The 288358-nt window shown below is 32.1% G+C and overlaps 3 protein-coding genes across 12 annotated transcripts; 2 read left to right on the plus strand and 1 right to left on the minus strand.

The window, feature by feature from the left end:
- Positions 1–12500: 12500 nt before the first annotated feature.
- LOC124369288 lies at positions 12501–23630 on the minus strand. Its single transcript, XM_046827210.1, has 3 exons — positions 23128–23630; positions 15162–15327; positions 12501–12705 (listed from the first exon to the last, which is right to left on the minus strand). Exons 1-2 carry the CDS (start codon positions 23317–23319, stop codon positions 15166–15168), a joined length of 354 nt encoding a protein of 117 aa, XP_046683166.1. The 5' UTR covers positions 23320–23630; the 3' UTR covers positions 12501–12705; positions 15162–15165.
- Positions 23631–40779: 17149 nt separating this feature from the next.
- Positions 40780–198644, plus strand: LOC124369289 (phosphatidylinositol 4-phosphate 5-kinase type-1 alpha-like). 10 transcript variants are annotated; one of them, XM_046827211.1, is made up of 22 exons: positions 40780–41086; positions 53442–53473; positions 56817–56939; positions 61480–61728; positions 63586–63738; positions 64821–64880; positions 70015–70119; positions 72939–73073; positions 73881–73961; positions 78146–78354; positions 81030–81162; positions 84515–84602; positions 93709–93771; positions 104988–105059; positions 105347–105379; positions 121001–121192; positions 125732–125900; positions 135141–135194; positions 139448–139656; positions 157353–157438; positions 166176–166196; positions 167808–180974. In XM_046827211.1, the coding sequence occupies exons 1-22, from the start codon at positions 40981–40983 to the stop codon at positions 167811–167813; spliced, it is 2379 nt and encodes a 792-aa protein (XP_046683167.1). In that variant the 5' UTR covers positions 40780–40980; the 3' UTR covers positions 167814–180974. The 10 variants fall into 10 exon arrangements, with proteins under 10 accessions (XP_046683167.1, XP_046683168.1, XP_046683169.1 ...); XM_046827215.1 differs by lacking the exon at positions 40780–41086 and adding an exon at positions 51526–51682; XM_046827212.1 differs by lacking the exons at positions 166176–166196; positions 167808–180974 and adding an exon at positions 198454–198644.
- A 40551-nt stretch (positions 198645–239195) lies between these two features.
- On the plus strand, positions 239196–247817 carry LOC124369290. Its single transcript, XM_046827222.1, has 3 exons — positions 239196–239276; positions 240363–240523; positions 247087–247817. Exons 1-3 carry the CDS (start codon positions 239249–239251, stop codon positions 247213–247215), a joined length of 318 nt encoding a protein of 105 aa, XP_046683178.1. The 5' UTR covers positions 239196–239248; the 3' UTR covers positions 247216–247817.
- Positions 247818–288358: the final 40541 nt, after the last annotated feature.

A 288358-nucleotide genomic window follows, 5' to 3' on the forward strand; every position in this document is an offset into this window, starting at 1 on the left:
CCTCTCTCTCTCTCTCTCTCTCTCTCTCTCTCTCTCTCTCTCTCTCTCTCTCTCTCTCTCTCTCTCTCTCTCTCTCTCTCTCTCTCTCTCTCTCTCTCTCTCTCTCTCTCTCTCTCTCTCTCTCTCTCTCTCTCTCTCTCTCTCTCTCTCTCTCTCTCTCTCTCTCTCTCTCTCTCTCTCTACTCTCTCTCTATCTCTCTCTCTATCTCTCTCTCTATCTCTCTATCTCTCTATCTCTCTAACCCTCTATCCCTCTATCCCTCTATCTCTCTATCTCTCTATCCCTCTATCTCTCTATCTCTCTCTCTCTCTCTCTCGCTCTCTCTCTCTCTCTCTCTCTCTCTCTCTCTCTCTTTACTATTACCTTTACTACTCTAAACTTTATTATTTTTTTTTCGAAGAGAGCTCTGATTTTTAGTTTGATACATGTTATTAATATTTTTATTTCTTGCCAAAGAAACTTTAAATTTACTAAACGGTTTGTCAATTCTTTGTGGAAAATAGATGAAAATTTTGAAACGTCGAACTTATTAATTTGCCAGTTTAAAATAAATCCATTGTTTTTATTTAGAACTGTGATTTTTATTTTAGACAAACCAGATAATATTTAATAGTTAACCAATTTAGTAATAAATTGTACTAAATATTCACTAGGAGCTTACTAATCAAATAATATTTTATATCGCCTTGGATGTCTCATTGATAATTTAAATATTAATACTCTGGAATATTATTATCTACAATCCAAGTCGTTATACATACCTGATTTTACAATGCAGAATCTGATCTCAACGGGCTCCACACGTGATTTATTTACAATCACTGATACCACCCTTTCAGATATAACTGAAACCAATTAAGCATAATGATACGAACATAAACATTTTCAAGCTTATTTATTAGGAGCTGATCACATAGAACGCTCTGCCCAAATCACAAAACAATCCTAATGCATGTTGATTAGATTATAAAGAAGAAAATATACGAAATATTCATAAATGACTGAACCTATGCTTGCAGCATTAGTTATTCCTAGTCTAAAACCAAACTGGCTGGAGGGAATTAAATTGTAGGTATTCTAAGATATATTCGCAAATCCTTATAAAGCCTTTGTTTTGGTAGGATTGGTATTAGTGATATGGGTCTATAATAGCTTAAATTAGACTTCTGATGAATCTTGGAGGTTAAGTCTTAGAGATTATCATATCTGTAGAATATATACCATGCAATATCGAGTCATTAAACAAGTTTGTTAGAAGTGAAGTATAGTAGAAAAAACCTTTTATAAAGGCTGATGATAACCCAGAAACTATCTTTAGACTGCTATTTTTTATAGCTCCAATTAAATCAGCTGTTTCCTCTAGTGATATGTTAAAGAAAAAAACAGCGTTCTTCTTCTTCTTCAAACGTGACGAGTATCTGTAAAGAGAAATTACAGTATTGTTTGCAATGTCAGCATCGAAAAACAGGTCGTCAGACAGCGTGTTGTAAAGTTAACCTCTCTCTTACCATTTTAACCAACTTATTCTCCATTTACTTGTTGTTTCATGTTGGTGTCGGTGATAATTAGTTAATTTTTGTTCATTGTTGCTCAAATGTAATTTTATGTTGGGTAAGTGGTCGTTATATTTATTTATTTATTTGTTATCTGTGTCAGTGTTTAAGTTATTTCAGACTATCATGCTCGATCCAAAGAAACTAAGTAAGGTTAGTAGGGTGGACCCGTCATAACGGGTCCAGCCACCATGGCCACGCCAGAGAATGCTCTAGAAACCGAAAAAGCGGTTTTGAGTATTATGGAGACAGAATTTCCTCTAAACGAGCAACACCATAATGAGAAATTAGAATTAAATGCTAGCCATAAGAGAAAGTTTACTGAAACAGAAAGTCAGAATCAAGGAGTAAAAAATGATCAAATGAATCCCGCCAAGTTACAAAAAAAAAAAACATTCATGCAAAGATGGTATAATGCAAACTCAGCTGGGCCATATGAGGTTGTGGTAAGTTCTGTAAATAAAACAAGGGTTAATCCTTTTGCTGTTGGTAAACTCCTCTGTAAGTATGAAGGTAAGATAGACCATATTATTAGAAAGGGCAAGAATGTCTCCATCTTTTGTAAAAACCACGAGGCAGCAAACTCTCTCGTAAGTGAGAATCCTTCTAACCTTATTAACTACCATGTGTTTATCCCTAGTTATAGGGTACAGGTAACCGGAGTAGTTTTTGTTGAACCAGATGTACTCCCAAATGAGCTAGTAACGCGGGCCCTAAGCCCAATCCCTATATTAGAGGCTTACCGTATCACTAAAAAGGGGAAGGATAGAGTGTATAACAGTCACTTTATGAAAGTAATATTTGAAGGTACTGAGCTTCCAAATAAAATCAAACTAGATTATGTAATGATGTCTGTTGAAAAATACACACAACCTGTAAGACAGTGTTACAGATGTTATTCATTTAATCATGTTGCAAGCGCACCATGTAAGAACACCAACCTATGTGGCAACTGTGGTGAACCCGCCCATGGTGAATCTAATGGTGAGCACTGCCAGAAAGCTGCCAAATGTGTCAATTGTAAAGGGGAACACCCCAGCTTTTCTAAGTCATGTCCAGAGTTTAAGAAACAATTAGCTATTAGGATCAGAATGTCAGAATATAATGTAGATTTCTTCATTGCCTCTCAAGCAATTAATACAAAGAGCCACACACCAGGCACACAAGTTAAACCTCACAAATCTTTCTCATCAGTGGTCAGTCATAACGTTACAAGTCATAAAGACTTCCCTCAACTTAACTCTATTAGGCCTATTCAAAAACCGATCCTCGCAGATAATTACTATAACACAATTGGCAGCGAAGATGAGGGTGAGATAACGGAAGAAAGTGGATGGCAACATCTCGCTAGAAAGCCAAAGGACAGACGAGCACCTTTTAACAACAAGAACACAACTGTGTCTAGAAACAGAAATTTAAAACCCCCATCAAATATCCCTGCCAAAGGAAAAATTGCTGAAGGTTATAGGCCTAGTCCTAAGCAAAGTAGGTCAGGTGAGCTTACTGAGGATGAAAGAGCCCACCTCAAAAAATCGATGGAGAAATTCCAGGCAAAATTATATTTTGAAAAGCTAATAATAAATGCAGCTGCCGATAATGCTGGCAACCCGATGCAAGCTGTCAATATAGTTCTAGAACATATTAAAAAGATTCTCGTAGGCTTGTCAGTGGGTATTGACATCGTCAGTAATGACAAACAATCCACCTCTTAGGATTATACAATGGAATATTCAGTCTGTTAAGTCAAAACGGGCTGAATTAGAACATTTTGTTACAATTAATAACATAAAACTCATTGTACTCCAGGAGACCTGGTTATATCCAGAAGAAAAGTTCACCTTTAAAAACTTCAGCACGGTAAGGAATGACAGATATGATGGGTATGGTGGTACAGCAATCCTAGTACACAAATCTTTAGAATGGAAAGTGGTACCAGTTCCAGGCCTGGAGAACTATCCAATCCAGTTTACAGGTATTGAAATATTAAACTTAGAAAAATCCTTATTTATATACAACTGCTATTGCGCTCCAAACATATTAGATCAAACTCTATGGAACAAATTATTTCTTTTGAAAAAAGAATTCTCAATCTTATGTGGGGACTTTAACGCTAAACACCCCTACTGGTCCAGTGATGGGCGGAAGGATTATAGAGGAATTCAAATTTTTAATACTTACTATGATTCACATTATATTCTCCTCAATGATAAATCCAGTACCACAGTAGGATCCCTTGGTAGGAGACCCTCTACCATTAATCTTACCTTTGCAACATTTCAACTGAAACAGAGGAACCTTTCTTGGAAAGTGATGAAGGACTCGATGGGTAGTGACCACTACCCTATTGTTATAGATATGAATGTCCAAAACCAAAATAATCCCACACCATTTTTAGACCAGGCAAGTTTCCAGGATAGAAACTTCAAAAAAAGCAGACTGGTGTGCTTCTCCAATACTGCCGAGAAAGCCTCTGTACATATTCTAACTGTCAAGGCCAAAGGTGACATAGAATATGAGGATTTTATGAAAGTTCTGAAAGAATCAATTATAAATGCAGTGCCAAAATATCACAATGGCCCAAAAGGTATTGGTTTTAACTTAAAATCCTGGTGGACACCAGAGTTTTCCAGGGCAGTTGCCATCAGAAGAAGGTATTTTAGCTAATTTACGTAGGAGATGACACCTGTTAACTATAGCCACTACAAAAAAGCTCATTATGAAGTAAAACAAATCATAGTCAAAGCTAAACAATCTGCATGGCATTCACTATGCGAAAGATTAAATTATAATAATAACTCTCAAATATGGCAAATGATAAATGGACTAAGGCAAGGAAAGAATGCTTCAAATAGTTTCGAAAAGTATTTAGCAAATGGCAAGGACCTAAGCTATAAATTCATGAAAACTATCTGCCCAGATTATGTTCCAGAAAAATCAGAAACTGACCTCCCCATCTTCATGAAAAATAGTAATAATCACCAACTTGAGGGTGAATTCAAAGAAATCGAACTGGAACATGCCATCAAATCTAGGTCCAAATCCACTGCCCCTGGATTGGATGGTATTAACTATTTAATCTTAAGAATGTTGCCCCCTTCAGCCAAAACCCTTCTGCTAATTGTCTTTAACAACATTTGGCAGGGAAAGAGCATCCCGGAATACTTGAAAAACATAAAGATAATAGGTATATTAAAACCAACAAAAGATAGGACATCTGAAAACTCATATAGGCCTATCTCATTAATATCCTGTATTATGAAAATATTCAATTTAATGATTAAGTACCGCCTAGAATGGTACCCACTAAGAACAAACTTATTCCTGACAACCAATTTGGTTTCAAAAAGAAGAGTGGAGGCAATGACTTCCTGCTGACCCTGATAACCGAAGCTCAGGTAAGCCTTACAAACGATAGAACTGCAGTTGTTGCATCCCTGGACCTAAGTAGCGCATATGACTCAGTCTCCATATCAACACTTGCAAGTAAGTTATATGTTTTAGGAATCCCAACAAAATTTATAATGCACATTGGTAAATGGTTTAGTAGTAGAAGGTTGACCTTCATCAGCAATCGGGGTACCTTCACCAGAACTGCATATAGAGGCCTTCCCCAGGGGTGTGTGCTCAGTCCAATATTATTTTCACTGTATACTGCAGACATCGGTAGGTATATGCCAAGACAGGTACAACCTCTACTGTACGCAGACGACATAACCCTAATCTGTAGTCATAAAGAGCTAGACATTAGTGCAGCTGGGATCCAAGAAGCCTTGTCCAGCCTTCGACAATACCTGTTCAAGGTATCGCTCAATATAAATCCAAGTAAGTGTAAAATTATCATAATAAGTCGAAGGAAAGAAATCATAAATCCCACATTGACTGTTGACAATCAAGTCATTCCTGTAGTCAATAGCCATAAGATCTTAGGTATTATAATCGATAATAAATTAAACTTTAAGGAGCACATCCAATCACTGGTAAGCAAATCCCTAAAAGACCTTGACATCCTGAGGTCACTGGCTTGTGGGAGGCTAGGTGTCCACCCGCAGCTTCTAACAAAGGTATATAAAAGTGTAATTAAATCTAAGCTGGAGTATGGTTGCTTTATTTTTGGTCATGCCCCAAAAGTCAACCTTAAAAGCCTACAAATAGTCCAAAAGCATGCTTTAAGATGCATTCTCGGAGCTATGAAATCTTCCCCAACTAATACTCTGCATGCAGAGGCAGCATTACCTCCCTTACATATAAGGAGAGAATTCTTAACAGAGAAAATATTGTTTAAAACACTAAGTAATCCACAACACCCATGCTATGTGAATATAAGATATTTACATGCAGTAGCTTATCATCATAAGTACTGGGTCAAAAAAACCAAACCTTTATACATGGAACTGGTGAACACAATAGATAATCTGGCGAATCTAAACAATATTGCAGTAAGTGATTCAAATCTTTTGGAATTCGTTGATAGCCCCCTACTGCTTAAGAACTTAGAAATAACATTTGAATTAGAGATTGATGACACAGTTGGGAAAAAATCATTACTCCCACCAGAAGCCATTAAAGCATTATTTCTAGAATTAATGAGAAAGAAATATGAAAACTATCTAAGAATTTACACTGATGGCTCACGAAGCAAGAATGGCACAGGCTCTGCTGTGTATATACAGGACTTAAAAATAGAATACAAATATAAACTTCCAAACCAGGCATCCAGCTATTCCGCAGAACTGTATGGCATAAATAAAGCTGTTGAAATAGCAAACGAACAAAATTATGATAACATTGTAGTATGTTCTGACTCAAAAGCTGCTATACTAGCCATAAAGGCAGCATGTTCAGCAGATTATGAAGAAAATCTGGCATCAGCCATTACAATCTGCATGATGAGAGGTAATAAATACTTCACTTTTCAATGGGTACCAAGTCATGTGGGGATAGGCCCCAATGAACATGTAGATAGGCTGGCAAAAGAGGCAACCCAAGCAGGTGAAGAACCAACAGATTTTAAAATGTCATTGGAAGATTTTGTTAGCGCAATTAAACAATCACTACTTGCCCCTGATAGCCCCTCCCCATGGTATAATAATTACAAACTGAGTAGAAATAAAATAGTAACGATAAATAGACTAAGAATTGGACATGCTTGGGTTAATGAAACCCTATTTAAGATAAATTGTTATTTCACTCCGTTATGCCTCAAATGCAATGCAGGTTCCATAGAAAGTCTTCAACATTTAATCTTTGATTGTGTGCAATATAACGACTTCAGACATGAATTGCTCACTAAACTGAAAGCGAAGAAAATAGATCCACCTTATATATTGAAAGATCTTTTAACGAGCTTTGATATGGAAATAATACTGGAAATGGTAAGTTTTCTTAAATCTATAAATAAGGTAATATATTTATACTAACATAACTTAAGTCTTGAAAGTGACCTGTCTTAAGAACATGAATGTCTTCACCAAGGGTTATAACAAAATGTTCTTTCCAGGGCCCATTTCCTGTTTCTGGACTAGGAAGCCGCCTGAAGGGTCTCTGGCGTGAAGCATTCTATCCTTGGAGTTGGGTGCACAACCGTTCCTATTTAATCCTACACACATCAAATACCTTCCTTAAAGAAATTCCCCTAACTTCTTTTAAAGTAACACAACAAACAATAGGAAGTATTAACAATAGACTTAAGGTTGTGACTAGAACTAACAAATAAAAACAAAAAATAGAAAACAAAACAGAAAACACCCACAACACCAAGAACAACCTTGTCTCCAAGCATACAACCCTCGTGGATACTGAGTGCAATAGTGAACTTACTGTGTGTAAAAAGTGTAAACTGGTCATACATACAAGAATGTTTATCGAGGTTCCATGCTCAAAGTAAGCAGAACCTGCTGGAATTCAGCAAACAAGAGGAAGAAAGAAAGAGAGAAGAAAAAACAGAGTTTGGATTCCATCGGTTATGGTTATATGAGGAAGGGCTGTGATTAAAAATAAGCTGATGAGCTTAGGGTGTCGGCAATATTTAAGAATGCATAATTGCAACTCGAAGTTTTCTTTAATGTATTGTAAATAACCAGTTATAGAGTTGGATATTATTTGTTTATTTCATTGCATAAATTGGATTTACGTTTTTTTTTAATGCAAACCATAATTTGTATACATTTAGTGTTGAAAATGTCTAGTTGAAATAATATTTACATGCAAGTCCTAAATTGCTTATCCTTATTGTTTTGATATTTACAATGTGTGCAACAGCGTTCATGTTTGGAAGGGCATATATCAGAGGCAATTATTACTTTTTTTTAAATATACTGTTGTCTGTTTCCAAACTACGACTATGAGCAATGCCATTAGTACCACCGGTGACCACCAGTGTATCCCTCTCTGTGAGACTAGTGAGGACATCCTCAAGTTGAGAAACCACATTATTGAGAGGTGCTCCCGGCTTGGAATGGCAGTGAACGGGTGACATTGTTATCCAAAGTTCGCTTCAGGAGGAGTCCTAGCTCCTTGTCGTGACTCTCATCCAACACGAACACATGACTACCACCAACCGACCGACCTCAGAAGCAGGAGCCGTGTTACGTGCAATGCCACGCTCAAATGAAAGACTCGCGTCTATCGAGCTTCCATGTGGTGCCTTATTCATAGGATTTACCGCTTCTTATGTTGTTTGTTCTTTTGCTTGCGGCAAGGAGTATAGTTATCTATTGTCTCTCGATATTTTTTCTGGGACACAAACAATTACTGAGTTCCCGAAGTATGTGGCTCCGCCAGTCACTATAATTTTACTTGATTTAGATTGAATTGGTCGCATTACTGAGTTTTTCCGTACTCATGTCAGCTGTTCTAACTATGTTAGGGTCAAAAAGTTCACAAAATAGAATATTGTCCTATATGGGATCCTTCTCTCTGAAAATGGACAAAAGAACCTCAATGTTGTGCAGTATGAAAACACCACACTGTTGTGTTGCAGACATATCAGTTTGGTGATGGCTTATCCAATATACTCGCCCAATATAGTCGCCAGTAGGCAAGCCTACCTTAAATAGAGAACACAGAAACAGAGTACATACGGAGAAATAATTTTGGGATTTGTCAAAGATTAATATGGTCCAATAACTGCCCTCATCAAATGCATCACTGCTATTATTATTGACAGCAATAACGAAATCATACACTCTTATTTTCCCACTGTCATTAACTAACCGCAAATCAGAGCTGGATTTTGTAATTGTGCTTCCGTAACAGTAATGACGGGAATATTAAGCGAAATTTTATTCCTTATAAAAAGCTAAAGTTTATTATGTGGAAATTACATAACGATTGCACGGTCATTTTTAAACTGAGAGAGGCCATCCTAGTTTATAAGACTGTTGGATATTTTATTTTCTTCTCCTCCAGTCAGGTACTTTCCCCCATTCAAAATATCGGTTAGATCTCTTGATCTCACTGTCGAGGACCAACAGGTGATCAAGAAAGTGAATTTATGTATTTTTATTTCAGAAGATTGATTAAAAAAGTATTCTCGGCATTAGCTATTTGTGTCTGGAGGCCTTGAATTTGAACAATTTAAATATACTGTCTATCAGTCCAAACCTGAATTCTTTGTAGATCATCGGTTAATTGATCATAGACATATGTCTTCCGTCTATATTTCTAGTTCATAATTTATTTTGTTTATAATCTCCGATATTAAAAATGGCGATGTGGCAGGGGTGGTATTCTTACTCAAAGAAGGTGTTAGCATCGCCACAGGATGAGGTAATCTGTATTCATTGTTCTTTTCTGTTAAACCAATTTAGTAGCGTCAGTATTAACGGCTGCTCCGCAGCTTTTGCTTAGACACCAGCAGCTAATTTCTCCAGAGGCTACAGTTCTGTTTTTGTTGTAACAGGGCTTCCATTTGGTGTTTTGTTTAGACTGCAGTTGGTGTTCAATTTTCAAATCAGAGGTATAAAGCTAGGAAAGATATTGCGGCGAAGACCTACAGGCGCCCCTACTGTCTGCGATTGATTGTCACTCAGCTATCAATTTGGACAACGTGTAACTTGGTGGCCTATATTATTGTACAGCCCAGGCGAGTTTTCCGACACAATACCCTGCTAACTCACATTTTTATAAGTGGCCTGATAAGGAAATTACAATTAATAAAAACCTGTTATGTAAACATGAATTTTTATGAAATGTTCACCTATTAACAGATTCACACTATGTACTCTCTTTTAAGGCCCAGATTGGCCATCTACTGGAATGTCCTCGTATTTTCATTGACCGGGTGATTTGGAAACAATTTTGTCCACGAGAGAAATTTATAATTGGGCCGGCTGACAGAGTACAGTGACTCGCCCAGTCCCCGAGAACGCCTCACTGAATGAACTCTTTCGCGACCACCTCAGGAATTATTCCCCCCCCACCATCTGCCAATCCTCCGCCTCAGGCTGAAGCACCTTCAGCACAGCAGTGTGATTTCTTCTTTCCACCAGTACACTGGAGCTCTACCGTGTATCAGGCCTCTCTAATTTGGCATTGAGGCGTTGCAGTCTCTCACGATTAACTCTATCGTCGAGTTTACAGTATCACCGGCACTCCTCGTCAATTCTAGGACAACAACCTTTCCCTTGATGATAATCTCTGCCAGAGTGTCTTCACTGAACCTGGCTAAGTTCCAATCTTGAGATTGTGGGACTGTCCAGATCGGGACATCTGATTCTTTGGTATGAGGCTGCAGGTGATATACTGGTGAATATACTCAATAAATTCCTCTAGTCCGTGATTTTTCTGGAGAGGTTCTCCGCAGCAAATGTTATATCCGGGATGAGAAAGGCGTATGCTCCTAATCCTCGGAACGTGGGAGTGTCCTCCCTATTCACGACGGCACACTAACCCGTGCAACCATTGTCAGGTGCGGTGACTCCTAGTGTCTGTCACTTACATTCCCAATTCGACTGTATTTGCATTAAAGTAACCGGCTACAATCAAGTTTCCACCGAGGAGGCAAATAAATCCTCCTGATTGTCTTGAAAATAGGCATTGAGCCATCTCGGGGTGTTGAACATGTTCGTGTTTAACACCCAGATTGCAGCAGATCACTTATAGCAACCACATCAATATCGTGCTTACCCACAAGCTGCGAAAGATCTCCGCTACTCTGTTGCGGTGAAGATTTCCTTGGTGGACCTTTACCACTTTCAGATTTACTGGTCTTGTCCAAAGCCTTTCAAAAGAAACTGGAAAATTCTTTTATCTGTGTTGTAATTAGTAATGATTGCATTTTGTTTCACTCTATGCATTTCGTTCCTATCAAATTCTTATTTAAAGAGTAATTTATTGCTAAGGGTATTACATTTTATTTATTTTCAATAAACAGTAATTAATTATTGAATTAGGTTATTTCACATGGTTTATTATTTTGTTATATTATTATTTTACCTTATTATTTTATACATATTCAATAACAATATTTTTAATATTACATGAATGGCAACAGCTATGTACTGTTCAAACACAATAGTATAGTGTCAATGTATTTATAGAGAAATAGTAGTAGCTTTGACTTTAAAAAAGAATCTACAACACATCCATACAGTTATATTGTGGCAGAAACTAAATATATATCATATATTATCATCTCATAGACAGAACCAAAGTTTATAGACTGAGGGGTAGCAATTTGGTGAACCCCTTCTAAATAGGGAGGAGGTTCTGATTAACCAACCCCCTTTCATGTCTAGCTGCCTTCTACCTGGTGGGCCAACATCAATAGGCCCATCTGACCTAGTCAGCGATGTGTTCCACTCCTACCTTTGTACCTACGGCAATCTTAGTTGTTCTGATAGATTGCCCACATCTCTTCTACATTTTTGTCAATCAGGTCGAGATCCTCCTGACCCAAGGGCACGGGAAACTCGTTGTTCACATGACCAGTGGTTGTCGAAAAACTGTAGCATCTCTCTTCCCACCAGCAATCCATGCAAGTTTCTTAGGGGCGACATTAAGGTCCTGTACTTTTGGCTTAACCAGTGGGTTGGCGTCACAACCTTCAAGGGAGCGAGCAGTCAAATCGCTCTTCTTGATGTGACTCGCCTTGTCCTCAGTACATTGTGCATTCCAGAAATGTAAATCAATGCCTTTTGTAAGACAAGGGATAGACTGACCAACATTTCCCATCCCGCAATACACGGACTCGCTCATGGCAACTCAAAGTATGACGTCTGTGTCCATGTCATACTAAAAAGATACCCAAGGTTCATCCGGCTAGTAAACCAGACAAGTCACCAAATGTCAAAAAAGAAGAAATCAGCCATGATTGGCTAGTAGTTAGAGTTGGAGTCCTAATTGGGAAGTAAAGTAGGACCCCAGGAAGGAATCTGCAACAAGTAAGTGCAGCTCAGGATACAGCTCAGGTACCACGTGTTAGCCACTCACTACTCCGAAAAGAACAAAGGAGCCCCTGTGGGAAGAGAGATATAGAAAAAAGGAAATGAGAAGACTACTGGAATTTCCAGTGTTAAAAATACAAGAGGTTGGCCAAGAGTGACCAGTAAAGTAAATAGGTGTAGAATCTCATTTGGAAACAAAATAAGTTCCCATGGAAGGAGCATGTTACCAGTGCGCAGAAGTAATGACGTACCCAGCTCAGGTAACCCTGTAGTCACTGTTCAAGTAATCATAAAAACCATGAGTTCCTCTGAGTGTTGTCTTAACATTGAGTACAATAGCTATAGTAAGGTTTACTCATTTAGACTACAGTAGCAGGTTGTGGCACCACTCACAATATTAGACTTGGTACTGCTTAAATGTCAAAGTTTTAAAATAAACCCCTTATTTTATAAAATGCACATGTCTACAACTATAATTAAAACGGTTGAGAAGGATAATGTAAATAAGTAATTACATATAATTAGGTACATATGTTTAGGTTTGAATTCATTAAAACACAATAAATCACATAAAAGGTTTATTATAAAAATACAAAAATTTATAAATATATATTACTTTTGTACATTTTGGTATGCAAATTAAATTAAAATAAATTATAGATAAAAATCCTATGAATTTGTAACCTTCTCTTATAGTTATACTCTTGACATTTTATATCATTTGTTGTTACTTTTCTTTTCAAAGTAACAAGACTGACATGATCACCTGAAAACAGGGAAACAAGATTAATTTCAAAATTATCAACTAGAATATTTAAAATAACATCAACTAGACAAATATATATATATATATATATATATATATATATATATATATATATAGAACACTGCTGAAATGCTTTCAGAATTTGGCGGAACATATTGTTAATGGGAAAATTATTAAAATAAATTGAAACTACTACATTACAGAATCATTACACTAATACTTCTGTGTGTTGAATTTTTAAATATGTTATCATAAGTTAACTGTATTGGTACATTTTTGGGAAATTCTTCAGCAAGTTCTTAATAACTATCCTGTTCTTCATCTTTGAGCGGTAGTATCTGGATTGACATTATAACTTGTGGATATAATTAAAAGACTACTTTTAAACACTTAAAATACTAAAAACTATCTTATAGCAAAAACAGATGGACATAACACCAGGAAGAAATTTGGTTTTGTGATCAATTTATTCAGAGCATAATAGCAGCCAACAATGAAGTCTACCATGGAAGTCATGGTAGAACTTCAAATACAACTCATGTATGCATGAAGTGTTATTCATATTATTGCTGATAATATGGAATAGCAATTTAAAAGTGTATATTTGGGGACAGTGATCCCTGTGCATGTCTTGTGCTGTATTCTTCTAATTACCTGATAATGCAGATTTGCTTTCAGATTAACAAGGCAGTTGAATACATATTGACAAAAATGGACTCTAGCTGTATGTCTTCAGAGTAATAAGCCATACACATTATGGTTTTGGAAAAGCTTGTGTTACATCATAAGCACAACAAATTTATCCCGTTCCTGTTTTTCCTATAGATACAATACTCTGGGGAGCTTCTCAAAACTTAATTAACATTTGATCCCAAAACAGCTTATAATCCAGTGTAAAGCTTCAGTGTAATCAGTGTGGAGGCTTGTTCCCCTTCACCTACTCTAAAGCAGGCAGTCTTTCCAGGCTAAAAAGTAGAATGTGTCTTTTTGAGGTCGAGCTGAAACCTGTTAAGGAGGATACACTCCTTCAGTGAATTAACAATACAATCTACCAGCAGAAACATCACGTATGGATCTTTGTCCTCTACGAAAATAATAGTATCAAATCGAGACTGATTGTAAGTGCAAGGTGATGCAGTAGTATTACATTTCATAGTGATTTTAAAAGTGAATTTTATTGGTACTTATACACTTAGAAAGTGGATGTTAAGCTTAAACAAAAGAGTTGATAGAGATTAAGTAACAAGAAATAAGTATCAGTTTCATTTTAATGGTACAAATAATTAGTTTATTACTATTATTACTTACAGTAAAGCTGAAAAAAGCACATTTTTATATTGAACTATCACATTATGATTGCATGAAATTTCTTGCATGATAGGTATTATACTGTCATAAAATAAAAATACAATAAGATTTATAAACTTTGATGAGTATAAAGTGTTACAGTGAGTTTGGCAGGTATAAAATAGATAGAACTACTTTGTTGTGCCCAGATTGATTTTCCTTAATACTACTGATATACTTGCATTAAATTAGTGGGTATTAATATGTTTGACATAAACTGACTGCCTGGCCAGATTGGTCATTGATGACATTTAATCATCTTTTATTATACCAGATTGTATGCAAAGTGTTATTGCGATCAAGAGGAACTTGTTCTGTGCATGGGATCCTTATGATTGTTTTAATTTACTTGCTGTTTATGAAAATCCTACAATAAAATTAAACATTTTAAATCAAATAATGTTATGTTATTACAACCTTTCAAATGTTAATCATTGTTTTATTTAATTGTAACTGACATATTTAAAGATAAAAATAAAGTTATAAATTTGGTTTAATAATAATGACAATGATCCCGTCAGGGTGGAAAAAATGTAAGGTATTTTCTATACTGTACTCTTCAAAGTCTCCACCTAACAAGAATTTTCATCCATTTTCTATATCGCACGGTATTGCTAAACCTCTTTAAGAGAAATTGTACATGTTCTTGTCAGGAAGCCGCAAGCCAGAATAATATTAAATTATCAAGTCATGGCCTTCCGTACTTAATTAGCTTCACTTACTAATTTTCTGTACTATATTTAGGTCAGTATATCTCTTTAGTTTATCATATTTTTAATTTCAGACTACGCTATAAAATATTATGTGTAAAATTTAAAATTTTGATACAAAGCAGATTCAATATTCTTTATATTGAAAGATTTTTTGCTTGGCTGACCTTATACTTATTTTAAACCTTAAAATAAAAATATTAGTACTTATAAAACATGTCTCAAAATTCATTGATGTACATTTGTCCTAAATTAAGTTGGCCTAACTGCCAGAAGACTTAATCCAGAAAATAATTTATTATGATTGATGCAGACCAAAACCGAAGTTTGCAAAGTATTCAATTGTATGCTCAATGAATACAGTAACTTACAACACAATTTATAGAGTAACAATTATACCTTTTCAACTAAATCTGGCAGGAGAATCAATATCAAAAGGACTGTACAGTTTTATAGGTGTGCGGCCAAGGATGCTTCGAGCAATTCGAGATGGTGTTTGGAAGGCAGAGGGTACCAAATCGTAGTCATCCATTTCATATCTTTTGTAACTACTGAAACGGAGACTCTGAAACAAAAATACAAACATATAGAATTATAAATACAATTAATACACACATTTCCAAACATTAAACTAAAATATATATATATATAGGCTGTGTGTGCACGCGGAAGTGTGTGTGTGTGTATAGATGTGCGTGGACGTGTAGCAAAAGTAAAACAAAACATGATGATCACCCAATTGTTATCTGCAGAATCTAAACAAGGGAAGGAGTCACACATGTCCCAGTGAGACCTGAGACAGAGAAATAATATCTCCTATAATAACTGTTTTCCGACCATCATTCGCTGTCCCACCAGTTTCTAGGGTTCATGAATTCCTATCATTAACTTGCAAGGGTGTCCTGTCCTCTAACATTCTTCTCACATCTGCATCTGAACTTTTATATATATATATATATATATATATATATATATATATATATAACTATATATATGGTGTTTCTCATAAACTTCATGTAACTTTTGGGTGACAGTCATACAAACATTGTATAAAACCACAGCCACTATGTCTGGCCAAATCATGATGATACTCATGGTGGTTAATGTGACAACTATGAGGTTTGTTCCAATTTTATATTACATTGATGGGACATTGTACTTGTCATATGTATTTTTAGTAGAAAGTTAGTTCTGTTACTATACGAACAGTCTGAATACAGTATTAATCCAAAATCTGAAGGGAACAGAGTCCACTCATGATTTAGTCAAGTTTGAACTTTTCCTAAATTCAATACCATCTACTGAACTATAAAGTTTGTAGTCAACAAAAAAACAAACTTAGTTAATATAATCATTCTCTACCATCACGAGAAGAGGGATCCGAGACCATGGTACTTGAATTCACATTTTTTATTCTTTCTAAACAGAATCTAGCTGTAATAACCTGAAGTAAAATAGCTTTACAATCCGCTAATAATAAAATTTGGAATAGTGAAAGTTAGCAAGGGGAACTAAAACAAGCCGGTGAGATTGGAAATCCCTGTAGGTTGGGCAACCACAGCCATCACCACATAAAATCAAGATTAAGTGGTCTTAATTTTTCCAATGCTACTATATCAAGCATTAATCTTGTGATAAGTAAGCAGAGGGACAAAAGATCTGTATTGTTTTTAAACACATCTGGGGTTACAGGAGCATTTATTATCCAATCAGGATATAAATAAATGCGTCTACCCATTTTATACGGTTCTGTGTCAAACTTCACCAAGAATCCACATTACATTGGTCTTCTTCATTTATTCTGGCTAATGTGAGATACAAAACAATACACAAAAGCCCAATACTGATGATAGTTGCTTCACCTGGTCCAGAGGTATCCTAAAAACTCAAGTAAGACACAGAAAAAGAAGAGGAGATAATAAAAAGCACGAAAGAATTAACCTACTTATGATACAAAACTTACATATACTAGGGATTTACATTCAAAACATCAATAATGGATCACCTTGCCCAAACCAGAGCCCACACGATAAAAGTTGAAAGTGTTGGCTGCTACTAACAATATCATAGAAATCTACTTATATATGCTTATAACATACTCTTCAAACTTTTTGTGTTTTATGAACGTTTAAACTTGAGTGTTATAAAAAATTTGATTTTTCACAACACTTTCGGCTTTAAACGTCTTATGTTCCTCAACAATAAATATAAATATGATTAATGTGAATCTCCACATAGAGCCGAGTGTTCAATACCATATGAAACCTTAATTCAGAAACATTAGTCATGCTAAGTGGATCCCGATCACAGTGTCAATCATCTTCATCTATAGATGAACACATTTCTGGAATAACTCAACATTTTCAGAATAGCCATAATCAAGGAAACCTATTAATTTGCCATCTAAAAACGCATTAACACAGTTGTCAGTGGTTGATTATTGTGCACAGACCTATTGTGACATGTATTCTTTAGTTCAGTTGATAATAAATGGGGTTTGTTTTATTAAGTACACGTATTAGAAATGGTTAGCATAGAGTCAACTTACAACATGTTGGTTGTGATTTCTGACTTGATTTCTGAAGTGTCAGAATTCTTTGGTAGGATTTGTTTATTTTAACCTGGATTGATGTTATGTCTTGGGTTAGTTATCCAACTGAGGAAGAAATCAGATTGCAGTTCTTGAAACAAAGTGTTACTGTCTTTTTGCATCACTTAACAATGGAGACTGTATGAAATATCCTTCACATGCAGATAGAACAAATACAAAGGTAAATAACAGAAAATGTGTAGTCATACCCACATAGTTAAATAAAGCACAAAACCCCAACAAAATTACTACTGCAAAAGTGATATTTATAAACAGACACCTGCTTATTGTGTCTCTTTTGATAGTGTTTGTGCATATCTTCCAAGTAATGGGTTTTGGTGATTTTGTTGGTTTTATTCTTAACTTGGTGATGGTTTGTGCACCTTGGTGTTTACGTTCTGCATCATGTTTCATAATTTATTCACTTTTCTATGTGTTAAACTTGTGTTTTATGATTTGAAGAATAGAGCTAAAGCAGGAGTGTTTTCATGTAACATCATTTTTATTTTTCAGTTACTTAAAGATGGGAAGTGCCCACAACAGCCCAGTTATTTTTATTTCAGTCATTAAAGTATTTGACTTTTCACATTACAAGATTGTTTGATTTGAAACAACTCACTTTTAAAACATCTGTTACATGATAGAGTTAAAGGTTGTCTCATTAATGTAGATCTAGAAGGGATATAGTATCCTCCTGTTCACTCCGCTGACAACACAACATAGAATGTGAAAGTACATTTCTTAGATATTGTACTAAACTGTTCCCATGGCTATGATCATATAAAACACAATATTCACCATCCCCAAAACACAAGGAGAGGGTAATTTTGAAAGATGTTTAATTTTAATAAATTTTCTTAGCTGGAAAAACATAATATTACATGATATAATTTCAACAAATGTTAAGGAATATTGTGTTCCTTTGCTAGATGAAAAAAATACTGAGTAAATCCTCTCAAACTAGAGAAGTGGAACAAAATCTATAAACTGAGATACGTTTCTTTTTTCAGCTATGAGGGTGTAAGGCAAGGGATGAAGAGAGGACTAATATCAATGCCGATTCGAAAATACTGGTCCTGTCCATGAATTTTATGGTTTTATCCTCCATAGTTAGTTTACAACCCTGTCCATCACCTGATAAGTTTTGGCCTGATCTTCACTGGCCTGATCACCTGATCTTCTGTATGGCCTATACATTACCGAGCCTGCTCTACTTTTGGAATTTTATTATTAAATTTATTGTAGTTTAGTTATTCTTTTTAATGATATTATGCTGTTGTGCCACCTATACATATTAAGGTAAAAATTAAACACATTCTTATGGTATGCCACAACCTTTGTTTGAAAAAAGGTATATCTTATGACACAACAAGATTCTTGCTATCTTGAGAGAAGGTATCAAGCCACATAACAGATGTTTGATAGGTCTGAGCAGAAAGTAAAAATAATTACAAAGATTATTCCATCCATTACTAAGGATGCAATAATGGATTGGATCATCTATGTTGATGCAGACGGTTTTTATGGGTTTTCACTGTTCTTGTCTATACTTTGATCTAATCTTGTGACTTAAACTCTCTGATGCATAATTTGGCAATTATTGTTGAGCTAACTATTCCTTGGGAGATGAATATCCTGAAACAACACCTGTTGAAGCTGAATAGGTATGAGTCTCTCTGTTAAATGTTTAATGTGTTAATAACAGAAATTTAAGCGCTGGTGTAGCTAAGTTTTCAAGAGGCACTTTGGTAAACCAGAAGTTGGTAAGGATTATTTCAGTGATCACTTGGCATGCCAGGTAACTGAAACCAGAGTGGCTGTATATAGTCTAACCGCCAAAGATAATTACTTTCAAAAACCTAATGAAGAAATATATGATAAAGCATTTCAACAACTCAAGAGGACATTAAGAAAAATAATTTCAGTCAGCTGATTTGTTCGCCCATGGGATGTGTGCAGAACGGTATCAATCCGAAACATTTTTGTGCTCAAATAGTTGATTTTCAGCGTGTTACCGGAACCTCTGTAACTATTTTAACTTATGATGAACATGCCAGAAGAGTTATAAGGAATGGTTTAACACATGCCGAGTTTGTTCAACATCTGCGACATACCATCTCTGTGCTACTGCAGAATCATGAAAATCCTGACATGTCGAACCCAAATATAGTATCAGAGACATCTATACCATTTGTTGAAGGTGACTCCTGCGAAGTGTTGAACACAACAGAGTCTACAAACACCAAACGCCTCAACAATGAATCAATAGCCACTAACTTTTCAGGATGGTCTACTCCGCATAGTGCAATTAAGAAGAAAAATGATTTTCTTTTTACTAGGGAGCATTCAGTATTTTGTTCAAGTGACACTTTAAATAGTTTTAATGTAGCCTATAATAATGGAATAAATTTAGAATTAGATCAGACAAAAAACTTGCAAATATCACAGGCAAAGACAAGACAAATGTATAGTAACAAACTTTTCCATCATAATGCAAGAAGCTTAGAACCAAAATTAAACCATTTTGAAATTTTAATTGACCAAATAAATCCTGATATTATACTGATAACTGAACATTGGTCGAATGAAATTCTTGAATGCATCAAATTTAATAATGGAATATATACATTGGCTAATTCTTTTTCTAGAACCTCAATTAATATGAGGTTTAAGTAGGTAAAAATGACAAATAACAAAGTAGTACAACATTAAATGTGTTTACTTTTCTTGCAAGATAGTATGAAAATTATGATCAGATGTATGTACAATATTTATTTGCTCTGTTAAGTTGTGTGGCTTACGTTTGTATAATGCTTCTGAGGATATAGTTTAATTAAGCAAATGTAAACCAAATTCTTTAATCGTTTTCGATTATTGTATTTTAGAAAATGAAGATGTTATTAAAGAATATTTTGTAATGTCATAAAAATACCTCTTGTATTTATCTTTCACAATGTGTCTCAAAAGTTGATAAATAAGTTATAAGAAATCATTTGAATATGATTATAAATATTTTAATCAATTTTCTAATATAAACGTGTGATAATCTCGTACGTTTTCATGTTTTACGTTCACGTTTCAAGTTTTTTCTAAATAAATGGCGAACGTAACTTCAAAAGAAGCAAAAAACTTGATCAATTAGAAAAGAAATTAATCAAATAATTTAAAGAACAGATTAGAATTGATGAAAAAGAACAAGAATTTATTCAAAAAATTAATCAACCTGTAAATTCTGCAATTATTATATTGAAGGAAAAATTGAAAATGTTTTAAATCAAAATCAAAATATGATGGATTTAGTTCCAGTTGTACGATAATTTGCTGATATTTATATTCCAGAATCTGAAGTAGAAACATTGAATTGCCAAAATTACCATCTTCAACACCATTTACACCTCGAATCATTGAAGAATCTACAATATTGAACCAATAAGTCCTGGAAAATCGGCTATAATAATTGGTGATATTGGTAAAAAATTCTTCCTAGAGCAAAGGATGATAAATTTGGTTTGTATTGGGATAGAAAAAAAGACAAGTTTTATGATTGGAAATTTGCCCGTTAACTTTGAACATAATGATATACTAATTATTAATGAAAAAGTAATACGAAGATATTCAAGGGTTGTGAAGATTATTACAAGATAATGATGTATCAAAAGTCAATTTATATTCTAACGGAGATTTACAAAATTGTACTGAAATGTTATGGAAATCTGATTCAATTTATAAAAATAATGATCCATCAACTAAAAAACCTAAATCAAGTAGATGTAAAAACAATATATGAATTAATTAAACCTATTTTTGGGAAAAACGAATCGAAGGATCTGGTGTAAGAAAATACAGTGATGATTGAATACAGATATTTTGATGATTTACCAAACTTTATGGAATTATTAATTATATTTATGCTCAAGAAAAGGCTTGAAATAACCATTTTTTGAACGAAAAGGAAGCAATTAAAGATTGATTGACTTGATCAATTAGAAAAGAAATTAATCAAATAATTTAAAGAACAGATTAGAATTGATGAAAAAGAACAAGAATTTATTCCAAAAATTAATCAACCTGCAACTTCTGCAATCAAAAATGTTGAAGGAAAAATTGAAAATGTTTTAAATCAAAATCAAAATATGATGGATTTAGTTCCAGTTGTACGATAATTTGCTGATATTTATATTCCAGAATCTGAAGTAGAAACATTGAATTGCCAAAATTACCATCTTCAACACCATTTACACCTCGAATCATTGAAGAATCTACAATATTGAACCAATAAGTCCTGGAAAATCGGCTATAATAATTGGTGATATTGGTAAAAAATTCTTCCTAGAGCAAAGGATGATAAATTTGGTTTGTATTGGGATAGAAAAAAAGACAAGTTTTATGATTGGAAATTTGCCCGTTAACTTTGAACATAATGATATACTAATTATTAATGAAAAAGTAATACGAAGATATTCAAGGGTTGTGAAGATTATTACAAGATAATGATGTATCAAAAGTCAATTTATATTCTAACGGAGATTTACAAAATTGTACTGAAATGTTATGGAAATCTGATTCAATTTATAAAAATAATGATCCATCAACTAAAAAACCTAAATCAAGTAGATGTAAAAACAATATATGAATTAATTAAACCTATTTTTGGGAAAACGAATCGAAGGATCTGGTGTAAGAAAATACAGTGATGATTGAATACAGATATTTTGATGATTTACCAAACTTTATGGAATTATTAATTATATTTATGCTCAAGAAAAGGCTTGAAATAACCATTTTTTGAACGAAAAGGAAGCAATTAAAGATTGATTGACTTGATCAATTAGAAAAGAAATTAATCAAATAATTTAAAGAACAGATTAGAATTGATGAAAAAGAACAAGAATTTATTCCAAAAATTAATCAACCTGCAACTTCTGCAATCAAAAATGTTGAAGGAAAAATTGAAAATGTTTTAAATCAAAATCAAAATATGATGGATTTAGTTCTAGTTGTACGACAGAAGGAACTAAGGTTGTCTCAGAAAATCTTTGGAATTAATGAGCAATAGGCTACAGTTGATCTTTTGAGCCAAAAACCTCCTGAATTCGCTTTTACTGTTATGTTATGTAACCAAAGATGACGAGACCGTTAACTTCAGTAATAACCAATTAATACTATATTATTCACATCCACAACAAAACCATGTGACACTCTGTACAGATATGACAGAATATTGCTCTACGTGATAAAGTAGTTCCACTTTTAATATTGTACAACTTTGTCAATAACACATCTTAAAACATTGTAGCCTATCGTTTTGTTCAGGACAATTACAATAGGTTAATAATGTGAAACTTGTTCTTTGCCACACCTCCTGTTAATTTTTTATTTACAAATGGTAAAACAGTTATTATTAATTCAGTTACCTTTCCGTTTTATTCGACTGTCCATAAAACTCATTGTAAACATTTTTGAAATTGATATGGTAGCCAACATCCTAATTAGACTACTTATCCCCAGTATTATAATCATAGTCTAACCCACTTAATTAACAGAATAATTCTTGTGGTGTAAATGAACTGACAATCTGTATATTTTGTAATGTATGTAGTATGATTCTGAGTTTGTGTTGTTACTAATTAAGGCTTTTATCCAATGCAAAACCCTATTATAACAAAATGTACCTTGATTTCTTACCAGCAAAGATTTATTCAAGGTTCTGCAAGTCTCAAGACAAATTCTAGACTCTTACACTACAAAACTGAGTTGACAGTAATTAGTATTTACCTGAGTTGCTGATTCAACTGTATGCAAAACTCTGATGAAAACTTTGTTGATTTTCAATATACCGGTAGAAAACACTTGTTTTGTCTTAGTTAATAGTGAAGGACGTTTTTCAGAAAACAAATTTCTCCTGATAGATTTTCTTACAGGTTTTGATCGTTCTTCAAATTTGACAAACTCATCCATTTGATCCATGGAATATAGGCCTTAACTGCAATGTACGTGGTGATATTTCAAATAGTAGTTATACTAAACAATCTGGATATACAACCACACACAAGAAAATAAATCACGTTGACAGTCTAGTGACAAAACAAGATGTGGGTACAATACTTAACTTATATGTAAAAACTTTAAGTTAAATTCACACTCAAACACAATTTTATTTAGACAGATCCTGGTCTCTGTAAATAGACTAGTTTTAATAATAACTAATACAACTTTAAAGATAAATTCAAATTAGACTTTGTTTACACATCGCACGCACACACAATCATAGATTATATACCACACACCACAACCAATGAACAGTCAAAAACAGTACTTTGATTTTGAGAAAAAAACTCTTACTATCGCATAGTTAATTTTTACACCCATTAATGTATATATTATTTTAGTATTCCAATGTTCAAATAGTAGAATGTGAAAATATTTGAGCTTATACGTTGATAATTACTTGAAACGACTTATTTATCACATACATTGTCACTTAAAAGACAAAATAATTAACTACTCTTTACTCCATCTTAAGCAGCAAATTAACATGCGTTCAATTAATATTCTGTATTTACTAGGACAAAAGAGGATTTAAACAGATTAATATAAAACAACATTATTCGTCTTAGTTTGAAAGTTGGTTTTACATAATATATTAAAGAGGAACTTTTCCAATATTACTACAGCCAGCAGCATAAATGCGTGCGTTGTGTATGATATGTTGTCAAATGAATGGATAGAATGAGTTAAATCTTCAAAGAACATAGCTTATTAAACTTTTCATTTACATAAGCTTTGGTGATTCCATTATTCATTGCTCGGATTGATGTGCAACAACATTTGAGTTGACTTGATAGAATAGAATCCGCTTTTAATACGTATATCCGAAAAGTTATGAAGTTTGTAAGCCAATTATGTCATTTCCAGGTCAAACCCACTACATTTCCTAATTATCAAAAGAAGCAATCATCCGTACGTTATTTATATGGATTTTGAGAGGTCCATGGCTTCATTTATTGAAAAGTTAGCTAAAAATCTCAAGAAAGAAGACTTCAAACATACAAATCATTTTATACAGGATGGAAGAATATTGAATGAAATTCTAGAAAGACAGTCAAATGATGAAGAAGAAATCTTTAAAGTTCTGTCAGGGAAAGGTGTATTTTCTTATGAATTTATCGATAGTATATATCATAATTAAGAGTTAAAAATTTGCAATTTTTACTCAATTTTGAATGATGAAACGATTTCTGAGAACGATTTTCATTATTATTTAATGGCGTAGAACATTAAAAGAGAAAAATCTAGGAAATCGCTTTTATTTATATAACATTCAAGATGTTCTATTGCTCTCCGATATATTTACAAATTTCAGAAACATTTGCTTAAATTGTTATAAACTTGATCCAGCACATTACTTGACTGCTCCAAGTCGATACGTAGATACTAATAACCTTTATGGCTGGACTCTATCGCAAAATTTACCGTATGGCGATATCAAGGTGTATGGATCCGAAAACTTACACAACTGCAGAATGGCAAAAAACAATTTTGGAACTCTCTGGTGACAGGTCTTATGGTTATATTCTAGAAGTTGATCTAGGATATCTAACGAATTTACATGAAATTCATAAACATTTACCTCTTGCTCCAGAACATTTTAACAAGAAACTTTGCACAACTTTACTAAATAAAATTGAATATGTTGTTCATTCGAGAAATTTAAAATACTATCTAGAACAAGGAATGGTGTTAAAACATGTGAATAGGGTTATTGCATTTGATCAGAAACCTTTTATGAAAGAATATATCGATTTTAACACAAATTTTATTTTATTTTCATGCTATAAAACAGGAAATACACCCAATTACATTATAGCAGTACAAACAAATCAAAATGTTAAATAAGTGATTTGAGTCCAAGTCCCATATCCATTGTATCACTGGAATATTTATAAGCAAAATAACTATAAATACATATTATTCTAAACGTTACATAGGCACTATCATAAATAAATAAACAATAAATAATACACATTCAGATAAATAACAAATACAGTATATGGTAATGACAATATCAGGAAATTAGTTTAATAAATTAATGGAATTTTAATTAATAAATTAATAATAAATCAACATTTAATAAATATAGCTTGAATTTAAGAAATTGTAAAAGGAAAAATATACTATGAAGGACTGGTATACAAAATTAATGAAATGCATTTCTCTTTAAAGATATTTAAACTGTCAAAGTGAACATCAATGTCGGATCCACCCAAAAGCATTGCGTTATAACCCCTCATCATCCGCAACAGAGGAAAAGACGATCGCATCACTGTGCGTGAGTGAGGTAAATTAAACAAAAACTTGTTTCTGCTGTTAAAGTTCGGTACGCGATAGCTGAGGGTCCCCAAACAGTACGCGTCATCCACCCGACCACGGACCAGGCCCCACAAATGTACTTGCTCCAAGACCCGCCTCCTCAGGCTCAGGCTCGTCAACCCAAACATCTCCAACAGCTCATTGTATGGAGCTAAATACGTGTAAACATTAAAACACTTGAAATGTAAATATCTCAAAAACTTCTTTTGCACTCTTTCAAGCATATCATTATAAATTAAATGCGTAGGATTCCATACAATGGCGGCGCTTTCAAGTCTCGATCTGACCAAGGATGTGTACAACACCATAAAAGACCCGATGTTTCTAAAATTCGCACCTTGTCTCATAATAAAGCCCATCATTCTACTCGCAGCATTCACGCAAGTTTCTATATAAGTACTGAACGATAATTTGTTATCAATTGTAACGCCCAAGTCTTTAACTAAATTGACTCTTGTAATTGACTGTCCATTTAAATTGTAGTTGTGTATTATGGAACTATTTGATTTGGTGAAAGACATTACATGGCACTTTGCGATATTAAAATTCATTTTATTTTGACTAGCCCATTTATACACATTATCCAGATCAGCTTGTAGTATTTCAGCGTCCCTTATTGAAGAAATGTAATAAAAAAGTTTTAAATCGTCAGCAAATAACAAAGACTTTACTGTTTTAACGTGGTCACACAAATCGTTAATCATAATTAAGAATAAACAAGGACCTAAATTTGACCCTTGAGGTACCCCAGATTGCACCAAGAAATTAGATGACAAATAACCCTTACACTGTTTTCGGTTTATTAAATAAGAATGAAAAAATGTATTAAGTTACTTGACAATCCATAATGGTGCAGTTTTTTCAATAAAATTAAGTGGTCCACTGTGTCGAATGCCTTGGACAGATCAAGATATATTGCATCAGTCTGGGTCAACGAGTCCAACCCCAAGGAGACGTAATCCGTAAAATTTAATAGGTTTGTGTTAACTGAGCGTCCAGGCAAGAAACCATGTTGATTAGGAGATACGTATTTACTAAAAAAGTTAAATAAATATTTGTAAATAATGCTTTCAAATATTTTAGCAGGTGTTGACAAAACGGCTACAGGTCTATGATTTTGTATTTGGTATTCCTTCCCGCTTTTAAAAATAGGCGTTACTTTAGTCAATTTCCATTTTTCAGGAAATGTGCTTGATTTTAAACTTAAATTGTATAAAAATTTTAACGGTTTGATTAAAATATCTTCACAGCCTTTGAATATGTACTGAGGTAACAAATCAGGTCCTGAAGTAGTTTTAGATTTCAACTTTTTAATAGCCAATTTAACATCCTGGTCGGTGACCTGGTCCAGAATCAGACAATCGCCACCCGTCATGGGGGTTTCTTTCATTGCCATCTCCACAGTTGGTTCCACTTGGTAATCATTATATACCGAGCTAAAATAGTCTTTAAAACCATCAACAATCAAACTACCATTATTTAATTGAATACCATTATTTTCCATCACAAATAAAGTTTTATTGGCTGACTTTTTACTCTTTATAAATTTCCAAAACTGTTTACTATCTCCAACAATATTATTTTCCGCTTCATGAATAAAGTTATCATAAGCAACTTGTATGTCTTTCTTAATTATTGACCTTAAATTTTTAAATCTTATATAGTACTCTTGATCATGAAATTTTTTAAATTTTTGTGAAATTTGTCTTTTAGTTTTAAATTTGAAATAATATTTTTAGTAAACCAGAAAGGGAACTTCGACAATTTAGACTTTTTACGAGGGCAAGTTTCATTAATAATCCCCTACACTTTATCATAAAAATATTCTAACGCATCGTTAACATCATGTATACTATAAAGTTGAGACCAATCAATTTCTGCCAAACTACGATATAACTGAAGGAAGTCTGTCTTGTGATAACAATAACCTGTTTGGTCAGGAGACCTTGACTTGCACAATTGTTGAGTAGCGATAACAGACCTCACCTCTATCGCTGGATGATAAGGATCTTCAGCTACAAGCGGATCTAAACATCGTGTCACTTCGGTATTACTTATATTTGAAATGATCAAATCTAAAGTTTTATTTTGAAAATTTAAAACTCCATTCTTCAAACGTAAGCTCTGAGTATTTAAAAACACATTTAATTCTTTACATAAGATATCTCGTTGTAAATTATAATTCATTCCAAATATTTGCAAATTGAAATCTCCTACGATTAAAACATAAGAACTATTATTAATAAATAAATAGACTCTGAATAAATAACAAATAAATAGACTCTGAATAAATAACAAATAAATAGACTCTGAATAAATAACAAATAAGTTAAATAGTAAGAGTTTAAATGTAATTCCTTAATATATCTAACAACAATAACGGCTTTCAACAAAGTAACAGCATAATTAAACAATGGAGGGATAGATAAGAAACGCAAATGCGTGAAAAATAACTGAGCGTAACATTCAGGCAAATATTTAATACAATTACTTACAGTTTACATCTTGCCCAGATCATTCACTGAAAGTATTTTGATAAATTCGCCTTTTCCCTTCTCCTTGCGAACAAAAATCGAACAGTTGGCGGTCCACACCTGGGTGTAATTTTTCTCCTTAGTCTTGATCTTGGTGAGCTTGAGAAGATCTCTAGTAGATGAAGTTAGCGACTCATTAATATATACGGAGTTCTCGCTGCTGAAGCCTAAGTCAGTGGCCTTGAGTTGAAGTCTTACCTTCCTCTTCCTCAGGAATTCATCCCTATCAAGTCTGCTTACGAATTTTACTACAATGGGACTTGGACCGTCGTTGTTCTCCTTCCCCATTCTGTGCACAGCATCCACGATGTTGGTTGACCAGTGAGGAAACTGAATAGCAGTAGACAATCTTCTCATAATATTGTGGATATTTTCGTTTTTTTCTTCCGGAACTCCATAGATTACTAAGTTATTCCTGTGAGAATATTGTTCTAAAGCTCTTATTTCCGTTGCTAAAGAATTAACCTTGCTTCGCAAATGGACATTCTCGTTGGATAAACGCTGAACTTCATTGTTACACTCGTAAATTTTCGTATCTTGAGTTTTAATTAAGTCCTTTAACTCACTTATGTTACTATGACATAACTCAATTGACTTACCGAGTTCTCTCTGTTCAGTCTTCATTTCTCTGATGTCATTAGTATTACTCTGTAACAGCTTCATAATCGCGTTTAGTTTATCGTCGACTGACTGTAGAGTAGCCGGTTGCGGTACAGTGTCGTCTGCTGAAGCGTCGTTATCGGACTTGAGCGCTCCACGCGTCACGATCTTGGAACCACCTGGCATTGCAGACCGATGATGAACATGCTCCGACAAAGTTAAAAATTGCAAAAAACCAGGATATAAATTCAAAATAACTATTTTTATGTAGATCACAATAACCTTAAGTTCTAACACTACAAATTGACCTAAAATTGATCACAGTACTTCAGTATTTCCCGGCAAACAAACACTAATTAACGGAGCTCAATTCTTAACGTGTTACTCACATAGACTCATCCCCACTCTATCCTAGTATCTCCATGCGAACCAAAGCTACAAGTGACTTCGAAAAGGACTTTTATAAGCTAATGAACAACTCAGTTTTAGGAAAAAAAGTATAGAAATGTTCGAAATAGATGCGATATCAAACTAGGAAATGAAGAATTTTCAACAAAACAAGCCAAGAAAACAAATTTCAAAAGTTTTACAATATTTTCTGAAAATTGTATTGCGAGGCATATGTACAAGCAAAAACTTAAATTTAACAAACCAATCTACATACGTTTTTCAATTCTTGACCTTTCAAAATTGCTAATGTATGAGTTTTATTATGACAAATTAAAGAAATATGATTCAGATTTGAATCTATGTTACATGGATACAGGCAGTTATTTCGTAGAAATTTCGAAAGATCCTTACAAGGTTATTAAACAAAATATAGATATGTTTGGTTCGAGCGATTATTCAATAGATCATGACTGTTTCGAAAATAAAAACAAGAAAGTTATAGGAAAATTTAAAGACGAATTAAATGGTGAAATATTAGAAGAATTTTTTGGTTTGAGATCAAAGACATCTCGTACAAATATTTAGAGAAAAATCCAGTTAGATGTAAGGAAATCAATAGAAGCGTTGTCAATGAAACAATAAATATCGATAGTTTAAAGAAATGTTTGTTCGGAGATACAGAAGAATTCAGGGAAATGACTGTAATAAAAAAACTACAAACATGAATTGTATACAGTTACTATAAACAAGTTAGCACTGCGCTCGAAAGATTATAAAATAATTATTATAGAAAATAAGATCGATACAGTACCGAATGGTTATAAAAATGAAGCAAAATCTGATATATTAGATGAATTAAAGAAATTGATAGCTTTGAAAATTGCTGATTATAAATGGAGGATGATTTAATTCACTGTCACAAATGTAAAAAGAAAACTAAAAATATAGATTCAAAAATTATTCACACTCAGAACGGATTGTGTAGAATTACTGCAATTGTTCAAAATGTAAAACGAATAAAAGTTTATAAAGAGTCCAAATGAAAAGCAAGTAATTGTTAAGAAAGAATTGAAGAATAACGATATTGAAGCTAGAGAAATTCATACACCCATACGAAAGAATTAAAAAAAAGAAAATCATAACTGTTAGAATTGATGATTTATGGGCAGCAGATTTAGTAATGTATAATTATTCGGATCAAAATTAAAGATTTAAGTATATGTTAAATGATGTTGATACTTTCTCAAAATATGCTTGGTCAAGAGCGATTAAAAGAAATGTTTCATATGTAAGGAAGTAAAATATTTATCAAAATTTAGTAAGAATGGAAGTAGAAAAGATGGATTGCAGACTTATTGTAAGGACTGTTATCGTAAACATAAAAAAGAATTATACGATAAAATTAACTTTGGAAGAGAAAAAAATGTATCTGCTGTAAAGAAATTAAGAATATTTCTGAATTTTAAAATGCAAATTACAGCAAAGATAGAAAACAAGCATATTGTAGAGATTGCGCTAGAAGAATTTTTCGAGAAAGCCAAAAGAAACAGACTCATTATGAATGTGGACGATTTATTGAATTTAAATAACCTTCAAAGACATATACAAACAAAGTATCATACTTTAAGAATTTAATACATATTTGACAAATTTACGAATACCTGGCAAAACTACTTCTAAAACCCTTCTAAACCTTCTTTTGTAACCCAATTTTTAAATAATTTTGCTTTTAGTTTGTTGGATCTCAATATTAAAGAAAAAAGAAAAGATTTATTAAATAAAATCGTGTTTTCTTGAAAATGTAAAGGTAATGTATTCAATAGACCCCCTTGATTTACGTATATTAAAATGCTAAAATTGATCCTACTAATAAAAATTTATTCTAATTGCTTCTTTTCAAAAATTTTTCTCCAATCTTAAATAAATTGTTGTTTTACAATAATTTTTCAATAAATTTCCTTCAGAGTCTTGAATATTCAGAACCATTTTTGATTTCTTTTATTATTTCTTTTAATTGGAATATAATCGATTTCATTTGGTTGTTCACTAATTTTTGAACCATAACCAACATTTGGGAAAAAATGTGTACAATATTTCCGATTCTTTGTGAAGATGTTTAGAATGATTTTCAAAACTTTGTTCAACAAGACTACAGTGTACTTCAATTACATCGTACGGTCTAAATTTAGGATATCTTAAGTTTATTGTATTTTCTTCTAAAATGGGATTATAAAATCCTAATAAATTATTCAAATCTGGAGAAAAATAGATTATAATAAGAGATTTTAGTTGAATATTGTTGTGTACTATTTTCATTTCAAAGTCTTTTACATCAAATTTAAAATATTTATCTGATTGTTTGAATGTTTTCAAGCAATTCTCAATTAGATTGTTAATTTTATCAAAAGTATAATATCCTCTTTTAATTTCATACGGTTAATAAAGAAATGTAAAATGATTTAATAAATTAAAAGTTGCATCTTCAGCAATGTTCATAAAATTATCAGAATAAAACCACTTAAACCAATAAAACAATTCGATTCTTCATCTAAATAAATACGATGTTTTAAGTTTAAAACTAATTTAGAGCTTTCTGAAGTCAATTTGAATAGTTTCATTTTCACTAAGCGATGCTCAAAAAACGTTTTCTATCTAAATGGAGAAATTGTAAAGCAAAAATATCAAATAAAACTACAAACTTTTGAAGAAAACAAGAAAGATCAGCCAATTAGATTGTTAATTGTTGGTTCAAGTGGATTTGGAAAAAACAAATTTATTACTAAATTTAATCTACAATAGGTTGACTCCTAATTCAAATTTGTATGTTTTTAGTACATCTTTGGAACATGACGCATATAAAAAATAACGAGAAAAATTTGAAAATATTGAGAAAACTTAAGCAAAAAAATATCACATTTGTATAATGTTTCTGAGGATATAGTTTAATTAAGCAAATGTAAACCAAATTCTTTTATCGTTTTCGATTATTGTATTTTAGAAAATGAAGATGTTATTAAAGAATATTTTATAATGTCTCGTCATAAAAATACCTTTTGTATTTATCTTTCACAATGTGTCTCAAAAGTTGATAAATAAGTTATAAGAAATCATTTGAATATGTTGTGTATTTATAAACAAGATCATCACTACAGTAACAAAATTTACAACAATGTTGTTGGGTCTGATATGCGTTTTGATCAACTTAATGAGTTATGTGATAAAATTTGGAAAGAAGACTATGTATTTTTAACTATTAATATAACTTTGAAGCCTAAAAATAGTAAATATTTGAATCAATTTTTTAATATAAACGTGTGATAATCTCGTACGTTTTCATGTTTTACGTTCACGTTTCAAAATTTTTCTAAATAAATGGCGAACGTAACTTCAAAAGAAGCAAAAAACTTGATCAATTAGAAAAGAAATTAATCAAATAATTTAAAGAACAGATTAGAATTGATGAAAAAGAACAAGAATTTATTCAAAAAATTAATCAACCTGTAATTTCTGCAATTATAAATGTTGAAGGAAAAATTGAAAATGTTTTAAATCAAAATCAAAATATGATGGATTTAGTTCCAGCTGTACGACAATTTGCTGATATTTATATTTCAGAATCCGAAGTAGAAACATTTTAATTGCCAAAATTACCATCTTCAACACCATTTAGACCTCGAATCATTGAAGAATCTACAATATTGAACCAATAAGTCCTGGAACATCGGCTATGATAATTGGTGATTGTTCGAAGGACCAATACAAATGTATAATATTAAACTCAAAATGAAACAATATAATGTATAGTGGTTGAGGTTTTAATAATTATTAAAGTTCTGCACTTCGATAACTGAGCAAATGGAGCCTATACGTTGATTTACAAGATTAAGGTCCATTTTATAATATTTTTAAAATTACTGTTGAGCTTCTAAGAATAATTGTTAGTTAAAATGGGGAAAAATAAAAATACGGAATAAGATCAAAGAACATACTATTAAACAAAAGCACACAGTTCAATCATGAATACAAAAAGTTAAAATGGTTTTCGTTTCTATTAAATGTCCAAAATAATGTCCGAAATTAGTTGAAGCTTTTAACAATCTTGATTGAGGAGAAAATTGTCTCTAACTACGAAGGACCATAAGAATAATGAAGCACTGTTACCTTGCACCGTCCATTGTCTGATACCTTGACACAAATGAAGTTGAGTTGATTGCAGTTCGACCTGGGTTGCTTCCAAGGAATGTTGCACTGTCGGAGTTCTTGTTGATGTATGAAGATTCCGTGCGTGTGTGCGTGTGTGCGTGTGTGCGTGTGTGCGTGTGTGCGTGTGTGCGTGTGTGCGTGTGTGCGTGTGTGCGTGTGTGCGTGTGTGCGTGTGTGTGTGTGTGTGTGCGTGTGTGTGTGTGTGTGTGTGTGTGTGTGTGTGTGTGTGTGTGTGTGTGTGTGTGTGTGTGGTGTGTGTGTGTGTGTGTGTGTGTGTGTGTGTGTTGTGTGTGTGTGTGTGTGTGTGTGTGTGTGTGTGTGTGTGTGTGTGTGTGTGTGTGTGTGTGTGTGTGTGTGTGTGTGTACAAAGATACAATGAAAATAGATTCCTTTATGACTAACATGGTATCAAACAATGGTGGACAATGAGCAATTCTAAACAAAATACACAATTTTGGTTATCAGTAAGAAAATATATTAATATGTAAATTAAATTAATTAGTATAAATAAATATGAAAACCTAACAGGTGATATTGGTAAAAAAATTCTTCCTAGAGCAAAGGATGATAAATTTGGTTTGTATTGGGATAGAAAAAGACAAGTTTTATGATTGGAAAATTGCCCGTTAACTTTGACAATAATGATATAATTATTAATGAAAAAGTATACGAAGATACTCAAGTATTGTGAAGATTATTACAAGATAATGATGTAACAAAAGTCAATTTATGTTCTGACGAAGATTTACAAAATTGTACTGAAATTTTATGGAAATCTGATTCAATTTATAAAAATAATGATTCATCAACTAAAAAACCTAAATCAAGTAGATGTAAAAACATATATGAATTAATTAAACCTATTTTTGGGAAAAACGAATCGAAGGATCTGGTGTAAGAAAATACAGTGATGATTGAATACAGATATTTTGATGATTTTACCAAACTTTATGGAATTATTAATTATATTTATGCTCAAGAAAAGGCTTGCAATAACCATTTATTGAACAAAAAGGAAGCAATTAAAGATTTTATTTCGAACAAACTTAATGAAATGATTAAAAAATCTGATCAAAATGTACTTTTTGAATTGTACGTACCAGGCTATCAATATCTAGGACCTGGGATAAAACTTATAAAAACGAATGAAAAGAGGAGATCCTGATATAGATAAATTAGATAAAGCTGAAATGGAACACGATATTTGTTATGCAAAACATAGAGACACAAATTCATGATATATTGCAGATAAAGTTTTGCAAGATAAAGCAATTGGATAGATTGGTATAAAAAGATGCTAGTTTAGGGGAAATATTTGTTGCACTTTCCACAGCTGGAGCAATGTTTTTGAAGAGATAATTAGGAATGGGCATCGAAGAGAATTTAAAATTTTAATTATATAAATGGATAAAAAAATCAGTGAACGTAAATTTTAGTAACAATCAAAAAGAAAAAATGTAATCTGCTTAAAAAAAAATAACTGTTAGTATTCAATTTAAAATAGATCAATTAAAAATGGAGACGATGAGATATTTTTAACAAATAGACAATAGAATAAACTCGAAAAACATAAGAAAAACAAAGGAATCCGAATAGAATTTTCTTACAATCAGTTAAAAGAACTTAAAAATGGCGGTTTTTTGAAAGATTTATTAGATTTTGGAAAACATATTCCAGTTGTTAAAAATATTGTTTCGTATGTTAGAAAAGCTGCTGTCATTGTTAAAAAATGGCGTGATTCCTATTGTAAGAAATATTTTAAATTGGTTGGATAAAGAGTTAGAAGATGTTACAGGATCTGGATTAGATGAAAAAACTTTGAATTATGTGAAATCAAACATTAAGAAAACTTTGAAATAAAACCATTAACTTTTGGAGATTTGGAAGAAATCTGTAAAAACATTAAACATTTTTGAGGTATTTTTATGAGAGATACTTTATCTGAAAAAATTAATAAATTTGAATGTGGAATTGTGAATTTAGACTAGATTATGGCAATTGGAACGCATTGGATTTGTTACTATAAAATATAAGAATGCATGTTATTTTGATTCACATGGAAGAATTGAGGATAACCCACCGATAGAATTGATTAAATATTTGAAAAAAATCAAACGTCCACTACAATGACTCTCAAATTCAAGACTGCAAAGATCCACCAATTTGTGGACATTTATGTGTTTTTGTTTTTAATGAAGTTGTTAACAAATTATTACTTAATAAACTAGCAGCTGCCCTCGGCTTCACACGCAATTTCCTGTTGAAAAAGAGTACACTGTATTCACGTATTCTTTTTCTATCACATTCTAAAAATTCCTGAGATTTATAGTCGTTCCTTCGTGAGCCTCTTGGGTGCATTATGAAGGTATGTACCTCTTTCTTTCGTGGTTTTTTCTAGGTGTTTATAAGTTATTCAAAACAATTAATTTATATGGATGAATCTCGATAAACTAATTAGGTTATAAAGAATCAAATTCGGTCTGTTAAAATTAATTTTCTATCTAAGATATTTCCACTATTATTGTAGAGTGTGCGTCCAAGAAAATGTATCAACGAAAACCAATTTCGATCATTCAGTCACATACACACGAACACAAGAAATACTATATATAATAATATACATTCGCAAAATATTTGCTGAAAATGTTCAATCGGAACACAAATTAATCTGAAAATGTTCAAAATTTAGATGAGATTATTAGAAATAAAGTTAATAGATTGAGAAATGAGTTTGATAATAAGTTAGAACATTTGTTACAAAACCTTTCAGATAACAATTCAGATGTTTTTGATGTAAGAATAGAGGATTTAATATGAATTTATAGACAATATTGAAAAAATGAAGAATGATTTTACTGTTGATGCAGAAAAGGAATTTCAAAAATTAATGTTTCATATAGAAAAAGCAGATAAAATGACTGATGCGATCAAAGTTGAAAAAAATTATGTGAGTTTGGCTGATAAAAAAGAGTTGTTGGAGTAAAACCAAGTATTGATAAACACGATGTTGTTGTTAAAGAACACATTTTGACACCTTTAAAATTATCAGAAAACATCGATATTGTTGATTTAAAAGTTCCGAATGCTAAGAATTCCTTAGATTTTAAAGGAAAAAGAATTACTTTCAAGTAAAGGAATTTATCCATTTGACGCAATTGTAAACGTTCAATTAGATGATCATTTTTAAATGTTTGATGAACTAAACAAAGATTATGAGAATCATAAAGAACATGTTAAAGATTTTACAACAGAAGTCTATGAAAAGTTAGAAGCTAGAAATAAAAGATCTATAGAAAATTGTTATGAAGTTAGTGGAAGATTAACAACATTTTGAAGAAAAGTATAATACATTTAGTTCAGATGTTAGAACAGGTATAGAACATAAAGGTAACATGTTTAATGAATAGCATAATACACGTATGGAAAAAAATGAATAGAATTATTGACGATTCTAAAAGAAATATTCAAATACTTGAGTTGAAATTTTAAACCTTGAAAAAGTACACAAGCAAGAAGTATCAGAAATTAATGGACATTTTTCATAAATTGTGAATACATGTAAACATGATTTTGATGATTGTATTCAACACAACGAAAGAAGTATTGGAAAACTAATGACTTGAATAGACAAATTAAAGGATAATTCCAATAAATTTAAGGAAAATGTCGATAACACTTTTGAAAATATTGATAACAGATTTAATGGATCAGATGGTTATGATGATTAATTTTAAAATTTTCTTTTATAAATGGTGCTCATATATTGTGTGAGGTGTAAAGAAAAAAACTGCAACAAATTATATAAAATATTATTTAAACATTAACTGAGTTAAGAGAATTTCTGGAAAATGTGCTGAATGTAACACTAAAAAGAGCCAGTTTTTAAAAACTTGAAATTTTTCCTAATAAATAGAGATGGCTAGACATTACAGTGCTTTCGATCTATTTTTAATGCTACATGAAAGAAATTTAAAAAAGAAACATTGGGATGATATTTCTGAAAAATATGAATTATCTGAAGATATGAGGAGATTGTACATTAATAAGTTAAATCGGTATAACATTGCAAAATATCAACATTTTTCCTCAAAATTCATTAAAGAAAATAACCATTACCAATTGAAAGAACATATGTCTGTAATTTGCCTTTATCAACACTTGAGTCCAGTATTTTTGGAAGAGTTTAAATATTAAGTTGGTTGTAATAATATTATAGATAGAGGATATTATCTTATGCAAATTTTATTGAAATATGCTGCTCAAATTGCAAAATCGAAAAGAATCCTGACTATGATGAAGTAGATTATTAATTATAACGATTCGTGAGCTATAAAAAATAACTTGTATTAAAAAATGCTATAATCTCTTAAAACAACTACAATTAAAATGTATTAAAAAATTTAAATTTTTTCTTAATCAATGGCGGACTACAGAAAGTATGCACATTATACTGAAAGGGCAGAGTTTAAATTTTTCTATCCAATTAGTAAACAACATTTGTATGAGCCAAATAAAAGAACTGATATTTAATACTGGTTTTGGAGATAATTTTTGCTCGTCTAACTTCCAGTTTTATAATTGTGGAACTTTAACAAAACAAGATGGTCAAGCAGATCTTGGAAATGATGTCAGATTAATTGATAATTTCGTACTATTTTTATTTTCTAAAATTTAATTAAGAAAACAAACACCTTAATAAAAAAAATACATAACCAGCAACACTAAACATAATTCGGTAACTGTAGAATTCGGTTATTTCTTACATTGATAAAAGAAATAGAAAATTGTGGTCAATTAAGTACAATTAATTAAAGGAACTATATCTTATTCCAAAAACGATGTATTTTCAAATAGTTTTGAATCAACTTATAAATTTGGACAGTTTGAAACGGTTGCCGATTTAGCACATTTCGGCATAGGATTCTTTGAAAATGTAAATTTTTCAATCTATAAAGGTGGATTTTACATTAGTTTCAAAAGAGCTGAAGATGATGCATGCTCTTTTTGAAGCAGATAATACATTGATAAATTAATGAAACACTACACTAATTACAGAAAAATGAACTGGTTTAATAGTTATAAATTACATTACAACAAAAATAATCTCAAGCACAATATTAGGCCTAATTCAAGTTTTTCCCTTAAAGGAAATGGAAGACCAATAAACTTTTTAGCCTTATTATATACATATTTTTGTGACATTGGCCTGTGCTAGGGCCATATTTAATAAGGAGGATCGTCGGTGCAGTATAAGGTTGAAGGTACCTTAAAAACGTGTCAAGGTTACAGGCAGGATATAGACCTGCTGCAGGATTTAAAGTTACTGATAACATTTCGTAAAATTTTTAGGTCTCTAATATGACTGTAAGTTAAACTTGATATACCACATACATAATGTGTGTAAAAATGATCAAGAATGACGTTCCATTTTGAAAGGTAAAGTCATCCGTAGACGACAACTGTTTGAGAACTGCCCATTTTAGACTCTTCAGTCCCTTAATTTACATGCAATTATTCTATGAGGGCATTAAGCTCATACACATCTTATTCATATACAGAAAAAGATTATAAGAACAATGGTGAGGAATATGTGCATATATCTTGTGACTTATCTATGCCAATTACAATTCTTGTCAATAAACCACTACAGAATAGAGATATTACTAATACTAAAACTATTTCAGTACAAAAAGTACTTGGATCGTGTATTAAAATTAAAACGTTTGATCTCCCTTACAAATCTTAAGTCTCAAACCTATAGCCATTCAAGACCTGCTTCATAAAACTTATGCAAACCAGCCAAACTGCCAGAATTAATATGTAAAGGGCAATAATTAACAATGTGTTCAAAAATTTTAATCGCACAACCATAATCACATGTCGGGTGTTCAAACATTCCCCTTTATATTTCCACAAGTTATATTTGCTCATCTACGTAGGAAATCGATTCTTTCTGAGTAAGGTTCACCCCATCGACTCCGTCTGTTGGGTCCAAAATTAAATAAATATTACTACCGTTAAAGATTTCCTAAGACTTCTTCCAGCTGATTTCGGACACAAAATCACTTTAACTCAACTGGGAAGCTGCTTTAAGTACAAGGGAGGGATCTTGACTTTAGTTAACTTTTGTGATGCGGGAAACATTGCATAATGGGAAGATGTGGAATAGATAAGATGTTAATATGCTCTGAGTAGTGATTCTTCTAGTGCCTATATTAATGTGGAGTTATATCACACACCACTGGGAGCATGGAAAGAGAGCGGTTATCAGGGTTCTACCTTTTATCCTCATTATTCTAGTAAGCTTTATGTCAACCTCTCGTTCATGCACTCTGTTCAACCACACAGGAGCCCCATATTTAAATAGTATGACATACAGACCCGTTCTCAGATCGGTTTTTTTTTGGAAAATTTTACCAGGGTCCGGGCTATGTCAGCCACACGTCTATAGGATGCAGTGGCGGGACATGACCGGGCTTGCCTAATATCTTTTCAAAAGCTTGCCAAAGTTGATTGCAGCCCTGGTGACGTACTAGAATCATGGTAGACGTAAAACTTCAACAACACGAAATATATTGCGTCATATATTGGAAATTACCGGCGAACCATTAAAGGTTAATTGAGTGACATTCTAGGTAATGTGAACAATTATCTGGATACACTTGTGTGCAATTTTAATCATAAAGTTTATGGACGGCTTTAAGAAATACTAAGACGGTAATAAGTTTTATACAAATGGGACGTTTTTTGAAAGCAAGTTCCAAATCACATTTTAACAACATAAAATTAGGCAACTGCAGTGTGCAACTGCACTTAAACTCATTAGTCCTAATTTTATGTAAAACAATTTGCATAACCCTATTCGAATGTAACAATATTTGGTCAATGTCATTACTGATTATCGAGTCTTTCTCTTCCATCGCGTTTAAATTATTTCACCTTTCCTAAGAAGGCAATTGCTTTACAAATGTACTGAGAAATATACTAATTTGTTATATCTGTCTATTTAAGTATATAGTCACACTAGTAATGGACATTTTAGAGCTATTTCAAAAATCATTATTCTTGTTTCTTGAGTGATACTGCTTAAAATGAAGGGAATTATGCAATATATTAATATTATCTTTGTTCTAAAATAATATTACTTTTTGGATAGAGTGTCATCTTAGCATATTCGTAATTAAAGATTCATAATAGAAAGGTCTTGAGCATTATCATGGCTGTATTATGCGTTTTGCCAATGAATATAATTATTACTATATACAGTAAGTAAGTAGGATTGTATAAAATCTGATTAGCAAGCACCTTCATTTTGTCTCTATAAGGCAGTGTATTATGAAGCGATGACAGTTCCCAGTTGTAATTCTGTTAGCTTTATTTTTGTGAAATGGGTTTTATAAGATATTCAACTTTAGACTTTCAATTAATTAGTAAACATATAAGAATGCATTTAGAATCTCTAAAATGTTCAAATTAACTAGTTGTTCCTCCAAAATAGTTTTTAAGAATAATTTGAAGTTTATGTTTCAAAATGGCCTCGGGGGATATCGATGGAATACAGGTAGCCGACACACTTGGAAAATTGAGATTTGAAGGAAATACCCCAGATTTGAAGGAAGATTCTTCTTCTAAAGATGGTAAATACTTAAGTTTGATAAATTTCAGCTTTAAGTTCTATTTTAACTTCTTAGACATCAGAATGGTTTTGTAGACAGTTTGAAGTATATAAGCTAGGCCTAATTTATAAAAAGTAGGCTATGTATATTATGTTTTATGAATAAAACTCTTTTCAATTTAAAATGTAAACTTTTAGATTAGATATATGGCATTCTACGATTTCACAGACTCTACCACGTTAGTTTCAGCGGTATCATTGCTGTCAGTGATAAGCAGTTTTCTACTTTGACAGCAACTGGATAATGTTTTATTTATGAAATTTGCTATTATTTTTGTAATTTTAAAGACCCATATAGGTTTGACATAGGCTATTAAATGCATTTCCATTGACTTTAATACTGTTAAAAATCGATTTTCAAAGTATTTAGCATGATATTGAAGTGGAAACTATTGAAAATCAATGTTTATTGATAATGTGTATTGTCTTTTATATTTTATAAAATAATGATGGTCTATAATATTTATAAATCATTCGTTCTAGTTGTTGGTTTGTTGAACGTTGAGTTTAGCTCCAGTTCATTTTCCTTTCTTTATTGCAGTGTCTGGTATCTGACACTGTCTCAGACTTGACTCCTGTAATCTGGAGCTAAACTCAACATTGAAATTGAATCAACCTTTCCTACCATAGCTAAGTTATGTGTTGTGATTTGTGTTACTATCTTTTTAAACTTCCTCAAGTTTTAAGAGAATTTTCATTTTAACTTATATGAAGAACAACTTTAGATAATCTCATATCACTATTTGCTAGACGTTTTCTGACATGTATTACTGGTTTATCCGTGGTACAGTTTATTTGAATGTCTCTCTCTTGGAAACTAATGTACTATTTATAAAAAAAATATGATCCAGAAATACATTTCAGGAACTTACAATAAAATATACTAATCTGAGAAAATGTTTTACGTTATTTTATATGTACTTTTGAAGATAGGCCAAGTTATTTCAACATAAAAGCTTAATACAGTAAGTATTATTTTTTCAGACTAGGTGCATATGTTGGCTGTTTTCAAATTTTACTAGCTTTAAATTTTAAGGGGTTTTCAGGCAGAGTGCCCTTTTTTTTAAATTGTCGGGCTCAGTACTGAAACTAGTCAGTAATAAAACAACGTGTATATATATCTTTTATTCTAAATCCCATTGTTAGAAAACAATTAATTATGAATCAAATCCGTCAATGATATCTTATCTATATTTTTTACTGAAAAGATTTATTTACATCATAATGTGATAAAATAACTATTGAATTTTATATAAATCATATTTACAACCTAGGCACTGATGACCTCCATCTTTTGAGTTAGTATCTTATAAAGCTATATAAAACCATACACCAACATAAGTATTTAAGGGCATTAAAAAAACAAGTTATACAAAATTTGATATGTATCATTATTACTTATACATCTTGGTTGGTGGTTAAAAGAATTTCAATTAAATTTAGCCTATTTATGTGTCTATATAAAACGTTGCAAATAGTGAATCGTCTAAAACTAGCTTACCTATATAACTTATTCTTTGTGTTGTATAAATGTAATTTTGCAGTGTTTAGATATTTTTAACTTAAAATTTGGCCACAAAATTAATATTTATTGTCAGAAATATGTGTTGCATATAATTTATACAACATTGGTTATAACCATTTTACTGTGTGTCAATGGAGGAAGCTGTGTTAGATATTGCTGTATTTTCTGTTAATTATATTGTTTGGCACCAGCTCTTTAACATGTGTGTACCCAATATCACAACAGTGGAATCTGCTTTTTTGTTGTGTACATGATAAAAAAAGCCATTATTATGCTAACTCTAAAGATAAAATGTTAGTGTTAGTTTCATTTGATTTGCAATAAATTTGTGTAAATAAAACCTGACATTAAAAGAAGGCTTTAGCAAAAATATGTTGTTAGATAAATTTATAGTGTTGTAACAAACACTTTTTAAATGTTGACTAAAGTTTAAATTAATGAACATTAAAAGGTTTGTGTAATTTGTTTATGGTTATTGGTATGTTACAACATTCTTTTGGAATAACTCCTTGGGGGATTGATGTTCTGGAACGTCATTACTTAATTTGTTCAAAGAGTAAGGATTTTGAATCCAAACACACCCAAAATAGTGAGATTTTATTTTTTTTATTTTCTCATGAAATTTAATCTAACATTTCTTTTTATTATTAAAAAAACAAAACATTGACTTCTTATGAAAAAGAAAAATTTTGTTCTTACAGGAGTAAATTTTGTTTAATTCTTCAAAGCATGGATATAGCGGAACATGCTGGAAAGTTGTATCGTTCCTTGTCTTTCTCTGGTTGAGGAATGGGAACAGACATAGCATCTACTCTGAGATTTTTGCATCTCACCTTTGTGTGTTGGCAGAGCGTGAGGAAAGTGTCTTAATGGTGGTCTTAATGGAGCGGGTGTTTGTCTCTGGTAGCAGCCAGCAACAGTCTGCCTTCTCGTGGAGTGTGATGTGTCTTGAACATATGTCGAGTAAGAATCAATCTGAATGTAGAAAACCAGGTCTTTTTGTTTGTTTTGCACATTCAGCAAACATTACAAACATGTTATACACATTCAAAACAACAATTTCTATCAAGTGGAAAAATCATTTCTGGTACCACTTGACATTTTTTTTGTCTTTCTTATAGTGTAATTTAAAGAAAGCATCATGTTGGAATGATTGAGGTTTCCCATGTCCTTATTATATTGTATGACATACCTTGGTTTGTCAGCAGTCTTTCTTAGCTTGGTCACAGCAACCATCTCATGCTTGTGGATAGTAGTAAGCATTGTGACATTACGTTGGTCACACCATTTCTCATAAAGCATGTGTTTTTTGCTCCATATCTCACAATCTCATCTATCCATTTTTTTTAGGCAAGCATGAAAGACGGTTCCTTATTCTTTACGGTTTTGTCTGGCAGTTCCTTCCACAAACTGCTGTTTCATTTTCAGGTAGTCACTTGCATAGGCTAAAGCGGGACTGCTGTTTCAGTTATCTACATACAACACATTGTTATGTTCTGAATAGGGCTTCATCAGTGTTCTTATAAGCTTTGCTGAGTCTCCGTACATTTTTTGGAGTTTGGATGGAATGTATTGTTTTAATGCCAGACAACCTTTCCACAGCGTAAGAGGAAGAAAATGCTTCAGTAGAATTTCGATAACAGTACAGATTTTGTACAAATTATCTCCTTCATCTTTAACACTTTCACTGCCGCCTCCTAATTTTGACAACTTTCTTACACTGCCGCCCATTTTTAACGATTTTTAAATATATATAATTTTTTAACTAATTATAAGAAAACCATAGGACTTACATTTTTTTAAAGCTAAGTTCTTCCTCTTTCTACACAGATGCTCATGCATAAATATTTTCAAACAGAAAGTCTTGGTTGAAAACTTAAAAACATAACGTTTTTTGTAAAAAATAAAAAGTTGACCAAAAAAAACATCACCATGTACTAGTCTGTAGCATAATATATTTTTTTATTATTTTTTTCTGTATTTAGAATTGTCATTACTAACACTATAGCTACACATGTTTACAATTAAAATTTACTTATGCTGAAATATTTTTTTTAGTGTGGAAAGTCTTGAATAATAAAAAAATAAAAAATAAAAAATAAATAAAATAAAATAAACAATAAACTGTAAAATTCTGTAATAAACCAATTATTTACAAAACACAAGAATAAATGTTTTTATTACTAATTTGCTTATATTTGTTATTTGAGTAAAAATACAATGTCAACAAACTTACTTGCATCTCCAAGAAGTCCATCAGTAGTAAAATCGGGATCATTATCTGTGTCATCTTGGAATAAATCATCACTTTCACTGTCACTTGAACATCTGAGTAACTCTTCTAGAACTTGATTGTCTTCAATACTGTTACGATTCATTGTATTTACTCACAAAACAATCATAAACAAACGTAATAGCAAGCAAAACAATAACGACGCAGACGACGAACTACGGTAGCAGAACGACAACAAATAGCCGACGCCCGACGCGAAGCGGTAAACAAACCACTTTTTTTCCGATGTTACAGATGACTGCCAACAACATTTCATAGATTATAATACATAGAGTAAGAAACAAAAACATCGAATTAGCGAATGACTATCAATGCCGAATTTCATAGTCGTTTAAATGAGTTTTTTATTACTGTAAAAGTCGGCGCCGTCAAATGACGTTGTCGGCAGTCTATAGAACTCCTTGCGCGACGTCAAATTACGTTGTCGGCAGTGAAAGTGTTAAGTGAGTTGTCATCAAGGTGTAATACTCGTAGCAACAATAGAAATCTATCCTGACTTAACAGCTATCGGAATATAGGTGTGTTCTGTAGTGGATCTGTACTCCAATAAAGTTTCAGTGCATTTTTCTTACAGTAAGGCATTAGAAATTAGATTGCAAAAAAACCAATACAACTCATCAGGATTTGTATCGGTCCAGCATCTGAGTTTTTAGGATAATTTTAGTTCTATCTCTTTTTTATTTGCTGTTGAGCATACTTATTAGTCTCAAAAGCAATGTATGAAACTAAATCATAATCAAGCAGTTTATAAAAAAATATATTTCTATGCATATTCTGTTCTATTCTTGAAGTCAACTTAAAAACCAGAGTTTCAATCATCACATTACAAAATGAAACAGTCACCATGTTACCATTTACAAATTGGGCAAATATCAGGGCCATTAAGTAGTGCAGGCTCTTGAATCTCCACAAGTTAACTACGGAAGTTGGGAGCAGATCTTTTGCGGTTTTATCTTCTTAAGGAGAATATGTTACATTGTCTTGTTCATCGCCACTATCACCAAACACATCCTCCTCGTCGGAGCCTAAAACTTCATCATTGTTGTCTGTGAGTTGATACTTTTAACTCAACTCATATAGACCTCTTCTTATTTCACTACGTAAGTTACGTTCAGGATCCGTCTCACATCACAACAGGTGAAATTAGTTAGAAAAAAAACTACACTAACAAGACAAAACAATACTAAGTGAATGTTTACAGCACAGTAGCAGAATGTGACAAGTGTATTTAGTGCCTATTTCTGTTGACAGTGATTTACGAGGTAAACAGTCAAGGGAAAAGGCTCTAGGCATGCACTGTAGCTAGGACGCAGCTGACAATATTTACGTGGAAAACAGTGATCAGATGTTGTAGATACGGATCAGCTGGTTGTTTTCTTCCACGGTAGGAAGACTAGCACTAGCGCAACGTCATAGCTATTCAGGAATGTCGTTTCTATTTTGATGTGAATTTGAAAACGAAGTTCATGAATGTCAATACTATTTTGTATCATTAGATATACTCGTGAAAGGGTTAGGGTAGGTTGTATTGCAGATATAATAGTATGATATGCAGATAAATTGTTTATATACTGTGTTGTTAGAACCCATCAAGGAGGATTAAGCAAGAACAATTTGTATTTGTAAAAGGTGCACTCAAATGTGTATCCTTTGTGTTTACCTAATCACACTTGTCAGTGACTTTTAATAATCAAAGCTTTTTTTAAAGAGTAAAGTTGTATGAAAACAAAGTTATATTTTTCAGTGTTATTATAAATCAATTAAATATTTTAGTTCTTTTAATTCTAGTACTTATTTTTAGGATTTTTATATTTTTGGAATTGTACAAAATTATTATATCTGCTAGTAATTACATTTTCATAGTTTCTTATGTATAAAATGAATATAAATGTAATATAAAGTAAAGTTATAATTTTTGGCAAACTTCTTTTATAACTTCATTTTATAAGCTACCTATGTCTAACTTGTTACTTTTGTTATTACCTATATATTTGAACACAAAAAGTTTCCATTGCAAAAATATGTTTCTTGTGAACTATGGTACTCAAAATTTCAATAGCATTAAATGATTCTTTTAACATACAGAATCAATTAGACAGTCACATTGCTTGGCTAATTTAACCTAGAAAATGCATTAAAGAGTCGTTAATAGTCTCTTCAACCAGCTCTATCATTTGATGATGTGTGTAATCAGTTATCTTATCTCACTGTAATCTTTCAGTGATCGTATTTGAGTCATACTACAGGAAGCTTGCAGGGTGTAATGTTTTTACATTGTTTTAAAAGTTAGTGTTCATTCTTGTTCAGCCAGTAAGTTAGCTGTGTTTCTGATTTATTGATTCAGCAATTTTTTAAGTGTTGGTGTTATATTTAATAAAAGTGTTCTTGTGTAAATTTGTTGAGTTTAAAGACCTGTGGAAACATTTATCAACCACATAGTTCTACATCTTATCAAACAAGGATAATTCTTGTGGTTAGATAGATTAAAATATCAATGTTTACTGTATGATATTGAGCCTAGGTCTGGTGTTTACATTGTGCCATATTATTGTGTAGGCCGTATTTAACACTGCTGTAAGAACTACTCAGATATAAATGAAAAATACATTTGTGACCTAATTTAAAAAGTTATATTATACCTACGCTTAGATTTTAACGTAAGCCTTTTTGAGTTTACAATTGAAAGTTTGGTCATTATTACTACAAAAATTGACCAAATATCTAAATAAAGATGAATATTAAATTATATGTAGGCCTACTACACAAACTACATCATATACATCAAGATCTAATAAACAAAATAGTAAAAAAGTTCGTGGCAGTGAATTTGAAAAACCTATAGTTAGTTATAACTATATTGCGTGTAAAACATGTAGAACCAGATATAATAAAGCAAATATTCCAAAAATATAACACCAAATATTGAGTTTTGAGATTATTTGAAAATTGATTGTGATTTGTCTTCAGTAGGGAATTGTAATAAAATAAAATATGATGCTTGAAAAGCAGTTAATTTTTGCTATAAGAATAGAATATATTTACTTTAGATGGATGATGTAAAATTCTAGTCAGAAACCATTTATTATAATACTTCAGGTTAGCCTAGGAATATTTGGAAACATGAAAATACCATACCTGAAGTAGTAATCATTAAATGCCTGTTCGTGGAGGATATGCTACAGTATAAGGGCATAGGCAAATGATTTGGTTGATTATCTTATTTCTTTAATTGGATATCTTACCTATAAGCTTTGTACACACTTATAAATTTGTATATGGAGATATTGTATGCAGGCTGTATGTGAGATAAATCAAGGGTATGTTGTTTTTATGTGGAAGTGTTTTAAGATTGCTTCTGTACAGTTCGTAAACAATTCACATACGGCATACTGTATGGAGACTGTTTGCAAACAGTTTGGATACAAGTTTTGATTTGTATCCAACTCAATATTTCAATTTTGAGCAATTTTATGTACAATGTAAATGACCGTGATGGTTTGGCTATTGTAAAGGAGTATTGCAAACTAGTTAAGAATGGCCGTTTCTTAAGTACCTCAAAGTTAAAGCAAGTCAAATGCTAAAATGGGAGCTCTGTAGTCTGTAAATTTATTAGCTATCTTTGGTCCAACAATGCTCATTAAAATCTCAAAATCTCTGTGAGTCATTCTGGTAAAGTTTGTGTAACCTGCACCACGTTCTTATCTGAGGTTAGATAAGTTAGTAAGTTTCAGCCAAGTATGAACATTCCCCAAGAAACTTGTGGGTTCTCTAAAGCCTCTTTCTTTGTAAATTAAGCAATGGTTTAGAATTATAACAACATCCATTATTGGGATGGTGTTTATAATCAGTCACCATCTCAACTAAAACTGGCTGTCCCAAGAAAGAAAGGTTCACTTCTGGCTGGTTTATATATTCCAGTTGAACCCACAGTGGGTACAGCAAAAACCGATGTGTCACTTAAATCTGGGTAACCTTAAGGATGTCCAGGAGCGGCACATCACTAACCGCAAATGTCGAGATTCTGGGGCGCAAGGGTAATTTGATAGGTATAGTCTACTGCTGGAGATGACTGTTGGAGTTAGTGGGGTTTGTTCCCTATGAGTCAATGGTTCTTGCCAGCCTAGACATAAGGGTGTACTACCCCCTGTCTGCCTTGACTGGAGAGGCTGGTTCAGAATTGGCTCCTCCTTTTTTCTAGGAGACATGACTTGAGATTAGTGCCCTAAACTTTTCCTCATGAATCTCGACAGAAGACGGCTCCTACTTCTTACCTTACCCAAAATATACTGTCACTCCGGAAGCAGTGTAAAGGTCCTTATAGGACTAGGTACAATTTTCTAAGCTTCTTGTCCTAAAAGAGAAAAACATTTTTTTTTAACTGGCTGACTTAATAGATACAAAACAAAGAACATTACACTTTGTGATACATCGTTTCTCATACACTAGTCTCTGATTCTGGGAACTGTCTGCATACAATCTCCATACATTCTGCAAGTGTGGACAAGGTGAAGCTTGTGGTTGGTGTCATGACCATCTTCTAAATTTTCTAGTTCAAACCGCATCAAAACATTGTCAACACAATTAAAATCAGCCTCACTGTGGAGGCCATTTTCAGTGACACTAAAACTAATTACTTGGGTAGTTGGTAGTGATCAATCAATCAATTTATTGTTATAAGACTAAAAAAAGACTTAACGTTAGTATTGCAGCACAACTTATAACTATAAATAACAGATAAACTATTACATTTAAAATACATACTTTTTTATAATGTTAAAAATTATAAATGATAAAAATTTTTATAATGTTGTAAAAGGAGTTGTTAAAACAATGCTATCAATTAGTTGAAATAAATTACTTCAATTAAATTACAATTAAAACATTTAAACGATGGCAACAAAACTAAAACTCAACAATTAATCGAATATTTAAAAATTAACTAACAAAACAATAAATAAATAACAACTAGAGGCTATAGACTAATTTGAAGTAACAAGGAGAAAGCAAGTAGTAAAGAGTTGGGACTAATAATATTAAAGCGTAAATAATTCTCAAAAAGCAATTTGACCAACTACAAAAAACTCTTGAAGTCTGTGAAAAGGATTAACCAGTAACCTCCTATAAATACTTCTTTCTGAAAATTAAGTCAGGATATTTATCAACCAATGGCATTAATTTATTGAAAACTTAATAAAATTACTTTGTGACTGTTGACGGTTTTACTAAGACGGTTAAATTCAATTACTAGATTATTTTGATTCTGGGTATTATAATTATGAATATTGGATCTGAAGTCTAATTTGCCTGTATTTTTCATAATGTATACTACCAAATCAAAAATATACAAATTGATTACTGTAGGTATCGTATGAGCTACGAAATGGTGTCTACAGTTGTCTAAGAGACTGGACCCTGAAATAATTCTTACAGCTTTCTTTGGACAAGTTAAAGTTTCATTTATCCTACTGAAATTAGCCCATAGACCATACCTTAGAATGGACTGGAAGTAGGAGAAATAAGCAGTTCTTATATAGTTTTTAGGAACAAAAAACGTAAGATGTTTTAATAATAAAGTTGTTCTTAACAATTTTGAAGTTATATAATTTACATGTGTATCCAAATTCAATTTATTACTTAGGGAAACCCCTAAAAACTTAACTTTACTATACTTTATATAATCAAATTCACTGTTTTTAATCTAAACAGTATATTTTGAGTTTTTTTTCTTTATTTAATAAAAATTCATTCGATATATACCACTGTGAAGCATCAGTCACTGTTTTATGACCGATTTCTTTTAGTTAATTTATATTTTGACTGATATGTAAAAAAGTGGTGTCCTCTGTATATAAAGTTGTTAATGTATTTAGTGAATAAGGCAAATCGTTAATTGATATAAAAAACAACAGAGGGTCCAAGACAGAGCCCTGCGGGATACCCACTAACTTCTGTTTCTTTAACCATACCTCATTAACACATACGTTTTGTGTACGGTCACTAAGGTATGATCTGAGAAATGAAAGTGGAATACCTTACACACTGTAATATTTTAATTTCATGATAAGAGTATGTGACACAGAGATCACACAGAGTGGCCCAAGCAAAGGTTTTATTTTCAAAAGCTGTGAGAACATCACTTACGATTTGCTCTATTGCTTCAACGGTTTACCCTTTCTATAACCATACTGTCATACAAAGAATTAGTTTCCAGGAAATTCCTTAGCTGGTCATATACTAAAACTTCAATAACTTTAGAAAACACAGGAATAATGGTTTAGATCATAAAATAGGGAGAAGTTGTAGTTTGGAAAGACACTAATAAATCTTTGAATGCAGTTGAAAACAAATACATGATTACAATTTGTATGTACACTATGATTTTTAATATTTAATTTATTATTAATTTATATAAATTATCGGTATGTCAACTACAGAATAACCTACTCTGAAGTTCATATACAAAAATAAAATCAATTTTTAATACAGTTTACATGAGTTAAATTTTTGGTGTGTAGTAATTGTGCTAGACCTAGGGACAATTGTCATGAGTATAGTATTTAATTTTATCACAGAAATGTAAAATAAAATATTTTCAAGTTTTATGGCTGGACAATAATTTTGTGTTTGATTATTAATAGCATAATTTATGAATTGTATTTAGTAATCGTATTTGATCCAGAAAAAAATGAGAGTGAATAATGAAAGAAAGTCTTTGCAGAACTGGATGCATATTTTTTTTGGTAAGTAGCAAATTATTACTTTTATTAAGAGATGGTTAATTGATTTGAAATTTTCTGTCAGGTAAAATGTTTGTTGTTTATTTTAGATTAGAACAATATATTACAATTTATATCTATGTTATATCAAATATGAGCCTGTTATGAACAAAAGCTGTATAAAGAGTTACGGTATTGTGATTGTGAGCTTTATAATCATCCCCACCCCTTAAAGCTTTTCTTACATGGGTACAGTTGGTTTACTGCTTGGTCACATGACTGTTCTTCCAGTGACTGGGAAGTCTCTCACACACTTGAGCAATATTGCTGGAAATTAGCCTATTAGTTACTAGTGATTTAAAATTATTTAATATTGTTAATGGTGTTAGGGAGATTTCAGACCACATGACTGTCTCACCACTTACTATGTATTCCAGTCAAATGTGTGATTGTGCTACTTTTCTTTTAACCCTCCAGGTGCTGACATCGCGTAGCGCGATGTTAGCGTACCTGTTTCCAGTGCTGACCTCGCGGAGCGCGATGTCAGAAACGCGATCTCTTTAAACCACGCTAGTGGCTATATATTACGGAATATCACGAACTATTTTATATAGTATTAAACTAGAAGAAATGCGGAACTCGTTATACTCTATGGAGCACGTCTTTGCTCAAAGACCGGCGCTATACGACAGCTGTTTCTAAGCGTATGTTTATTTCCAAGTCATACGGTTCGGTCGTTCTGTTTATTGCTGTTCCGTCGTTGTTTGCATCATACCTTTGGTGTTGTAGTTGACTATTACTGTTTTATATTGTGTTTTATTGTAAAAATGAGTGAATTAAGTAGGTCTAGTGCAATAAGGAATGTGAAAGGTGTTACAATGTAGTACACAATGTTTCAAATATCACTGATTTTTTACGTGTTACAATTTATCGTTTTTTGCTCTGAGTGAATTCTGTCAATATGTAAACCCATAAGATGTATATACTTTTGGGTTCATTATTAAATTACCTACAACTTGTATATCTTGGATTTTTATTTTCATAACTTTGGTGAAATGATATCTAAGCTCAAAGTGAAAAAATAAAAACTTTTTTTTTTTTTTTTGTCAAGATTTACATTCAGCAATATTTTACCATGTAAAGGTAAGTCATATAAGTATTATTATCATATTCTGTGATCTTTCCTGAAAATAATGATATATAATATGTAGTATTTACATTAAGGTAACAGTATATAAAAAAAAAACTTTCTAAACGCTTGCAAACATACTGAAAAATGCCCAGCACTTAAGGCAGTTCTAACCAGCACTTGGAGGGTTAAAGATTACTTAAATTCACATGTGGTTGAGTAATTTAATTTAATAAACAGAGTACTTACTATTGAATTTCTTATTGGATAAAATCAACCTTTTTTATTCTGATAAGCATAAATACATTTTCTTGAGTAAAAGTGAATAATAAGTTTTTGAAGTAAAATTTTCAAACATAAGTTTCAATAGGAAAGTTGACTAAAATTGTTTTGTCAAAAAATCTCAACAAAAGTTGAACTCTGTGTGAACTTGCTTATTTGTAATCTTTGAAAGTATTGTGACAACATTAGACTAAAATGAAAGGAAGTAAAATATGCTGAACAAAAACAATGCTTCATTTTGAAATCTGTCTTCAATTAAGTGTTTCTAGTTAATTCACATTAAGTTTGATTCATTTTAAGGAAGAGAGCTTTGACTTGGCCAGTCATTATTACCACTTTTTATAACTAATTGGTACATTTTTTATGTTGCAGGTGGTGAAGGAAGTAGTAAAGAAAAAGCAGATGTGAGTAGCTATATGTATACTATAATATAGTTTAAATAATGAATGTTTGTAATATATAATCTTATAGATTATAACATTTCAGTATATCTAAACTTACCTCATGTGACAGGGTAATTTTGGGTGAAAAGTGGCTGGAGTCAATGGTGAATATAATCTGGTACATGCTTAGTGTAATATTATGAATTTGTTTTTAAAAAAATGTAAAGAATTGTTTTACAGTATTTCTGGAACCATAATACATTGAACAACTGCTCTCCTGCCCTTTCAGGAGCTTATGTTAAATTCAATGTTAAATTTAAGATTTTTTTTTCTGTGCATTACATGTGTTTGGTAAATCTTCCTTTCAGAGGGCCTCAAAAGCACCCAATCAAAATAAGTTTATTTTGTTACTGTGAGTAAAAACGAAAATTATTGTCTCAAAACATTTTAAAATTAGCTGTGTGGCGGTAGTTTTATGTATAAAACTAAATATGCCTTCTCCTCCAGACTTGTGAATGAAACTGTTATCGTTGAATGAGAAAAATTATGTTAGAACAAAAATTTTAATTTTACTGTAATATTCATGTAATGCATCGTAAAAAACATCTGTCCAAAATTTCCACGTTAGTAACTTGAGTACACCCACAGGCTTTTCTGGCCATGTAGACACATTTTGTAGCCATCATTAATTTTAAGTTTATTATGTTTTTTATGTAAGTAAAACTAAACTAGTAACAAGAAAATGGAAACTGTGATCATTAATGAATGTCTATGATTATTTAAATAACTTATTTCTATTAATTAACTATTAATCTTTTACAAACTAATTTTGGATTTGCTGCTACATTTTATTTTTATTTTCTCAAGAAGTTGTATTTTATCTATATAATTATATACAGGGTGTAAAAAAATCCCATACAGACTTGATAATTCCCGAACGATTAAATGTAAAGCAATAAACCTTAGTACATTATTACTGTACCTATAAATCTACTTTTTCAAGTAACCACCATTTTTTTTTTGTCATATCAGGGAGATGGCCTGTAAGGAGTCAGAAGGAAATCTTAAATAATAGCATAGGTCAAGTAGTATATAAAATTAAAGGTCTATATTAGTAGAGTACAGTGCCACAAATCTCACCTGAAAAAAGTTTACTCTTTAAAAAATTATGCTGGTTTAAATTTTGAAACATTTACAATGTAGGTCCTGTTCTAGGTGGTTTTAAGTAAATGAGTACTGGAGTTAAGAAATAGATTTTAAGGTAGATATTGACTCTTCACATATAATATGGTTCGTTTAAAATAATGTACATCTTGGACTGTGCATACGTTAAAATGTTTTGCCAAACATCCTCCATTGGACTAACCCCTAAGGTCACTGACGACAAAGAAAGCTATTGAACTTGTTGATGAGGAATCGCAGTTGACTTCTACAAACAATCTTCAATACTTTTAATGCCCTTCAGTACGCCTACCAACATGATATTCTGAAGATTTGGGTCCAAATTAGTTTCCCTGTTTGTTCCAGTAAAGCAACTGATGGCCCATTAGGTAATATTACGAGAATGTAATAAGATAAAACTACCACTCCACTTTGTCAAGTTGAACATGATTTTTACATTCAATGTACCCAGCAATACAAGCAGATTTGCTGCATGGAAAGCTGTGTGCATCTCACTGTCTCCACAACTTTAGCTATGGGAATAAGAGATGAGAATGCCTCCATCCCCATAAAACCATATTGGATTTCAGAGAGGTCTCCAGCAGCTCGAATGGGTTCTTGGAGCTGTGACTTTATTAGATTTTCCATCAATAAATCAGCCATGTTCAGCAGTGTATATATGTTGATACAAAGCCAGTTCCTTAAATGGGCCTTTTCTTTTGTTCAGGAGCGTAAGTTTAGCTATCTTCTTGTGTGAAGGGCTGCAGCCTTTAAGACAGACATTTTTGTACTTGTTGAGGGGGAATTGCAGTTGACTTCAGCAGACAACCTTCAATACTTTTAATGGCCTTCAGTAGAATATAGTACTATTTAGCTCATCCAGAGTGAACAATGGAATGTTCTCTCCATCCACCTGGGGCAGTGAATCCATCCTAAGTGGATAGGCTGGGGAGAGGGCATCACTGTTTTCCGCATTGTTGCTTCTTCAAGATGTTGAAATCAGCAGCATGGTGATATTGTTTATTTGTCCAGTTAATTTGCCCCAAGAGCCATTTGAACATCCTTGCATTGTGTGTAGCTTTACTTTGATGCATTTTCTTTATATAAACTCTTGTTTATATTATTTGTGCAGATCTCAACATTGAACAATTTCAGGCCACTGATTCTTGTAGTAAGATTTTCTAAGACTGGAGTGACATAACAGAATGGAATCACAAATCCCACCCTTTGGTAGCTTCCCATGTCTTGTTATTTCAGGATGAGGAGTCCAAGTGTGTTAGCTATCTCCAATAGGGGTCATCCCCTGATGTCTGAAGCCTACTATACTCATTCGTACTAGCATATAAGCCACTAGGAAATAAAAATTCTCCAGATATTCTTCCGGTTGTATCTTCCTCTGCTACTAAATTCTCACAGTGTCTTGTGATGTCATCATATTACTGTTATTAACATTTTAACTATGTACATTATTATATTCAAATTAGTGAGACTGTACAATAAATTATATATGACGGTCATTTTTTTCAATCTCTGATCTCACGTTATGAGGACCAGGCACGTGGTAGGTCCGCTTTGTGCACAGTAGTCGATCACGCATCTTCCCCGCTACAGTATTTGTCACTGTCGAGTTCAAGTAGTGAGTTTGTGCTGAGCTGCAGTCACATAAGCATGGCTGCTACTATTGATTCTGCCACCAAATGTAAATTTGAGAATGTTATTTTTTTCCTGCAAGCAGAGGGGACTAGTGCAGCTGAATAGGAGATTGTACCATGTTTACGGAGAAAACATGAGTGATGGTGTTGTGCATGAATCGCATCAAAATTTGAAAGATGGCCGAATATCAAATTCGAGGATCAATTCAAGAAATGTCAAAGCTGAAGCCATTGGGCAATTTTTTTGGGTGTCAGTCAACATCTTTGGCTTTCTAAACCACTCATGTACAACACCATACACAGCAATAAAAAGTACAAAGCTAAAACTCAGGCAAAATTATGCATTAAATATGAAAACTCTTGCATGAGTTTATATACAATGTGTTAGTTGGTTAAGCAAGGAGTTGACTGGTATAACAAGGAGTTGGCTGGCTGGGCGGTCTGTCTGCATTGAGTCTCTTATATCTCAACCTGAGTGAGGCAGTATATTTAATAGCCGATTGTAGTAAATACACAGACATATATTCATTCTTCAATGACTTCTGTTGCAGGGTCCAATGTCATCTAAAGAAAATGGAGGATCAGCAGCTGCTATTGCCAGGCACAAGTCTGAAAGAGAGAAGAAACTCGGCCATCGACGTGTTGGGACAGGGGGTGAAGTCACATATAAAAAGGTAAGCTGAAGTTAGAACAGTTTTGATTAGGGCAGTGTATCTATTGTACATGACTTATCTCAAAAACTTGAAATGGATTTACTTAGAATTCTATTCATATATTTGTCTTAACACTAACACAACTACTAGGTGCTCAATTAGATGCTCTGTATGTGGAGTATTAGGTGCTCGCTCAGAAACGCTTTTGAACATTTTAAAGTCTAACTGTGAAAATTTGTAAGAAAACCATGGTACCTTTAGTAAAAATTTGTATCACATTCAAAATTGTAAAAACATTTAAAAGTATCATGAAAGCCCACATATTAGTTGTAAGATACACTAAACATGAGTGTTTTTGCACCTTTTCATAATCAATCGTGATATTTTGTGGAAAACCGTGATGTAACTGACATGAACTCACTCAATGCGAAGGCTTGAAATATGCATTGAAAATTGAACATATTGTTATTGTCAACTTAGCTTACTTCTAGTAGTTAACTTCATTAATCTGGACGATTTAACCTACAAAAGCTGTTCCTTTAACATTTTATGTATAAAGTACTTCTTTCTTACCTGGTTTGTCTGGTTTATTGGCCAGAATTTTCACCTCAGTATGTATGAGTTGTTAAAATGAAAGAAAACGTGTAACGTATTATACAACTTTAAGAATATTTAAAACAAACATTATCAAAAGGAAGAATTTGCTGAAAAGCTTAACATTTAGATTTAATTACTGTGAAATGAATATATTAATGATGCATTTTTAAAGCTGAAACAGCATGATTTATAACAGATGAGAACAATAAGACTAGTTGTAAACAATCTATTTGAATGATCTCATAAATTGCTGTAAGTTAATTACCTAGAACGTCAGGTTATTTTATACTGATAATAGTAGTGACTCTCAGTTTACATTTCAGTGAATACTGTCTTTTGAACTCTGTTATAGATGTTAAATTTGTGAATTTATAACATTTATGTTTATAAAGTTTCTTTCTTGAATTTTGGAAACACATGAATATTAAAAAGTAGTGTAATATACTAGATTTCTGGTGGTACTAAAAACTTACAAAACTTTATCTTCTTTTATTAGAATAACCACATCAATTTTGCTACCTACACAGTATGAATGTAAACAATTACTTATTTATATTCTTTTATATTTATAATTTATTAACAAGTGTTTATTGGTAAAGAAAAATATTGAATTTAAAATAAGATGTTTAAAATAGTAAGGATTTACCAAATAAGAAAGTATATTCTTTCGCAAGATCAAAGCCTTGGAATTTATAAATAAATAAGTACATCTTATTTAGTTAAATTGTGTTTATTACACACTTCGTAAATTATTATAACTTGCACCTGGTATTTTGTTGTTATTGTTAATAAATTATGTTCTTGTATTTTATATATATATATAATTTTGTCTTAGGTAGGCAAATTGTATCAAAATTAGTTGTTTTTACAGAGAACACAAGTTTACCAGTGGTTTATCTCGGTGATGTAATACCTTGAGTTCTTTACTTTCTGTTATTCTTCATGAATCTTTTGGTATGACTTGAGCAATGAAAGCTCAGTGATAAGAGATTTTGATGTAAACAACATGTTTAGCTCACAAAATTAAACTTGAGTTAAACATTCAAATGCTTATAAAGGAGCTACCATAAACCACTCAAACAGCAAATTAGCCAAGCAATTACAGAATTATTTCAGGAATAGTTTTATGGCAGCCTTTGTAAACTGAGTAACAAAAGCACTTAACAAATTGTGTTTTACCGTTGCATAAATCACTATGCAGATTTACTCAACAACAAGGCCACATGAAGCAACACTCATATGCAGTGACAGTGACATAAACTTAACATTTAAATTTTAGATAGTGTTTTAAAATATTGTATATTATTTAAGCGTCTAAATTATAACTTTAAACGTGTTTTTCAACTTAATAAGTTTTATGGTGAAATACACCAAAGAATTCATAAAAAAAAAAACAAATTTGTCTCTTTTTTTCTGTATTGTTTTAATTACTTATAATTCTAAAAATCGAAGTAGCTAACAAAAATGTAAAGTGTGTCTCTAGGCAGAAAAGTAAAGTGAAGCCTACCAGCCGCAGTTGTTGTTATGGTAATTCATTACTTCCTGCTAAATTGTTCTGTTTTCAATTCTCTTAAATGTGAGAGAAGGTTAATCTGCTACTGAAACTAAGTAAATCTGAACATCTTGGCAATTTTATAAATGAGTTGCATTTTGGTAAGGCGTTATACCCAAGTTTTGTAACTGAACATAAAATAATATTTTAAACAGTTAGTCCTCTTGGTTGTTGTCTGATAAATATAATTTTCCTTTTAGAGGAAAATTATGCGTTCTATGTATTTTATATTAGATTAAATTCAATTTTAAAATTTACACTCTGTTTTCTTTCATAATTTTGTCTTTAAGTAAAAATTTTTACAGTAGTAGTAAATGAAGTTCATCATAAGTTATAAGATATGTTACAAGAAAATTAACACTCCATAGAGAATAACAGTGAAATTAATAAATTTATACTGACAAACGGGCTATGTCAATAGGCTAACAATCTGTGCCAAGTGTAGAGTAATATTGTTGTTGACCTTAATGGTTTATAACATGATTGTATTGTCAATTATCTGTAACTGTGAAGAAGGTCCTTGGGAGTTCTAAATTTACATATAGTAAAAATGAATGTTTACCCAAACTAATAAGTATATAGGGTGGTGTTAAAAAAATTTAATTAAAAACTGAACTGCATTTGGTGTGCTGAAAGCCATTATTGAATGACTAGTTGCTCAAATTTTTGTGGATCAAACACATGTTACTTTACATTTTTAAAGGTGATGCATCACTGTTCACTTACCTTAATCTTTTTTTAAATAAAAAAAATTAAAAGCACATCTCTAACCCAAGAGCTGGCAAATGTCTGATATTGGCTGTTTTATTTGCAGTCAAGATAGCAGTGCCCGATTTCAGGCTTTATTTAAAAAAGTGTTTATTGATTTTAGTACTAATTAGAAAAGAATTGTTCAATTTATGTAGATAATAAACGCTCTGATCAATTTAATGTTCCATTAGTACATATCTAATGTTTCGTAACTGTCGTGTTTGGTTTATATTGTTTTGCGTAATGTTTAGGCACTTTGTTAGCCGGCTCATTCAGTTATTGTTATTCCATCAATCAGAGTATTTTAACTTTTATGCAAACTTGTAATTTTTAAAATCTGTGTAGTTTTTCTTGTTTTTATATACAGTTTGTAAGCAAAATTTTAATCCTTATATTTACAAAAATTAACTCAAAATAAATGCTGTGTCTTTTTATTATTTTGTTATTTTAGATTACTATTCGTAAATTTGGTGAAGATCATATAGTTTTAACTAACTTTTTTTTAAAGTATCTTTTAAGTTTGTTTAAAGTGTTTCTTTAAAAATACTTGTACAAAGATATTTAATAGGATATACTTATTTTATACTATACATATGATAATAAGTAAACATAAAGTGGTGTACAGCGAGAGAAATGTTGCTGCCGGTTTCAGGGTTACGCGTTTCTAAAGACAAGAAAAGCAGAAATATTTTTTATCTTGCTCTAAGGAACTGTAGACATTTAAAGAAGTATTTCAGTGTATCTTGTTACCAAAATCACAGAAAACAGCTGAAAGTATATGTTTACAGCATGCGCATAAAATATGACTGAAGAAAGTGATGTGTTTTATATTTATATAAAAAAATTGTTTCCTTAAGTTTTTTTTCATTATTTTCATTAATTAAATTACATTAAAAGAATGCCATTTCCTGAAATTGTTAATAATTAAAAACATGTAATTCCCTTAAGTCATAACTCATGTAGGCCTACATACTGTAAAGAATCATTCTTCTTTTCACAATTTTTCATGCGCCCAATTACAAAATTGCCCAAATTTCCACTTTAAATTTCTTTACATCCTTGGAAATAGATAAGTAATAATTTTCAGGGATATTGCCTCTGAAATAAATAAAGTAACCCAACCTTAAAACATGTATAACTGTAAACTGTCTAGTTTATTTTTGTGAAAATAAACCAAATAAAGTGTGCCACACATACCAAAGTGTCATTATTAAAGAAAATTTAGAGGCATATTAGTCCTAAGGGAATAAGGGACAAGCTGGTACAATCTTAGAAGTGATGATGCCAAAGCTTTGTCACTGGCCCTTAACACGTAAAACCAACCCCTCTATCATATCACTGACTTTTCTAAGACAATTAGGTATTAATTAAGCTCAACAATGAAAACTGCACTCCAGGCACTTTAGTTACTTGAATTGGACATAAGTAACAAAACCTCACCAAGTGAGTTGACCTTATCTTTAGACCTTGTTCAGCTGATTTAATTATGATGTAAATTTTGAGCATAAACCCTACGTACAAATATCTGAAAATAAATTAAAAAATTCTGTTTGTAAAGTTTGAAATAACTTTGTATTTGACTTAATTTTTAATGCATGGAAGATATAATATTTGAGTATTTATTTATGGATTTGAAAAACACAAGAAATCTTCTGGTTTCAGATCCAAACCTCTCAAATCATGGGGTCAATACAACTGGGGATCCAGCATGCTGTGGGTGGACTGGCATCGAAGCCTGAGCGTGACCTACTCATGCAGGACTTCATGACCGTGGAGACGACGACATTTGCAGCCGATGGCACCAACCTTACACCCGCACACCACTACTCCGAGTTCGTATTCAAGACCTATGCGCCAATTGCGTTCCGCTATTTTCGAGATCTCTTTGGTATCCAGCCTGACGATTTCTTAGTGAGTGATCTTTAGTGCATTATTGTGTTATAGTGCCTGTAAGGTTGACATTTATGTTTATTATTGATGTCCTGTACGTTTTCTTATCTCTTTTGTTTTGTTTGAATGAGATCTACAAAATGTCTGAATAATTAAGTTAAATCATTGGAGTGTAAAATATACCAAACCATTAATGACAATTCATACCAAATGATTTTTTGTCTATTGGTTTTTGCTCTTCAATGTAGAAACTTTGGTGAACTCGTTACATGATTTTTTATTGCTAATGAGTATAGAATTATATTTTAAAATTATATATACAGTTGTTACCTCTTGTCTTAACATTAAAGCTTAATCTTTGTTATTGCATCTTTTAGAAAGTTAAGAACAAAATTGGTTAAAAAGGGGAAGTATACATAGAGAGAAAAGGGTTGAATTAAGGAATGATGCCACTCAAAAAAGTCGTCTTCACCTGACACACGCACAGCACAGTACGGCTGAGATGTCTCATCCCCCCAAAGGACTGTCACAGGGTTGACACACTGTTTATAGGCACATTTACAGTTGAGAGTAGAGTATGGTATAGCACATTTCACTCTCAGAGTCCTCCATCATCAAAGGGTTGGAATATCTAATTACACACGAATCCACACATCTATTCAGGGTTCCGAAAAACAAACTCTAAAAAAGTAAACCAAGGGAAAATTAGTGTTAGTTTTCCACATCTTGCATTAGTTAAAATCGCATAATATTCAAAAAGAGAAAAGGGAAACGGACAAGTCATCTGCCCAAAATGAGCAACGAAATTGAGATCCACCACTTCTTGATTCACATTTTGGAATGCCGGCCGTGGCAATGATGCAATGCTGTCCGACTGCTCATGTGATGTCATTATGAACTAGAGATCTGACCAATCAAAAGAGCAATCATTTGATCATACATCATCTATGTCTATCTAGCCAGTGCGGACAGCTCATTGAGTATTATAGATAAAAAATACAAATGTAGAACAAAATTATTAAAACAATGAAATTATATTTTATATTATGGAGAATGAGAGTTTTAAATATAATACAATTATATTTAAAGAAAACACAGCTCTGGATAATTTTATTGTGTAATACAGGTTTAAGCCTACCTCACTGTAACAAATAAGTTATTATTTAGCCAGAAAATATCCTGGCTATTACCATGTTCACCAGCCCCAGCATACTTAGAATAATACATAGAAACAAATTAATTACCAAAAATAATACTAACACCTACTAGTTAAATGTTAACATTATTCAAAATAACATTAGACTTTTCGTAATTAGGATTAGGGCTACAACACACACCAACCTTCACACTATTATGCCATGCTCTTTATTTACAGTTATGTAATATTTAGACTAGTACTATTTCTCAAAATGACAAAGCGTTGATACTATAGATATAAAATTTAACTAACATTTGTGAACCACAATGTAAACATCTCTTTGGATTTGATAAACGGCTAAATAAAACAAAAACATTGTCGAGAAAGTCATAAGTATACAATGAAATGTCGTCTGTTTAGTAAGATCATGGATTACTTGAAATATTCCCATCTGCTGTTGCTAGATTGTATAAGTGTACAGTCTGCATCAAAACGGGGTGTTCATGTGTAACCTAAGCAGCACTGCTAGCTTATCAGTGTAGACCATCATGTGAAATGATACTGAAGGGTTAGGAATATGGATTTCATTTATAGATAATGTTAATTTTTGGCGATATTTTTTAATTGTTTATAGTTGAATCGAAAACCAAACAATTTAATTATATGTTGTGATGTAACCTAGATAATGAAGTTCCATAATTACATTCCACATCTGATAATACTTATTTCTATGTTCTCAGATATCATTCTGCAGTGCTCCCTTGAGAGAATTGTCGAATCCTGGAGCCAGCGGGTCTATCTTTTACTTAACTGAAGATGATGAATTTATCATCAAAACTGTCCAACACAAAGAAGGGGAGTTCTTACAAAAATTGCTGCCAGGATATTACATGGTAAAACAAACAATTATATCTAGCATAATTTTATTACCTCAAGAAATCTGCAAGTAATGTATGTTCAGTGGCACTGAGTCTGTTGAGTGACTAGTTTGAATTTTTCTCTGTAAGAGTTTTCCTAATTAATTAATTATCAACCAATTAGTCAAAACAACTTTGTTTATAATGCATACAATAAATCAAAGATAGTGTCATGTTAAAAAAAAATAAATCCTGATATTATATTAATGAATCAGGATACTACATTAGATAAAATACTCTTTTTGTGTGTGTGGGTTTTTTTAGTGCAAATAATGTCAAATTTTTGTAGGCTGGATTAGGCATAGCTGTTTTAAACATTGAGAATGAATTTGTAATTTAAAAAGTCTATTAACTTTGGGAATGAAAAAAAAACGAAATTAATAATTTCCTAATCAGGATAAACTGGAGACATGTTTAAGCTGGCTGTAGTGAAACGGCCTTGATTTAATTCAAGTAAGAACAATGTTAAACTTCAAGCACTTTTACTTTGTTGTGAAATTATCGAAAGACATTATACACATCTAAACGCTTTTGAGAATTTCTTGTAAAGTGTGAACCTATTCTTTTCAAATCCATATTTAACTATGAAGTAAAAAGTTTGAGATTTTGTTTCTAAATAACCAATACAAATATCTAAAAAACTAAAAATATTAATCATTAATTAGAATGAGACACTATCTATAATTTTATGACTAAAAAGTTTAACATTGTTCTTAATTACTAAGCCAAGATTGCCACCAGTACAGCCTGGTCTTAATGTGGACTCTATGTAGGTATAACCTATCAATCTTCTACATCTTAGGCAGGTTCCAAGTGCATATTCTCGCCATATCACTAAGTCTAAATACTAGCCACAGTAAACTGTATCTAAGAAATATCTTATACATATGTATTAATTTATATTAAACTGTTTTGTTATACTTTATTTCTACACTTTTAAATCTTTTTGACTGAGCTATTTCTGGATAATATGTTTTATTTAATTTTTTAATAATAATTTTTATATAAGTTTTAAATAATTTTGTCCTGAATAATAATATTTGTAAAATTTTTTCTAGAATCTGAACCAGAACCCCCGAACTCTACTTCCAAAGTTTTTTGGTCTTTATTGTTATCAGGTACGTATTTTAATTTCTTATTTAATATCAATTCCGTAATAGAGTATGCTAGTCAAATACAAGTAGTCTACCGTAGAAGTATAGCGTATTAAAAGTTATTTTGTCTCCTCTTTGTGTGTCGTCAATGTACTTGTTGAGATATTTTCAAAATATTATAAATATACTTTAAAACATACTTAGTGTATGTTACTGTTTAATTTGTTTAATATCACTTTGCTAAATTAAAACTAAAATATTTTTGGGCCGTAATAATTCAAACAACTGCTTAACAACTTAAGATCTTGTGCTTTTGTTGGAAATCTAGGAATTACATATACCTTGAACTTTGATATCTCTGTCTCGGATGCTTTTAGCTTAAAATTAAAATTGGTCTTCAACCCATAATGTAACAAACTTTAAAATGATGAGGCAGAGAAAAATTAAGCACAGAGAATTGAGATTGGCCTGTAAAGCGGACAGAAGTGTCTTCTAGATATAAATTAACACGTTCACGACGACGTGACCCACCGGTGGGTCACGGGCCCATTCGTAAAGGACGACGTGACCCACCGGTGGGTCACGACGGTCATTACAAATGGACGTCGTGACCCATCGGTGAGTCACGTAACAATGCGTTTCTATATGGCTGTAGATTTTATACAGTCAAAGAATTGGCCGTTTAATGTTAACCACGTCCACCAGGAAGATTGTGGGAACATGTAGGTATATCAGGAACACGTTTACTAACACAGTGATATTATAGGATTTAAAAATATAAACACTAGTATTTTTCATGTTGCCTATATGGACAACGGTTTATTATAAAATGCAGCATGTGTAATATCAGAACATGGATTTAAAAAACGTTATTAACTTTGAAAAACATAGTAAGATATATAACTATATGGCAAACAATGCAAGAGTGAGTAATGTTTTTACAATTTACTTGTGCTTAGAGTTAAAACATAAGATACACATAGAAGGAGAATTAGGACAATCATTGCAAAATGTAGTGACTTTTCTTGCTTTCTTCCTCGCCTCACTAGTTCCAAGTCTGTCGGCCAGTTCACTATAACACGGCAGACATCTTTTGCGAGAAGTCCGGGCAGGTCCTTCCCACTGAGATAGTTTGTGGGTCAACAAAGGTCGCCTTCTTACTTCTCCATCTGGTGCACGCAGAGCCGGTGTTTGTATTCTGTTGGTCACTGGGCTAGCAATCATTTTACTTATAAGTGCTAACCGGAAGCCTAACATGTCCATATGGTCCTTTTTAGGTTTACCGTGGTTGTATACTACAAGTGAATTAAACACGCATGTGCCAAGAAGAAGCTCAAATGCTACTTTCATGTACCACCGAATGGTTTTTCTGAGAGGGGTATAATACGACGACAGCTGGTCAGAAACATCAACTCCCTTTTTGGCTCCATTGTATGCCAGCACTGCCGACGGCTTTAAAATAGGTTGTCCTTTGCTATTTTTTCTACCAGTGTCTTTTAAAATCCCTTGGTCTTCTGCACGGGTAGAAATCATGAGGACACGCCTTTTATCTTTCCAGAGTATAACTTTGACTCCCCTTTCGTTTTGAAGAGCAGATACTTCGCCTCTTTTGATATTTTTCTTGACGAGCTCTTTTGGATTATTGACCCTGTCTGCACGAAGGGTGCCACATAAGTATGTTCTTTTGTGGAGAAGAAATTCTGCGAGAGGAACAGAATTATAGAAGTTGTCGGCAAATATAGTGCGACCCTGAAGCAACAAATCAGAAGCTAACAGAAGTATTATTTTCTGGGCATGTCCTTCATTCCCTGTAATATCATTTGTACCTGCATAAATTTTACAATTGTACGTGTATGCTTCACCAGAACACAACTTGTACACTTTGATTCCATACTTGTGTGTCTTGTTGGGGTTGTATTGCCTAAAATGAAGGCGCCCACGCCAAGGCACCATTGTTTCGTCGATGACAATGTTTTCTCCTTCATAACTGATTGAAAATTTTTGTTCAGCATATCAACAATTTTCTTAATTTTGGCAAGCCTTGGCTCTGTTTCTGCTACTTCCTCATTGTTAGAAAAATGGAGGCATTTGAGAATTGCCTCAAAACGGTCCCTTTTCATGGTTTTTTTAATTACTTCATTTTTAAAAAGTTTATTCTTGGACCAATACAGTCTGAGTTGTGGAAGAGGGCATATTCCCATTATCAAAATGATTCCAAAAAACTTCATAATTTCTATCTCGTCACAGTCTAACCAGTTTCTCATTAGAGATCGTCTTCTTACCTCATGACTTGATAAGTAATTACGAGCGTTCCTGTTGGTTTCAGTTACTATTAACTGTAAAACCTCATCAGTAAAAAACTGCCTGTAAACTGTCATGGGATCGCTTCTATCAAAGTCATACATCAAACCCTCTTCTCCAGTGAAAGGGAAATACCTCTCAGTTAATGTACAGTCACTCCAGTTATCACTACCAGTAGCTTCATCAACTGCAGGAGATGTAGTACGTGATGGTTCAGGTTCGTTGGTATTAGGCCTGCCATTGTTTTGAATACCTACATCATTTGCATTATCCACAGTAGATTCATTAGATGCAGGAGATATAGTATGTGATGGTCCAGGTCGGTTATCATTAGCCTGACCATAGTTTTGAATACTGGCACCTAAACTATTTACAGTGTTTACACAATTACTTACAGAGGACAATAGTGCAGTTGTATTTATCGTTTCATCTTCGTCCTCCGTAACTTCATCTTCTGATTCACTATTCACAGAATCCGATGGAACATACTCACTTCCAGAGTATTGAAGTTCACTAAGTTCTGAAATGTCAGAGAACAACGCGTCTTCTATATCACAGTCATCCATTTTTACCAGTCACTTTGCACCTACAATGTTCACAAACGAAAATAAATGTAAACGATGTGAGACCACGAAGTACAACTGGTGTAAGTGAGGTTAGAACAAATAAATTACATTGTAAACAAATGGAGCAAAACGATTGGAACAAATGGAGCAAAACGATTGGCTCACGTGTTATTTGGCGCCAAGCAGTCTGGCTGAGCACGAAACGGAGCGCGGAACACGTGGGCTATGAGAACAGCTGAAATACAGCGTGACTCACCGGTGGGTCACGACGCGCCTTTGTAATACAGTATTTAGAATACGCGTCGTGACCCACCGGTGGGTCACGCAAAAAAATTTTGAAAATCATATGTTTGCAATAATATTTTTAGTTTTCGATGACGCATGGCCTTTTATATAGTCATAACAGGCCTCTTTGTGCGAAAATCTCAATTTCGTCCACAGGTCATACTATACCTAAAATGGCGTCGTCATATTAGAAACTGCAGTAAATATTGGTCGTCGTGAACGTGTTAATTAATGTTCATTATTGGCGTTTAAATAATGGATGTTGGTATTTGCAGTTTCTTTTTTAAATTTTAAACATTTACAGTTTCAAATTGGACTGTGTATCTAAAAATACTGTACATTAGTGTCATTGATTTGAATACTCTTATCATTTGTATTATTAAATACAAGGTGAATTAAGTATGTTTAAACACGTTTTTTAATAAAAATACTGTACATTAGTGTCATTGATTTGAATACTCTTATCATTTGTATTATTAAATATAAGGTGAATTAAGGATGTTTAAACATGTTTTTTTATAAAAATACCAAGTACTATTGGTGACCGAAAACTATAATTTCTTCCTCACCTCAACCCAGATTGTATGATTAGCAATTCTTATTAAAAAATTTGTATTTATTTATTTATTTATTGAAATTTAATTAGTTAGTACATTACATCTTATAATAAAAATTTGCCTTGAAAAATACACAGGATAAATAAAAATTTTCATAATCTACATATAATTTTAAGATTGTCGCCTCCGTTTTTTATATGGACCTTGGCACGTTTTTTCATGGCCATGTTCAAGGTTAGTTTGTCATGTACTCTGTGGGCTGCTAACTTGATTCTGTTTTGAGTCTTTCTTCTGAGTTCACTGAGGCTAAATTCTCATTTTTGTATAGAAAATCTAGAGGATAGAGATCAGGGGGTTTGGTCTGGCCAAGGTATGGTTCTTATGTGACCTATCCATATTGGGTAATTTTCTGTCAACCATTGTCATTTCTTGCTGGAGAATGATATTGCCCCTTTCATTATCATCCATATCAAATCCATTCAGAAGCGTTGGCATGGTAACTTGTAAAAAGTGAAAATAATCTTGATTATTTAAGTTCCTGGGAAAATGTGTGAACCCATAAGTTGTTTTCCAATGACACCTGCTCAGACATCGGGATTGAAAAATGTCTGAAAGAACTCTCTGGAAGCCCTGGGATTTTCTTTGGCCTACTAGTACATGTTCTGTGTATTAAAACTGGCTATCCTAGTAAATGTAACTCATCAGTGTACAGAATACTTAGAGAAAGTTAAATTATTCAATATCACTGCTGAGCAGCCAGTTGAAGAACTGTACATTAGTATAGTCATGTAGTTCGAATGTTTGAACTGTTGTAAAGTGATAAGGGTGGAAGTGATTTTCATGTAAACTGTATTTTTATTATAACATTGTAGTAATACATAATGACCTGAGTGAGGATCTTATAAAATGGATCAAGGGGAGAGTAGGTTTTGTTCAAAGATGACAGTACTGATATAAGTGGCATGGTCACAGACAGGATTTGACCCTGCGCTATCTCTAATTCAGATCCAAAGTACTAGGACTTGGACAGTGGGGCCACCGTTCTAATGAAGAAGCTGTATTATGTCATTTAAAGCTAAAAACTAGTCAAATTTTACTACAGCAAAACAAAATTTTATTAATGAAAACAAATGTTTTTATTCTGAGATTATTGGGATGAGGAAAATAAAGTTTATATTTTTTGATCACTACTTCGTATTTTCACCCAAAAATGTTTTAACACTAACTTATATTTACCCAGTATAATGCTTTCAGATTAATTACTTTTATATATTCATAAATAAAAGGTGCACAATAATACTGACAATCCATTATTTTTATTACTAAAATATTCCTATATAATTTCATTTTATGTAGAGACTTCGTTTCTAGTTTTCTACGAATCAGGTAAGTCTTAAATAACTATTTAAATCTAGAACATATTTTTGACAGTGTACACTTTTGTTTCAGTGTAATTCTAAAAACATTAGAATGGTCGCTATGAACAATCTGCTTCCATCTTCAATAACCATCCATCAAAAGTACGATTTAAAAGGATCAACATACAAACGAAAAGTAAGTTTCATGATGGTGTTAATTATTATGTTACTTTTGTATAGGTTATATTGAAATGAACACGAAAACATTTTTTTATGGTATTAATTTTTTACCATTTAAGGTTCTTTGCACTCCTTTCAACTTTAAACTAATTTTGCGTTCTTGTCAAATAAAACTAGAATACTATACGAGTGGCTGTTTCATATTATAGACCATTGTCAAGAGGCATGATATAAGAATGTAATGGATATTTTAACAGCTTGAAGTGCAAATTTTTGTCACTATGGTAATGTCTATGATGGATAGATAACTTTTATTTTGTTTGATTATTTAGTTTACTTATAAAGTAAATAACACTAGTCCAAGAAATGATCACAATCGGACACAACTTTTACTTGTTTTGAAATGGGTAAATACTTTTCTATTTATAATTGCTGCATTCAGTTACATAATTAAGATTTATTTTATTTCTGAGGTATTGTTGTAAATTTTGTAATCCAGTGAAACCTCATTTTCCTATTAATACAATCCATGCTGACGCTATGAGCAAGAAAGTTTAAACAAACTTGGGTTGTACATAGAGATAGTTTTTGTCTCTCAAGTCACTGTTCTTGGCATTTTAAAGACTATCTAGTACCTGGGAGACACTGTAGGGTAGTGATGTGTGAAGAAAAATCTCTAATCAACTGAACTTTAATAAAGATTCGGATTCTGTAATCGCTTGGTGAGATTTTTAACAATGGATTTCACTGAGATTTGATACATTACTACTTACATTACATTCGCCCGATGAGCATTATGCAAATTACCGATCACTAAAACGTGTTTTTGTAATAGTTTATGTATACAAAAGTGTAAGTAGACAACCGGATTAACAAATAATTATAGTTTTTTAAATAATATTTTACTCTCAGTTTGTATTTTCAATATTTACTTGTGATGGGTCGAATACGATACTTGATACTTAGCGGGATTGAGGAATCAAGGTGTCTTGATACTGAAGCTCTTTTCATTTGGTTCTGATAACATTATTTTCAAAGTATATTATTACAAAATCATAAATAAAATCAATAGAAGTGCTTAAAATGAGATTGAAAAGTTACAATTTCACAATATCATGATTAGTAATCTTTAGAAACTAAATCTCGAGTCAACTAAATCTTCAAAAATTCTATTCGCATATGACATCTGATGGGCAGTATGCAAATTATCGATTGGTAAAACGTGTTATTTTTGTGATTTCTGTATGGAAAAAAAGAGAAATTAAATAATTACAATACTTTTTAACTAACATTTTGCTCACAGTTGCCCATTAGTCTGCTGTGTCTGTTAGCGGACATGACTTATCGCCAGTATGCAAGTTACTGATCACTTAAGTATATTTCTGTTGTTATTCCTGTATAGAAAAATATAGATAGATAGCCAAATTAACTTAGTTTTTAAAAACAAATTATATCATAGTTTTGTAAATCAAACTAACAAGTTATCATAGTTTTGTAAATCAAATTAACAAGTTATCATAGTTTTGTAAAAATAAGCTTGCAGGTCTTATTTCCTATGTTTATCTTGTTTATGCATCGCCATATAGCCACATCCCTGAATGTCCGCAAAACCCTTTAAATAGTGTAATGTCTTAGTTTACCATCCTTTGTGTGTTTGGGCGGTTTACAATGGTTTATGAATGCGAGAAATTTCTTTGATGATGATTTTATTGAAATCAACTTACGATGAATGAAACTATTACGATTTGAAATTTATCTTAGACAATTTGGAATTAGGTTTGTGACTTGAAAATCCTAGATTCCACCATCACCAACTTATAACGCATCTTAATTTATTTGCATCCGTACTGTGAATTTATTGTTTGATTTACATTTCTTAAAATTTTATTTCTTAAAATTTCTGAAAGTTTGAAAAATAACATGTATTTTGGTACGAGTAATGGTTTACTCAGGCTGCAGTAGAGTAGTAAATTCTTATTATTTTGCGGATTAAGTAACCATTTTTTTGATCAGCTCAAGCTTTTTCTAGAAGCAGTTTTTGTTTTCTTTCAATGTTGGCTAGTGTACTTTTTTATTTCAAGCAAACTTTTTTATATTTCAAGGAAAACATCTTGTTATTTGTAATTAAGATATTTTTACTATTTAATCAAATTATTTTTGTGTGCAGGGCCGGTTACTTGTTCATGGTGACCAATCCTTCTATTGAGTTATCATACTGGCGAAAAGGATATAATAGTTTCACCAAATTAATTTAGAGTATTCTATGTCAGGCAGCTGCTGAAATATGCTGTGCAGAAAGTTAATTCCATAATGAGTTACCGGATACTTGTGTGACACACATATATTTCAACACGAGTAAGCAATTACTTGCCATGCATCCAAATAATTTTAATAAAGCTGAGAGCTAAACCCTTTTTCATGTATACAGTGATACAATAAACTTCCTTGAATCTAGTTAGATGGAAAACATGAAGGATTTAACCTTGGCTGTAATAACATTTTCAAAGCAAAAATTGAAATAACTGTAACTTTGGTTTGATTAGCTTAGATGTGTAGCATGGACTGCGGGTATAGTAAAATGTATCTTGACTGAAAACTAAGTGAAAATCTAGCGTGTACTATTGCAACACCATAGTAAAATTAAAATGCAAAAAGAAATGTGTTATTCCATGTTAGTTTGTTATTCAAAACTATAGTCTTTAGATACAACATAATATATTGTCTTTGTTACAAAAATGCTGAAGTAGTGATATACTCGTCAACAATATATTAATGAAATGAAATTATTGAAATTCTATTTCATTTTTATTTTACCACATGTTCTGATTCCCTTAGGCATCGAAATCAGAACGTCAGAAAAAATCACCAACCTATAAAGATTTAGACTTCATGGAACACCATCAAGAAGGAATTTTCTTAGAAGCAGACACATACACAGCATTAATAAAGACGATACAGAGGGATTGTCGGGTGAGTGACTTGCATTCTGTTATTGAAACTTATAGTGTACTAATATAGAATGTTACAATATTTTTAGTGACGCATGAATTATAAAAAAATAGGATCCAGATTTACTAGATATTTATACTTATTTATAGATGAGGTATTCCCATTAGTAGATTAATTATTTATCCAAGGTTAAAATTGCCTAAGGTTGTAATAATGCCTAAATTACTTGTATTACATTCTTTTTAATACAAAATCAAATACTACAATATTTATTTTTATTTAGGAACAGAAATAAATGTAATGGAATTTCTAAAGTCGCTTAACATAACAGTGATATTTTTATTTTAGCTTTACATTGTCTGTTTTCATTTAGATATTGAACATTTTTTAACTACACCATTATCTTTAAAAGTGATAGCATGAATTCAAGATTTGTCTGAAAAATATCCAACCTTTATTTCCAGCAAGAACATGAGTAACTCTGCATAAACTTTAACCCGATCCCCTTCAAAGTACTTTCTCCACAGGCCACTACTGTTGCCCAATGCTCCTCCCATTTCCAGAAACATTCACTGAACTCACTGTCTGAATTGGTCAACAGATTATTTGATGCATTCTCTCTGGTTTATTTATATGTCCTCAAATATTTTCCCTTGCCCAATGCTCCTCCCATTTCCAGAAACATTCACTGAACTCACTGTCTGAATTGGTCAACGGATTATTTGATGCATTCTCTCTGGTTTATTTATATGTCCTCAAATATTTTCCCTTTCAAATCTAATTATTTGCTAATGGAAATTGGTTTTATAATAAGATGAATTTGTTTAGGTTCTTGAAAGTTTCAAAATCATGGACTACAGTTTATTAGTTGGTATTCACAACCTGGACCAGGCAACAAGGGAGAAAACTGTGAGTGTTTTCATAAATATTTTAATAGTTTAGTGCCTTTTTGTTGTTCACAAATTTTATTAATGCCATACTGAGTTTGACATTATATTGCCTTATTCATTCCTTTATATTATAATTTTGAATTTTTTTCCATAATTGAATTAAATTTTTTCTTCATACTTATAAACCACAGTGTATTTATGTTAAAGGAACTGAAGTACAAAATTTAAAGTGTAATATTTAAAAAGTGAGTTTAAAAATATGTGTATTATTCACTGAGAGTAACCTTGTATATTTTACATATATACAAACCTTAGCACTTTTTATATATTTATATATATGTGAACAAAAAATAATACAAATTAGTTTAAATTTCTCCTTCCGGTCAATTATAGATAGAAACGTTTTAACCTGTTGATGAGTGCGCACGGCATTTGCCGTGCCGCTATGACGGTCCATACTGAGTGCCTCATTGACCAGTGACAGACTCTTAGGGAGTAAAATAAAAAAAACTTTTAAATGTTAACCCTGGAACTGGCAAACACCCGATATCGGGCGTTTTAGTCGCATCCTAGATGGCAGCGCCCGATATCGGGCATTTTAACATGTCTTTTATTTCTCAATATTACGTACTTAAAACACGATCAAAGAGTATCGGTATTGATACCAATCGAAAGAGGAAGGTTCAATTTATGTAAATAATACACTAATAAATAATTTTATTTACAATTTAAATAATTATATTTCGTTACACCATATGTCCATACGTTTTATAATCTCTGAGCTGTTTGTTTACATTCTTCCGCGTACCGCGCTAGTTGCGTGCGCAGCGATGAGTCAACTGGTTCATTCAGCTATTGTTATTTCGTCAGCTGTATGGTGTTCTGTCTGGTTTATTGTTTGTTTGAGTTCATTGTAATGATGGCTGTGTATATGACACAATAATAGTAAGTCTTTTGTGCGTGTTTACGTAATGGATCGTAATTTCCGCGACCGTTCAAGTGACATTCAACATGACTAGTTGAACATGAAATAAGCAACAATGAGGATTCCGATTTAGACATTCAATCAGAACATAATTAAAAAAATATATAATTAAAAATATGTAATAAAAAACTAAAAAAATAGAAAATTAATATGAACTAGTAATTACAAGATTGTACAAATCCAAGTGAGCTTTGAAGTTCTTACTTTTGTTGCTAAGTAGCACTTTCGAATGTCTGTGTATGATTTTTGTATCGTTTACCACATGTAAAAATAAATACCTTATAAACTACGTGTTGTTTTATTTTTACTCAGAATTAATTGCTCTTTCTTTTTTATATTTTGGATTTTGCATATCACTAACAACAATTTTACAAATCAAAAACTTTGAACTAACTTTTCTTTTTTATAAAAAAAATTTTTTTTCATGAAGAGATTGAGTAAGGATTTTTTTTGTTTTAATTATATTATGTGAAAAATGTTCCTTGAACAATGCTGAATAAAAAAATATATAATATGACATAGGTACTTTAAAGTAAACATGTAATAATAAAATAAATATAAGGCAATGTATGAAGTACTAAAAACACTCCGCCACTGAGAGAAATATGACCGCCAGTTCCAGGGTTAATAAACTTGTTTATTATAGTTTAAATGTATATAAAAATACATTGTAGATTGTTAAAAGCAATAATTTCGTTTTAAAACTTTATTAGTGTGTGATACTGCTCAAAACAAGGATATATACAAAGGGCGACCTCACATGTTGAACATTCATAGCTGGTTTCTTTTCTTCTTTGTCCAGTTCGAGTCGTGTGTTTGCACACATAGCACTGCCTGAGTAGTTTAAGCTTCTTTTTGTCTTTCTGGGGGAGTGGCCTTATAAAATGGCGACCTTGGAGGCGTAGCGGGTCTTGTGTCCCACCTCCGATCAGGCGTGCCACATTCTTTCCGATGTTTTTTGCCGTGAAATAATTTTCTAATAGTTGTCAGATCAGATTTAGCCTAAAGACCATTATATGCAATCTTACAGATGGGTTTTTTTTCTTCTGGTATTCCTTGAACATGAAAAAAGAGTTCAAAACACAGATGTCAAGTAAATGGTAAAACACTTTAGTGTACCACTTGATGGTTTTTCTTGTCGTATTGTTAAATGAAATCATCATGTCGGATTTGTCTACAGCTCCCATATTTGCGTTGTAATTTGTGACACATTTTGGCTTTAGCTTGTTTTCAAATGACCTGGTGCTCACATTAGTCATCTCACTTGTATCAACTGTAGACAACATTGTCACTGGCCTCCTGTCACACCATCTTACTACTAGCATTTTTTCGTTATGCCGAGCTACCACTTCACCTTTCTTCATTTTTTTGGGTAGACATGGTACATTTTTTCTTGTGGCATTCAGTGTTCCACATGCTCCAGTATCTCTGTCATACAACCAAGAAAACAAATCTGGGCTTGAGTACCAATTATCCATGTATAATACATGACTTTTACCCAGGTATGGTTGTATTAGAGTCCTAATTACCTTTGAAGACAACCCACTCTCATTTGTTTGATTAATGTCAACATTAGTGCCTCTTCCTGTGTATACTTTAAAATCTAACACCATACCAGTTTCACAGTTACAGAGCACAAACAATTTTATCCCAAATCTCTTTCTTTTGTTGGGAAGGTATTGCCGGAAAGACAGTCGGCCCTTCCACAACATCAAGCTTTCATCTACAACTAAATTTTGAAAGGGAATTAGTACAGATGAAAATCTCTTTCTCAATGTTTCGATCAATGTCCGAATTTTATACAGCTTGTCACCACCCGTATTGTGACAGTTGTCGTCAAAATGGAGCATTCTCCTTACATTTAGATATCTGTCCTGGGAAAATATTTTAGAGAAAATTGGTGTTTCTATGAGTGGATCTGTAGACCAGTACTGTTTCAGACAATTTTTCTTCGTGTGAGGCATAAGCAGTGAAGCTGCAATAAAACAAAATAGTTCATTAGTTGTTGTGTCAACCCACTGGTTTAGCTTAGAAAACTGAGAACGGACATCAATAACAGATTCTTTGTAGAATTTATTAGTTTCTGTAGCAATATGATTCACCAGATCATAATCAAAAAATTCATAGAAAGCGTCAACCTCTTTCCATTCATTGCCTACAATCTCATCTGAAATAATAATTCCTGATTTTGAAGAGTCAAATTGCAAATTTCGAGGATGATATTCGCCATTATGCTCCCATTTACAAATAGGGCATGGCTGTGACTGGTCAGTTTGTAAAGGGCTCGCAGGAAGGCTATCGTTGTCATGATTGTCAAATTGGCCTTCTGTACTTACGGTTAAGTTTGCAGTAGAAGGTGAAACGTTCTCAAATAAGTCTGTAGCTTCATTTTCAGAGTCACTGTCAGTATACTCTTCATCCGACTCCAACACATCACCTTCACTTATGTCTCTATACAGTTCACATCTAATTTCATCACTTCTGTCAATAAATTCCATGATGCAACTTTAGACGAACACAGTATAAAAAAAACAAGTAACATTTACTCTTACGAATAGCGCAATGGTGGTGATTGTACAGTAACCTATAACAAGCAGGCTAAAAGCGCACCAAAGTTCTTAACCTGAATGAAAACGTAAAATATTTTTAAAAGTTATCACCAGGTGCCACCACGATACAGGACTAGCAACACTGTACAGCGACACTATTAGGAACAACTGAAAAGTTCCAAAAATCTCTGCTAGACATCACAGTAAGTCAGTGAGAACGAACTGACAGTCATTAGTCTGCAACGGAAAATGCCGTGCTCCCTCATATGGGACCTAACGGCAAATGCCGTGCGCACTCATTTGGGTATGTTTTACGACACTCGTCAACAGGTTAAGTTAGAAATATTTATTTAAACAGTATTTCCTACAATAAAATGAAATTAAAAAATGTATAAACATTTAGTACTTACATGTATGAAATCGGATACCATAAGGTATAAACATAATTAAACAGAATTATCACTCTATAATCATTACAAACTTACAATCATTGATAAAACTATGCTAAATTACTGAAATAATCCTGATCGTTTTGGCTAGTAAGTCTTATTATTGGGTGTCTCTGAAGGTTGAATTTATAATTTTTAATTCTGTTTGAAAACATAGCAAAATGGAATATAATTGAAAATTAAAGTTACTGTTTTAATGAAAACACTGATGTTATTACAGGAGAGACGGTCAGCAGCCAAACAACAGAGTTCGAGTGATGGCACAGAGAGTGCTGCTGGTGATTCCAAAGGTAACAAATCAAAAGCCACCACTCCAACAAACCTGAACCGGTCCCGATCGATCAACCGACAGCGACTAGTCGCTCATTCCACTGCCATGGAGAGTATACAAGCCGAAAGTGAACCAATCGATGAGGAGGAGGATGTTCCGTAAGTTTTCTGTTAGATTGTGTCCAATCATAATATAAAGCATAATGAGATTATGAAAATGTATGATTGTTATATATTACAACAAAAATATTTCACTTTCACACAATGTTTTTGTATTGTACAACGTAATGATTGTAAATGCTCCTAACCAGTCAAGAACAGTGTTATTCATTCAAATGGATATTTTAAATAATGAACTTGAAACAAGGAATCATAATTGAAAATTAAGTTTTCAACGAAAAATTGACATTGAAGGAAATGGGACCTTCTTTTGTGGATTGTCTGGTTTTTTAACAGTAAAGATTCTTACCTACTACTTTATACATGTTTGATGCCAAGCCTATCTTGAAAAGGCCATTACTGTCAGAATATAGATTTGTGGTTACATAGATGTGAAAAAGTAAGGATGTGCAGGGTAAATTCTTTTTGAATACGATCTGGATGTTTCTGGAGCTCGTATACAATACCAGTAGGAAGTGTAAATGGAGCTTCAACTTTCTTCTCTTGTAATATGTGGTAGATCATTATTTTTCTCTATTGAGTCCTACGTGATCATCAGTAGAAAATATAGAATCTATTGCTTATTTATTTCAGAGCCAAATTGAGTTAGTATAATAGGTAACGTACCTGGGTGATATTTATTGTTCTCGTTAAGTTAAACTGTTACTATAGTTTCTACACCAACAGTATAACGTAATACAATGATATTTTAGTATCTCGCCATAGGATAAATTGTTTCACAAAAAAAAACCAACACATTGGATCCAAATTTCTTAAATCCATTCCACTTGCTATCAAACAAGAAACAGAACATAAAATATTTAAAAGAATGCTTAAAGCATACTTGATGGACAAGGCTTTATATCCATTAGTTGAATATTTTGATATGGAAATCAGGTAGTTTTATTTTAGTTTTATTATAGCCTTATTTTAATTTAGTACTTTTAGCTAGTTCAAACTGACATTATTCAAATGTTACATCATTGTAACTAAATCGAATAAAGATTTTTTGGCTTTGACTTTATCATTTACAGACACCAAGAATAAACCTGTACATTTTGTCACACTTAAAACATTTTCTAAAACACAACAAAAAAACATTGTCACTAATAAATAACACAATAAAAATTATGTAACATGTGATGGACATTTTAAACAGATATGAAAATTATATATTAGTTCAGTTTTTTACCTCATAGCTCACTTTAGGGACAACTTTCTGTACTGAAAGTTTTTTACCAGAGGTGGAAAAGGAGAGAAGTAATTTTTTTTATAACGTTTAGGGATGTCAAAACACTGAAAATACTGTTTTAAGCATTGTTTATGAATTTGTAACCACACTGAAATCTAAAACAAACAAATCAATTCAGAGATTGGCTGAGGGGTCGTCTAACGTGTCCATTCTTCCATGTTTTGACATGATTAAGAACTGTAGTGTGAGTAATTTCAAACGTAATATAAAAAGGAATTGCATTGTTGTGAGGTGAATTATTAGTGTTGTGTCCCGGTTAAAAAAACCCTAGAGTAAATTAATAAATTGCCATACATGGGGATAAAATTGAATAATAGGAAAATAATAACTACCATACCTGAAAAGTAAATCAGGTTGCTTGGGGACGACTTTATATTTGTTTAACCATTGTAGATATAGCTTTAAAACTTTACACATTGATACTAGAGATCAACTGTTTGCTGCAAATATCTTATTTTACATCATATCAGGGGAAGGCCCACAAGGAGCCAGAAGAAAATCTTAAATGAGGCCCATAGGTAGAGTAGTACATCAAATTAAAGTTCTCTATTACGAGAACATAATGCCTTTAATCGGACTTGAAATGCTCAGTATGTACAAAATGGTGGTTTATATTATTCCTTATATCCGGTGTCATTTGTTGTGGTATTGCTGCTATAACTAATTGAAAAATGTCAACAAAGATAATTTTAACAAGCTTACATCTGTAAATTTAAACCTCTGTAATTCTGTATGGATTGAATTGTTGATCTAAAAGCCAATAGCCAAATGTACCCCAAAAAACTGTACAACTTTTATTACGTAGTATAAAAAATACGTTCAGGCAAAGCTATCCCAAAACACTGTCAATTTGTTATCATATACATAGTTCAACTATTTTTACATAGCAAACATGTGTTACTATCCTTGTAGAATCTGCAACATAGGTGTAAAATACCCTGCCATACACTGGGCCTTTGTCATAAATGGCACCATGCAAAATGTATAGGACTGTGTCTGAGTGACTTCAAAAAACTATTGAAGGTGATAGGTCATGGTGGTGTGATAGGTACAGACAGGCAACATCACTCTGCTGAGCCTCATAATTTGGATTGTATATTTGACGATTGAGAAAATGCTGAGCCCACAAACATTATGGGTCCACAAAAGTGGAACCTCCTTGTATCTGAAATTTAGCAAAACTGGACATTTCATGATTAAAAATCAGTAATGTCTCTCTCTGTGGCTGATAAAGTGTTAAATAGGCATTAAATACCTTCTGCACAATGACGCTATGTCAAGAAGCCAGTTACTGACCTTCCTGTTGGGTTAAGCCTATTCTCTTACTCCATCAAAGCTCTAGTTAAACCCTAGTATTATAACAGAAGATATTACAAAACAAGCTTGAGTTTTTTACTAGTCTTGTTTTTTTTCTAATTTTCAGGCCTGGAGGAATACCTGCTAGAAATGCCAAAGGGGAAAGACTATTATTGTTCATTGGTATTATTGATATCCTGCAAAGCTACAGACTAAAGAAGAAACTAGAACATACATGGAAGTCTATACTACATGATGGGGTTGGTGTACCTATTTGTGTCTTGGCTGCTTTTTAGATTACATTCTGTAAATATAAACCTACATAATAAACACATAAAATGTAGGTTACTGAATTTGGAATAGTATTTCACTATTTTGCAATATGACAAAAATGGTTCAAACAATTTAATACCGTAAATTCTTTTCAATAAATTGTTATGTTTAACACTAAAATTAAATATAATATCTGCCCCAAAATCTTTTGTACACGGGGAAATCCTGTAAAAATTTAAGAAGAAGATTGTAAGGATACAATCAAATCTTGCTCTTTTTTTAATCATTTTGTGTAACTATCCAAAACATAAGGATAGGAATACCAGTTAAAAATCTTCAAGTCGAATGTGTCATTGAGTGGAAGGTGTAAACAGGATAATTTGAAACAACCAATATTTTTATCGTAATTTGTTTAGGAGTAACCAGTTAAAAGTGAAAGAAATAATTTTTTGGGAGATTTTTTAAAATTCACAAGAACAATTTCGAGATTTCTATATTTGTTCAGTAATTTTTATAAATATGTGGTTTTTTATATTTTGTCATCTAGAATAATAAGTTTACAAATAATAAAAGTTTATTTTTTGAAAATATTAATTTAATTAAATGATTGAAAGGGTTTTGTTATAAAATCTAAAATAAGTTAAATAAAAAATTGTGATGTTCAAAAACTGTATTTGCATACCAATTTATGTTAAAATCATTCTAATGTTTGGTTTAGTTAGAAATGGAGTTTACCACAGAAAAAAAAAAAAAAAAAAAAAAAAATATTTTGAATGATAACAACGACATAATTTGAATGTAGAGAGATAAGGTGAATATTCAAAAATTTTTCATCCATATTTTTTGTTAGGTAGTACAAAACTATTGTACTACCTAACAATAGGTAAAGGTATTACCCCTTTCTAATGTAATTCAAACTTACAAAAAACATAAATATCAATAGTTGTGGCTGAATCTACAAATTGTGAAATGTGACTGTTCAATTACATTTTCTTAATTTTACATAAAATATTATGATTAAATTTGAATTTTCATATAACATTTCTGTTACGAAAATATTTGACCTGGTTTAATAATAATAATAATATTTATTGTCATATTAAGTTTTTGCACTAATCGACAAAGTCACTTTACAGCCAGTAGCCACATCAATAAATAAATACATGTTTAAATACTAAAATATAAGACATATGTAAACACATCCATGAAATATAAACAATTATCCATAGTTAGCTTTAAATATAATTATAAATTAATATGGGATACATAAAAAAATTCATCTACAGAATAAAAAGGATTGTTCAGAAGCCAAATTATAAAATTTATTGCTGAACACTTTTTTAAGGTATATTTATTAAATTACGTAATTTGTTGTAAATTTTTAGTGAAACAACCTGGTGACTATTAATGGTTTTATTTAGTCTGCAGAAATTGATTGTAGTAAGCCTACTTGCCTTACTCCTAGTATTGTAGCTATGATCAGCATACTTAATATTGTTACGATATAGAAAAGTATACAAAACTAAGTCATGTATGTATAAGTTGAAAATAGTTTGAATTTTTAAGTTTATAAATAAAGGTTTACAATGTTCCAAAAAACTAACACCACATATGATCCTGATTGCTTTTTTTTGTAAAATTAATATTTCATCTATCCTACTGCAGTGTCCATAAAATATTAAACCATACCTAAAAATGGATTGGAAATAAGAAAAATAAGCGGATCTAATATAGTTTGTTTACAAAAGTTCATTGTTTTATCCATCCAACAGATTAAGCAATGTATCTGAAGGCATAAATTTCATGTTGTAACTATTATCACAGACAATGGATACGTTTCTATACGTATCCATTGTCTGTGCTATTATTTAGTGTAGTATAGATTTTTCAAGCTATTAAATATATTTAATAAATTTAGGTCATTTATTTGCAAAGCGTGTAGTTAAATAAGGTTTGTTTTTTAAAACACATCATACAATGTTTTGTATTTTTGTATTATTAAATTTGTATTGATAAATCTTAGTATGATGTGTAAAATGTAAACACCTGGGAAAGGTGGACAGTTTTAATTTTGACTTTTGGTAAACACCCTTGTTTTGACTATTGGATCTTAGCACAATAACTGGCAGAAACTAGTATATACTGGATCTTTAAAGGTACTCAAAATCATTCAGTATAGGGCGGCAGTGAAGTTGTTAAATAAGTTCCATTAGGTTTAACCCTTAAAGCTCTGAAGAAAAGTGGCCTTGGTTCAATTAGTGTACATTTAGAGAATCAATTTCTGTTTTGCCAGAGTTAAATTTATTTTCTATTCCTTGGAAGAAAAAATAACAAATTTTTTAAAAGCTGTACCAGATTTGCGTTTTGACACAATGTACGGTTATATCTACATACTGTGTTTCGCATTGTAAGACGAAGCGTTGATAATTACACCAAGTATTACTTTTTGTATGTATTGTGAGTGCTGGGAGCTTTTTGAGCATTCCATACACAAAATAAGTTTCGGAATAAAAGAAAAGTTTCTGACAAGATAAAAGTAAAAATAAAAGTTTCAGTACATTCCAGCCCGTTTAAGAAGCTTAATAAAGTGCTGTAACTGGGCAATGAGGTCTCTATGAAATCAGTGACTTACCTATCCTTTGACCAGTGTTCCAAATTCCTGCTGCCCTTATGCATGGATGTATGTTTATGCTGGCTGCTTGGCAGCAACCAGATGATAGTTAGTGTTTTTCACCTCACAATTTTTATTATAATGTTTTCTGTATAAAATATATGTATGTTTACATCTTAATATTTTAACTTTTTATGTATTATAGAAGTGGAAATAGAACACTGGTTGGCCAACTGTGGTACCATAGCTGTGGTTTCTCCGAAACCACCATCACCCTCATGTCCAGGATTCCCAACATAATATAGCTGAAAGCAGTGGTTTGCAGTGACAGAAATGTACTGAAACACACACTGTACAAGCGGGGAAAATGTTACAAGTGAGAAATCTTAAATGCGGGACTTTTTATACTAAACAGGCCCACTATTTTTGTGAATTGTAGTATAGGCATTGTAAGCAGAAAAATATTATATGTAGGAGACGTTATCACGGGGTTTCACTCTAGTTATTTTATTATAATCCAGAAAGAAGGACAACTAAATGGCATATAGTTTTATTTTGGTTTTAAGTATTGGTTAGACTGTGATGTCTGGTAAATAAAACTGTCACAGAGTTCTTATACTTTCTCAGGTTTGAATGACGGCCTTTGATCAAATCAAACACAGCTAACTTTTGTAATATTGTATTGAAACTGACAGGAATAGTCCCTCATCTCTCATATGTTTTTTCAGGACACAGTCTCTGTTCATAGACCAGGCTTCTATGCAGAAAGATTTCAAGGGTTCATGGCCAAAACTGTTTTTAAGAAGATCCCATCACGTATGTTCATTTTTATTATATTCAAATTGCATCATATGTATTTTACATACCCATATATTAATATTTAGTTTAACTCCTTTATAATTACAATTTCCTGATAATTTTTGAGAAGTATAATTGGTCTTTATCTGATCTGATACCATTCTGTATTTCGTTAAGTAATCCTTAAAAATTCAGAGTTGGATATTATGTGGTGATTCATTCAATATGACTGTTTTTTGCATACTATAACTGATGAATAAACCTAAAATTTATAGCAACTACATATTTACTTTGCCAGAGAAAGAAATGGACAAAAATAACCCCTCGGTATTGATTACTGGTGTGAAAGTAGGTTAAGAGTACTGTTATGATCTTCCATTCATTTATTTGCAAATCAAAAACCTATGTTTAACATGAAATGTCTATTTTTATGTGTTACTCATGACAAATATCTATAAGGAGCAATATAATTGATGAATTTGAGAATAATGGAAAAACTAAATAGTAAGAGTGTAACTTCAAAAAACAAACTATACATTTAAAAGGCTTATATGGAGCTAAAGAAAAAAAATAATTAATTTTTATTAAAATCTTATTATTAATGGAAGCTATACAAAATATGTGTAGTTTAGCACACAACAGGAGTAGAATAATAGTAGTACTCCACACCACATACGTTGAATTGGCATGACAAATGGTGGGAATTAATTAGCATGATAAAAAGAATGGCGAAAGGTAGCATGGCTCATTGCAGATAGCTGTGATGGCGATTAACGCTTTTTGGTGGTTTCTTGTTTATAAAAAATGATAAAAGAATGTACTATAAAAAGGGTTTGATTGAAATATCTAAAGTACATTTTGACAAATTTGTAAATTTATATAACATTTTATTATATAGAAGCAGATAGGGTGAAAGATAAATAGATGAAAGATTTTCTTTAAAATATAAACATTTATTGATCTTATGTTTTGACCAAGATCAGATTGAAATTCGGAACCTATAACAAAAGTGGTTACTGTATTTAATTGCACATACAGATTTCTGTGAACAGTTAAGATGCAACACACTAAGATTGGTTTATTTTTAGTGGCATCAACAGGTAAGTGTATATTATTGTATGGGTTATAGAGAGGATGATAATGGTCCAGTTGTGACAATTTTAAAGCTGTTATGGGTTATACATAATAAAAACCATTTACATAGGACAAGTGGATCAAGGGATCTCTATCTGTCTGTAGTCTTCCAGTGTATTTCTATATGTAAATCTACTAAAGTCAATGTTTTAACATATCATTGTTGTCACTTACCCTATCTACCCTATGTGTCTGTAACTGTACGTGTACAGGTTGTCTATGTCTTTGTGTTGTCAGATAGTTGTTCTCTTGTTGTTACCTACTCCAGACCAGAGAGAGGATATATAAAAAAGCTCATTGAATGTCATATTTAATTTTTATATTTGTTGTTGGACAGGAAAGACAGGAAACAAAAATCTGAGGTCTTATGCTGTTTTACCAATGTTTAACAACAAGCTCTGGGAGTTGTTAAATACAGCTCACCGAGCAACATTTTCTGTTTGTAAGTGGAGGTTTTATGACATGGTTTTGTATGTCTACTCAGCAGTGCACCAAAGTGGCACATGTGTGCATTAAAAACCTGTACATCAGACTCTGTATTTGATGGTTTCTCAGGATTCCTAGCTCTCTGGCTCCAGGCATTTTAACTTCTTCTTCTAACAATCTTCCTAGTTTCTTGACCATTTTAGAATCTGAGGTACCCAAGCTCTCTTGACTCCTCCAATCTCATTGTTAGAAGATACTAGGCCCTTTGGCCCTTTAAGCCCACCCTAGGTATTCTGTTATTTGGGTTCTAAGATTTTGTTCATTAAAATACTGTGAAACATTTTAAATATAAACTTTAATGCCTTAGTTCCTCTAATGGCTAAGGCCTCCAGAATTGGATTCCATGCCAAGATGGTATTAGTTCATATAATCTTTTCTTTGTTTTACTGTTGTTTTAAATGTCGGTAAATGTTTTATTTTAAAACAAATTGCTTAACTTCCGTGAATTGCAAAGCAATCATGGTTAATAGTTAAGATTCAATATTTATTAACTGATTCTTAAAAGGATCAGTAATTAATATTGTATTTTTGAGGCTTAACAGAATCTAATCCAATAAGACTAGAATTTAATGTAGCCACCCACAGTAATGGTGCTGTAGATGGAGCTTATATTGGTCACTGTGAAATTATATGAAAAATATAAAACCAATATTTAAGACTTTTATTGTTTTGTGAGGCCTTTCAATAGCGAGGCTATCTTCTTCAGACACACACACTTTTGTGATGTGTCTGAAGAAGATAGCCTCGCTATCGAAAGGCCTCACAAAACATTAAAGTCTTAAATATTGGTTTTATGTTTTTCATATAATTTCACAGTAATGGTGTTTAATTTTGATTAAATTATCAATGATTTGAAGCAAATTTCCATGTTTTTTAAAGCCATGTTAATAATTCTTATTGAATTTAAATTAAAGGTCTGCAGTGCACTAAAATTTAGTTAAGTACAGTTTGATACAAAGAACCATCATCATCAATCAGTTCGGTGTAAGATTTTGCCTGATTCAATACAATAACATATTAAATCATAAATTGTCTTATTTATCTGCATTTAATTTTAATTTTTGTACAGATAGGAAGTCCTTGTGTGAAAAAATTTTATTATTGTCCTTTACAAGAGTGTATGTAAAAAAACCTTATCAGTTACTTGCTTTCAATTTCCAGTGCAAGATACAAATAATTGAAAGAAGTATTTTGGGATCAATTCTATTGATGTTTTGTTATTGTTAGAGTGATAAATGGTGTAATTATTAGGCAACGTGTAAATCATAGTGGAGGTGAAGGTTGTATAATACTGCAAATTAATTAGTATCTTGTTGTTATACATCTGAGATAAGTAAAACAAAAACATAATGCACATAACAACAAAAATAACCTGTTAAGTTGTAGTTACAAATTTTAAATGTTTGCATGAAAAAAGTTTTCAGTCCTTCACTCATTCTTGAAAATTAATAATTAATTAACATATTTACTGTAGCAATAGCGCCAAATAATGTATACAATATACAGCAAATGTCACAAATTAAATTTTGGACATGTTATTTTTGGCGTTAAGACTTATAAAACCTAATACAATGTTAAATAATGAATTTATACTGCATAAAAGTACATTTTAACTTTAAAATATAGTTTGTTTGTAACATTTTGATTGTTATATATTGAAGTACTACTTGGACTGTCAGATATCAAAAGTATTAAACAGTAAATAAGTATTAGTAAGTAAATACATGTGGCAATACTGAATATTTTATAATAACTTAAGGTGACCATGCAGAAGGTCAAGAGTAATAAATATTCTCTTTCCATGCTTGCAAGATAGTTAACGATTGTGGCTCTTATTTTCAATCTCATGCTTAAAGCTGTAATTTCCCATTTGTCAAGCTCCAAATCTCAAGGATTTTAGAAGATTACTTTAACAAAATTAAAATGAAATAATAATAATAAATACGAATGACTAACATAAAATGACAGTGGTTAACATTATACCATAAGATAACAAAACAAAGAATTACAATGTTAATGTCATAGTAATTGTTAGAACTGCTGAATGAACAGAGTATTCAAGAAGACATTCTACTTCATCTAGAACACACCTGAGAAGTTTCAAAGATATGCCTATAGTTAACAGCAGTAAAAGATTGTATAGCGGAGTGCTGCACTCTTAATAGCGTGATTGTTTTGGCGTCAGTCTTTTTGCAAACTATTTGTTTAGTATTTTTTCAAATTGTAGAATTTTAAGTTTAGTTATAGTGCAGAATTTTACAATATAGTAATACATTATTTGCTATTTTGATATTGTATATTTGTTCATTATGTATAAGAGCTCTCTCTTTTATTGATTTTCTAAACCTTTAAAATTGAATTTGAAAATAAACTGCTTAGCCACCTAGTCATGAATATGAACAAGTTGCTTAAATTAAAACTATTGCAGATTACACAAAAATATATCAAATTTTTATTAGATGTGTTGTAAAATTATTCATCTACTGTTTAGATTTGATAATTAAACTAATCCAAACTGATTTGAAGCTCAGTTAGTTTGATTAGATTCAGTACTAAAAATTGAGGTGTTAAGGTTTTTTTACTTAACAAATACTGTATATGGACCTCAGACTTACTGTACTGCAGATGTTTAATTTAAATATATAAAAGCTTTCCATTAGTATCTATTTGGATTGGAAATAACACAGGGACATTGTTGTAAAAACTTGAGAATACTGTAGTCCTCTAACTACCTGGATCTCATCTTTTCCATGTATATATATATATATATATATATATATATATATATATATATATATAATCTAATCTGGCAATATCCTAGATAATATTAAGTTTTCAGTATGTAGTAATATGATCAACATTTAAAATTTCTACGTGATGGTACGTGATGGGATTTCTACGTGGTTACATTTGAGTTATATTTGGAGGTAAACTTTTCCACTTCCTACCAGTGTGGAATAGCATAATATATAGCTCTCGGTCCTTATTATTCAGCAAAGATAGAACCAATCCAACAGTTTAATAATGTTTTTTGTAACAATTGAAAATTATTGATATTGGTGTTGTTTAAAATTACATTTTTGAAGGAGCTATTTAACTTGTATGGTCATTAAAAAAAATCCCTTGGATTGTCCTCAAGAAGGCATCCAATTCTGCTACAAATGTTCATCTTCCTATCAACATTGATGATGGATCAGATGGTATATACACCTATATAAAATATATTTCCCATTTATATAGTAATCCATAAGAAGTGAACAGTTGCCTGTAATCTATCTCCCTTTTGTTGCCTGCAAGAGAAGGATAGATTGAGAAATGTTTGCCCAAATAATGTATGGATGGATGGAGAGTGGAAGTGATCCGTTTAGATTGTTTCTCTGTGTTTAGTCTGAAGGTCTTACTTCTGTATCTTCCAGCTCAAGATTGTAAAGTTAACTCTTGAGTTGTTTTTACTGTTTCCATTCGGGGTAAAATGTGCTCAAGCTTCTTGAGGTTTGGCTTGGGAGCAACTGTTAGGTGTTTGTAGTTGCATGTGCACCTGACACGAGTTTTCTTCCTTCTATTGGTGGACTGAGTTATATCTCAATACTTACCAGGTATGGTACTCATTTTTTTCTCTGGCATAACAAAATTCCTGTAATTAAATTAATGTGTATGACTGGTTTTGTTGAAATTTGTATTCTTTATTGAGATTGACTCAGCTGGTTTTCTATCTGTTCTTTTGTACTTTATTTTATTGTAGTTGTAAGTTGAGCCATGACTCCTTTAGTCAAACCCTCTCCCAAATAGATTCCAAGATAAGATGGTAGCCAAAGATACTCGTCTTCAGTTCTCATGATGATTGTGCACAAAACTTAAATTTAGACTAACATAGGTCAAACATAAATGCTTTAGAACTAGTATTTACAAGTTTCAGAAGTATTCATAGTATTCAAGACATAGGAATTGCGAGGTTCCAATTCTTAGTATGAAATCAGTTCTACTTTGGTTGTCAAACCTGTTGACATGTTTTTTGGTTGTGACACTACTGCTAAATTACAACTATAAATGCCATCATCTGAGCCTTTTTCAAACATTCAAATAATCGTTGATAAAAGAATAAATAAGATCATCAAGTTTTTTGATGAGGATGAGGAGTTTCAGAAAATGTGATCCGATGGACTTTCAGAACAAAGACCAAAGAAAGCACTCCTGAGAGGTTTTATGGGAGTTCAGAAAGACCCAATATGTGCATTATTTCAACTTTGCTACTAGTTATATTTGAATAATGGAGTATATTGCTGTATAAAAAGTGATAATCTATTGTGGGCGGTGTTTTGATTGAATCTGTATTCCTTTGAAATTATCAGTCTGACTTGGTGTAATGAAACAAAGATAGTGTTGGATTAATCCCCTGTCTCATTTTGTGTATTGTTAAAAACTACAAAGAAGGTGTAAAATAGATTCCCAGCATGATATCCTGATATGTTTAAAAAATCTTTGTGTAATGGAAATGTATAAACCTTTAATATAAGTGTATCACTGTATATCCAGTACTTGTCTTTACCCGTACTTCTTTGGTGGATGACTTGTTACATATGTGTTATTTCCATGAAATATGTGACCTACGTAGAAGGATCACGGTGTAATATTGCTGTGTGATATTACAATTTGTTAAATAAACTTAATTAGGAACATTTTCAGCTCTTGTTTGCCTGTCAGTTTTGTAGTTATATGAATTGGTAAACATTAAAGTTGAATATTTTCCAGCAATGGGTCAGTTATGTACAAAGATATGGTTCCTTTTTATATTTAAATTACTTCATCCTAATGTAGGATGTAGTGGATAAACTGTTACTGTTATAAATACAGTTAATGATTCAGGTTAGTTAAAATTAATACTTTGTTTAAAGTTTATTGTCGTTGATGGATGAGTTTGAAAGGATCACTTGATTTAGTATATCTGGCACATTAAAAAAAATTGAACACTATGTTTCGAGGATTGGAGTCTAACCTTTTCTTCAGATGTCAAAAAACGATGAGCTCGCCAGTCAAACTTATATGTCAAAAGTTCAATTATATACCTGAGAGTCCATAACAGTCAGCAGAAGCACAAGTCATAAGAATGCATACTACATTACATATGCTCTGATGTGTATATATTTTACCATATCACCATATTCCAGTTGTGGTACATATTTGATACGAGAGCATGTGTAGTGTAATGCACATGTATTTTGCAGTCATGTTTTGTGCTTCTGACCGCTATAATAGGCTCTCAAAGAATTTTTAATTTACAACTTGTTCTGTTGTCAAATTTGACTTTGATGAGTTCATTGCCTTATTTTGATTTCTGCATGCTTAAACTTTGTCCCAAGTCTTTAGACACAGGATGAAGAGGATAGATTGCAATCTTCGACACTTCTTGTTCTATTTTTTATATCGTATAAGGATGGCAAATGTCCGAAATCATGTTATCCTTTTAAAATTAATAGCAGTGATGTTCTCTTTTCTGCCATTTTGAGTGTATAAAAATAGTACATTGAGATTTTTAACTGTGTTTTAGAATGATGGTAAAATATAAAAACTTGTTATGGGTAAAATGACTAATATAGTATGAATTTTATCTTAGTTCCCAATAATAGTTGTCCTATCTGTACCCTATTGAACGTAGTTATCTTCAAGTTCAAGCTGGGAACTCCTTGTGCACTTTATCCAAAACAGAATTTTGTACCACTTGCAAAGTAATGGGATGGTTAATGAAGAACTGGGACCTCTATTCTACTTCATTTATCGATGGGAATATCAGCCTTCTCAACGTTAGAAGAGGTGAAGGACATCAGCCAACCTTTACTAGCCAAAATGTGAAGGAAAATCAATTTTCCCAGGTTCTTATACTATGCAATTGGGGAGCCATATCAATCTAACCAATATACTCTGCAATGAATTACAGTTGAGCAATTGATTAAAGTTGCCCTTACCTACCTAGACATCCATTGTATTGCTCAGACGTGCGTGGCCTCAGTCAGCGTTTGCTATTCCAGAATTAGTAGAAACTGGTTAGTAAACGCTAAGTTTTATAATAAATTACTCTTTTATAAAAAGTGTTAACAACAATTTGTAAGCAGGGAAAATACTTTTTCAGATGAACAGTGAGTTCCAAGTGCAATTCACATTTCACAGGGTGGAATGTCCTTTGTATCGTCCAGAAATATCCAGTTAACCTCCCCAACAGGACATGGGAATCCAAGCTTATAATATTGGGTTATACTTCATGCTTGGCTGTTTCTTTGCCATTACAAACTTGCCTACTTCACAAATGTTGGAATTAGATTTATCAGAAGACACTCTTACACCTCGTCAACCTTCAGATGAAACATGTGGTAATGCCACATTTGAAGTTGTCACAAGTGATCAATGGATATTTGAGGAATTTTTTTATTCATGCAGTTGAAGTGATTAAGAGGTCATATAATCAGTCTAGACAAAATCAATTTCTACTTTAATTGGATCTCACATATGATCTTAGCCAAAAGGCTCTGTACGAATGATACACCCATCTCGACAACTTCCTTCTATGGATTATATACAAACTATACATAACGTTGGTTAGATACAAACAAAGAAATGTTGTAACATGACATTGAAAATATGGCTCCTCTCCTTTACCCAGCTTTAAATGATTTCTGATCTGGTCAGAGACTTTTCTTAGAGTGTGTCTCAGACTTGTGACCTGGGGTTGGTGGGTAAAGCTAGATTTATAAAGAATCAACACTCCTCTCATACCCTCCAACTGGCACCCTTTACTTAGCCAGATAACAAATGAGGTTTCTGCTGTAGCTTTGGTCATTTTTCCAATGAAAGAGCCAAAGTCATTTTTGGCAATCTACAATGTTTGAGAAAAACATGCAGACTTCACTTACAATCCTCAGGCATCTACTTTAATTGTAAATAAATTTATAGTGAATTGAATGATGTATTGAACTTTCCCTGAGTTTATTGACTCTGCCAACCTAGAATCACTGCCTCCCTCATACAAAAAGGACCTTATCCTGACAAAACATGTAGCTCCCAGCTTTGAAATTGTTCTTACATCCCATTAGTATATGACATGCAGTACAAGGATGCAACAAAATTTAAAATCATAGTTGTGATAAAGACTTATCAGTTCTTTAAATTCCTTGTTTTAATTTATGGTTTTATAGCTTTGAATATTTCATTAAAACGAATGGTTAATGGGAGAGAATATACTAATAAAGTATTCTAATGATGTTTTTTAGCCAAAACTATCGTGGCTGGAATAATTTAAATATTCTAGTGTGATAGTTATTAAGAAAAATAAATAAATAAAACATTAGAAATGACTTATTTTATTAAACTGAGTTGAATTTCTCATATTTAATGTTATGTTCTTGTATCTAGTTGTATGGCTCAAACTGACCCATTGCTACTTATGTAAACCTTTAGCATTTAATAATGACCATGTTTATATTTCTTCTCTCTGTCTGTCTGGCTCTCTAAATAGTGGACTTACCAGAAATAAAAGGAAACCACAGGAAATTCAGAACGCTGGTTACCAGCTATATAGGTATGAGATGTGCCTTCTGCCGAGCATGGCTTCAAGCATGATGTGCTGGTTTATATACTTATCAGGCCATGCTTTCTCACTCACACTCGAACAGAAATTCTCTAGACACTTTTCACAATAAATGTTGACTGATAAATATCACACTAACTAGCACAGTCTGTATTAGAGCCTTCTGACACTTAAGTAGAGTGAAATGGTAGTAGCATTAGTAAGTGCTTTGTTTGTTTTATTTTTCTTTGCAAAATTACATCATTGCTCTAGCAGGAGTTTTATGTTAGTTCCAAAGAAACAATAATGATCTGTGTTTATGAACTTACAGGAACAGTTTGATTGAAGTGAATTTCAACTAATGGTGTTTTTTAACATTAAAAAAAATGGTAACTAACTTGACGTTGCAGCTTGCCATCTAATCTAACCTTGTGGCATGTTAGTGTCTGCTAAAGGCTTATTGTTTACTGCTCATTGTGCATGTTTACACTTGCTTCTGCCAACTTCACGATGATTCGTCATCAGTGTTAGCTATAAATATATATAGCCTTTAAGAGTTTTATAGTTTTAAAATAAGATTTTATGCTTTAAATATTTATCACTAGAAAAAAATAATAGAAAATAACTTTTTAATTACGTTAAATATGAATAAGAACCAACAACCTCATGGTGTTTAGATCTCATGGTTGACGTTAATTACTTTTACCTATTCCAAATTAATAAACTTAATGTTTTCCGTTAAAAAGTAATTTTAAAATAAACCAGGCTTCTTCATACATGAATTGTATCTTTACCAATTATTGATAACTTGTCATTTTTTTATATTAACCCTTTGAGTGCCAAGTATTTTTTGAGTGGGTATACTGAAAAGTGCCAGGTATTTTTCTAGTGGGTGTACCTAAAAGTGCCAGCCCTTTTTCAGGCATTTTGCAAGGTTTTACTAAAAAAATTCACAGTTTGATTATTTAATAAGCTATCAACATGATTCTTTTTTTATTTTTCTCTGAAAACTCTGTTTAATTAACATAAAATAACAAAGTTACCATAACACTAAATTTAGGAATACCAAAAATGGACTTACCTAAAAAAAAATTCAAAAATATTTTTTAATTTCATTTTTCAACCAAATTAATATGACCAAAAAAATTCATATCCTTTTCTTAGTCCATATCACTGGAAAGTGTATGCAATTGTCTGTAAATCTTGAAAAATTTATATTATTATCTTCAATAATGAGTAAGTTATACAACATTTAAGAAACTATTGTCACATTGTTTTCTGGTAGCTATGGCAACCAAAAATGTGTATATGTGAGTTTCATAATTTGAAGTTTGATCGGAAGTGTACTATAACAATTTATTTTAAAAGAACGATTCTTCACAAACATTTCAATATGATATTATTTAAAAATATTAAAGGTTACAATTTTTAGTGACTTTTTCCCGAACGTCCGGTAAAATCGGACGTCGGCACTTTTCGGCCAACTTTTGTCGTCCGGTAAAATCGGACGTTGGCACTTTTCGGACAACTTTTGTCGTCCGGTAAAATCGGACATTGGCACTCAAAGGGTTAAACCAAAGACTTCAATAATCAGTTTCTTTGAACTAAAAAAATAAATCATTAGTGAAATAGTCCAAATTTATTAAAAATTTGATTGCTCTATTTTTGTAGGTATTCATGAAAGTGTATGTTTTTCTACGTAATCTATTTTGCTTAGTACTAACAGTCTTCCATTCTACAGTGTGTTTTTTTGTGGTGAAGTTGTTTTTGTATTTTTGCATGTTTCTCTTTCTGTAATAGTGTACATTAGACTATCATGGTTTATATAGGCAATTGTAGCAGGTAGAACTTAGTAATTATAACTATTAACTTTATTGAAGTTTTAAAAAACTTATATAGAATAAATATTTTATCCATGCAGTGTTTATTAAAAAAAATAGTCCAAAGATATAATAACATTATGAGGCTAGTTAAAATGTTTAATGTGTATTACTTGATTTCCTGTCCTATAAAAAATGTATTTACATTACTAATACATTTCATTGTTCCTTTCATTTTGTTGCTTGACATATTATGTTATGTCAAAGTAATGATAATTAAATTCAGTGTATATACATGGATTTTAACTACTACCTCAAACATTTTTATATGGCAATCTGTTATTGTTTCTTGGGTTCTAAATATCTGTTCAATAATCAGATCATTAATCATATACTTCATGTCTGTGAAAAAAGTCACATGTTGTTTGGTTCAGTTGTTTGGAAAACCTCGGAATTAGATTGTATATCCTTATCTATTAGTATGGATTTTTACTGTCAAGTGACCCAGAATGAATTTGTGGATTGCTATGGTCCACCAAGTACTTGAGAACCGGCTTACGAATTAAATAGATCATTTTCAAGTCCTACAATAAGAGATTAATGCACTCTAAACAAAAAATAGAACAATCATAATCCATGGTGGTAATAATAATAATAAATAATTAGTCTATTTGTCGTAAAACATGTTACATGCATTGACAAAATCTAATTCAGCTACATACTAAATAGCATTGTCTCTAAATAATACTGAATAAGTATGATACAAAAATATTATGTATATAATAATATAAGACATTAATTGTCCAGATGAGTATAATATTTATTATATCATGAGTTTTGAAACAATCATTAAAAGTCTAATTATTTAATAGAAAAAAAACTCATCAATATTATAGAAAGGGTTTTGTAACAGTCATTCATAAAGTTTGTTTTTAAACATTTTAAGAGAGTATTTTTCAATCAAATGTTTCAATTTGTTGTGCACCTTTAAGCCAACTACAACATGAATATTCAAAGATTTACTCAGTCAACAATAGTCAATTAAAGTGTTATTTCTATTTCTTGTGTTGTAATCATGTGTTTGTGTATGGTTTATTAAGTCATCATTATTAAAAATGTAAACAAATAAATCAAACAAATATAAATTAACTATTGTAAGAATTCCTTGGTTAATGAAAACAGGTTTAAAGATATTCAGCTTTACCAACAATTCTAACAGCTTTCTTTTGAAGCACCAGATAGGAATAAAAAATAATTCTAGATAATTTAGTAGACAGAAAATCAATGTGAGGTCTCCATGAAAGGTTATTATCAATATGAATTCCTAAAATTTTGATTACACTACTTGATTCAAAATTAAAACTATTTTCAGGAACTGATTTTAAAGTGCCGGTAAACAAAATTTTTTTGAGTTTTTTTTTCATTAATTAAAAAACCGTTTTCTTTAAACCATATTGATGCTTTGTTTATTGTGGTGTTGGTTAATTTCTTTAGTTCATTCAGGTTATTACTACTATTGAAAAAAGGTGTGCCGTCGGCGTATAGAAGCGTATTAGCACCAACAGTCAATGTTATGTCATTGATATATATGATAAAAAGTAAGGGTTCAAGTAGTGATCCCTGAGGGATACCGTACTCTATTCTGACTTCCTGTGACAAGTTTCCTTTGATATATACTTTTTGTATTCTATTGATGAGGTATGATTTTATAAAATCAAGTGTACATCCTTGAATTCAATAATGCTTCAGTTTGGCTAAAAGAGTACTGTTTTCTACACAATCAAAGGCCTTACTCAGGTCACTTTGAGTGACCTGAGCAAAGGCCTTATTTTCAAAAGTTGACAGTATATTTTGGATTAACATGTCAATGACATCAATAGTGGATTTACCTCTTCTGAATTCAAATTGTGATGGACTTAAATTTTATTTTCTTCTAAATAGTCACTTATTTGGTCGTAGACCAGTAGTTCTAGTAATTCAAAGTCAAAGTCAAAGTGTTTATTTGTCAATTAACAATTAACATTGCATGACAATGGTCAATAATTTACAATAATAATAAAAACAAAAGATAAAATAACTAAACATCTTATTTGTACATTAGATAATCTCTTACAGAGTAAAACTCTCCATCAATCAAAAAACACTTAAGTCTTTTTCTAAATTTGCTAACAACAGTTTCTGCTTTTATTTCCAGTGGGAGACTATTAAATAATTTGATTGCTGAAAAATATAACTGGTTTTCAAAAAATGAGGTACGGTGTTTTGGTACAGGTATACAGATGGAGTTTCTTAAGTTGTAATGAGTAGGAGAATCAGAGGTAAAAATGTGCATATTTTTCTTAAAGAAGGTTAAGGTTTCGAGTATGTATAGGCTTGGGAATGTAAGAATTTTGTTTGATCGGAAAAAAACCCCTGCATGATTGACTTCTTGCCAGCCCTAATACAATCCTTAGAGATTTCTTCTGCAAACGAAAGATGTATAGGGTCTTTGTGTTTTCAGAGCCCCATATTGGAAGTCCATAAGCAAGATGTGGGTAAATGCACCCATAATAGCCAGCCAGAAGAATTTCAGTACTAGAAAAACTGGAGAGTCTACGTAATAAAAATATGCCGCTGCATAATTTCCCACACACCTTGTCCATGTGAAGGTGAAAGTTCAGGCTTGAGTCCAAAATCACACCCAAGAAGTTTGTAAATTGTGACGAGTTAATAACGGAATCGCCTAAAATAATGGATGAACTTCCACTATCACCATTCATGGGTGCTCTAATATTAAAATCCAGGAATGTCGTCTTTGCAGTGTTCACAGTAAGGTCATTTTCTTCCATCCATTGAAGAAGACAGCTGCCTTGTACAAAAATATCATATTCCAGGTTTTCCCTATTTTTATGTGACATATTGAAAGACGTGTCGTCAGCAAATAAGCACAGATTTCCTCCGCCCACACTAGATGAGATGTCATTAACAAATAATAGGAATAAGACTGGGCCAAGGACAGAGCCTTGGGGTACCCCTGACTTCACTGTTTTCACAGAGGATACTCGATGACTCAAGCAACCAGAGTGGTCAACAAAGGGAATTTCAACTACCTGGCTACGCCCCATCAAATATGAAGACACCCAGTCAAATGCGGTACCCCTAATTCCAAGGTTTTGTAGTTTGCATAACAAGAGCCCATGATTGACAACATCGAACGCTTTTCGGAGATCCAAGAAAACACCAAACGAATGCTGACGTTCATCCAAGGCAATAGAAACATGATTGATGAAGTCAAAAACGGCATCAAGTGTCGAGAAGCCACGTCTGAAGCCAAATTGCTTTTCAAAAATGACATTATTATGCGATAAAAACGACAGTAAACGAACAAGATACAGCTTTTCCAAGACTTTTGAAAACGTTGATAGGATAGATATGGGCCTATAGTTTTCGATGTCATATGGGCTTCCCTTTTTCAGTAGTGGTTTAACTATTGCTTGCTTTAGAATACATGGAAATACACCACTTTCGAAGGTAGCATTCGCAATGTGGGCCAAAGGCCAAGCCAGCTGCTCAGCAACATCCTTCAGAAGGCTAGAAGACATCCCATCAGCCCCTGAGGTGTGGCCGGGCTTTAAGGATTTTACTACTGCGATTACTTCCCGAACATCTGTTGGCCACAGGAAAAGTGAAGGTACAACTGTCCGCATCGCATGACACACTCGTTGTGGGTCGTCAACATTCCAAGAACCGCCTCCATTTTAGACAAGACTGGGATGACCGAGATGGGGCGGTAGCTACTTCGATCATTATTGGGACCTTTTTTAAAGACTGGACAAATTCTGGACACTCTCAGTTGCTCCGGAAAAATACCCTGACTCATACACATATTTAAGCAAAGTGTCAGTGGGTTAACATAAACTTGAGTACTGAGGTTGTTTATCGCTTCAGATGTATGTCAAGCAACAAATGGAAGGCATGTATGTGCACATTCATCAGTAATGTAAATGACATATTTTTGGACAGTGAATTAGGTAGTACAAAGATTGTTAATGTCTAACTCTTATATGTGGTATAAGATAAATTTCTAGTATTAGTGACCTGTGTTATTAAAATTTAGCCAACAAAATAATGACAGAAATACAGGCCTAGACTAAAATCCTTGAACTTTTCAGTTGGCGGCTCCATGAACTCACTAGTACAATTTTGTGTCATATTAACACTGGTAACACAAACTTAGTTGTATTGATTTTTGGTTTTATCATACATTCCGACTTTTGGTAATTTTGTCCATAGTCTATCTCATACGCTGAAACAAAATTAGCCAGTTAATTTTAGTTAAATCCACTTCTAAGTATGGATTAATGCAATTTTATAAAAAAAGCCATTAACCCTTTGACGTAATTTGACTTTACATGGACACGCTTACAAACTCTTGTAGTTTGCGTCCATTTAAAGCATGGAAACAGCCTGTCATGGGGTTCTATCTTACGGCCACTTCTTGAACTATTCCTACTAAATATCTAAAAAAGAATGTTGTAGACATCTTACTGTTTTCCATTTGGTTGTATTATTTTTCTGAATATCAACAATAACCAAGAGGTTTCTATCAGCTGATTGCAGTTATGGTGGCGTGAGTAAATAACAAGGTGATATTGTCTCATTGAGACATATTTGTGGATTATTTCTGTTATTAAAACTAATTTTTATTTAAGTGTGTGATATTTTGACATGTTATATCAAGGCTGTGCTTAAGTTGTGAAAATAACATCTCAGGATAGCGCAGTCGACTGCCGGATAGGCAATGAATATTTAATAACAATAACTATGTACCTTCGTCAAACAGTTCAAACTGTAGTCATACACGTTTGACGAAGGTACATAGTTATTGATATTAGTCAGTCTACTGTTCAGGGCAATATAATATGGAAATTAATGAATGTTTCTTTGTTGTCTGACAGTAATAAATAAATTTAAACATACAAAAAGAATTAAATAACAAAATATTATATAATATTTATTTTGAGTTTCATTATGATTATTTGAGTGAAAAATCATGAAGATATTACCAAAATCAAGTGATATTGAGGCTTTACTAAGCCTTTGCATATGTATATTAGCTTTGTTCAAGAAAATCCTTCTTTATTGGTTGTGACGCACATGAAAACAACCAAGTCAAGTCAAAGAGTTAATTAGGATTCCTGTATTTACTAAGTTAATAAAAATGATTGTTAGTCATGTGTTAATTAAGCACAAGACACACTTGAACATTGATGCCACACAAAGGTATATTATTAGCCATTCATAGGTATCCTATTATATGGTAATCCAGTTAGGACATCTGCATTACTATGTTATGTATTAAGCACTCTTATTATTGTACATGATTAGTCAAGGTTTGTTGACTTATAACTAAAAAGGCCTTTCATTACCTTATAAACATTACATTTTCAAAATTTAGAAATGGTTAACTTTTCATTCGTAGTGTATCAGCGTATGATATTAATTGATAATAAATGAGGTATTCTTACCTCCGTCAAATCCAAAAACAACTATGAGGTGTTGTTAAAAGTTACGAGGGTCGTCCACAAAGTAACCTCCGTTTTGAAATAAAAAATAAACTAGTTGAGATACAAAAAATGTATTATATAAATGTTAAAATTGCAGCTTTTCTCTACGTTTCTACATATTCACCATACAAATTCAAGCACTTATCATATCTTTTAACAGTTTTTTAAATTCCGTCTTTAAAAAAATCTGAGAACGTAGCCAACATGTTACAGCGTTTTGAAGCTCTTCATCACTTGCAAACCTCTGAGATGCAAGCCACCGCTTCATGTACGGGAAAAGATGGAAATCACTGGGAGCCAAATCCGGGCTGTAGGAGGGGGGTTGTCAAAATCGTCCCATTTGAACTTTTTCAAAAGTTCTGTAGTTCTTTGAGCTGTATGGGGGCGGGCGTTGTCATGGACAAACACAACACCAGATGTCAGAAGACCACGACGCTTGTTTTGAATCGCTCGTCGTAGCCGTTTTAAGGTTTCACAGTAAGCTGCAGCTGTAATGGTCGTACCACGCTCCATAAATTCAACGAGCAAGATGCCCTTAGCATCCCAAAAAAACTGTAGCCATCAATTTTCTCGCTGAAAAAGATTGGCGAGCTTTCTTCGGCTTGCTTGGCGAAGCGGTATGACCCCATTGCATTGACGGACTACACCTTCACTCATAATGTTTGGGCTATACACCGCACTCAATTCATGATGAATTTCAGCTGCTGTGTAACTTTTCGACCACAGAAATCTTATTACACCACGCACTTCACACGTGGCGGGATTTTCTATCACGGCGCTCATGTTTTTACATTGTACCAAAAGAACGCGCGATCGCACGATGCTCTCCCTTGCACAGCTAGAAGTGTACTGAACGGCTGCGCACACCGATGTGAGAATGGCGGCGCTACCCCCACTACTTATCGCGCCACGCCCAAACGGCGGTTACTTTATGGACGACCCTCGTACATGTTGCGGATATCAATCCATCATTAGATACAACTATTGCATGAAAGTGACTTGTCAGTGCTCTTTGGTTTCATCTCTCACAGCATATTTGTTTGTAATAAGTAAATCTAGTTTTTCAGCCATACATTTCTTTTATCAGCAGGACATAATTTAAAGGCATTGAATAATTCGTATTGACCCTTTTTAGGCACAAAAAGTGTAGATCAAACTAAGAGTAAATAGCCATGTCAGAAACTGCATTTGAATTCAAAAAGGGTATTCAAATTATAATTAAATACCAGTTCTTTCTCATCAAAGCTTACTTTTTTAAAACCTTGATGGAACAATACCTCTTTTACACTCTTTTCTACAAATGGAATTACGTAGTTAATTATCAAGTAGCTTGGATTTAACATAGTTGTTTTTTTCTTTAAACACAATGAATGGAGTTGATAGTTTTTATTTCTAATTACCTCTAATGTTCCAACGGTTAAAAATATATTTGACTTATTAGCCATCATTATGGGTCAAGCAGACTGTAATTTATTTTAAGCAGCAGTTTAGTTTGCAGTTAATTATTTGTTTTATTGAGTGTTGATCTTTGGTAATTTATTTGTCAGTTAATAATATATTAGTTGTTAACTGAAGAAAGTTATTCCTGTTCAAAAACTTTTAATTAGAGTTTTGAAGTTTTCGCTAATGTTGCAAGGCTATTATTTAAATAAAATTTAAGATAAAAATACAAACTACTGCAGTTACAATAAGACCACCTAATGCTTTAATATATACATATATATATATATATATATATATATATATATATATATATATATATATTTCTGTAAATATGGTTTATTTCTTCGTCCTGGACATTATTACATTCACATTACAGTGTGTTGCATTATATTCATAATATGGTAATACAATCCAAAACATTACTCTTTTAATCTGTTTGTATTTTTGTTAATTCTTCATCACTAATGTGATTTGATTGGTCAGACCTTCACAACAATTTATGCTTGTTCATGAAGTTTTCCCAGACATTTTAAAATTAATTTTACTATTCTATCAACATTAAGAAACAAGAATAATCCTTTAACACAAAAAGAATTTAAAAAAAGTTTGTAGTCCTCTATTTTGATTATTAGCATCAAGCTATGTATAAAATCAACGTGTCATATTCATAGTAATAAATTGCTTAGTGTCCTGTCCTGAATTATTAATCAATGCAAGCTTATAAAGAAATATTTCTACAATGGTGTTTTACTAGTACTGAACTATAATGTAACATTAATTAATTAAATAATATAAAGTACTCGTGAATAGCCAGCGATAATAATGTCTAATTAATATCTGTGGTAAGCTAAAAATGTTTCAAATTATTAGCTGTTTTAATACATAATATTAAAATACATATTAATTTTTATTTTCTATTTCATAAAAATTGAAAACAATATTTAAGCATAACTTTGTGTTCAAAACAATTAAAAAATTGTTCAGTAAGCTTGGTGAACATTCTTGTGGCAATTTGATTTTTGTTTTGGTAAATAACAGGTAAAACATAAATTAAGATTTGAAAATACTTTGTACAGATTTTAAAAATATAAAAAATACATATATTCTAAAATATGCTATGAAGAATTTAATTACAGTTGCACTATTAATAGTTTATCTATTTGGATTTGGAGCGTAGGGTTGCAGTTTAGAGCAAGGTCCAGCAGGTAGCAGAAAAACGGCGATGGTTGGAGGAGACAGTGGGTCCAATGGCTAATGATATGAGTTAGATTTAGTACAGGTATTTTTGAAAATTGTAAAATACCACGGCCCACTTTACCAAAATTACATTTTCCTTATGTTTTGCTTATTCTTATCCTTCAAAATAGTGTTTAGATAAAAAAATGTTCTGTTTCATTATTTACTACAGAATATTTATATGCTAATGTAGAAATAACATAGTTGTTATAATGCAGATGACTCAAATTTCCCTTACTCATCATAAAATAAAACAAACAATTGTATAAAAACAAATATCAGCATTTGAACATAACCAAACAAACAAAGAAGCAACATAATGAGACCTAAACAACCATCAATTTCAACTGGAACAGAACAAGAAACTTACTCAACTGTAACAATACAAGGAATAGAACAGTTTAGGTGCAGTCATCTGTTGGCAGCTACTGATTATGTGTGAATTTATTAATATATCTTTCATAGTTGGGTATAAGTAATTGAAGATATTGTTATATTTGGGTGCAATGATTAATAAATAGATCATAGAAACTTTATTTTATTTCAAACATATTGATATTTCAATGTAAATTGTATAACCGTCTGACGGATCAGACGTTAGTCTTCAAAGGGTTAAAGAATAACTTTTTTCCATCCAGCATTTTCAATTTATTTATATATTCATAGAACTTCTGATGAAAAGGCGATTGAAAAACCAGAAAAAAGTAAACAGAAATATTAAGTAAAATCCTCTTGATTGTGAATAAAACAGCCTGCTAGAAATTGTGGACATGAAGTCTTGGAAACTATTGCTGAGAGAGAAATGTACTATGGAGAGAGTATAATTAAATTTAAAATAACTCCTCCCCCTCCCAGTAATCTTTTAAGGTAACCTTGAAGTTGGAATTAAATAAGTCATTGATACCAATAAACATACCAGTTATACTCCAAATTAGTGAAAATGTCATATGTATAGATTTAATCACGGATGAAACTGTTGCCATGTTTGTCAAGACCTATTAAGTTTTGCTTATGTTACTGTTCAGTTTTGGCCATATGAAGTTATTTAAGTTAAATAATGATATGTGCTAAAATTGTGTGTAGTATTAGATAAATTGGTCCCTTTTTAGTGAATTAATTAATGAAATACATTTTCAAAGTCTGTAAATGTATGTATTTAATAATATGTAATGTTTTGTTTCAGCTCTAAAACACTCGCCTTCAAAAAGAAAAAGCATATCCAGAATAAGGACGTCAGATAACGATGAAGGAATGGGTATGTTCTATTTATCAATATTATTCTGTAATAGACATTTTTTTTCCATCTATAATATATATATTGTATTGATTCAGTAATAAAATTTAAACATTACTTTAGCCATATTATAGGATCTCTGTAGTCTAAGTATTACTCTTTACATTTCCTCAGGCCTGATTGAAGAAGATATGTTAATGTCATAAATGTAATGTAATTTTGTCTATATAGTTACCAGATTTACATTAGCAATATCTATAACTCTTGTCGTTATAGGAAGTTAATATTTTTGTTTTATTAACATGCAGCTGTTGCAACCAGCAGTGGGATTAATAAACCAGGTAAGTAGATTGGTGTAAAAAGAAGAGATAGATGCAGAAACTGGTCTTACTAAATGGTACAATAATGATCAGACAATTAATACATTGTTAAGTTGTCGCTCTTGGATCTTCTTAAATTCTTTTAGGACTTTGATAGAAAGTGCAGTATTTTAGGATAGAGAATATGATATATGTTTTAATCGACCCAGGATTATTCTCTTACAAGTACAAAATCTTCATATTCTTACTATTGTAAACATTTCTATTTTGGAAGAAGTGAGTCGATGTACTTATAAAATATGCTAAAACCTTGGACTGTCCTCAAACTATTTATGACATATAACTTGTCAACTCAAGTTTTAAAATTACTGGTAACTTAACATCTGGGATTTTGAGTTGTTGTTTCTGATTCTTTTGTTGAAATTGCTTGATTCTTAATTGTTTAGAGGAATCAACAATTCTTGATTACAATACCATAACTTATACTTTTACTGTACAGCCGGTTTTCAGTGGTCTTTGTTGATTCAGAGATATCATATAACAATAATAGGATTTTAGTGCATGCAGCCTATTAAATCTCCTGCAAGTGAACTCAGTTGGAGCTTTTTGGGATCACTTGGTGAATTTTTGATACAAATTAACATGCTGTCTTATGATCAAATCAGAGATTAAAATATTGATTATACAGACCATAATGAGGATTTTGGTGTCAATTAGATAATAATACAATCAAGAATGATCACAGTGTGATTACAAGAAAAGGTGGAATGATCACAGCACAGGACTGAACCTGACGTAGTATGAACTATTGAGTTGTGGAAAAGATGCAACTCAATGCGGAGCATATTTTAGAGTGCCAAAAAGCTGCAGTGTCATGTAGTAAGATTGATTGCTTTACAAATAAAACAAACAACAATTTACATTGAACGAATGATTGCAACACAAGATGCAAAAATTAATAAATAATTTATTTATTAGTTTAAAATTTAGATTTGTATTTTTAGCATTGGTTCGTTATGCAGATTGGACAATGACAATCAGTTGGCACCTAGACATTGATGTATTGGTTTCCGGTTCTAGTTAATTTCCCAAGAATTTTTAGATTCAACATTTGACTTTAGAAACTTGACACATGACTAATTTTTAGAGTCATGCAAATGTATAAAACTATTTCCTTATTCAAAGTTTATTATTGACAGACAATGTGTGATGTTTGAAAAAAGATATAACAGAAATATCATATATATGTGCCAACAGTAAGTGTATTAGTAATAACTGAACACAGTGTTTTAAGAATTGGTATCTTTTCTCTTCTTTAAGTAGCAAAATCTAAAACATAAACATGGGTAAACATGTTTAAAGGTTAACAAGTCAAGAAACATGATGCTTTTGTATTATGTGGCATGATGTTGATGTGTTCGGCAAAACTTTTTAAAATTTAAGCATTCTGCTTGTTTAACCATATATTTTAGATTGTATCACCTAAAGAAGAAAGGAGACACAGAGAGGAGGGCTAAGGAAGGATACTATTGATTTTTAGGTTAAAAGGTCAAAGGGAAGTTCATTTGTCTGTCTATGTCTATTTATAGAAAGGTTCTATAGACTTAAAACTTGGTACATAGGTTCTTCTTGGTCCAAGGAAGATCACTATTTAGTTTAGGATCAAAAAGTGAATTCTGAATACCACCTCTGTCAATACATTCTGTTGGGCCCTTTTATACTTTGTTGAATTGGTTTATTTGTATAAAAAAATCAGAATAGAATTCAGAATGAACAAAAAACATTTTTTTTAATCAAAATTAAATTAGTTTAAAATTAGCACACTTCTATATTTATTGTATATTTTGCTGTTATTGTAAGAAAGTAAACTTGTAAAATAAGATGCCCAATTTAAGTAATAGGTTGCTGATCAATAATTGTTTAGTTGCTGGCATAAAATAATAGGTGAACTTGTGATGTCTGAACCTACAACATTATCATTAGTAGTTTGCTTTGAATTATTTTTTGAAATAGCAATTCTCAAAGAAATGACTGATATTGAAAATTTTAATTTTTGTAAATGAGATATACAGGGATGCGTACAATTTGAGAAAGTGTACATGTTCAATGAACTTAGTGTTTGGAGGAAATGTCCACACAGTGCAGTGCAGTTGAATTAATCAATCAACTCAACATTCAATATTTATTGTTTGTCTCACCATTAGTGATGTGGGCCGTATTTCCCCATTTAAATACCTAAAACAAGGGTCCTTTTTAGCTTTTGAGCTTTATACAACACTTTATGTTGTTTTGATATAGTGTTGAGCAAACAAGGATTGAGGCTCAGTTGTTTGATGCCTTAAATTGAAATTAGAAGCAATATTTATCTTTTAAATTGAAAAAAATACATCTGGGTATTTTTGGGTATGCATAACTACACTGCTGTTGTTTTTCTTAGTTCTTTAAATGATTTTAATGGGTTTTCTCAAAACCAAGATAAAATGTAGGAAAAAACCTGTTTATTCATTTATATATATATATATATATATATATATATATATAGAGTATTGAATACTGATTGGTAACATTTCATTTCAGTGGTATCGTACATGTACATAGCAAAATACCAGCGACATTAAACTAGGACTTAATTTGTTACAAGCAAGGCAGGAGTATGTCATCCAAAACCCAATTTGTTCTTTAGATATCTGGTGCACAACAGACACACAGGTAGATAGACAGACAAAAGAAGAATTTTGCTAGGGCCCTTAGTGATAGCTAAGGAAAATACACCAAATTTTGAGTTTATAGCTCAGTTTATTCTTGGGACATCACCCTGAGTTATAGGTTTTTTTACTGCTCAACTACATCTCATGGAGAGTCATGGACTATCATTAAACTCTATCTTGTGCATATACAAATAAACCATTTCAAATTTGGTCCTAAAAAATTTAATAACTATACATTTTTTAAATAAATATTATTTTTGTACTTTTATATACAAATGTTTTTGTCTTTTAAGTGTCTGTGTACTATAATGGTGTAAAGACACTTTTGATTCAAAATAATATAAAATAAACCAATACAACAGAGAATCAAAAGAACAAACACCAAACAGAATGTTATGAAAGTCATACCGACCAATCTAACCCCTTGTGTGTGTTTGTTTTAACATGTGTGTTACTTGGTCACACAGTACACAGTTTGTTTGAAAAATGTTAAGCCTATTCTACAATTTTCTCCTTGTTTACCATCAAAGTTACTGATAAAACCAATGTAAAAATGTTGGATTTATGCTCAGCCCAATCTCATGGAGTCCCTAACAAATACATGTTCTCTTCTAAAATATTTTTTTCTGAACTTTAAGTTGGACTATTTGATTATATTTCCTAATAATCTGAGTGCCAAGTCCCAATTATAACTTTTACATTTTAATAACTTTCTATTGTAAGAAATCTAAAAATGAGTTTCCATACCTTTTTCAAGGTTTAACTGACTCTGAGACGGGATTTTTAATTTAAATTCAGAATACCCGGGTATTTATAAATATTGGGTATATATCCGGATCCATAAATACCTGGGTATTTTACATCCCTACTCACTATTAACATTGTTGTTGTTAATAAAAATGGTGTAACAGGAAAACTTATTATATTTAAGTTTAATGCAATCGAACTAAAATAAAATCAAGTAATTTTGTCTTTTATAAATCATTTAAAATAAGAAAAGCCTACTTTTGTATTAAATTGATTAACTATAATGTTTTTATTTTATGATTTAATTTATAACATATAAACTAAATATATTAGTATTTTGAATTCACAATAGTTTTGAAAGCTTAACATAAAAATTTAAACAAATAGGAAAATTTAGAATGAGTTCTTGATATATCCTGAATTATATATGTTCAAGAAAATGAAACTTTGTGGTTGTGTTACTTTGAAATAAAGTTAGACCACAATTAATTTTAGTAATGAATTAAGAGTTGTGATATGGTTACATTTGAACACAGTAAAACTATAAATTATTGCTTTGTAACTCACTGTTCAAGATTGGAGTAAACATCTATTGTCAGATACTATAAATCAATGAAATATTTATATTTTACATATATAAATTATTGCTTTGTAACTCACTGTTCAAGATTGGAGTAATCATATATTGTCAGATACTATAAATCAATGAAATATTTATATTTTACATATATAAATTATATATATTTGATAAATATATAATTTATTTTATTATATATAAATGTATATATTATACCTTGCCCTGACACTTTATATATACGAGGGGGTACCCAAAAGTAACCGGAATTGTATAGCTGGCAGCGTGTAGTACACATTCCTGCCGCTAGGCGTGTGTCGCGCAACCCATTGCGAGCTCAGTGACCCCAGTTCCGTTGTCCTAGTGCATTCTGTTCGTTCGTAGTGACTGTTTTCGCTAACCCTGTTTTGTTCTTGTTTCGTTTTTTGTCATGGCAAGTTTAAGTGAACAACGTGCAGCTGTGAAATTTTGTTTTTTACTTGGTAAAAATGCTGCAGAAACTATTTTAATGTTGAATACAGCTTACAAAGGTGATGCTATGGGGAAAACTCAGGTCTACGAGAGGTTCGCTCGATTTAAAAATGGCGACATGTCGATTGAAGACAAACCTCGTTCTGGACGTCCATCAACCTCTCGAACGGACGAAAATGTTGAGAAAATTCGTGAACTTGTGCTCACCGACCGTCGACAGACAATTGAGGAACTATCAGAGAGTAGTGGGTTAACTTGGAGCTCGGTTCAGCGAATTTTAACAGGAGATTTAGGACTGAAAAGGGTTGCTGCCAAATTTGTTCCTCGACTTCTGACTGATCATCAAAAGGCACATCGAGTTGAAACTTGCCGCCTTCTGAAAGAACATCTCGAAAATGATCCCGATTTTCTGGAAAAGGTAATTACTGGTGATGAGTCATGGTGCTATGGTTATGACCCAGAAACGAAGCAACAGTCAAGCCAATGGAAGTCGCCATCTTCACCTCGTCCAAAAAAATGTTGGCAAGTCAAATCAAACATCAAAACCATGTTGATTTGCTTTTTTGATGCTAAAGGCATTGTTCATTCTGAGTTTGTTCCTCCAGGTCAGACTGTCAACCAAACATTTTATTTGGAGATTTTAAGAAGATTGCGCAACAGTGTTCGCCAGAAAAGACCCGATTTGTGGCAGACTGGAGACTGGTTCTTCCACCACGACAACGCACCGGCACACACAGCCATTTCAGTTAGGCAGTTTTTAGCCAAAAACGGCATGGTTCCGCTGCCCCACCCACCTTACTCGCCTGACCTCGCTCCATGCGACTTTTTTTTATTTCCACACATGAAAAGAGGCTTGAAAGGTCAACGATTTGACAGCGTTGAAGAGGTTAAGAAAAAAACGAAGCTCGAGCTTGCAGCCATTTCTCCTACAAAAAATGTTTTGATCAATGGAAATACCGTTGGGACAAGTGTATTAGTTGTAATGGAGATTATTTTGAAGGAGATAATGTCGTATTGTAAAAAATTTGATAATACATAATTTTTATAAAATAATTCCGGTTTTTTTTTGGGTACCCCCTCGTATATATAAAGTTCTATAGCTAAAAATAATTATATTATTCGTTGGAAAAACATTGGAATTAACTGAATATTTTTGTAAATAAAGTTACTCAGAAGTTACTTTTGACAATTTAAGGTATTATTAATTTGGTCAATGTTGGTGATGGATGCCTTCATTCAGTTTGAGTTTAGCTGCAGGTTGACTTAATTTTCATCTTTGCCCAAATAAATTACATATATTAACATAAACATCAATAACTTGTTTTATTTATGGTCCATTTTGTAAATAATACTGTTTTATGATATCCCTACTTCATTTGAGTGTAAATTAACATTTTATACACTGTTGTAATTCATTCAAACAATTCCCTGAAGTCTGTAATAGTTAAGTTTTCTATAAGTATAAACACCATGAATTAAAAGTGGTAGCATTCAGTCTTGTTGTTTGTTTATGTTTTTGAATCATATTCACTAGGATTTAGTCTTCTATTTAGAAAACAAACCTAGCGATAACTTCTGTATCGAAAAAAGGTATTCAAGTGTTTGTGGTAAAATTTGAAAATTGGTTTTTAGTGCTGGTGAAATAATAAAAGATCAAAGAGTAAGTAAAACAAAATTAAATTGTTTTTGTACCCTTTTACAATGTGGATAAAACATTTTAAGTTATGTTTGGTTGATTAATGTTTTCTTCTCAGAAAGTCTTTCCCCATGGTAAATGTTATAATACTTTTGCCTATTCAAAATGTATTTAGGAAGTGGGGATAACTTTTCTGACATGATCTCCAAATTTTTATATAACTGTTTATAGTTAGTTTGAAACATTGATTGTTGTGTTAGTGTAGTCTATAATAACACATGTTAAATCACTTGGCACCATAGACAGTGTGAATGTTCAGATGTCATGCAGTTGGTGTCACACGCACTTTCACCTGCATTTAATTTAATGTGGCGAGTCGAGTATTAGGACAACTACTACAATTCAAGTCATTCTTATATCAGTGGCCCTGGAATTAGGCTCATGTTTTTGTTCCACAGATGTGGGATTTTCAACCACTAAAATGGAAATAACAGTTTAAACATTACATGAATGTTAGATTGCACAAAAACTGTTTTCCATTTAAGAAGCAATTCATAATCGTAAATTAAGTATATCCTTGTTCCACTTTGTGTCTTATTCTTAAGGAGGAAATTCCATTATACAAATTTATAATTATCCTAACCACTTTTAATGTTGAGTTTGGAATTGGATTCTTCAATTTTGCTTTGTTGGAGTTGAAACATTAAATTGAACCCTATAATTCTAAGCTGGGATACAAGTTACAGAATCATGTAAATAATGTGTGTTCTAAAGATGGTTTCAAGCAGTGTCTCTTGCTCAGATGTTTGCCTTTCACAATTTGCACATTTCTAAACTTCGAAGCATACATAATAAGAACATTTTTAATTATCTTTTGTTTATCATGAATAGACAAACTTACAATAAGAAGTTAACTTAGCTCGAACATAATTATTTTTTAGTCAGATCACTGTTATTAGACAGTAATATATCATGTAATTTTTATAGGGATAAAATTGTTTAATATAGTATAAGCACAGTGAGCACACTGAGGTTAGAAAATATTTTTATATTCAATAAACATACTAAATCTAGCAATAACCTAATTAAGTGACTTGACCACAATCAATATGACCACTGAACCCTCTTGTCTACATCAGACTTTTTACTCTTTGTCTTGTGTTCTCAGAGTTGATAAACTGCTTGATATCCAAATAGGAGGGAGATTAAAAATATCAACATGTTTATAGACTTGTAACTTCTTGTACAATGTTCTGGATTCTTCTTATATAATCAAACGGTTTTTTTTGTAACAATTCTTTAATGGTTAATAATATATTTTTGTTAACATTTTTTTTTATTTAGCATACACAGCAATACACCGTTTTAACAAATATCATAAATTTTTGCAAGAATATTTTCACTGTTAGAATTTCTATATACTGTAAAAGGCCAAAAATATCATAAATAATTTCCAAATTAATTAAATAAAAACAACATTTTCTATAAATTAGTTTTATAAGTATAATTTATAAAAAATTTCTTTCTTTAAAGTTCATTATTGGCAATTAAAAATTGAAAGAATAACTGGATTTCAAACAGAATCTTCTATTGTTGAAATAGAGTTCAGTGTTTCGAGAACTGAAATCTGTCTTCTTCTTTAGGTCTTCTAAAACTTATGACATATGGTAGAACATGCACAAAAAAGATTAAGAAATAAACTTATGGTGATAAACTCACCAAACTTGACAAAAGAAATTAGTGATAATAGAAATTTTAAATCTTAAGTTTCTTGACACCTGAAGAAGAGAACAGATTCTAGTTCTCAAAATATAGTTTTCTATTTTTTTAATGTATAAGTGGCAAATATTAGAAATCCTGCTCTCTTAAATAAGATGTGTTATTTTCCTAATTTTATAAGGTATAGAAATTCTTTCAAAAATGTTATTTAGATACTTTTTAGAATTTATAAATTACTAGTATTGTTTATTCTTTTTTAATTTCACTTTTTAAATCCATTAAAACACACGAGAGTTGTAAAAAATATATATTATAAGCTATTTTTTAACTGATTCTAACAAATGCGGTATCAAAAGTTAAGTTTAGGTGAGCCAAATCTTTCTAAAATATTTGTGTAATTTTCATTGGTATTTGCTGTTTCACGTTCAAAATTATAAATGCCAATAAAAGAAGTGTTTATAATTTTGTGTGTGTAGTTTGAAAATTAGCTGAAACATTGTTATAATTTTAGGACTAAGTAAGATTTCACCATTGAAATATTCATTAAAAATTGTGTTGCAGTGAGTTTTTGATCTAAGAATTTTGATTTAAAGTGGAGCACAGAATGATTTGTATAATTGCATACAGTATATACACTGTTTCGTTAGTCTTTTCATATACTTGTGTAATTATGCTGTGAATTCCTTGAAATACTGTATTTATAATGTTCTCTTGAAATAATTGTATCATGCAAAATTAGTATGATACTGATATGAAATATGGTGTGTATTCACAGATGGTAATGGAAATGTATTTGGTTGGTAGGGAATAAATTTTATGTATTGTGTCCGTCAATGGACGTTGTACACTGTGCGTGTCGTGTCTGTGGCCATCATTGTGTCATGTCCTTTTTCGGTGATTCTCCATTCGCATGTTCTTCGCTTCTGTATTCTATGCTCTCATTTCTACTTCAACTCTTCATGGCTCATTTCTATCTATCTCCTAAAGTGGCATGCATATTTTCCAATAAAAGTATTGGTTTTTACGTGTCACTAATTTTTTTCTCATTTTAAGAACAAAATATGTTAATCCTGAAATTGTTATTAGTATTTAAGACCTTTACTTTCTCCCATATTCCTATTTTAGAAGAAAATTTTTTGAGCCATAACTAAAATTCATTTTATGTTTCAGTTGAATTTACCATTTTGGTTGTAGTGTGCAGAATGTAATTCTACAAAAAACTACTCTGTACATTAGTATTTCTATTCTTGTAAGCATATCCCGAGCAAAAATTAAATAATTTATTTGGTTAAAATATTTATGGACCCTAATGTATTTTAATTTTATAATGTATAGTAAAATAAGGTAAAATATAAAAGTCTTCAAAAATGCTGTAATTGTTGAGACTTATAGATCATTAGATTATTATTTTCAAATCACTAGTGTTTTGAGGATATTAATCTATTTTCAACCTAATTAGGCAAACAAGTTTACTCGGTTATAAAATAATGGATTTAGTGTTGAAATTTAATGTAACTCTAAGTGATTCATTATAAGTTTAAAGTGCTGTAATTATGTTTGAAATATTATTCAATTAAAAAATTTAATTGTTTGAATACCTATCAATACAATAATGCTTTGATGTAAAAAAACAAGTTTAATACTGTTTTAATGTTTGCTACAATTAAATTGATTTTTAGAATATGTCTATTACATTAATTTTTTATAACAAATACATTTTTATATTCATTACATTCTATTGATAATTGTTTATGATTCCTATAGGTAAAGGGTATTAAATTTTTGGATCGTGAAAATCAAATGTTGTTTAAATTCCCACATAATGAACTAAATTAGATAATTATGGGTTTAGTTTATTATTTTTGACCCATAACTAAAACGAACAATGTAATAGTTTGGTGTTTGTCTCATACAATATTATCATTTGATTGAACTCAATTTTACTTTCAAACGATTTTGTTTGATGTGAAAAAGAGCAAGTTTTGTTAAATTTTGAATTCTTATTACATTTGGTTGTTTTTATTGTTTGATTAAGTACTAATCTGTGTCCATACATTATTAAGACAGTTTTTACTTTATTAGTCCATATAACTTTTCATTTGAAAGCTTATTTTTATAAATGCAAGGTTACATAATCAAGGAGTTTTTGTATGGCTAGCTTCTATAATTATTTGCAAAAGGCCCAAAATAAAGCTCAAAGAGCCAAAAATACAGCAGTTTTAGGCAGTAAAACCATGTAAAATAGTAGTTTTTACTAATACTAGCTCGTAAAAAGTTTTCCTAAAGAAGATTTTAATGGTTTTTTTCAAAGCATTATTAATGGGAGCAAAAAAAAAAAAAAAAAAAAAAAAAAAACTTTGAGCAGGTAAACAATGAATAATTGTTATACTTGTTTTTCAGCTACATTTCCTAATTCAATAGAACAAATCAGGAGTACGTTTTTGTCAGTTTAGTATTATTAATAGGAGATTTGAAAACATGAAGATAAAAATAAAGCAAAGATCATCTAACATTTATTTTGGAGATATCAATGCTTGAACATGTCCTGAAAGATCATAAACTATAGTTGGAAAAGTAAGCTGCATGCAGAGACAGGGTCACTCAGTGCTTAGTTGTCCAAAAAATGCTTGTTGCTTGACTTCAATTATCATGACAGTGAAGGTAACGTCCAGATAAGGCTACGGGAAAATATAACATAATTGTTCAAATCAAGGACGTAGAAGGACAGAATCAGTCAGCTCTTAGATATCCAGTAAATGTCCATGCTTGTTGCTTGATGTCAGTTATCATGGCAGTGAAAGTACCATCTATAGTAAGTGAAAACAATAACAGGATTATTATAAAAAGGTAATTGCAATGATAAGATTACTCATTGCTTAGCTGTCCAAATAATATCCATGCTTTTTACTTGAATTTAGTTATCGTGTCCTCCAGACAATGCCATTGTAAAAGATAATAGGACTGTTACACACAATAGTAATAATTAGGTGTAAAAACTGAATTACTATGTTTTGAGATCTGAAGTTATGAGAATAAGAATAAGAAGGAGAATGCGAATATCTTAATTTACAACATTTGAGATTAAAAATAGTGTAAATAATTCAAAATGTGGGATTTAAAGTTTTTTTTTGAATAAACTCTTGTAGCTTATAGAATGGTCGATCTAGAAGCCATTAATGTAAAGTAGCCTTCAATTCCTTTCGTCTTTTGGACAGCAGGTAGGGTGGTTGCAGATTGTAGAGCTTCAGTCCCGCTTATGAAAGTTTCCGCTCGTATAGATTCAGACGTGCTAGGATGTTGTAGAGTGCAGCATTTCTGGTGTTGTAGGGATGTACATCAGTGTTCCTTTGAAGATTTTTTCCCCATCAGTGTATATTACCATTTCTTGAATGTAAGGCTTCTGTACATCTTTCAAGAAGTCGGAAGCCAGCCAGTGTCCTAATACATTTCTTAGTGTCTAATGTTGAGTTTTTTTTGCTGAGGTTTCCCACGTGATTATTGTTATTCTATCTATTGTTATTACAAGACAGTTGAACTGAGCTAAAATACTGACATCAGGAATGGCTGGGACATCTGGTGTTCTCCTACCAGAAGTGATCTGGTTAGTCTTTGATGGGTTTACTATGAGATAGTTTCTATAGCAATACTGGATGGCCATGTTGAGGGCAATATAGGTCGAGGCAGCAAGGCTAACTGCCAAATGTTGGTTCAGGAACAAAATAGTGTCATCAGCATACATAATAGGGATGCAGAAGTATCTTCGGCGTCGGGGTAGGTCATTGGTAAAAAGGATGAAAATTACTGGTGCTAATAGAAAGCATTGTTGGACACCTCTTTGGAAGAATTTTTGACCTGATTGTATTTGTGATACCAGGTGATGGATGGTTTAGCTCAACTATGTTTGATGAACTTTATGTATAGAAGTTAAAGTAGGGAAAGGTTGTGGATTGTAGTGGGCAAGGTATAGCACCACCATTTCTACACATGGATGATTAGCTATTAAGATCTTGGTAGCTGAACCTTTGAGATCTGAACATAAGATAATTTAAATAACATTTTGTATTCTGGGTTCTGTTCAAATACTTCATGTGGTATAAAGAAGTAGGTCATAAGTACAGATATTACTCAATGAACAATTGCGGCATGGACTAATAAGATGTAAGTTTTTTGAAGAATCAATTTTAAGCTCTAGTGGTTTTCACAATCTCACAATGGTATTTGTGTTTTATGCTGATTCTTGTTTTTCCACTACACTAATTTTCTGGTTTTCGACAATAATGTTCCAGTTTTCTGTGTATCTAATACTACAATTTGTGTTGTATGTACATGAAAGTCTTACTTATTGTAAGAATATACCGCCTCCATTATTACAAGAGGTATGAAAAGTTTCCGACTTCAATGTGAAGATGGCAGCGCTCATAAATAAAAGCTACTGAATTTCTTTGTTCATCTGCTGACGGTTACTCACAAAAGTTTCAGTCATTTTGGATGCACAGTTTTTATCTAACAGTTGTTTGAATGAGTTGATGGGAGTTTTTACGTATAAATGGACAAAATCGAGTATCGAGCTGTCATTAAATATTTGTTTTTGAAAGACAATACGTCTTCTCAAATCAAAGATAAGTTGGGTTCTGTGTATGGGGACTCTGCACCATCATCTACCACAGTGAAATTTTGGGCCTGATTAATTTAAACGTGGCCTTAAGAGCTAGGAAGACAATGAACGTTTTGGGACGTTCAAAATCTGCAACTACCGACGAAAACATCGCCAAAGTCCACCAAAATGAAGCTAGACAATCGCTGAATTAAAGTGAGTAACATAGCAGAGATTATGAAAATGTTAAGAGAATGTGTTTGTCACATATTAAATAACAAAGTTGGCATGAGAAAGCTGTCTGCGCGTTGGGTGCTGTGATTGTTCACTTTAGACTAAAAACGTGTTCAAATGATCATTTCCAACTCTCTTTTGGCACAGTTTAGACAAAATAAATCTGAGTTTTGGTGCTGATTAATTACTGTAGATGAAACTTGGATAGGCTTGAAACAAAATTACAGTCCAAACAGTGAACTGCAAAGGGGGACCGGCTCCAAAAAAAGGAAAAACAATTTTTTCGGCTGGGAAAGTGATGGTGACTGTTTTTGGGATGATCATAGAGTTATTTTAGTTGATTATCTACAAAAGGAAAAACATTACAGTAGCATACTATGCATCATTACTTAACATGTTGAATGCAAAACTTGCAGGAAAACGGCCGCATTTGCAAAGATAATACTATTTCACCAAAACAACGCAAAGCTGTTATGATGGTGAAAATCGACGAATTACGGTTTCAACTGTTTGACCATCCATTTTACTTACCAGATTTAGCCCAAGCGACTTCTTTTTGTTCTCGCATCTAAAAATTGCGCTCGAAGGACTAAGATTTTCTTCAAATGAAGAGGCAATCATCTTCATGAATAATTATTTTGCAAGATAAAAATGCCAAGTACTTATTAGGAGAAGTGTGGAAAGTTCCAAGGAGACTATGTTGAAAAATTTAAAAATCTGAAAAAAGTGTTTTCAATCATTTTTAGGTATGAAACTGTTCAGACCACCCTCATAATCTACAACTTCAGATAACACTTAGTGTGTATATAGTTATAAACCTTTTAACACTTTTTAAACTTTTTATTTTCATACTATGTACATTTCGAATTCTGGGAATTCATCTTCAGGTACCTGAACTTGTTTCTTAGCGAGATAGTTATTGGTGTATAAGGCTTTGTGAGCTATAGGGAGGCAGAATAAATCTTCACAATATTCATAAGAACTTTCAAATAATGTGAATTCAACTTGGATCTGAATTTATGTAAGAAGTTATCTTTAGGATTTTGACATCATATATTCAATATCAACTTTAAACTAGACATATGCTGCAATAATTTAAGAAACATAAGAAAAATATTGCTATAGTTATAAAAAGTCCCACTTACTAAAACCGTCTTTCCCTCTTAGTGATGGAAGGCAAGAAGACGAAAAACTTTGTTATTTTTCCATCTAAGTACTAAGTAAAGCAGACATTCCTGATCTCCTCAAAGATTTAAAAATATTTAGTGTCAGAACTTTGTAACTAGAACATGATAACTGTCGGTAAGTTATCTGAAAAACAAAACAACCTAAAAGTTTGAGAATAAAGTAATGAAACTGATATTTCCTGATGCCTATGTTTAGTTCTCCAGGCTATCTCACTGATAATCATTGCCACCTATTTTCCCTTGCCACTGGCTTAAAAGATAACCACAGCTATTTGGAAAAGCTGTAAGTATTGAAGGTCTGTCACAAAATATAATTGTATAACACTGATCAGTGATATGCAATGTCTGTGTGTGAGTGTAAAACGTGATGAGTGCCACGATAACATTTAACAAGCTCTGGCAGGATTATGACATTCAGTCTATGATAGATGTGCAAGGCATTTGGCGGTCCAACACATTTACTGAGAGATTAGCAGAAGTTTAACATCAACAACAAACATTGAAGTTGGCTCACAACATGATGAATAGATGATATCACACAAAACTTTAAAGATCTTGTACAATGTCATGGACAGCTGATAGCGAAAATGAAAACGGTTGAACTTAATTTGAAGAGGAAAACTCCTAAAAAAATTTTAATGAAGGTTTGAACTTGAGAAAACGTACCAAGGTAGCACCAAAAATTCTCTTGACCAAAAGGAGATAAATGAAACAGTATGTCAACATATTTATCAGAACAACTTAAATGTAATACAGACCTACTTATCCATTTTGTTACTGGTGACAAGAGTTGGTTTTTCCAAAGTGATCACCCAGACCGAAGAAAACCTTCAAATCATAATCAAACGTGAAGTACTGTGATTGTGTGCTTTTTCGATTAAAATGATGTTGTGTACAACGAGTGACTATATCTGGGACAAGCAATAAATCAGCAGTATTATAGAGAAATATTGAAGATACTTTGTAAAGTAGTGCATCCTGTTCAACTAAACCCTGTGCCGTACATTGTGCCATCCCATAATGCACTTTAAATATACCAGTTGTTAATTAAAATGTTCTAGGTTTGCCACAAACTCCTATCTAACCAGACCGGGCTAGTGTGATTTAAAACATTTTCATAATTAATTTCAGTTGCGAATAAAATGCATTTTGAAGCAACAACAAATTACTTATACAGCAATACCGAAGAAGAGCTATAGCATTACTAAATAGAATTGAAAAATTGTTGGAAACAGTGTGTGCAGAGCCACGTTTGTTACATTGAAAAAGATTAGATTAACATTTCATCAAGTTCTAAATATAAGTTTTTCCTGTAGCCTCATTACTTTAAATTTTTGGGTCTTGTACTTTGTGGTACTGTAACAATCCTATTATTTTATCATTTTACATCCTCAAAAATGAGGAATGCATAGACTCAAAATTGCGTTGAACCTTTTCAACAACTAAAAGTAGGATTAGGAGAAAGCCCTACTCGAGTTCTATTTCTTGTGTTGATCGGGGTAATTATTTTCTTGTATTACTTGAAGCATCTTTTTATAACGTACCCATGAGCTAAATATAAAGAATTGAACTTAACCTGATATTTTTGTTGTGTTTTATTTTTGGATTGAAGTATATGTGAAAAGTGGAACTAATCAAGTGAAGCAAGGCTCAGCTTTGCTTAATAATTCGTCTAGATTGATGTCCACTTACTGTAAACTTCTGCTAAACTATGAATGTCAGTGTATGTCATTCTCTCTATTAACTCTATTCTGTTGTACCTGCCCATCCAGACTCCCCACCCAGCCCTCCCCAGCCCGCCTCTCCTCCTGCCCAGTCTGCCACATCTCCCTCGTACCCCTCAGTGTTGAAGGATCGGGGGGCAGGAGGGGGCCCCCATACACCAGGCGGGGCCCCCGTCAGAGTGCCCCCACCAGTCCCGCCCAGGGGAGCCCCACGAAAATCCCAGGATGTCTCAGGACGAGGTAGTTGAAGACGTAGTTCTTTTCAGTTTTCCTTTTTGACAACTCTCCAAAGAGTGGAGGAGATACTTTTTGCATGGTTATATTAAAGATTGTAGTTCTGATTCCTTTTAATATGAATTCTTTGTTCGTTGTTCCCAGAAACTTATTGAGATTGGTATACATCTTCATGGTTTTAATGCAAGTTAAATGATTGGCCATGTTATCCTAAATCTCTGCATTACAAACAAATAGTAACATATTATTAAATGTTATCACAAAGGCTACTTCTAGGGTATTATATTGAATACAAATTTGCTCTAAAAACAAAATAAAATAGTGTAAGTAAGGGATAAAACTAATGAACAGTAATAATATTAATTTAGACATCTAAGGGCTTAACCATTAATTATAAATGAGCTAATTTTCTTCAGTGGTAATGAACCTACTTTTTAAAACTAATTTTTATTTAGAAATAATTAAGGTTTGGTATATTTGTGTTTAAAGTACACAAATTTTAATAATTGAGTAAATTCAAATTAAGATTTGGTTTTTTAGTAAATTGTTATAAGTTAATTATACTTCTGATTCTAGATTGTTTAGTTCACACCATACATCCTATATATATATTTAACTTCCAGTCTTAGTAGTTAAACAAAACTAATCATGTAACTATAAAAAATCTAGCCTGACCTTAAAAATTTACTATAGATAGAAAATATGTTTAATTAAACTTGACTGCTAATTAAATACATTAAGTTATCATAATACAAATATAATAAATCTAACTACTTTAATCAATAATTTATTGTAAAGTTGCAATACATATACTGTTCATAGTTTTTATTACACTATAGCTATGGTGTGCAAATTTACATAAACTAAAAGATGGCGATATGTATTAAAGTTGTTTTACTAAAAATATTATCTATAACTACATATGTTATACATTGCTATTGCAGTAAAAAAATTTTAACTTGGCTAGAAGATAATAAAACAAATTAAATTGTTATTTTTTGTTGGAAACATTTTGTACACTGTTCTGTAATTTTGGTACAATATCCTGTTCCTATATCAAATTAGACTTTCATATACATTGAGGATTTAATATAAAAATGGGGGTACACATGACACATGTAATAAACTCATATGTTAATTTTTCTTAATTAACTTGATTGACATTGGTTCACTATTCATTTATTCAAATTTGTAAACAACTATTAAGATTCAATATTGATATTTCTAGTTTACATATTAAAAGTGGCACTACATATCTGAAAAAATGATAATAGAAGTATATATTTAATAAATTTAAGAAGTTGCTTTTTATAATAAATCTTACTCCAAAATAATTTAAAATCTGTAAATCTTCTAACACGAATCATTGAAATAACTGATATATAAATGCATTGTACATTATTAAAACATTATTCTTGCACATTCATACAAATGTTCACAACTCCCTATGGTCCACATTCACCAGTGTTGACATCAGTTTAGAACCTTGTTCACTGTGCACTATTCTGGCATGTTCACATTGTGTTGCTTTTTATTGCTTTACCACCAGTGGGACTTGTAATGAGTGTTGCTCCTACTCTGCAAACGTTGATCTATCCAGGGTTCTATTTCATGCAGACTATGTTTTCAGCATGTTTACTCATATGCATGTGCATTGGTGTGTTTCGGAGGGCATCATGTTAGACTGTGTCCATGGTATATCGTCCAGTTCTGACCTGAAGAAATAGGGTACAATCATGTTCGGTAATAGGTATTTTGTATAGAAAAAATTAACCTTGAAATAAAGGGAATCACAATATAAACCATTGACTGTATGAGGAAGGTGTTTTTTGAGTATTAATTAGTGTTATGCTCACACATATAAAAGTGTTAAAAAGACACAATAAATACCATAAATAAAAAGGTAACAATGAGTAAAATTTCATGAAATATTAAATATCTAAGAAATATATAGTCATAAAAAATATAGTAATAAGTTTTAGGGTATTGCATTTTAGCCACTGGAACAAAAAAAATCTGTATTGATTTATATGTATGTATTAAATGAGTCTTATTTTTTATTATTGTGAGATATCAAGAGTATTCAGTAAACGTGTACAGCTTTCAGGGATTGCTGTTACCTGGTGTTTTAATCGTTTAGTGCCCACAATATTTTTGTGTTCAGCATATACTACCAGTGTATATTATACCTGAAATGCAAAGTTTAATTAATATAACGTATCGTAAGGCAAGTAATGTTTCCTGTAAATTATGGATAATTAAAAAGACTTTATAACAATAACAGTATATGAGGCATTTAAATTTTATTTTATGGATATAAATTATAAAAACTTTTAACATAAACCAATCTCTATTTCACTCCTAAATAATGTGTAATAGAAAAGATATTAGCCCCTTTCAAAGCACTTATTTTGTTATTAGCTTGTTTTGTAACAGAAATGCAACATTTTAAGTTCTAACTGTAAATTGTGTAGAACATATTGTTTGGGCTTATTGTACAGATTAAACATACAGTACATGTAGCAAGTAAACACACTAAATGCAAATTTTTGCATAAAAACATATGCAATACCACAATAATTGAATTATTTTTCTATTATTATTTATTTCTTATAATCATTTTGATAGAAATGCAAACAAAATAAAATGTGGGGTCCGGTATATTAGACCATAGCACTAAAAGGGTTAAAATATCATATTTAAAAGTAATCTTACATTTAAATCTGTTACACAGAATAATAGTAATAACTGTTTCTCTTGTTTTGTATTTTAACAGTAATCCCAAGAGGTTTGCAAGGCGTCAAATTCCCGAGACTCAGCCCCATCCTCCTGCTCCACCATCCTGACTTCCTACCCGCTAGTGTGTTTGGTAGAACGTCTGCCAGCCCTGACTCCCTCTGTAGTGACCTCGGATTCCCTCCTGACTATAGATATAGAACTTACCGCAAGTCCAAGTCCCCCCTGTCAGACGACCTTACCTATTGCGTGAGATCTAGTATACCGAAGCGTTACAAAACTAAACACAATAGTTCCTTCATGAAAACGAACAAAGTGCCCATGTCCCCAAGAGTTGCTACTTTGAGGAGATCTTCTCCTAGAAACCAAGGCTTGCCTAAAGTAGATCCTGTAATAAATTCTACTATTCCTTCTTCTGGTCCTCTGAGTGATGAAGGACTAGGACTCAGTAAAAGACCTCAAGTGTATTATCCCAAAAAAGCAGCAGCTGAAAAAAGAGCCATAATGAAAAAGTCCCATGAATCACTTATTTTTCATTCAGCAGAAAGCCATTCTGGTGAGTTTAAACCGGACCATCCTGACTTTCACCCTGATTTTGATTCAGATGACTTAGTTTAGAGAAATCATAAATTATAATTTTGATAGAATCTAAACTATTTCTCCTTAAATATATATTTTTGCCTTGTAACTGATTAGTACAATTTTGTAATAAATCAATATATCACTATTCCATCCAAATATATTCCAGCCTATAGTTTCATTGCTTCATTTTGGAACGGAAATGAAAATAATAATTTACACAAATCAGTAAGTATGTACAGAGAGCTTGATGTATAAAGATTACTTTATATTGTGTACGTTAACTAGCAAAACTTAGATTTATAATAATACTCTATTTTATTAATTATTAGAATACCAGAAACAGAATTTCTTCAAACATACATTTATTTGTTTGAATTGGGCAGTGTTGTATTTACTGGTTTACTTTAGATATTCATATTGGTGTGGAACAGTTTCTATTGTATTAAGTATAAACTACTTATCCAAACAATAACTTTAAAATATTGGATTTTGTTTAAATTTTAATGGAATAAAAATCAACGTTTGTAGAAAATGCTTAATAGTTTTTTTAATTATTTTATTGCATGTACATGTGAAAATTAACTTTCATTTTGTTTTTGTAAATTTACCTTTGAATAATTGATATGAAAATGTCCTGACTTAGCTGTAGTTAAATTCTATACCGTACTAAAAGTGTGGTTTGAAGTTTTCCCCTACCTGTTGTATTGATCTTAAATTCTGAAATTCTTTTAAACTTTGGGTTGTTGTGTAGTACTATTACAGAATCCTAGTAGGTTTGTTATTTTTATGATATTTTGATAATTTGCATGTCATTTTTGTGTTCAAAGCAAAGTTTTGAGTTTCTAGTAAATTGTTATTTGATAGCCAGTACAGAACCAAAATAAAATAAGGGTCTCACTAAAAGAGGCCTTGTTTATTCAATCAACACTTTCAACTACAGTTATTGTATTATAAACTTTACTAAGCGTAATTGATTCCATGGATAATGTATAAGTTAATTAATAGATGAATATGTAAAATGAATGTAACAAAAAGTCTTATTCACAGAAAAATTCTTAAAAAAGAAATTTTAATCCAGATTTGAATTGAAGGTTGATAGCACGTTTTTATTAAGTTCCTTATAACTTCATTTATAAGAGTAATGTCTGTACATAAGTAATTTGTTTATTGTGAAAATTGTAACTAGTTGTATATAGCGTAGTTTGTTACCTGTAGTATTGTACGTAGGCGGATTCGTATCTTCGTTCCCCTCCTGTTCCACCCCGCCCCCTGCGTTCGATGAGGCAGTACGTGGGGACTTCACCGTTGAGTCTGTGAGCAATCCTGGTGGTGCAACACCACTTCGCCACCGTCTTGGACCCCAGCAGGCCAAGAACTACAGGGATGAGACTGTCAGGTAATTATTAAACTCTATGTTAAATCTGTAACTTAGTTTATGATTGTTGTATATAATCAGTAATAATAAAAAAATCTGGTATCATCAAAAATCGTGAAATCTATTTTTCAAATAGAAAAGAAGAAAGGAAATAATGTAAAAGAAACAGATGTGTATTGGTGGTGAATTTATTCAAACCTGATATTCAGACTTTGTAAACAATTCTTGAGTTTTAATTTCAAAATCATCAATACCTGTAAATACATAAACATATTAATGGCTTTAGACATTCATTATTATTTTACCGTAGATGTGGCAAAATGCTAATAATAGTTGGAAAGAAAAGTTCCTATTGTTGTTAGTAGCATTAAGCAGTTTTTGCCTAGATTAGTATTTCTCATAATGTTTCCTATTTAGTCTCCATTTGATTTTTGAGTAGGTATTTTTAGATGAACACAAACAAAAGAAATTAATAAAGTGGGAATAGGTAAGTGGCAAGTGAAGCCAGGTCTGAGCGGTGTCACCAGTGAGGAGTAGGGTAGAAATGCATAAGTCATCGACACTACTGAGTGTCAAGCCTCACTTTTTCACTGCTGTACATCACGACAGAATACTAATATTATGTACACTTCAGCAGTGATAGTTTATTTGAAATATCATAATGACTAATTACTGTACAGTTATTAATACAGTAATAACTCATATCTGACCCTTACAAGACTGGGCTGTCCTCAGAAGTAGTAAACAATTGGATAAACTGAGAGCAAAACAACCCTTTTCCAAGCAATAAGTCTATATATTTAACCAAAAATAAAAACTCAGTAATTATAACATTATATTCCATAGTAGTGAAAAAACCTATTTATAGTAGTTAATAAATTAAAGTATTTACGATACTACATATAATAACTAATTTATGAAATCCAGAAAGTCCGGATACGCTTTAAAAGTATGTTTTCAGCATGTTTTTGTTACTATGGTTGTTGCTTTGCATGTTGAGTATCTGAGCATTTACTGTTGTATTTTATGCTAATAATTGCACTTTCTTAGGTTTCCATTGAAGCAATAGCACACATTATAAAACTATAAACTGTAGTAGGCTTCAATGTATTGTTAAATAGAATTTTTCTATTCCTAATCAACTAATTACTTTCTGACTTTTGATTTAATCAATTTAAACATTTAACCCTTTTACTGCCGACGTGCGCAATTGCGCACATTGCGATTTGTTCGAAAACTGCCGACGTGCTTATTTGCGCACGCTGCCATTTGTGCGAAAATCGCCGACTTGCGCTATAAAAGCCGTCTCGTATTTGTTTTATACTGGTTTTCAATGTTGTCCAAATGCATCGAAATTCAGCTGTGTTATTCATTACTATATGGACAACACACAGAAAACAGGTTTTATAATCTATGGAAGCCATTTTTGTTACTGAACGTCTTTGGTTATAACTCGAGTTTGGTTTGATGAGGTTATGGTCGATCTCGTTAGTCGTGATTTCCACTTGTGTTGTTTCGTGTTTTACACTTTATTTGACATTTATATTTGTAAATCTACATATTTTTACGATTAATAAAATGAATAAGAGAAGAAGATCACCTGTCAGTGACTGTCTGCAAAAACTGCAAAAAAGGTGTTCATCCCACATGTTTTGGGGAACACATGTGCTAATCAGCAGGCCCATGAACCTAAAAATGTATATATATTTTTGTAAATATTGATCAAAGTGCCTTTTAACTTTAATTTTCTATTATATATTATATTTTCATATCAATGGACAGTGATTTATGTATTATAAAGTGATATAGTGTTATCAATAAGTGTTATCTTGAAATTCGAGGATATTGTACCAATTTCAAAAATTCATCACAGCTTCAGTATTTTTCAAGGTTTGTTCCTAAAACTTGTTGGGAATGTTTATATTTAATTAGTATACAATAAAACATTATAATTATGGTGGTGGTTTAATATTTAAATATAGTTGTTAAAGGGCAAACTCAAAAAATAATTTGTATTTATTTAAAAGTTTTGTTTCATGACATAATATATATATATTCTTTAATGACAGAACATTTTTAAATTATTTTTTGTAGCAAATTACAACTTATAAGGAAAACAACAAGATAAAGTTTATAAATTTATGATAAAAAATAATGAATCCATGATTTTTTTAAAAAATTATTACATTTTAGTCAATTTCAGCCCGGCATTTTTAGCAAGTCAGTAAAATTAAAGTCTGGCATTTTTCAACAAACTAAAAAAAGTGTCCGGCAGTAAAAGGGTTAAAGTATACAAAATTTTGCTTGGTAGTTAAATGAGAAATTTTGTTCTATTTGATTTATTGCTATGTAAGTAGTATAAAAATACTATAACGTTAACGTTTAAATTACTAAATGACTAGAGAAAATTCAAAGAAAAACATTGGTATCAAGCATACCTTTGTTGTTCATTATCTTTATAAATGACATGCCACATAATATTAGAAATGACCTGATTTTGTATGCTGATGACACAACATCTCTGGTAAAATGTAACAGGGAGCAAGATTTAAAATTAGAAATAATTAATTCCCTAATAGACTTAGAAAAATGGTTTACTTGTAATGGGCTCGCATTAAACAGTGATAAGACACAAATTGTAAAATTTCAGACTGTACAAAATAAGGCTATGTCCAATTGTAATATAGATTTTAAGAACTCAGTGATTGTTACAGTAAATATCACTAAGTTTTTGGGGCTAGTTATTGATAAAAATCTTTCTTGGAGACCACACATAGAACTGCTAAATAAAAACTGAGCTCAGCTTGCTACCAAATGTACACATTGAGAGAGCTGGTTGATATTAAGACTAGGCTTGCTTTTGTTCATTGGCACAATATGGGATCCAAGTGTGGGGATTTAGTTCAGGTATTTTCTCTGTTTTTAAAGCTCAAAAGAGATATATTAGAACCATGCTATTTTTGAATCAGAGAGCATCATGTAAAGATATTTTTAGAGATATGAAAATATTGACCATTCCATTATTGTATATCTATAGCTGTTTAATATTTATTCATAATCGCCTAAATTCAGAAAATATAATTCATCATGAACATCAGTATGGCACCTGTTTTAAAGACAATCTGCAATTTCCTCTTCACAAATTAACATTATTTGAAAGCTCTCCAAATTATATGGGAATTAAATTTTACAACGAATTACCTCTACATGTAAAGCAGCTAACAGTGTTCAGTTTTAAAAAATCAGTGAAAAGCTTACTAATTAATAAGGTCTATTATAATATTTCTGAATTCTTGCAGGACAATCTGCAGCTTGTGTAGTTTTAGTGAATTTGACAAATACATTGTTAATGTATGAAATGTTGTACAAACTGTTTTTACCATATAGTATGTATTATTGACAAGCAACCTGTTCACACAACATGTATAGTTGTATAACTGTGGATGTTATGTTGCAATAAATTTCTTGATTCTTGATTCATAAAATTTTATTACACACATTTAATCCCCATTAATTACAATCAGCTAGAGGAATGAGTGAACATGGGAGTGGAAAGGATTATACCTTCAATTAGCACTGTAAATGTATGTGTTAACAAAATTCTTTGGCTAGTAGAACAAATAAAACACCCACCTTTTGATATTTAAAAAATATACTGGACATACCAAAATAAAAAATGTTACTTTGGCAACTGATAATCAGTTAAGAAAAAAATGCACTATACTTTCTGATACAAATGGAGAAAAGTAAAAAAGTCATGTATGGGCACCTTTAGGAGACACATTTAGTGGAAGTTTCAGTGTGAGAGGAAGCAGTATAATTGGGACAGCATAATGTCACAATCACTAATCATGTGTAGCAGTTTATTTTCTTACAGTGAAAATAACTTGTCAATGTAATATGTCATTCAAAACTATGTATAAAGTAATAATATTATAGTCCTAAAAGGATTAAAGGGGTTTACTATGAATTATTTATAAATTTAAAGGATTGTGAGTTTGTTCATTTGTTTACTGTAAAAATAAAAACAAATTGTTATTATTGTATAAATCTAATGTTGATGTAATCAACTGAGTAAATAAACAAGCTATTTGAGAGTATATTGTTTAAGCATCAAATACTTTTTCCAAACAAACTTTTGTTATATATTTATTAAAAACGTATTATATATATATATATATATATATACATCTAGTTCACGCAGCAATGTAGGATTGACATCAAGTGATAGGACAGAAGTGACATCGTCTTCAATCTCTCTTGACTCATAGGAGGAAGATTGAATAGTACTTTCTGTTGCTGATTTCCTTTGTATTAGCTTTGGTATCAAAAACTGATGATTGATTGTTTCTGCTTTTTTTGAGTTATCGGAGCCATTCACAGGTCTACCCTGCTTGAATTTCGGTGTCTGTACCTCAGTTATTGGTGTCTTTTTCGAACTTACTACGGAATATTTGGTGGGCGGGTCATTGTCTTCAGAGAACACTATTCTTTTCCTTTGTTGTTTACTGGTACTGAGTAGAATTTCACGTTCCTTTGTATTTACAGTTTTGATCGGTTTAACAGCACCGACACTGAGATTGACCTTCAGCAGAGATGATGTGTTATCTCGTACTTGTTCAACGGCTTGATTACCACTTTTGTTCCCTACGTCAACTGGAGATTTCTGGACACGGTGACTCATTATTGGCATCTTGTGTGATCGTTTACTCAGTTCAGTTGATTTACTTACTGCATCTGGTTTGGTGCAGTGAACTGGAGGATTAGATGTGATACTTGTCTGTTTTACTCCTGTAAACGACTTAGTTTTAACATTTCTGTTATCAGTTCCTTTTTCAATAATTTCTGGTTTTTTTTATAGACTGATTGTTTAGTGTGTTTGATCCAGTAGAATAGACTTCATTAGGAATGCTTAACTTTAATTTTAAATAATTATTTTCACACTGTATTTTACGTTTAACATCAACACTAGCATTATTTGATGCTACAGGTCTTTTAATTAAGCGTTTCTGTTTCAGAGCTTCTTTCCTCAGTTTAGGTCTTGGTTGTGATGACTTACACGGTGTAGATGCCGTACTTGGGGTTGTACCTGTAGACGTTGTGCGAGTCTGTTCCTCTGATCTATGTCTTACAGGTATCATTGGATAGATATATTCTAACGTTACACTGCAGTTTGATCCCAAAGTTCGCACAAGGATTTGGGCTCCGATAACTCAAAAAAAGCAGAAACAATCAATCATCAGTTTTTGATACCAAAGCTAATACAAAGGAAATCAGCAACAGAAAGTACTATTCAATCTTCCTCCTATGAGTCAAGAGAGATTGAAGACGATGTCACTTCTGTCCTATCACTTGATGTCAATCCTACATTGCTGCGTGAACTAGATGTATATATATATATAATACGTTTTTAATAAATATATAACAAAAGTTTGTTTGGAAAAAGTATTTGATGCTTAAACAATATACTCTCAAATGGCTTGTTTATTTACTCAGTTGATTACATCAAAATTAGATTTATACAATAATAACAATTTGTTTTTATTTTTAAAGTAAACAAATTAATAAACTCACAATCCTTTAAATTTATAAATAATTCATAATAAACCCCTTTAACCCTTTTAGGAGTATAATATTAAGATTAGTTCATTTCCTAAGGAATGTGAAAATGTAAAAATAATTTACCTCAATATTCAAGGTCTCAGTAATAAGGTAACTATTTTGGATAGTTTCCTATCTGATTTAAATAATGCTTATATTGTTTGTCTGACTGAGCATTGGCTATGTTATAACGATATACTGTTTTCTTTTCCAACAGGGTACCATTGTGCTGGAGCTTTCAATAGGTCCAACCATATTAGAGGGGGTTCTGTGGTGTTTGTCCATAACTCTTTGCAGACTAGAGTTTGTGACATAAGTAGATATTGCTCGGAATTACACTTTGAGAGTTCTGCAACTTTTATCGATGAACTGAATATGATAGTAGTAGCTGTCTATCATTCACCAGCTGGTGACTCCGATATCTTTTTGGATGCATTAGATAACTTACTACTTTTTCTTTCTAACTGGAGGGATTACTCTGTGGTGGTCGGTGGTGATTTAAATTACAAATTTGACTTAACCACTAAAAATGGACCTGCCTTTGCACTACAAAATCTTCTAAGACATCACAACTTCTTTTATCTGAACCGTAATGCTACAAGGGGCAAAAATTGCCTGGATAACGTTTTTATAAATAACAAAAATATTTCGAGTCATGTCTCCTGCAAAATTATGGATTTTCCCTATTCTGATCATAATGGTATCCTAGTAGACATAAATAAATTCCTAAAATATAACAGTGGTCCTCATAACAGTGTCAATAATTTTAAAACTATTTTGCCTAAAAAATCATTAGATAGTATTGTAATAACACTAGCCTCATATGACTGGGATAAATTCATGACCCAGCATAAACAATGTGATGCAGTTAAATTTTTCAATAATTTTTTTCAACCATTATAAATGTATTATTTTATTTTAAAAAACTAAAAAAATCAAATGGAAAAAATTATAATATATCAGGAAATGAGTGGTATACCTCAGATTTGTCTGAAATGAAAAGTAATCTTATATACCTTCATAAAGTTGCAAAACATGATACCCAGTTATGGCAAAGTTTTTTAAATCTAAAAAAAAATTACAGACAAGCTATTGCCTTAGCAAAGCAACGCCATAATGAACATTTTATAAATACAAGCAAAAATAAATGCAAGGCAGCCTGGAAAATTATTAATAGCAACAACTGTTTTTCCAATGCCAGTGATGATAAGCCTGGCATTAGTCCTGACGTTTTCAATCACTATTTCATAGACTCTGTTCTCAATATTAAAGCCAACTTAGACAATGCAACAATTTCTGCAAGTGATTTGTTAATAAAAAGTAATATCAATAAACTCTCTCAACCTTTTCAGTGGGCTAAAATAACATCAGATCATATTCTAAATTCAGTTCAAAATATGAAAAACTCTGACAGCTGTGACGTTTATTGTATGTCTAATAATATGATAAAGCAAATAACCCCTCACATTTTATCTCCATTGACACATTGCTTTAACCTTTGCTTTAACCTTTGTTTAAAAGATAGTTATTTCCTCGAGGAGCTGAAAATTTCAAGAGTTTGTCCGGTTTATAAAAAGGGACTCAAAAATAAACCAGAGAGCTACCGCCCGATATCCATTATTCCGATTCTTGGCAAACTGTTGGAGGCTCTAGTGCATAAGCAAATTAGCAATTATCTCGAAACTAACAATCTTCTTAGCTCCGTGCAATTTGGATTTAGGAAAAATTGTTCCACTTTTCAAGCTCTAGATAAATTGTTGCGGGATGTGTCTCTGGCTTTGGAGGATAAGGCCTTTGCTCAAGCCACTATGTGTGACTTGAGCAGGGCTTTTGATTGTGTAAACCATAATGATCTTATAAGGAAGTTGGAATATTACGGTTTTGGTCAGATGCCGATTTTATTTTTTGAGTCTTACCTTAATAACAGAAAACAAAAAGTTTGCATTTAGGAAAGCTGGTGTCATGAAGTAATCGTGAAGTACGGAGTCCCGCAAGGATCCATACTTGGACCTTTGCTGTTTTTAATTTGTATAAATGATCTGCCTACTTCAATTACAGCTTCAACCATCCTTTATGCAGACGACACTACATTTTTAAATATTAGCAAAGATTTAAGTGAACTTAGTTTAATTTCAAAAAATTCTATTTCAGATGCTTCAAATTGGTTCACAAGCAATGGTTTCTTATTGAATGAATCAAAAACGCACAATATTATTTTCAGTACGAGGACAGTTGACAGTCGTAACTTAAACATTAGTCTCTCAGACAATGTAAAATTCCTAGGAGTATACATTGATAGAAACATGAACTGGGACTCTAATATTACGTTTATTTCTTCTAAATTGTCAAGAGTAGTTTACCTCCTTAGGCAACTAACCTTTTCTGTTAGCACCGACTATGTCAAAACCGCCTACTTTGCATTTTTTCAATCAATACTTAGATATGGGCTGGTTGCATGGGGTAGTAAGATCAATGACATACTGATCCTCCAAAAAAAGCCATAAGAATTATATCCAAATCATCTAGCTTAGAACACTGTAAACCGCTATTTAGATTACTAAACATTCAAACTGTCATAAACCTGTATCTATTTAATTTAATTCAATATATTTTCCAAAATCCAAATTTAATAAAGCCCATTGGTGATACCCATTCGCACAATACAAGATGCAAGAATTTATCAAAAATAAAATTCAATAGATTAAGTAAAACTTTAAAGAGTCATCAGGTACTTTCCCTGAAGGTATATAACCATCTGTCACATTTAATCCCAAAGTTTGACAAAACACTTTTCTTAAAGAAATATTATTTATGGCTTTTGGAGAACCCATTCTACTCTGTAGAGGAATTTTCTCCAATAAGTCTGTTTTGTTTTAATAAGATTATGTTATATTTTCAATACAGATCCATCGATGTAACTACAGTGGTACCATTGTTATTTACTGTATAGTTCTTTGCATTGCCAAATAATGTAAATTATTATTAAATTACATTAAGTGCATTAATGCTGATATTGTTGATGTAACTGTGTTGAAACATATGTCCAGTATATTTTTTTAATGTCAAAAGGTGGGTGTTTTATTTGTTCTACTAGCCAAAGAATTTTGTTAACACATACATTTACAGTGCTAATTAAAGGTATAATCCTTTCCACTCCCATGTTCACTCATTCCAATAGCTGATTGTAATTAATGGGGATTAAATGTGTGTAATAAAACTTTATGCTTGATACCAATGTTTTTCTTTGAATTTTCTCTAGTCATTTAGTAATTTAAACATTAACGTTATAGTATTTTATATTACTTACTATGAGTCAAGAGAGATTGAAGACGATGTCACTTCTGTCATATCACTATATATAATAAAATACAAAACTAAAACCAAGCAAGTTAATTGTTGGTTAATGGTGTTAACTTACATAAAAAACCCAATATTTATTCCCTTTTAGTTAATGTTTTTATTGCTACTCAATAATCAAACCACATTAGTAATTTAATTCTTGGCATGTATATTTCAGCCTAAATTAGTACTTTAATACTTGATACTAAACCATCTAGTTCACTTGTTTTAAAACAAGCTTTTGTTTTATTTTATTTTTATTTTATTTAGTTCCATTCCTTAAATATTAGCATTTCCTAACTTTATTTTGTTGGCTATCAGGTTCAGTGCTCATACCACCAACCATGTTGTTATTTATCAAGAAGATTCTGTCAGGTAAGTTACGCAATAAAAAAAATAAAAAAATGCAATAACATTCAAAGGGATAGTATTAAGAATAAAATGCTAAGTCAAATACAAATACAGTTATTGATTTTTCTGACTTTATACATGTTTTTGGGATTGCATTTTGAAATCAAACACAGTAGTGAAGTAGGTATTTTTTGGGGCAATTGATCATACAATCATAGTCTTTGTTTACAATTTCTTTGAAAATGTAGTGACACCAAATGACATACACATAATGCTGAATATTAATAATATGGATCATCCTCTATCATTCATATAGAATTTGTGAATGGATTTATTTGTCAGCCATGTGTCCAGTTTTTGATTTAGAAAACCTCTAGTTACTGCTCTGATGTTGTCTATTAGGAGGTTATACAGTTTTTTTTTATTTGCTTATTTTCTATTAAAATAGACATATTATCTTAGAGTAGGGATATATTCCATATCCTGTTATATTTCTAGCCTCAGGTTATTCCAGTTCAGTTAAAGATCTTTATTGTGACTTTCTGTATAGTGAAGACACTGTTCTGGTTTATAGCTGAGGTGTTCCCCAGATAGCAATCCTATAAATTTCTAGAAGTATGCCACATAAACTGTTGTACCTATATTTCTGTGTTAATATTAATATTGTCTTCCCGGATATTCTTTGGAGGTGGTATTTTAATAATATTTGGATGCTTTTATTTGTAATTTTTTTAAATTTGGTTAAAAGATTTTAAAATTTTAAAATAAAAATTTTTACAGCTGGAAATTTATGCAGTTAGACTTTTTCTGTACAAGAAAAATAATATAAAATGCTACATAATGTAAAGTTGAAGATTTGTATAAAGTGAGTCTGTAAACTGTATTTAAAACAGTTCTTAATACTGTATAGAAGTTCTTAAAGATGCTCCTAGGTATAATCATTTCATCATGTAGAGAGCAAGTTCAGCATGCTAAGACTTATTTCATTGATATGTGAACTTGTTGAAGTCAAATTGGCATCTAGAGTTACCCTAACCGTTTACTCTCTTTCTTCAGTGAAACATTAAATACACCTGGAGTTATTAAAACCATACTTATATTTCATATTTAAGGCTATCTATATACACCCATACTTAAGTTTTTTTTTCATTTCCAAAATATTGTGTCAGCGTGTATCATTGTAGTATTGTATTCCCTGAATTTAATTTGGAAAGCCTTGTTAAGAGAATAAGTAGCTTTGAGTAGTCTGCTGTATTTCAAAATCCTTGTATGAGCTAAGGTATTGTTACAGTCAAAAACTTTAGCTGTAGCATATATAAGTATTATCAATTTTGTCAATGATGAACTAGATGGTGGTGGTGGCGGTGGGGGGGGGGGGGGTTAGTGTTTGGTACGTCTAACATTATTGATAATAAAATCCATACTCGACTATTAGGAATCAACAGATGGATGGTCGTAATTATAATGTTTAACCGATATAGCTTAATAGTCTCATCAAGACAGAATTTTTGAACATGATAAGAAATTAGAATAGTTTGGTAGTTATCTGCATAAGTGGGATATCTCTGTTTCATTTTGGTGAGTACTTTTGTAATTTTCATAGAATAGGGCAAGATACCACCTTGAAAAGATTTATTTGTCGTTGTGGCAATAGAGTTGCATATACATCACTACAGTATTTGATGTCTTTTTTCTTCCACTTGGCTTTTGTCCTTTAAAATTTTTAAGTACAATTGTTTACAGTAACCAACTAAATTTCATCCTGTAATAAGCAACAGTTATATATTTTCTCCTTTAATTTCTCAATAGTTTTATAGGTTTATTCATATCCACCATTATATTTTACAATAAATTAAAATGATTTCCTCAAAACAATTTTAAACATTGCCAATTTTTAACATGAAAAGTAATTAAAAACTAAAATTGTGGAGGAGTACGGACAGCTATAACTGTCAACCTACATAGGGTCTACTAGAGTAAGCAAAATTATCATTAATGGACTCTAGAGAGTAAAGAACACTTTTTAGTTGTTTTTATTTAAAATGTATTGAAACATTATGAAAGACCAAAATAAAGCATTATTGGCACCTTTTAGGCGTGCCATAACATTATTGGCAAAACTATGATAATTTTTCAAACAGGTACACAAAGTATTTCTGAAAATGACTGGACAATCTGTGGCAAAGCTTTGATTACTATTCTGTTGCTAGGAGTCAACACTGTATATCAATAATCATTGAATTGTAAGAACTAAGAATAACCTATAAATAGACTTGGGGCGAGTAAAGGAAAGGACATTTGGCGGTAAAGATGTGATTATATATTCTATCACTAGGAGCCAGCACCTTACATTAACAATTACTTTGAACATTTCACAGTCGAAATAGCAAATAAGAATGTCACTTAAGAATGTAAACAGCATTAGAATTGATTATTTGAACAAGCCTGTTATGGACAGCTAAAACTGTTATTACTCTTTCAGAACCACTTTCAAATTCTCTTCAAAAGGTTAAAAATATTTTTTATATTCTAATACGTGTATTATCTATTTATGTAACCTAACTGATCTATATTGTTAACATCAAAACCTAATATGTGTTAAAGATCTTATTGCATAATAACATTTAACTTCTTTATTCTAATACTGAAATTTAACATGAAAGTTATGAAGGTTGTCACAAATAAATCATGTTAAGAAAGAGGGTCAGATATAAGAAATTAATAGATGTAAGAGTAACAGATGATTCAAAATCGGAAGGTGTTGTATATTTGAGTGCAACTAAGAAAAGGTTATAATATAATTATTTATGTAAGTTTCAAATGCTTGATTTGGATTCTATTATAGATATTCTTGAAAAAAAAAAAAAATGTGTTTTGGCAGTGGAATACCAAATATATTCAAGATAAATTCTTGTACATTTTTGTGTTTTTTCTTTTCAATGGACACTCACTATTAACATGTATGATATAATGGTTTATTTGTATGAATTGTGTTGATAAAGCATCATGTCCATTAGCCTACCACTGTTATTTACAAGGGCAAATGTAAAACAATTTGTTGTCGGATGAATAAAAAGTTTTTTTGAAGATTTAATTTTCTGGGTTGGGACAATATGTGAATGGCTAAAATAAGCTCAAAACTGATATTTTACCACAGACTGGAGTATCGGCATTCCCAAACTTTTGAGTAGTCAGAACAGATATAAAAGATCTTGTGTTTGACATCTGTTAGATTCAAGGCATTTCAAAATACTTACTATGGTCAAACAAATCACAGAGAAGGATCTTTTGGCTGCTATTGACGTGGCCCTTACACACAGCACTGAATTTGGCTAATCGTATCGTGGCTTAACGTATGAATAAAATAAAACAACAAACAAGAGTCCACATTAACAATTAAATGCAAAGGTAAAAAACTAAAATTAAATTACAGGAAATCACTTTTACCTAAATTTAGAAAACAGTATTGGTTCTCGAATCTGCTCAAGTATCAAAATAGGGCCCAGTCATTCAACCAAGGGGGGCACAGACATTCCTCTATGAACCACCCATGGGGCTAAAAACAACAACATAGTTGTTACACAACTTGAAGCGATCAATGCGATGATAAAATTCTTTTGTCAGAATCATATATGAATTATTGAACGGGACTTTTCATGTCAGAATTATTACCACTGTATTGTGTTTATGTCAAAGTTAGTGATTTCTATAAAATGCCTATTTTATTCAGAAATTATATAAAGCCATATGAGGTCTGATTCTGAAATAATATATGTTTGCTATAGTTAGCTAGCTTTTGTTATTTTGTGGAATACATAGTTAGAAAGATAGGTAGTATTTATTGGTACCTGTGTCTAAAATAAAGACAATAAATGTTGTACATTTATTATCTTTTCAATGTACATTTTTTAGGTTTACTATAACTGTAATTATTCCATTAAAAGAATGGTCAGTACAATTATCATAATCAGTGCATCATAACCACTGCGTTAATTAGACTAAAACAAACTATCCACAAAAACCAAAGATGTAAGCAAACTTGACATAGTATAGTATTATATATATATATATATATATATATATATATATATATATATATGTAAGCATGAAACTATTCTTATTATTTAAACATTTAAACACTATGAGTACATCATGTCTAGAAAAATTTAATTTGTAATGAGAATTTGTTTGTAAAAACTCATTGAAGGTTATATCTAAGAGTACTAAATTTATATTGCTGGTTTAATTATTAAAATTATTATTATGTTCTGTTGCAGTATATCAGAGATAAGGTTAGAATCACGGTCTGAAAACAAGTCTTCGCTGAGCGTAGAATCAGGATCTTCAACATCGGGTATCGGGTCAGTGGTAACTGGGACGGGGAGACATCTGACTTGGACTCCTCCTGCATCCGTAGAGGGCTCCACCCCCACTTGGACTGAAGGCACTCCTTCCTTCACAGAGTCTTCCTCTTCAGGGGATATTGGTGAGTATTTATCTCCTTTCTTGTTCATTCTCTTTATGTCGTCACGTCAGTAGATTATAGCCTTTGGTGTGGTAGGTTGGTTGAGTCACTACTCAACTCAAAGTTAGCAGTTGTGTCATTGCTTTCTTTCCAAACTCAATTTACCTCACCGGTGTTTTTGTTGATTTGTTTTGTGATGGTTTCATTCACTGGCAGTGTGGTTTGGCCAATTTAACAATCTCTACACATTTTAGTAAGGTCAGAATTCAGAATTTTATTCATTCTTTTCAGGGAAAATAATTGGGTTAAAATAATGTGAACTAAACAAAATAAAATGGTTACTGTGATTTATTTAAAAAATAAATGAACCAGAAACAAATATTTCCAACACATAAGTACAGTGAAACATGGATAATTCAAACCTCAAGGGATCTGTGAAAAGGTTCAGATTACGCAAGATCCTGAAAAGGGCAGAACAATTCATTGTAGCTCATTACATTTATATAAAAAACTTTAATGTTAGAAATGTTGTAAAATATTCTTATAGTGCATATATATTGTATGTATTGAAACACAATAAACGCAATCTAGTTTTATGCAATAAAAAAAAAAAATTACGAGCAATGTTTTTGCGTTCACGTTGTGACAGTGACAGCTAAACAAAGACATGGTGAGGAGGTGTTAAGCAATAGATGGGTAGGAAGGGGATACAATAATCTTGACAGTAGTGAAAGAAACAAATACATTCATCTATTGTGGGTACACATCATCTACAGTATAAGATGGTGGATTTTAATGTGGGATTGTCTATTTTTAAGAAGTCTGGCTCATAAATAATGTACAATATACTTAACCAAATTAGACCATCCAAACAAAATTTGAATAAACCAACCAACATATTTTAACATTATATGCAATAAAAATGTCAAGAGACTAGAAAAAGTTCAAATCATACATGTTTTCAAATTACAATTTTAAAAATTATCCATGATGTACTGTTTATTCAATTCAGTGTGAACTTTTAATTGAATTACATTGTATATTCCTTTAGATTTGAATGCAGGTAATTTTAAATAAAGCTCTTATTCTCTCAGTTATCAATAAATAAACATCAGACAACACTCTTGTGAAACAACAACCAGAAATAAAGTAAACCCTTGTGAACTTACAAACTATGCAAAGAACGTGACATCCATAAAATTGCAACACCAACTGGACAGCAATCTCTTAACAGGTTCAAACTTAATAGAGTCTATAATAATAACATGATATATCAGCTGTTACCACAAAACCAAAACAACTGATAACTTGAATACTAGGTAACTTGAATGTGGCAGTTATAAAGGGTTAAAAATTAGAATCAACCAAATGTTTTATGTGGGAAACTACTTGGTTATTATAGGTTAGGAACAGTTTACTTCTGCCTCCTTCCACAGAGTAGAAACACAACTGCTTGGAGAAAATTTCTGCAGTAAATCGCATCCCTATAGCACTCTCATCTAATTTATTAAAAATGCAAAAACATGTTCAGCTTGTTTTCTGTTGTTAATATTGTTATAAAACTCATATATTGAAACTAAACTATTGTTGAAATGGTAAAAAATAAGAAGTTTAGAATTATTGCTAGTCATTTTCACCTGAATTAAAAAAATTAAGTTTTGAAACGTCAATACTATTTGTTGTAAGTACATGTACTCATACAATGGTTAACAGTCTGTTATGTTCCAAATCATGTTAATTGAGAAATGTTTGAATTTAAGGTTAAAAATTGGGAGTTTCAAAAGTTTTATAGAACACTGATACATAACTTTTCCATGTTATGGGGTATATTTGGTCGTTAATTTAGTAGGGCCAAATTTGTCAGGTGCAAAAGAAAGGTACAAAAATCAAAACATAAAGCTAACCAAATTCAATATCTGTATGTTTGTATAACACATAAGGTTTCATAATTAGGTGAACAGAGATAGTCTACAGTCATGAATAAAAACTCAGCATACAGCTGCTTATGAAAATGTCTAGGTCTTTTCACTAGGCAACTATAAGAGTGCCTTCTCTTAAATATCTTAAAAAAAACACACAGTTCTAAAATTCTATACTGTGACATTATTTGTTTCTATTAAAAGATTAGTGCCATACGTGGTATTTATGCTTTAATTCAAACTAACTGACTATCAAACCTTGTTGGAAAACCAAACTTTGGTATTGGATAAATAATTCCTTATGAGTTGTGTTTATTAATTGTCTTGTCCAGTGAGACTGTACATTTTGTTTATTTTTGTTATGGTACATACAATACATGTTGTGCACTGTGTAACTTTAGTTTTTGAAATAAAGGTTTCTTATGTAAATATAATGAGGTTTATCTGATTTTATTCAACTCTTTTCAATAAACTTGGATATTTCAAATTTTTGGATCATTATATTTTTTCTGTGGTTCCTTGATTTTTGAAGTTCCACTGTATGTAATATGTCTGTAGTTTTCAAAGAATGTGATTTTAACACAGTTTTGTTGGGCATTCTGGACTTCTACAAGGCTATGTATGTAGTATCTTTTTAGAACATTTAAAAGTTGTGTTTATATTATACATAGGGATAGGCAGATACTAAAAAATTAATTCTGGTTCCGATACTGATACCCACAATAATAAAACACTTGCTTAAATGTAATGTCAGCTGTACAATCTGCCATCTTTTATTTCGGTTTAACAGATAATGTTTCAGAAAGAAATGTATTTGATTATAAATCTATTTTTTAACTGAATTACAATATTATATTATAAATTTTACAATTAATTGTTACGATTGTAGCAATTGTAATTGTTTGTTGTGCTATTGTTAAAGAAAACACTACATCAAAGAAAATAATTATTTATAACTGAGTCTGTCTAACCTTTAAAATTATATTTAGTTATAACTAACACTAAAATGGTTTGATTTATCTAATAAATGACCGGTAAACGATACTTAATTATTTTAATGAGTTTTCTTCTTTTTACAGGACATTCGTGTTTTAAATAAATAATTCATTTATTACAGCATTAAGACATATATGTAAATATTGAAATATTGTGACTTTTTAAACACATTTTAAGCACTTCTATTGATTTTATTTATTATTTTGACATAAAATACTTTAAAAATATTGTAATCAGAACTGATTATAAAGAGCTGTGGTGTCGAAAATTGTCAATTCCTCAATATTGCTAAGTATCAGGCATCAAGAATCGGAATCGACTTGCCTAAATTTATGTATAGAAATAAAATAACTTCTATACCCATACGTAATGCATCTTTGTTAATGAACACTAAGTTATGCCATGAAATAATTGCTATAGATCTAAAAAAGATTTCATCTTCTCTATCCCATCCACAAGCCCTCCTCACAACGTAAAAAAGTAACCCAGCACATCTTTATGTAAATATCTGCATCATAATAAACATATAAAATGATGCATACAGAATATGAGTTTTCACTCCATTGAAAGTTGTTTGGTAACACAGTTCTAAATCCTTTAGAGGATGCTATATCCTGCAAATTACAAATTACATACAAACACTAAAATGCCAAATTTTTACATTCTTTGGCTATTGGCTATATAGAATCACTAAGTTGTCTGTGTATAATAGGAATAAACAATATCTCAAATTATTGGACTAGAAAGGCTAAGGTAAGGTTCACTGGATAGCTTCCTTGTCTTAGGTTTTGTCTGTTTAACCTAGAAATTCAGATTCTTAAGAATTTACAAGAGTACTGTTGTGGTATTAAGAATAGAAAAGTAAAGACAAAATACAAACAAGCAAAGTGAATAGTAAGAGGCTAGAATGCATAAAGACAACACAAAATAAGAGAAATATTATATCTTAATATTTTGTTTCTATAAAACTTGAAACAATAGCATGTTTGGTTTATCTGAGATAATAACATTGAAAATTGCAGAAGTATTACTGAGGATGTGAATGATTTTATATATTTATTCAAGTTTAATACTGGGAGGAATGAGGGGGTGTTTGGAGACAAACAATTTCTGTATTATAAGAATTTAGAATTTCTGTATTATTAGGAAACATCTAGGAGATAAAGATGCTTATTGAAGTGACAATGCTGTGGGACATAGGGGAATTTCAAAAATATAAGTTTTAAGGTTGAAAGTGGAATTACACTATCTTTTCTTGTTTTAGTTTGGAACAAGGTTTTCTCCACAGTATTGGAAATTGTATTGAGGGAATTGCCACCAACTTAGATAGTTATTTGCTTTGAACATGATAAAAGTATATAAGAACTCACCATCACTTACATATATTTGTAATTCAAAAATAATAGACAAATCGGGTTGTGCATATATTGAGTCCTTTGTATATGTGATGTAGGCTTTAGACAGGGCTTTGAGGTAAGAAATTTGGAGATCATTAGGAGGATAAGGGATCAGCCAGGGCCTAATAAGTTTCAAAAGAATATGAATCAGATTGCAGCAACTGAATGAGTAAAAAGGGAATGAAAGATCAGATGAGCTTGTGTCTCAGTTATAAAGTAGAGCAGAAACAGCAAATGGAAACTAAAAAACTTATGTAAATGATCTTGTAACAAGTTTTGCAGAATCACTAATGGTCTCATTATAGAGGCTAAGTATAAAATCCATGAATGGATGTAGGTACTGAAATATATAGGGTGTGAAAATTAACACTAACTTCTGGTCAGTGTTATAAATGACGTACACTAGATTTCAATCATGGAGGAGTCATTGGTGCAAATAAGCGGTTTTAAAATATGTTCTTGATTATCAGCTGAGATATAAAATAGAAGAGTATTTATATAAGGTCTTCTGTTATTTGCAGGACTTCTAGAGAAAGTAGTAGAGAAACTGTTGAGTTACTGAAGTTATAGTCTCTTCAGTTAAAAAAATGATAAATTGCAACATTATAAAACCACACAACAAAATCATTTATAAGCACCGGACTGCACAAAAATTGTTATGAGATTAGGCCTGTAGAACCAATCATACACCTTTAATGTCTAAACAAAGGAATATCTTTCGAAATGTCATTAGTAATCAATATCAGAATGTTTGTTATTTCTGTGAAACCATTTAAATATTCTTTTGTATTTTTATAACTACATTGTGCTATTTTACCCTTGGAACATCATTTATGATAAATTTTATCTTTTCCAAAACCAACACACAAAGCATTAATCTGTCCAATTGGGGCTATAATATAGCTTTGAAATTTTGAGCTTCTGATTTATTCTTAGAATCTTATTTTATTCTTTACTTCCAAAACAGGAAGCCATTAACATTCTGGTTCATAAACTGTTCATCCTAAATACAGTTTTACGTGTTTTCAGTTTATAATATTTTGTCTCAACTATTTTATTCTTATTTTACACAACTTCATTCATCCAAGCTACAGTTAGTTTTATTACTTTTGAGCAAATACAGTCTGTACTAAGAAGAGGAGCATTAGAATTTATAGTTAACCAGACAGCAAGATAGTCCTCAATAAAAATATCCTCAGACATCTCCTATCTATGAACACCTTATATTGACACTTCTAATCTCAGACCAGACAAGTCTTATCTATTCTGCAAAATGTTAATATTTTTTACAAGCTTAACAGTACCGGTAATTATATGCTTATTTTATAATTTACTAAGAAGTTATGTTAATGAAAAATCAAACCATTCAAAACTCTGATTTTAACATTGTATATGATATAGAATATTCAACTCTATAAGTGAAATTATATCCTACTATGCAGAATTAGTGCCAAAAGTACACAACATTTGAGCTTATATTTGATGGTGGAATATAATATATACTGTATGGCTTTAAATTTAGTTTTCTTCTTTTAAATCTATTTTTATTGGTTCACTTGGTAGTATGGACGAGTAACGATTTGATGAATATTTATCTAGTAGGCTGTAAATAACAACCAAAAAGTATTTAGATGTAAAATATTATATTTGTTTTGAAGTGGATTACCTATTCTAGACTATTTAAAACTAAAATAACATTGATCTGATCCCATAAAAATAGAATAACACATATAGTACATTTCTTAAAAATTCTAACACCCAGGTGCCATTTCTGTTGAATTTTATTTTTAGAAAAAAATTATCTAAACCCTTTGTTTTTGAAGTTTCTTGGCTGAATACAAGCTAAGATATTGACTTCACCTAACCCTGTACTCTAGGCTTGTAAATAAAAAATAATAATTCTATATTTGTTTCTTACATCTTATAGCCTAAGGAGAATTTGACAATAACAATCTCAATAGTGTGAATCCAAATGTAACATAATTAAACATGAAGAGTTTTAAGCCACTATAAGCTTTAACTTTGTTAGCTTCCTGATATCTTCCAAACATGAGCTGTCTGAACAACACAACATATGTACATTACATACATTACAATTAATAAGAATTGAGAAGTTGGTTGGAGTATCAGAAGCTTGCAGTTCGGTGCTAACGTAGCTCTGTTGCTATCCTAGGCTCTCGCCTCTCTTGACTGGATCTCAGGTAAGTTGCCATCACTTATTTACATCTTTTGCTCATCTTTAAGAGCCTTTTCCCTTCTGAAAAAATCTCTCTGTCCAACAAAACACATTGTTTTGAGTAGGGTATTCTTTACATTACACACACTTGAATTTGCCAGGAGTAATATAAACTCATTAGTATTAGCAGATTTAGTGGGGGGCATTATGATAAAACCGCTACCAGGTGGGGAGGGTTTTTTCAGTTGAAATGTAAATAAATAAATAATATGCAACGTGAAACTATCCTTTCATTTTGATTATTATATGAGCCGATGCTTAATTCGTGGTTACAAGTTCTATGGAATAAGTGATACTGGTCTAGTTGTAAAGTTATATTACATTTGTAATGTTCGAAACCATCTATTGTGTAACTCATAAACTTTTGGAGAATCAACCAGTTAAATAAAAAATTCTTCTTAAAGAAAAATTTATTTTTTACACTCAGTATTTTTAACTTTTATTATAATGTTAAATGTGGTGGGTATTTACTTCCTCAACATTCAGATGTAACAGAGAGATTCATAGACCTAAAGTGAATTTTATTCTACACAATACAAAACTACAAATGTAGGCAATAAACAATATTCTTTATTGACATGATCTTGGAGAACAGTACATTGGATTAGTTTGATAATAAAATACATTTATTTATTATAGTGGACAATTTCCTTATGGGTTGAGAAATGTACAAAACTAACAATATTTTACATTAGTTTATATAGTAGAAATGTTACTGCATCAGGTATGGCTTCACGTCAGTGTCACTTAGTATAGACTTACAAGTAATGATGTTAAATACACGTATGTATACATGTACAAACTTGTATACACAATCTGGAAAAGAAAAATGCTACAATAAAGTGTGAAGAAATATCCTATGTTAAAAGTTTTTTTAATAATATATTTAGTAGTAAACGGGTATTTCCCAAGAAGTATGTTTCGACAACCACAATGAAATACGAGATATGTTCAGAAAGTAATGGGAATTTTCATTTATTTATTCGTCATGCATTAATGTTGTCACCTTAAACATGTCCCCATTAGGTATTATGCACTTGTACCAGCGCTTCCTCCAATCCTTGAACACTTCTCAAACACGATCTTCGGGGTAGTCTTTAGCTCTTTCAGTGATGCTCTTTTAATGTCATCTATACTTGTAAAATTACAACCCTTTAAGGTTCTCTTTTTTTTTGGAAATAAAAATCCTCACTTGGAACCACGTCTATAGATTATGGAGGTTGGGGCATCGTTACAGTTCTGTTTTTGGGAAAAAAATGTACGAACAAGCAATGAAGTGTGATCAAGTACGTTGTCATGGTGCAAATGAATAAATGGTGATTTTCGCTATAAATCAGAAGTTTTTATCAGATTAATTCATTTAAACGGTGTTGAACTTGCAGGTAGTACTCTTTATTGACCGTTTGACTTTGTGGTAAGAATTCATGATGCACTATGAACACAGTGAGCTTAACCTTCACATTCAACTGCACTTGTCAAGCATTTTTCCAATGCCTCCACTTGGATTATTGAGTCTTAGTTTTGACATCATAACAATAAATCCATGTTTTGTCACCTGTTATATAACACGTTTCCGTAATTCTGCATTGTCATAACTTCATTTAGTGATTTATGAGCAACTTCCATTCGCCGTTGTTTTTGTTCAATATTCAACAATTTTTGAACAAATTTTATGGCATGAGCAAATTGATATACCAACATTATCAGCAACTTCTCTGATTGTAATATGGTAATCTTTCATAAGCATTTGTTCCACTTAACATTTTCATTGGTTTTTGATCTGCTGGGGCGTATGGATAATTTTATAATCTTCAATGTCTTCACGGCTATCTTTGAAACATTTATACCACTCGTAAACCCTTGTTTTAAACAGCAGACTCACCATAGGCCTTTGTTGAAATTTCCCACACTTTGTTCCACGTTATTTCATTTTTCAAACAAAATTTATTACAAATTCTTTGATCTATTTTTTTAATAAACAAAAATCACTGAGTTCATGAAACATGTTTAATCTTAACATCTGCCACTGAAAAAGTAAACAACGAATACAGCTGGAAATGTTATACTTCAGGAGCATGAGTACCAACATAATAAAACAATTTTGACAATCAGACTCTCCAACCTGTGAAATTTAAAAATTCTCGTTACTTTTTGAATACACCTCATAGAGCTCTCCCCTTTAAGTAAGATTTCCTTGTTTAGTACTCTAAATTGTTCCATTCCTGTGGAGACGTTGATTCAGAAGTTCCAAAACTCAATTTATGATTTTAAACTAGTATTAGATGTTATATTCACATTTGAGTTTTAAGTGGTCTTTTGGTTTTATTTAGCTAAGTATAAACCATTTACAAGCAATGGAAAATGTTTGCCTCAATAATCACTGTGGGTCTATTTAGGTTTGAAATTTCAAATATTTATATATTGGTTTAATGGTACAGTTCAGTACAAAGTTATAGTTAATTTACCTATTCAAAAATAAATGAATAGAAGTGGAATTCAATAAAAATAATGAATCCTTATTATTGTATTGTAATGTACAATTCATATAAAATTCAAAAAATAGTTGTAATTTTGTTATTTACTGTCTATTAATTTTAAAATAAGTAACTAGTTCATTTTAGTAACTAAGCTATCCATTATTTGATTTCTTCCTCCACTTTAAAATAGTATTAAAGTAAGAGTTGATCAAGTTTTATGAATAAAAAAACTCTTATTAATATTATAATATTAAGAAATGATTCACTCAATCATAAAAATTATGTAAACATAATTAAAAAAACAAATTTCTAGTTTTTCCATCTATTAGATATTAGAGGAAGAACAAAAAAAGTCAGAATAAATAGTTAATCAATGTGTAGTTTTTAACAATGAGACTGGATAGATGACTTTTATCAGTGGAATTTGTGCAATTCCTTTGCAGATTGAAAAAGTTTTATAACTTTCAAATATGATATCATATTCTTACGAATAGCTTGAGTTCTTAAACAAAATTTTTCTATTCTCTATCATCTGAATTCTATTTACTTAAAATTACATATAAACTACTTCTCCAGCCTTAAAATTTATGCTTTTTTTAAATTCATTAAGTAATAGATTGTTTTTTTTTTGCGATTGGAAATAATCATTCATTGAATGTTTGTTTGATAAAACTTTTATTAAAACCATATAAAAATGTTTTTACATTACTGTTTTGAATCATTCTGATAGTTTTTTTAGAGAACTTACAGTATGTACAGAACTTTTTGGTTTCATTATCATCATTAGACTTTAGATATTTTTAGTCAGTATTGATCGCAGCAATTACACTCTAAAAGGCAAACAGTAATATCTGTTCTTATAGATGTTATTCATTAGAATAATGACAGATTTGTCCATTACCTTTTGTTGTATAAATTGGCACACGTTTGATACTATATCTCTACTTAAGTTTAAAATATGTAGTCTTTAATCTTTGATTTTATTTATTTTTCTATTTTAGACAAAAGATTCATATTAGAAACCACATATATGTTGTAAACTTATAGGCTTTACTGAAACTATTTACCCATTATAATACACAAATTTAAATGAATAGATACTTTTATTTACGTATAACCAGGGCCAATAGGAAAAAATTGGTTGTAGTATAAGTAGTATAGAGGTCTGCTTGTCTGTCTAGACCTAAGCAACCATTTCAGTTACAGTTTTACTAATATTTTTCTGCCTTCAAATTTTCATTTTATACATATTGATATTACATTATTTTTTCTATGTTAGTTAATGTCATAACAGGTTCGGCATGTGGATGACATGAAACTGTTGAACCTATGGTTGAGAGGAATAGAAAATGATAATTGTGAATATGTTTTTGGTATTAAAGATCCGGAAAAAATAAAAATAACCTAGTGGAAGTGAATTAAGTTTAACAAAATAATTAAGATGCTAATAACAGTGAAGAAGAAGCATTTTTATATGATTTGGCTGATTAAAACTTTATTAAAAACAAGTGTAGACATTGAAGGATGTAAGGCTAACTTCCATGATTGTATAAGGAGGCTAGTATGTATGTGTGACCTAACATGGTCCATACATCACTCTATAACATAATCATACCATCATTTAATAGGCCTGGGTCAAAGGACCATGCAAAAAATGCAAGAACTCTTGAATCTTTTGAGTCTATTATTGATAATTAGTATTTTTTACAAGATCGCCCCATTCATAAGCATGTGCAAGGTTAAAGAAAGGGCTGCGAAGTATGTATTTTTGTGAATTAAAATATTTAATTGGTATTTTATTACTAATTTTAGCATTAAAAGCAAGTGGTAGAAATGTCAGGTGGGACAACAGTACAGTGGTACAGGTTATGCATGCAACCAGGAGTTCAGGACATTATAACTTTTGTGTGCAATGTCTTCAGCCTTCGATCATACCTTGGAATGACAAACCAGCCAGAGATCAGTATTAGAAAAATCAAATTCCATTTCAGAAATTGTTGAAGATTTTGTCTAACCATGAAATGCATCTTGGTATCTTAGGATCTCATAAAAAATTAACTGTGGTTTTACTCATACACAACAGTGGATAAGATTGATCTTAGTATTGGTGATAAAACGAAACAGGTAGCAATAAAAACGTGCAATAAAATCATTTGGTGCAGTAATATTACACAAATGTGCAAGCAATACAATGTTATTGCTAGAAACTTCAGAACATTCACTGTGTTTTTTATCTGTTCAAAATTAGATGTTAATGCTCTGAACATTTTATTGAGAATGTATTATGTAGTATATATTTGAATGCACTGGCTTTGAACCTTATAAATCTGATGTTCACAAACGCATATGTATCACATTTACACTTAAGAAAATTCCAAAAATTGGCAAGCTGTTTCTAGTCTTTAGCAGATAGGAATGGCCAGAAAGGATAAATATAAGTAAAAGTTGCTGTTGTCAATTTGTCCAAACATTTTTCTTATTTATGAGCACATTATCATCTAGCTGTTATTGAAAACTGTACTTATGGACTGAAAGATCTAGCGAATAAAAATTATATGTGTATTTATCAATAAATATTCTATATCTTAATCCTAATTAATATTTGTGTAAAATGTACCTTCAAAATGAATGAAAATTTTAATTTTAAAGTTATTATTGTCCTTTAAACTCTTTTAAGTTTAAAGAGTTTTTGAACAGAAATTATTTATGTAGCATTATTTATTTTGTAACAAGTGTGACTTATATTAATTTATTGTGTATAATTTAAATTCAACTCCAATAGTCTCTGTTGGAGAGCAATTTGTGTATTACTTGATATCTGCACTATACATTTACACGTTATGAACCTCGGAATTTGTTATATGTTAACTACAATGACTGCTAAAAAAGAAACTAAATTTCCTGGAGTCCAAGAAAACCACAAGAGGACAGTGGGCCGTAAATAGTGATTGCAATGGCATGGTGGAGCTGCTTCAAGGGTTGATAATTGAACTTTGCTTGGTGTAGTCTGTCGGGTGTGTGTCTCCCTCTCTTACTCCAAACATAGAAAGAGTGCAGCACTAATTAGTATGGCTTAATACTACACTAATTAACAGCTGGACGTCTTAAACTAAATTATGGAAAAACTGAATATTCAGTGTATTCTCAACAATTTCTGCAATATAAAAAACTATTATAATGATCTTATTAAAAATAAATTCAAACAAAAATACTAGGATTAATTAATAAAAGTTAATTTTGAAAAATTTTGCAGGCATGATTAACTTAAATTGAAAGTGACAGAAATATGACATATAGTTATTTTACCATACAAATGCATCATTGTCAGCTATTAGACAAATATTTTTTTATTCATATTTGAGAACTATTTCATAGATCATTCAAAGACATACTATTAGACTAGAAGTTAAATTTTATTATTCTTACATTCTATAGTTTGTTGTCTTTTATTTTTAATAAAGTTTTTAGTTATTAATAAAAATATACATATAGATTCAAATAACCTAGTTAAAAACCTTAGCTCTTCAAGAGGAAGTCATTCTTTTGTTTAAGGCACTAACTTTCCTCTGTAATAGACCATTATAATTGGACATACGTTGTTATGTTCATTTACCACCACTGACTAGAGTTCTGTCATTCATATCTCATAAATGTGAGCTTTTCATATTTGATAAGTTTTAAGGTATTTTCCCCTACAAATTATTTTATTTTTAGAAATAAATGTATTATAAAAAAATTGTAATTATTTATTAATGTAGATTTATTAGTCAGAAATACAACAGGGGTTTCAACAGGGCAATAAAACAATTCCATATTTTTATTACATTCTTATATCAGTTTCTTCTGAAAAGGTGATGTTCAGTTTCTCTGACATGCTTTGAGTAAAGTTATTCTCCTACTTCATTAAGTATGACATGATACTAATTTATCTTATTTTTCACACTTTTTAGCAACGGTTGTATAAAAATTTTAATTATTAGTTTGAATTTGTTTAAAAGGTTTAAAATGGTGTAGAGAAAATCCAGTGTGTTTTGCTGGACTGTTCACAGAATAAAATATAACCTGTAACTTAAGATAAATAAATTGAATTTAATTTAGTAGAATCATGAATATACATCAACTACACTGTGTGCATTGGTGTAATTTTTCTCAGCCACATATTATGCTTCCTAATGGACTGTTTACTGTCTAGTTTGTCACAAGACCGTTCAATGTTGGCAACAATGGAAAATCGTGTCAAATTTAAAATCCACAAATAATACTAATACGATCACAGGAAAATTGTATTAAAATGAAAATCTGAGGTTGTGACATTGATCTCAAAGCATATGACTTCTATATAACAAACTTTTGCGACAGTTTGAGGAGGTAAAGTACCATTTATTTTCAATTATGTGTCATCTCATAATTTAAAATTTCAAGATGACAGTTGCACTTGAAGATAACCTTTTCCATCATCAGAAGAGCTGTTTTAATCATGATAAGACATTTTCACCACCACTCATTGTTATTAATAATGATTCTTCCGCTCGCCAATCACAACAATGATTCTGTTTATTGTTCCTAAGATATTTTCATTCATGTATAAATGTATTTATTTAATTCCTTACATATCCATTATTGTCTTGTAAATTATTGCAAGTAATATCACCTTTATAATAAAGTGTTATTATTGTTAGTAAATTTAAAATGTAGCTATTAATCTGAACTGACCTTCACATTGAATTTGTTTAGTTTCACAATAATAACAGTTTTTGTTTTAATTGTGATGCACATCATAAAGTTTCAAGTAAAAATGTACCTGAAATTTTAAATGAACTCTTGGATGATTTATTGTTACACAAACCAAGTCCTACATCTTACAATCAGCTGTACTTATACTTTAAAAGGCTCTTAAAACAATTTGTTTGTAAAAGACTACATGTAGAATGTATGGGTTTGTTCTTTGTATGTTTGTGCATTGGTGCATGCTTTGTGGCCTGTCTGATTCTTGATGTAATATTTTTAATGTCAGTCTCATGCTTCATTTCTTGACTGCAAACACATTGTCTTTACTTATTATCAGTGTATTGCACGCCCCTGGAAATTAGGTTAAAACTAGTGTATTAATTTAATTAGTTGTTTTTATATTTTAGATTAGTTTTTATTAAATTTTACTCAGTGTGTATCTTGAAGAATTGAATTTTTGAGGTGGACCAAATCCATTATCTAACTTTTCAGGAAGCGGAGGAGGAAGTTTAATCTCCTCTTTTTCAAGTTTTATGTATTAAAGATGCAGAGTGTTAAGAAAAAGTTGTTAACCTAAACTTTTAAAAATGGTAGAACGAATTAGATTAAACATAAGTTTGTTCTACTTCACATTTCTCGTCTTGCCTTGCTTTCAACAGCTATATCAGTAACCTAAACTGAATACTACTATATTTCTTTTCTCTGCACGTACAGATAAACTGTTGTGGTCCACTATGAGAATACCTACCAAATCTGGTTTTTGAAAGTGCATCAAAATTTCTTAAATTTAAATACATTTAGGTTATATTGACCAAGTGTATTGAACATTTAAACAGATTAAGTTAACACATTTACAATAAAAAGTAAAGGCTGCTGATTAAAAAATTAAAATTATGAGTATACATTACAACTACTTTGGCATGACCCGATAAGAGGACCCTCGATACGGGGACACGTGGGGGATACGCTGTGCACTCTTGTAACTTGGACAGTTACTAGTAGATGATTTCTTAGGCTTTTTAATCTTGTTTCAATATTTTTGTCTAAACAAATCATACAAAGGAGTTATATTGAGTTAGCAAATTTATCATGTACAAGTCCCAAAACTTATATCTTTTGAAGCAAAGCATTTCTTAAAATTACACTATCGCTAAAAGATGAGGGGAGTTGTGTTAGATTTTATTTTAATATTTTGAATTGTTAAAACAAAGTGTTACTTATGTTAATAAATTGCAAATTTGCACACATATACCATATACATACTGTCTCCTTTCTATACGAAATTGTATTATTGTCAAACAAAATATTCAAAATTTACTTTGTTTTTGCAACTTTTAAGTTTAATGTTATCAAGTACAAATTAAAAGTAGTAAATCCAATGTTCCAAAAGAAATTGATTAAAAAACCCTAGTCTTAAAAATAATATTTTGAAAATATCCCAGACCCTCAGTCCTTCCATTATTCTAAGGCCTTGTTTCTATAAATTTTCCTAAATAGACTGAGGGCCTTTCCTCCATGATTATCCTTGCCACTAATATAGTGCCAAATAGAATATTCACTAGTTACAAACTATCCATGAATGTTGTAGATCACAAAAATCCACACAAAAACTCAAACCTGTTTTCAAAGTTTAAAACCAGCTGAACCGACCTCGAGTTTTGTCACATAAGAGCAATGTTAAACTATCTTCCTTCCTTAATTTTAGTCTGTCACAGAGACTTGTATGATTTCTGATTTTATAGGTATGTCTTACAAACATCAAAGTCTCTTAGGGTAATATGTAAGTTTTTCGTAATTTTGTATTGAAACATATCTTTTGAATTTTGTTTTGAATAATCAGCAATAATATTGGAGGTACTAATACGTATTTAGATGAGTATAAGCCATAAAGCGTTTAAAATCAGGCACCTCGCAAAACTCCATAATCTAAATGAATGTTTAGCATAGTTTTTATAGGATAAAAATCAAAATGGCCATCAGTACATGTGACTTACACTAAAACTGTTATAATTAATATCCAAATGGAACATGGGCAGGCTTGTGAAAGACTGATTAACAAGCATGATGGTGGTTGTAACATTGAAACAATAGCCTAAAAAGATTTGCATTTTTTATTTAAATTTTTTTTGTTATGTTGGGGCAATTTTGAAATTATTCAGTACTCACTATTTTGTCTCAAACAAATTGATCTCTTATGGCCAACTCAAATAAATATTCAGTTTTGAGATTTTGAATGTGGGTTATATGCTAATAAAATGCTATATAATGTAGATATCACTCAAATAAGGTTGAACTCAGGGTTAAAAATCATGATCTAATTTACTTGCTTTTCATTGATCCCTTACGACAGTAGGATGAGAAAATCCTTCAGAGATAGGATATTGAGGATGGGTGAAATTCAGGGTCTCCTTTCAAAATTTATAAAGAGGAATAACGGGTACTATCTTAGCCTTGTTACCTTGGAAGAAGCTTCGTTCCACACTATTTTAGTCAAAGGGGGTAGGGAAAGCCATATTCCTTCTTGTTTAGGCTTTATTAAGTTTACTTATCAACCAGGCCTTTTTACCCCATTGCATGGTAAAAAGGTGCAAATTTTGCAGTTAGTGATATGCCGCTCCCGGACATCCATTGGGTTGCCCAGATTTAAGTAGAGTATCGGTTTCTGCTGTACCCAATATAGGTTCTACTGGGAGGTATAGATAGGATCTTAACAAATATATAATAATATTAAAATATTTTAGTAACATTAGATCATTCATGATTTTCAATAATGGAAACCATCTTCCAGATCTAGGATGAAAAATGTTAATCTCTGCTAGTTTTTAATATCAATATATATTATCTATCCTTATAACATAGTTTTAATCATAATTTGTTTGAGCCATAGGAGAAAAGTTACAATTTATGAGTAGTAAATAGGTGTTAATTCCAGGTATTAAGTGAAAAAAATTTAGTTTAAGTTAGAACTATCGCGTGTAAATATTTTTCACATTTATCTCAAAAAGTGATCTCAAAAAGTACTGTTTTATAAAAACAATAATTCATCCTTGTTAGGGAACAATCATCAGAGGTGCAAGTACAATAGTCTATGTGATCATCTAGCCAAATTGTTACATATTAACTATGTATGTTATGGATAGCCATAAAAATAAAGGTAATTTATTTGACCCCTAGTAACTATCTGAGGAGGAGACTGATAGTTACTGATTTTACCAAATTTCAGTAGGTGTTTGATATTGAAATATTAATTATTTTAGTTATCCCAAAAAAATAAAATTACACTATTAACCAAACTTTTAATGTCTGATCAATCTTTTTCATTATAAACAAACCATTGTACTATATATCTTAAATGGAAACATTTTCTTTTGATATCTGCTTATGTTTGATATATTTAAGTTTTGATGTTTGGTATTCAGAGGTTTTATTAATCAGAATATCAAGAAAAGCTGATGTTTTATTCTATATAAATAACTAGACTTATTCTTTGCGATTATGTTAAAAATGCTACCTTATAAAAAAAGCATTGACAGTTTTCCTTCTTCCAATTGCTTTTTGAATTGAACTTTTGAATTTTTCAAATACTGTCCTACATTTTTGAAAGAAATTTAGTTGATCTGTACTATAAAAAAGAGCTCTAGAGAATATAGAAATATTTCTTATTGCTTATATTGTGTTCTCTGCGTTCTGTGCTCTCAGGTAGCCATTGTCTATACTCTTTACAACTTTCTAGTTATTTTCCTCTTTCCGTAGGTTTTCTTGACAATCAATGCATCACTTGCTGTTTGATGTGAATGAATTGCTTGTTTCTCCTTGCTTTGTTTAGGTTCCCAATCCGTTAAATCAGTTTTGTTTTTTTAGGTTTAGTTGTGTACAGTGGTAATGTAGTCTGTACTGTAGAATCATTTTAACATACTAAACATACTGCATTTCAATGACAGAGGTTTGTGTTTTGATTGTTCAGGTTGTCCAACAACCCCAGTGAGGGGCCTCGTCCGTGACAAGGAGACCTCCAAGAGCACTGACAACACGCCAAATTGCACAGAAGTGGTGAGTAAATTTTCCGTCGTGCTTCTCGCTTGCACACTTGGTAGCTCTTGGCAATTATCAGCTTTCCATGATACATGCAACATTTTACAGCTCTATACAGAAAATGATGTTTGATAATAACTTAAGTGATTTAAAAAATTTGAGCCAAGCCCCTCAACATTTCAGTGAGATCAAATATTAACATAGTAACACCAACTCATTATTATCGTTTTCTCTGAAAATGTTTTGTTTTCTTTACCTGTCTACTTTTCTTAAATTTGGTACCAACAATTTTAACTTTGAATGAAGCTGTATCATAATTATGCCTTTAATTTGTTGCTCCACGCACACATATCTTGTTAATTAATTTTCATCAATATACAATTGTTAACATAAATAGCCCTAACTTAAATGTGTTATTTGTACTTATGATATGTCCTTGTTTTTTTTAAGATTGGTAACATTATATCTACAATTGTTTAGATGTATATCTATACACTTTTGTAACAAGATAATATTTTTTTAATAACACAGCTTTTTATATTTAATAGGTACCATCAACATTACTTTTATAAACATAAAGTCTAAATGAACAGTATTTTGTTCTTGTCATTTGAGCCATAAACTTTGAATTTAAATTCCAAATTCTAAATATATAGCTTGTATTTATAAAATTGAGATAATTAAGTTACTGAGTTTGTTAAATCCTTCCCTGGCGATAGCCATAGACCACTATGATACAGGCAAGGTGCTGGATTCTTAACTACATTGCCTTCATAATGTTTGATTAAGTGTTCAAAATCAGAATAATTACAAATTAGCTCTAATGAAAAGAGTTTTCATATTTCACATTTTCTGATAAATAGGAACATCGTAAATGTTCTTTCAAGAAAAGAACTAATAATATGACCAATAAATATATCAGTGGAGAGGTATAGTTTCTGCTTTTGTATTATGTTATGGAATTACTCAGAATATTCCTGATAGTACATACACTGTTGAAACTGTTTTGATATTATTGTTTTCTAAATTTATTTGAGTAATCTAACCACAATGTAAACTAATAAAACAGTTCAACAAAATTATATAAGATTTTTTCATCATATTTTTATTTATTATGCTGTTAGTGAAAGTTAGTGGTTACATAAACATAAAATGTTGCGTGTTTCTTCAAGATGAGTCTTGTAATTATTGTTATGGTCTTAAAAAAAATATACTGAGGTAGTATAGTATGGGCTAATTCCATAAAGCTCCCAAAATAAAGGGCTGTATTTATTCATTAGAAATATTATATTTATTTCAGTTTGACTGACATTTTGTATGAAGGCATTGTAGAAGGTAAATATACGAGGTCTGTCCAAAAAATATCATAACTTAGGTTTATTCGAACATTATTTATTTATTCATCAATCTCAATTTTGTTTCAAAGTAATCCCCGTTAGATATTATACACTTGTGCCAACGTGTCTTCTAATCCTCAAAGCCCTTTAAAAAGTTGTTTTTTGTAATCTTGTTCAGCTCCTCCTATGATGCTGTCTTTATCTTGTCAATCGTAGTGTGGTGTCGTCCTTTCATGGGCCTCTTCTGTTTTGTGAACAAGAAAAAGTCACAGGGGGCCAGATCTGGGAATACGGTGGCTGTGGCATCATTAGTGCGTTTGTTTTGGCCAAAAAATTGTGCACAACTAACATTGTGTGAGCAGGGGCGTTATCGTGGTGCAAAAGCTAATTTTTGCTCTTCTACGAATCTGGTTGTTTCTGTTGGATTGCTTCTTGCAAATTATGCAAAACTTGCATATAATATTCCTTACTGACAGTTCTACCCTGTGACAAGAGCTCATGATGCACCACACCCCTGCAATCGTAAAAAAATGTAAAGAAAACTTTCACATTCAACCGAACTTGGAGCACTTTTATCGGTCTTGGCTTGTGTAGCAGCTTCCATTGAGATGATTAAGCTTTGGTTTCTATGTCATAACCATAAACCTATAATTTGTCACCGGTTATGACCCTCTGGAGCAAATTTGAGTCATCACGGATAGAGTCCAACAGCTCATTAGCAATGGTAATGTGCTGCTGTTCATAAAAATTGTGCAATTTTGGAATGAATTTCACGGCCCCAATTTGCATTGGTAAAAATCTAATGGCCAATAATATTTTCATCACTTCATCAATGTTTTCATCTGTTCCTGACGTGCTTGGACGTCCAGCATGCTGTTTGTTGTTCATATCTTATCGGCCCTCTGAGAATGTTTTGTACCAATAAATGTTGCTTCGATCCAAGGTAGCTTCTGTATAAGCCACAGTCAACATTTGAAATGTGTCCGCGCAATTAATTTTGTTTTTAACACAAAATTTTATACACATTCTTTGATCAATTTTTTTTTGAATAGGCACAAATCGAAGACAAGCCCTAACACGTACAAGCAAATCAGCTGTTAACAATTAGCTGAACATTTAAAATGGCCGAACTTTTTGGCATACGTCAGAGACAGTTCTTGGAACGTTCAAGTTAAGCATTGTATATATATAATGTATAATATATTGTATGTATTACCGACACCTGACGCGTATACCGACATATTTATCATTAAAATCTTCCATTATTATAGCAGTATTTTTATTACACTTCCACCACAACTAAAGGATGTAATCTTGTTGATGCGTCACCTTATAATAGCCCCTTGAACAGACAACAGTGAACGTACTCCGTGTTGCTGCCAACTTAACTTTGTCACCTACCTATTGAAACAAAATATCCCAATTTATGGGGAAACTGACATATACGCCACCCTGTATTCATCTCAATGACTTCCCCGCACACAAGATGATCAGTCGGCCAGTAATAGAACTGGTCAAACAAATTTTCCAACGTAAATGAAGAGTCTTAAGTCATTTTGGTTTGTAGTCCATGACTAAAATTTAACGAACAAGTTGTAACTTGAACCACATATTTTCTTGTATTTATTTACTTTGTAGTTGTGTTGCCGTGGTGGGGATGATTCTATTCTTGTATTATCTTTAAAAGGTAAATATAAAATATTTAAGAGCCTGCAATCGATAACATTAATTGTGCTTATATTCTGGGGGCAACTATGGATGGTTTTGTTCTGTACTGATATCTAATTATTCTATAGATCGTGAATTAACTGCACTTCGGTAATTTCTGTAACAGATATCTTTCGGATGCATTCTTCATGTATTGACCGGCAGTGAGATATATTTAGAAACACAATACTTTCGTTGGTTGTAAATTGCCGATTGTTAACAATGTTTTTTATTCCTTTATGTATAGAAAATATAGATAGATAACCAAATTCACAAATTACCGTAGTTTAAAAAAATCATATTTTGATTATAATTAGTATATTTTATATTTATTTTGGCGCATTGTCGTGAGACTTTGTTGACAGAAAATAGTCGGCAGTACACAAATTATCAATTGTTAAAATATGTTTTGTAGTTCTTTGTGTATAAAAACTAATTATAAACATAGAGTAACAAATATTGTATAAATAATATTTCATTTAAAGTTCATATTTCTATGTCAACGCCAGCAGCATGTCTATAGGTTCTATCACAAATTTTTATTTTATCTAAACTTACTTTTACCTAAATGTAATACATTCTGGAACCTTATTTTATAAGCTACCATTTCTATGATTTAAAAGGAGAAGGAGGATATGGACTTGTAGTTTTAAGAATATGTTCATTTCGAATATGTTTATTTTTATAGATTGGAAAAATGTATTTTCCAAACCTGACAGAAAGGAAATTAGGAAAGCTTTTAGATATATACGATTTTATGTCGACACATTGAAAGACAGGGATAAAAACTAAGGAGCTTAAAGTAGGTGGTAGCGATGAATCACCAACGAATTTCTTGCATACCGCTAGCAACAACATTTGCTAAACACCGCAGCTTCGTGTCATTTCTTTCAAGTAAAGCTGGTGACGATAAACCTTAAGCTTTCTACTCGGTGTAGGGGTTATATACAATATTGCAGTTGTTTATTTGGTTTGAAAATAGACTATAGAATCAGGGAAATCTGAGAAAAATAGGGAGTTTTAAAAGAGGTTTTGAGTGGCCACCCTGTAAAAGATTTGTTTGTAAAATTCAACAGACAAAAATTTCTTTTATTTAGATGTGCATATTCAAAATTACTATGAGAAAGTTATGTGGCATTGAACTTACAGTGCCAATTTTGATATGAAAATCTTGTTGCTTGACAAATGCTATTTACAAATTATAAAATTAATTGGAAGTTTTTATCTGTGCAAATATTTATCTTTATGGAAAATTACTCATTTTAAAAACATTGATGTCACCATGGGGTTCAAGGGGCAAAATCCCTTTTAAATATTTTAGGTAAACAATTTTTAAAAAACCCCTAAAAAGGCTTTCAACCAAAATAATTTTGTTGATTTTTTGAATAGTTAATGTTGTTTTAGCTTCTAGGAACTCTGTTCCTGTGGCTTGGCTGGTTTTACAAACAAATGTTAATAACTTTAATTTTATAAAACACATAGTTATGAAACTTCACCATATTATATATTATATGTTTTTAAATAACTATATACAAGAAACAATATTTATATTATAACATGCATATATACTATATAGGCCTATAAAGTATAGTATGTAATATGAAAAAAATGTTTTTGAGAAACAATATTATTTTGAAATTTTACAATTATCTAGATGAACAGTATTTAGCTTTCACTGCTATGCAAACATACTATTTTATACTATATAGACTATAGCTGTGAGTATAAAAACCTGAGTCCTCCTCATGATTGTAAAAACAACAACATACATCAGTTGGTTAAAATAAAAGAAAAAGTAATATTTTATACATTTATGCAACCAAAAACATTAAATATATGATAGATAAGAGTTCACAGCCTGTTGTTAAGAGCTGATATCTAGCCGACAACAGTTATGAACTTATGTATTCAAAATTACATGGCAAGACCCTCTTGTCTTATGCTAATGGGTTAACCACATACTGTATAATCCCGCTGAAAGTCAATTTACATCTTACAGATATGAGGCATGTTTTTTGTAAGTAAATACTGTTTTGATACCTACAAATTTAAGTAAACTATTTCAGTTTTATTTGATGCCCACATTTTTATCAACTTTCCTACATAATTTGCACCAATATTAAGGCCCTTGTCATATCTAAAATCATTTTCTATACTGTCATCATAGAAGATTGCCACCCAATTTAACAGCAACTGCACCATCATTATTTTGACGATTTTGTTGATGTTGCTGTATTGATTTTAAAGATGGTTCTTCTGATGAAAAAAAAAATGTTAGTCACTCGGCGCTAAATTGGAGCTGTTTGGGGATTATAAAATTATTCCTAGCAAAATGCTTTGATGAGATCTTACGTTTGTTTTGCCACATGTGGACGAAATTTTCATCCAAATGATGTTGGTCGGAGTTAACCCTTCCAACGCGGCTAACGCCTATAGACGCGGAACTGCCGATGCTTTAAACGCGGATAACGTCTACAAACGCAAAAGCTTTACTTTTGAAATGGCGAAGAATTAGTTGTTAAAACTTCTGTAAGAGAGCAAGTCGATGTTCCTTTCAACTGTCGGGACTAGACAAAACGCTTTGTCACCATTGGTGGACGTTGTAACGGTATCTACTCGGGTTGAAAGCAATCGCCGCCATTTTTTGTATGACCTGTGACGCGGCATACGCCTACAGACGCGTTTGTTTCATTCAGCTGTTTAACTACGTGTGTGTTGGTCGTTAATAAAATTCTCAAAAATATGTAATATTACATGTTTATTATTTTTTCTTATAAAGGTAATACCAAGGAATATGAAACAAAAATTAGCATTGGGAAATTTAAAAAAAAATATTTTTTTATGTGTTAGCGTTTGACAGTAATTTAAATTAGTGCTTTAAGGGTTAAAACATGCAATAAGAAGTCATAAAGAACACTTCTTGAAACTTGAAGAAACTCCTCTGGAAGAAATTTTAAGATGACAGTTTATTTCCAATTTCTGTACTAAATCATTGGTAATTATTTGTGATTGAGGATCGTCCACTCCATTTTGAACCATGAACATGCTTTTAGCAATTTTTTAAAGCTCTTATCCATTTTGCCATCTTCTCATTCATAATATTTTGTCATACACTTCACAATTCTGAAGGTGAATTTCAACTGCTTTCATGCCCTTAGCACCAAAAAAACAAATGTACATCAAAGTTGGTGCGTTTCTCAATTGATAGGAGCATTTGAAATGTGCATTAACATTTGTTAAAACAATCGATTGTTGCTGTAATTGCATCTGTGGGTTGCTAACAGTTGTAGGTAGACTGTGTGCAAGCACGGGACACCAACCACATCCCTTTATCGGTGGAATAACAAAACAGTACTTACTTTTAAAAAACACACCTCATATTATGTAAGAGCTGTATTTACATTTTTAAACGAAAAGTAGAAAAAATCAATCATAATTTTTAAAACTTGCTAAACAAAAAATTATTTGGTGTATAATTTAAGTTTCAATTATATTAAAATATTTATCATTAGGGATGTGATAACTTGCTTTAGGAATGGATAAAATGTAATATTAATGCTCTAATGTATCTCAAGGAGATGGTCAGTTTTAAGTTATTCCTATCTAGCTTTCTTCGTCTCAAACAAAATGTGTCATTAAAACACATATGAAATGTATTGGTGTTGGTTATGTTACTTCTGATTGACAGCCTAAAAATATCATTATTTATTTATATGTTTTTTAGAATATAATACTGAAGCTGTTTCATATATTAAATTAAGTCCATTGTGGGTATTCTTTTTTTGATATGAGACATCAACTCAACAGTATAAACACTATTATGCATATATTGGAAGTATATTATAAGTAAAATAGTAACTAAGCTCGAAGAAGAGAATATAAAATTTAGATGTTAGGAACCCACACATTCTATAGACCATATAAGTATTCAATGATTATTTGTGACATATGTTATAAAACCCTAAACAAGTACATAAAACACAAATAATAATATAATTATAAACATCAATCAACATAAGTATGGGATATTTTTTTAACCAGATCTACTTTAAAGTTATAATATCGATACCAAATCCCAACACACTAGTATAAAATAAAAGATTGCATTTATTATAACTGTGGACAGCACACATTCATAGAATATATCCTGGATTCAATTTTCTAATAACACTTAAATCACATTTATATCTTGATATTTTGTAATAAGATAAATAAAAAATACAACATAATGATTGGAAAATGGACATTTAGACAGTACAACGTAACTTAAACGTAATATATAAATAAATAAAATATAAATTTATTTTCTATGGTTGTGGATGGATCTGATGTTTCCAGTGGTATGTAATTAATGTTCGTACTATAACAGACAAGAGATGAATCAATGTTTATCTGCTGATGGCAAATTTAAAATAGACTTCTATCGACAGATAATAATCCTTGCAAGTAGTAGGGTTAATATCAAATAATACACATGCTTTTGACTGTGTGACTATGAGATAAAAATAAAGTACATGAATTTGTGCATTTAGATAGATATATGGCTGTAAATTTGGCAACTCCAGTTAGTTCTGCTGTTTTGTTCATAATTTGGAATTGTTGCTTTTTTAAATGTACTTACTTTTAAATGTTAATTTTCATGATATTGTTTAACTGAATGAAATGTTATTTATACAGTATAACACTCTAATTAATTTGAAACTAAGAGATAAGGTATAAAGGAATAGTAATATAGTTTTTTATAATTGTACTAATTTTTAATTATAAATCCATTATAGTTAATTAATTCGTATTTCTACTCAGATCGTTTCAGTTATGAGTAGAAAATTGTAGAATGTACCATTAATATTTTTCAACAATGCCTTATACATCTATTAAAATTATTGTTTTACAGTTATAAGCTAACTTGAAGTATCTCAATCAGGTGCATTCTCTGACATGTTTAAATTCAACCACAAGCTGTATTTGAAATTAAAAAATTTAACTTTAAATTTTATTTGAGAAAACAAACTCTTACAAAACTCCCAGAAAAAATTATAATCTCCAAATACATAATAAATAATTTTTTAAAATTGATCAAATAGACAAACTTCTTTATTGACATATTCATCAAGAACGGCAATAGAGCCAAGAAATAACATAAAATGTTTGTGTAATAGCTTTGAATCCAAAAATGCATACAATTCAGGAGCGATTCTTGATTTTATGATATCTCCACTCTTTGTTTGTGAATTCTTCAATAATGTAAATTGGCTGTTAGACAAGTAGGACATAACATGCCTTTTTGAAAGCATTTCCCTGAAGCTCTTTAACAAAAATGAAGTATGACACTTATTTACTGATTATGGCTATCTATGGATCTAGTAGCTATGATATAAATAAGGCATTCTTGAGGACTAACATACTAAAAACCTTTTGACAAGAATTAAACCACTGATACAATAAATGGATTCTGCAACAATGTATCAAGAACTGTCTGTTTACTTACTTTTGTATATATAATTTAGCATTTTATTGAAGAAAAACGATTGCTCATACTCATACCATGGACGATGACAAATATATGTAACTTGTGATTATTATTCAGTATAATTGGTGTAACTGTGTTTTCTTGAAATCCAATGATACCGTACTACTTTATCCTCTTATATACTAGTAAACCTGTATTTTCTTACCTTACCGATCACTAAACAGAAATATTACATTTTCAGCATGCTCATTATGGAAACAAGGTTGGTGTTAAAATAAGCCTTTTTGTGTATTGTGGTAGTTATTTTTAGAGCTTTTTATAATAATTTATAATAACTGAGCATTTTTTTATTAATCAGAATTGTAATGGGCAAAACAGAACTATTCTTATACTCAGTAAAGGCCAAGGTTCACATTTTTTTACTGGAAAGTAATGTTTTCGTTTTTACGAAAATTTTACGAAACAACATAATTGTTGGTAAAATAAAAACTGTAAGGGGTTAAGAATTACAAATATATTTATATAATTTTATACAGCAATATAAGTCCATCATGATAAGTATTTTTCCAAAATTACTTGCACGGATTCTCTGCACTATGACTCATATGAATCATTTTTATTTTCATAAAGTGGCATTATATCTAATTTGTTAGTGTCATAGATACGTTTGATGTCCAGGAAAGAGTAACTTGTATGAAACATTCCTTTTATTCCACTTAATTCAGATCAAGTATTAAGTAAATAAAGTATACTATTTTATCAATTAGTATATCACACACTACTGAGAAGCTGAAACATTGATTCCTAAGTATTTATCAGTAAGTACGATAATCATTACAAATTTGTTTGAAAAATCAGTTGATAAAGTCATTTTCACTTTTAAAATTCATATATTTATTTTGAATTTATTTTTAATGGGTAAATCGGTGAAATGCTCAGAGCTAATTGGTTAGTTTCTCCACAATTAATTCATATTTGCTTTGCTACTTACCATTACTTGTTGCTGCATTAAATATACCTAATTAGTTTATGTTACTAACCCATGGGATACTTATAGAATTATGAAGTTTCAGTAGACTTCCAATTGAGGAAATCAAGTGAAACATTCAACTTTGTATAAATGAGATTTTCAGATTAAAAACTCAAAACGTATATTTTAAAATTTGAAATATTTTATATTGTTGATTCCACAATTTAAGGGCATAGATATAATTAGAAAGAAAAGTAAACTATAATGCTTGGATTAATGAATTATTTTGTTTTATTAATCTTCACAAGACAAATTTATCAGCATTATACCGTCTTCACAGTGTTGAACAACTCACCTTACTCCTCCCTCCCTCTGTAAACAAATAAACTTTCTCAGTCTCAAGCATAACAATTATTTGTCAACTCATTTGTCGTTTCAATAAAATATTTAACATTGTCTTATGTATATTTGCCCACAGTGTCTGGTAGTCTCTGGCCTTTTAGTAAAATTATCTGTGGCATCCTTATTAAAAATTAAATAAGTTCAATGACTTGTAAAACAACATTGGTAAAATAGGAATCCAATACCGGTTTTTCGTAGAACAAATATTTCAAAGTTTATTGTTCAGCTAAATGTAACTATTTAAAATTATATTCAAACCTATATTTACTCTATGTTAATATAACATTGAAATGAAATAAAACTCCTTGACAATTATTAAAAATTACGAACTGGAGATTTTCTTAAGAACTATAAAAACTCTGTCTAAAAGCAAAGATAATTGTTTTAAATTTAGAGCAGCAAGTGTTACAAACTGATAACTTGAATTACAGTTATATAAGAACAGTTTAATGTTATGTGTGGTATAGTACGGAGTAATCGTCTTTCTTTTGTGTTTTGCAGCGATAATTTGGACCCATCTTGCATCTGTGAAACCTGGGCAGCCATCTTGCATCTTGTGTTATGCACCACAGTAATACAGTATTAACATCTCTTCACAGCATGTAACCATTAGAATAGTTTTTTAAACCGTTGGAATGTCTCATTATATTATGGATACTTAATATATTTGTTGGAACCTGTAATCAAGATCTTAATTTGTTGTTATTTATACTATTCATCTGGATTTCCTTCAAATGGATTGGAATATTTTTGTTATTTTTATTTATAGTTTTTCTGTCCCCTCGTTGTTTCACCAACATAAAGATCTTTTACACAAGATGTGTTTCTTAATATGTGATCTGATATATTTACAATGTACGTAAACTATGATTTTTTTCATCAGACACAACGTAATAGACTAATGGTGTTAAAGATTTTAAAGTATTGTTATTACTTAAAACATGTAATTTATAAAAAAAGTTATATCAATCAACAAGAACCAATTTTTTATCTGTAAAATAGTATCTGTTTATAATAAAAAATTCAAAAAGCAATTTAAGCTTAGGTAACACTATTAAATTAATTTAATTAATTAACCAAAACCACTTAATTGTATAGTGACAGTTTGTCAATTAAAATGTTTGTGTTGTATATTGTTCTGGATATTTTATTCTAAAAAGTTCTATAAATTTAACATTATCAATTTTAAATTTTACAATTTTGGTCTAAGAAAGTTGTAATTTACGTACATTACTTAAAAATAATAAACCTAATTAAATACATAATTTACTTTAACCTTTATTGATTCCAGGTGTTCCTTAAAATAATTTATAATTTATTTATATTTTATCATAGGCAATAATTATATTTTAAAAATTTATACTATTTTTCAAATATACCCTATGTCATTGTAAGATTACATGTTTTGTTTTAATAGTTTATTTTGTTGATGACTTAATGATTGTAATTTATTTTAAGGCCATATTAACTCAATGTATAACTTCTATATAGCCCTTGTCTCCATATTAAACACAATATTGTAAGACGCTTAATTTTGCTAAAGATGGTCTTGTTAGCTGTGAGATTGCAATGTGTGACGCCTAATATTTCAGCATAGTGCCCAAAGTATATCATGTCACTATAAGGCTTATGTGTGCAAATGCTGACACTATAATTTCAGTTTTTACATCTAACCTTCTGTATTTTTATTTGTTCAGTTTTGGTTTGTATGTTTACTTTTCCACTTTATTACAGGAAAGACAGGTTTTAAAAGAAGTTACATGTAAATTGTATCAAAAACTCAGTGTTGAGATTCTATAGCCTATTTCTAACCTAACTCTGCTATATTACTTTTTTATAAAGGGAGTTATTGCCAAAGTACTTAAGCCTCAAGGGCATATTGTACACCTTAGAATTATGAAATAAAACCCTTACAGTTTACAACTTCAGCAGTCACACATTCTGAAAATAGCCAATCAGTTCTTCCTGAGGAAACTTAAAATCTTTGTCTGAAGTACCAAAGATAGCAAAATGCAAAGCTGATACAGGACAGTTGGACCAGATTTTTGGTTTGGTCTTCATGTTTCAGCTTGCACTGAGGCTGGTGTATGACTAATGACCTCATTCAGATGATGATGTTGTTGAAGTGTGATATAAACTTTGATGTGTGATCTGACGTCTGTCACGTCTGTAGAGGGCGTGGTCTGTAGACTGCTTGAGGTGGGAGGTTGTATATAGTTGAAGGTGTCTCCGTGTGGCAAGCAGATCAAGCTGGTTGGTGGCTTTAAGTGGCAGATGGTTCTAGGTTCTGGGCAGCTTCAGGTGACAAGAAGCTTGTATAGAAGGCAGCTTAAAATGGCAGATGGCTCTACATCGCAGGAGACTCAACATAACAGATGGTTTCTCTGAGTTACGGACACCTCGATATGGCAGAGCTCTTGTGACAGGCAGCTTAAGGTGGGTGGGTGGTGTGGTGAGGTTAAAGTAAATTTTTTGCGTGGTAGAAAAAAGTGGTTTTATGGCTGTAAGGCTAGCAGATGATCGTAAGTTAGTGTGAGATGATTTGTTTTAGGAGGGATCAAAGAAAAATGTAAGATAAAGAACTCGTTGGTTTAGTCAATATGCTTGTTGTTGAGGGTAGTGATGAAGTCATAGAGTCTGTGTTATGTGATATAAAGTCTTCATTTCCATGGAGGCAGCTAAAGAGACCGCCACTCAAGGAAGCCAGATGATATTCTGATGCTATGATTCAACATATACATATGGGTTAGTGTGTGTAGGTGGACCTTTGCAAGATACAGGACAGTCAAAACGCAGGTGTTCAGAAGTTTTGTCTTGCTCATTGCATAACATACAGCCCTTATGTATCCACTATCTAAGAAGGTAAATATCTGTTCGTGGAGAGAAAATGTTAAAATGGAAGGTGAATAAAGTACAAGCTTGCCTATACTTAAACCCGCAACATTCTCCAGCTTCTTTTATGTTCTCCCTTTGTTAACAGCACATTGTATTTATTTCTGATCCTCCATTTTTAATAGAACTTGTGTAGTTATCTATGCCTGTATTAATAAAATATTGTTTAAATTAAAACGTTTGTTATAAAAACCAAGATTGAAAGAAGGTAACACATACTTTTTACTAAAAATTGTAATATTTAATTTATGTAGCGAATTCTTAACTTAATATTTGTTACCCTTTGAACTATCATCTTTATAAAAATCTTAGGTTGAAATATTTTAAAGTAGGAATAATGTTTTGGGAAATAAACAAATAAATTAAATATAAATAATGCATTAATCATATCTCCTTAACTCCAAACTGCCACATACCTTTCAACATATCCGTTAAATGAAACCTAAAAGCTCAATAACTGATTTATTGCTTATAGGGATAGGCTTAAGCTCAAACATAAACCTCAAGAGATAGACCACTAACACTCAATGTACTTACAATATTTATACTGTAGTTGTACTTTGTATGAAATGGAAACATATCCTAGAATAGATTAGTTTGTGAAACTGATTACAATATTGTGTTCTGATTTTAATACATTGGATTGAGACTGCATTGGTCACCTTCATGTACAGCTATCCTACACTCTGCTAACCTAATGAATTCGTCTACCAAGTGTTTTACCTGTCTTGTATATAAGGCTTTCTACTACAGTTTTCTGAAATGCTATTCCTAATATTTGTCAAATACACTATTGCAATCACTATACATTAGGAAAAGAAAGAAATCACTTATTTGTTAAAAACAGTATAGTACACTAAAGAATTCCTTTAAAATTATCCTGTTATAAGTAATAATGAGTAGTTTATAATTAAATAAGTAATCAAATATTACAAAAAGTTATGACTTAATATGCTCTTTGTGTATGTTAAAAATCAAATTGTATTAAAATTGTACATTAAAATTAACATACAATAGCATTATAAAATAGTATAGAAAGTTTAAGAAAGACAAAGAAGTGTTAGTTAAATTATAAATTATCAATTGCAATCTCTTCCAGATTCAACAACAAATTCACAAAATTAAACATTTTCATTTATCAAGTGTCATGCAAAACTGGCTATAAGAAATTTGCAAAATTCAGTTCAATCAACACCTAGTCACTCTATATATTATTTTTTTAGTTGTTAACATGGGAATTAAGATCTAAGTTCACTAAAATTAAAATAAAAACAAGTAAAGATCACAGGAGAGAATTCAAATTGAAAAATAGATTAAACTTTACTCTTGGATCAAAGAGTTTAGATACTTGAGTTTGAAAGTTAACCACAAACTAATCAGTACAATAATGGGAGTTAAAATTGGCTTGTTTATTTTTTTGTTTAGCCATAAAAATCAAATGATTTACAACTAATAATAACTTCTAGTTTTTTTTTGTTAATTATAAAAAAAATACCAGTTTTTGGCACTTTTCAACCAAACGGCAACTTTGAAAATTCACAATTCAGAAACTTGTGATCAAGTTAAGACCAAAATTGTATACAAGATAGGTACAAGTGTAATGTTTTTCAGTGTGTCGTTTTAGAATTATAGTTATTTAAGAAAAAACATTTTATTAAATTACCATATAAACATATATTCTTGACCGGGGGTTAAAATAAAATGTTTGAAATAGTGGTTTACAAAATTACACATCCAAGATATTGACATTAAGAGTTTCATAATGTGACCAAGATCATTTTTGAGCCACCCTGTAGTATTTTTTAAAGAATCTGTAAACAACTCATGTTGTATCCTTGAACTCTAATTCCCCCTTTCTTGAGGAAATACATATAGTATTTTAAACCTATCAATACGCAATTCCACTTAAATAAATTTGTTTTAGGTTCCCCAATTTTTTAGAAATTTTTCAATATGTTTAAATTGTTGGAACTGTGGTACAGCTTATTTTATTGCTTAATTGACATTGAAGTATATTAAACACCCATTTTTTAAAATTGTAATGTCTACTGTGAAATACGTGACTTTACTTTGCATGTGCAAGATGAGAGGAACATATAAATATCATAACAGTGGATAATTATTATATCCATGATATTTTTAATTTTTAAATTAGAAAAACATGACTACATAAAATAAATTTTTAAAATTGATGAATTAATGGTACATATAAAATAACAATAAATACACTTATTTATATATAGTAAATAAAGTAGTTTGCAGAATATAACTAATGTTTGAAGTATAGTTTCAAAACGTGAAAAACACAAAACATGAATTTAATGTGTTCAGAATATTTTATTGGTTTTGTTGTATCCATGCTCTATTATTGATATATTTAGAGGAGAACATTAATCTGGGGACCTCGGCTCATGGCCTCTTGGCGGACAGCACAACACGGCTGTGCCGTGCGCGTGTGTCTGTGTGAGTCAGAAAATGAGAGAGTTATTGGTCGCTGTTTGCATCGCTACCATTTATTTTTATCATTGATTTTATCCATTATTTTTTCCCATGTTCATCTACCAAAGGATGCAGGCAGTCTATAGTTAGCTCTTTCACTAGATTTTTCCCCACAATTCTTCCTGTTTCATAATTTGGAGTAAAATAAATATAATTTCTTTGAGTAATAATCATCTCTGGATTTATCAAAGAGCTTCTTTGGTGAGAAGCCTATTTTGTTCTGCAGTCTCTTGGATACTCAGACATTCTGGTTGCAGTAATATCCATTGTACTTGGGTGGAATTGTAAATGCTTTCATATGCCCCACAAAGAGGTTTTCCTTTGGCAATAATTTTCTACAGATTTCTTTCAGTGTCCTATTTAGATAATAAACTATACATTTTAAATTGATGACTCTCCTTATTAATTGTATTATTGGGTTTGCCCAATACATGCAAGTGATTATAGTGTCAGTGAGTGTGATTAAGGCTTTGTTGAGTGGACGGATAGTTATTTTCAATTTGCAATAATGTTAAGGTCTTTCATGACTGCATTTTAACAACAGTTTGCATTACGAGTCTAGCTGTGACCACCTGTTAATGTTGTAGATGTAGTTCAAGTAAGACTATACCTTATCAAGACATTTCTATATCGGTTTTGTGGTATTGTCCACATCTATGTCCATTCCTATTTTAATGTGTTTTTGTAGTTTATTGAAAACTTGCTGTTGAGTTTAAACAGCCCAACGGATAAAATTCTACAAACCAAAATGTAAAAAAATATTTGATACCATTCAAAATGTCTTTGAATATCAAGTAACACTAATGAAGATTGTGGAAAATCATACAATTAAACACATCCTCTGTGATAAATTGTACAATATCAATACTATAATTGTCAATGTGTCTGTTCACTGTTTAATAGTTAGTTTCTAATGTTAAACCAGTTAGACATTTACAAAAGTTTGTTCAAGTGTTTATTCAATTTAAATGTTGCTCTCAAAAATAGTGACAGTAACAGCAATATTATCATAATATGATATATATCCTTGTTATAATCCATGTAATTATATCCATTTATTGCATTGGCAAAGTGTAAATCTTGATGATTTATTTTAATTTGAGTTGAGAATAAGAATTTCATACATGTATGTATGAACAGAATGTAAATTAATGATAATTCTCCAACTGCTCTATATAGAAAATCACCAGTTGATAAATCAAACAGTAAATTTTCCTGCCAATAAATCCTAGTGCTGATAATTTCTTGTCTACAATACAATAATATACTCATTCTGAATTTTGGTCAGAATTAGTTACTTAACATCTGACCAAAATTTATATTTATGTATGCAATAATTACAAAAGTGTAATTAAAACTTATTGATAAATAATATCCATTCCAATTATTTAAAGTAACAACTTTAGGTTAAAAAGTTTAAATTTTCTGAAAAATCTACCATATATTTTAATGAATAAGCTAATACACTGTCTTGCTGACATAGTGTGGACAAGTATTCGCTTCCATTAAATTTGTTTTCAGAATCTTTTATTATTGAAAATGTATTATAAATATTTCAAAGTGTGTATTTTGAAGTAGATTCTTTGATTTAGTGTTCTTTTAACAATAATATACACCAGGGTGTATAACTACTGTGCGTGTGTGTGTGGTTAAAATATTTTATAGGCTGTTAATCTCTTGTTGATATCTAGAAACTGCTTTAGTCCAATCTTTTGCCAAATAAAATATATGTGTACAACTATTTTTTGAAAAGACTTTTAGATATAAAACAAAGCAAGATTTTAAGACCTGGCACTGGCATTTGCTTGATCTGTTTTACTTTTAAATCTTTATCAATATCATCGCTTTACCGTGAAATATATAGTCTTGTATGTTAATAAATACATAAAAAAGACATACACAGTAATAACATAATCATGTACTTCCTTATAAACTTGTGTACGATTTACTGTAATATTAATGTGAATATTATCATTATGTTTATGTTCATTGTGTTTAAAGTTTAGTGTATTTAACTGTAAAATCTAATAAGCATTTAAGTTATATATCTGTAAATCTGAATACTCAGTGTATCTTGCTTAATATAATAAGTCATCGCTTCTGATAACTCATGAAATCAAGTGTATTAACATGTAAACGTTACACGAGCTACATAAATTAATCTTGTTACGTGTTTTGAATTTTAGTTTGATATTTTTTATAGTATAAGATGGCAGTTATATCTTCATTGGGTCACGTTTATAGTCTATGTTTATAATTTATTTTTCATTTTTCACAGGAAACTTATAATCATCCCATTTTATTTAAAAATTAACCTAAACAAGGAATAGTGAACAGAAAAACAGTAAGATTGATTGATTTAATGTCAACATTTGTACCATATATTGTTTGGTATAATACATCAGTCCTCAATCTTTTTGTTACCCTTGTACTCCTAGTAAATAGTCCATGTTTATTTAATTGCTAAAGTACCTATTTTGAGTTTTTCTAAATGCTTTCTTACTGCACTTATATAATTATGTTTATTATTAGTTAAATAATTATTTACTTATGTTTATTGTTAGTTAAATAATTATTTACATAAGGGTTCTAATCTAATAGTGCTCTAAAAACTATGTACTTGTTCAGCATTTAGACTCCAGTGTATACAAAGTACAGTCATACATAGTTTAAGGAACTGCTGTTATTGTAGTTTATGATGGGTTAGTATTTTATTAAAAAATCCATACAATAACAACAGTTAAATGTGAGTTAATGTGTTGGTTATTTTTAGTGCTATGAAGAAAAAGGTATAAAAACTACTCATTTAATTTAACTTCGTAATTGCTGTACTTTATAGTTGCTACTAACCACTCACCTTTCAGTAATTTGAAGCTGAATCACCTATAAAAACAGCAACTTACAAAGTTTTAGCCTAACAGTTTTCAAATAAGTTGTTAATAATGTGAGGGATGTGAAGGAATGAAATGGTGAAAACTGAATATATGTTTTACACACAAAACACACTGGCCAGCAGCCACAAAACTTACGAGAAATAGGTCCTGAATTTGCACTTTTTATTGTTTCATCAGTGAAGTGTTGTTACCTGAGTTATTGCAAGCACAGGTGACATAACAGTTTGCATAAACAGAAGACACATTTTATGACTTATTTTGATCTGTTTGCATAGAGTTTGTAATATTGACTGACATGTAATGAGAGTGTTGGAATATTATACTGATCAAATCAAAATTATATTTTTGCAGCAGTGAAAGAGTTAAAAATCTATTTAATCTACAGATCTAAAGGGTGTGCAAAATTAGGTTTATATATATATATATATATATATATATATCTTTAAAAATGTTATTAGTTTGACATAATTTAAAAGTTCCACTGTTATATACAGGGATTAAGCTGCGATCGCATTTGTTGCTAAAAGAGCCAAGAAAATGTGATGCTGTTGAGGAAGCTCTTAAAATTGCGATGAAAACGAGAAAGAACTAACCGTGAAAAGTATATATAGCACAAACTAACTAATAGAGCTAAAGGTACAGGAGTTACATAAAACTTAAGCTTGTTTATATCTGCGTCTAAATGGTTAAAGCAAATTGTTTACAAACAATAACCAAGTTTTGTGTCTGTAAGAACCGGTTTTAGTGCTTAACTACTAAACTGCAAATTTTGAATGTTAAATGAATAATTATTAAACTTGCCATTGGGGGCCCAAAGCTCATATAAAGCTGAAGGGAAATGGTATAATATATTAAAACAATATTTAATTTATAACAATTTCCTCTTGCATTAAATATTGGTTATTGGATTCTAAAGTATTATAGAACTTCAGACTAAAAAGTACTTACTTAGCATTTTTGCTAAGTAAATTTTCATCTCAGCTTAAACCGTGGTTATATAATGTATTAACCAACCGTGCTATGGGGTGGGGGAGGGAGAGGGGCAGTGAGTCAGTTGTAAAATTGTTGGTGTAAACTTTCAGTTTTTAATTCAGAAATTTGAAATTAAAAACCTTTATGTAACCATGTTTAATTTTTGCATTCAGAAGAATTTTGAGTAATTGCAACAAACCGGATCTTGTTTGTATTAGTTATTTTACATAATCATTAATAAAGTCTACTTAAATGAGTTGTAATGACACAGTCTGAAAAAAATATACAGGTAAATTACAGTTTAGTTACGGTGCAGTGCCTGCAGAACTGATTTAGACTGTGATCATAACAGTATCGTATTATGGTTGAAACTCCTAATAATTTTGTAAATAACTTAAGTTTCAGAGGCCTTTCTCTTGTTTTTAGGAATTAAAAAAATATGCAAAAAAGTTATTGCTACCAACGAGTTACTTTGTTTTCTAAACATTTATATTCAATCACAAACAAAGATTAAAATCACTTTATTTTATAAGTATATAGGTAAACATCTTTAAATACAGTGACTTTGTTTTTAGTTGTGTTTTAATATACATATTGAGGTTAGGAAGTGTTATTTATCTGAAGACTTTTCTATAAGTTTATGTAAAATCCTTATAAAGATGGCTTTTGGTTTGATGAAACTTAAGATATTTTCAACATTAGGATTTATGACTTATCATACATCCTATTTCGTTCCACATTTAGGCAGTGGGGCTGATTTTACATATTAGATTCACAGTTCTTTTGTATTAATAGCTTCCGTGAGTAGTGTATAAATAATAGTACATTTGTTTCATCTTTTAATGTCCAATTCAATGAATCACATTGGATGTTTTAACACTTCAATCCCTGTAATAATTGTGGAATAAATCTTAAACAATGTACACATTTTTTTAAATTTATGTTGTGTTTTCAGTAAATGTAGTTTGTACTAGTAAAAACTTATCGTTGTCTGACTGCCAATGAAATACCTGTACTTGTATATAAAAATGGTATGAAAAGAATCATGAAAGTAGCTATCCAGTATGACTTTCATTGAGTTGCATATTAGTAGCTGAAATAAACCAGTTTATTTACTGTCTCTGGTTGGTATGGTTTGGATTATCTGCTGTTATCACTAACTTATCTCTTGGTCTGTTATCAGTTTGGTTTTTGGAATTGCTCACTATAAACTTAGCAATAAAAATGTCTAGTATCAGTTTCAAGCTAACCAGCCATATGTTGAGCTTAGTGTGTTAACAAGTTGTATGATTGGCTATGTAGGGTAATGGTTTCTGCCTCTGCAATATCTTTTGTTTTACACAGAGTGGCTTTTGTTTTTTAAATTATTTATTAGCACGTTGAAAAAGAAAATATTTGATTAAAATTAAGTGCAAGTTTAAGTAAGGATCTCTGAATGTTATTAAAACATATGTTATAAGGTCCAATATCATAAAATGTAATATTAATCAGAGTACTAGATATGTCTATTTCTGAGAAGTGAAAAGAATCATCTAGATTATGTGTCAAATCAAATCAATAATGTGGGTATTGAAAGCATACAAATGAGCTATTGAAGTAGCGGCAATCTCGTGAACTGTTTAGAGAAGAGACAGGATAGCCTAAGGTGATATTACATTGCGTAACTTTAGTCGAGGATAAAGGGCTATGAATGGACCCAACCACCTTACATGTCAGAGTGTCTGCATGTTGCCATATATAGCTTTCCTTGATACGCACAAGTTTCATGTTGAGCTATTTATTTAAGAAATAATTTATCTTCTTTTATAAAGAGCTGGTATATACAACCAACATTTTTTAGGGTGTGTGAGTTATCATGTTTTCATTCAAAAACATTTCCAGAAAATTGGTAGAAATGGTTTACAAAGTTAAACAAGAGAGAATGAATGAATGCGTTATTGAATAAATAGTTAATTACAACTAATTTTTATTTTCTTTCTCAAACTTCCTTAATTCCCCTATGAGAAATAAAATGATTTTTTTGTAGAATGTGATAATCATAATTGAAGGGAAAATAGCTATCGGCCCTCAAATAAATCTGTATAACTTTTTAAAACTATTTCAAGCTACAATCTTAATCCTAAAATCTAGGGAAGGTGTCAGTTAATTTCAAGCCATAAAATAATTATATTGTTATGGTCTTAGCATTTTCTTTTATCTCAGTAGAATTTTAAATTAGTTGTGTTGGCAATCTTGTAAATTCAATATTTAATTTGTATCAAAATAATTTTAATTTTTGCTGTAAATATATATTTTGAAGGCATAGGTAGGGAAATAGATTAAAATCTTCTTTCTGGGTAAGTTTGACATGTTTATTCAACTTTGTGCAAATTGAAATTTTACTGATATTAACATAATCAATGTTATTTAAATCTCACACTAAGCCATTAATATATCAAATCAGGGTCGATAAAAACCTTTAATCAATAGACATATGGTACTCTGTATAAATCAAATACAAAATACAATATATATCCAAAATTTAGAAAGATTATTTTGAATTTTAACCATTATATAATACTACATTGTATTTTTATTAAAAAATATTGGGGGTGTTCAACATAGTTTTTGAGGGTAATTATAAATTGTATTGAGTTGCAATAAATAGTATGATTCCTTATTAAAATCTTTTGTTAGTTTAAAATGGTATATGTTATATCAAAAGGTACTAAAGACATGATGCAAACAAAATATTTTAAATTTAAATTGCTGTTTGTGTTGAAATATTAAGTTTTAAGTTATTTCTTTAATAACACATTTTCAACCATTTTGGTACTAAGTATGTTGTTATTAATAAAAAAGTCCTGGGACGGTTTATTGATTTTTCAAAAGTTTAACATAAAACTGTCCATTTTTTGACAACAGAATAGAATCTCTCAAAGACTTTTATGTGTTCTATATCATCTTGATTAAGGATGAACACATTTCCAAACCTTTAAAAATGTCTAAAAATAATTATTGTCAATTTAATAAGCATAATGTGCTTAGGTTTCATATAAATACATATTTCAAGTTTTAAATCACAGCACAAGGAAAATAAAGCATTGATTGGAATCCAACCAAACCTACAATTTCTTCTTTATATGACAACATTCATTTTTTACAAACTTTCCATAATGGGATTGTATGAAACTTGAAAACAAATTCTTAAAAACCTGTATTTGTAACATATGTTTTTTAGCTTAATTATCCTAAATTTATGTTTTGTCAGTTTTTGAATACACTTTATGAATAAAAGAATATTGCCAATTTATTTAGTATCCAACAGGAAAATAATTTTAGAGTTTAAAATTTGTAGCAGAGTTATACCAAATTTCCTTTTTTTTATTATTGAAATTTTATCATTGCAATAAAATAATTTTATATCAATCTTATTATTATAATTCTTAAATCATATGCTATATAACCTATATTTATACGCTTGTTGTGGGGTGTCCCTCTGAGGAGGTGAGAGTTACCAATGATGCAAATTGTGGTTACTTATCACGAACACTAATATTTAACATTTTCTTTTTAGAAGTTAAACCATTAAAAAATTATTAATCCATCCCAGAAATTTCTTTTCACCCTCTATATGAACCCAAAGTGGATACTTAAATTATGTGGAATCGAATTGCAGCTGTATTGAATAAAGCTATCTACTGTGTTGATGTTTTTAGTACTTACGTATTTTAAAAGTATCACTTATACTCAAAGAATATTAATTTAGAATTGTAATTTAATTGGACACAATTTTAGTATATCATAATTTATCAGGGAATATTTAAAACTACAAGTTAGTTTTGTTTTTACGTATATATAATGGTGTTCTTGATAGTTTATTTAGTATTAGTTAAACAATACTTAACATGTAAAATATAATGTTTTAAGTATTACAAATTATGAAGCAATGCATACAAAGCAAGTCAGTTAAGTGCTAATATTAGTAAAAAAGTGTTGATTTTATATGTAAGTTTGTTATTTAGCTAGATCAAAGCATTTTTTACTGTTTACTCAATAGGAACATGATTCTGTTTTCGTTCATATCTTTGCTATTTAGCTTCTATTATTTAATTATATTTGAACTCAAAAAATGTAGATTTACATCAGAGATGTGTTACTATTGATATTATAAATTGTTCTATTGTTTTGTATAATTAAAAGTACATAATGACATTAGTGTATTGTGTAATTTCTCCTTTTCTGTATATACGATTACTAGTGTATAGCGCTTGAATTGTTTTATAAAAAATAATTTGTTGTATTCCAAGATATAACTATATTGATTTTTATGTGTTATTATGATATGTTAAAATTTGCTATTCATCACTGTTGTATAGGTAAAATAATTTTTGTATAAATGTAGGCCTAAAATATATTAATATTATAATTATTTGTAGTTTGAGTTATTCCCTGATAATGCCCAATAAAATAGTGTAGTATAACACTAAACTGTATCAATCTACCAATCTACATAACTTCAACTTATCAGCTGAATCTATATTCACGTAATAAGTAATATATTAATAGTAGTCTATATTAAGGTAATACATATTTATTTTCTTATCCCACTTATTAATAGTAATTTGAAAATTAGGTCAGTGTATAACTCAAGTTATCTAACCAGAGATGTATGGTAACCTACAAAGGTTAGGTTATATACATCGTTGAAACCTAACTAACACTGAAACTTAAGAAGGCTCTTTTGAATCAAAATAGACATATTTACCATATAAAATTCTAACTACTGTCATTAAGAAAATTATGTGTACAAAGTTTTTGTATTTATATTTTCCTACTGATTAGTTTTCCAAAATGACTTATTACATAAAATTTATAAAAAGAGCCTTATTTTTAATACTTTCTGGTTGATAGTTAAATTTAAAGACAGGTTTTGCAAGAATGTTCCTCATTAATGTCTTTTTTGACACTTTTACTCAGTAATGTTAAGGCCTTAAACAACATTACCCCAAAGTTTCATAATTTTGTTTTGTGAAGTATAGGACATTGCCTACTCAATCAACTTCGCCATCGTGCACAATAAAACCCACATTGGGAAGATGCACATATCAGGCTGTAATACACACAACACAAGTAAAACATTACAGAGGGTAGGAACATTTTTTGGGAATATGTACACTTTTAATGTGTTGTACAGTAGGAGGCACGTAGTTTTGCGCCCAACTAGAGTAGGCCAAAGTTGTACAGTCAGGCATACAAATATCGGTCTGTGTATAACCACCAGTGAGAAATGAAACGAAAAAAGTCTTTATTAGAGGCAAAGTTATGACTATAAAGTCCTCTCTACCACTTAACCTCAACCAGTGAGCAGGGAAGCTAAGCATGTAGTAGAAGGTAGGGTGGTAGTTCCTAGGCTATGTTTGCAGAAATGCATGCAGTTCTCCCCCACGCCATACCTCACTACCACCCTCACTGGCCAAGTTTACGGGCACAGCCTTCTACTATATTGGTTTATCAAAGAAACACTTCTTTTTCTTGTAATCAGATACATTTAAACCATACCAATTAATTATAGGTTCATTTTAATATTACCTGTTTTGTGGGAAGGTAAAACCATATCTCTCTACTCGCATGTTTAATTGTACCTATGCTTGCTGTTCTTTTGACCTCATGTCTCGGAGTTAAGTATCCCAAGGTTGCCTCCATTACCACTGTATGACAAGAAGTTTTGGCTCCATTAGTGAATCCTGAAAGAAGCATTGGCTGCCATTAAATCTTGTTAACTGTTCTACACTCCCCTGCAGCATAAGAGTTGTCTTGATTATGGTTGGATATATCTAATGAATCAGTTGGGTGCAGACCCAGTTACAACCAAACAGCCGAATGATGGGACAAACAAATATTCTTTTGTCAAATTTATCCAGTTCCAAAACGTATATGTTCCAGTTCCAAATTGAGTGTTCCGTCCAATTCCATATTCTTCTCAGTTTATAAATGATCATATTAATGTGTTAGTATTTTATATAAAGAATATTTTTAACTTCACACTTAATGGAAAATTTATTGTTTACATTATAAAATAGAACTGTAAGTTGTCAAAAAAAAATATTTTACAGACTGAATACGTGTACCAACGCAATTTTAATATAAGCCACATAAAACAAATTAGTCTATGGAAAAATATAAACTAACAGTACCTACGAGTATATACTTTTCCTAGTTACTTGATCTAAATATATTTAAAGTCGAAATAAGAGTAATTAATTTTTACAGAATTTATGATTACATGGGTTGAAAAATTGCTGAGTTATAATTAGGTATAATATTTAACCATTTTACTGCCAACATCCAATTCTTGGATGTTGATAAAATACATATAAATGGCCTGTGTCCATAAAATATTGTGTACCAGGTAAAACTAAAAAAATCTCCAAAGAAGTAAAAAAACTTGTATGTGTTATTTTTAAGTTATATTGCAGAACATTTTAATACTTTTTTAATACTAATTTTATTTAGAACAAGAGACCAAATTTTAACTGTCTGTGATGATAAGTAACGGAGATATGAATATTAATATCCAGGTTCAGACTGCAAAATGTCTGAAACTGGACTAGCAATTTAAGTTGTGTCTGGAGGGCTGGCAGCGAAAGGGTCAACATTTTGAAACTTCAGATGTGTGTTCAGTAACAGAACAGAGATTAATCAACAACTGGCTCACATGAATGAATTACACATCCATTAAACATATAAAATTATTATTTCCACCATTCCATTCTTTCAATACGTTATAAGATATTTTTCATCATGTAATGCATCTATATGACTGCAGAAACAATATTTGTATGAATCAGTTGACAACCAACAACAGAATTAATAGTTATTATCATCTGATCAATCCTGCATCTGTTACAAGCTCTGAGAGTCTGTGCCGTATTTGTTAAGTTTTGTCTATATGAGCAATCAATATTAGCTATTGTCTACAATTTCTCCTAGGTACTTAAATATCAGATAATTTGAAGTTCCGTTTCAAAAGCAAGAAAATGATGACCTTTGCAGAATAAGAAATTACCCCATATGTTAACAAAGGCGGAAAGGTCATGAATGAATTTACATAATCAAATCAAATCTTTATTCACATATACATTGAGTACAGCGATTGTGTCATTTGAATTACAATTGTTAAGTTCGAATTAGGTAAAAAGTATGTACAGTAAGAGTTACAGAATTCGTCATTATTCATCTTCATTGCTGAGTTCTCCAATCCAAAAACTCCTGGACTGTGTATATTGTTCGTTCCAGCAGCCAGTCCATGAGTCTTCTCTTCAGATTCTTCTCAGGGATTCTCTTCATTTCTTCTGGCAGACAGTTGTAGAAGGCAGCTCCTCGATAAGATGGTTTCTTCTCGAATAGACAGAGATGATGAGTGTCAAGTGCGAAGTTGTGCCTATGCCTTGTGTTGTATGTGTGGTGGTCTCCTAATCTGGCTCGGCCTATTTTTACTGCATGCATTACTGTTTCAAGAATATAGAGTGCAGTAACTGTCAAGATCCTGAGCTCCTTGAAGGCTTCTCTACATGTCTCTTGCGGTCTTAGTCCTTTCAGTGTTCTTATGGCTCTTTTCTGAATTACCAATACTCTTTGGAGGTTTGAAGCGCTTGTCCCACCCCAGGCCACTAAACCATATCTTAGGTGGGTTTCAAATAAAGAGTAGTAGGCTATGATGGCTGTTCTGTTATCACTGACCTGCTTTAGCCTTCGTATAGCATAGAGACCCATGTTCAGTTTTTTACAAAGTTGGGTCACATGAGGTGTCCATGAGAGATTGTTGTCAAGGACTATGCCTAGATATTTATTTGAGTTTAGTGTTGTTAATTCTGGAAGGCCTTGGTAGTCATTGGGAAGTGATGTGTATATCAGTTGATAGGTTTTACTTTCATTCAGGACCAGATCATTTTGAAGGCAGTACTGTTTTGCCATGCTGTATGCCACATAGGAGTTTATTTCAAGCTCTTGTCGATTTTTGGTGGCAACAAGTAGTGCTGTGTCATCAGCAAACATCACTGTCTCACAAAACTCTGAAAGGTAACTTGGAAAATCATTGGTGAGAAGTATATAAAGTACAGGGCCAAGGACAGATCCTTGTGGCACTCCTCTTTTCATTGGGAGGGTTTCAGATTTTACTGTGAGAAGGGTGTTGTTATCCTTGTAGCTGAGCTCAACCAATTGTTTGCTATCGCTAAGATAACTTGTGAACCAGCTGGCTTCTTTTCCAATTATCCCAAGTGCCTTGAGCTTTCCAATTAACAGGTTGTGGTCCAGGCAGTCGAATGCCTTGCTGAAATCGAGCATGACACTTGTTGCAACACATCCCTGGTCTAGTTTATCAATAATGTACTCAATTAGTTGTACTACTGCAGTTGTTGTTGATCTGTTCTTGATAAATCCATGTTGTCTAGAGGTCAGGAGGTTGTGTTGCTGCAGATGTGCTATAAGTCTGTTCAATATTACTCGCTCTAGGATCTTAGAAAAATTTGATATCAGAGATATTGGTCGATAGTTAACAGCGTCATTGATTTGGCCACTTTTGTACTTGGGATAGACTTTAGCCACTTTTAGACTGTTAGGGAAAATTCCTTCGTCCAGTGATTTGTTTATAAGAGTTGTCAGTGGGGTTAAAAGTTCACTTTTACAATGTTTAATTAGCTTTGAAGAAATTTCGTCCTCTCCAGCAGATGTTTTAGCTTTCATGGAGTCAATAATTGTTCCTATTTCTTCTTCAGTAGTGTTGTGGTGCTGCAAGTTAGTAACAAAGTGAGCCTGAATAACATTTGCTGGTGTAGGATTTTGATTCAGTGTTCTATTTTTGTCAAGTGTCTTCTCTGCTATTCTGGAAAAAAATTGATTTAAAGCATTGGCAATGCTATTGGGAGAATCGTGTAATTCACCTTCAACAATGAAACTTGCTGGAATTATGGTTGTGGTGTTTTGTTTTCTTTCAGAGTTGATTACCCTCCAGACAGCTTTTGATTTATTGTCAGCCTGCTCTATGAATTCCGCATTTTGCTTCTTCTTAAGTTCTTTTAGCTTAAGATCATACATCTTCTTCCTAGTTGCTGTTTCCCTTTTATCATTTACATCTCCAGTAAGTATTTCTATGTTCAAGGCTTCCAAATATGATTTTCGTAGTGTCTCACTTTCAGTATCCCATACTCTTTTTGCGTGATTGGTTTTTAATTTAAAAGTTTTATGTGGGCAAGATATGTCCATCGCGTATTTCATAACGCTGTTAAAGGCTGAAAAAGCTGTTTCTGTGTCTGTTTTTTGAGTAATTTGTGACCAGTCTTGGGAGGCTAGGATTTTCCTCACTTCCTCTATTGTATTGTGGTTGATTAGTCTTTTTTTGGATTTTGCTGTATTGTCATTTTGTAAGTCTGTCTTGATGTAGCAGATTTGTGCTGTGTGGTCAGATAGTCCTGAGCTGATTACTTCATATGATAGGTGGTCCTCGTTCAGATTTGTACAGATACAATCAATAGATGTCTGGCTATGATGTGTAATTCGTGTGGGAGGCAGTTCTAGTCTTTTTATGTTGTATCCTTCTAGGGCATCTGTCAAGGTTTGGTTGTCATTATTGTTCGTCAAGTTGTCCACATTAATATCACCCATAATGACTATTGGATTGTTTATACAGTGTATTTTGTCCAGTTCAGCTGATAATGCATCCAGTGAGTTTTTCTAGCCTGCTGTGTGGTGATCTGTAGATTCCCATTAAGTAAAAGTTGGATTTTCTAAATGTTATCTTTAGTAAAATGGCTTCACACGATAGCTCAGATGATATGTCAGAGATGGATACTATGCTGATTGTATTTTTTAGTTTAAAGCTAACAAATACAGCAACTCCTCCCTTCCTGTGGTGAGTTCTGGAGAAGCCTCCGATGAATTCGTATTCAGGTATCCTGGTGTTCTTCAAGTGATCACTATTAGCCCATGTTCTGTTAGAATTATTATGTGTGGATTGAACTTGTGGAGGAAGTGTGTCAGTCTTTCTATTTATTTTGTTTTTTAGGCCATCTATATTTTGGTGAGCTATTGAGATTTGATCCTGGGTTTTTTGTTTCATTCCATTATATTCTCTTGTCGTGTTCCTTCCTCTAAAAAAGTGTTCTCTGTGCAAGTTGTTGGACTGTTGTCTGTGGAAGCAGTGTGATTTGCAGGGAGCACGATACTGTCGGGCAAACTGTCGTCAAAAATAGTTGTGTGCAGAGATATTTGGTTTATCTGTGATGGATCATCTGTAGTCCCAGCATAACCGTAGTGTGTCCTCATATGCTTCTTGAAGAAAGCAATATTTTTTAGAAAGAAGTCCTCATAACTTTCCTCACTTCTCTTTAACTTTGCATTTAGAGGTGGAGAGTTTCTCAAGCTCATTTTTGAACTTAACTTGGCTGGTTTTTCGAGCCTCTGGGCATTTGATTTTTCAGCAGCTTTTGCCACTTTAAGGGAGACACTAAAAACAATTGCCCTTTTGCTTCTAACTACCTGGGGTGTATGTTCTTTTTTTGTGGTAGTTAGGTTAATTCTGTGTCTGGGGGTTGGCATTCCCTGACTTTTTATGCCTTTGCAGTTTGCTGCTGCATCCTGTCAAAGTATTAGTCAGTTTTTCCTTGCAGGTTTGGCTGTCTCCTGAGGTCGGGGATGAGCTGTATTCTGTCAATGTATCTGTCAGTTTTTCTTTGCAGGTTTGGCTGTCTCCTGAAGTCAGGGATGAGCTGTGTTCTATCAGTTTTTGTTGGCAGGTTTGACTGTCTCCTGAGGTTAGGGTGTTAATAGCTGTCTCCAACCGGTCAAGTTTTGTTTTGATGTCAGACATTCCTAATAGCAGGAAAGTGGGACTGTCAATTACTTCAGTAGTGGGGGAGGTTTGAGTTGCGGAATTTTGAAAAGTCTTGGTTTTAGTGTCTTGATTTTTTATTTTATTTTTCAGTGCAGAAATAGTTTTTTCAAGCTCTGTTATTTTCTTAACATAACCATCAATTAAATGACTTAGTTTGAGGTCATGTTCCTCGTAGATGCTTTGCGCTTCTAGGTGAAGGTTTTTCTCTTTAGTCAGTTGAGCTTGAATGTCTGCGTTCAGCTGTAACAGGTTTTCTACTTTATCTAGGTGTTTCTTATCTTCATTCTCAAGTTCCTCAAATTTGTCCTCCATAATACTTAGTTTTGTCCTTAGATTGAATATTTCTTCTTTTAAGAGCTCATTTTCCTCTACTAACGCAGACCCTATTTTTGCAGCCATTTCCAGTTTGTCTTCTTGACTGCTTGAGTTATCTAGTAAATTAAGACTATTTTTCAGATCTTCAATGGTGTCTGAGCTATTTAGGGAAAGTGAGTCAGTCAATTCTTGGGTCAATAGGTGTGAATGTTTGTCTGCCAAACAGTTTGTGCATCGCCATATTCCAATTTTTTGAGTTGACCACTTTTTGAGGTCCTTTTCTATGATATTCTGACATCCTGCATGATACCATTTTTTACAGAGACCAGTACATTTTATGCCGGAAAATCTGACTCCAATACCACAATTACCACATGGATACTTTGTGGGCATTGTATTCTGTGAAATGAAATGAGTTAATGAGTTAGTGAAATTAAGTAATGGTAAAAATAATTAATGTAAGTATGAGGAACTGTAGCAGAACATAAAAATATTCACGGTTTAAATTAGTGGCAGTGCAATGAATAGCAAGCAGATGTCTAAGGTCAGTTACCAGCAGACGCAGTGTCAGCAGCTGAGGTTAGTGCTCCCGGCTGCCTGACACACTTGCTCTGCTGTCTGTTTGTCCGCCACCTGGCTGATGTAGTGTTGGAAGTTGATGTGTTAACAGCAATGAGTTGGCTGTGACGTCACACTTGGTGGTTATTAATTGTCAATGTTAAAAAGTAATCAATTCTTCATGTAATAGAAATATATTAATTCTGAAAAACTAAGATCCTTTTCTTGTATTAAGAACCATAATGTTTCAAGTGTCAAGATTAGTAGTTATGAAGTTGATATGGTGTCCAATGATCAAAATTAAACCAACTGGGTGGCAGTATGTTTAATTCAAAATCTTATCTTGCAGTTGTTGTTTCTCTTGTGCTTGTTAATAATAGTGAGACTTACAGTTGTGTGGTGTCAAGGTGAGTTGTTTAGTAGAGTTTCTGTTGTTTTACCCACTAAAAAACTTCACATATTTACTACCTCCAAAAATGAAATGTGATCACTTGAGAGTGTAGCTTCAAATATGAGTATTTTCTGATTAATTACTTTGTTTTATGAATTTTTTAATGGCTAAAAATGACATAGCATATCTGGCATCCTTAAAAATTTAAAAAGAAAAGAGTGGTGAAAAAATACATTTTGGAAAACCTAATGATGTCAAACTAAAGCAAGAAGGAACTAGAATTCTTTCATTACACTTTTTAAACTCCAAACAAGGTGTTTATATTATTAAGTGCTAATACCGTAATCTTGGTCTATATTGATTCCAAATTTGACAAAATGCTCAAGTGAAATCAAATTCCTTCTCACATAATTTTTTAGATCTATAACTGTGAAATAAATAACTTTGTCTCAAGTTATATATGAGAAAAATTGACAGTCCACCACTTCACTGTTGGATTATTGTGTATCATGTAATAAAGTTTGTGTAGAAAGGTAAAAAAGAAGTTGAAACAATTGTAAGAGAACAGATCAAGCTTTAAAATTTGAAGTTTTATTTATAATGTGTTCTCATGATACATTTCTTAATTTTGTGGGTCATTTGGAAGTAAGCAGTATATTTTACCTGAAATAGGGATCGTCAAAAGCTTATTTGTTTTATATCTACGGAATTTCAGATTTCTTCATAATGTAAAATTTAATTTACCGTTCTTAATTTTCTCATTACAAATATAAATAAATACAAATACAAATATTCTTTATTTTCAAATACATTAAGTATTGAAATGGCGTCAAATAAAATCATCACAAACAGTTGTTACAATTTCAAAAATAAGTTTTTCAAATGGCAATGTTCATTGTCTTCTTTCAATAAACTCGTTAAGTGAGTAAAAAGGATTATTAATTAGCCAGTCAGTAAGAGTAGTCTTCAGTCTTCTCCCGGTGAGGCATCTCAATTCTTCAGGTAGAAGGTTGTGCAGCTTCATGCCCATGTAGGAGGGTTTCTTTTCATATAGGGAGAGATGGTGAACTGGTAGTTGGTAACGAGTACCGTGTCTAGTATTGTAGTCATGTAGGTGTCTATTCTGCGTCAGGGGTTGTCCAACAGCATACAAGATGACTTCTTTTATGTAGAGGTTTACTATTGGCATAATCTTCAGAGTTTTGAAGGCTTCTCTACAACTTTCTCTGTAGCCTAGCTCAGCTAAGGTTCTTACGGCCCTCTTTTGTAGAATCAAAACTTTCTGAAGATTACTTGCTGAAGTTCCTCCCCATATCATTAGGCCATACCTGATGTGAGTTTCAAACAAGGAATGGTAGGCAATTTTCGCAGTAGATATGTCGCTTATACATTTTGTATGTTTGATCATATAAAGGGAGGAATTTAATTTGGAGAGAAGATTGTCTACATGCTGTGACCAGGTAAATCCCTCATCAACAATGACTCCTAAATATTTAGCTTGGGTGTTTCTTTCCACATCGGGTATTGTTGGTACTTCATCACATCTTCTCCCAAATGCGACTTGACTAGTTTTGTCTGGATTTACCACCAAGTCATTTGAGTGGCAGTACTGATAAGCCATGTTCAAGGCTGTGAATGATCTGATATCTAGATTGTCTTTTTGTCCACTCAAGAGCAAGGTGGTATCATCAGCGTACATTGAAACTGTACAAAATTTGTCCAGGTGTTCGGGTATGTCATTTGTAAACAGTATAAATAATACTGGTCCCAAAACAGACCCCTGGGGCACTCCTCGATTTATAGGTAAAGGTCTTGATCTAGTTATTGCTGTGATTCCACTTGTTGCTTGTTTTATTTCTACTATTTGTTTTCGGTCTTTAAGATAGCTTTTAAACCACATCTTGGCTGTGCTCTTAATTCCTAATTTGTCTAACTTATGTAATATGAGATCATGGCTCAAGCAGTCAAATGCTTTACTCAGGTCTAGGAAGAAACTAGTAACATGTTTTCCTTCCTCAAGGTTGTCAATTATGTAGTCAGCAAAATCGGTCAGGGCGGTCATGGTTGATTTTCCCTTGATGAAACCATGTTGTCTCTCAGTTAATAAATTAAACTTCTCACAGTGGTCCAAAAGCCTTCTCAGGACAACTTTTTCTAAGATTTTAGAGAAAGTTGGCAATATTGATATTGGCCTGTAATTGCCAACTTCGGTTTTACTCCCCTTTTTATGTTTTGGGTAAACTTTTGCAAGTTTTAGGGCTGATGGAAATTGACCTTGACTCAATGATTTGTTAATAATACTTGTGAGGGGGATTGTTAGTGATTCCTTACAATGTTTAAGTATTTTTGTGGAGATATTGTCGGTGGCTGCAGAAGTTTTTTGTTTGAGATTTTTTATAATATTTTGTATTTCTATTTGGCTTGCGTGTTGGTAGTTATGTAAGTCATGGTCGGTGTCCGAGGTTGTGTGTGGGTCTATAGATGATTTAGGATTGTTTTTCAGCGTTCTCTCAGCGATGCTGGTAAAGAAGTGATTCATATGGTTTGCAATTTTATAGGGGTTATCTTCTACATGTCCATCAATTTCAAGCTTGAGTGTTTGTTGTATTACATTTTTTGTCTGTCTTTCATCGTTTATTATCTTCCACAAGGCTTTAGATTTATTTTCTGCTTTATTTATGAAACTGGCTGATGCCTCTTGTCTTAATTTTCTCAGCCTCAAGTCATATTCTTTCTTAGCCTTTGCTAGATTGCGTTTATCTTCTTCATTATTTGTTTTCTCATATACTAGAAGTTTCTGAAGGAAGTTTTCTTTTAGCAAGTTTACCTGATGGTCTACAAAATGTTTATTTGTCACCTTCTTTTTCCTTCTAATTTTCTTTAATGGACATGCTTGATTGAGAGCCATGGTAACTATTGACATAAATTTAGTATATGCTTCTTCTGCAGTGTAAGCATTGTGCACTTCATCCCAATTTTCTTGTAGCAGTAAAGCATTTAACATACTAAGGTTATTCTGGGAATAGTTTCGGCTCATTCCACTGTAATAGGTGTTTTCCTGACAAGTCCTTATTTGTGACGTACAAAGTTGTGCAGTATGGTCAGATAGGCCGCTGTGAAATACCTTACTTTCTACGTCTTCAAGTGGTAGATTTGTACAAACACAGTCAATTGAAGACCTTGTATTCGATGTAATCCTAGTAGGAGGTAGATTTAATCTATAAATGTTGTGACTGGCCAAAACATTTTTAAGTTGTTTGTTTTCGTTGTCAGTCTTTAAGCAGTCAACATTGATGTCACCTAATAACAGAATGGGGTGATTTTCTGCTTTTGTTTTTTCCAACATTTCTGATATTAGACTCAGTGCTTGATGAAGGTTACCAGAAGGAGGTCTATAAATTCCAGTAATGTATAATGGTTTCTTGTTCAATGTTAGCTTAATCATTGCTGTTTCGCAGATTAATTCTTGACAGTATGCTGAAACAGGGATTGTCTCTGTCAGGTGGAATATGTTTTCGTCAACATATATTGCTGCTCCTCCTTTAGTATGGTTACTTCTACTAAAGTAGGTGGCAAGTGTGTAGCCAGAAATTTTGATATTTTTGATATATTTTGATATTTTTGATATATTTTGATATTATTACAAATATAGAAAGAAGCACTGGACTGAATTTGCCAATATCTGGTAACACAACAGAGTAGTCGAATGTTAGGCTTACTAACTACCAAGTTGAATAAAATACAAACAAAATCACTACCTCACAAAACTTGAAAGTGATCTATACAGACCAGCAGCAGAGAGATAACTGCATAGATCAGTGTGAAATAGGGTAGTGAGGTTAGAATCAAAGAGCATGATGGCGGGAAGGATGAAAGGAAAGTGGATACTCAGTGATATTTGTCTTTAACTTCATCCTGTTTTTTCAACCTAAAAATAATTTTATAGGTCTGGGGTTTTGGTTTGATGGGCTGAGGTTTTGTACAAACAACAAACCTTTCCAGCCATGTCTGTTTTTTTAAATTCATATTTTAGTCAATCTTTGTGTACAAACTCTTTAATCTGTCAACAAGAAATATCATAATTCCAGTTTATTGCATTATTACAAAATTAACCTCTTCCATACTTTATAGATGACAGGTCGTCATCCAATCATCTATGACATGATGGAACCTGATGCAGCATGTGCCAGACTGGCAACTGGCATTGTCATCTTCATAAACACCTCCACATAACAATAATTTTAATTTATAATGTTTTTATTTTATGCTTTACTTTAAAATTAATCCCATTAAAACAGTTATACAGTAAAGCCATAAAACTGTGCAATATGTGCCAAAACATGTTTTTTGTCATTTGAAGCTGTGGAATGAAATTTTGCCAAATTCTTCTCAAACTCCACAAGATACATCTTCCCAAAGTTTTTCAACACGATTAGCTGGGTTGTGAGTAATTAATGTAATTGCCTATAATAAGGAGAAACATCCTATAGTTGATGTAAGAAATAACTATAGAACATTATGCCACTTGCAAAAACTTCAATTTACAACTTTAAAATGATAGGCCGATCTGTAACAGTTATCTTGTCTATAACCAAAGATTATATATCTGCATGGGGAACTTAACCAGCAGAGTAAGTAGTAGGGTATGTACAGTAAAGATAAAATGTGCACAGGCTTGGGCAGAATTTGAAAGTGTGCTATTTCTAGCTTCTATTATTCAAAGTCTGATGTATTAGACGGAGAGGCAGCTGGCTGAAATTTTTATTTGTCATTTTTATTCTTATCAGTATTTGAAACAAATAGATTGCATAGGTTAGATTTAATTTACATATATGTATGTTTTAACACAAACATTTACATGTACATACTTGACACACCTTTCAAGCTTAGTTATTTTGATTCAACAAAGTTGTATGAGGCAATTATATTTAAATAAAAACCAACGTCACCATTAATTTATTTTGTTCAACAATATAGTATCTGCAGTCGTTCATACAGTATTTTTTCTAAGTTTCGTTATGAAAATGTTCTATTTTCTATAGGAGTGTATGTCCGTTACTGCAAAAATGTATTGTTGAATCATTCAATAACCTTTTGTTAAGTTACAGAAAACTTGATAAAACTCAATAAATATATTCTTGTTTATATTCCTTGACTCCATAAAATGAATAAATGAATAACTAATCACCTTAAACACTTGTTTCATCATACACTTGAATGATTTTTATCCATTGTAATACAAGCTAGATCAAGACTGCCATTCTTGCTTTTGCATGACAACTTCATAATTAGTTTGCAATATTGGCATTGTTTTTGTACCAACAATTCTGTTTTCCTATTTATTTGATTTTTCAAATCTTCACAGCAGTACTGATATTTAGACTTTTTAATCACTCCCTGAAGTTATAAAATTCAAATATATTGATCAAGATTATAATGCAAAATTATTGTTGTGGGTTGCATTTCACAGCATATCAATCATCATCAGACAGATATAGTTTTAATTCTTAAACTTACACAAATGATGTGATGACTATCATATAAGTGTTTCATTTCACACTGCATCAAAAATTAACCTAAAATTAAAATACTTAAATATTTCAGGCTTGCTGTGGAGAGACAACTCATTCAGCAAACCAGAACTGGCAGGACTAGTTATGTATATTTGCTGGTGAATGAAGGGGGTGAAGCTTTATTGTGATTGACTGAAATATAAATAATCACTGATCAGTCTGAAGAATATGTCTGTAATGATCAATATTGATTCTTTACTATAGACTGACAAGTTTTTAGTAATTTGATGTTAACTTCTTTGTTGAAATCATTTTCTCCTTGATTAGTTTTTCGTATTATCCAAGGAAAATAATATGGAATTTTTGTAAGGACTTTTATCCATTGAATTCTATTGCATGTATGATTTTGTATCTATATTTTACTATGGTTGATTTTGAATTGAATTGAATTTATCTGTTGTCACTTAGGTATAATTAAACACTTGTTATTTTGAACACCGATAGTGAACTTGATATTAAGATGTATGGTATTTATATATTGTATGAATTTATCTAAGCTGTCTTTGATGTGGTCAAACTGCCAATACATTATCTTCATTGTGAAACCAAGCTACCCGTTTGCCTTCTTTGTACGCTATTTCTAGTACTATCTTAAGATTACGATGAAATATCCTGAATCACTTTTCTGTGAACTTAGATAACAATTTAAAAACATATTTGGCTGCATTTTATATATGTGTTATTGAGGGAATAGAGCTGACAGTCTATCTTCTTGGAATGCATTCTTTGTGTACTTTAGGCAAATATACAGCATTGTATGGTGGTTTTGGGTCAGAGTTAATCACATCTCCCTCTCTTTATTCTAAATGATTTGTAGGGATCATCTTTTATCATCTTTTTGGTTTTGCCTTTAAAAGTGTTTATCTCCAAAACCATTGGTCACATTACCATTATATATTGGTAGAATTCTTGATTTGTATTCTTTTAAAGAATAAAAAGAGTTTCTTTTTTCTTTCAATAAATTTGATGTAGGTGGCTTTGATTTTCTTGGAATAGTTGTGCATCCTTCCTGATGCCTTTTGTTTCTACAGGTGTAAAATATTTTACTGCAATTTCAACTGAGCAGATTATTTCTTCTTTTGGAATCTGATAGGGTCAGGTATCAATTTTAAATCTTTTTGAAGTAAAAAAATTGTAGGCCCCATCACTTTCTTCTTAGTTAGCTTCAAGAAATTATGTAATATTAGGTAAAGTATTATTTACCTAATATTTTAAAACTGTAACTATGCTAGCATTTTTTTGACATGGTAAGAACCAGAAATTTAGATGATAAACCTAAATAAATTGTTTTGGAGATTTCCTGATATTTTCCTATGGAGATAATCTATGCTAATTTATGTAACCCTCCCAAAATTTGTATGTAGTGTTTTGGATATTTACCATACAAGACAGTAAAATAAAAATTGATTACACAGCAAACTCTTAAATGAGGAGTAAACCAGGCAAAGCCTTTTTTAGTTATTAAACAAGAACAATAATTCCTAAAAAATCCTCTCTTGCATTTTATGGTTTTCTTGTTCATTCCAGAAACAGGTTTTAACATTAATTCATAGTGTAAAAATGTTTCGTTTTACACTCATATAAAATAGTCATAAAATTCATTTGAAAAATATAGTTTGATAACCTTAACTATGATTTAACTAAGTATAATTGGTTCAAACAAATAAAAAAGTATTGTTTGAACATGTTTTGTACTTAGAGCTTATTCAATTTCATTTCTTTTTGTGCTTTTCTCCCATCAATCGCCTTTTTCATTATTGGACAACACTTTCCAATTTACTGGAACTCTCTTCATGAAAATTTCTCACAAATAACCAAGAATTAGTTTTCAATGAAACCCAAACAAAATCATCAATAATTAACCAAATATTGCTGACAATATTTAACTTTAAGGTGACAACATAAGAAAAGACCCTCCAATTCTGAATCTGTTTTACTATATTTATTTATACGTTAACGAGAAAAAGAACAAGTGTGTACCCCTGAAAGATAATTTTGGATTCCCAGATAAATTCATGTAGACAGTTATCTTAATGGTGACAGTAGTTCTTTGTGTTAAAGGAGGAAATTGTCACTGTTTTTCTCTGAGAAAGCGGTTTGGCCACAATAGGCAGAGCTGAGGGTAGCAATCTATTTTAGGTGAAAAGGAAATTTCCTCCCATGATATACACATGATCTCCCCAACCTATAATTTTAATAAATACTCTGCGTATTTACGTGTATACTCTATTTTGTAAACAACAATGGTTCATACTATAATTACAATACCACACAAATGTTTTTGTAGTTGTAACAGTAAAAGAACTCTTTTACTTTACTGTCTGTGGAGTTATCTTTATCCCTTGTTAAGAAGAGCTAAATAGTTGCATTGTGTAGCGGATGTGGAGAATATACTTTATTTTAGTGGTACATAGAATACTTTTATCTCACCTACAGTTTGAAGATATTAATTTAATAAATAATTATGATTTAAACAATATATTGAATTCTTTGTTTTTTGTATTAACAATGGATAATTTGAAAGAATTGAATACTTATTGAATTGAATGATTTCTCTCGTTTCAATCCTCAAAAGTAGTTTTATACTTTTTGTAACATATAACAATGACCAATGTCTGAAATCATACAATATTTGAATTTTAGGGCTAATTATTCAATTAGTTGGACAGGTACTTTTCTAATAATTTTTATAGATTCTGAGTAGCTTGTCAACAATCTTTACTAAAATGTATGGTTTCTGTAAACATGTGTGTGAGGGAGACAAACATTCCACTTTTCTCCCATTTTTAGAAACAGAAGTATTGGTTTCGGTATAGAGACAATGTCTTTCCCTTTCCCTCCCTGTCTCCAGGAAAAGTGCATCACTCTATACGTGATCAAAAACTAATTTTATTATAAGGTGGGAAACAAAATTTACCTTCCTTTCAGACCTGCATTTTAAAGAAACTAGACATGTTATACTATATAAAACAGTGCACAACTACATATTGTGAATTATAATTATGTTTGAGAAATTTGTCAAAAAAGAGTTCTCCCCTTCTCTAAACAAAAGTGGAAAGTGTCAGAAAAACATGTAAATAGGTGTTAAAAATCAACAAATAATATGTTATCAATATAAAACGTGTGTGCTATGTTAAAGGAAATATTTTAACATACTTAATGTACTCTATTAGGATTCAGCAATGAATTTGAACAAAACTCTGCCCAACAAGCTTTTATTAGGTTAACTACACTTAACATGACCAACTTGTGGAAATGTAATAATTTATATTTTATCATGAAAAGTGTTTTTACATTTGAGACAAAGCTCAGTTTTATTGTTTCGTATTACAAAATAATTGCAATTGAGAGAACAAATATTCTAGTCTTTTGAATCTGTATGTATGCATTGAATATTATACATTTTGAGGTAAACAGATTCATTCATTACAAAAAGGTTAAAAAGAGTTATCTCCCAGAAATTTATTTCAAGGCTTCCCATTAATGGTCTGCACCCATTAAATCAATAACATTAGCAAGGTAATACAGGGCTTATTTACTACCATGTATCATAGATATAATGATACCAATTCAAGCCAGTGATGATTTCTTTCTAGTAGTAGAAATAATTAGCAATTCATTACGTTTGTTAAAACACTTGGAAATATATACCTTTATAATGAATATCTCGAATACAGGTATTCAAACAACCCCCCTGATAAAACCCCTCCCTCCAAACCCAACTCCAATCCTCCTGTTGACCAGCGAAGCTGGATGGCCTGCATCAACAATGATTATTGCACTACTAATGGTAAACACTTAATATATTAGAAGAAAATAACTTTAAAAGGTGCTATAAAACTCCATCCTTTTTGGAAAAGATTTCCATTGTGTATAGGTGTTTCGCATTCCATGTACTCTTGTAGGTTACATTTGTTAATAAATTTATAATCTGTTATCAAAATTTTTATAGTAGGTAAATCATTTTGGTGTATTTTTATTAAAAGGGCATAGTCTATTTTAAAATATTGAAAATTGAGTGAGAGGAGGGGTCTACCCTCTGAAGATGATCTATGGTAGACTTTTTAAAATCTATTACTAGGTTAGTAAAATTATGGACTTGAATGAAAATGATTATTAAACAACTGTGGAATTTGTACACTGTTTAGAGCTTATTTATTTGTGGATTATTTTGTTTCAGACACATTTGTAAAAGCGCATTCTTCATCCACCATCACCAACCACTTCACCTGTAAAATATCTTTTATTTATGCTACCAGAAGAGAAACCAAACCAAATTTAGTCTAAGCGTTAATGCATTAATTGTTCAATGTAAATGTTCTGTGTCATTAATAATTAATTGTTTTGTGATTAAATGTGTATTTAAATGTTTATAGATTATTATTTTCAAGCCCATCATGATATTATATCTTTTGTAGTTTGATACTGGGTAGGGTCGGAGTGGGAAGAATATTCAGCTGTGGCATTTACGGTCGATTCACTGAGTGTTGAGAGTGATGCGCCGCCCACCACTCCCGTGACATGTGACAGGTAGGGTTAACATGCGGGATACAGCAGAGCCATCTCACTGGCTATATGAAGTTGTAAATGTCCATTTATAAAATAACTATAAAATTGATGGAATTGTTTGTTTACTTGGCAAAGTAGCCAATGTAGTACTCAGGAATTAAGAATTACCAAAATCAGCATTATAATGAAATAAGTTTCTCGGACACAGCGAGGTGTGAATGACTCAGCATGCTGATATTCTAGGAATATGGACTTTCCTGGGTTTCTCTCTCTGATTAGTCACAACTACAGAGGCTCGCCTTGCTTGACAAAACATTCAATACTATAGAGTGGACTATAGAGAACACTACGCACAATAGGACAAACTAACCGAAAAAAGGAAATATCTTTAAATTATCGACTTGGAGTCGGTCTCATTTGGCTGGGGGAATGTTATTTAGTTTTAATGTTTTAAACAGAATGAAAACAATAAAAAATTTATATATATACAGGGTGAGTTTTAAGTCCCTTCCCCCTATTTTTTTTTTAAACCGTATAAGTTAGGAGGTTTAAACTCCGTACATATTCGTTAGACCTAAATATCTTGTTTTTCATGGGTTCATTGACTCTCCACCTCCAATGGGGGACGGTCCACGAGGAGTAAGCCGAGATTCTTAAATGTAAGCATAGGTTGATATGCACATCAAATTAAAGGTCTCTGTAAGTAGAATACAATGCCGCAAACCGGACCTCAAAAGGTTCATCCTAATGAAAATTACAGGGTGTTAAAATGTACAAAATAGTAATGTGCTATTATCTGCGTTTTATCGCGCAACTTTTTAAAAGTTCATTTCAAAACAATTTTTCTATTGCTGTTTATTCTTTAAAAGAAACTTTATTTTGTTGTGTTTAATGATTTTAAGGGATCACTGGAAGTCCGAGATCTAGGAGTTAACTAAAGGATTTAATAAGAAGTCGGTCATGTGATGTGTCGTTTAACATTGCCTTTTAACGGTGGAAACGGTGCTACAATCTGAATTAAAAAAGGATAATTCGTAATTTTGTTAATAATAATTTTGTACAGAATCTGTGGTCTGCATTTTTAAATGTAATCTTTGACATAGTCCCTGTGTCGTTGTAAAAGTGAAAGTTGTTTGTTATCTGGGTATTCCCAGAGACTTGTTATGTTTGGTTTCAGTTACTTGGGCCATTAAGTATCTGACCTTGTTAGTTGCAGTGTGGCTACTGACATTGTTAGTTTTAGTGCTGTTAAAGTTAGAAACATGTCTCACACTCTTCAAGAAAAAGTTGACATGGTGTTTATTTTTGGCGCTTCTGGGAATAATTACCACGAAACAATGAGACGATTTAATGAAAACCATCCAGAAAGACCTGTTAGCAGAACCTATTTAAGGCAGTTAATAACAAAATTTAGAGAGACTGGTAGCGTTAGTGATGCAAAACATTCAGGCCGTCCTCCTTTGTCAGAAGAAGTTGATTTTGAGGTTCTTTGTACAGTTGTGGAAAATCCTCAAACCTCTTCGAGACAAATAGCAGACAATATCGGGGTATCACAACGCAAAGCAATAACTACCCTGAAGAAGCACAAATTTCATCCCTACAAAATTATGCTACATCACGCATTAAATGAAGATGACCCGGACAGAAGATTGCAGTTCTGTGAAACTATGGATAGACTAATTATAGCAAATCCAACAACCGTAAATAATATCTGCTTTAGTGATGAGAGTACATTTTACGTAAATGGTTTAGTGAATAGACACAACTGCCGATACTGGGATAACTCTAATCCCCATGTTCACAGAGAACATCATACCCAGTATCCCCAGAAAGTAAATGTTTGGGCAGGTCTCTTTGGTAACCACGTGATTGGACCACTGTTTATTGACGGAAATTTAAATGGAGAAAGTTATTTACATATGCTCCAAAATAATATTCATCCATTAATAGAAAATACAATTCGCACTAATGGTGGGGAGTTTAATCGAGAAGAAGTAAGGTTCCAGCAGGACGGTGCTCCTCCACACTACGATGTTAATGTTCATGGTTACCTTAATGTACATTTTCGTGAGAAGTGGATAGGACGACGCGGGGCAATAGAATGGCCGGCACGGTCCCCTGACTTGAACCCACTGGATTTTTTTTTTGTGGGGACACTTGAAGTCTGTGATTTATTGTACACCAGTCGCATGTGTGGAAGATCTTCGGAACAGAATTAGGTAATGCAGGAAGGTAACACCAGAAATTCTAACCCGTGTAAGGAGTGAATTTGTTAACAGACTATACTACTGTCAGGAAGTAACAGGCAATCAGTTTGAGCATCTACTACAATAAAAGGGTAAGTAACAACCTACTAGTATCGGAATCGTACAATATTAGAACCGGAATCGCTGTTGAAATAAAAAAAAATGGGTCTAAAACCTTTGTAAGACAACAATTCTTTAAATAAAATACTTACAAGGCGACACAACACATGATCGACTTCTTATTAAATCCTTTAGTTAACTCCTAGATCTCGGACTTCCAGTGATCCCTTAAAATCATTAAACACAACAAAATAAAGTTTCTTTTAAAGAATAAACAGCAATAGAAAAATTGTTTTGAAATGAACTTTTAAAAAGTTGCACGATAAAACGCAGATAATAGCACATTACTATTTTGTACATTTTAACACCCTGTAATTTTCATTAGGATGAACCTTTTGAGGTCCGGTTTGCGGCATTGTTTTCTACTTACAGAGACCTTTAATTTGATGTGCATATCAACCTATGCTTACATTTAAGAATCTCGGCTTACTCCTCGTGGACCGTCCCCCATTGGAGGTGGAGAGTCAATGAACCCATGAAAAACAAGATATTTAGGTCTAACGAATATGTACGGAGTTTAAACCTCCTAACTTATACGGTTTAAAAAAAAAATAGGCGGGAAGGGACTTAAAACTCACCCTGTATATATATATATAATACTTGAATACTTGAATACTTGTGATCTACGTCCCGCTGACGACCACTTGTCAGATAGACTGCGTCATTAATACACACAGTGTACAATAAATAGATAATTAAAACATGTAAAAATACATTACAAAATATTTACAAGATGGCGTACGACGTGAAAGTTAAAAGTGGCTCATGATTTAGTTCTTCCAGGTAGTACAGAGGCCTCTCAAGCAAACGATCCTTTAACACCTTTTTAAAATCTCTCATTTCCAGTACTCGCACATTCTGCGGCAAAGTGTTAAAAATCTTGATTGCAGACTGTGGGTAGGGCCTTTTGAGTGCCACTGAGACGACAGCGGGGCATGTCGAGGTCCTGAGCTCGGCGGGTGTTATATTTATGCACGTTGTCTCTGGTCACAAAATCAGCCAAGTTTCTCCCCTAAGAAGCACCAGGGTGTTTGAGGATGTACTGGCTGTATACGGTGAGAACGCCGAGTTCCATAAAAAGGGGCCGGCAGTGTTCGCGCGGGGGCCGATGATGTTAAGATTCTTAAGGCCTTTTTTCTGCAGCAGCAATACATCCCGAACAGCCGGGGAATGTCCCCACAGCACAATGCCATACATCAGGTGACTATGAAAAAGGGCATGATACACAGTCAAAAGATAAGGTCTGGTTATCCAAAGCCCTTAGCTTCCTCAGGAGGTAAATGACTCGAGAGAGTTTGGTACATACCTTTGATAAGTGGTCGTTCCAACTTAACTTAGAGTCCAGCCAGAACCCCAACAGCTTTACCGCCTCCTGGAAGGGGACCCCAGTCTTCAGAGTGCAAAGCAGCGTCTGGGTTTTTTCTTCATTTATCTTAAGTCTATTACAGTTGAACCAATCTTTAGCCTCCTCTAGTAGGTAACTGGCTTCCAAACGTAGTTGGGTGATGTCGCTCCCTCTGCTCATCAGGGTCGTGTCGTCTGCAAATAACAAAGTTTGGTCGTTCATATGCAGGTCATTGATCATGATGTGTGAACAAAAACGGCCCACGTGGAGAACAGATCCCTGTGGAACACCATGCAGGATACTTTTAGTGTTTGAAGAAAAGCCCCCATTAAGTGACACTAGCTGTTTACGATTGGACAAGTAATTGCAGACGCTGCTTAGCACTGTGCCCCCTATCCCGTATTTTCGTAACTTTGCTGACAAAATTTCGTGAGGGAAACTACGTCAAAACGCTTTACTTAGATCACATAGACCAAGTAAAACGGAATCTCTGTCCTCAAAAAGCTTCAGTAATCCTATCAACTAGGCTAAGCATGGCTGTTGTTGTTGAGCGTCCCCTTCTAAACCCATGTTGAGCGTCAAGTAGCAATTTGGTTCTGCTCAAAGTACTCCATAAGTTGGGTTTTCATTATGGTTTCAAACACCTTGGAAAAGATAGGCACCAAGGAGATCGGACGAAAGTTAGATGGCAGCATGGGATCGCCCATTTTTAAAGACTGGTACTGTTCGAGAGGTTTTCAGAATCTCTGGAAATATCCCATTTCTGAGGCATGCATTAACAGTTAAAGTAAGAGGCCCTACAATCTCATTTATTACAGATTTCAAAATAAATGTAGACAACCCATGAACATCCTGGCTCCTTGAGTCCTTAAAATCCACCTAACCATGCTTAGTACTTCAATGGTACTCACCTCCTTCCACTTAATAAGCCTCAGTCCCCGGTATAGGGTCCATCATTGTTGCAACAGGGTCTTGTCTGCACATCAGGCAAGCTTGAAATGATGTTATCAGCTACATTGGCAAAATAATTATTGAACTCATCAGGAGTTCGCCATAGTCATGGGGACAGGACCAGATTTCCTGTGACTGTTTACTATTTCCCAAGCAGACTTGCATGGATTGGAAGATTGTAAGATGTTGGTTAGTATTACTGTTCTTTTTTAGCCTCCTTGACCATCCAACTGTACTCCCTTTTCCTTTCACAGTACATTTTGTAATAAACATCCTTAAGAGCCAGGTTACCAGCACTCTTATGATAGTCATGAAGAAGCAAAACAGATGCACGCATTTTAGCAAGTTCCAGGGGTGTGTACCATTGTTTAACCTTGGGTCCTCTGTTGGGAGTAAGATGGTTTAGGCTCATTATGCTTATGCTTGAAAAACTTTACAGGAAACAAAGAGTCGAATTTGTCCTTAAATTGTCAGAAAAAAAAAGATTCAAAATTAGCAGCAGGGTCAATAGGTGTTTTGCTTAATTTCCACTGGGCATTCATTAATTCCCTACGTAGCAAGGACAGGTTATTTGAATTTATAACTCTCTTTTCAATCCTGTAATTAGCAAGCCAAGAATTGGTGCAGGGTTCTTAACCATGTCTGTTGAAATCGTCCAGCACCACAGCTCCATGGTCAGCTACGAGGGGATTGACCACTTCAGTTTCTGTGTTCCACGAGTCAGCGTTAGTGGCCGCAGCGTCCAAAACAAGCAGCCCCACGGGTGGGCACACGAGATGTTATATAGAGACCGTAGCTACGCAGAAGGTTTGAGAATGCGGCCTCTTCTCTAGAGGGTATCTCCAAGTGTATATTGAAGTCGCACAGAGAACTATATTCTTAACTTTAAGTTTGGACATGTAGTTTAAGCACAAATCAAGCAGGTCAAAATTAAAATGCTCAAAGTCCCCAGATGGAGATCTGTACACTGATACAAGAATTTGGTGGGACACATTAGACATCTCTACAGCTGTCAATTCCAAAACCATTTCAACACAATAAGCATCAAGATTAATTTGTTTAGCAGTTTAATTTACTAGAGGAAAAAAATGGCTACACCTCCGTTTTTATGATTACTACGGCAGTAGATGTTGGTAAGGCCTAGGTTACCAAGGTCTGGTAACAACAACTTTCCTCATAAGTTAACCAATGTTCGGATAAACATAGTACTTCACACATTTACTTCTTGAATAAACAGAGTTATTAGATCACACTTATTTTTAATACACTGAACATTTAGGCTGGCAATTTTTAGTTTACTAGTAGGCCTACATTGTCTATTTACATCAGAACTAGGCCTAGGCCCTAAAAGTTTGTTAACATGTCTTGGGTCGTTAATTGTAAGATTTAAGTCCTTAAGCGGCTCCTCTGCCATGGGCCTAATCCTAAAAATTTTCACCAGAGGCTGGGAGTGTACTATCAAGCCTATTTCGAGTTGGCCTACCTCTACGAAAACTGTAGTTACAAACCAAAAGACCCTCGGGCAGATGTCAGGTTGTTCAACAGTTTGTCCTTGTCTTCAAATGGGATACTTAATTTGTATGACCTGTATCCCGGGAACTTCGTTTTCACCTCTTCACAATCAACTTCACCAGTACAATATTGTTTTGACGTGTTTCAGTAATTTTCACTCGATGTAACTTTCATTCCTAGACGGGACACAAACAGAAACGGCTTTCTTGCCGGCCGGTGTAATGGTGGCGGAGTGGATTTTTGGACGTACCAACAATGACCTCACTTGATGATTTTATTCTTTCAGGTTTCATTTTATTTTCATTCCTGACTACAGTTCGAGTTATATTTCGTTGGTTGCGCCTTGTCTGTACAGTTTTCCATTTATTTACATTTTCGGACGACATTGTTAGATTTGGAACTACTTTCCATGACCGTTTCGTCCTCAATAGGTTTGACATAGCACCGGGTTTGATCCATGATTTCATGTTCGTCCATTACATCAATGACGTCACTGCTACTACAATTCGGTGATAACGCAGAAGACAATGTCCTAGGCCTATTTGAAACATTTTCAATTTTAGAAACTCTGGCATTTAATTTTAACAAATTTTCACTTATAGTTGTCAATTCATCGGAGTACAATAGATAGACTTGCCTTCCCATCTCTTCGCTATTTGCAACAGGTTGATCAGACTTGTTCTCTATCATCTTCTTAACCTCAATTACGGCATGGTTCGCAGTACCACGATATTTTTTTTTATGGATACTTCTAAGATTTGCAAAATCCTTTGCTGATAATCCGACACACGCTGTATGATTACCACTTTTTGCAAAAAGCATAGCACCCCCACTGAGTTTTGCCGGTCCGTAACGGTTTATCACACACAGTACAAATTTGAGCCACTTTTGTCGTCGGCGCCATCTTGATTCCAATATATATATGTATATATATATATATGTATATATATATATATATATATATATATATATATATATATATATATATATATATATACTCGTATTTACACCCTAGTAACATTTTAACCTAAAATTTTAGAGTTTTATGCAATTTTTTAAAACTCCTTATGGGTATGAATGATTTTAGTTGTTATTAAAAAAACATAAAAGTCCTAGGAACTATAAAGTTTGCATTATGTTATTACTCAATATTGTTGTTAGTTTTTGTTTTTTATTAATATTGATGTACTATTACGTGAAAGGCATTTTAATTTTATTTTTTATTTTTAAAATCTTAGCCACTATAAAACACAGGGTGGTTATTCAAATATAGGTTGACCGCATCACTGACATGGATCGTATTAAAAATTGGGGCCAATTTTAAATGTAAAAAGAATTGTTTTAAATGTCTTAATAAACAAAGTCACAAGGGAATTGGCCTCAAAATAAACTAGCCTTGAAGTTTGGCAATTTATAATAAGCACTTAGGTGTAAGCACTTTTTTTTGTAACAGAGGGCCAGGTTTCCTAGGCCTGGTAGTTGCCTCTCAGCCATCCGGCTTATTGTGCACCCTCTCCCAGGTTTAAGCTGTATCAAATCCCAGGCCTTTACAAAACCATGAGATCTTCTGAACAATGCTTTCCTGTTCCAACCCCTCTTCCGTATGCATAAGAACACCTAGGGATCTTGGGCGTTTGCTCTGTAATGCCGGACATTCAAATATGACGTGCTTGGCTGTTTCGTCAGCCTCGCCACATTTCCTGCACAGTGTTTCCTGAACTGGAATACCTATTCTGTTCAGGTGACTTCGGAATATCCAATGACCTGTAATAAAACCAGTCACCTTTCGGATCTCCGTTCTACTCAATCTAAGGGCATCTGCTGCAATGTTCCTTGATGGTCCCTTGAGCATCCGCTTTGCTTGTACATTCCCCTCAGTATTTCTCCAATGTTGTAGGTGTTTGTTAACCATCCACTTGGTAACTGATCTACGTGCTAAGTTATATGAGACCCCACACGTTGGTTCAGGAACGGTAAGAGGACAGTTGGCTCCCAAGTTAGCGCAACTGTCTGCCTCTTCATTATCTGTGATTCCTCTATGTCCAGGCACCCAAGTTAGAATTATTTTTTTGGTTTTCACCAGCAATTTCATGACCTTATGGCATTCCCAGACTGTCTTCGAATTACAGTCATGGTTGGCCAAGGCCTGCAGAGCAGCCCTGCTGTCCGAGTTAATGTAGACGGTTTTGCCTTTGTAGCCCCTTTCCACATTAACTCTTGCACATTCTGCAAGGGCTGTAACTTCAGCCTGAAAGACAGTTGCTAGTTTACCTAGGCTAAAGCTTAAGTTAACCCTAGGTCTGGCTCCCCAGACCCCTGCCCCAGTACCCTTCAGAGTCTTTGACCCGTCCGTGTACCAGGTTAGAGCCTTCTTCATGTATTCAGGCTCACCTTTTGACCATTCCTTCCTTTCAACAATGTTGACTTGAAATGGTTTTTCCCAGTCCGTAACCTTTGCCATTCTGTCAGACATCATTTCTAGAATATCCAGTTTGAGAATGTCAACGATCTTGGAGTGCTTACTAGCATGGTGATGACGCCAGTTCCCATTGCACTTCAGTCTGTAGGCAGCCATCCTAGCCTCTCCTATGACGAATATGTCTAGGGGTGGGAGGTTTAGCACTACTTCGATAGCAGCGGTTGGTGTTCCTCTCATGGTGCCCATTGTCCCCAAGCATGCCAACCGCTGTACCTTTGACAGGTTTTTTGTGGCAGTCACCTGTTGGACTTTTGGCCACCATACCACTGAGCCATACACCATCATTGGTCTGATGACTCTGGTGTACAGCGAATGTGACATGTCGGGTCTAAGCCCCCATGTGCATCCTACCGCACGTCTCACCATCATCAATGTAGTCTGAGATCGGCTGATTATGTATTCCAGATGACTATTCCAAGTGAGTTTATCATCTAGTTTGACTCCTAGAATTTGAACTCCCTGCTTATCTGTATCTGGCCCCCACATAGGACTGGCTGTGTGATTTCCAGTTTCCTCCTACTTGTAAATGGTATCATGACGGTCTTCGAAGGATTCACTGCAAGTCCTTCTTTGTCACACCATCGCTCCACAATGGCCAGTGCTCTCTGCATCATTTCCAGACACGTAACCATATGCTTGCCTCTTATGAGTATGACAACATCATCTGCATAGCCTTGAGCACACACACCCTGTTCATTCAGAGTCCAGAGTAAGTCATCCACAACTATGTTCCACAGGCTTGGTGATAATGCACCTCCTTGTGGACATCCTCGCTGCGTTTTGACCTCTCTTGTGACTCCGCACAGAGATGTCTGTACTCTTCTGCTCTTAAGCATGTTATTTATCCATCTAACAACAGTTTTCTCCGTACCCCTGGATGTAAGCTTAGACACTATAGAGTGAGTACTCGTATTATCAAAAGCTCCTTCTATATCCAGGAATACTGCTAAAGCTATTTCCTTTTGTTCAGTAGCTTGCTCAATCTTGCCAACCAGACAGTGTAGAGCTGTTTCACAAGATTTACTTTTCTGATAGGCATGTTGATTTGGATGTAAGGGACGGTTGATGAGGACTGTGTCCTTTAAATGCTTATCCAGGACCTTCTCCATGGTCTTGACGAAGAAGGATGTTAGGCTTATTGGTCTATAAGCCTTTGCAACTTCATAGGAGGGTTTACCTGGTTTCGGGATAAATATAACGCTAGAGGTCCTCCAGGATGAGGGTATGACTCCTGTCGCTAGACTAGTTCTAAACAGTCGTAGAAGCAGAGGTATCACCAAGTCCCCACTTTCCTGCAGTAAAGCAGGAAAAATGCCATCGGTACCTGGTGATTTGAACGGCTTAAAAGACTCCAGGGCCCGTTTTATCCCTAAGTAGTTGATAACAGTCTTTGCACAGTTCCAGTCCTCCTTAGACGAGCTATCTCTAGGTTCTCGCCGCCATTCACTAACAACTGTTTCACTGGTTTGAAAAGATCCTGAGAAGTGTGTATTCAGTAAACACTGAAGAGTCTCCTCAGGATCCTTGGTGTGAGTCCCATCTTCCCTAAGTATAGTACCCACCACATTTATGGGGCTTTGAGCTAGGACTTTTTGGAGTCTTGCACAGTCAGGTACCTTATCAATACTCTGACAGAATTCTCTTCACGAGTTTCTCTTAGCTCTTCTCACTTCTTTATTGTACTCTGTTAGAGCAGCAGAGTACCTATCCCAGTTCCCTGCACGTTTGCATGTATCAAGGTTTCCAGCCCCTGGTTCCACCAACATGCTTTTTTCCTTGAGTTCTTTTCTATCACGGGGCAGGCTTTGTGGTATGATTCTTTGATGGCGTTTTGCAAAGAGTTCGCCATGTCCTCGACCCCTTGCCCCTGATACCCAATTCCCTTACTAGATTGCTTTTTAGCTCTGCATTGAAAGCTACCCAATCTGTTTTCTTTGGGTTTCTATCGGTCTCATTTATTTTGTACGACCTCATGTCAAAGGAGATATACCTATGATCTGAAGCAGATGCTTCATCTAGTACACTCCAGTTTAAAACTTTAGTTGCAATATAGTTGCTAGCCAGAGTTATATCTAAGACCTCTTCTCTTACCCCTGTACCTCTTCTTTGTACAAAAGTTGGTTCTTTGTACGGCCTTGATTCATAATAACTAAGTTAGATTCTACTAAAAAATTCAAGAGGCACTCACCCCGATTGTTGATGTTGCTGCTCCCCCAAGCGGTGTGGTGGGCATTCGCATCACAACCGACAATCAGGTGCCTCCACGTAAGGGTTCCGAACTCCACAATCCGCCTCATCTCCGCAGTTGGCGGTGGTTCTGGAGAATCGTATGGGAGGTAAACCGCTGCAAACAGGATTCTGATGTTGCCATCACCTGTCTGCAAGTGAACCTCTGTCACGGCTGTGTGTCTAGAACACATTTGTGCCATTTTTAATGATTTGATTTTGTTACTGACATATATACATGCTCTAGGGTTGTTACTGCCAGAATCGTATATCAAATTACCTTTAGCGGTGCTCATCCCCATCACACGACTGCCAACGGTCCATGGTTCTTGGATCAGGACCACGCCTATGTCATCAGCCAGGATCTTCTGGCAGAGTGTTGCCGTAGTTGCTCTGCTGTGGTGTAGGTTTATCTGGAGCACCGCTGTCATCCTCTATTGGTCGTTACCTCCCTGCAGCTTGAAGGTGATCCTGTCGCTGCCCAAAAATGGGCGCATCGCCAGAGTCTTCAGCTTCTTCAGGGAGTCTACGTCCACATGAAGGACCAGGAATTCGCCGTTGGTGCTAGATTTCCCTCCAACAGCAGTCCATTGGTCCGTGTCAAGGTCATTTTGGTTTTTGAAGGCTTCGAACAGCTCTTGCTTGCTGTCCACCTCGATGTCCTTAGGGATGAAAGTTGACACTTTAAACATCTTTATCAGGCCTTTAGCTGGGCTCATTTTCAGCTGAACTCCTTCAAAAGGACTCAGCTCCTGGACCTGCTTCTCCAGGCACTCCTTAGTTTCTGTGTTTACAAAGCCGACCACTATCGCTCCACCTTCAACATGACAGCTGGACATCCTAACGTTTTTGCCCTTAAAGGCGCGTTTGCTCAGCACTTCTTCAGGTTGTTGGCTTCTTCCATCGATAGTTTTACTTCTGGGTGTTCGAGCCGGACAATAGCCAGCTTCTCCACAGAGATCTTTTCGGCATATGTTTCGGGTGTCTTCTTGGTGACACCTCCATCTTAGGTATCTTACCAAAGTGCATTGTCTGGTAATAGTGTAGTATTCTTGTGGGGACTACCTCTTTGGATCCTATAATTAATATCTATGGTTTAATCGAAAATACAGTTAAAAGCAGATGATTGTTGGTCTTAATCTGTACCTTAATATGTCAATTTTGATTACACGTTAAAAGTATAATTGTTTATCTCAGAAGAGACCGGGGCTTTTTTGTAGTTCTATCTTTTTGAAAATTTGAAACTTATAACAATAAAGCGCACTAAAATATTTTTTGTCTGATTGACTGTGGAGTTGCCTTTCGGTACATCCTCCAACAACGAGCAAGAAAAACAGATTATAATGGTTTCCAATTATGTAATATCTACTATAAGTTGAGTATAATTGTCTCAAAATCATTATTGTTTTGCCTTTGAGCCCCAATTTAAGGGTGGTGGATAAATCATTTGATCGAATCTTTGTACTAATCTGTGTTACTGTGCGAAACATGAATCAAACAATAGAAATCAGTACATTAAAAAGGCGAATTCAAATCACCCTTGTCCCTCTGTACCCCAACTCTTCTTTTTGTAATTATTTAATATATTTTAAATTCTGGTTCTCAGTTGCTAACCCAGTTTGTTGAATCATCTAAATTACGAAGTGAAGAAATAGTGTATGTATCTTCTCACACAAATACCTAGTGAAAGATGATAACAGTTCTTTATTACCAAGTGTTAGTGAGAGTTTAAGGTAAAGTTGGCAATATCTAGGCAGTGTACACATCATACATATTGCAGGAGCCTTCAGAATCGGAAAGGGTGTAACTTCTCACACAAATATCAGGCCATAGTTGATCACCGTTCTTCATAACCAAATGTTAGTGACTAATTACGGTAAAGTTAACAATATCTGGGAGTAGTCAAGGCGAGAGTATGGACAGCCTTCTGATAGGTCGAGAGCAATCATGCGATCCAAGATGGCAGCTCACATGTGGGTGTCATGGTGCCCGTAAAAAGTTTTTGCGTCTGAAGGTGTTTGATCCCGGAAACCCGCGCTTGCGTTTCCGGCTCTATAGCTATTATAACCCGGAGACCAGTTGGGTGCAGCGAGAACAGAATAAGATAGAGTGGCTATTCTGTTTAAGACTAGTTCAGGGAAGCGAGCCGATGGCGGCCATCTTGGTCCGCTGTAGAAACGCAAAATCACATTAGAAAACGCACCAATTTTAATACCCGCGCTTCAATTAAACTGCGTTTTTATACATTTAGAATTGAAATAAAATTTTGAAACTTTGCATTATTGCTAATTGATACATACTCTTGCGACCGGTGTAGCTATATTTTAATATTTGTCATAAATAGTAATTAATTTGTGTGTTTTAAAATAACCTTACCAAAACCATGACATGAAAAAAGTACTCAGTGAAGTTTTTTTTATTTATTGGTCAGAGAAATTGTGTAAGCGGGAAAGTTGTAGATTATGAACTGAATTTATTTTTTTACCTAAAACATCTTTGACCAAAATGTATGATTTAGCCTACAGACCGCTCTAAAACAAGAATCGGAAGCGGGCGGCTCGGCGGCGTGTGTCATCGTTGAAGCAGTTCACACCACTTCGCCCGTGTAATACACGTTTATAGTTACATAGTAAAATGATGAAAGGTGCAGTAATAAATAAACATATCAGTTTTAGAAAATAACTATTTACATTTATTTACAAATAAACCAATATTTTTACGGTGTTTATTATGTTATCTACAGGATAAATAACATGCCATGAAGAACTCATAACATGTTGTTTTTAAGACAATTTATAAATACAATAATTAAACTGACACAGAAGGCAACTGTCCAAATAATTGGTACAGTATAGTTTTTGTTTTAGCATAACACATAAAGCTTAAATAACTGAATTATTTCTATATACTGATGTATATTCAATTACATGTTTGATTTAATTCTACTTGTTAAAACTGACATTTAAGGGTGTATTACTATCACGTGATTTCCTTACAGTCATCAAAATATTATGAGATAAAAGCTAATAACTAAACATATCAGAAATATGAAATAACAATTTAAATTTATTCTGTTCTCGCTGGTTGGGTGTTCTCTGTCACTCAGCATTATTTATGGTGGGAGAGGTAGTTTTGGGCCTGCAGACGGCAGGATCGTTCTTGGAGAAATATCTATAGTCAATAGTCATTTATTTATTGCGGAGACAAAATACATTTGTAAGCAAACATCAAAACATGTTAAAATTTGATCATACATACCACATTGAGCTCCCATTTAGACATACATTTGAACATCCAATCCGCATTCATTCATCGTGAATGCTTCCGACGTCGTTCGGGAGTCAGTCATGTTATTATGTGGTTTCTCAGTAATACGCCAGAAAATCGTTTGCATCATAAAAGGTATTTGATGCCAAACAGCTTTTCAAACGAGCTTGAACGCTTTTAGCGCAGAGGTATTTTTTAATTCATTGGTCAATCTGTTAGTAAAATAAACCCCCTGCCTATAAAAGTAAGCGTTATAAAACCATCGTCTTGTTTCTCCCAATTCGGTAGTTATCTCTGCATCTATTCTCGTACGATTAACTGTTTTGGCCCATTTTCAAGGCACATTTAGACACACAGTACAATGTTGTTCCCAAAATGTAGAGGCTATGCAGTTAACAGTTGCTAGCTTTTCAAAGTTGGCCTGTTCGACTCTCTAAACTTCAATTTTGCTTGCTTCTGCAGTTTGAACACTCTTAAAATTGAATGTTTGCACAAGCATCCCACACCACGAATCCTAAGTCAGGTGGGAATAAATCAATCTATAATATGGCGTTATCAGAACTTGAGCAGTTTTTGGCTAGAGACCTCAAAACATAACTTTGAGCATACGTGATCGAAGTGAACGTTCCATGTCAAACATTGATCAAGGTAAATTTTAAGGAATTTCGAGGGATATACTTCTTCTAGTATTGCATCCGCTAACATGATGCTAGGGGCCGTAGTTAAATGAATTTAAAGCAAAACTCAAAAATAGCTTAAACTACAGCGGATGATTTTTTGGTACTAGTGGACGGCGCTTCCTGGTAGAGAAATCGGGAACTACGGGTTTTTTCGGTTATCAGATGGTGGTTGGGCACTGTCTGTTGGGGGTATTGGGAACTATAGCGGTTATTTATTTTGACCTCAATACTCGTCAGAATGATAATTTGAGAGAATATTCTAAGATTCACAAAATAAATCGCTGTGCGACCAAGCAGTTCTACTGCGAGGAGTGCTTTGGTGGTTTAGAACGTTAAAAATGTAGCGGTACCCGCACAAGAGTTTTCCGTGAAAGTTTTTGGATTACATAATGGACGCGAAGGTAAAGTTCAAGAACTTGTGTGTGATCACGCACAATGTGCAGAGCTTTGACTTCCAGTTTAATCTAAAGTGTGTTCTTCAGCAGAAAAAATTCACCTCGAATTTACGGGAGGCACAAGAGTGATTTTGATGGAGCTTGACAAACACACTATTAAAATTTATAGATTTGTTTGAGCTATTGGGAAGAAGAAGAAGGGTTATTTCCCTCACTCGTTCAAAAATTACGTTGTGCATACTTCCCAAGGATTGCTGCAGCCCTGAATCTATGTTTAGAATAGCTTCTTAGCTACGAGAACTTTAAAAATTAGCACGATGATCAGGCCGGAAAAATGTAGTTTTTTAAGTAAACAGTTGATGGAGTACTGCATCTCTGATGTGGACATCCTGATAAGAGTCATGCATACAATTCAGACATATTTCTAAAATAATGTAAAGTAGAGCTGTTCATGGAGGCTGTTACCATTGCCAGTGCCTGCAATTTGGTCTTTAGGCGGACATTTTGAAGGCGAAAATTATCGGTCTGACTCCGAAGAATGGATACCGTCTGACGACGAGATCCTTCGGCTTCATGAAGGAAACCCCGAAGCAAGATTCTTCAGATACTCTGACTTGCGTTTCGAAAATACCAAGGTGAAGATGGAACTATTTGTAGCTAGGCAGTTTACACATCATACACAACGAAAGGAACTCCAGAATTGGAACTGGTGTAACTTCTAGAACAAATATCAAGCCATAGTTGATCATGGTTCCTCATAACCAAATGTTATATAGTATTATTATACTAGAAAGTAAAGTAGTTATAAGGAAGTAAATTATTTTCGGAGAATCTTTTAATTCTTACTTAATTCTAATTTAATTTATGTTGGTAGTTTTCAGAAATATGCCTTTTCAGAATAACACCACGAGCAACTGGGCTGCACATGCGATCATAGGAAGTCAGGAGGACACGGTGTAAGGACTTCCAGTCAACATTATTTTGTAACCAGCTCCATCCTGTTACAGTATGAAAACGGCTTGATGTAGACCCATGGTGCAGTCGTTTCGTATACGTCATACAAGGAAAAATGTTTTTTGAGCAACTGAAATTTTGTATGATTTTGAGCAGATCCGTTCGGAGATGGTTGCTAGTTTAGTCAGATAAATTCACTACACGTACGTTACTTGAATTAAATTGTACAAATTTGAATTTTTTACGTATGGAGCAATAAGAATGGCTTGTAATGTACAAGTACGTGGCTTGTGTAGTTTTATTTCTAACTATGTTTAATATTAATCATCCAAATTCAAAATAATAGATTAGTTTTTATAGAGAATACATAAAACATATTTTCAAAATTAATCTTCGGGCTCTTGACAATAAAATGTTTATGTTAAAATGCCTGCATTAAAAGTGTCCTATGTAATCTTTATTTTATTTGTATCAAAATACTCGTACATCGGATATTTTTTTAAATAAATTATTGATTCTGTAATTTGTGCACTCTGTTGCATCTCCACTAAGACCTAGCAGTTTATATAAATTACCGAAGACAAATGGAAATATTAGGCATATTTTGAACCCGAAACATGCTAGAGAGTCGTCTTTAATCGATTAAGCATTAAGAGAAGGGATGGGGGAGGTGGGAGATTATAAAAACATTCCATACTCCTGGGGTTAATTCCTTGCTGTGATTTCGGTTGCAACGAAGATGAGTTTTACATTCATATTCAGGTAATTTTGCCATAATCACGATGATAATTATGAATGGTATAACGTGAAGAAAACTAGGCACCTATCCGTTTCTTAAGAAAATTTTATTTAAATTCATTCGCTATGTTGGAAACTGTTTTATGTCGACAATATTAAAATTTCACAAGGCGCACGGCAACGACATGACGGGCGCGGTGCGGCTCGACGCTGAAGACCTTCTGTCACAATGAGTCGCCAAGAATCTGTCAGCAGCTAGTTACCAGTGGTCGGCCCGGCCGGCCGTGGCTCGCAGAAAATCCTCAGCACGTGATATCACTGATTCATCAGCGGAATAACTTGTGGGACCGTCTGACACGACGGGGAATTGAGCAGTGATCGGTGGGCGAGGCAGGTAGTTAAGGGCAGGTGTGAGCACGGCCCACGTACATATTGGGATTACGGGATCTGGGCAACAGGTCCCTGCTGGGGGCCACTTCCTTCTAGTTCTCTAGTCTGTTTTGTTTCACTTACGGTTTGTTTTATTCAACTGTACTGCTGACTTTCAACAGGAAAACAGGAAAACAACCTCTTATACATTGTGTCAAAAATAAACGACCTCCCTTATATTTGTAACACCAATACAAGTGAAACTGAATCACTTCATTTCATTTAAGGCTTTGACTTAAAAAAAGCTATTTTTCTAACATCAATTACTTAACTCTTTTTCACCTTTTCGCCGGAAATGGTGGTTAAATGGGTATTGAACATTCTTGAATTCAGGCATAGGTTAAAGTTACGTATAATTTCAAAGCTTTCACGATAAAAGAACACAGTGAACTATTGATTATTTTTCATTAAGTGAATGTCTTCTTTTACCAAGCACAGTCAGGGCTAAGAACCTGGGGATCAACGGCTGACTTCGAACATTCACCAATGATCGCTCAGGATGAGGATAGAATCGCTCAGCGGTCACCCACCCAACCAGCAATTACTCTCGCCGTACCCGGTAGTCTGCGTCGTTCGAAATCTATAAATGTGCAATTGGAATATCTGAAAAATATCTGCAAAATATCATGATATTTGGTTTTTGCTCTCTGAGATTTCACTGTAAATGTCTGAGAGCGATACAGTATCATCGTGAGAGTATTTATAGCAACGGAAATGTAATAGAGTTTTATGCCATTCGGTTAAGAAGTTTATTTTATTTAATTGCCTAGGTTTGTTAAATACAGTGAAGTCGTTATTTTTAATTCATCGCTGATACTATGAGTGATGCAGATCAGGAGTACTATCGTAAAAACATTTGTGAAAACTCTACTTACAAATATAACGCCCTCAATAACTGTTGTAAACGACAACAAAAGTAACTTTTTTAATGCAACTTCAGAGTAACAATTTTTAACTGGGCGTTAACTCAGCGTACATTAATAAGAGGAGACTAAACGTAGTTTCAAAATAGGTAGAAATAAGTAGTAATGCATTTTACAGACAGACAATTTATGTTCCAATTTAGGAACCACGGGGCTTTTGAGCATTGCAATTTTCAGAGCCAGTGAAGTGGAGCTCTCGTGTCGGAGAGCAAAACTATGTCAGTGAGCACAAATGAGCTGACATGGTGGCACTTCTTAGCTAACTTTAATTGAATTTTCTTTATATATGGTTACCGTATAATTGGCCAACAAGAATTCAATTCTCATATTTAAAACTGCAACTTAAAACTATCAGGTGGTTTGGACTGCAGCTTGATGACAAATTTTGGGCACGCAATAAACTAATAGGTAAAAATAGGTAAACAGTTCCCATTATGTGATTCTGTAAGTACTAACTATGTGTATAATTAATTATTTTGGATTATCAATTTGTTTAATAACAGAGGAACAGTTAATGCCATAAATTATGAAATAATTATGTAAATAATGTAAAAAGGGGTATATGACCTTTCATTGGTTTTATTTTGTACTCGAGTGCATGAAAATAAGCCATTTATAAATTGTAACCTTTTTAGGGCTTGAAACTGAATCTAAAATATTTCTAGATACAATAGTGGTAGCATTTCTTTAAATGAAGACCTATTCTCTGCCAGTTTTATAATAGTTAAAAAAATAAGATTCTGAACATTAAAATTCCTGCGAAACGATTTTAAACTGAGCTTAAATATTAGATGGATTCCAATATTGATAATTATATTTATTGTTACTGATACAAAATTTTATTTTACCGGAATAGCAAGGTTTTAAACTTTTTTCCTCGTGATACGTATTAGCGAAGTCTACCAGTTTCAATGAGTGATGATGTTCTAATCATGTTAGGATTACCTTGGATTCCCTGAACAACTTTAAATATACTTCAAAGTTCCTGTCTTGTATAGTCGACATCTTTCGTGGTATAGGCCGCCAATGTGTTTGTCCACTGTGAGCAGATATTCACTCACCTGTGGCTTCGTAAAAAGCGATCCATAGCAACGTTCTTCATGAAGTTGGTGAAGATAAATTTAAAGATAAATTTTCTCTGGCTTAAAAAACGGTTTCGTTGTATATATCAACGCCAAGATAAGTGTCTGTAAAATAATATATAAGGTTACATGAAATACGCCATCTTAACATATAACCCTAAAAGTTTTACAATAAATGAGTTATATTAAGAGTTCAATTGAGATATTTTAAGAGTCAAATCATCATACACACAACTCTAAATCCATGAATTGTTACCTCAACATCAATCGAAAGACGGGTTGTCTGTTATAATGATGTGTTTTGAATTCACCGAGAAAATAGAATTGACCAAATTCCTAGGAATTCTGAGGTAACATAGAACGAGTGGTGGCCTCGGTAATCAAAATGAATACATATGTATAAGGGTTGCTTCGGGAAAATACATATATCGAATAACTTCACAAACAATTTTTCTATGGATATATAAATGGCCTAGTACTTATAAATCCACATGTTTTATGTGAAGTAAAACTTTAAAGCAGTTTTGCCAAAATTTGATGCTCATAGTATTCGTACTCTAGACCCAAAGTGTCCGAATAATTTCACGATTACGCTCCCTAAATGCGTTTAGAGAGCTAGGATACCTGGATTTGGTCGGCTATTACATCCTTAAAGTGGCTCTGTAGTGCCGATTAAAATGCTTGTCGATACGGAGCAGGGTATTCATCTTTCCGAAATTAGAGGAACGGAAGTCTATAGAACGCAACAACATCGAACAGTTGCATTCGAACCTACCTTCGCAAGTTCGTGTCAGGGCAATAAACAGGCTCCCGCAGAACACAAAAGAATCAGAGAATACAACACAACCTCGTATAAAACACTTCTTGGTGTCTGCGGCATATTACTCTTTCGATACATTTATGGAAGCATGGAATTTGAACAGTATTCTTGGTGTCATTGATTAACAGGAACATGTAAAATCAGTTTATCAACACAAAATTTCTTATAAGTTGAATTAAAAAAATTTAACCTAACACAACGCTCTTAACTCAAATGTTAAATTAACATACTTTTGCTTACATTCTTGAAGCAAATACTTTTGCTTGCAACATATCTTTGACGTTTTTTAGTGAAATTACAACCCAAATAATCTAGTATTTTACGTCTGTTTAACGTTTTACGTGTATTTTTTCATTTGAATCACAGAAATGCAGCACTTATTGAGTAACACACGGGGGTGTTGCTTTAAAAATTCCTCCCGTAACTAACTGTGTGAAATTTACTCGTACATAAAATATTTATGCACATTTTAAACTTTTAAATAGAAATATGCTGCAACTACATTGAAATATAAAAATTCTTCATTTTGGGGACAAATAAATGTAGGTTTTGATCCCATCTCAAAGGAAGTTTGCCAAAGTTCCCATGATATACTGAATACACGATTTGCTAGAGGAGCGATATTCAATATTAACGAAATTATACTATAACTTAAAATCAACTGGCAAGGTAAAACACCCCGCTTGCCCAAAAGTTCATCGCCGACCTCGTGTAACATTGCAAATAATTAACATGTTAATATTTTCCTTCTAAATGACGTGTAGAAAAACTTCTAAGCTCAATCTTTCAGCAAATACACCTTAACTTAACTTATAATATTCACAATGAGTTACTTTTAGGTTAGAACACTTTTACACCTCGGTAAACTTGTTAAATAATATTTTATGTCCAAATAATTCTTGGTGATATATAAGTAGAAACCATATCTCGTTATATTTTTGTGGGCTGGCCATATCATTCCAATATCAAACATACAGTAATTTACAAGTAAAAAACCATCTCTCGTTATAATTTTGCGTGCTCTCCATATCATTTCAATGTCAATCATAGAATCATTTTAATGCAAACACCATCTCTTATTATAATTTTACGGGCTGGTAAAAATGATAACAAAAGCGTAATTCTCGCCTTTTGTTGTGTGTGCAATGTGTAATGCCGTATGTCTACATTAATTGTTTTTTACCTGCTATAGCTATATATTTGATATATTTTACAAGCTTGTATATGCCTGATGCTGTCAAGTTCGTGGATAGTGATGATTTCATTTCAATGATTTAATTTAGTTTTATATTTAGAGGGTATGGATTTTACTGTTCATCGTTGTTGCTGAATTTTTAGGCAAATGCTTTGTATTTTTCTGTTTTCAATTTTGATTTTGGTGAGTTTATTGTCACGTTTTTGTTTTGAATTTTAGTGCATGCTTATGTTTAGACAACTGAAGAAGATGACTCCAGTTCTGTAAACGTAGTGTAATATCTTTGCAACACATACAATTGCAAATGTCCGAAATCATGTTCATCTTTTAGTAGCGAAAGTTGACTTTTCTGGTTTTGAGACCTATACTTTTGGACAAAACATTAGTTTAAATGTACATTGTAGATTGATAAATAGCTATAGCTTAGCACCATATTTCTGGTGAATGCCAAGTTTTAGGTAAAGCTAACGTTTTTATTCTCTAGTACTTTAATACTAAACATAGTGGTTTTATTAAAAGTAATTTATGCAACAGTTAACATCAAACTCATGCTCACTGTCTGAATATGTGCTGGGTCGATAAGACATACTATATAACATATAACTAACAAATGACAAGGTGTACATTGGATTTCTGAGCGCTATCATAATAAACCCACGACACCACATAATGTACATCGTTTGTGACATGTAAAATTCAGAAATGATATGATCATTATCAGCTACGTGTTAAAAGTTACATTTTTTGACATTTTCCATGTTTTAAACATCGAAACCGAGATCGCTTAGAGGACTGAGGGATCTTAAAAGGTATATTGCGACAGAAACAAACAAATATCCCCCTCCCTCTTTGTATTTCTTCAATAGTATATCGCGAGGTTTGCAAATAATTAAACTCTGTATTTGTGGAGACTGAAGTGTTAGAGGGGGACTTGAACAGGTACACCGCCTTGGCTTTTAGCGACACAACCCCCTTCCTCTACGCCGGCCACACGAGTGAGTCCTTCGATCCCACCCTCTGTTGTCTTGCTGTCCTCCACGTCGTTGTCGCTCTAGTGCAACATGCTTCAATAACGAGTGTAAGACAACAAATCCAATACTAAAAACAAAGAATAATGGAGGTTTAGCTAAAGTCTTTTTTCAAGAATGTCAAGTTTTATTGCATTGAGACATACAAAACAAAGGTGGTTTGTTGGGCGTGTTAAGGTTATCTTAAATTTTAGTTGGAGTAAAATTTGGTTGCATACTATAAACTCTCGTTTTGTACATTGGCACACAAATTACGTATGTATATAAAGGTAAACCACCCACATTCATTTCAACCCCATAACATGTCGTAACAATTTCAGTATAGCATTACTATCCCAATACCTGATTCTTGAACCTGATTAGAGTGAGAAACGCATAAAACCAAAGCACACAGAGCAATTTTTGATACTTATACAGGTTACTTATGAACCCGTATGATACTTATAGAAAAATTATTTTAGTGGACAAATAAAGATAAATTCTTTCACTGAATTTCTTTACGAAACTGAACTGTAGGAGATGCAGGGTCACAAATTTAGTTAAAAAACACCTTTTTTCTTGAATCAAACCGAAAATTAAAACTTTAGAAATTTGGTATTTAGGGATAATAATAAGTATGCATGTACAGTTTTTTATTTACAAATGATTTTAGTTATTGCTATTATTTTCGATGGAGAAGACTTAACTAAACATGTAACGTATATTCTCTCCCATGAGATTGAAATGTTTACTGTAATATTCGTAATGAGAGTAAAAACACAAATTTGGTATTTTACTTCATCTGCTACGACTAACCTTAAAACGAAATAGAGCTTGTAGTTGAATGCCCTGACTTCGCGAGAAAGTTAACAGACATAATAGGGTGAGTTGTGCTGACAATAAGTACAATAAGCACAATAATTATAGATTACTCCACTTTAAATAAATACTGAAGTAACCAAGTGAATGGCAAATCAAAAGGATTACTAGCGATGAAAATTATTTCATAGCAGACACACGCGCTGGAAAAGCAAGTAAAAATAACAAAGACAGCAAACAGCATATTAGAGCAAAAGAATGGGCAAGTTATACCTCACGATTTATGTCTCTTTACAAACGGACCACAGAGAATGTAGTGAATTTTTAAGCACATCACAAAAACAAATTACCGAAGGTCAAAGATAGTCTAATGTATTAATAGGCAGGTGTTTAAAAAAACAGAAACTTTCCTAGGTACTTTTTAAACACACTATTAGCAAAGGATTCTTTGAAGAGCAGCCATGCAGATAAAGTTTAGCAGAATGTCTTGTGTTAATAATTTGTGTATTATTGAATTATTATTAGCTTTCCAGATACTTCTCAAGTTACAGCACTAGAAGAGTGTTAACTTATCCTCAAGTGCTTTACTGTGCACATTGACTTCTTCTCTATAAGCTTCTTCAATGTAAAAAAGTGAGAGGAGTGTTGTAATGTTCGGATTATCCATACTGAAAGCCATTTAACATAAGCCTTTCCTATGTTTAAATAGATATCCTTATTCCGTAGCCAGTGAGAGGGAGCATTTTTCATCTGCACTGGGACTTTTGTTCCAGAACGTAAAATTTTGGGTAAATTGTGTACTTCTCGGTACTGAAAACCAAAGTAAACTCTGGGATGGCTGTCCGTGTAAACAGTCGTTGCATAGTCTTGTCCAACAGCCACTGGACCGCTTCCAGTGTCTAAGTGAAACTGCATCTTTAACATTATATGAAGATCTAACCAAGAATCAGCATCAATACGTAGAGCGTTTAAATTTCAGAGGATCTCATCGAAGATGATGTTTCAAAACGTTGGTTTCCGGATAGTAGCCCAATAATAGCTTCTGATGTGTATATTTGCTCTTGGCTCTTCTAATATTGTTTGTCTTACATACTCGCTGTTATCTTATTCATTATTGGAGCTCTTTAGTGATAATTGTAGTAATCGTTCTTTGGTTGACTCAGCTAGCATGCCTTGATTCAGGCGAGCATAGCTGAACTGATAGCGTGACCATCACGTGACCGACCTGGTTCTATGGTACGTGTAGAGTGTAGAGCGGCTGGTCCAAGAGCCTACAATTTGGTTCTAATGCTGCAAACTATGGTAATAAAATTTGACAATAGAAGTACAGTAAGAAACACTACAACAGTAACTGTTTTGTCAAAAAGACTTTATATTATCAAAATGACACGTGGGAAATGAAAACTTATAAGAATGTGTAAGCTTGGTGAACAGCTTTAAATAAAATTCAGTTTGTATGTTAATAAATCTTACTATTTATAGGATTACAGTTTTCCGCTGCCTTACGGAAAGATAGCAGCTGATAACCATGTTTGGGGCGCACCGACTCCGTAAGTTAGAAAGTAAGTAAAGACAGAACCGAGCGCAATTTAGTGGATAATGCACATGTTTTTTAAGTGGAAGCGTGCCTACGAGCCGCACTAAGAGTTTACTGAAGCTATCTCTCATCTCGCCTCTCACCTCTGTCTCTACCTCATTCTGTTCCGTACCTCGCTCCGGCATCAACTATTCGGTTTTTCGAAACTTTAGATAATTCTAGTGGTAAAAGTATGCCAAATTTTTCTGTAAAACGATTCAAAACTCGTAGTATTCAGTCTCGACTGAAATCTACACAAAAACGTTTTTAACAATATTATTTCAGTACTTTTGCAGAACTAGTTATCTAACAACGAATTAATTAATTACTATACAAACAGATTGTTACGTTGTAACTATTATTTTTTTAATATCATGAGAACCGAAGAAGTATTAAGAATCAGAAAAGTATTAGTTCAATAAAAGGAAAACTTTGTGGTAATTCATAATAAAATTGAAAGACACAATCGAGAAATATAATTTTTACTTTTTGTTACATAAAATAAACAAAAATAACGATAGGCGATAATAGGCAATAGCATAGTTATAATAAATACTCGTTTGTAGATTAGAATATATTTATTTATTTAAATATGTTTGTATAATGTCTCTTGATGTTTCTTAATGGTCCATTAGGAAAAGTACGAGATCATTGCTAGACGATATTTTATCGAAACTAGAATTCATAAAAGATTCTGATACAAAAATTCAAAATTACAAACATAAAGTAAATATAATTTATGAGTCAACAAAACAAATTAAGATATTACTGAAATGGCAATGCAATAAAATTATACTTGATAACTTTATTTGTAAATTTAAAAAAAATCAATATTATTAATATTTATTGACCAATTCAAATCTTAGTTTTATTATTTCTTTATCAGGTTTCAACATTGACAATTTATTATAATATTTTGCATTCGTAAGTCAAAGTATTTTACAAACTTTATGTAACGAAATGTTTTGTTCAAATATTACAAAATCGTATATGGAATTTTGGTAAAATTCCGGTGAGCTTATAATAGAAACTAAAAGGATATGTATTTTTCAACTAAACACGTGTAGGTGTAACTTGTGTTTGCCTCCAGGTATCTTGTTTTCGTACACCAATATTACTTTGCAAAATTGAGTTTACACTTTGTTCAGAGTCCCCTAATACCAAGAAAGTAAGGCATACGTGCAAGCATGCATTTTATTTGCAATGTACCCAACGTAATAAGAATAGACTGAGTTCGCTCGAATTGGACATGTAGTCTGGTGATACTTTAGAACTTTTCCTCTATTTTAATGTTTCTAGTGTTTGAGATTTTTTCTAATAGCACGTTATATATAAATCAATATCAATTTTTCATAGTTATTTTTAACGATATTACTATAATACTTAACATTCATAGTCCGCAATAGAATGACAAAACCGTATCTTATTAATATTCTGGTCAGAATATTAAACATTGAAAAAAATATAATTAAAATCGTGGTATAGACCGTGCGGATCTTTTGCTTAAATGAATTTCGTCATTTCAATATTATTATGTTGTAATATTTGATAATCTATGAAACTATGATAACCCTAGGCTAATTTAACCCTTTGATTGCATTTTTCGTCAAATCTGTAGCATTTATGATAAAAGTTTCACCCTTTATAGCTATGCGTATGACTGAATATTGCTCTCCATATCGAGATTAAATATTGAACGTGGTAGAAATTTTTCGACGCGTTTGATCCAGACAATCTCAATGATCATTGAGACATAGAGCTGCATAAGCAAGCATGAGAATTAATATTTCATTGTTTGCCATTTATGTGAAAATATTATTCAAATACTAGAATATGTATACTATAAAAATATTAGTTATAAAAATTATAATATTTAATATTATATTATTATAATTATATCATACAATAAAGTATGATTATGTGGTATATAATTAGGATATTATGAAATACAAGTATTAAAATTCAACATTAGAATTTCAATTCAATTTTAATGAGACCTATACAAGATTAAAGAACTCAATATTCTCTAAATTAGTTATGAACAATTTAGAGTACTATAAAATGTAAATTCGTTGTTTTAATAATCATTGAACAAAAAAAAATATAAATAAATTAAATATATTGCAGTTATTAATAGAAGAAACTGTGATTTGTTTGAGAATACGATACAATAAGATAAAGAAACATAAACATAAATTTAGTTGTTGGTTTTAGTCTTCAAACACTGGCTGGGAAAGTACCGGAAGAGAAAGTATAATTCACATCTTCAAAATAAAGTAAAGTACTCGTAAAGAATTGTCTTATTTTACCACAAACACTTAGAGCTAACAAATCTCCTCTAAGCCTGTGGACGGACGGCTTAATGGTGATTTCGAACTAACATTATCTCGCGATGACCGCCATATCAGTTTCACTTCATGCTTCAAATGAGTTGTTTTGGGTTGTCATCTTATAATTAAAAATTAAACATGTAAATAAATAAACGATGTATTTTTGAACTGCGTTACCTTACTGTTTCCTTACTGCGCCTATAACTGTTTAGAAGGAGATTTAATTTGGCTTTCTACAATTCAATTTGGAATTATAGCTTAAATTACGAATAAAATATTCTGAAACGTAAAATTCACATTGAAGATTAATATCAATATAATAATATTTCTAATTGCTCTGTATATTTTGTAATCCTTGTAATTAACTAGAAATTAGAAAATAAAATAAATTAAATGAAAATGGTCCTTATAGCCGATTAAGTTAGCACTTAGTTTTTATTTAAAGTAATCTCAAAGAAGGTACTTCGAAAATCTTACTTTATTAAAATTATATTTTATTTTTCTGGAATGGCATTTTCTAAATTAAGGTTAAATTTACGCTCATGTTAAATATTTAAACTTAATCCCAAGAACAAACTCACAAACACCTACATTAATGAAGTTTACTCTTTATAAAATATACGTGTAAACTTAATACCTATAATTTTTGTTTCCAGTGTAACATAAGTTGTGTATGATTGTTTTTACTCAACAATGCATATTTACATGCTTTTAGTAGTAAAAAATTGTTTGTCGGTTTTTTTATGAGCCTAGAGTTTTACGTGTGGTGGAGTTTGTGTCTCAAAACATGGGTAAAACAGAAAGTTTGTTCAAGTACATACTGAGGAAAAGGAATTTAAGTTTGTATAATGGTAACTTTGGGAACATTGCAACAAAAGTTAACATACTAGGAATTAATGAAAACAATTTACTTTAAAAATTACAGCTTTATAATCTGGTTCTTTTTCTTGTATTCGCCTTCTTCTTTTTCATAAGTAGCTTCTTTCTTATCATTCTTGAACTTGTCCTCATTGTCCTTGCCTACTTTGTCTCATGTGTAGCTGATATTTTAGACTTTTGGATTCGGCTGCTGTAAAAAGCGCGGAAAGCGTTTACACAGTTTTTATAAATATTACAACAGAATCAAGTGTTCCAAATTGTTTGTATACCAACAGAATTTACTTTATGGTGTTGTAAATACTGAGGAAAACGAATTTAAGGTTGTAAAATGGTAACTTTTAGAACACTACAACAAAATTTAACATACTAGGAATACCAACAAAATATACTTTATGGGGTTGTGACCACAAAAGATCATTAATACTTACATTCACATTCTGGGTGCGACTGTGAAGTTACTTTCTTGGTAGGTTACGTCGGTAGAGGTTAATAGTGTTGTGTTACGCTCATCCAGTTATTGCATCAACCAATGCCTATTAAAATATGAGGTAACTACGGTTCTTTGCCTTTTTCAACAATTTTACTTCGAATCAAAGTCCAAATATGCCATAATATTTACTTTTAATGGTTCAAACTGTTTCATTAAATAACCTTTCATGAGTACTATAAGTGTTGGTTGGTGTTTTAACAAGTGATTAAACATAGTTAGTTAGTTATTTATATTACACCACTACAGGCCAATACAGAAAACGGAAACTTCTTCATTTATTTTTAGAGTTATTTTGTTTTAGTTGTGTTAAATAAAACCTTTTTCTCAAAACGGGCATGGTCTTACACAGATTTCATAAATTTTCAGAAAATTAACTAACCATATCCTGAACCTTAATTAACCAAATACATATTTTTACTGAGAAAATATAAAAATGTCTCTTTACGGTCGTAGACAATGGAGGTGGAAGCAGCAAATGCTGTTCCCTCAGGAAGCTAACATCTTATCATCACTCTACAGCTATTTTTGTTTTGTTTTGGGTCTCAGAAACACCCTCTTACCGTCAGTACATAAAAGTACTTATGCTTTAGTGCCTTGTATTGAATTTATCTTAATGTAATTAATATTTTTAAGATTTTAAATTAGAATCGTCTCATTAAAGGGTGTAACATTAATCAATTGCACGCGATTGTGTGATTAATAAATACTTACTTACATGCGCTGCTAATTACTTAGTTCACGTTTTTACCATATAAGAGATGGTAAAGCCTCAAAAATGAGTAAACCTAACAATAATGCTGAATAAAGAATGACCGTTCGAGGGGGGCAGGCTTGAAGGGGGTGGGGGGAGGGTCGAGGTGAGCGGCATGGAGGTGGAGCGATATAAACGACGGACCAGGTGCAGTAAATAAACGAGGGATTACCGGAGAAACTTTGTATTCTGGCAGTGAGAGAAACCGATAGAAACAGGCAGAGTCCGTGGTGAGCATCGGTAAACTGGGGTCGAGGCCGAGCCGTGTAATGGCATCATGTCAGTGCAAGTCACCGATACTGATCCTGGCCGGGGTCCTGTGTCCTGTCTGACCACCCGCGCCCGCGTCTCCTTGGTCATTCAATAAACACCTATACTCCGTCTCCCTTCTGTCCACCCAGATCACATTTCAACAGTCAGTAAAAAACTATACAGAACTTGTACTCATGTCCAAAAACATGGTTACAGGACATTTAGAATATTACAAACATTTTACAATAGTTTTAACTGGAACTTATTCTCCCCTTTCACCACAAGAGTATTATTTGGTCGGAGTTATGCTATATACATTAATTGCATGGTGTTATGGTACAGTTTGTTTAAATGGTACTTTAAGGTACAATTGTAGGAGAAAATATTTCTGCTTAATCAACAGTTTTGATAGGTTATGCTGCTTTTGTTGATATATGCGAACTCCACCAACTACATACTCTTTGAGTTATATATCGACCTTTTGCAACCTATTCATAAATATAAAAGTTGTTTTGTTAGTTTATTTGTAAAATAGTTAAACTTATGAATAGTAGTAGTTAAGAATAATAGTAAAGTGCAAAATCTAGGTTGGGTAAGGACGACTGAGTGTCGTTGGTTGCTGTTCGAGTAACTGGTATGAAAAGATTGCACATAATCTATTAATGCCTCATGTAAGGAAAGGTTGCTTTACTAGTTAGGGTTTTCCTGAATTTACCAAGTTACTAGGTTCTATTTGGTCGAATCAACGTGTATGCAATTGTAATAGTAATAATTGTAATAAAAATCAAAGATAAGTTTAATTACAAATATTGATGCAGTCAATATCACATGTACTCGTATAAAATAATTAATACCGTCATTTTATTAAGTTAAGTACTTTGTGAACTCCCCTTTACAGAGATGAATTATAATAAAATGTTACCCATGTAAACGACATAAGAATAAATGGATGGCTATACTTTAAGAAGGAGGCGGGGGACCCGTTCCGTTGTGAGGGGTAGGTTGTGGGAAGGGGGTTCTCTGTTTCATACTTCTTAAGTGGATTAGTGGCGGCGCGTTCGGAACAGAACTGTGCAGCGCCGGGCCGAGCCGAGCAGCTTCAAACCGGACTCAGGTGTTCAAACAAGCTTTTATTCAATCTTTCATTTGTTAGTCAATCCCTTGTATCTTCCTCGGGATCCTCCACCCCATCTTCTTGTTTCCTTTCTCTTCTAAACACCCCCTGCTTCACTTCATTTTGGGAAATTACTCCTCCATTGTCAGGCCCCTTCCCCATTTAACCTCTTTCCACGTTTTTATAAATCAGAGTAACTTTTGCGCTTACAGCTACAAGTGTTCCTCAAAGACCCTTTCTTTCCGAGTTACCCTTCCTCTCCGAACGGGGTGGCAGTTGGTTCTTTTCGACTCTAATCGCCCAATTCAGGCGTAAACCGCTGATAGATACTTTCTACTCGTGTACAGTTGAAAAAACTTGGATTTTTTTAATGCGAGTTTAAATAATGAAAACCTCATTCGTATTTATTTGAACTGAAAATTCTACTGCTAGGTCTTAAGAAGTACTACAAAAAATTTACAAATTACACGAGTTTGTTTTATATTACACCATATTATTTCAATAAGAAAAAATATCGGATCAAATATTTGTATTAAAAGAATTTAAACTGTTTATGTTTTAGGGTTAAATCTAATTCTGACAAAACATAATTATTTCAGTACGATATCATATTTATACTGGCACCATGCAGTATACTGACGGAAAACTTTAGTAAGCTAAGGTCAGTTGTAACTTGACACGCTACGTTGAAGAACGAGCAATAAACTACAACAACCAATTAGCTTATTTTATACTCCGCGATGAGGAATTGCTTTTAAAACGCTTAAATAATAGTATTTTGCTCAGTTCTTCGGAATTACATTTATATTGATTTATCTGCGTTTTTTCAGTTTTGTATAGAGAATTATTTTGGAATGGTGAGTTGAAACGTTAGTTATGTATTTATTGTAGATCTAGTTTATACCTCCTCTGTATAATTCAATTTTCAAGTTTCTCGTAAATCGAGATAAATTCGCATCGTAAGGAAAGGTATGTAAACAATTAAAACAAATAGCTTTCATACTTGGAAAAAATGAACCGTCGTGTTTATAGTTATAAAGCTATTTATCTCGTGCTAAGTATGGATATTGTATTAAGTCACCCTTGCGGTACTTTAGAGGGATTTTATTCTCATACATCTATACATCACCATTTCTATAACTGCATTAGTTTACTGAATATATAAATAAATAATGCTGGTAAACACTAAAGCTGCTAAAATAATTTATATAGTAATAAATTTATAGAGTTATACAGTAGAGAATAGAGGCAAATCATATGCAATTTGAGAACAAAATTACAGAAACGTACAGGTGTTTCTGGTATCTGGAACGGATATTTGGTAAGGCCAATGTCAAAAAACTAGATTGTATATACAACAAAACTTTTGTGGGTCAGATAGAGCGGTGTCTTCATGAAGCCAATGAAGAAAGGGGGTTTCTTTTATTTGACCAATAAACCAGTAAAAAAATATTGTTAGGATTGAACTTGAACTTGATTACTATATTACAAAAAAATAAGTTAGCTTAATGTGACTATAAACTCAACATATATTGTAATATTTAAAATAGAATTTGACGTGTAATGACTTCTGCACACAGTCCGTAATCCGGTTCGAAGTACAGAGTGATCAACTAAAGGTGGCCACTATTGGAATGTCAGAGTGTATTCATTTTACAGCCAACATTAAATTAGAAACTTTACGTTATTTTTTATGCTAATTACAATTACTTATTTAAAAATTTAAAATTCAGTCGCCATTTTCCGATATGGTCGTAAACTTTTTTCTAATGGTGGATTTTAAGACATGTTTATTCTGATTGTTATAAATAATTACCACTAGTAGTATATCAGATACCTTTTCGTTGTCAACTTTGACTTTTTTGTGTTCATTATTACGTGTTTGGATCGTTTACGTTTTTGTTGGCTAGGAAAATTATTGATCTCCTAGCAGTCCAGAAAAAAAAGATCGAGATCAAATCAGTTAATTGTAAAAGGGTGCCGCTTCTGATATTATGTTTTGGTTATATAATTTTAGATATTAGTTTAAGGGATTAAGTAAAAGAGGTTCAAATATATGCATTTCATTTTTTGGCCCCCACAGCTCAAATCCTGTATACGTCACTGTCTATTAATGGGACTTATCTAACGGTACCTGGCTTCATGAACTTAATACACCTATACTGGTATTTGGTTAGTGCCACACACATAACCCACGGGAAGGTCGCTGAAGTATAATAAAAATAATCAATATTTACTGCAGCTTTGCAGCTAACAATAGCTGTACTGACAACCTTATGTGTAAGGTCTTTATGATATATGATACATATATAATTAATGTATTTTTCATTAGTGTATTTCAGTTTACAATCAATTGTTTTACAAATCAACTCGTCAATAGCTGTACTTATATCTATATCTATATAACTATATTTAATTAAAATTGTTAACTAAAACAAGACGGCAGGTTGAAACATGAACAGAAAATGTTAGTTAAACAACATTTAAATATTTTAAACATTGTTTTATCCTCTTTAAAGTTAATTCCTTAATGGTGGGTGGGAAGGCATTGTAGTCTCGAGGTACAAAGTACGATAAAGCTTACTTTGTTATCTCCAGCCTTACACGCGGCAGTTGTATCATGTCATACTGTCGGCTGTGCCTTTGTCTAACACACTCATAACACACGGGTTGATAGTATTGGCAGCTTGCTTTTCAGGTAAGAGGGTTCACACATTTCCAAAAACCTTATGCATCACTGTCACTGTCTGGAGCCTACAGAGATCCCTCACTAAGAGCAAATTTGTCCGCTTTCTATAGTGAGAAATGTGATCAAATGTTCTTAAATTAGAAAAAAATCTTGGAACACAATTCTGAATCAGTGAAAGAATAATAAAAACAACCTGAGTTAAACAGTTTCCAAACACAGGAAGAGAGTAATTTATTGTTAACAGTATAAAGGAATTAATCATGTGCAGTTTCGATGGCACAGGAATTAAGGTATTAAATCTATTTTAAATTCAAATTTATTCATTGCAAGTTGAGAGGTATTTTTTAACATGCTTAAGAAAACTTACCCGAATGTTACGACATGGTTAAATGATACGTCATTTAACTCATCGTATGCACGAGTCTTTACTGTTCCCTTTAGAACAGAATGACAATTCATGTTCAAAGGATTTTGGCGTAAAAATAAATGTAATTGGACTCAAACAAGCCTAAATTGACCAAATAAGTGACAGCTACTATACAGTATGGACTCATTGCTTTCACTATTTGCACGGAGGTTCCGTCAGTACCTGAGGCTTTCGTTGTAATGATATCCATTGTTTGCTTGATAAAGTTTTGACTGGCTGGCTCATAGCTAAAACAGTTTTGTAATTTTGCACGAAAACTATTATTGTAGGTTAAAGGTATTCATAATAATCTCACTACCACTACCATACCGGCAAAATACTAATTAATTTCATCTGGCGAAAGAGCAATATCTCGCCGTGAAACTTTCTTTTTTGTAACGATCTTTCATTTGGGTACGTATGTGTCTAATACTCTACAATGTCGGTAGTTAAAACGTTGCTAACTTTATAAACTGTGGATACAGATTCAATATCTTTCCAATCTATGTTTGAAAACATTGTAACAAATTGTTTCACGCCAATGTTAAAATATTGTATCCAAGGAGTATTAATGTGTGGTTAATGACGATCATCACTACCACGGACCTTCATAAATTAGTCATCATAATAAAACAACATCAGAGAGTTTCGTACAGGAGATTTGAATTGTTTGGAGTCACTGAGTTGTGTAATGTCTAGGCAGCTTATTGATTAACTTAACCCCACTTGTTATGTCAAGTCTTTGAATGTTGTCATTCTATGCTAACTCTCTCCAGAGTCCTACTGCCCCTGCCCTACTCACACTTGAATCCTAAGAAAAGGACTACATCGAGAATATAGAGGGTGAGTAGGGCTAGTAACCAAAACTCCCCGAGGGCAATTTTACATGACTCTCTAGATTTCAGTTTAGTGATAATTCTGACAGCCTCCAGATGTGTCCATATATAAGTAACTCTAATATGTAAGTCCAATATATTTTTGTTACGCCTAATTACGCTGATTTCAGTATTCTGAATCTTAACAGAATTTAAATAGGTTTCATCACACATAAATGCCTTAGGCAATCATACACATAAATGCCTTAGGTCATATTTAACCAGAGACTGTCAATATGATCATGCCAGGTCACCATTCTGTAATGATGCATTTCAAGAAACCTGGAGGGTTCAGCTTCTTCTAAGCTGATTAGTAGCTTATTAGAAGCAAGCTTCTGCATCAGAAGCAAACAGTTTTTCAATGAAGGGTTTACTACTATCTCAAACCTTTACACGTAAAATTAAAATTTTAAACTTAGTTTTTATATGATTTGATTAAATTTTTAAATCTATTAAAATTGATTTTATTTCATTACTTTTTTTAATTTGTCAATTTAACAGATCCAAGACATTATGTAATTTTGTAACTGCTAAATGTAATTGTTAAAGGTTTATTTTTATTTTGGCATATATTAAGTTTTTAAAAGTAATTTTAACTGGATGAATATTTATTACAAACAATTTAAATCGTGGATGTTTTCCAATAAATGATTTATTGATTGCTTGTTACTGAAAAATGTAAAATGCATTCGGTTAGATAAACAAAACATCGTTTTGTGTTTAGAGTTGTCACAACGTCAGTAGATTGAATTATCTGTCATTGATTCATTCAAACTGTTAACATATTATGTGAACAAGGACTGACCTTTGAGGTACTCATAGTGAGTTTTAACTTTGGCGGACAGGATATTCGAGTCTGGTATTCGGTAAAGTCATTCGTGAGTCAGACCGGACACCACTTTGGCCGTAACTGATGCTTCAGTGTCACATAATATGTCTACACACACTCACATGCATTATAGAAATATACTGAGACTTATTCTCGCCTCTTCACTACATAAAAAACGCAATGATATTTGTGAATAATTGTCAATTTGTTTTTTCCTAAAATTGAAGTGTGGAACAACAATGTTTGAATAATTTAACAATGATTTCGAGTTACTAAAGGAGTCATTCAGATATTTTTATGATAGCTAGAAGAGAGGAAACAAGACAATATTACTTAGAATGAAAGATACATCCATTTTGAAGATGGAATAAATTTTACTCTTCTCAATGCGGACGGAATGACGCCTTGGGCGAATGAAAGATTAATCAATTTAGGGAGGGGTACAAAATTGTGCTTGAAGCAATGTTTGATAACACACAGACATCCAAATGTCGTCCCTGGATCCCGCATGACGCCGATCGCTTCTTCCCGGTCACCGGAAATAGGGCGAAACTTGTTTCGCCAACGGTTTTCGCAAAAACATAGGTTTAATATACACAATATAAGATACCAATAGCAACACACACGTTTGTGAAAAATATACATGCAGCATGATAAAGACTGCAACTTATTTCAAGTTCACAACCAAAAGTTATTTCAGATATTTTAAAATTTGTATAAGAATATTTACGCCAGGATCACATTTACATTTTTCAGTGTGATAATTAGTTTCTCAGTAGCAGTTTTTAAATCTTTTTAAATCAAAGAGTAAAGTTTTTTTCATTATGACATCAATTTTTAAAAAGACTTTCAATTACAGATTATTTTATGATCTTCTAAACATTTCACTTAAGGTTATACAATCGGTTTTAGGTTGTATTAATGTTTGTAATTTTTTAAATTTTAGATTACAGCCCTTTAAAATTACTACTGAAGACAGGAAAAATATTTTGTTTCCTCTTTTCAAGAAGGTAGGGCATTTGAAGTAGAATTTATTGGCATATATGAATATCTGTTAAAGATCAGGACATGCATTTTTAAGGTACAGCATTTTATAAAATATGGCTGTAGGGAACGAGATATTATTTATTTATAAAAACATTAATTTTTTAATAAATATTTTACAAAATGCATGCAGTTTTCTTAAATGTCACTGTTTTGAATGTACTGTAAAATGTTACCTTTCACCTTTAGTCATTTTTATTTGTGGCCTGGTAATAAACATTTTACAAAATACATGCAATTTTCTTAAATGTCACTGTTTTGAATGTACTGTAAAAATGTCACCTTTTACGTTTAGTCATATTTATTTGTGGCCTGGTAATAAATACTTTACAAAATACATGCAGTTTTCTTAAATGTCACTGTTTTGATTGTACTGTAAAAATGTCACCTTTTTATTTGTGGCCTGGTTGCAAAATTTCCTATTTTAAATGCCTGTACATTCTAGTTTAGTAATATACTATCTTCTTAAATGTACTAGATATATCTTTAGAGAAGTTATTGTAAAGTGCTATGATTATAAAAAATATATATCCCAACAATCAAGCAATGGATTGCACCATCTTAATAATAGGATTCACTTAGCAACATAGAATTGTACTAAGCTAATATTTTACGTACGTCTTAAATCAATAATGGATTTTTTTTCTTTTTCTTTTTTTTGAAGACGATGTTGGCAATAAGGACGTCACAGTAAAAAGATTTATGTTTAAATTAGATTGTAGTAAATTTGAGCATTTATCGTATTCTGTGCTGTAAACAGGCAGACCTGAGATATTATCCTTAAAATTGTATTTCTGATTTATAAATAGTCTAGATTACGAGTAATCTCGATACCTTAGCAATCAACACAGAATTAAGCTGCATCTAGTATTTCACACGAAACATGATCACCTGGTCTGTCACTGGCATTAATTCGAGCACATGTAGCGACTTTGGATTATATAAGCACCGGTACCGAATCGTGCCAACACATGCAACAAGGGAAATTGATTTGCGATCCGAACAGAATATTACAGTAAGCAGGTTCAGTTCATAGAAAGTTAGAAATAACACGCAATTATATAACCGATATAAAACTCGCCTTCTCTGATAGAAACTCCTATATTATACGCTAAAGTAATTTAAACTGCAGGCAAAACTATATGAAAAGGCTTCTCGAATATCAGAAGTGTTAGCCAGCAAGCGAAATAACAATATTTAACAGGGAGCCACAGGTGTAGCTCCTCGCCTAAGTGGTAGCGGACTATCCGCCAAAGTGCCGCCATCTCTCCGACCGCCTCCACCCGGCTCTCGTGTCCGCCGCTTCCGCCCCTCGCCCCGGCCGTTACCTCGCACACGGTCTTACAAACTTTGCAAACGTCCTCATGCTAAATAATTACCTCGCACTCTTCCATTATCTCGGCCCCGTCTCGGTATTTGTCCCGAGTTACACACTGTCTAGTTTAGTATTTGCTCTGTACCTGGTCCTCGGAGTCAGCCAAGCGGCACGTATCTCAACGCAACTGTGAACAAAATTTTAGATCTTATTTGTGCGTCCTACTGAGCACACGAACAATAATATTGATTACACAAACAATCGAACTACTACCAATAGTCAGTGGAAGTGTCAGTTTTAAATCAGCTAAATAAAAAAAATTGTCAATGAGATCCTACGTTGTAGGTCCGAACACGTCTTTAGACTGATCTCGTAGTAAGTAAAGTAAAATTGTGGTAAACTACAAAATATGAATTCTCTTCTGAAAATATTCAACTATGTAAACTCTAATTACGTTTTTGCCCAAAATATGTTCACGTTATGACGATTTTGAATATCATTTCAGTATTTACGAGTATTACCCATTTGCGAATAGAAAACATGTTAAAAATACCAGTAGTTATTATTTTTTATACGTGTACAATAATGATCGTCCCGTAAAAACCTTTAAAATTAAAGACATGTTGACCCCTTGTTTGTTCACCGACTCCTCATTCTCCCGACGCTAGGATAACGTGATTTAAAAAAAACTGTACGTTTATATCTAAAGTCTTTCGATATTTCACTACAAATTTACAAGGAAGTCAATAATAGCTCTATTCACCCGTAGTATTTATACATATTATTTTACTTGTAAGTTTCTGTTGAGTAAGACGGTTTTGGTATTGATTGTTAAGTGATAATGCCGTGTAAAATCCAATTATGACGCATTAGTTACCATACAGCATAATGTGCTACTATAGTTTCGTTTAAAAGTTACCAATACCACATAAACATTAACCAGTATTCACATTCAAATGTTGTTTAAGAATTAGTAAATACTTTACTACTCATACAACCTTTAGGGACATATAAACGTGATGATTTTGTAATAAAATGGAAGTATTGCCAAATGGAAATAGAATCATACAACTTGTACAAAGTTTGTACGCTCATTAAGATATACGTTAAATAACCAAAGGGTAGGTTTTAATGCAATAAATGAGCATTAGGTATTTCGTACATATACAAAGGAAAAATAATTTAACCTTAACCAGAAACAATGGTGAGAATCAAGTAATTTCGAACTGTGTTTATAATTTTCTAACATTATTAATTTATTCAATACAATATTAGAGAAATTATAGTTTTGCTCCAGTAGTTCACGAAGTATTCATTTATATTAGTAGGTTTTGTGGTTTTCAAAAAGTACTGATATCTTTAATAACTTATGGATCATGTTTTCTAATTGGACCAGTATCCGGCTGAACCATCGGTAACATGGTTGACTTTGCGACACCCTGTATATATCCAAATCCAAGAAATTAATGAACCGCCAAACAGCAGGGAGTTTTGTATTTGATATTCTGATGGTATACGGCAGTTATTAAGCCCGGTACGATGTGAAGAAATGGCCTGGACACATGTCGTTCATTAGTATGGGCTTGAGCCCCCGACTCGACTCAACCTATTTAATTACCCCCTACTCCTGCCCGTTATTTATAAGCCTATTATATTAAGTTTACTGTACCAGTCCAACTGAGAAAGTTGCCGGCAGTGTTGTGCTTGTTCGTGATCAGAACATGACAATCGTTTATGTTGAACGAAGGGAAGAAAAGAACAATTGTTTCTCCCTCTCTAAAGAATTAATGTTTGTCTATAAAGGTTTTATTAAAATCTATGTGGGAATGAGCTGCTATAAAAATTCTAAACAGGGTATATATTTCCAAATAGTTATATATATTTCACTAAATATTTCAGATAGTGTGCATGGTAGAAGTGCGACCTAGATTTTCGTGAAATTGATAGAGAAATTCTCTTGAGAAAGAAGTAGGCCGTCAGCTGAGTTACTGAGGGGGTAGAAGCGAGATAGTATTAAAAGGATTGAACATATTGAATTGTATTTTCTTTCCACAGATCACAATTAAGTATGTCAATTTATAAATTTACATACTTAATAAAACCAATTGTTAGTAATGCAAACAAAAACTTTATCAGTGTTGGCCGTCGTATAAAGATCGAAAATAGTGAATAGTTTCTTAATCACGTTACATGATGGTGATATTTCCTATTTGGCGGTTGGCAATAATTGTGTAAAAGTATAAAAAACATAACCTATGATAAAAGTTTTAATTTGGTATTGTAAACATTTAGAAAATCTCTCATTTTGATCTCCACCAAAACTAGCGCTTCTGACTACCAATTATTTCTTAGGAAAATCCTTACTTTCCATTTCACGAAATGATGGTTTGTGTTTTTAACAATGTGTATAGGTATTTTGCTCCCGAACTACAGTATAATAAGTTAGGGTCTGTAATTAACTTTTAAATTCTCACCTTGGAAAAGTTATCAGTATCTGACAAGATGGTTCATTGCCACAAAACATTCACAGTACACATGTTTTAATTATGTTTTATTTCAATCGAAAACATAGTCTTAAGCTCGATTTAATATGCTTCAAAGAAACCTGCCATGTATTGTCTATATGTATATGACAGGCCTACATGAATCAATATTGGGTGATAAGAAGATGTGACGGGGTGATAACATCTCTCATTGACAAATAAGCTGTGATTAGATTAATAGTGACATGTTTTTGTATTGCAGATGGATACATTGTAAGTTGTACACCAGTAGCTAAGTTATTTTTATTTCATTATAATATTTCTATTATTTGTAAGAATAAAGATTTAAAAGTATTTCTGACTAGATTTTTTAAATTTTTAATTACAAATACTAAATAGAATATATTTTTCACTTGAGAAGTTTTAAATTGCCTATTGAAAGTTTAATGGATGGAAAAAGGCTAAGAGTAACTTATCCATTATTTCAAGAAAAATGTTGATTTGATTTCCACCAATCACGATTTAAAAGAGCACAATTTAAACAATGTTTCTGGCGATATGTAACTATTAATAGTAACATTGTATGGTTTAACACCACTAGAAAAGTTACCACTAATGAAAGTGACAAATTCAATAATACTTAAATTTGTCCAAACCAATAAAATAATTATAATCACTAATATTTCCTGAATTGATTACATATGTTTTGACTCAATAAAAAAATAAATAAATATTCCCGTGTCAGAAGAGTTAAATCAAATTACTGACTGCATTACAAATGTTATAAATATCGTGAAATTAAATTATAATATTTTTACCCGGGATTGAAAAAACTCAAAGAATCAAATTATCTATTTCGTGATCGATTGACTATTTAGTGAAGGGCCAAATAGCACAGATAGCCTGCCAATGTATTTTAAATGAAAACGATATATTATTAACTCACAAAATCAAAAATAAAAGAATAATATACGCTAAATATTGTGTATCTAAATTATGGTGGTCGAAAGTCAATTATTACAATAGGACATTAGATATGTTCCAATTAAAATTTATTGGTTTCAGTCTTAGCTCATTATTAAAATAGTACTTTAGATTTTGAGACAAATATGCGCTAATTTAATTTTTAGTGCTGCCGTATTTTAATAAAATTTAATGAAATACTGATAACATGATTATTTATATTTTATGGGTTGTACTAAATCTTTATGCCAGATTATTTGTGACAATACCAATGATCATTTCTTAAGTGACAAAATACACTCTTCAAAAATTCAAGGGGCTTTATTTTTAGTGTTTAAAACATTGCAAGTAGGCATTACTGCTGTATAACTAATTGGTTCATTACATTTTGTACAGGTGCAGTATTACTGGCGGTAGTAAGTGTAGCACTCAGTAAGGATGATAACTTGCTCATTACTACTGTGAAAAGCATCGGCCAGTGGTTCAAATGTGTGCGATTCAAGTTAAGTGGCCATCACACCCGAACTCCCGCCTTGTGCTTACCTGAGAGTTCCTTGGTCAGTGAAAATAAAACAGCTTACTCTAACTTTTTAAGACGACCAATAAGTTTAAGTAGGAATACATTGCCTTGATTACTATTATCTAAGAACTATGTGAAAACTTCTTATAACTTTTTAGTTCAAGAAATGAAAAACAATTTTCATTAAAAAGTATGCTTTGTGAAAATTGAGCTTGTTATGTGTATCCAAGGTAGTATACAACCTCTAATTAATGTGAACAATTTTTTCACTCTACAAATAAGTTTAAGTTCAACTAATTTTCTAGTTTAAAATTGTTTTCTGGAGTAGTTTTTGCACTATAACACCATAACACATATAATTTGATATTATAATTATATTTTCATTGGGTAAGATGCAATTTTTCACCTGAAACATAAGATTGGAATAGCTGTTACTTCATGTTTTTAATTCGGGGGAACATTCTCTCTTAATTTGGAATTGATTATAATATCATAACACCTTTATAACCCAAAATGAAGAATATACTTTTATCAATGAACAATTTTTTCAGATAAAATAAAACACTTGTAGGTGAAATTGAATTCAGTTTGTTCTGATTTTTCATGTAAGGTTGAAAAAGAAAGGGATTTATCTTTCCAAATTTTAAATTCCCTCCTATTCTGATAAAATATGTCAGTAGAGTAAATTTAGAACAAACTTTATCATTACTTAAGTGATAACAAAGTTAAAAAAATGTTCCTTTATTTTATTTTTATTTTTTATATTGCTTAGTTTTAGTAAATAAATTTAGTTTTGTGTATTTTACTGTATAACGGGCTACGACGCAAGAGCTGACATTTAGCAATGTTTAACTGACTCATGTACCCCCTCTCTCAATGTTCACAAAACTATGAATGTAATAATACAAAAACCAAGTAGCCTATTAAATATTTCTTAAGGATATTGCTGTCAAATTCAGTATAAAAAAGCTGGTGTAGGAAATTATTTATTTTCACTTTGCAAGCAAACATTTTCGGCCAAGCAATGGCTGAGAACTGAATTTTATTTTGTAAAAACTAGTAAGGGGGAAAATAAGCTTTTTGATATAAATTAATCGAAATACAATTAATTTTTGACAATCATTAATACCCAACAGATATCTTGCAACACTCTCTTACTGATTACAAGATTAACTGTTTAAATAGATTCGTGTTCTGTTTAAAAGCATAAAAACTCAGTCGAAGTGATGAAAAGAAATGGAAGAATGAAAGTAGAACGCATGTTCGTCCCCTCGCTCTAATCTCATAGGTGAAGTTACTGATAACTTTCAGTCGGAACCACTGTCACAACCAGACATCTTATCCATCCAATTTGTTCAGGGCCAATATTACCAGATGATGAATCTCTGCTTATACACGTTCGCCTCGACATTTCCGGTCGATGTAGGGCGAGTGTGGTAGATTACACATTTACCATTATAGGCTTCTGTATACTAGGAATATACTGTGTATACTTAGTAATATAATGTATGCGAAATACATGAACCCTGGCGAGTTAAAAGTATTTATATTTTTGTCTTTCAGCATTTTACTTACATCGATCTAAATTCTAGATATCCCCCTCTTTAATTCTATATACTCCAATTTCATGCGTTATAACTTTTGCATAAAAATCTTTTTTGTTTACAAAAACATGTATTGTTTTCCGGTAAAATGTATAGTTTATTTTGCTTGAAAATGTACAAAATTAGATCAAATTAATGTAAAAAACAGCGAACGTATTCAAAATGTAATGTATCTACGCCGAATTTAACAAATTTCCCCATTAGTTCACAGTCACAATTTGTATTACATTAAACAAAATTATAATCCGTCTCTTATTGTTTTGATACGGTCTATAAAATTTGGTTGAGCATTAAACTAAAATGTTTTGCAGTAAAGATTTTGATTTATGACATATGTACAAACGATACAAGAAATCCTATTTTTAGTTTTTATGCTTACTAGCATCCAAGAATCTATTATTGCATATCAGTAATATAATATCTAATATAATACTATAATACTTAGTTCATTGTTTTGGGTGATTATCAGTTTGTTAAATAGTACATTTAATTTATATATAATTTTGAACTACTACACATTACATGGAGTTAAATATTAATTTTATCTCACGGTATGATCTACAACCTCTGAGATGAAAGTTAAAGTTAAGTCAACTGAAGGAAAAGTTTTAAATGAAAATACATGTAAACCGTTATTGCATTACCATCATACAAGAATGCATCTTGTTTTGTACCTTATCCAATGATTTAATATGGAATATTACCTGTTCATTCGCTTCCCATGAGATGAGGATATGGTATTTGGAGAGCAAAGCAATGTCCCTTGGAAAGCAATGTTTTTAACATTTGGATACTCATATTCCACGGATTTTAAGGATTAATAACCAGGGAGTTAAATTACGGACTATGATATAAGTATATGTACTTAAAAATGGTCCTCTGGGGGTTTCTCGAGGTACTCATTCGTGTTTTAGTGCCTTTGTCTGAGTATCATCGTATTGTCAACACTAAATGTCCTACAGCACTGAATGAACAATATTAAGACATTTGTTTTTCAATCTCAATAGTCATTAGAGAGAATTATAATCTAATATTTATTATGGGTTGGCTAGCGTTAAGGATTGAACAATTGACGTCAAGGTCAAACGTATGCGTAGGCCTACGCACAGCCTGTGCAAACCGTTAACCAAAAGTTTTGTGACTAATAAAAAATACAGTTCACACTCAAAATCTGTTCGCAATTAAACCTTAAGTACATATGCGTGATGGCTCAGTTAGGAAAACTAATTGTATGAACTGTAAAATTGTAGATGTACAACATGTCCCTGTGTTTCTTGCAGATTGCATTGGTGGTGCAATCACTGGTGGTGGTGGTGCGTCAATTGTTATTATACTTAAAAAACTGTAGTGTGATTACACAACTCATTCGAGCATTCTTGAGTATAGTGCAAATGGAAATTAAACGTTTCATTATTTTAAAATTAGAACATTTTTATTTTTTACCTTTAATAGGTAGGTTGTTTAATAATGTTTAGTTACCATCCAGAAGTTGTGGATGTTATTACTCTGTAAAGGGATAAATGAGGGCTTATTCAAAATCTGAATGCCAAACTTTATCGCAGTCATAGCCCATATGCCGTTGTTAAGAAAGACATGATCCTCTGCATTCCCTCAATTGATACATATTTGTACTTTTAGTCCCTAATAAAAAATGTGGTGGAGCACTTCAGTTGGCATGTGACCAAGGATCTTGCGTTTAAAAGAATTACCAGTGAGATATTAGGAGTTCTACATGACAAGACCAATGTTCCTTGATACGAGATCAGTTTGAACTCTGTGAGAACGCCAAGATCAAAAAAGATGCAATTTCTCTTGATTCTGTTGCCTCAATAAAGGAAAGTGACAGATTCATTTTACGAGTAAAAGCACTAATTTAACCATTTAAATCGATTGGAGCGTGTGGTTCATTTGAGATTAATAAATTATTTTAATACGATATCATATGGTTATGGCATATTCCTCAGTTTTTCGTTTATCTTGTTACTAAAATAAATCGTTCACTCATGTAGAATATATGTAAATATTTTAGTAAATATTAAAATTACATTAAAATGCATAGAAAATATAATATTAATTAAAATTACTTTTGAAACTCAGTTGTATTTTATGAAAATTAATCTTCCTAATCTTTGAAGATAAATTTATTTAGTTTAATTTTTATTGGCTCTCATTACATTAAGAGAGAAAAGCAATACTCTTGGGATACGTGTCATAAGCCCTAAACTCCTACACGTTAGCTCAGTTGAGACAATTTCTGAACTCGTCATTGAACACACACACACACACACACACACACACACACACACACACACACACACACACACACACACACACACACACACACACACACCAATGAGATAATTATAAGACCAAATATTGTGTAATTGCGTAAAAACAAACATAAGATCTGAAAGGCTTATATTAATTATACATCATAATTAATAATTAGTCAAAGGGTGAATGATTCATCACGTTTCTCATTTCCTTGCTATGATAGAATTGTATTCTCAGGTTTTATTGAGAGGAAACAAAGTTTTTATTATGGCGTCATTATGAGTTGAGCAAACTTACAAGTTTTCAGAAGCAAGTCACAACGTTTACTCCCTGTTGTATCGTCCCTTCCTAGGCGTAGACCTTATCATGTAGTGTAACAGAAAGTAATGTACTGGTATCATATATTTAATAATAGATACCTACTTTTCTGTGACATTAGTCATTTGCCACAGTTGAATTAATTGTTATAAGATGTAAAGAGTTAATAGTTTCGCATTCATTAAGTAATATATAATATATTTTATGTTCATGAGTATGTATATATATATATTATATATATATATATTATATATATATATATACACTAATATAACGTTTATATTTAAATACAATTATACGTTAAGTACTACTCACTGACCGATCAAAGCGATCTATGTAATATACGTAAATGTTGGTGATAGCTTCAACAAATAATGATATTAAAAATTTTACAATTAATTATTCAAAAACCTAACAAGGCTTTGAAATATCCGTGTTCTTAAAAAGTTTGAGGAAAAAACACCATTATGGATTTCGACCGAATTTGAATTGTTGTGTAGACTTTAGAGAAACCTAATGGAAAACATTTCCATTAATATTTTTTGTCAAATCCGTTGTCTAGAAAAACATTTATCGAGACTACAAACTATTGTTTTAGTAGTTTCTGTATGGATGAACTAACTTTTAACACTTTTAGTGTTAAAACACAAGTAAGATGTAACATCAGTCGTTTTATTGCAATCATGAAAAAACATTTAGGTAATTTACTCCAAACTGCAAAAGCAATGTGTTTATCTGATTCAAACAAGTTGATTTTCACATAGGTTTGATTTTAATTTAAATATATCCACAATTTTCACGGAAATAGAAAAAATAATTATACCACTTGTGAGTCTGTGAACCTCATCTTATAAGCTTAACAATTTAAATGAAATAAGCCCTGTTCCTGTCAAAATAAAGTGCTGAATTTTAATTTGCCACAACCACTATCCATACGTAATATAGCGTACCATGTTAGTGACGTCGGAGGTCGTCAGCGTATTTCAGGTTGTTAAGCTGCCCCTTTCTGTTACGTCCATGGTGGTTAATCCGGAAAGTAGTTACAGGGACTCAAAGATATCTATTTTATATTTCCTAAATTATAGTAAACTAACCTTAGTGCTAAAATACTTGCTATTCGTGCACTCAATAAATTGACACATCAAAGCTGGCTTTGTTTCCTTCCCTATTTTAGTAATTAATTAATCCTCATGGCTGATTTATTTCGTAATTAATTATGCCCAGTGAATGCTGTCCCACCTGGTTAAATATCTTGGCCTTTCTTTATACAGTTTGATCGCTGTAAAACTTTTAATCAGGAATATTTTAGGAGATAGATAGGAGATTTTAGGATCATTTTTTTGAAACATACGTAATCATGTTAAATTTAAATTACTTTTTATTTGTGCAAACGGCAAGCGTATGTGTTACTACAAGTACATTATTCCTGAGAGAAATTGCGCAAATAGCAGATCATAATAAAAAAATAAAAGGCTATAGAAATGAATTAAATATAGGAATAGGCAAGGAAAGACTTGTGATAATTATTGAGACGAAATTAAAATAACTCCATATATGAAAAAATCTAGGTTATTAGGTTAATTTAACTAATACAGTCAGATATGTTTCAGTTAACAGTTATAGCCACGTCTAACGCCCTCAAAATTATGATACATTTATGTTTAGTTCTATTAATTTAATTTTGACAAAAAAATCACTGGTCACAAAATAACTCGAAATAAACTGCGAACATGAACGAATTATTTAAATATTAATTCCTATATGGCCGACTCGAGCAGATTTGTCTTAATATGTTAAGCTATTGATGTAGATACAAAAGAAGCAAGTTAATAAATAGACATAACAAATGAAATATATTTATTTACGTATCAGTTGATTAACTAGTAAATTTCCTTAACTGTAGCTCGTGAATTAATATGTACTCATTGTAGGTAAGAGGTCTGGTTATTTGACTATACACGTTAATAGCACTTGTTTTAAAAATAGAATACTTTTTAACAATCAACTTATAGACTATGTAATCAACTTGTATTAAAATTAACACAAGTGGCATAAAAACTACCAGTAATCCATTACGGTGCACTACAAAAATTCGCTTCCTTTGCTGCCACAAATAAAATTGATTTATTTCAATCATTAAAATGGCACATATTAATTATTTTAATCGAATGGTCCAATAAGAGAATGCCATTGACCTTCACACAAAATGTTTAATAAACCACAGCATTTTATCAATTTTTATCAAACTAGAGTCAATGCCGTTAAATGTTTGCCCTTGGGACAAAATGTTTCCTAGCTTTTAGATAACTTTGTTGTTAATTGACTCTGGTTATTTAGGAATAGCAGATTACCTACATTTATAGCCAGACATTAGCAAACATTAAGACCTTCTTGTGTGTTACAGTGCCAGAACGAGCAGCTGGAGTGTTGCAGGCCGTACCGCTGCTCATGGGAGGCGAACATCCAAGATTATATTTGTAAAGTACGAGACATCTTTGACATACTCCATACCATCAGTTATTATTTGTGGTGAAATATAGACACAAAAATAATGCCTTTAGAATTACATAATCAATACAGCAAATACAAATATACATCAAACAGCATCCTCAAAATTGTAACCTCTAACTTGTTATTTTATTAACTCATATTCTCAGGTTGTGAAACGGACAACTCTTTGCATATTTTAATTATTTTAAACTATACTGTCAATTTCATGTATAATGGTTCGTAAACTAAGTATTCAAATACATAGTTAGTATCAGTATAGAAAAGTGAAAAAACAGATTCTTATTTGTTCTAAACTTTTTCCTAGATCTATATTATTTTGTTGCTAAGAAATATAACATTACTCATAACATAATTACACTCGTATATTACTCACTTCTTATATTTTTCTGTGAGAAATAACCACTGTAATGTTTCTTGCTATGTTCATAAAAAAACTTGAACTAAACAGAATTTCGAATAATTTTTACTATATTAATATGTTCTTGCTATATTTTTTATCATTACAAAAATGTATATACCCTTGACGTTTCGTAGAAACATAATGTTTAACTCTGGTAAACCGTATGTAGAATTATGATATTAATTACAATAGTGAAATTAAATAATGAATCGTTTTTATACGTATAATACGTGTTGTCATTTTGTCTTGAAGTACTTGAGCAGTATATTGTATTGTACCATTTTCCTATGAATGTATGTTATATAGTTTATATTTACAGTATTGTTTGTATATCAAACTGTTACTGGAACAATGAATTTACGGTGCTTTTACTTTAGAGTTACGTGTATAAACTTTCCTAACCAGAAACCTACAGAACTTTAGATATATCAGCAAGAATTTTAACATTAAAACAACACGGGGGTTCACATTTACATATAACTTTTTCCATCCCAATCACAACCAAGAATCCCGCTGGATAGGCCACATTCACACTATCCCTGCTGTGCCCCAGGGTATGCGGCCAAAACGGCGATTACCCTAATTTTCATAGGTTGTCCCAGTCAAGTAAAACATTCCTTGCCTCATTTCCATTTTAGATGATTTAAAGAGCTGTAGATTACAAAATAGCTGGTTGTAGGAAAAAAACTCTAAGAGTAAATGCGTGTTAAGTCCTATCTACAATTATCATAAAATGAAGTATTTCTTATAAGAAAAATCAAGTTGACCGCCATATTAAAAACCCGTGAACATTTTTTGATTAGCGAATACATACATATTTGTATTATTGAGGGAAAAGTAGCAGAAATACCTCATTTAAAGTTTTCCGTATCTATGCAAGTTTAATAGACTCAGTTAGATACAAACTTATAAACTGCATCCAATTATCGCAGTAATATGACATTATTGAATCAAAGCAAATCAATTATTGACGAAAAGTCTGCTTCTTGAATGTCTGGATTACTGTCTGATCCCGTCTTACCCATCTAAAATATCTTGTCCTTATCTTGCCTTATCAAAACAAAAATAAGTACAGGTCCGGGGCAATACGGTAATACAAATTCAAATTGTACCTGTTACAAAAAGTACCCAATATTTACCTACGTCTTTGGTCAAATCTCTTAATATTGCTCAAGTATTCGATTGTAAATTGTTAAAAAGTTCTCTGAAGTACAGATTACACTAGTAAATTACAGTAAACATCTATTATTTAGGCATTTATTTGTCATCATATTAATCCTAATAAAAAATACATCATACAAGTGAAAAATTGAAATTAAAGTCTGTATTATAATTACATACAAAAAGCATTAACGGTACAAGGCTAGTTCATGTGTTTTATAGAAACCTCTTCAGTTACATTGGAAAACGCCTATTCTTTTATACTGGTTTATACTGATTCGTCGATAAATGTTCTATAGGAAGTTTTAAAAGAATGCTTAATGAAAAAAAGAGTTTAGTATTAACTTCTACACAGCAACATGAAGTTGAGAACAGTCGGCATAATAGTAGCTGAGTGATACAATGAAATGGCTCAAAATAATTAAAGAAGAAAATGTAAAACTTTAGATAAGAATAACCTGAAAGAATTAGATTAGAATTAGATATTGAGCAGTTTAAATAATTACTTATAAGGGAGGAACAAGATTGTGAGGGATTCAAGAAATAATTAGTTTAAAACTGCTTGAGGCTGTTATCTTAATACGGTATTACGTTTAAATTCTATTCTATTCTATTATTACGTTTAAATAGTAATTTGCTAACGAAGATTGATATTTTTTTAGTAAGTTAAATAAATAAAGGTAATTATGAATATTTTAAACAGTACTAAACTTGGTCAATAGAACAATACCGATTTGAAACAGAATCCTCGAGAAGAAAAGTTTCCACGGCTTACATTCGCAAGTGCGTTATGGTCGAGCGGCCAGCTGCTCCCAGGCGCGGAACTCCATCCCCGGATTTCCGGAACGATTACTCCCTTATGTAATTGGATATTGTATTTCAAATGTTTATACAAATTTTATTACAGTTTCGGTAATTTCATTTCGGTTAAGTAAACTTGCTTAAAAGTTTAGCTGTTTCTATTATTCCGGAAAGGGGGTTTGGGAGTGGGCAGATGCGCTCGTAGCCGAGCGGAATAAGAAGTTCGTTAAGCAGCAGGCAGCGAGCAGCGAACAGCAAGCAATAAGCTTTAAGTGAATGGCGTCGCTTAGTGACACAACACGGCACGTTATAATCCCACAAGGATCAGCCCAGATTGTTTGTTGTGTTTGTATGGTTTGTCCCCGCCTCAGTTTGACTTACCCACCGCCGTCCTTACAAACGTAAGGAATTATCCTTCAACTTGTGTCTGTCAATTCATGGAATTTATTTTGTCTTGTAAACGTCATGGTGCTGTGAATACAGTCTTGCTGGCGTTATACTACGTGTAAGTACAAAGTGATGTTATAAGACTCTACCACAACACGTATATTTTACCTAGCATAATCGAGGCATTTGGCCAAATAGCTGTCAAACAAAGAATATGGAAGTGGAATATCTCTCAAAACGACTAAATTGGGCTCTCCCATCTGAGTAAATGCTTGTGATTTCTCTCAGATTTGGATAGCCACCATCCTTAATACTCTGGTAAAATCTTTCATTAATAATTGTAATAAATATATTATAAATGTAAACTTATTTTAAAAATATTGAATATGCGTGTAATAAAAACCAGTTTTACAACGTTTCGTAACTAAGGCAAAAAAGACGTATAGTTTCATACAAGTGTACAGAATTTTCATATTAAATTATATCACAAACCACTACATCAACTGTGTTTGACTTTTGCTTAGAAATATAGTAGTTACTGTGTTGTTTTATGCATACACTTATGTTCGGACGTGGTTATGTTGAGTTTATAATTGGTAAAGATGTGAAAACTTATTTTTAAATTGCCAAAGAATATCTGTAATAATATTTACTGAATATTAATTTTGTACTCAAAGGTTTTAGTAAATGTAGGAAAAGTTTTCAGCCAATATTTTCAAAACATATAGTTATATAAGTAATGTTGTTTTAATATCCATTTAGAGATAAACTTAATCATTAGTACTTATTAATTTACCCAACAATAAAATAGAATTACATAGCCTAGGATTTAAGTAAGAGGGGCATTTTGGACAAGCTGAACATACAGCCTTTAAATGTTAATCACTCTTCTTCTGTTATCAGTAGTTTCACATTAACACGTTCCTTACAGAAGCATATTGTGTTGTGGGTTCAAAATTAGACACTACGCCGCTCTGTACTCAAAGTGTTAAGATATCACGGGCTGGGGATAACTTTTAAAATATTTGTCTGTCCCCATCCCGGTCAAAGCAAAAGGTTTCCTCTAGACTTATTCATTAACTAAGAGTTTTAGGGATGGCTGGAGATGTGACACATACACACTATTAATTTACTTCAATTTGTTGTCAGATTTTTGAATAGCCAACACGTTATTTGGGGCAATACAAAACACAGTTTAGGTGATAGATAAATCGATTTGATCAGAAATTTTATTTAAAATGTTTTTTGTGCGTGATTAACTTCTCGCCTATAGAAGTACTCGATTCCAAGGCATACTACTCTGCACACAAAATGACAAAATGTGTTTCCTCAAAACTATAAACAAGACATTAGGAAATATAGTCTTTCTGTTCTTTTTGCCAACGAATTGATTATACGTCACAGTCTCTCTCAATAATTCGTCATTCTGTTCTATAAAGACTCGTTTGGTTTCCTTCTTTGGAACGTATGGAATGAACTCGTTGGAATAAAACACCGAAGTTCCCTCTTCATGCAATGATGTGATGAAAGGATCTAAAGAGCTTTGAATTTATTTGATTTATCTTTCAACTCTCATTCTATCTTTTTGGAAAAGACCTAAACTTCAATTTTGTAGATTATTTTCATACTTCTTAGTATTCTGTGTGTCCTAACAATACCCAGGTTACAATAAGGAGTGAAAGAACGACCTGATGAGGCCCCGACCTGACTGCCACAGGTCTGACTGTCTGTGACAACGATAACACGGGTGACGTGAACACAGCAGTATCGCGCTGGTTGACCGTACTCGGGCCTCACAATGTCTCATCGCACGCTACATTGCTCCCATTGCAAGTTCAGGTATTGTGGCTGGACGGTTGGCGGCAAATTTGATTTATTCCCGATATGTCACCGCCAGATGGTGTGCACGGCTACAATCAATTGGAAACCTTTGCTTTCTTTTGTCTATTAGTTAAAAATATTATTTATCTGCAACATTTCTGCCTCACTTCATACCGCTATTTATTACTGAAATAAACGCTATCACTAAATTGGATCTTTAATTTGCGCCCGTGAAAAAAAAAAACTCATATCTCTATTACGGTCTAATATCGGTTCGCTGTGGCGAAACTGACCAAATTAATACCAATACGTGCAAACCAATAATGTTACACAGTTTTATCACAAAACATAATTCTACCGAACCTTTACCAAACATTTTGTAATGTCACATTTAAGTATATTAAGAGTTTGTTACAATGTCTTCTCAAATTAATATTGTAACCAATAATAGACTATATACATTTATTTTGTTTTTAAATTGTTTCCTCCTTCTTGTGTTAGAGTGAAAGTAATCATATATCTTAATTAATATCATCTTAATGGATAAATCTATTAATATACATTTATCCATATAAAAGTGCAAACTCTGAAAGGCTCTCTAATTTTCCTAAACCAATTCAGACCTTATAGTATTACAACGCATTGATTAGAAGTTCAAGGAATAAAATGTTCTGATGTCAGAACATTTGTTGTTCCATTTTATTTCTATTCCCATATTGTGATTTTAGACAACTGGACCTACTGCTTTAATTATCAGCAGTCACACATTTTGTAATATATTAAGTTTAATATATAATGTCTGTTTCTGTAAGTTTTATTTATTAAGAACTCAGCGTGGGCTTATCGAAACCATGTCGTTGTCCGTCTGTGCGGCAACTCTAGATAGAATGGTCCCAGAAACTTTGACACTTCGTAGGTGTGTTCCTTTTGGTACAAGGAAAAACGCTATTGATTTTATTGTCAACATTCCAAAGGGCAGTTCGTCTGCCTGTATGTCCACCTGTGTGTGTGTGTACAATAATTCTTGATACAACACTCTTAACGTCTTGAAACTTGAGACATACGCTGGTCAACGGGATAACCGTAATGATTTTAGGGTAAAAAAGTAAAAGTACAGTCCGTCCGTCTGTCTGTACGCTACCTCTTTATGAGTCTTATCAGGCCCAACGGATACTCCGTTGTATCGGTTTATTTCCTGCCATTTTCAAGATTGGATCTGAAAACATATTTGGAAAAATCATGGTTTATAGATTAAAACATAGATTTCTTCTGTGTTTATTACATTTTATATAATATTTATAGTATTTTTTTAGGTGGCATTCTATGATAATAGGGCTAACAATTTTTTTAATACAATTTTTATAAAACTTCTTGACTAAAACTATCCCCGAAATTTAAGCAAATCACAATAAATATACTAAATGACCTTCTTTTTAACAGATATATTAATATTTAATTAACCTTCTCTATTACCTCAGTTTTTACATTATTCGTAGCACCTTTAAACACATTTGACTAATTACTTTTTACATTTAGCATACCTGTAATGAGAGTTATTATATTTATCTATTTCTCGCATGTGATTCGTTGGGGGACAACTCTTTTTCTAATAAACTTAAGCAATTTGCTTACTCCTTACACATATGGAAAGTTGAAATAAAAAATATTATATTTCTACATGTTAAAATAAAAAATAGCTTATCATTTATATTGTTTCACTATTTGTTAGATGTATCCTTAAATATGGGCTACAAAACATGTACAGTATTACCGAAAATTTAAGTTAGTGGTACTAGACCAAACTAGTGTACTAATAGACACTAGCAGACCGGACGCGTGTCAGTGTGGCCACAGGACAACACTGTCGTATAACGTGACATCTCTGATAAGCAAAAGTCATTTACACTACTGTGGTGATTGCAATGATTAAGTTTCAACTGAAGTAATTTTAGTTTACATTGTTTATTTATAAGTGACCGTAGTCTGGTGGCTTTAAATTAAAATTATTTTGTAATTATATGTGTATGATTAAGTGTGACTAGATTATAATGTTACAAAACGCATAAATACCACAAAACATTCTCTGTCATAAACATTCTAATTCCATATTAGCCACATTTTAATAATACAAGATAATCTTAAACACACATTAATTACCGAAATTGATTGGGTAACCTGTATATTACGGAAGCTGGAGCTTTGACGAAAAAAAAACCATTTGTGTTGGACGTATCTCAGCCATCACTGAGTCAAAGACATGTAAGAGTCCAAGACAGTGAGCCCGTTGATTAACCCATAAATCCCCGAAGCTGGACCTTTGATGATAGATAACCAACTGCATTAGACGTATCTCGGCCATCACTGACTCAGAGACATGTAAGAGTCCAAGATAGTGAGCCCGTTATTCATACATACATACATACATTTTAATACCAATTTTATTGTCCCGATTCCCAGGTGAGTTGGTGAGGTATCTGTGGGTGTGTGCGTACATGGATTGGTTCTATCAAACAGTGAGTGACATTCTTTCCTAGGTCACAAGTCTAAGAAACCAGCAAGCGCAGAAATTCCTGATATACGATATAATATTATATTTAATGAATATGATGGCCGTTTTTACGGCTCCGCTGGGGAATGCGTGTGATACCACATTTGAAACTTAGTTAATGGTAAAAGTTCTTAAAACTTTCCGTAAATTCAAAAAACTACTAGTACATGAATACAAAGGTAATACATATTTTTTATTTTAAAATTTGGAAATGAATAATTTTCTCATAATGTTTTATATTGCTGGAAAAACAACAGAGAAAAATGAATTAATGAAAAAGTCGTTTAATTTGACCTCATATTATATACACTATACGTCACTCTGTGTTGGGAGAAGTCACGTACAATAACAGATAGTATGGTATATTTTTTACAATCGTATTTGTTTTGGATATCATCGATTAACTACAGAATATTTATATTAAAAAGCTTTAATCCTAAAGATTGAAGCTTTTAAAATGTAAATTATATTTGATATAACTCATCAGTAGTTATTTATCTTGGGAAATTGAAAAGTTTACCGAAGTTCTCCAAGTTTCTGCCAGGGCGGGTTGCAAATTTTCCCACTACTTTTGGTTGCTTAGTGCCTTTGGAAATCGAATATTTTATTCATACGCATGAATTATAGTGCGAATATTGATGTAAATGAGTAACTAACTTCGTGTAACTGTTTCAGGATATTTTTTTTATTTTTCGATTAAAAATCAGACGATTAATTTTGGTAGTTTAACGTCACTAATGATTAAAAAATATGCGATATCACTGACATATAGAAGTTTCAATGCACAATATGATTAAAAAAGTTATGGTTTTATATTATACAAAGATAAATGTCAATTCCTTATTTATAAGTGTTTCTTGTTGTTGTTTTGCCAATAACTTCACTTCTTTATATCGTATCGGTCAAGGAATTGTGTAGGGCAGGAATTGTGTAAGTGTCGGTCGAGGATATGCATATTTCAGTGAGCGGGTCCTGCAGGAGAGACTTCTGGTCGGTTTTATACGCCTTTCCGTCAGTCAGTCTCACTACCTGACGAATTGAACTCGGTGTGAAGTTGCAAACTTTCTGTCATACAAAATAGGAAGTGTTGGTTTCGTACTTTTGAAGAGTTTGATGCTATTGATAAACATTACACTTAAAGCAGGAAATTACACACGCCTTATGCAGTAAATTGAGTTAATTTCTGCATTCGTCCGCAATTAATCGTAAACATCAATTGAGAGAAGTATTGTCGTTAAATTAAATTGTTCATTGTACATCTTTATTGCTAAATATTTACTATAAGCTGAAAACTAATCACAAAATCTTATCACCCATTGCATGTTTGATTAAAGTGCAGTATTTCAAATTGATACTCATCGTGTTTTAATTTAAATAGTGATACTTAATAAAAGAAAAATAACTTGTTATTATAATTCATAACAGGAAGATACAATAAATCATTTTCAGTTATTTTATGATTGGGTTCTTGACATGGAACTCCACAATGAGCGATTACATATAAATAGATGCATAGTCATGTTAGAGATGAGTCTTTCTATACAGTTGTCTATGCCATTACTATATTACTTAAAAGTTAATATATTATAAAACTGTGAGTATCAATGTACAACTAAACTCTCATAGCTTGCTGTTTACTGCTTTATAAATAGACTTTTATAGCCTAGATATTAGTATTATAAATAAAGTTACCATAAATGCAAACCAATGTGAAATTGAGTCTACAAATCTATATTAATAAAAATATTGATTTTATGTAGTGGTGTTAGATATCTAAAACTATAATTTTATATACAAGTATATATTTAGTATTAATGGAAAACTCTTACATTATATTTGTGTCTCTATGGATTTGAAGTACGTTCAACTATAAGGTTCTCCCCTTTAGGCTTCCGTTATTCTCAATTCACTAAAACGTTTATATCAGCTCGTTAGTTTAACATCCGGATTATTTCTTTATGGTGATTTATACTTGTAAGCTAGTGAAATGAAAATCCTCAGCACCATAGACTCCAAGACATAATTGGAACTGATGAAGTAAAGTTAGAACAAGCAAGACCATCCTGAACAGTGTTTCGCAGGGAAGTTCGCCAAATAATGAACACAAATTGACGAAGTAACGCAGGAGCGACCCTGGAAGGCGGTTGCCCTTGTGATGGGGTGGCAGGTGGCAGGGGGGAGGGGGTACGGACAGTGTAAGGGACGGCCCCAGGGACCTGCAGTATGCATCAGCCTGCCGGACTATCGCGGTCCACCCAGATAATCGGATTATTGAAACAAATCATCACATCAAGTATGAATAGCCTCGCCCGGGGACTCTACACACCTCCTCGAGTCTTTAGGGGAGTACGTGCCAGATCCAAGGTTAACATTTGTTTATGTGATAAACCCGAATTGGAATGAGGTTAGGTATATGTATAAGTTATTTCAACGACAGAGGCACTCTAGCAGAGCACCGAACTGTGATAATTGTGGCACATTACAATAAACATAAAATAAGTTGGAATAATACTAGAAATTAGTACAATGTACAATACAATATAATACAATTACATTTATTCAATTTTGAATAACTGTAAAAACAAAAGAGATTCAATGAGAATAAACCATAACATTAAAGAATTTTTAAAAGCTCCATATTTAATATGCAGTGTATGGTGTCATGTAAGTATGAATCCACATTATGATAAACAATGAACTACGCCTTACTGATGGGACAATTTACAGTCAGAGAGAGGCGTGCATTGCAAATCTAGTTCAGATTCCTTGGTAGTAAATGGAGATAATATTAATGGACAAAAATATCAAATGAGATTAAATAATATCATAATCTTGACGAATACGTAGGAATAAAACTGCGTACAATACACAACATAACTTTCAAAGTCTTTTTAGAGCAACATAGATGTACTTCAATACTGTATTACAAAGTTAGACGTGGACATTGGCACTAATCGATCATGTATCATTCTGGAACAAGCTGCAAAATTAAAATTTGGAATATGGAACACGTTTAATTTTTTAGTGCAATAGAAGTTTAACAAACAAAGCATCGGTCAGAAATACACGAGAACCGTGTCAAAAGCACTTTTCTTTATCTACCACTGAAGTATTAAATACGAATGTCCCAGACATTGCTTTTCAAAGCATTTATAAGAGAACACTAAATCATTTTGAACTGATCGCATGGCTAATTATTTTGTAACGTATTTTCTTTCTGAATATTATATAAAACGTTTAACTAGGTGAAATATGTACCGAATCAGAAACAACAACAGAAATATGTATAAACACACACACACACACACACACACACACACACACACACACACACACACACACACACACACACACACACACACACACACACACACACACACACACACACACACACACATTAATTTATTATTACAGTACTACACCAAATAAAAATACAAGCTTCTTTAAATCATGAAAATGTTTTTCCTTCCATTCCAGGGTGTGAGTGATATTCTAAAAATCCTAATTTAATGAAATATAATGGGATATAAACCTTATTTGTACCCATAAGAGTATGAATACAATGTATTTTTAATCTGTTTAAACCATCAATTGCCAATGTTATATTGTTTGTCGATTTTACTGAATCAATTACTTACGACATTAGCTGATTCAGAATGTGTGTTTAAATTTTATCTCGCAATCAAAATCCGGTTCCTTATCTATTTACTTTCCATAAAGAAACGGGTCGATCTTAATTGATTGAAATGTGTGCATTAATGACACATGTACTTCAACATAGACATGACTCAATCAATCATAATTTTAAATTGATAAAAATAATGATTTTCCAATTATTTGGTTTGTGGACACCTATTTCACACGGAGAATTAAACAGGCCATACACTAAGAATAATTTGTTTACGTTTGCATTAGCATTTATTCACATACTCAATGTTTGTATTGAAAATATATACACAGAAAATGTTAAAATTATTAAATAAATGTGTTTATATACGGCAGCGATTTATTAAAATACGTTCAAAAAATACTCCAGCCAATATCAGTGTTAGTATTTGCTCTATATGCCCTATGTTCCACTCGAGTTCCCCTAAGTTTGACAACAACACCGCTTAGGTGTTCAGAGATGACCAATTTAGAAATAGACCCTAAGAGAGCCCCAAGAACCTACATAATTTGTTCTTTCATAACTCTACAGATTCTCATAAAAATAACGAGAGATTCGTTTTAGGAATAACGTAGGAGATTTTGTTGAGGTTTATTGTTGCAGTTGATTTTTTGTGTGCAGCTGAATCTAGTGCTGATTGCAGACCTAAATGGTTTCTCACTCCTACGAAAGAGTGTCATCTAAAATCAATCACAGTAATCTGCAATGAATAAAAGGTATGTGCAACAGCAAAATAAGTTAAGTGTCACGAGTAGCTTTGGGGCATTCCTGAATTTGGGTAACGAAATTCAACAAATTGTATGTTCTTCTGAAAGCATAGCAAATGATGTAGAAAATGATATTTACAAAAAAATCAAAAGCTGGAAGCATTATCAAGACTTTTTGGAAATCAAGGTAGATAATATAAATAAGATTTCATCACTTATCTGCAGTACCACCCACACTTTTTTATCAGTCTCTCGATCTACCACAAAGCCATGCTAACCTAGAGAGATAGTAGAAGGTAGTATCTCTTAAAAGAGAAAATTAAATGCCTTTGGCACTTCACTTGTAACCAAGGAATTAATCTAAAGTTAGAGAAAGTTTCAATAAAATTCACCTGGACAATGATGACATACACGAATTATATGCCATCATTTCACAAGCTAAAGAAATATTAAATATTATAACAACTTGTATACACTTTTTCACTTGTCCGAAAGACTACCGTTACTTTTATACATTTATTCCTTCTGGTCTAGAAACCACTATACCGATGCCTCTGTCACAGTATCTAAAACTACCAACCACTCTCCTTTCAAGTTTTTTTTTCATATTGGGAAACAAGAAAAATATCTCTAGGAACTAGGTCTGCGAGTATACTGTGGGGTGGGTGGTTAGCTGCTCGAACTCGAACTCCTGTAGGTTAGTCTGTACCCTACGAGACTGGTGGACTAGAGCGTAAATATTTCATATATTTACGTAGTCGTCATATAGGTTTGATTGTGATACCTGTATGTTTGAGCACAGTAAGAAGTAAATAAAATGGAGTTATGTAATAAAATAATTCCATTCCATTGATATTTATTTCCTACACTGAAAAATCCACAATGAAGTTTTAAGAACTTTTGACATCATGGCCTTGTATGTTGTGTTATGGAGTCTCATGTAACCCCTTACTTCTTTTAGTTATTAATCTGCGCCAGTAGATGTATTTGTAAATCGTACAGTATAGATGTGTATCGTTTAGTATTGTTCCTTGTACACTTAGTGTAGGGTGACAAAATTATTCTCGGAACGAACCAAAGACATCTCCAAATTTGTACCCCCCTCCCCCACCCACAACGACAACTGGCCAATTGTTCTTTTGATGGAAAAGACTTTTCTGGTTTATTCATAGGGTCATGCACATTTAACGTAAAGCAAAATGTGTATGAGTTTTCCAAATAGTCTCACTCTACATATTTATCATTATATGAAATTCTATATTATATTTATAGCCTTTTTTCTTAAAGAAATGATGAAGTATTACAATTTATAGAGTTGACATAAACAAGAATAAAAAATATAACTTATTTTAAATCAAATCTCTATTCATAAAGTTCAAATTATTATATTAAGTGTTACTAAATTTACAAGCAGCCTAGGAACTATGCAGGTCAATACAATACTACTAATAATTACGTGAATACAGGTAATCTGACTTGACATTATGTTTGACGGAAGAGTGGTAATGTTTCTGTAAAGTCGAACTGCAAATGAGTCAAATATATCAAATTGCTTGGTAATATCAACTTAAATATATTAACTTCCTGTGTTACGTAACATAAAACAGAGTAATATCTCTAAATAGTTTTAGAAAACATATTTAATAACTGAACCTCGGGACTTTTGGGTGTCCCGAAACAATTTTTCGAGATATCATATGCTATTATAAAAAAACCGGGACATTCCCGGTTTTCCGGTACGTATGGTTACTCTCATGCATTAACAATTGATTTAAAAAGACATCAGTTATTTATGTCACAAAGCTTAATCAGTTATATGTATATTAGAGTTCACAAACGTTCACATGTTGATTATTTCTTCATTTCGTATATTGGAAACCCACCGTCCATAGATGGTTTGTATCATAAATATACTATCCTAAAATGTAAATAAGACATTTGATGAGTAAAAACCTAGTAATGTTATGTATTGCAGATCAAATTTTAGCTTTATAAAGTCGTCTGAATTAGGTGCATGTCACTGGATCAAAAAGACGGTTATATTGCTTACAATTTATTGGTTATGACATCAAATGAAATTTGAATAATTTAAAAACAGTGAAATGTTCACTGAAACAGGTAAACAAACATTGAACGCTCAACTTACACAGAAACGTTTGCGGGAGATTTTTTTTATTTAATATTAGCAGAGCGGGTGGGACTGAGAAGCACGTCTCGAGTTTTTACAACCTACAACGCAATTGAAACAGCAACCCCTGCGAGGAATAATTCAGAAGCCGGCTCCTCCATGCCACCACCCTAAACTACTTTGACCTGGTCATATAATATACCTCCGCCGCAGTCGATATGAGGCGGGCCCACTAATAATGCATGTTGCTACCTTAGAGAGTAGCCGGGTGCAATTATCCAACGTCTCGACCGTCATCCGTTACTGTACTAAGACAACTGTGACTATCGCATCCGTTCACCGTGTTCTCTATTAGTCGAGATGACCTCGACTTAGCGATTAATTATCGCTCCAAGTTGCAACTGTTTCCTTTCGATTGTTACAACCCTTATATCTAAGTCAACCGATATAATTTTATTGACCTGAAAAGAGTTAATTAAATAATAGTACTTATTCAATGTGCAACATTTCAATTCCAATTCGTAGAAATATTAAATCAGTGGGCGCTTTAGCGTTTTGACTTAGATTAATTAATGAATACGCCTTTATCTGTAAGTTCATCCTCTCCCTGGACACATTATTCTAGGAATATGTAGAATATACTCTAATATACGCGGATTATCAGGAAAGTATGAGAGTTAAAAGATATTTTGATTTGGAACTTGCTCATATTTTGCGGTAAGACGAAACGTGAAGTTAGTGGTTTAGTTGAAGAGGCCGGGCGGAGGAGGAGTAAGAGATGAGGTGCCCAGGGGTGTGCTTGGAGCCCCCGTCATTTGTATCAATCAGGCGAGCTTAGGTACTTTACAATCGCACCTCTACTTTGCACACCTCACTGTAAACAATTAATAAAAGCTCTCTCACCTTGTAGGCTACTTGTAAATCGCTTTACAACCAAAGATTCAGCAGAATTCAATCTTTATAAGGATTCTTTATAAATATCCAAAACGTTTGAATTTAGTGATCCAATTTCACAATAGATGGTGTTGAAAAAATACTCGTACATTTCATACATATTCAACCGAAATAATTAACAGGAAGAGATACATTTATGAAAATTAAGAAAAAAATTAAAATAGTGATTGATTACTAACCTTTTTGACGTTAAAATGGTCTAAATGTTTATAGTAATGCTTTTCCTTAACTAAGCGTTATATAACTGTATTAAATACATTCTAAGGCACTAAATGACTTTTGCCGGTCAACTTAGGCTCGGTCCTGCAGTGTTCACCGGAATTTCTATTTAACACGTTACCCCCCAAGTAGTAAATATATGGCAGTAAAAAGGTCTCTCTATTGTAATTTTATATCGTTATGTTACCAGTATGTATTTTCCTATTTTTGGAGCCAGCCAAGACGATATAAGGACTAATACAGCAGCCTCAGTTGTGTTGGTTATTCAATTTATCAAGGTTTTAACGAACAGGTGAGCCCCCCACCATTAGTGCAATCCAACGCTAACAACCCCTCGGAGGCCCTTTCTAACTCTTTATCGTGCCTTTTTATACATTAGACATTTTACTCCTAAGTAACACATATTTTAAGTAATGATGCCATCAATTACGAAATGCTATACTCTAAATGAAACCGAGAACATTACATTTGAGCACAAAGCTACGTTTAAAACATTTATATAATCTTCTTATCAATTTACTTTGTATATGGTATATATACATATATGGTGTATATAAAAGGTTTCAATTATAAACATTTACTCGTGTGAAACATATGGTATATCCTTATTACAAAACTTGGTAAATAACAATTTTAAATCAATTCTTTTTCTCGACTTTATCGTACATTTGATTTAATTTATACATAGAAAAATTATTATGTTTCCTTTTTATAATGGAGTTGGGTCTTCATTTTTAGTACATGTGAAATAATTAATTTTTGAACACTTTCCTTTTAATATTTTTACACATGTAATCATTATAATTATATTGCTACTTATAAAACGTTTTCACCTACGAATTTAAAGTAACCATAATGGTTCTTTTAACACATATTGGGATTTCTTTAATCTGCCAGTAACTTTGTTAGGCAAGAATGTGTACTTAGATTTATTTAATAATCTATTTTATTTAAAAGTTAACTACTGAGTTGTACTTTGAACCTCCACACAATATTTTTCATTATTATTATGAACATGACACGCTATGAATTTATGTTATTTCAATCAATAAAGTTAATTGTAAACTTCTCTTTCCATAAAGTACGAACATAAAAAGCGGAACGCTCAAGCATTTAATGTCTTAGTAGGTTTATATAATCTGATAACAGTAGTCGTATATCATCTAGAATTAATTTATAAAAGCATGTATTTTAGTACCTTATATGTATTCCAATTTTTTGTCCAAAAAATAAAGATTAATTTAATTGATTAATTATTTTACATTAATTCTTAACACTAGCTGTCCTACACTCGTTTCTCCAGATAGTACAATGCTTTCTTTTTATTGTAAGGAAGCTTTAAAAGCACGTTCTTTCTGCCAAACTTCCATAACATTATTTTACTGTATTCACAGATTAAACCTACTAAATATACCAAAATATTAGTTCATATATTTATAATGTGTACCTTATTTTTAAATTTACATCAAAGTAAACAATTCAATGAAATTATTGTAATTCTTTTTAATTTTTGTATTCCTGATGAAAACATAAAACCGTGGGAAGCGAGACTGGATGTGTATGGGTACTTTAAAAATGTATTAAAAGTATTGAACAGTATATGCCAAAAATAAACAGTATTGAAATAAATCAACTGAAATGTTGTCAGTTTCTCGATCCATAACCAACTTGTGATTTTTGCCACATCTTCATGTTTATTATTTTTTATTATTTGAGGTTAGGTTTTTATCGTAGAGCATTATTCTCGCTCATACAGAAAACCATATCTCGCTCATGTAATTATATTAATACATGCGGGTGAGGCAAATTTGTCTCACACTACATTACGTTTACAGAAATAATTTCACTCGCCTATAATTCTGTGAACATTAATTTGATGATTTCGATGAACAGGTAGTGTTTGAAACAGCGGAAGGGCTGTTCAGGTCGTCCACGTAATGTCTGAACACATGACGGCTACAGAGGAGTGCTGCAGCGAAAAGAACGTCTTTGACACTGGATATAAGGAATACGTCTTTGAGAACATTGGTGATTTTCCCTTATAGATACAAACCGAGTAACCTTTGAACTGTATAAGCAAAACATTCAAAGTTAGGACTGCACAATGTGCTATAGGGAACCTGAGTTTCTGATTAAAATATGGTTTTGAGATGTGTCATCTGCACTTTAAAGGTTTTATAAACAAGCAGAAAAACACGTGTTCTTAGGTTTGAACGCCCGAAACCTGCTTTTTCTTTCACAATGGTTCCAACAAGGTCATTGTTTTCGTTGAAGAAACAGTTGGCAACCGTCTATTAGAACAAACTTTCCTTACCCAGCCCACTATTCCTATCTTACACCACCTGTTGCCTACGTTTGGGGAACATTGGAGGAGATCATTTTCCTTGAGGATCCACCAGCTGCCATCGTCCAACTCAAGGGGAAAATAACCTTGTGTATAAGGAGCATGAAATGGTACAAAGCCCTCGTCACCAAAATGATGCTAAACCTTCAAGTAGTAGTGTTGCCTCAAAATAAACGGAGGTCGTATTGAACATGTCATTACCCTAGTCTAACTGATTTATCGCTTCCTTTTACTTAATAAATTATTCCAATTTCATTATTGTTTATTTTGACGCAAAATGTAAAAGTTTCAATTAGTCCCTAAAATAAAATAATAAGGTGATTGTAACGCCGTCAGTGAACATTAATTTATTTCTTGCCAAATACTATCAGTTAATTAATTAACTATTCTGTGTAATTACTGTTACAAATTGTTTTGTATCGCCAATAAACAACGCTGTTTAAAGCATGAATGGAGCACTGAAGCATTAGTTATTGGATGAAATGTAAAGCCAGTTTTGCCATTACATTCTAATAGCGAGCATCTGATACACCTGCTACTGTAGTTAATAGTTACAGCTAGTGAACAGTGAACACAGCTAACCGACACGAACACGCAACAAACTTGATTGAAAATCAAAACACAATTTAGTGGCAAATAGTACTTATTTTATTAAAATTACACAGGAACTTTTGAGTATGATCTTGTTGGGTTTATAACCCCGTATTCAGCTACTGGTTAGCGATGGTGTGAATTTCTAAATGTTTAAACATTAGGGAATAGTAAAATAAAATAATTCGTTAAAGATACCCCTATAGGTTTAATATTAAATCGTAATATGCAGTAAACTTATGCAAGAGTAAGCTTTATTTTAATAGTGAAAGTACGGGGTGTAATATTCTATTAACATGTTTAGGAGTAAACTATGCAGTTTATAAATAAAGATAATTACTTGTGCTCTGAGTTTGAAACCTGTGCCCCGGTCTATGAAATGCCTGGAAACATGAAATATGAACCTAAATTTTGTTTATATTCTCTTTATCAATAAATTAATTCAATACGATTATTTTATTTTCATCACGGTCGCGGTATTGCGTCAAGCTTACCTAATCTCTCATCGATGGTGATTCGAACAAGGATAAGTTTCACAGGAGGTCTTGTCTGATTATTCTGACGAAAACAAATTGTTGCAAGGAATGGAAGCAAAATTAAATTGTTATATAGGTGCATTTACTTGCGCCCTAAAATCAGAACATGATATTCACTTAAATTATTATATTGATATCTTATAAAGGACAGACGGATACGTTTATTACAATCTCAATACCTCTAAATAATTCTGTTTAGAATAAGGACCAGAATAAAATAAAAATTAGTTTTTGTAATTTTAGCGAATAACATAAACCAAATCTGTTAAATACTAACATACGTTAAGCTGCAGGGTACGATATATGTAGCCTTCATAATGTTAAAAAGTCGTTACTGTTGTCATCAATATTAACCCATATTTATGTTTAATTTCCTCTAAATTTAAAATGTTATGTTTCTTATTAATTCAAATTCATTCAACCTTTTACATTCTTTAAATATTATTTCTCTAACTCTGTTAAGTTCATTTATTAAGAAAAATAGTTATATAAACATATTTTTTTAAACTTAAAAAGGATATATTTTCTTACTTTCTTACTATCTTTTTAACAAGAGGTTCTTCTTAAATGTTCTTAAATAAAATCATAAAAAATATAGGTTTAAAGTCATAATCAAATTTAATATCCAAACATTAAACATCACCGGTAATATACTTTCGTAATAAGTATGCTTATTTTTTTAAACATAAAGTAATACATTATCCAAACAATTTATTAATTTTTTCAGGCTCATAATAAGCAATCTAAAATTTTCCTACTTTGATCAACACCTTAAACAAATTTTGTTTCATTAATGTGTCCATATTATAATTTTTATATTAGATCCTTTAGATGTGTTAATTTATTTCTAAATGTCTTAGATTTAGTAGGTTTCCCATAATATATTAAAGTACAAGTTTTAAAACCATATATCTTTTATTGATATTTTTCATTTTCCAGAACAATTATAACATTTGATCCTAATAGCTTCTTCATAAATTGATATGGTAAATTATTTTAGCTATAAATGCAAAGATAAATTTCAGAATTAAATCTACTAAAATATGTTTGATCGAAATGTTTATGTTTATTATGATAATTAGGGGTGATTTTATTTCATTAATATACAAATATTTGGGATATTATGTTTATGATTACAACAATTATTACGGAAGAGCATGGGATTTTTCAACTGCTAACACTACAGTTCTGAATTTCTAGAAAGTTTACAAGAAAACAACATGAATGTTAACAGTTATTCTCAATGAATAATTTAAAAAATGCCAAACAAAAAAGCCATTGTCAATTTTCAGATAAAGAAAAGTGTAGAAAACATTACGATAGGTATTATAATTCTAAATACATCTAAAAAATTATAAAAAGTAAGAATTTAATCATCTCAATGAATAGGTAATCGAAAATATAATTTTTAGTTATGTCATTTTAAGTTTTTTTTTTAATTATAACATTTTAAGCAATCTTATAAACAAATAAATATTTGAATTTATTAAATAATTGGAAGTTATCTCTGGAAAATCTTTCTCTTCAAAACATTGATGGCTTATTGCGAGAAACTTTGATAAAACATTTGTTAAGGAAATTGCAAATCGCCTTAGCTTCAAAAATAACAAAATATATATTCAATTATTGGCTTTTAGAAATAGTGTGAAAATTACTAAAAAAATTAGAAAGGGGCTGATTGATGAACAAATATCTACCAAAAATCTAAGAAAATAGTGTATATATTCAAATATTATTGTCTATAAAAAGATATTTAAAGAATTAGTTCTTTCATATTCAGACGAAAATGTTGTTGATGTTTCTCTACGTTTAGAATCTCAAAGAGCTGAAAGGAAAAATTTGATTGGACACATGTGGAAAGAAAACAAATTTATTAGAGATCACAAAATTTTCAGTTTGATTATATAAATGGATCAATTCTAACACGTATACAACTGAAGAATGGAATGCAACAATTGTAGATTTTTGGAATATCCATACAATTTACATGAATTTCTTAAAGATTCACCACGTGTCCAGACCATTATAAAAATACACTTTGCACAACACTGTTTATTAAAACAGAATATCTCATTCATTCTGAACAGTACATATATTACTAAGAACAATGAATGATTTTGAAATATTTTAGTAGAGCTATTGCATTTGATCATAAACCATTCATGAAAGAATATATAGATTTTAATAAAATTTTTAAAACTCGAGCTACTATTGATTTGGATAAGGAGTTTTATATTGATAGTTAAATTTTTGGAAAATCGATGGAAAATGTTCGAAATATTCCAAAATGTTTTAAAAAAGAAACTAAAGATTTTTAACAAAACAAGATAAAACTAATTTTAAATGCTTTAAAATCTTCGATTATGATTGTATTGCAAGTCATATGTATAAGCAGAAATAAAATTCGACAAATCGATTTATATTGGATTTTTAGTTTTAGATCTTTAAAACTTGTTAGTGTACTAGTTTTACTATGTTAAATTGAAGAAATTTGATCCAGATTTGAATCTTTATTACATGGAAACAGACAATTATTTTGTAGAAATGAAAAAAATCTATATAAAGAACATTTAAACTAATTTGATACGAACTAGTACCCAAAACATGACATAGTTTTAGCTGGAAAAATTAGAAAGTTACAGGAAAATTTAAAAGTGAATTGAATGGAGAATTAGAAGAATTTGGTGAATTGACAACAAAAGTGTATTTATACAAATATCAAGATACGAATCCAGGTAGATGTGAAGGAATTCATAGAAGTAAGTAAAACAATAAATATGAATCATTTGAAGAGTGTTTTATTCCAAGATAAAGAAGAATTTAGAGAGATAGCATGTATTAGAAGTTATAAACACGAGTTATATACAGTAAAAATCAAAAACTTCCTATTGTGTTCTAAAGATTATGAAATAATTGTATTAGAAAATATGATGAAAACAGTACCATTTAGTAATAAAATGAAGTAAATTTGAAATTTTAAACGATTTAAACAAAATTGGAAGCTTTAAAAATTAAATACTACGAATGGTCGATGATTTAATTCACTGCCATAAATGTAAAAATAAAACTAAAAATATAGATTCTGAAATGTGAATTAAAGGTTAAAATCGGTTTTATAAAGAATTAGAAGATGTTACTAGATCTGGATTAGATGAAAAAACTTTAAATTGTGTAATTCAAAAATTATAAAAACAATTGAAATAGAACCATTAACATTCGAGGAGATAACAAGCTTGCAAGAGTATTAAACATTTGAGAGGTATTTTTATGTTTGATATTTACCTGAGAATGTTAACAAATTTGAATATGAAATTCTGAATTTAAATTCTATTTTAGGAAGTGAAACTCATTGGGTTTGTTCTTACAAACAAGATAAATTTGTTTATTTTTTTCATTCATATGAAAGAATTGAAAACAAACGTTCTACATAATTAGTCAAATATTTAAGAAAAATTTAATTGTATTACAATGATTCTCAAATTCAATTTTGTAATAATTATCATCCAATTTGTGCCATTTATGTGAATTTGTATTAAATGAAGTTAAAAAAAAGATTTTAACGAAGTTGCCAATAAATTATTACTAAATAAATAATATTACTAAATGGATTCACAAAATATTTTTGAAGTATTTGGCACAAAAATCAAATACGGAGGTTTACAAAACAAATAATTATATAATTTAAGAACAAATGTAGTGGTAAAATTGGAAATTTGTTGCAAAATGTGCCAGGTGATAATTCAGATGTTTTTGATTTAAAAAATGACTTTGAAGATAAAATTAAAAATTTATTAAATTCACAAGTACTCGAGGTTAAAATAGAAGATTTAAAAGGTAAATTTGTAAACAACATTGAAAAGTTGACCAGTTGGTCTAGAGAAGTCATTTACAAATATCTTATATAGATAAAGGTGATAAATAACTGACGCAATTAAAGCAGAACAAGAATTTTTTTGTTTTTCCAATAAGAAAAGAATTATTGGAGTAAAACATAGTATTGATCAAAATGGTGTTGTAGTTAAAGAGAAAAGTATTAAAATTTTCAGAATTATCAAAAACATCGAAATTGTTGATTTAAATGATCAAAATGTAAAAAATACTTTAGGTTTTAAAGGAACAAGAAATATTATTATTGGTAAAGGAATATAACCATTTGGTGTAGCTGTATTAGATCATATTAAAATTCTTGATAAAGTAAAACATAGTTATAACTCTTATTAACTACACATCAAAGAACTTGATAAGAAGTTTATGAAAAATTAAAAAATATAAACAAGAGATCAGTACAATTTTTGTGAAATTAACAATGAATTTAAAAACAAGGTTAAATATATAAATTTAATTTTTTTTCTTTTATAAAAGACACTCGTATATTATAAAGAAAAAAGTGCAACAAATTATATCAAATATCATGTAAACATAAATGGAGTTAAAATACGTTACATTAGTTATGTTTGAATTTTCGTAAAATGTTTGGAACGTATTATAGAAAAAAGTTTGATTTTTCCTTAACAAGTAGAGATGGCGGGATATTTCAGTGCTTCCGTTCTTTTTGAATGCAACATTAAACACATTTAAAAAAGAACATTGAGATGATATTTCCACAAATTATGAATTATCTGATTATATTATGAGATTATATATTAATAAATTAAATCGGTATAACATTGCACAATATCTAAATTTATCGTCTGATTTTATTATTGAGAATATATTATCAATTGAAAGATTACATGTCTGTAAAATAATCAATAAAAATGGGAATATCAATACGTGAGTTCAGAATTTTTGAAAGAATTTAAAGATTCGGTTGATTGGAATATAATTATAGAATACGGAGATTATCCTATGCAAAGTTTATTGAAATATGTAGCCGAAATTACCACATTTAAAGAAGGAAATCCTGAATGTGTTAAAGGTGATGATAGGTGAGTATAATATATACACTTATAAAAACTTACACTAACAGTCTGTAAAATGTTATTAAAACATTTAAACATTTAGAAACTTTTTATAAATAAATGATGAATTACCAAAAGTATTCGAGGGAACAAGATATAAAATCCAATTAGTAAACAACATGTTTTATGAACCAAATAAAAAACTGAGTGTAATATTGATTTTGGAGTTAATTTTTGTTCATCAAAATTTCAATATTACATTTCTCGAACTTTAACAGAACAAGATAGTTAAGCATTTCCTGGTAAACATTGAAGTAAAAAGCAAAATAAATTAATAAAAGCAGTAAAAAATTGTTATCAATTAAGTACAATTAATAGAATAATATCTTATTATAAAAGTTATGTCATTTCTCAAACTCCAAAGTCATTTAAAACGACTTTTAAATTTAGGTAATTTCAACTAGTTAAATATTTGTCTCATTTTAGATCAGGATTATTTGAAAATATAATCCGTAATGCTTTCCGATCAATAAAGGTATGTACATTAGTTTTACAAGAGCTGAGGATGATAATGCGATAAAAACTCAAAATATGATGTTTATTATTCTAGATTTACAATGTATTGAATTAAAAGGAATTTCTGGAACATCTTAATCATTCGATATTGCAATTATTAAGAAAAGTATTATTTCCTACATTCATTATTATTGGTTTTCAAACAAATACCCAAAAAAGTCAAGAAAACCCCTTACAAATTCGATAGTTTTAATTATCCGGATGAATTACAATATTTACACATTTCCGAGGTCTATTTTGAACTATTTTTCAGATGAGCCAAGATTTTAACAAAGTTTTACTGCAAAAGATGGAAATGTATCACAATCCAAAATAATTTATAGAACATACTCTAATTTATGTTATTGATTCAATAAAAGTGTGATAAATATTTATGGCTCTAAAAATTATTTACCCATAATTATCAATATGGATCTAAAAATCTTGTCACAAACTCAATTTGTTGTGTTGTTTTTCTGAGAATTATTTAGCGTATGATGTGATTGATATTAAACATATTTTATTAACGATTGCTATAAATATATTATGTATGAATGTTATTTTTATTTCCAAAATATAAATTAAAAATGGGATTGATATTAAAAACATATATTTCAAGATCATTTTAAGAGTTGGACCGGAAGTAATAATTAAACAAACCTTTAATATTTACTGATCATAACTAATAAATTTCATCTAAAAATCCAAATAGTTCACAAGATGTAATAGTTTTGAGATAGAGATGATTGGGGTGTATTTTGAAAGGTTTGTTATTGTCATTAACTTTTTAAGTAGAACTCGCTTGTTTTTTTAATTTTAAGATTTTCCGATACTTTTTTCTATTTTTCTATGAATAGTAAGAAAAAGGTGATTATTTTACACTCATGAATGAGTTAATTCGAATAAGTTGTTTTAAGTATTTGCTAAATGTGTATCGAATTTCATGAAAATTGAGCAATTAGTTTTTAAATAAAGATTTGCTAAATATAAATACGTGTAAAGTTGCAATAGCACACTCTGAATTATATTTTCCTACTTTTCACTGTATTATTGAAGCCTGTATAGCTCAGTGGTAGAATGTCCGCTTTTAGATTTCGAGGTTCTGGGTTCTCAAATCCCAAGCTTCCGAGCGCGTGTTTTATTGAGGACATACACTTCAGTGGTTGGGTAGTTGATAAGTCTTTAGACGAGTGACCACTGTGTAAATGATAACAGGCCGAGTAGTGACAACTGTCGCTAGTGCACCGTTTGCCGAACTCTTCTCCTATTGTTAAATTCCTTACATCCCTAATCATTGTCATCATTCATCGTTCACAACTCCAATCTCATTAATTCATTCACAACTTCAGTCTCATTAATTCAACATCACACTTACAAACACCCCACATTAGTCCCTAAACATGTCTCCCCATCAACTTCTACAAATAAAAAAGGCCCAAAATAAAAAGTTTGTGCTGCATTTATTTTATGCTTTTAAAAACTCAACGAGTTCTCTTTTTCATTTAAAGTAGATAAAAAAGGGATGTAAACATTTGTTAAAAATACTCCAGTAAAGTATTGATCTCTTTAAAACTGATTTCTTTTTTAAAAGTGTTAAACGTAAGAAACTGTAGAAATTTCCCAGTGTTCATTTGCACATTTTGTTTATATAGCACTAATTTAATCATCTAGTAAAATTATATTTTATTCAAGAATTTTTTCAGAAAAATCATTAACTTAAGATTCGTAAGCTTTTAAAACAAATTTTCTTGAAAAACAAAAATCTTTTAAGAAGTGTTTGAAAATTAACTTTTGTAATATTGTAAAGTTTTATTACCATTTAGTGATTTTTTCACTCTTTTATTTTAAGAAAAAATTAAGAAGAGATTTTATTTTTTATTTTTATAGAATTTTTACCTTAAAAATACATTTTATAGATTTTCGAATGGTTCTAAAACTTTTTCTGTTTGATTTTAAAAATACATTTTTGCTAAATAATACCAGTAGCTGTGTTCACAAAATGGTGTCACAAAATTCTGTAGGTAATGGTAGTTATGGTTCCAAAGACAATATTCTATAAACATAAGTCGAGAAATGTGTCGTTTAGCCACTAGCCGCCATTTTGTATATTGTATAAACAAATATTATCTCTAGAACAAGTAAAGCTGACAGGCACCAAACCTTGCAAATAGGTTGCGACAATCAAGAAAAAACCTCAAAACAATTATTGTATGATTTGCTTCAAAAAACAAAATCATCAACAAAATGACACATGTTATTATTATCATCAGTTGATTGCTGATCCCGGCTTGTACAAGCGTATCGTTAAGAGATCGTGCTCGCTTTTGCTTTGACGGATTTTGTTGCTTAAGAAGTTTGTAACACCTTTTGAGAACACCCTGTATAATAATAATAATAATAATAATAATAATATAATAATATTCCTTTATTGCATAAAAACAATTTACAACAATTGCATTGCAAGCGTCAGTAATGGTACAAAAATACATCAGTTATTTGATGATTTGTCAACTAAAATTATTATTTAATGAAAGGCAATAATCAGAACCAGGGATTTTTCTCGTTGCTCTTAATTTTCAAAATTTTCATCCCAGCGGCCCATCATGAACTCATCAACAGAATAAAATGCCTTTGATACCAGGAGGTGTTTTAGACGAGCTTTGAATTTTTTTGGATCATCGAGTTGTTTGATAACTTCAGGGAGCCTATTGATTATTCTGACACCAACTTGTGACGGCAAGTGTTCAAAAGCAATTGTTCTGTGTTGGTCGATTCTAAAGTTGTCCCTGCCTCTAGTCTCGTACTGATGGACATCCCTACCCTGCAGCAACTCACATTTGAGTCTACAGTACAGGGCGACATCGAGAATATAGAGGCAGGGTAAAGTCAGCAATCCAAGCTCCCTAAAGGAATCTTTACACGACTCTCTGGGGTTCAATTTTGAAAGAATTCTGACAGCTTTCTTTTGAGTTCTAAATATTCTTTCGAATTTGTACTTAGAACAGCTGCCCCACAGTCTCAAGCCGTAAGTCAAATGTGGATGTATCAGGCCAAAATATGCCGTTTTCAATACATCCAAAGAACAAAATTTTGCAAGATTGCGCAGGACAAAAATGCCCGAGGCAACCTTGGAGCAAACCTTTTCAATTTGATCGTCCCATGTCAGTCCTCGGTCAAGGTGCATTCCAAGGAACTTAATGGATTCAGCTTCATCAAGAAGAACATCGTCCACCATCACTGCAGGCCGTAGTTCTTGGTCTTGTTGCTGCCGGAGGCAAAAATTCATGACGTTTGATTTCGAGCTGTTTGTTTTCAGATTGAGTTTTGAGAAATGCTCGATGCATGAATTCAACTCAATAAATGCCTTCACTTCGAGATCGTGTTTTGATTTTGATCTGATGCAGAGAGTCGTGTCGTCAACGTATGAGTCACCTTTCCATTCTGGATTGATGACGTCAACCTATTGACGTAAATTATGAAAAGGACTGGCCCTAATATTGATCCCTGAGGGACACCATAGGGAATTTTCACTTTGCTTGACATGGCATTCGCGATCTGTACGCACTGCTCTCTATCCTGAAGATAAGACGAGAGCCAGTCGTGCGGCAGACCCCGAATACCACTTGTCCACAACTGGTGCATCAGTTTTGCATGATGCACACAGTCAAAAGCTTTGGAAAGGTCGAGGAATATGCTTAGCACATGTTCTCTCCTTTCCAGGCCATCGACAACATTGTGAATGAGATCCGTTACAGCATCGATTGTCGATTTGTTTTTCCTGAACCCGAATTGTTCGGGACAAAGAATTTCGTAACGGTTCAAAAATTTTTCGAATTGTTTGAGAAATGCTTTTTCAAAAATTTTGCTGAAAACAGGGAGGATGGAAATCGGACGATAATTGCTTGAGATGCAAGGATCGTCTTTCTTGAAAATTGGAATGACTTTGGCTGTTTTCAATGCAGAGGGGAAAACGCCTTGTGCAAAAGAGAGATTAATCAATTTTGTGATTGGTGTCAAAAAGTGCTTGAAGCACCTTTTGATTAACCATACAGACATTCCGTTGATGTCGCAAGACTTTTTTGGTCTCAGATCTTGCACGATACGGGCCACCTCAGCCTCACCTACAGGAAAAAGAACCATAGATGAGACCGGTCCCATCAATGGCTCTTCGCGAGAGCTGTCCAAGATAAACGAGTTATCTGGTTCAGCTACGGTCGAGAAAAATGTGTTAAATTCACTTGCCACTTTAAAGGGATCGTCAATTGTGTCATTTATTGTTTTTAGTGTCGGAACCGAGAATTTGGAAAATTGTGGTTGATTTTTGCTGCTATTAATGATGTTCCACGCGCTTTTTGAAAAGTTTTCTGATTGTTGTAATTGGTCTTCGACGTCTCGTGCCTTGGCTTTCTTTATTTCTTTTCGATAAATTTGTTTGTAATTGCGAAAAAAGTTTTTGAACTCTTCATTTTCAGTCTTGACATATATCGAATGGTAAAACATGAGCCTTTCTCTTAGTTCAAGAATATCCTGGGTAATCCAGGTATTCTTGCCCTCTTTGATACGCTCTTTGATATTTTTGAACGGGCAAGTGATGTTTAAAATGAAAATTACTTTGCCAAGAAACGCGTTGAAGGCGTCCTCTACTCGGTCAAAAGAATCCAAGAAAGACCATGATTCTTTCTCGAGATATTTTTTGAAAAGATTTACATTTGCAGCATTTAAATCTCGTTTTGTTTTCATGGCGGGAGGTTCAGATTTTTGTTTGGATTTTGTGAAAATGGCTTCCTGCGCGAAGTGGTCAGAGATGGCCGCGTCCATTACAGAGACCGAAACATCAGGAACATTTGTGATGACGTTGTCGATGGCTGTGCTCGATGTGGCGGTCACTCTTGTTGGTGAGTTCACGGACCAGTTTAAACCGAAAGAAGCAAGAATATCGCGAAACCGCTGGGTCAGGGGGTTGGTGCGATCCATCGCGTCGATATTGAAGTCACCAACGATAATGAACTTCAATGATTTTGAACTGAACAAATTTAGGAGGATTTCAAGGTTTTCAAAAAAGGTTGTGCTGCACCCATTTGGGGAGATATAGTATAGAATTTTAACAAATTTTTACGGGTCCTAATCAAGTCGTAGGAATATTAAATTTACTATACGATTTTATAGATCTGATTATGGTATTTTAGACAGTATTTGTATTTGAATCTTCAATTGCTCCGAAGTAAACTAGGAGGGACAATATATTATATTTATATATGAAATTATAGGTCACAAGGAAACCTTTTCTGTTATTCACTCCGAGTCGATTCATTTCAGGCTGAAAATCATAGTTCTTGTATTATGGAAAATATGTATTTATATCTTGTGAAGATTGTAAATATTCTCTGTTTCATAGCATTTAACTTCTAAATATTTTTCTGGGAATAGGATACGAATATTAAGTACGTTATCTTATGTTCACTAAGAAAATGTACATTGTTGATGCTGCGATCAGTTGTAACAGCTAAATTAAATCCCTACAGATAATTTAAAGCATTCTTCTTTAATTCTCCTTATACAGGAGTATTTACGAAATTAAAAAAAACATTACAATTCTTCAAGTCCAAGCTATGGTTATAGGACATGTTAAATGTTTCAGTCCAAAAGATTATTTCCATCAGAGGTCTTCTACAAAGCATGCTCCACCACTATCAGTACACCTGGAATTGGTTGAAACAGAAAACCGTGTCTACAATAGGCTTTTGTTTTTCAGATATCGTACTAGAAGGGTTGTGGCAGTAGTCTCGAAAGCATCACTGATCTGCCAATATTGCTGTTAAATCATCCGTGTTGAGGGAGCGAATGTTTTGTTCCGATGTCGGAAAGCGTGTCTGAAAAGTTCGCCTTCTTGATGAACAACGAACAACACCTAATCGCAAAGAGAAGTATAGTGAGCACATCTCGGATGGAAATGCTAGCAGCCGTCAAGTTAACCCACCCAGACGTTTTTGAGAGATTAATTCTGCCCGAGGCTATTCAGAGCAATCCTTTCGTTTCCCCCATGGTGTGCGCCAAATTACAAATACTGCCCACAGTGATCTTCCCCCCTTCCATCGTCCCCCCTCCCACCCGTCCGGCCCTGTCGCGAACTCCTTTAAACTCTTTGTATCCCGCTCTATTAAATAGCTGATTAACACATCTTCAGTTGTATTACAGTAGTTAGCAATGAGCACGACACTCAGGGCTACGCCCACGGCTAGATATGGTATCCAAACTATACAAGACGCAACATGTGTCTGTTTCTAATATCTGTACACCGTTTTAGATATATAAAACCCCCGATACGGTATTGTTGTATATAAAACCTTCACGACTAATATATTTCTATTTGTATACGTAACTCATGTCTGATCAATTAAATATAATAAAAGTCATGCCGTATGTGCTGATGTTTTAGGAGGACCGAGAAGCATACTCAAGGATTTATTTGGGGGAGATAATTCCAGAGGTTAAGATGTATGCTTACTAATATTAATAATAAAAGTGAAAAGTACTAAGTGTATATACATGTGTGTGTCCACCTCAATTCACTTATTGTCAAAAACATAAAATGCATCGACAATCGACAATATACATGTATATACAATGTGATATATAAAAGTAACAAATACAAACAGAATTAGCTACGTAAGCCATATAATAAGATAAAATAGTTGTGGAGGTCTACAATTTTTCCCTCCCAAGTACTCTTATTCTCGAACACTATAGTATTCTTTTGAAATAAGAAAATTTTAAGTTTATTTAGGAATTCCCTGTCTTCAGTAACATTTTTCAAGTAAAGAGGCAAGGAGTTAAAGAGACAAATGCAGGCATAAAACCCCTAATTTGCAAATAATTATGTTTTGTGGCGATGTAAGATAAGGTCATTTCTATTTCTTAAGGGGTAATTATTATTAGCATTGTTGGTAACAGTGAAATTTTGTGGATACTTTTTGTGAAAGGAAAGATGTTTAAAAATATAAATATACGGGAAAATCAGAATATTGTTTAGGATAAGTCATTTTTACAGGAATGTGCATGAATTAATTTGAAATCGATCATTATAGCTCTTTTTTGCTGGCAGACGATGTATTGAGTTTTTGTACTCTCAGATCCCCATATGGGCAATTCATAGTTAAGATATAAATAAAAGCATCTATAATAGGCGAGTAAAAGAATTTTCTCACTAGCATAACGAAACAGTATGTACATTAAGAACAAGCCGTTGCAAAATTGTTTTTAATTTTGTCAATATGATCCAAGAAGTTTCATTTTGGATCAAGTACGAGTACAATTCCTAGATAATTCACGTTTTGGGAGGGAAACACAATATCGTGTTAAATATTGGAAAAGATTGAATATTGTGTTAAAATATTGTTATAAGTGTGAATGGTTTTAGTTGTATAGAAAAAATACTCCTAGGATAAAACGGAATTTCGAGGGTGAATGATCCCCTATATCCGCCTCCGGGGTAGGCCTCTTGAGTAGGGCTATAGTATAATATTTAAGCAACACGCTCGTTTAGCTAGTGAGTGGATCAAACTTTCAGTTCGGCTAAATATAATTTTATCATTTCAAGAAATACTTGTCATCACAAAATTTAATAAAATAAAGTTAAAGACACTTTTTTTCAATAAATCTAAATACTGAAATTTCAAAATATTATAAAATCTTAATTATAAAATTTATGGTGTGTTATTGATAATATCTGTTATAATGTAGTTGGTTTTCATGTTACTGATAGTGGGATAGACTGAATCTTTCACATTAATGAACACCATGTTGAATTGAACACCTCTTGAACGGTTTTGGTAGTGTTGATAGATTTCAGCACATACTTCATTTATCCATACTAATTCAGGTAATGTGAGTTGATATATTTCGTAATATCATCAAAGCTAGGTTTGACGTTTAGGTATAGGTACATTAGAAGACGGAAGACTATCCATTCAAAATCATGAGTCTATGTAAACACTAACCAAGAATTTAAAGTAGTTATTAATGTCATGTTTTCTTCCATTACATGAGTTTAATACTTAACAAAAAAACTTCGTATCTAGTAGCAATTATGGTTTTGCAAAATAATTTTACAGTTAAAAAAATAACAATGATTGTTTAGAGTTATGAATAAATAATTAAAATGTGTTTAAACTTTTTTGAAAATTAGGTGCGTATTAGGTCCTGGTCTCAGATAGCTGTAGGAAAGATTACTTAAAATTGAAACTTAGAGGCAAAAAAAACAAGTAAAATTTGCTATTAGATTATTATAAAGAAAAGGTTTTAATTTTGATACACTTTGCTATATTCATAGGAGCAATGGTTGCATCCCACGATGTGCACATTCTATACAGATCGTACAACTAACAATTTGGCGATTGCCTTAGGTGTCCGGAAGGGTTTCATTGAAATAGGTGAAGAGATGTGTGTTGTATTTTGGGTTATATGTTAGCAACTGTTAATTAACAGCAATTGAATGCTTTGACTTACTTATTTTGTAAATTGTCTTAGTTTGTGCTATTTCAGAACTATATTTTACATAGCAAGTTTTGGGAGAGAACATTCCTAAAGTCTTAAATTTGAAATATTGTTCATAGTGTGTAATGTGTAACAGCAAGACCATCTGCACTGTTTTGGCGCGAAACACACTGGATGCCAAAGAGATTTGTATTTTTTGCTTATACTTGCCAATTTCGTGTTACGAAATGATCGAACTACTTGTATGCGAATATAAAAAAAAAACGTGACACTCCCAATAGTACTGAACAAGAACAATCTGGGTTCATCAGGACCGGATACGAGAGTAAATTGGACGGGCGCGTACAGAGACCGAGCAGCGCATTCAACCACTGTTTTACTGGGTCTGTAATTTGAGTTGACGTGACAAAGACAGAAGAGCCTCGTTGTTTACTACATAATGGTTAATTAAAGAAGAGAGCATTTGAGATAATGTAGACGGAATTGTCGCCGACAATCTGGTGTCCGAAGACAGGACCTAAGTGTCTCGAGGACCTACTAAATGGCTCCCTTTCAACTATTCAATTAGCGACTATACTTCACTCCGAACCCTCCCCCCCTCACATCTTGTCTCTGTTGGAATTGCGTTCCCGTATAATTTGAGCTACGTCATTTGTTTCTGTGAAGTTCAAAAAAACGTAAAGTGCAAATGCAATCTTACAGAGCTAAAACTGCTTTAATCGTTTTGTTAATGCATTTGTTACATATAATGTACCAGAGACAGTTTTTAAGAATACAAAAAGATTGACTGTAACAATAAATTACGACTTTAATGGACATTTTTATTGGTTATGTAAAATAATAAATGACAATACGAGTACGGGTGTACCAACTGTTCTTATTAGGTTGTATTTAAAAAACTTAACCAATAGTTAAGTACGATGATTTTAGTACCGCAACAGACATTTCAAAATTTAATATCGAATTTCACGTAAAGTGATATTAAGTGAACAATTTGCGGCGTAAAAATATCCATCAAAGAGAAAAGCAAACGTGGGTAATTAGTACGTGAATGTAAACGTTTATAATTTCATTTCCAAAAATCATTCTTTTTAATTGCAATGAATAATTTTACCCAAATGTATACCCCAATTATACGAGTACACTGTTTTAAAGAGTATTTTAAAGTTTCTTAACATTTTTAATTACTGTATCAGTTTCATCTAAATTTGGCAATACAATTTTTTGTGCCTATTCCTTAGTTTGTTTGGCAGTAGATATATTTTGCTAACACGTATGACTAGCAAAATTATTTACATGACATCAGATAATGTGGACAGAAACTGTAAACATATTTACTACCATTATTAACAGTTACATTTAAATAGAGACGAATCTTTTATAATTTAGTAATTAATGTGACAATGTGTACCAATAAAAGGTTTAATTGTTTACTGTTAGTCTCCGATCTTCAAACAAGAAGTACATAATTTGTGGTATTTTATCGTGGTCTGCCTATTTAAGTTGTTAAGTTGGCTTTTGTAACATTGGCACAAAAACGAGAGATCTGCTGTTTTAAAGTAGTAAAGTATTACCTTGCGTTCTAATAAGCCAAGCACCTTTGCTAAATTGCAAAGATGCTATATTCTAAATCGTTTCATACATGAGTACCATAAAAACCACCACCACGTGTTTTATGGCTATTGTGTTAAACCAAAAATAATACGGACTGGTCTACTACATTTATTTAAGATTCAATTTAATTATTATTTGTCTACCAACTTCGACGCAGAGACATTGAAATAACAGTATTCGGAAACAAGATAACATTTGTAAATATATGCGTAGGGTCTTGAGCCAGAGGTCGTCACTTCACCTCTTGAGTCCTGTTGAAGTGTTCCTTGTTACTTATACAACAAACGATAGTTTTATACGTAAAATTGAACATTTAACCTGTGCTCCTAACCACTAAAGCGCGAAACATATAATGTAAAGAATATAGCAGCTTAATTGTACGAGTGAACGTAGAAATAATGAATTCGGTACACCTAAAATGAATAATGTTTCATACTAAATAATGTTTTGCTGTCGCTTTCTTTCTTATTGACTCTTCGTGTTAAAATAAGCATAGTTTTCCACAAATTTCTTTGGGAAAACAAAATAAAATAAGGCACAGCAGAGCTGTAGTATAGGGGTGGACGGTGGGGAGGGGAGCACACGAGGGATATGATGTGGAATTGAGACGGACTTTATTGAGCCCTGTCGATACTTTTGTACTGCATCTTGCATACAGTACCTGCCCAGCTGACACTCCAGTGCGACCATTGCTCCTAGAAAATCCTCAATTACTCTTTACACAAACTCTTCCAGTACAGTGGTAGAATTACATATATTAAACTGAAATTGCAATTTAAAAAAATTGCGTACTACCACATAGACGCATACTAAAATAAATATAAAATGTTTGTTTCGTATTTTATAAGCACATTATTCATATTACAACACCAAATGATTAGTTACAATGATCTGTATAGTTTCAAACTAATGATTATATTATTTATCATGACCATGACTAATAATGATGATATTGTTTGTTCGCGAAAGCATACAAACAATATTTGAGAAACATTTTGAACTTCTACTTATATGAGGGTTTGCCATCCTATTCCTCCAAGGCACGCTAGGTTGATTGCTGAAAACCTGACTTCCTTTCAGGGGCTAAACCAGTTTTTTACCATAAAGAATAGTTCTATTGAATACACCATCCTGTCTCTAAAAGGAAAATTCCCCATTATTTCTTTACAGAAAATTTCAGTTCGTCGGGTTGTGACTACAATATTGAAATCTTTTGTTCTCACGGGTTCCAAACTTATCATTGGTATACAAAATTAACCTTATTCATTTACCTGATTCGTAAGATTTTTGATAATGTGTATTGCTTTCTCTTTACAGATCTCCAATTTGAAGTCATCTAGAATATTGCCTATTTCTGAAATAGAGGCTAGGACAAAATAAAACAAAGCAGCCAATGTTTATAAAGGATATTTCTGGGACGTAATAATGTTTCCTTTTAGAAATTTTCTCCTATCAGTTCTTTCAGCTTGTCAAAATCTACTGACTTCTCCTTTTGTGGAGTTTTACACCATTTCAACAGAGAGGATAACGCTAGAGGGACAACAGCTGTTCTAGAGGTCCTTTAGGATTATTTAATAAACAATAAAAAGGTAAATATGGACGATATTATATTTACAGAAAACATTTTTAGTTACTTGCAGATTTTAGATAACAACTTTAAATAATCCTCATGGCCTTAACGATGACATTCATAACAGGCAACATAGCTTGCGCACAGCTTACACAAACAGTATTAATTAGTAATGTGGGAATGAGACGCATTTATTTTATTTCTGTAGTAGCCTATACTATATGTTTATTACAAAATCTACACTTAATTATTGTACTTTTTAGTTTTAAAATGGTTTATTAACTTTAAAAACTCTAACGACATTGTAAAGTTAAAACGAATTGGTTATTTAGCTGTATTATCCTAATGAATTCATAAATTTTGTTGATACATGAATTCATAAATTCAAGTATTTACAAAATAACGGCTGTCTTGAGATGAAGACCTACGTTTTTGCGTTAGTGTTGTTAGAAAGAATGATAAATAAATGATCTTACATACCATTACAATCACTCGCTCGTAATGTATCGTAAATGATTGAAGAGTCATATATTTAAAACCACATTTGCAAATCCCGGTATACACCTTTTATGAGTTTTGTCACCGACCCGGAAAGGTGTTTCTTTATGTTTTAACGACAAAGAGGGATAAAACAACAACAAGGCTGCACATTGGAACACAACTCGACATGTGGAAAGCTAGAAAATCTCTTGTAGAAATATGGCAGTCATCGCGACTCTATCAGACGTGGCTTACCCGCCAGCCACCACATAAAATGACACCCCATCCTGGTTCCGCCATGTCACGACAGTAAACCGTTCACCGGGGCGCTTTCCGTTGCTACTTCCCCTCACACTTCCTGTGTGCTACTATCTCTGCACGGCCACAAACTGCCGCCAACTGATAGTAAATAATTATAAGGCTTACTTTCCCACAGTGTCCCGCAATACAAGTTCATCAATAAGACTACCCTTTGTTAGTTTTTTAATGTTTGCTTTGTATGTATAAAAAAGTCATGGTCATTGGGATATACTTTTGGCATTTTCAACATTATTTGGGCGTGCCCTTCCAAAAGTGAGACAACAACTTAGAATTTTCAAATAGTAAACCTTCCTTTTTGATAATTTATTGGAAAGAGCACGCAAAAAGCTAAAAAGTATTGCCCACCCAATGAATCCGTGTTTATTTTACACAAAAAGATACAAATTTAAATGAAACAAATAAATAATTTATATTTCAATGATCGCGATGAAGGAAAAAGTATGACTAGACACTCACATAGTTGCAAGTAATTTCAATGTAAAATTAAGAATAAATTGTCTTACAAATTTTAATCCGTACTAATGATTTGAAAATATGGTTTTAATGGGGAGGTTATAATTTTAGCATTCTGACCAAATTTTAATATTCATTAAACACATATCATTTTTAAAATATTAAAAAATGGATTAACAAATACATTAAATTGAAACGGTTACCATTATATAGAGAAAATAGATAAAAATAAAGAATTGTTGACTATTCCTTTAGAATGATGAATAAAAGGGGTTGATCATATCAATTAAATAAATTAGACTTGATGCGTGCCGGATAAACTCTAAAACGTGTTTTAAATAACTACGCAGCGAGTGCGAATATTAAGTTTAACTTCATTTAACCCCCGCTCAGCTTATCGTCTGAAATCTAGCATTGCCACACACTTGATAACTAGAATCTGGAGTCTACGTACGTCTGAAAAGATAACATTTTCGGCAATGAAAACGTTAAAAACGAACACTATGCATGGTTTTAACAGAGACAAGTAAGCTACAAAATAGTTCCGCCTCGTTTACCCAGCAGCCATCCAGTCTGACCTAGATGACGAGGTATTCTCATTGTCTTATCAGGTGCAAAATTGGCCTAAGCGGAAAGTGAAATTTAGCTAAACTCAATATTCAAATTGACAACCCTTCCCACCATAGCTGTGTTAGGTGTAAATATTATTGACCTATAAATGTCGAAATCTTCTTCTTCTATTTGCCCTAGTTTAAAATTAGCAGAGTATATAAAGGATTTTCAAAAGGAGGAGGCTACCATGAATTTGTATATTGAACATATACTGACTATCGGTCAACATCAGCTGAGTCCGGTGATTGTGATATTTTTCTTCGATTATATATTTGATATTTGGGGGTTACGTATAAGATCTCATGAGAGATGAAACCCTTCCCCCCTTCCACCCTCTTGGCTATGCCAATAGCAAGAGCGGTCTTTTGGATCACCCTGTATTCTCTGCACAACAATGATATATATTTTAAATATATATAATTAATTATATATATATATATATATATATATATATATATATATATATATATATATATATAATTGCGTAATAAACGCTATTGAGTCTTCCCTATTTAGTTACTTAACTTATCACGTTATACATGTATTTTAATTACAACTTTTTATTAAAAAGTAGTTTTATTGTATACCTATCATATTGCCAATAAAGATCTCTGTAAAAAATATTCTTCCTAGACCTGTACCTGGTTTTCTAGGTTTTCTATGGTTAACCAATGACTTTAAGGTAACTTGGAAACCAGGTCTGGTGGTACATATGCAAATGATGAACATCCAGAGCATATACTTCAGCGAAACACCCGACTACACCAGTATAATAGGAATATTATAGTAAACGTTGTTTTACATCTATTAATTTTCTTCATTGTTTATACAATTTAGTACGTGTAACGCAAACATGATTTGTTTACTTGTGATACTATGGCTGAGTTTTGTTTTTGTTTGCGGTTGATTTCAAACGTTTTAGTAGACTTACTCAATTGTTGCTTGATTAGACTTGATAAGATGGGCACGACGTCACAGAATTGTTCTTATTTGTGTAGTATATTTTAAATCAAAATAAAATTAATTCCGTTTATTCTGTAGAAAGTAAAAATTACATGGGTAGACAGCATTCTGTCATCCTTTCAAATCATCAAAGCTAATAAAAAATCTTAAACAGAATATCAGTCTACTGATTTTATGGGATTTTGGGATTTAGAGGCAACCCAGTGATCCCGAGTGGTATGTCCCAACCCAGATCTCTACAGTTCTATCGGACTAACGATAATCCAGACTGTGGTCTACGATAAACTGCCCCATTACTTGGCGAGACGGAGAGATATTTCTTGCCTAAACTTGAGCTTCATTTCGAGACCAGAGCAATACCTTTGATTAGCTTTCACGCAAACGCGCTGATGTATTTCCCTGTACTTTGCCCGGTGTTATTTGAGGAATGTAAATTTGTTTTATTGTATTTATCATTCTAGACTCTTGGTCTTATAAATACTGTACTACAATAAATAACTATGATGGAACGTGGTACCAAGAAGAGTTTTGGAAAACAATAAATATAGTACTTTTAAAAATAATTATTAAAGACAATTATTAACTTTAATATATGCCACAAATAAAGAATATATTACGAGAATCTTGAGAAAGGTTTGCTAATTTTCTGAGAAGCTTGAAAGCTTAAAAAGTAACCACAAGGGAAACAGTATTAAGCATATTTTTAGAGAAAATATGAGTTTGTATTGATTGTTCTGATTTAGCATTAAAAACATTCTTCGAGAGTACATTTTTATTTACTCTCTGTTGATTTATCCAAAGCCACGCAGTTTTAAACCGGCACAGTTAAGGAGCACTCCAAAACTTATTATAACCCATAAAACATGACTATGCTTTTCGGCAGTAGTCACGTTCAAGGAAATTAAAGAGGCGCCACTCATTTTTGTTATATCCGTAAACAGAATACACTAGTGCATTGTCAATATCACACATTACCTGAATCAAATGGCCTCATGTTCCCATTTCCAGCTGTAATTGAACCATTTATCATTTAACCTATGCGCTCGGGAAAAAGAGGAGAACCAGTATATTTAACTCAAAGTAATTATTTATCTTGGATCAGTAATTTATATAGTTTCTGTCTACAATTAACCCGTTTTAGAAGCACAGATGACATATGTATATATATATGTATATGTATACATATGTATACATATGTATGTATATATATATATATATATTAGGTATAAAAGAAAACAAAACACGTTTCTTCAACTTGAAATGCTTAGTATTTCGTTACTTTTCAGTAACATCATCAAAAGCATGTATACAAAAAAATATAAACAAAGATAAGAATGAAGGTTATAAAAACATTGGAAACAACAGAAACGTATGGTATCAGAACAATAAAATTAAACATGTAACCTTTCCTAAACACAGAGATAGATAAAATGTTTGAATAATAAATTTTAATTAGCTGTGTCTCAAATTTTATCCAACTGGTGATTTTGATTGAAGAGCCATTATGTTTGTTTTTTCATATCTTCTAAGTAATAATGTTGTGTATTCTTTATTGTCATAATTTTGAAATAGAGAGAAACAATTTTCAAAGGTTTTATTGTGTTGGACAGCGTGTGCAGATACGGGTCTAAGTAAATTTTGATGTCGAACATCGGCACGATGATTGTTCATCCTCAGCCTAAGTGACGTAGATGTTTCTCCAATGTAGTCTTTAGGGCAATGTTGACAGGATAATTTACAGACTACATTTTCACTGTTACAGTGATGTCTTCTGCAATAGAATATCTTTTGTGCGTAACGCAACTTTTGTAACAGTTTGTAGATTGCATCACATTGCATATTCCACAGCGTGGTTTATTGCATGGATGGCATTTGTGTTTGAAATTTCGACTGTTGTCTTTATCTTTAATATATTTTGGATGAACTAATAGATTTTTCAAATTTGGTGGTCTTTTGAAAATAATTCTAGGAGGTCTATTAAAAAGATCCTTTGTTTCTGGAGATTGTTCCAATATTTTGTAGACGGTCTTCATAATTCCATTTACTTTCGGTAATCCAGGATGGTACTGAGTTACAAATTTGGCATCTTTTTCCAAAACACTTAAAACATGGTTTGTGTTTTTAGGCTTAGCTATTTCACTGTTAATCAATTTTAGCTCTTAGAGCAAGACCCTTGGGTATAGATTTCTTTACATACTGTGGATGGCAGCTATCATAATGTAAATACTGCATACTATTTGTGTCCTTGACATAAATTTTAGTTTTGAAACGACCGCTGTTTAATAAAACGTCTACATCAAGGAAGGTTACAGAATTTGGCGATGTTTTCCAGGTGAAATTTAGTGATGAAAAATCGTTTAATTCTTCTAGGAATTGTTTCAAATGTTCCATTCCATTGTTCCAAACAAGAAATATATCATCAATATAACGAAACCAAGCCAAGGGTTGAAATTGGTGGGTTGATATATATTTATTATGGTCTATTATTCAAGCGTTTTAATAGCTCCCTAAAGCAAGAAATTACTATGGTTGCAATAAAAATCATTATTTTTGAAATATTGGATTTTAAACGACTTCTAGCCTAATTTAATTAAATGAGAACGTCTAGGCATTTTCACAGACATTTTTCACAGTTTGCAGGTAGAAGATGTAGAAAGCTGAGTAGCATTTATTCCAGTGTATATATTATCTGAAACTAAAGTCTTAAATGGATAGTAATATTTTGAGATTAATTAGTACAATTATTTGTCTACATATTTCTATACTTTAGTCATAGACTACTGATTTAAATATTAAAACCGTATATAGTAACTTGTATTTGCTGGATGTATCAACATTTATCAAAGATATAATTTTTAATCAATACATTAGCGCAATTTATATGTGTTCATTGTTGCCTACTGCTAAACGGGATTTTGAATTTCACATAACTTATGGCT

This window comes from Homalodisca vitripennis, chromosome X (genome assembly GCF_021130785.1).
Source record: "Homalodisca vitripennis isolate AUS2020 chromosome X, UT_GWSS_2.1, whole genome shotgun sequence".
NCBI lineage: Eukaryota > Metazoa > Arthropoda > Insecta > Hemiptera > Cicadellidae > Homalodisca > Homalodisca vitripennis.

What these genes read in the sequence shown, in the direction of transcription:
- LOC124369288 (XM_046827210.1), bottom strand. Translation starts at nt 23,319, where the DNA reads ATGGATCAAATGGATGAGTTTGTCAAATTTGAAGAACGATCAAAACCT. An exon ending in CAGTTGAATCAGCAACTCAG is followed by an intron (nt 15,328 to 23,127) that starts GTAAATACTAAT and finishes TTTTTGTTTCAG; the next exon opens with AGTCTCCGTTTCAGTAGTTA.
- LOC124369290 (XM_046827222.1), top strand. Translation starts at nt 239,249, where the DNA reads ATGTTTTTGTATTGCAGATGGATACATT. An exon ending in GTATTGCAGATGGATACATT is followed by an intron (nt 239,277 to 240,362) that starts GTAAGTTGTACA and finishes CATTTTGTACAG; the next exon opens with GTGCAGTATTACTGGCGGTA. An exon ending in GCTTACCTGAGAGTTCCTTG is followed by an intron (nt 240,524 to 247,086) that starts GTCAGTGAAAAT and finishes TGTGTGTTACAG; the next exon opens with TGCCAGAACGAGCAGCTGGA.
- LOC124369289 (XM_046827211.1), top strand. Translation starts at nt 40,981, where the DNA reads ATGGCCTCGGGGGATATCGATGGAATACAGGTAGCCGACACACTTGGA. An exon ending in AGATTCTTCTTCTAAAGATG is followed by an intron (nt 41,087 to 53,441) that starts GTAAATACTTAA and finishes TTTATGTTGCAG; the next exon opens with GTGGTGAAGGAAGTAGTAAA. An exon ending in TTGGTCTTTATTGTTATCAG is followed by an intron (nt 64,881 to 70,014) that starts GTACGTATTTTA and finishes CTTTTGTTTCAG; the next exon opens with TGTAATTCTAAAAACATTAG.